Source organism: Athene noctua, chromosome 8, assembly GCF_965140245.1.
Source record: "Athene noctua chromosome 8, bAthNoc1.hap1.1, whole genome shotgun sequence".
Lineage (NCBI taxonomy): Eukaryota > Metazoa > Chordata > Aves > Strigiformes > Strigidae > Athene > Athene noctua.
The window spans coordinates 29,222,856-29,511,213 of NC_134044.1; the positions used below are offsets into that span (position 1 = coordinate 29,222,856).

Consider the following 288,358-nt stretch of genomic DNA (forward strand, 5'->3'; position numbering starts at 1 on the left):
ATAGATACAGGGTTTAAGGTATGTGCATGTAAATATGCTGAAAAGATGTGTTTCATGAGGTTGTGTAGGCTAAGTGATGCTGCTTCTTTATTTTCAGCAAATGAGCTTCACATAATGGTGAACAAACACTTTTTGATGTGAAAGTCAGGAAGGATACCGCATTATAGCATTACGTTTTATAAAGTTCAGTAGATGATAATGTTCTGTGTATGTTGCAGGGATATAAAGAAATGGAAGAGACAGTACTAACAGCTGTTCTTTAGTTGTGTTGTATCTGAAAAGGTTGAAGTCAGGCAGGGGTTTGCTGCCAGGGGCCTCGCTGGCCTTCGGGAGCCCACAGCCCCTGCGGGGGTGCTGAGGGTGTCCCTGTCCGTCCCCCCGGCAGGGCTGACGCTCAGTGAGGGCAGGTGTGTGCCTGGGGTTTAGTTCTCGCCCACACAGGTAACCCAGGCACTGGCTGGCCATACATGCGGGCCTTCTGCCCACCTTACACCAGGGGCTGAGCTGGGGTTTTTGTGATTGCAGCATGTGAAATGAAACTTTGATTCAGGGAACTGAGAACCTTCTAGGTTTCGTCAACTTGCTTAAAACCTGATTAGAAGAGTCCTGTAAGGAAGCAGTATAAACTCTAGGCCCTGAAAAAATGAAAGTTAATTTTACTGCAACAACCTCCCAGCTGTATTCTGTCACTGCTGGGCTGTTTAATTTAAAAGGAGATACTAGTGTCCTGTCTTCCTTGGGCAGGAGAGAGGGGGTGTGCACGTGCACATACTGGTTAAAGTGATGAATTATTTTAGATTATTCCCTTTGCAATAGGAGTGTTCATCTTAGAGCAAGTCAGTGAAAAGATGACATTTTCTTTGCTAATGAAAATACTGTCGATTTGCTAGCAGGGTGAAAAAATTTAAAAATTAACCTTTAGCTTTTGAAAATGTGTTTATACAAACTTTCAGGTAAATTGCTTGCCATACTGTCTTACGTTTCTCTGACCTCTTTGAACTGGGATGGAATTTAGAGGGGAAGTCAAGAGATTTTAACTGGTGTGGCCTCTCATCGGGGTGTGGGTTCCTTTTCCAGGCACAGGCTGATGCTGCACTGAACAGAAAGTGGGGCAGAGGATTTTATTTCTGTGCATGGGAGAATTGTGTAGCACAGGCTGGAGCTGTACAGCTTAGAGAACACTGATGGCATCAGCTGCTTCCCTGGAAAACTCACTGCCCTTTGGGAAGTGCTGCTTAAGCAGCTCACAAAAGGCCACCTTTTTTTTTTTTTAAATATTGATCTTTTTGTTCAGGCAGCGTGGAGGTGGACAGCCTGGTGCAGGAGAGGACAGTGCTGAGGCACTAGTACAAGCCATCATCTTCCCTTGTACCCAAACACCTGGGTAAGGAAGTTCTGTGTTTTAAATAACTGAAATAGTCTCCCAGCACTTGTTGTTAACTTTTTAACTCATGTGGTTGTCTACCATAAGACCTGGATCCCTTTCCACTTCTGGATTGCTCTGTAGCAGAGCCTTGTTCCATCCAAGTCAGGTTGTGCAAATGTCCTAGGGCCAGGCTCTTAGTGGCTAGCTGAGGGCACTGCAGCTGGCCAAGGTGGGGAGACAGGTCCTGTGAGAGATGAAAATCATTTATTTGCTGAGAAGGGCTCAGACACTGGAACAGGCTTCCTGGAGAGGCCTTTCAAGAGGTGTTTGGACCTTATGGTCAGCTCTGCTGTGCCTGGACCAGAGTTGCTGTAGGTCCTTTCCAACTTTTTTTTTAAGGAAAGCAAAGGTAGCTGAAGAGCCTTGACTCTTCCCATCTCCTCCTGCAGTTGCTGAGAGAGGAGATGCCCTCCTCAGCCTGCATTTAGACCTCTGCTCCAAGTTCAGGGGCACAGGCAGAAACTGGAGCTGTGCCAGATGAAGTAGGACACATGATGGTGCTATTTATCTTCACAGAACAGAAAATTTAAAATTCCACAGGTTACAGAACACTTAATTTCTTTGACAAGAATGACATTAACAACTTGCAGTTTAATGGTATTTCTGAAAGAAAAACTGAAGCCTTTTTTAGTAAGAATTTAAAAGGATTTTATTGATTGTTGTCCTATAAAATTATAGAAGTCTTTAATTCCTGAAGAACTGTGTCCAACAATATGAAAAATGTCTTTAAAAAACATTACAGCATTTTTGGAAAAACTAGGTATGAAAAATATATACAATGCATTAAAAAAATCTGAATAAAATTAATGTCTGGATTTATACATTCAGTTGTGTTAAACATCTGTCTGTGTACAATAAAATTTGTTAAAATATTAGCAGGTTTTTTACTATGTTAAATAAGTCTTTGTTCAATTTACAGCTTCTCATTACTATTTTATCAGTCTACTTATAAATTAATGTACAAGGCTGTATAACCACTGTCAGACTGTCAAGGTAAGTGTTTTTGTACAAAATCATTGCCTTCCTGCTATATTTTGTTAGAGATACATCTTTATAAACATCCAATTCATTCACAAATTGAATCAACATATTACAGTATATAAAACAACATACAGCCCCTTTAAAAAAAGATGGGGAATGCAGCAAGAAAGCCTTTGTACTACAACTTTTTCCCCTCATTTTTATAGTGTGTTCTACCCTGCTGAGTTAGCAGCTGGTCCTTAGAAAGGTGAAGTTTATAATGCAAACTGTCACACCTATACTTTGCACTGAAATTTACCTTCATTTTCAAGTGCATTTTGTTCACACAACATTAAGTGGTTGTCTGCTTCTTCTCTGTGAAATTCACAAACTAAACTGCAGATGCAAAACTTGAGCAGGTGCTGTGTGTAGTGCAATTGTGAGGAGTCTTCTCAAAAGCAGAGAAGAGCACGTGTGGAGCAGCGCTGCTGCGAGCTCCTCTGAAGCAGGCTCTGGGTACTATTTTATCTATCACTCTCTGGCCCTCCCTCTCCTGCCTGAAGCACCCACTGCAGTCACATGGGAATGGCAAAGGTGACAAAATACCGAGTTCATGGAGGTATGGCATGATCTGCTCCCAAGTGGTGGTCTATTACCATTTATAGAACCTGGCACCTTAACAAAACTCTACAGATCTCCCTGTTTTTACCTGTGGATTCAACACGATGCTAACAAACCCTGAAGATGTAGGTAGAACTGAAGTTCAGTTGAACTTTTTGCCTCCACAGAAGGAAATAATCATCTCCTCTGGTACAGAAGAGCAGAAAGACTAAAAAAACAACCCGCCCAGAGTAGAGTATTTCATGGTTTTGGCAGTCCTCATCAAAACCCATCTTCTAAAGCACTAACTTCATATGAAGACCTACTTAATCACAAGGAAAATGGAAACAAAATGGACCCATTTCCAGCAGTTACACTCCTTTAAAATACCTGTGATAAAATGGATCCGAGAATCAGAAAACTGACATGCCTATTCTGCTGAGTTTGGTACCTCTTTCTCACGTTCAGAAATCCTTGCAGCACTGCAGCACTAGGAGGAGAAGTCATCTGAGCTGCCCCCACAAGTAACACACCATGTCAGAGACCACTGCCCCTCCAGGCACTGCTCTGGCTTCTTCCCCAACACGGAGCAGAGATCTCACTGCATCTCACAGAGCCTGGGACATGGTCCTCCCCGCGTTGCTAGTTCAGGTCACAGACAGATCTTGACACAACATCCCATTAACATGCTCTGGTACTGGGAATGTAACACTGCAGCTTCCCCCAGTGTTACTATTTGCTTCCAGCCCAAGGGCTCAGGCAAGTTCCTGGCGTTCAGTCTCCTACACAGACTGCTACACCAAGTTCTGCTTCTGAAAGAAAGTCAAAATGCTCAAAAACAGATGGAGAAAGAATACATGAAGAGGCAGGGATGGAGGAACTGAAGTTGAAACTGAGATGTGAGTCAAGAAGGATGCATGGCCGATCTCCAGTGCCTAAGAAACTACTTCTAGTTGAAATCCGCTACTGGTGGAGCCAGGTTTCAGTTCAGAGCTCTCACACCAAACAGGACGAGTATCCAAAACATCAGTGCTCTGTAAATAGATTTTTTGCAGTGGTGACCCCCATCTTCCATGCGAGGCCTGCAGGGCGTGCAGCCGTGCCCCCACCGACCACCGTTAGTGCAAATCCTGTAGGACAGTGTGGAGCAGCAAAAACCCTCCTACACGTTGGTTTCAAGTCCGAGCAAGCGGCCCATCCGCTCCATGTTCTTGTCGATCGTGGCCCGACAGGTGATTTCTTTAGCACACTCCATGGGAAACCAACCTCTTTCGCCATCCCGCAACCGTTCCCCTTCATACCAACCTGCAGGGGGAGCGGACAAGGGGTCACAAAGGGGTTTTCAGGGGTAGAGCCACCAGCAGAAGTGCCTGTGTTACACCCCAGCTGACACAGGCACCCCTGCGGGACACGCCGACCTTCTGGGGAATAAAGGACCAGGTTAAGATAGGTCTGGCAGACTGGGAACAAAATAGCATGGGAAAATAAATACTGTACAAAACGTGTGATAAATTTTTTATATTGTAATTCAAATATAGTTTGAAATAATATATAAAGAATATAATATTACAGTCTAAAGACAGCAACACAGCACAGCTGCTAGATCTTTGATTTCATATGGAGTACTGAAAAACATCTCCATGTTGGGATTTATCTATATAAATTGTAACAGGCAGTGAGTTCCTTTGAACAGCCGTTGCCTGAAGAGAGGCCATCCTTCAGAGACCCGAACCGAAACGCTCGCGTCTCTCCTTTATTCCCTGTGCGGCCGATGCTGTCAGGGAACAAATCCTCCAAGCTGGGTTCACCTGCAGCCGTGACAGACAGATGGCTGCTGACAGGGGAATTTTCACTCACCATCACTGACTTTCTGATAAACCAAAACGACATCGGCAACTTGAAGAGACAGCTCATCCGACTGCTTTGCGGTGTAAGTTCTGACGATCTCTACCTGAGTCAGAGCTGGGGGAGAAATAAGCCAGGCTGAATTAAACAATGCACGTAACAGAGTGTCTTTTACATTAAAAAATAGGTACAATTTATTTTAAAAATTGCCATTTTAGAGTATGCTCCTCCCCAAAAACCAAAGGAGGCAGCAAATGCTGCAAATGGAAATTACTTTGTGACACGGAACTCCTCAAAGCTGCCCTGGGCACAGGGAGAGTCAGCGGCTTCACGCACAGGACAGCAGCCGAGCCCGGAGAAGAAACGGCCGTTCCCAGGGGTAGTTACAGCCCCTTGCTCGCGCCCGCCCCCACTAAGGGGCAGTGCATTCCCACTCTCCTGCCAAAGCTCCCGGAAATCCTGGACTTGGAACTTACTCGTCCGGTCCGTTTTCTGCCCGTCTCTGTCCCGTCCCAGCGCTGTAATCCAGCGAGCTCTGTCACTCCTGCAGACACCAAAGCAAAACTCCTGTTTCCCAACTCACACTCTCGGTAATGGTTCAAGATTCAGTATTTAAATTTTCCCTCTTTCTCACTGGGTAGAGAAAACAAAACCAAACCTCCTTTCTCCTCTCAAAATACAACTAGAAGGTGTGATAGTACTTCTATTAATACATTATTCACACTTATTTAACTATTTTAAACAGGCTGGATTAGGGAAAAAAGCTGTAAACATGGAACCTACTGGCATGATGTCTTATACACCTTTATTTTAATTATTTTTAAGTAATGCAGGTAAGCTTCTCCACTAGTGTCTGTGACCAATACTTATTAGTAATCTTATTTTTAAAAAAATCCATCTGATGTACAAAGCATCTGATAAATGCAATAGAGCAATTTTAATATACAATACCAAATGGTTTACTGTAAAAACTACCTGCACTGTGCACTCAGAATGAAAAGGAAGAAAAAAAAAAAAAAAAAAAAAAAAAAGCTGAAGTTTCTCTGTGCTCTCAGGATAACACCTTCACGTTCCCGGAGGTGTCTGTCGGTTTGGGGAAATCTGAGAGCCAGCACAAACAAGGAAAGACCCAGTGAAGCCCTACATTAGTCATCTGAATCTCACCTTATATAACCAAGGCAAAACACGACCAACCTCAGATCTCTGTAGTACCTCTGAGCAGAGCAGAAAGAATTATGTAGGTTCTAAGTGTTGAACAATAAATCACAAAAGTGCAAATTACTGACAACTGCTTTTGGAAGGGAGTGGAACAAGCTACAGTGATGTCAGACAGTAAAGGAGAAAGAAAACTAATCCTAAATCAGCCCCGTTAGCAGCTGAGCTATAACGAGTTAATCATTAGCACTTTGAATTTTGACAAATCCAAGTTTGAACTTGATTCCCAGAACAAACATTTCAGTGAAATTAGATTTTCTCTCATGTTTGCTGAAGGGCTTTGCTATCAGTACAGATCAGATCAACACAAGGGAGTTGCAGGGTTGAATTTTCCTATTCCCTCTCCCCTAAAAAAAAAGTTTTGTCGCTATCTCTGGATAACTATTGTTTTTAACTAAAAATAATGGAAAACATCTGCCTTCTGCTGAGACTTGATTTTGGGAAAAATCTGACATCTGAAACCAGAAGAAAATTCTGTTTGGGAACAGCATTACGGTGTTTCAAGAAGTGCCAGAAAACGGGACATTTACGCAGATTACACAACTCCTCTAGGGTATTTGGCATTTAACAAGGAACTGATTATTTTTTTTGATGAAGAATGGGTGTTGTGATTTAAAGATGGAACTACTGCCCTTGTCCTGCTAAGATGTGGTATGTGTTGGTCTCGTACAGGTGGCCAAAACTACAACACATGCTACTTTAGACACTTCAGTCATTAAAAGTAGGTGGCACTAAACTTGCTGTGTTTCAACCAAAATACAAATGTCTGTATACAATTTCGCATGAGCTTAATTAACTTTTTTTTTTAGAAACAGGTGTTATTTAGACTCCTATTCTCCTTTCCCTGTAACCACTCTTAGCATTTAAGTTTGACTTGTGCAAAACTCTGTTCAACAAGCACTTCAAACCGCCCAGCCTGGCCTTCCTATTGTAGATTCCCTTCCCATCCTTCTCACAGTTGAAAGTTAAGTTTTGCTGCATCTTTTGTATACATGATAATACTCCATAAAAATATGTTATTTTCAAATAAAGTAATTCTTTTCAGCATCTTTTCCTCTGAATGACAGTCTGCTAGACTGCTATTTATATTACAAACAGTATACAGCAGATCAGTAAGAACTGCAGAACAAAATGTCTTTTCATAAAAAGCCCAGACAACTAAAAATGTGCTGCGTTTTTTTCCCAATAAAAATGCATTTCCAAACAAGTCTGAATCATCTGCTTACTTTATAATGAGATCTTTAATAGAAATCATTAACGATCTATAGTTTCTTTCAGGGTTATTCTAAACTTTGAAAGCAAACCTAAAACTGTAAATTTTTCCAGGCTGGGATAGGTCTGGAGCGCTCTGTTTCATGTCTTCTGTCCCGCCTCCAACTTCCACTAGAACAGATAACATCTTTCACTTTTGTGAAGGGCTGTGTGGAAGTTAATGGCACCACAGAGAAGCGACAGCCTCTTGGGTATTTACACCCGAAAGAACAAGACGCTTGTTGTTGGCGTTTCTGAAGCGGAACACTCTCCCGACTGCCTGGGGAGAACAAGGAGCAGCTCTATCCCAGCGCAGCCCCGCCGCGTCCCGGGGGCCCGGCCGGGCTCCTCCCGTTCCCTCAGCAGCGCTCCCACTGCTGCCCTTGCGGCCGGCAGCGCGGCCACGGCTGCTCCAGGACACCCGGGCACCCGCCCCCCGCCAGCGCCTGCCTCGGGACACGCTTCCCCTTGCCCGGCAGGAGCCCGGCATTTCGTGCTGCCCCGACTGGGTGGTGTGGGGCAGGCGGCCCGCCGAGACCATCGGGTGAAAAATGACTGGAGTTCTCTTCACTTACTGAGTGTCTGTGCCCAGGAGCATCTCCACCTTCTCGGCGGCGTGGTTGCTGAGCACAGCCAGCCTGAAGAGGTGCACGGCAGAGCTCTGCCGCGAGTACAGCATAGCTGAGGCGTTCTTCACCGGAGAACAAGTCAGGTCCTCGCTCTCACACTGTTGTACCACCAGCTGGTCCCTCAGAGAATAGTCCGTGACGTTGTAACTCTCCTCGCTGCAGAACAAAAACGGGGAAGAGAACCCCACAAGTTTGATGTTTAATTTGCCATCAAGTATGTCTGAAAGCAAACTCAGCCACAGAATCTACTTTTATCGACACAGTATTGCATGATTCTTCTGACACTTCAGCTCTTCTTTTCTGTTTGTCTTTCAAAGCTATCAATTTTCCAAAATACAAAGTAGATCAGTTTTTAAGCCCCACGGAGTTTCATTTAGTGGCACAGTTAAATGACTCTGGCACTCCTGAGATGGCGTAAGCTGAACTTAACTCCACTAAATTCGAGAACAGGCACAACAATTGTATAGAGCTGCACTGTTTTATTTTCTGCTATAGCTTCACCTTCACATGAACAACAGACATTAACTTTACAATGTTATAGGAAAAGTAGTAAAATTTCCCTTTCCCTGGGCCTGTAAAACTATGGGCATGCACACTGCTTCCAGATAAACCTTACTGATCTTCATTTTAAATACGGGACAATCACCTGTACACTCCTTGTCCACCTGCACGTAGAAGGTCTGGTCCAAAACTACTTTACAATATTCTGAAACATAACCTTAGTCCACTGTGTGAATTTTAAAAATAGGCAAAGGCTTGTCACACACTGTTGGTCCCACAAAATGCAATGTACAATTTACCTTCTGGAAAGGACACTGTAAATAAGTACACCAGCTCTAAGTGACATGAGTAATGATTGGCTACACGTGCTTAATAACTCCCTGAAAGCAGATAGAAAGAATTCTAAGAATTATGCAAGTTAGAGGCTTTGCTTTCCTCATCGCTGGAACGTAGGGTGGAGAGGTGGACAAAACATTAGACAACGCAAACTAGGACACGGAAGCGTCACTGATTTTAACAGCACAAAGGCTCAAATGAAAATATGCACTCTTCCCTTTCCTTTCTAAACAGGAGAATCACTTCTGCTAACCAGGACCATCCTGAGGGGAAGATACATCAGAGCCAGGAACAGTTACTTAACCCTTCCAACCCCTCATGAGGTATTTACGAGGTGTGCTCCAAGTGCAGACTGTCTGGGCAGTGTTCTCAGCACTCCTGCAGGAGTTCAGCCTGTTGTTACCCTGTCTTGGCTGTGCTCCTTACCCCTATCAGACAATACTGGAAACATTTTTATTTTTTTTTCAAGTGGAAAATAACTGTGCATTTAAAGTCGTGAAACATCGTTAAAGAAACAGTTAGAAGGATCTACATTGCTTACTCAAGAAGTAGCAACTAATCACCAGAAAAGAGAAGGCAGCTGAAAAGGCAGCTTTCTGTTTCCACTGAAGCTTGCGAGTGTACTTCCCCAAATTGTCTTATGTGTGTTTGCAAGTTTACCAGGATATATCATGAACCCAGGACACTGATAAATTAATTACCTCAATTTCATGTACACTTGTAAACTTCTCCAGATTTTCTGTCCTACACTGGTGCAACAAGACAAGACAGAAAAGCAGGGCTTATGTAGGCATGAAGTCGGTTCTCCCTCCTGGCCCATACGTTGCTGTGTGACAAATGTTGCAGTAAATCAAATACATCAGGTTTTAAGGTGCCACTATACATACTCCACTTTAAAGTCAAGTCTATTAGACCTCCATCTTGAGCGATGAAAAGCTATGCTAGAGCCTCAGATTACTATGGTTCATTAAAATAATTTAAACTGAAAAAATACTTGAGAAGATTAGTTTTGTTGCCAGAGACACACACAAACCCGAGCGCTGAACCGATACAAATCGGATCCCAAACACCTGGAACGGACGTGGAGGGTGACAGACCCCTTGTGGCAGGTGCAAATGAGGCGAATCCATCCTTTGCATTTGCTCAAATATTGTCAGAAGATGGAGAGATGATGACTTAACATCTGGTAAAGTATATTCTACCCGTTTTGCAAACTGTCAGAAAAATACCTGTGACCGCCTTGGTAGTTGACACAATGCTCTTTGTAATGCTGCTGCTTAATCCTTCAGAAAAGGAATCACTAAAACACGAACTGAGCAACATGATGGCTCAAAGCATAAGTTATTGCTGGTTTCTGTTACTCACTCACACAGCATTAGAATTTCTTTTAGGGTTTACAGATCACCATATTTGTGGGTTAGTTTTTGCCAGCACGTCTAGTGTAAAAGCAAAGTTCTTATTTCAGCTACGTGGGGGATGAGCTGGACCCACCAAATGCTTTTAGTGCTCTGTAAAAACACAGCCGGGTGAATTGTGCTGTTACACCGGACCTCCTGGGCCCCAAAGTACCAACAATACAAAAAGGTTTGGGTCTAATTGAAGGAATTTGACATGAGCACACACAGAAGCTGGGAGGACCTTCAATATTTCATCATGCAGAAAGCTAAGTTTAATTTCCACACCTATAACTCAGGGATGCCGAAAGGAATCTTAACTCAGGTGTGTTCTGCGTGTCCTTGTCTTCAGGGAACGGCGTGCACACAGCCCGGCCCTGAAAGGCAGCCCACTGAACTGTCCTGCGATCGCCCCACGGCAGCGCAGCCTTACGGCCGCCAGGGGAGAGGGAGTAGCGGTGGGGATTTAGGTTTCACATTCCCCTAAATCCAGCTCGAGATTCAAATTAATTCATTTACCTCAAAACGATGCTACTCATCACTTGAGGACAATTGTTTCAAGTGCCATCTGTAGCAGCTGAGGGTTCCTACTGAAGAAAAAACCATTTTGTATCTAATATTTATCAGGCTCTCTCCCGCTTTCTTTTTCCTTAACATACATACTCTGAAACAGGGAAAGGTTGGTTTGTTTAGTGTCAGACTTTTTTCAGAGCGGGGAGTGCTGGTAGTGAGGTTCTTTTGTTGTTTTTCTGTATTTGTTTTTTTGCTTTTAAAGAAGTCATTTCAGTATTTTAGTCTGGGCAATCCCTGCTTAGCCAAGGGCAGAACTAGCAAACCCACCTACAGACGCTGCTGTAGTGATTGGAGAATCTTGCATCTGAAGGAGAAACGTAGTCTATACAACATTTGCATAACGAATAATAAATGGGGCTTCCTTACTAATTAATCAACGGAGACAGACCTCTACAAATCCTTCCCAACTCTTGTCTCCGTTCAACAGGACAGTCTGACCGAAGGCCCCGGGAGACTGACAGAAACGGGTCCTTTTCAGTTGTGTCCATTTGTTTAGGGCGTCCTGGGAGAGGGACTGTGCAGATCTGACCATTAACATGAATGTTCTGTTCAGTGTGGCTTCTGCGCCTATTGAGGACATTTGGATTCCAACAGCTGGAAACCGTTACAAGTCAAAAGCCCCAAAGTTTGGGTAAGATACATTGTTATAAAAATCGCTTTTATAATCTGGACAACAAGTCATCACATAGGAAACCAATAAACAGTGTAACAACACAGATAATAGAGTTTTCACACAGTTTTCCCAACTCAAACATTTACTTAGCTGCCAGCACAGTAACATGTGAACAGCAGGCCCATGAGACAAGCAGCACAGGGTTTAACAAAGTTTAAAAAGCGCCATGCAGCTGATGTGCTGCTGGTGATTTAACAGAACCATTTCAGCATAAGATTTGATAAACACTGGACCTCAGAAACATCTCCACATCAGCAAGACAGCTGGTGAGAAAGCGATTCACTTTTCTTTCCATCTTTATATTAAAAAAAAAAAAAAAAAAAATCACTGTTCACTTGAGTAATTTTCCCCCTCCATTTTCATTTAGCTTTCTCTTTGCTTAAATATCAGCATTTTCATCCCAGATTTTGTATCATGCTGCATACTTCAAAGTTTATTTGAACACAGTTTTGGACTTTCACAGAAGGGTCTCTCTTAAAAATAGCTGGTATTTGGCTTAAGTGGCCAACCCAGATACAGAATACCTGCACTTCAAAACAGTTTTAAGCCTCAGGAATAAGGTTTTTCTAGCAAGTATTACCTGATAGCAACAGCAGAGGATGTAATCTGCATCCAGTTCAATAATTCTAAACCTCCCCTCAAATCTAGTGATAAAGACTTAAATGGAAACTGCTAGAAGTTGTATCCCAGCCCAGCAGGGGAAGCGTGGAGGGGAATGAAAATCCCTACTTCTTCATCCTTCCAAACTTCTCCCTTTGCTGAGGCATCAAGGATCAACTTCCTCATTTTTTTGACAACTGGAATTTCAACTGTGTTTGCCAAAAATAAATCCTAACCAGCAGTCAGTCACTTGTCACTTCTAAGCGCCGTCCGACAGAGCAGTATCAGAACTCAGCTGACTTCTTCATTCATTTGCTCTCTGACACAGCCTATTAAAACACACACGTGGCTTTACAAGTGTTTACTGGACTGAAACCACGTTGAGCCCAGATTTCCTCCCGTTCTGTGCTGCAGGTGTCCCAGGCCCACCCCTCTTCACATCTCCCTCATTCCTCCTAACAAGCACGTGGCCAGAGCACAGGTACACGTGCCGTGGGTGCAATCGCGGTGGCCAGGGGCCGTTCCAAAGGCCAAAGCTTCACCCTCCACTCTCCCCAGGGCGAGCACACGCAACAGTCACGGAGATTTTGAAAGACAACAGTGACTGAGCTGGTCTGTAATTCAGGGAGCTGAGCACAAAGGCAACTCTGCATTGGTGAAGCTGCTCTTACCTCTTCTTCTTGGTGATAATGAGGACGTCATTGAAGAGGAAGAAGTACACCTGCTGTTTAGAGGTTCTTTTAGAGAAGAGTCCAGTGTCTTCCACGTACGCTGTTAACTCCCCTCTTTTCACCAGCCATCGTGAAGAGGAAACCAATGGAAATGGCTACAAAGCAAGAAAATAACACTTTAATCTTTCAGAAGCAGAGATTTTTTAATAGTACTATATATTTTGGGAAAAAATGCTTGAATAAAGTCAAAGCTCAGAGATCATGAGCACAAGCTCAAAATAGAGGTTATCAAGGTTTAAGGTATTTTAATCATTCATGTAATACACAAGTAATAGCCTGCAAATACCCGAAAATCACTCATGCACATGACGTAATTGCTCATCCAAGATAAAAACAGACTCGACTGGTCATACTTGGGATGGCACAGACTGTGCAAGATCTCCTAAAGAGATTAAAAATAAAGAGACTGTCTTCCAGGAATATGTCAGGTTTTGTCGAGTTAGCATTCCTTCGCTGAGCATGTACGAACACCACATTCTCCTCCAGGTACCTCTCAGCTCTTCTACCTGATCGGTTGGAAAGAACAACTTCAGCTTCTTGTGTCAAACATGGGGCTACTGCCCACTGCGCCTCAGGGCACCCTAAGGGCAGTTAAAATGCTCTCGGCTGTCTCTCTGAGGGCGTGCTGTGTACCATGCGCAAAATTAAAAAAATGTAAAATCCTTTACAAGAGAAACACACTGTACAATCCACTCTGACTGTTCTGTGAGTATGTTAAAACAGACATCAACAGATTATGGAGATGGCATACAAGATCAGATTGGTCCTAACAGAACATTGTTACTGAGAGGGGTTTTCTGCCATTAAAAGGTAAGTGAGGAACACCCAGAGGCTTAACAACCACATGTGGAACATCCATCTTCTGCTCTGAGTACACCGAATCCACCACAGCTCTGTGAAGGACCACGTAAAGCAGGAGGTGATGTGCTGGGTTTGAATTAGCTGTCCATTTTAATGCCAGAACAGTCACAGTTTGCTCATGGCATCAGAAATTCACCGGTGGTTGGAAGAACATGTCTGAAGGTTTCTGAGGACATCGCTTCGGGTATCCACTTGTGCCAGGCCAATTCACAAGCAGTGACCTTCCTCAGCATGAATCTCACTTTTTTCCCCGTCTTCCATCTCAACTCCAGGCTTTGTTCATCCAAATTATTCCCAACTGTGAGAGAAGCAGACCCTACAGAAAGACCTATTGTTTCAAGTGAAATAATTAAATTCTTGTTTCTACTCTCAGTGTAACTGGCTTCTGCTTCTCAAACTTCACCACCTCCTTCGCTGCTGGTGCAATGCAGTTTTGGTCTGGCGTGATTAGGCTAATGAAGACGACTGCTTCTTCCCCCTCATTTAAAGCACGTTTCACATGCTCGTAAAAAAATATTTCTTCATTCAGTTTGTCAGCTGTCTTCTCCACTCTGCATGGGTTGTCTTTTTCTATCTTTTAATCACTTTAGCTGTCCTTTACTCAGCTAACTTCAGCATGTCAATACTTGCCCCCCAGTACTTTGCCAAAGCCAAAACACGGTGCTTTGACTGCGATCTTGCTGTTGGAAGAACAAAGTATTAACTCCCTCATTTTATGTGCAGCCAGCCCTTTGGTTATGCATTTTTGAGGTGAGATTTTACCATGACTCTGAAGCGGCACACGACAGAACAATTTTTCCAAAGATGCTTTTTCTGCCACCGTGCAGAGCTCTTCCGCGTGCCTTCCCTCGGGAGGCAGGTCAGCCCTGCGAAGCGTGGCAGCCCTCCGGAACTGCGGCCAGCTGGCACAAATCAAAGCAGCCTGCAACTTTTTCTCTTGCCCCAGGCTGTCTGACAGCCCCACAGGGCCAGAACAGGCAGGGATCAGCGTCCACCCGCGCCCAGAACTGGAAAGAAGCCTTGGTCTCACCGGAGCCCCACAGCAGGGACCTTCCAAGCCCCTGTTCTCTCAGAGGGACTGTTGATAAATACCAACACATTTCACTTACCTGCTATGATTCCTAGGATTTTTTGCATTCGTGCCACCGAGGTAATTTACTGAATTGTGACAAAATTCCTTTGGACATTTCTTCCCAATTAATCTAAGCTCACAGACTCTGGTTTGACTTATATGACTTTTTTACAGGTTTCTAGTGCTGTATTGCCCGTGAGTTTATTAAATGTATTTTCTCCTGTATTCTCCAATTTGAAAATGCAGAATTTTGTTTCAAATACATATTTCATAAACATATTTTTATCCAAGTCTGTTAGTGACTCAGAGTATGTCAATCTGGTTATAAATCACTGTAACTTCACGTTCATTAACTGTCACTCAGATCAATGGCCAACTTCACCTTCTATCAATCCAACCTCGTTCCTCTCTCCTAGGCCCATATCATGTCATTTTTCCTTCAGTCACTTTACTAAAGACACCTCACAGGTTACAACAGGCCAATTTAGCTCAGTGCTCGGATACGACGCCCCCAGAGGAACTCCCAAGCTCCGTCACTCAAATCAAATAAAGTTCTGTATCAACATTTGGCTTTAAAAAACCTGGCGTACTTTCAGTCAAAACTCTGCTGGTTCAGTATCTTCAAGTAGCATGAAAATGGATTTAAGCAAATGGGCTTTTTACATTTCCTGAAACGCCGTGGTGGCTCCACGTGACAGCACAGGAACCTGCAACGTCAGCCCAGACCCTCAGTCGCACCATCGCGCTTTCTGGACTTCACAAAATTGAAAGACTTTGGGCTAGATGGTCCTTGAACAAAGAAGTCACAAACAAGTTTGTTTCATGAACACAAAAGCATGTTTGCAGAAAAATCCCACAATTTTTCGGGTGCTAAATATGAAAAATTTCAATATAGACTCTTCTGAATCTAAATTACAAATTAAATTCTACAGATTAGCCATGGACAAAAGTGACACGTTTAAGCAGCTTCTCTTGTGCTCCCATGAAATGCTACCGTAAACAAAAATCCCCAAACACTGTGAGGCTGAGCAAGAACAGAAATATTTTACCTAATTTATAATGGTTATAAACCAGAATTACAGCACTACGGTGATTGTTTCACAGACAAAAAGTACTTTAAAAAGCTTTCTATTTGAGGATGAACTAAATACTCCTCTAATCTGAACTCCAAGTGTGTTTATTACATTTCCCTAATTGACTATATTCCAGAGGCAGCTTGGTTTTACTTTAACATTAATTTTTCCTTAATTGCCAGAAGAGTACATCATGTATACCATCTCCCTTCTATATAAAACATGCTGTCAGAGGACTTTAAAATGTATTGAAACGTGGCCAAAGCAGTCTTCTACACGCCAGCTGGCAAGCTCTCAAACCACAGATAAGGTCTAAACCACTAAATGGTTATATTTAAGATGCACAAAGGAAAAAAAAACCTTGTATAAAAATACAGAAAAACAAATACATAAAGTTGCTGTTAGTCCCATGAAAGCGGCGGCGGCTGCCAGCTGCAGCACGTGCAGAGGAGAGGGACACGGGGCCTCCCGGTGCCGCGGAGCGGGGACCGCCGAGAGGAAACCCGGGAAGCGCGTCAGCACTGCCGGGGGCTGCTCTGGCTCCCAGACCAGGGATGAGGCTGCAGAGCAGACGGCCCGGCCTCCACACTGCCCACAGGCTTGAGACTTATCTCCACAGTTACTCAGCAAATGCAGCGATGGCGCTTGTTAAGAAGTGTTTTATTGCTGTTGCTGTTGTAAGTAAATATTATTGTTCTTTTCAGTTTTTAGTCAATGTTTGAGAACAAAAATCATTTAGCCAAACTGGAAAACATTGTTTTGGAGACAGCATTTCCTCTGAGACTCACCAAGATTTTTAAAAACGTGAACCTCTACTTACCACATGTACGTTCATCAAAAAATCTTCTCACAAATGAAAGAATACTCATGATGTATCATCATTTATAGAAATGGTATTTTAAGAAACATTAAATTCGCCTGAAGTAATACCTTGAAAGTACCATAAACCCCCACTATCCATGACTATTTTTTTCCTACCAAAAAGACCAGTTGTAGAGCCCCCACTCGCAGTGGAGAAAGGCAACAGTTCTCACACAGAGGAGGAACAATGCCGGGCCTTCTGCTCTTGTTTTATGTGAGGAGGAAAGAGAGGGACAAAAAAGCCCTTCAAACCCTGACAGGCCAGGAGGACGGAGGGCAGAGCAGCGTCAGGTTCTGTGCGAGAACTGTGACAAAGCCATCGCACACAGTTACCAACTCCCTAGCAGTGGGGGCGGTGTCACCAGGTGCTGTCACTGCACAGGGACAGGGCTTCATCCACAAAGGGAAACCCAGAGACTGGGCAGACCTCATTCTGCGGTAATTGGTTCTTTTTAAAAATATATATCCTGGGACTCTTTCCCCAAGAAGCCTGAACCTGAAGCTCGCTCTGCTGGGTTTGATGCCACAGGCCGTGGCCACTCTCTGCGCTTCCAGGGCTTCATCTGCCCCAGAGCATGAACTCGTCCTCCTGGCCTGAAATGTCGCCTCAGTTTTACAGCCTGCGCTAATTCCCTTAGAGCTGGCAATGAACCTGTCAAACTCATCGTGCACTCAAAGCTATTCCTATGCTACACGATTTACGGTCAGAAATATCACCATCCTACCTTGATTTTAAATTCCAGCTGGGAGTTAATGGTGTACATCATCTCTGTCCGTTCCATTTTCCGAGCACCTTCGTTGCATAAACGCACCAGCTAGAAACGAGGCATTTATTGAACAAGTTTAGTGTTCTCGAGACTTGTACTACAAACTTTTGTTCCTTTATAAAACGCATTTCTGGGGAAGCATAAATACACACAGGAACTGATATTTTCAGGCTGGGGCACAGACATAACGTTTTCAGGACCAGACTGAACGTGGCCCTGAGTGACCGGGTGTGACCCGACTGCCTTGAGCCTGGACTGGATGACAACCCGAGATCCCCCTCAACCCGAACCACCCTACGATAATTGTTTATTCTTCAGGGAATTCCTGATGGCACTAAGGGTCAGCCCACAGTTCTGACTGAGACAGTTACAGCTCTGTGATCCAAGAGCCTTCCAGACTGCCCCGTCTTCCCCACACCACCCCCACCCCACTCGTGCACAGCAGGAACTCCCAACGCAAATGTCACGGCCCCGTTGTGTTTAACTGGGGCAGAAAGCACCCCGGGAAAAGCCTGATTGCAGCTGGCCACCAGCATGCAGTTTTAGAGCATGCTACAGCTTTGGGGGAGCCTGCACAGGGGGGAGGGGAGCACATGAAAACGGGGGGCAAAGACGGAAGGGCCTGGAAACACATTCCCTTAAGCCCACAACGCCATGGAGCTCCCAGCACCAAGGGGCTTTTCTCCTTCCATAACCCAGCGCTTCACACGGTTCCTACAGAAAAACCCAACTGTGTTGGCAGCACTACAGCGTTGCCGAGCTTAGGAGATTTCTCTAAGCCATAAGCAGAGTAATTTAGGCATAAAAATGATCCCTAGTGGCCTTTCTTAAATAAAACAATTTAGAGTTTTTATGCTTCAGTGCTCTCCCTGTTTGCATTATTTATGGATGAAGAACATCCATTTTTCCCTTGAAGTAGGCAAGAGTGTTCAAGGCCCAAGGTAATGTCTAGCCCCCAGCACGGTGAGAAGGACTTTTTGTTTTAACAAAGAATGCCCAGTACTTCACGTTTCACAACAGTCTGTGATGCGCTATAGCTTCTGGAATTCTGAGATCCTGGAGGCAAACAACAGCCAGTCCTTAGATCCTTAAGCTTTCTTTTTGTACCACAATGTTCTGTTTTAAAGAGTTGTCCATTTCCAGGATATAAATATGAAATACAAATATATATGAATAAATACAAATATATACCCCACCAGTTAAAGAGAGTGGGTAATCTGATTGCTCAGGCTCAAACGAAAGGAACCAGAAGTTATTATACCAGTAGGTGCTGTTGCAATTGCCAATCTCTGCCTGGAAAATGGACTTGTGCTCTTCTGCCACCACTGATTCTTGGCAGAAAAGCATGACTACAGGAGAACAACTCTGAACAACTGACAGGTGATCTGGTGAACTTGCAGTAAAAGAAGGAAGAATGCTTAAATTTGCTTAGAGGAGTCAGACTTTCTGTTCTCCACTGCCAGGACAGTGGTTTGGCTTTTTCATACGCATGCTCCACCATACAGCGCTCTGCTGGAGTGTCTGGCAGCCAACAGAATAAATTTGTCCAACTACACAATGAAACAGGTGAACAAAGTAATAAACATGAAAATAAATTCTCAAGCGACTAACAAAAACCAAAAGCAGCCACTTCTCACAGTGAACTTTTGAAGTGACAGAAGCACGCAGTGCAATTTAGGATGGAAAACGGTCAAAGCAGACAGAACACTGCGCCCAGATTAAACTTCTGAGAACATACCTTGCTCACTTCTTTCAGAGCTTGCTTGCAGGTCTCGTATTTTGACGAATCCTTGGGAGTTTTCTGACAAATAGTCTGAAATAAAATGTCAGCTACCTCAGAGGACTAAGCAGCACAGATTGGAACAAATCTGTTCTGTACCTGCAGTAAGGGAACGGCCCCAGGTAATGCTGTCTGACCTTGTGGAAGGTATTTCCAAAGGATTAACAGAGATGGCTACAACGTGTACCGTGGGAAAACATACATAATGCTATTATTCCATGAAAACAAGAGCACGTGGAAGGGATGACAGCTGCAGCGTCCCAACAGAGGAAGTGCTGGGAAGTAATGAGAAGTAAATCCCATCCATGAATTACATGTGCCAGTTTTACCTACTGACAGAGCTTATTCTTATGAGTTGGAGGTGAAGTCCTATCAGAAACTGGCATTTTGAATCTAGGACACACCAGTTAAATCACTTTTTTTGATTGAGAAACAAAAACATCATAAGATATTTTACATTAAATTAGTCTTTAGTTTAATTATGTTCCCTTCTCTCTGAACATACTTGGAGTGCTACTTCGGGTACCGAAGCCTTAAAAATCAAATTCACTTTGAAGTCTTAAGGTTTACACAACTGTTTCCAAGAAAAACAAAGGCACAAACAAAGCAAAACTGAAATAGTGGAAAACTTGAGAACTGAGTTCACTCTGCAGGGTTATGCTGTGACCCTCTTAACTGCGAGTCGTAACAACCTGCTCCTGAAAGTATTTACTGCAGAAGGACCCTTATGGCATCTACAAGACTACATATGAAGTCTTGTTTTTTCAACTGTAGGGTTTAATTTTAATACTAACACCAGTTACAATTTCGGTGCTAGGTTCCTTCTTGGTTTCAGAGTCATTTTGACCCTTTACTGTAAAACTGTTCTATTAGAATGTCTGAATATTTAACTTTTGAATGGGGGATCAGGAGCAGGAGGTACCAGTCACAGGAAGTGAACAAATGCTACGGTGCTTCATATCTACAGCCCCACACCTGATAAAAGAAGGTATGAAGAGACTGGAATGAACTGGGAGCTGAACACGAAAGAATGCTAACGTTAAAAGAACGTGCATCAAGGAAAAGTAGGAAAGTAACTGTGTTCTCACATCCATCAGTAAGGGAAGCCGAGTGACTCTCTGCATGGGGAGAATGAGGAAAGAGATCATTGGTAAGTTCCGGCAGTCCTCATGGGACTCGATTCGTGATAACACCTCTTTAAACGCCGGATTGGTGGCTCTGGGGGAAAACAGAGGCGAGAATTAAACGGTTGTGTTTTACCAAAGACTTGTGAAAGTTGCTAGTTGTTAAATAAATCATTAATTCATTAATAAGCAGGTGTGATTTGAAGGAGTTCTATCAACTAGGCCAGTTTCCCCGCGGGGCCTGGGAGGCACCCAGCTGCCAGGCCCCGCTCGGTGGGAAGCTGCAGGCTCTGCCCCAACACCACAGCCTGCTACTCACACCCACCACAAAGCGGGGGTGCGATCACATTTTAAAATCGGTTCTTACAGTAACTTCTGCAGTGTGCGCTGCTGATAGACTTCATTGGTGCAGTATTTCACATAGGGATCAAACGTTGAGGAGGTGTGCTTTTCAACTATATCACTAATGTCATCGATGAAGATGTTGTTCTGATGTCTTGCTTCAAGTTCTTTAAAGAACCTGTGAAAAAAGAGAAGCAATTACTTAGTTTTACAGAAAAAAGCCGACTTTTCTCTCGCAACGTTTTACGCTTCACCTGACACAACCCAGACCTCTATAAGCTAATGACAACTTGAAAGGCTTGTGAAAGGGTGAGATCATCCTCCTTTGGCAGAACCAGGCGGGAGCCCGTCAGCGACGCCAGGCAGAGGGTGGCGTGTCACCTGGCAGCGCTCACAGCACCCCCCAGCACGCACTTCCCCTCTCCAGCTGCCAAAACCGAAACAGCGCTACTGATCTGGTTAGACCAGAACTTCTAGAAACAGGCTTGGAAAAGAAACAAACAACATCAAGCACACATTAACACATTTCCTCTTGTAATAAAGGAGGGACAATACCAGAAATGGATGGTGAGAGAAAGTTGTGAGACTGCTAAGCTAAGAACAAAGTAATATATAGCAGCCTGAGCTGGACAGGGTGCTCACGCACCGTGTACTTCAACCTGCACCGAAACCAAACACAGACTGGGAACAGTGAAAATGGGAACAGAAATCCTGAGCTGACCTTTTCCCCTAAACATGTTTGTTCTCAGAACTTCCCTCCCGTTCCTCTGTTCGATGTGCCAGTGCCTTTGGCCTCTGGAAGCTTTCCACTCCTTTTTGCGTTTCTAATCTTACCAGAAACCAAAAGCCTTTATTTGTGTGAAGCTCATTAGAAACATCTTACTGTTTGGGGTGTCACACAGCTCAGCTATTGCAGGTCACTGCAATGACCTACACTGCCAGCAGTGCAATCCTTAAAAATCTGGAAGCTGCTGAGAATCTCTCACATACTCGTCTTGCCTGCAGCCTTTACACATGATGATTCACTAGAGGAACCCTGAACTCCCTAGAGTAAATCAGCCAATAGAAAAATTCTCATCTACCACAGGAAAATGAAATAAATACTTGGAACACATGATCGCACGTCAAGCTAAAACATTTTGAAACATGTTTTATTTTGGCCCTTTATTACATTCTCTCATAATAATATTAACACTGGCTCTTCATAATCCATCACCTTGCAGCATTTCATTTAAGTCACCACCAACATCCTCCACAGTTTCTTTTACAGACAAACCTCAAACATGTAGGAAGAGCAGAACAGGATGAACAGAACCTTATCATACAAGTGTTTAACAACATGGGTTAACTAGAATTAAGACACTTTCAGGTGTGCTTCAAAGAAGGTGCCTGAATTGAGCGCTTGCCTGATTCTCACAGTCAGAAGAATCAAAGGTGAGGTTTTCTCATTTTGCATTTTTTGTTTTTGTTCTTTGAAGTTCTGACACATTAACCGCAGGTTGAACTGACTGATGTTTATCAGTGTAATCACCTAATGAAAACCAGGACACTGCCTACAACTAGACACAACGCTGTCTACTGCAGCAGCGATTTCTCCTCACTCCCCCCGTAAGCGGTGCAGCAGTACTTGAACAGCCTTGCTGCTTTCGGCAGGGAGAGTCCCGCAGCGTCCTTCTATCCCCCACCCAGCTTCTTTCAAAGCACAGAACAGTTCCAGTGCCACTGACTTCTATGACGCTACATAGTTGGGTTTTTAGTATCCAGAACAGCACTCGCTGGCAAAGCATACGAAGTTGCTGTGAGATCTCAAACAATACATGAACAAATACTAAAGTTAACAGTTGCCTGAAATTTCACTGGGGTCCAAGAAGGAAGGGGGGGGAGGAAAAAAAAAAAAAAAAAAAAAAAAAAAAGCATCTCCAAGTCTACAATTTCTCATGAACCACAACTGCCAGATTCAACCGCTGACCACCATGAACTGCAGACGACTGGAATTAATTTCTGCTCTACTCAGACACGTTTATAGTTGGGAGAACTCTGTGCGCTGCCAATTTACTCTGCTCAGGAAATTAGGAAATGCCCCATTTCTTTCTGCCATACGTTATGGCATGCTGACAAGGTGTTTGACCATGCTGGACTACAACTCCCACTTTTAGAATTTATCTGGGGCTCCACTAATGACATCACCACTCACAGTCACTGTAAGGAACAGTAACAATCTTGGATGGTAGAAGATTAAAACAAAACCAAACAAAAAACAAAACACCAAACAGAAGAGAGGGACAGAGAGAAGCAGCATACCCAAGTCCCATCCCCAACACGTACTGCAAGCAGAATCCCCTCTGGAAGTCACGCACTGGAGTTTCAATCAAAGGTTGTTCTTTTTCTGCATCCAGTCTGCTCATTACTACATGCAATCAGTGAATCAGACACATCATAAAAACCTTTTACTTAAAATTTTAGGACATATTCTGTCAAAGATCAGTACTGAGGGATTGAGTGTTCAATTCAATTTAACCAACTATGAATTAGTCGTGCTGTGTGACTTGACTTTTTTTGCTTAATACCAGAAGGGTTTATTTAAAGCATTTGTTTCTGTTAACCAGAAGTTTTCTGGTTAAAGCAAATTAAGTGAAAGTCAAACAGCATCATAAGACAGCATTTGATTCCTATCATCTTGCCCTTATTTGTTTAAAATAAACGTCCAATTTTTAATACTCTGAAACTCCCCCTCCCAAAAAGGACACCTGCCAAATTTAGAAATGCAGGATGAATTCATTTCCGTTTTTTTCTTTTCCTCCCCCATGTGCAGACCCTGGGCTAGATCGCACCAACACTGGAGCCTGGCCTGTCCTTATGAGTTTCCTCCGTAATGCTGGTGGCTCCTGTTAAGGGTCTGCCCGGGTCCTTAGGCAGCTCATTAACAAGCTGGTAATCACACCAGCAGCAATGTCTGATACTTGCTCAGGCAATTCTCTTAAGCCAGTTTTTCCTACCCGCTGCCATTGCTTTCCTCAATGATCCCCACGACCTCCTCAGCAGCTCTGGTTACTTCAGGTGTATAAGCACGAGTGCCCAGCGGTACGTGCCCAACGTCCCGCCCTGCTCCACACAAGTCACCTTTGTAAGGCCTGTGCTGTGGCTACTTAACAACTGCCCAACTCCCAGGCACACCGCGGAGCTCTGCTGAAACAGGCACCACAAAGATACACAAAGTAAATGTCCTAATATCAATCATTTTGGTCAATGTTTCTTCTCACCATTTACTCTCCCTTCACCCCTAGGTAAAAATATGAACTGAGCAGGACTCACATTCTTATGAATACTGTATTTTCCTATCTGGATATTCCAAATTAGATTGCACTGGATTAAAAAAAATAATCCAATTAGGCCAGGTAAAAGAGGTTTTTAACTAGGCAGGCCAAATTAGCATTAGGAAAACTATTATCTTACAGAATCAGTTGTTAACCTGGAGCAAAAAGCATGCAGAATCAAACCACAGCACGTAAAAGGAAAAGGTCAGGAAGGTCAGAGCTACCGCAAAACCCCAGTAGGTTTCCCTGCAGCAAGGGTCACTGCAGAAGACCAGCGATGGCAAAGCCCTTCTGGCAAGTGCAACTGGGAAATAACCGACCAGTGAAGATCCATCCGAAACAGCAGTAAAGGTGGAACACCAGCTGTCACCAGAGCCAGGTGATCAGCACCCAAGAGAGCAAAGAGGAAAAAAAATTCTGATCCAATTACCATGCAATCATTTTATTCTGTTTGCAGAATGACAGAACACACATAATAGCACTACCAGGCTGGTGGGAGGGACAGACGGCATCAACCATTGTGGTTTTCTGTATGGGTTACATACCAGCCATAGAATCAAGGTTTTCAACCATTTATCTGGCCTTTTCCTACTGCTTTCGGCACTAATTTTTAATCTTCTCCCAGGTCCACATAATTCCCCATCACTAACTGTTCCGGACAGCGCTGTCAGATGCCACAGCCACGGAAAATACCAGTCCATTGCTGTCAAAGCCATTCTGGATGTGCAAGTGAACTGCAGGCTGGCTTGCAGAGCACTTGTTTGAAGTTCATTATTATTATCCTTGTTTAATGTTTTCAAAGTTAAATGACCTACATGTCTGGCACGAAGAAGATTATAATGCAGATTTAGCTTCAGAGCGATGTTGCTGCTGACACTCTACCACTATCCAGTAACAGAAAAAAGCCAATGGAGTGGAAGCAGGAACAATTTAGCTTCCTCCTCTTGGAGATAAGGGAACAGGAAAAACTAGTACCAATTTCAGATAACTTCAGATAAAAGTAATAAAAATTTCTGAGTAGCCTATCCAGATCTGAATATTCACATCAGGAACAGAATCTTAACATCTGCATCACAATTTTTTTTTTTTTTTTTTTTTTGGGGGGGGGGGGGGGGGGATGGGGACGGGACATGACACGACACAGGGATGAGATTTTACATGGTAAAAATGGGAAAAATTACAGTCTTACTTCCATAGAATGTTTATGCTGAATCACAAATCAGAGCCTGTAGCAAAAGAATGGCTAAAAAGAGAGTGATTAAAGTGAAGGATTGCATCCACAGATGTCTGAAATTAATGTTTGTTATGGGAGTTACCACAATCTAAATAATGGAAAACAATACATACAGATTATATTTATAACATCAAACCCTTCAAAGCTAATAGCCCATAAAAATACCTTCTATTAGGCAATATCCACTGAGCAACTACAAAACCAAACAAGAGGGAAAAAAAAGACCCCGACAGCCTATTCCTTCACTCTGCAACAAATTGGAACAACTTCCAGCAGGCCTACCCACAAGTAACTGAACTAATGGCAAGCCACTTGCCTTTTTGACTATTTATAGTATTCTGGCAGAAATCCAGAACAATAAAGGCCATGGCAACCTTGCCAATATATTCTGTTACAGCCAGATTCTTGAGGTAGTGGGGAAGTGCTCACAGCATCTAGCTCACTGGCATGCATTTCAGAAAAACAGATCTTGATTCAACCAATTAATACCCACTGACAAATGAACCCAGCAAAAACACAGTGGCACTAGAAATATAAATCTTTTTGATAAATTATGAAGATGTCACAACAGCAGTCTTCATTTTCAAAAACCTTTCCCATGCTGAACACAGCAATGCTTCTTACAGCACTGAGAAGCAGCAGGATGCTTCTCCCTGTCTCCCCGAGTCTGAGAAGTCACCTACATTCTCATTTGTCACAGGACAAAGTGATCTCTTGCATGTCACAATGAATTTACACATCATTTTGTGAAGCGTTCTAGCAACAGGGATGAGGCCACTCCCATATAACACACTTGCTGGAACGGCCAAAGTAGCAAACAGGGCAAAGACCTCGGCGAGCGACCGGGCGCGTAACTCCCCCAGGCTCCACAAACCCGGGGTGTCGCCCGTGACCCCGAGCTTCCCACTGTCTGAGGGTCAGCACGACCAAATACTGGTGGTGTTACTATTTGCAAGAGAACTCATCCATCTTAATATCCAGGAAGAAAGGTTTTTAACATAAAAGTATGAAGTGTACAAAACCACAAATCAAGTATTGCTCAGTCCTGAGGGAAGTGTATCAGCCAGGGAACTCTCCACCAGGGTCTGGAAAGAACAGTGATTTAGAGAGTGCCCAGGAAACTCTCCAGAGGAAATGACAAATTCCAGACTTTATTTCAGATGAGGAATTCCCCCGCCAGGCTCCTGCCCCCCCTCTCAGAGCCCAGCGGGTACCTCCGCGGGCAGCCCTGCGCCAGAGGGAGGCCGCAAACACTCCCAGGCTCTTCCTCCCGCGGGCGCCCGCGCCAAGCTGGCGGCCCCCTGACCTCCACGCCCGCCGGCGCGCAGTGCACGTGTCCTGCTCACCGCGACGGCGTGCACAGGCGTGCACAGCCCCGCGTGGGGCCGCTCGGAGCAGAGTGGCGGCGCCCGGCACGGGAGGGGCCAAGGGGCAGGAGGCTCAGGGGCTGCTGGAGCCCCCTCTGCGCCAGCGCAGGCTCTTCAGCCGCTCTCCTACGCCTCTGCAGAAGCGAACCGGAGCAGCAAAACATCACACATAGTTAAAAGTGGGGAGGAAGTTGCTGTTCATAAAGCTGCTTTTCCTATAAAATGCACAAATAAGCGTCTGTACACACGATCTCCCCATCCGCAGGAGGGGTCACAGCGTGGCTCGCGGGATGGCAAACCCCCCCGCGGGCAGGGAAGCCTTCCCAGCTGCGAGCGGTCACAGACCAGCCTCCGCAGGCCGCAGTAACGGGAGCAGCGCAACACAACTCGCCTGTCTGCAGTGAAAGCTTTCACCTCCTGAATCTGAGGTTTAAAATCTCATTTAAACAAAGCACACTGACCCAGTGATACACGAGAGGAGCCAAGGCAACATACATCTATCCTCCCACTGTGACAGCCTTGTAAACACGGATATTTCTAGGATTGCTAACAACTTGGTGCCTTTTCAAAAATATACATAAGCAAAAGGGGCAGTGGCAGTTCTCTGAAACCAGACTGACCGCTTGAAGACTTATCACTCAGTGTCTACTCAGAAAGGCTGCTGCTTCATTCCTTACCAGTCTCTGCACAGGGAAAGCAGAGATGCAAGTCTGATCAACCACTGCATATTCATCCACTTTGGTAGTAAAGAAATACGCAGATAAATACAGTTTTCCTCTTTTGTGCTTCCTACAACAGCGACAGCTGAAAATCGGCAAAAGACTCGTAAGCTGCTCCTAGAACAAACCCTGCAAGACCCAACAACAAAGCACAACTGCTTGAGGAGAACTGTGTGGGCACTGAGCTTCAGGTGATCATGACAGTCATGCTCTGCAGGAAAGGCCACATCGACACCTACTGCTTACATAGCTTCTGGGTTACAGCTGGAAGGCTTTAGAGATTTGTAAGTACTTTTGTTCTACTGTCCTTAAACACAAATGTTCACATAAATAATTCTCTACGCAGAGATCATGCCACAGAAGAGCCAGAGGCTCCAAGAAGTCAGCTACGACTGCTGCTGTGCAATTTCTTTTTTTCTTTTTAAACAGAGAATATGTTTACATACAGACAGGTTTCAGTACCAATAAATATTATGGCAGCTGGCAGCTTCACGCTGCAGTTCTGGCGATGCCAGCTTCCACAGCTCTTGTCCAACTTATTCTGTCCTTCTCCTACCACGCTCTTTCAGGTACGTCGCCACAACTGCTTGTGGGCTGACACTCGACAAGATCAGGGAACTGCTCGGATGGGGATGGGAGAGAGGTGAGAGAAAGAAAACTCTGACCAGGTTTGTTTAGTGAGTTATTGTTCAGCTACATCTCATCTGGCTGGCAGCTGGCTGAACTGAGGGAGCAACGGGCAACGGGAAAACCTCCAGGCACCACTAGCACCAAAACTCAACCTTTTACATCAGTGTGCAAAAATAAAGGATACAAATAAACAAACTCACTCTACTCTGCTGGTCCTACAACAGCCCTCTACAATAGAGAGGGCTGTTATGACTCTTGGTTAAACTCACAATTTTAAGGCCATTCATCTAGAATATGGTTTCAATCCCCGTTTCAAACAACATGTCATCTCAAGATTAGTTATTTTTATTTGATGTCAAAACTATCTGCTGCTGGATAAGCCAAACCATTTTAAGTCACTGGTGAGGGAAAATTTGGGGTTTGGGTGGTGGTTTTTTCTCTTTTAAGAAAAGAAACTATATTGTTAACGTTAAAAACAGTCATTCGAAAACAATTAGGTAGAGAAGTATCAGCTCCCAGGCTGAGGACCTCAGCTAGAAAATGTATCTCCAAAAGTAATTATAGAAGTAAAGGCAAAACTGAGCACAAAGTCCTAGGCCAAGGACCAGCAGAAAAGTTTTGAAAAGTAATCTAATTACAAGAGGAAAAATTCCAAGGGGACCTAATAGTGAGTGTCTCCTTACAAAAATCTGGGACACTGAGCGACATACCATCTGTGCTGCACTTCCACAGGAAGATAAATTGACAGTATGGAGCTGCAGAGTCTTAAATTTTCCAGAAAGTGACACAAGGACAATTAATTTGTCAAAATAATTTTGGTAGTAATACAATACACAAAGAATACTGAAAGAACAGTGTGCAGATGCAGTTTAAACACAAGCATAGATAGGCAGGAAAGAGTTACTAGAATTCTCTACAGAGAGAAGTACAACAAAGATTCTAATGACTATTCAGAAATATCACTTTTGTAAATCTAAAATAGAAACTGAAGTACCTTTCAGCTGACAAACACTGTTAGTATCGTCAAGCTTCAGCAACCACAACTAAAAATCCATAAAAACACTCGCGGACAATCATGCGGTTGAGGTGCCACAGCAACTGTAACTGGTATCTCACAGCCCTGGGTGCTCTGCCAGCTCTTCTACCGAACCTTGTCCCAAGAAACGCACAAGTCACCACTCACTATTCCCTGGCATCTGCTGTCAGTCCAGTGTCAGAGATAAGGAAGTAGAATCACGTTTTGCAGGGAAGTAAAAAGACAACCCAGAGGCAGTATTGCATGGGAGAGATTGTGAGGGCCTTGAGAAAACCAGAGAGTAACAGAAAGCAGCCAAGCGGCTGAAGGTGCATCGTGCATCTTTTCAGATGAACTCAACCCCACCACAGAAGTTTAAATCAACCTGTCCACAGAGGAGAGTTGAGCAGAACTGTTTTCCAATTCCTTCCTCCCCTGGCATGTAAATGCTTGAGAATACTGCACTCATCCCTTCAGGGAAGGTAGCGGAGAAAAAGAATGTTTTGAAAACAACCCTGATTTACTCTGGAAAACTCTTGAGTAAAACTCATCAAAAGAATGGGTTCCCTCTGTCCTGCAGTCAGTGCTGCAGGCTGTAAGGAGAGGACCTCCCTCTGCTACCCCTGACCTTGGCAAAGGGTGCTCATTTAGGTTTTGATCACGTGGTAGAAAGGCTGACAAATACAGGGTCCATCTACACTGCCAAATAAACCCCCCAGCGAAACACTGTACATCACACTGTACATCGTGTAATCCTTCAGAAACAACGCCTTGAAGGGTCTGCTCTGAGCACTGCAGGAGACTGCCGCCCCAGGGATCTGGCAAACATTGGCAAATCACTTGCCTTGATTTACTACATAGTGTCTATTTTAATTAGCAAAAAAAGTAAACAAACATTAACATGATCCAAAGGTCTCCTTAAAAGATCACACCAGCCAACGCTATTTTAAATGGTGTCTATGCAAAGCTTGACAGGCATTTCAAGATCTGCTGGGTAAAACACCCTGAAGGCAAGATGCTAAACATGTGGTTACATGGTCAGCATTTAAATGACATCACAAATGACCCCTGCGATACAGAAGATTTTCTGAAGAAATGCAAGTTTTATGCAACTAATATTTAATTTTCATATATCCAGCACTGGAAAAAAAGAACCATAAAGACAGTTCAAGTTTTATGTTTATGTTGGTGTTTCTTGAAGATACCACACAAGCCGCTGGAGTGACGAAGTAAGGCAAGTTTACTCTGGGTTCTAGTCCCATCTGGTTTTAATAACTGACTTGAAGCTCAGGCTGAATTCCCCGGTAACCGATACACAACGGCGAACGCCCTCCACCAACACGTGCTGTGCCGTACACAGCGATACGGAAGATTCTCAGACGGCCTCTCCAAAAGTGATCTTTTACAACACCTCTGAGCAGGCGTGAAGGCAAAGATAGGGCTGAGCAGAGGCTGTGAAATCTAACGGGAGTTATACTTAATTTCACAGAGGATCGTGCAAGTCAAGAGACAAGCGAATTGTGACTAGGTTCCATTTCCTTTACAGTGAGCTGGCATTCTGTCAGAGGGGCACCTGCAACGGAGAACGCGACGGACAGCGTGAAGAGAACCCTGCACAGCATGGAAGGGAATGTACTGAAAAACACTTCACTACTCCACCAATATCATATTAAAACACTGACTGTTCTCAGAAAATCTTTTAGGAGTTAAACCCATCCCCACTGGCAACCCCCCCAGCTCCCTATCAACAGTAAATATCTTGGGCTGAGAAACTTTTCCATAAGTACCAGCCAAGAAAGCACCTCCCTGCTCGGGAGCCTGCTGTGCCTGTGGGTGACACGTCAGAGCCAGGGGAGAGGCAGCTCGGGGACCGGGTCACCCCTTAAGGAGGGCGGCTCAGCGGTGGGGGAGAGCCGGCTCACACAGACCGGGCTCCAGCCTCCCCGGCAGAGCCACTGCCCGAGGACCCTCCTACTGCGCCCTTCCTCCTCCTCCACCGGCAACAGTTGAGTCTATACAGCATGAAAATACACCATGAAGGTGATGGATGGAAATCTGCAAGTTGGGGGTATTCTTTCCAATACACTGAAGTGAATAATTAGAAGCTAAAGGCTTACTGTATGTTCTGGAAAACTAGGTATTTTCTTCGATGGCACTTTATATATAGGTAATTGATAGGTATTTACTACATTAAGTATTACACAGTGCATATATACCTCTAAAAATTTCTAAACTCTTTTTAAAAGAAGCATTCTTTCCCTTAAGTTCTGTTCAACCAAGAAAATGAGCTGAGGGAAGCATGATTCTGTTCAGATTTGTTGCTGTCAGGTGCTGAAGTCACGTATCTAATCTTGTCTCCAATAAGGAAGCTGAATTGTACAAGAACAATCACCGGGTCAGGAATGCAAGTACCAACTGCCTATTATTTTAAAGTTCCTGTTTACCAGCGCTGGTAGTCATTTGCAAAGGAACAGCTCAGGTCAGTCTAGAGAGTTATTTCAGCTGCCAGAAGAACGCTCTAAACAAATAATTGCTAGATATTAAAGCCAGAGTTCAGCAACAAGCACCCATGTCAGAACAAACCATGAAGGAATCAATCTGAGGAAACACAAGGATACACGTGCTGTCCCAGGTGATGCAAATCCATAAATGTGTGGGCACTCACAATTTAAAGAAAAAGAAAATGGTATTTTGGACTCCCTGCTCTACAGTATGTCCTCCAGAATCCCTGGAATCTCCTGACAGTCAAAAAAAAGGCCCCATGGGCAGCAAAAGCGGAAGATGCAGCAAGGCTGGGAGAAAGGCCCGAGTCACAAAGAGTACGTTCAGCAACACCTCGAGAAGCCCAGCGGCACGTAGGGACCGAGCGCTCGCCAGCCCCGCTGCGGGCCAGGGCAAGGCACCAGCCCCTGCACAGAGCCACGCGTGCCCCATGTCCTGCTTCCACATCCCCTGGGAGGATTCTTCTCCCTCCTGCTCCCATTGCTCTGCCCACCATATCCAACTCAGTCACTCAGCCTGACTGATAAGGAGAGCCACTTATCTGCTTCAAAAGGTCCAGGATGAACAACTTTCTTTGAAAGAGCACAGAAATTCTCCCTGAGATCACAGCTCAGTGTCACTTACCCCACAGGGTAACCACACGCAGCTGGCTGCCCTCAGAAACTGCTCATGGCAAGAACAGCGATAAAGTACAGAACACAGACTAAGACCATCCATCTAGACCCAACAGGAAAAAAGGATGTTCAAGACTTCTATCACTGCCTTACCTGGAAATCAAATTGGTGAGCTGTAACTTACAAATAATTCTCCTTCATTATAGTTCACCTGCATCACCCAGGGTCTACTCAGTGTCTTTATTTTTTTTTTTTTAATTACAGGTTTGGGGGTTTTGGAGTTTATTGTTGTTGTTTAGGGTTTTTTTTTAATCTTCCAAAGAAACTGAGCAACAGAACTCTGCATTCTCCAAAAGTAATGTTTCTAATGCCTAGTTAACCGATTCAATACACACACTTCTTAAATGAACACTAGGACTGTATATTCCTGTAGAAAAAGATGAAGCTGCATCATTTAAAGTATGTTGGAAAAAAGGTGAAACGTTAACCTAATTTACAAAGAAGTGCTACGAGAAAGCTTACCTAAATGTAAATTCACACATATAAAATTAAATTAAGATACTCAGACAATGATTTGTTAACCTACTTCACAAACCCACACCGGCTTCTCTACCAAAAATCAAGACATGGAGTTTAAAAACAGTCAGAACATGTCAAAATATTTTTTGATTTGTGTCTTTTTCTGCTAATGCTCATCTTCTGATGTTTCATTAGCTTTCTGCCTTTTGCTGGCCTAACGGCAGAGCGAGAAACAAAATGTTAAAGCTTTTCTTTCTCCTATAAATTTGGTGATTTGACATGTCAGGCCAAACTGTTCTTCAAGACTTCTCACTAATTTCCCTGTAGCTCCCCTTTCCCAAGCCAGGCTCTTGGGAAGCTGACCCCATTCGCACCACGAGAGTTCTTCTGACTGGTGAGACTGACTGCGCAGCGTTCTCAGAGGGCACAGGCCGTTATTTCTGTGTAAGCGGCCCCTGGCACCCCCATCTCGAGGTAACCCCTCTCACTGACTCAGCTGCAGTGCGTGTGATTTTCTGTCCGACCAGTTCTGAATTCCTGCATTACACATGCAGGCAAATACACAGTAAGAGACTTAAGCTTTCTGAAACCACCTTACAAGATGTTTTCATACACAAACACAATGTATGCTGCGCAAATTATTCAGATCGACTCTTCTTTGTTAGAGACATTCCAGTGAGCTCCCAAAAGCAGAGACGGTCTTTGCTGTCTGTATTCTGCTCCTCACAAAGGCAGCTTTGTTTCACCAGAAAAGGCCTTGTCATGCATTAAAAGCCTATCTTGGTGTTTCTGGAGAGTTTCCATTAAACATGTTCTAAGTCAAAGTTCCTAGATATAAGCTTTAAGCAATTTTGACTAAAGATAGTATTTTTATCAGTTCATGTTCTTCAGCTCACCAAACCTTTTTCTAAGCAACCGAAAGCACTGATAACTACACTTGTGCTCAGACTTTATATTTTTAAGTAAAGGAAAGGCTGCTTAAAATACAGCATAATTGGACAGATGCTCAATTTTATTACAATTTTATAACAAAAGGATGGATTTTGCTACTTTGAAAGACCTTGAAAATGGGAAGCGATAGTTTGGAGATACCAAGGGGCTTCTGTTTTAAAATCACTTTCATTATTTACACATATGTGGTTGTAAAAAGCCAGCACAAAAGTTTTGTTACAATTTAACAGTATTGCATAACTCAGGAAACAAAATATGTTTCCATTTAAGTTTTAAAAAGGAGTTATGAATTCTGTTTTTACTCCAAGTTATAAAAACCCAAGTTCTTAAACCATTAGACTTTCCAGACAAGAAAGAATAAGATTATAATTTTAGGCTAGTGTGGTATTTTTCCATTCTTTCTTTTTCCCCCCCCCCCTCCCACTTCCTTTTAAGACCATTAATCAAAAGGGTTGTAAGAATTCCCCTAAAAATATTGCTCTCCCCACCCCCATCTTTGCCCTAAATATTTTAACTGAGAAATTCAGAAGTGGATTGAATGATTTGGAAGGCTTAGTCAACACAAGGAAAAACACAGGGAGAAAAACCTCTTCGCTGAGCTATCCTAGTATGGTCAGCTGTGTCTTAACAGGAACAATCCAAAGGAGAGGCAAAGTCTGCAAGGTAATTAAACCTTGGATTGCTCTTAAGCTATCTAAAAAGAGATGGTAATTACCCCCAATACATGATGGTTCTGTGACATCAACATTTGTTTGGCAAAAATTGGGCTCATGATACTTTACTTTTCTTTTGCAATTCACATTTCAGGTAGGCAGAAGCCTTTCAGAAGCGCTGTTCCTTGCAGCTAAGGGCTTTGATAAGCTGCACTCCCTGACAAGACTGCTGCCACACAACTCTCACCCCTGGGGTGGCTGTGGCATCAGATGATATCCAACTGCTGGCAAAAGACCTCAACTATAAGAGACACAAAAGGGAACAGGGGGGTGGAGAAATGAAGGAATACCGAAGGAGTCCAAAGGTACACCTATTATACAGCTCCTGAACTGGGCTGGCACTTGGCACAATTCATCAGGCTCTCTCACACATACGTTCCATGAAACAAAAACTTCACAAGACAAAGTCAAATCTGCACAACAGATGTAAAACTGCACAGACTTCATGGGGCTTCCGAGAAACAGAAGCCAAGAAGGGACATTACTATGACTGGGAACAGGAAACTTGCTAAGTTCCTCAAAGGTAAAGAATTGAGAACATCACAATTTCTACAAGAAGGGAACAAAGGGGACAAAAGAAAAGGGAACCAAAAAAAAGCTGAAAAAGTGGGAAGGGCTAACTCCAGAAATATTCCTACCCTGACAGATCCCTTATCCAACCACTAGCCTCCTTTCTGAAAGGAGGGTAATATTTTTCTGTTCCAGGGTAGAAAGATATATTTAATGCCACAGTTAGATCAATCAGTACCTTAACTAGGCCATGCACATCCTTTAGCCACCGTGCTTTATTTCAATCTGGAAATAAGGTGTAAGAAAAGCAGCACAGACATTTTTATTTTTTAGCTATGTAGACCACAGTAATTCACCTACTGATACTGCTATTAACCAGGTATGGTAATGAACAAATTATTACAAGGCAAAAGCCTCATTAAACAACTTTTCGAAATAGTTTGAAGTATCTGAAACCCTGAAGTACACTGTGAGTGCACATACATACACGTGTCCCGAATTAAATAATGGTGGCAGTAATTATCAGCAATTGCAAAACAGACTGCTCAGCATTTGTATCGTGTAAGATCTGCCAACATTTCCTTTCCATCAGGCACTACTTGTAGTGTGTCCATTTTTCTTGTTATTGATTTTGTACTGAAGAAACTTGTCAAAAAAAAGCAGCTGATAGCGTGCAGCAGATCTCTTTAACCAAAACAGAGACCTTTGGTGCGAGGTGCTACGGCGTGCACAGCTCTGTCCAGGAACAGCAACACGCCTCTGCTGTTTACACAAGAGATACCAGCCACTCCGTTTGCTGCACAGCCAGTACTCGGCAGAAAGTAAACAGTGATTCAACTAATTAAGGAAAACAAGAGTCACTTCTTAAGGACAAGTATGAAAGTCCAGCTCAATATTTAACAGTTTAATAAGGGCAGACTAAGCTTAATTTGGTAGCCTGTAAAGACTAGGTATGAATGCTTGAATATCAACATTTAGCTCAGGGACTGTTTAGATTTGAAGGATGCTTATTTCTACTAAAACATATGATGTTCTTCCCTACCTATTTTCAGAGAAACTAATACCAAGCTTATCCCATTAAATCAACTGTGTTGAACTCAAACACAGTGGCAAGGTGAGTCTGTACATGTCCATGGTTACTTGTATCTTCCACCTTCAAATGAACATGCAGTTTTGGAAGAGTGGTTACCACTCTAAAATGGCTCCTCGAGATTCCAACCAGAAACTTACTTTTATGTTCAAACACCTACTTAATAACAACCACACATCTGCAGTTCAGCCTACCTGTAAGCTCTCCTTCCTAAATCAGTACAGCCAGAAAAGTTAACTGTTCAACTTCAAAAAGAGAGAGTATTCTCACAAGAAAACCTAATTCTTTTCCAAATAAGAGCAAGATGCCTCAGAGAACAAGAGTGTAGGTAAGGCACAGCCCGAGTCTCCAAACGCTACCACGTATCACAGACGGCACAAACCAAAGCTCTACTGCTCCAGGACCTGCCTGTGAGGTGTGTCAGGAACATATGATCCATTTAAACAGGGGCTCACTCATGTTACACAAACAGAGTCAATCTAGGTTAGCAAAATAAAACCTTAGCTGTTTGTATTATATGGAATGATTCTTTAGCACTGCAGAGCACGTACATTTTGGTGCTCTCAAAGAACTGAGAATCCAATTCCATTCTAATTTCTTTACAGTTTATAAAACTAAGACTGCATATTAACATTTATTTGACTTCTCAGTCTTAAATTGTCTGGTCTAAATTTTTGCTGAATTTGCTACCTTGCAGCTGTTCCTTCATTTTGTGTAACACTAAACACACTGTTTTGCATGCTACATTTCATTACTTGACTGAAAGATATTCTGACTACCAATAATGACCCCTCAGGTATAATTTTAAAAGTAATTTAGATTTATAATTACTAAATTTTGAATTTCAATTTATAATTTTTAAAATGTATTTAAAAAAAAATAATGTAGAAATTCATTGCTACACTTACTTTTTGCTTGCTTCATAAACATCCGTGATATTGGAGAAAAGGTGATGACTCTCCGTTTTGGTCATTGTGAGGCTCAGTTCCCTGGAATTTTTAAACATCCGGATCAGAATCTCCAAGCTCAGCAAGTAAGAATGCTCAGAAGATATCACTTCAAATATTGCCTGCAAAGTGGAGGGGGGAAAGAAAAGATTTACTGCTGACTAGGTGTTTTGTGTTGGGGTTTTTTGCCTTTTGTTTAAAAAAAAAAAAAAAGGAAAACATGGAGGAGGGGTGCAAAGAAAAGTTATTGGATGTAAACTGGAGATTGTAACATAAATATTCATTTCCATGATAGCTGCATCATGTACTTAGAAATAAGTGATTTAATACTAGAAAAAAAGACTTCAAAAAGTCTATATTCAGACTCTTCAATGCAACTGCAAACAGTTTGAAGACAAAAACCACCAACTGTGATCACTGTTTCTGTGGTCCAGTTGGAAGCTTCCTATCAGCCACTGCTGACCAGCCAGCATTTACTTTTGCTTTTTTAAACAGAAGCTGCGAAGTTATTTTTACCCAAAATTATTCTTACCCTTCTAAAATGAAAAAACTGAGATTTTAATAATGAAATAACAAGTTCTGGATTTCTTAGAACAAACCAAAACAAAAAAATATCTGCTTTAGCTGAAGCATTAAAGGTTTATGCAGTGCAAAGACAACTGCACCCCACAGAAAACCTAAGGGGCCATTACACATACAAGGAAAGGCAGTCTAATGTACTCAGCAGTGGTCTCCATCTTATACCTACCTCCAAACCCAACGGGACCTGGGGAGAGAGCGAGCAGCAGGGAGGTAACAGCTACAACATACAACATCTTATTTGCAAGAGTCAATACTGCTGTGCAAGAAGATACTCAAAGGTGATACTTAAAATAATGTTAAATTGCCTGCCAACTCTTCAGCCTCGGGAATCCAGAGAACATATACACACGTCAGCCAAACTCTGGCGGCAAATCTACCGACTGCCTGGCTAACACAGTGCAGAAAGGTGCCTAAAAAGGGCATTTTGCCCTTTGCCCAGCAGTCACTTTTCCACTCTTCAGTCTCACTGTACCCCTCCCAGCTGTGCTCACAAAGGAAGGATTTACCTAACGATTGCTGTATGGCTCCACGGCTAATTGGTCAACACAGGAAAATACACAAGCTCTCTTATTATTATTGTTTTGGAGGGGTTTTGTTTGTGCTTTTACTGAGGACCCTCATGGACTTCTTTCAGTTTGGTAACAGAAGGTCATTAGCAGAGTCAGAAATAAATGGGGCAAAGAAAGATACTCTGCTTCTAACTTGTGAGGAAAGACATCTCACCATGACCCAAACACATTCTGAAGAATAAAAAAAAGGGTTAAAAAACAATCCTGACTTTGACATACAGTAACTACACCACATTCAGAGCCTGGGGCGGCATTTCCCAGGTACTTGCTAACAGCATTTCGGAAGGACAGCTGGAGCCGTTGGTCTGCACGGTATGGAGCTAAGCAGATGTTTGAACCCCGATGGACACTGAACACTCCTCAGAGGCAGATGCATACTGCAGCTTGTACACACATACACAACCAGAGTTTCCAGCTTGCAAGAAAAGATCTATCAAAAATTATTGTAGTTCAAATCAGTCTGTCTATATGACACATCTACTTTGACAAAAGATGCAGAGACCCATCTCACTAATGTGTTCTGGAAGATGGGATGTGCATGAATGAATGGCACTGACATTTATTCGAGGTAGAAAGTAAGAAAATCTATTTTTCTGCAGTGACAATATATTGATGGCAAAAGTAATCTAAGAGACTCTAAAAAGCAATTTAAAGAATAATAAAAATAATCAATAAAAAGCAATTTAAAAGAAATACAGCAAAAGCATGACTTGGTAGTATAACTCCATCCTAATATTATTTATTTAGGGTCCCTCTGAAAGAATGGGCCTCTGATATTCAAATAAAAAACACCTCAGGCTTGAAAATATTTCTGGTAGCATTAAAGACCTTACATTTAAAAGGCATCAAAAAACTCATTCTCTTTGAAGGGATGTAAATATGAATTCAGGAAACACAGACTAAAGGATGACAGAAATAAACGCTTTGTGTCTCTGAGCAGGAGGAGACAGAAGAGCAGAAGGCATGGCCTGCACTGCTGCACAGCCTCTTCCCCAAAAACCAACAGAAGATAGCCAAAGAAAAGTAGCATCACAAAAAAAACCCAAACTATTGTCTAAATCTCATGTATGCAAGAGAAGATGTTTCTGTATTGCCTGTATGAACAGACCAGCTGTAGTTCATGCAGCTAAATTAGCATTTGAGGCTTGCTGCATGCATCTGTGAACTTCACAGAAAACCCCAGCTGGGTCTCACTCAGCTCCAGTCACCGAGGTATGTCCTGAAGTGAAATGAAGGTACTGAACAAGTTACCATGGCAGGTAATGCTATAGTATTTCTATTTAAAAACTTGGGGTTTTTTCCTACTGAAGGACATACCTCAAGAACTGCAGGTATACAGTTGGCTAGGTCAGGCTATTCCTTTCAACACCTCTCATTCATTTTGGTATAGCCCCTGTAAGTAAGGAATGAGGGTAAAGCAGATAAAACGGACAAGAGGAGCAAAGAGCAAGAGCAAAGGAGATAAAGAGGACAGAAGGAGCAAAGGGGAAAAAGCCAGAGAGAGAAAGAACTGTATCAGTAATTGCTGGTGCTGTCTGTACTGCTGACAGCATGGATGCACCTACTCCACTGCATGAAGGGAGAAAGGTTACACAGTGCTCACACGTTCACAATAGTTCACAGTTGCTCACAGGATTAGTTACAACTAAGGGGCATTGTAAAAAGCTGGGGTTTGTGCCTCACTACCTTTAAAAACGTCTATGCCACCTCCTTCCCTCTGTGAACACAAGGTTAACTTCACACCCTTCCCGGGACAGCCGGCAGCAGCGCATCGGCCAGGCTGCAGCTGCTGGAGCGAGCGTAGCCAGGGACCACTGCTCCGGCACGGCCCACGGGACACGGGCAGGGCACCCGGGGCAGGGACATACACACGCCAGCCATAGCCAGGTTTTGTTTATTTAGTCTCCCTGGGAAGAGACGACACTTCACTAGGACAGGAAAGAGTGTGATGAACTTGTCCCCTTATCAACAAAGAGAGAGTATTAGGTCAGGCACACAGCGCATCCCTGAACAGGCAACGAGAAAGAATGTGTTACTTTCAAGAGTACCTCCTGCCTTTTTCTTTCTTCCTGGCTGATTGCTTCTGATAATCCATTCTTCTTTACCTAAAAAAATAAATTGAATTTTTTAACATCTTTTGTTGAAAGTTGTGATTTTTTTTTAAAATACTGGACTACCAAAACATTGCACTAAGAATTCAGCTAAAGCATCTGTTCACTTACAAAGACAACAATGAACCAGCAGAAATAAAAAACACAGTTAGGTCAGTAACATCTGTCATTTGACTTATCAAAAGAACAATTTCATTAAAAACTATCCCAAGACACAAACACAGAACTGCTGCTGCAAAGGCATGCACAGCTGAATCACGGTCACCCTGCACAACCTCTCCAGATTTTACACACACAGAAGCCAGGAAACTGCTTTCTCCTTTTAAGTTACATTTCTTGGCTGACACATGTACATCATGAGGTTTGTTTTCTGAGTAGGCCTGAAAAACTCTTAGTGCTTTCATTTCTTAAGCCCACCTAAAGTCATAGACAAACTACTAGACAGGTAGTTTGTTGGTCTAAAAACCGTTCAGGAGGAGCCCCAGCTGTATCCTAACCAGACACAGCAAAGCCCTGAGTAAACAGCCCAGTATTTCTACCCTCAACCCTACGATGACGTGTCTCCCCACTGCGCCCTACAGCCCAATCTGCCAGGAGAAGTTTGCCCCAGCTCTCCACACACAACCACCACAAACTCCAGCCACAGCCACATCTTCCACAGCCTCAAGCCACATGCTCAGCCACCAACTCCACACCAGAGCCCCCTGAGGTTTATTCTTTCCTGGTGCAAACCACACCATTATGACATGTGCAAGAGAACATAAAAAAACCCAGAATCAAAAAGTAAAGCACCAAGGAGGGGCTGACATTATGCATTTCCTAGAGAGTGTTACGCACGGGACCTTAGATGAGGAGGGTGCCTGTGTACAGCACTACACATGTGAAAGATGCTGCTCTCTTCGTGCAGCAGTAAACGTCACAGGACATGAGGCATAACAGATGCACCTCCATTCTCCCTTTCAGTCTTCTCCAAAAGCTCCTAATGTACTATCATCAACAGCTTTCTTGTCTACTCCCCTTGTTGCCTGGAATTTTCAAGGATATATGATTCCTCATTTTATTCCTACACACCAGGCACCACAAACCTGGGCAGCAGGTTCAAGAGTAAAGATGACACAACATTAAGAAGTGCCGCACTTTGTTTTGCGTGCATGTTGAAGTATATACACCCATGTAGGTAATTATAAAAATAACAAATATTCGAGTGTTTGAGCAATTGTTCTCTTTTGAACACAAGCTGCAGATTCCTGGGTCCCACAAGCATACACTTCTGCACACTGAGCGAGAGCTAATTAGACACCTTTCTGTTACGGTACCTTTCCATCAACAACCTGAAAGCTTTAAAGCTTGCACTAGGAAGGTACAATGGCACTTTTTGCTAGGTCCAGTGAAGACTTTTCTAAAAATATGCCGACACAGGAAATACCTATGAACATATCCAAGAGATTTCAATGCTTCCTGTTAATACAGCAACTGCAGATTTCCAGTGAGGTCAATGCGGCAACTGCTCTATTCACATTCAGAAAACTGTAGCTGTGTTCCGTGACCTTTGTTTTGTCAGACGGGTGTGTACATACAAAGTAGATATATAAATTCATCACATAAGCAAATGGCTCAACCTGCTTAATTAATGGCAACAATTCCAAGAGTAAGAGGTCCAAATATGGACACTATTTTTGTTATACTCTGTGAAAGAAAATTCAATTCCTATTTCTGAGGTGTCCGAAATGTTTCAGCTGAAACAGCCTGAAAATCATATTTGTGATACTATGCAAACAAACACTTAGCGTAAGCTAAGAACATAGACAGAAAGACTGGAAAAGGCCCAACACTACAGCTAACATCTTATTGTCCCACTGGACTGCTCAGTTATGACTGGTTCAACCACGGAGATGTGGAGAGAAGGATGAAAGAACAACAGGTTAACTCTGTGGTTATGTACAAGAATTTCCTCCAAAATCCGGAGGTGCTACAACAGGGAAACTCACCAGAAATATTTAATATAGTAAGTCTCTGCACCACAAACCAAATTGAACATAATGCAGAGCCCTGAAGATCTTCGACAGTAAAACCTGGTAAGTTTTGTTTAATACCTCAGAGAAGAGGCAGCCATGGGAAGGCAACAGCGTAAGTGGCTTGGGAAAGTAACTTATGAGCAACATTTTAAATGAATGAGAAAAAATCACAACCACATTTATCCCAAGATGATCAGAAAAATGAAACACAAGATGACCAAAGCTTGAGAAGACTTTTGGGTTAGAGACAACAGTTGAGAGAACACCCAAAATCCTGAGGCAGAACTATGTAAATACACTGAACCTACTGGGCATGAAATGGAGGACTGGATGCTAGAACACCCATTTGATGTTAAATACTTCAATAATTCTGAGCATTACTCGTGCTACAGGACATCTGTTTCCAGCACTACATCTCAAGAATATTTATAAGAACCACAGCAGCACTGACAGTAGTAATGAAAAGTGAACATGCACCATATTGTCCAGCCTGGACAGCAAGGAAAAACAGACATTCAGCAGAATCACAGACTGGGGTGGGTTCGAAGGGACCTTAAAGCTCATCCAGTGCCACCCCCTGCCACGAGCTGGGACACCTTCCACTAGCCCAGGTTGCCCAAAGCCCCGTCCAACCTGGCCTTAAGTTCAAATTCCACCAGTCAGATGCAGTGGTCAAACTCTGCAACAGGTTGCCCAGGGAGGGGTGAGGTCTCCACCCGTGGAGATGTTAAAAGCGTGACTGGACACAGTCCTGCACAACTCTAACTGACCCTCCTGGCGCAGCAGAGGTTGGACAAGATGATTTTAAGAGGTCCCTTCCAACCCAACCGAAGCTGCAATTCTTTACATGCAGAATAACACACATTACCATTATCCACACCAACTGAATGCTGCATTTGTTGGGAAGTAAATACATTTAATAGAGCACACAAGATCGTAAGTAACACTGCCTATGATCTCCTGGAAATCCTTCAAAAATATCAAAAGATACTTTTGGAATACATTATGGAAATATTGGGTTTTCTCCTTAAATTAGAACTTTTAAATTAACTGATGAAAGTTGGAAGGAACAGAGATAGTAGATAAGGGAGCTCTTTACCTAGTCACCTGCTTAGCTACTGCTGGCTGTCTAATCTCTAGCAGGAACCTGAGAGGAATTTGAAAGGAACTGCATTTAAACAGGACCCTATTTCAGAGGCTTTAAATGTTCTCTGAAAAGCTCCATCTTAGTTTCACATGTGTGTGTACACTGCAGAAAGACAGAAATGCTCTTTTTTTTTTTTACTATTATCATAAAGGACTTGACAACTCCACACACGAAGGTTGCGCTGCCCTCCCCAAACCGGAGGTCTGGTCCGAACCACATCAGCGGTCAAGCCCGAACGGCCAAAGGAACACCCTGCAGAGAGAGGGGACCGTTCTGCCGCCTTCCCCGCGATTTCCTCGCACAGTCGTTGCTAACAAATACCATAAACATATTAGTCTCCTTCTTCCCGTATGTATGCTGAAACCCAACGCTTTGACATTTTCCAGACTTCCTGTTACAATTCCACATTCACTTTTTAATACACGCTGACAGCGTGTAATTTTTCCAGAGAGTTATAAACACAGACACTATGAGACTGAGTCCCGTATTTTGTTTTCACAGTGCTCTACCTTTTCTCACACACTCACTTCCAAACTCGTAAATCAAGTAAAGACACTGAACAAGTTTGCCATGTTAGAATCGTAAAGAACAAGTTGGTTTATGTCACTGTAGCACAGCACAGGAATGGTTCTCTGACTGAGATGATCTTCATACTATTTTGGCCTTACAATAAATCAGTATTTTTGAAATTATTATTATTATTATTACTGAATAGCATTCCTTCCAAAATACCTCAGCTGTTGAGCATTTAACTGCTAGTTTGCCTAGAAGGCAGAAAAAACCCTGATTTGACTTCATTGTAAACAAATTTTTTTGTAACATTAAGCAAATTAAGTACATTTAAAGCACTTGTTGAAAAGAAGATTTAAAGCAAATCTTTTCAAAACCACATTGTCTTGCTTTCTTTATAATTACTGAATCAAAGAGGGATTCATGTTTCAATACGTTAAACTGCAAAAGGTCATCAACATCTGTAAGACAGCTCTTCTAAAAAGACAATCTGAACAGCCTTAGAAGATCTTCCTGAGGCTTAATAACTAATTTCCATAGGATATACACAGCCAGTGGCCCAACTGTCAAATATTCCAGGCAATCACATCATGTAATGCTCTTTTATGCCACACACAGAGATGAGGTTCTACAACGTTTTACAAATTACATAAACAAAAACCAAAAATCCCCCAAACCTTCCAGAAGCTACAGAAATTATCAAAGAATAAAATTAACCACAGAAAGACAGAATTTTTAGAGTTTCTGTAGTCTCAAAGTCTTTCTCAATGAGAGCCTGTAGCTATCATTATATGAATTATATCAAGAGATCAATTATATCAAGAAATATCAATTAGTATCATTAATTTGCCAGTTTATTAGCAGGGAAGCTAGCAAGATTACAGTACTGATTAAAACAGCTGAATTCTACTTTGTTTAACGATGTTACTAAGAAAAAGCCAGTGCAGATGCTTCACAGACTGTGCTAAGGATAGCAGATTACCACCATCTGAACACTCAGCTTTTTAAAAATGGTTTACATTAAATATATGCAATCAAATCAACTTGGAGTTGGCTTGCAGCAATTTAGAACAATTCAGCTGAAATATGTTTGTAACTGAAGCTTTTCTTCAGTATAATTCACCCTTTTTGGTGAATTCACACAAACGCTTTTTTTTTTTTTTTTTTTTTAAACAAATCAGTAAAGTTGTCTGTTTGCCAAACACAGGACCCTAAAAAGAACCTTCTCAATTATATTGCTTTTTATGTAAAACAAAGACCAGTAATTGGTCAGCACTTCAATGTTGTTATTATGAAATGAAAAACAAAGTTTAGAAAAAAAAGAACAGGACTAAATTCTATTTAAGGTTTGGTCCACACCACTCCAATTTACTGGAAGGAACTACAAAGCACAGATTTGACTCTGAATTTACATGCTGTTGGGATTTGAACTGTCTTTTCAGGCTTTCTGACAGTGCCCCGTCCAGAAGAGCCAGCTACAGTACCACACTGGTGTAAACCGTGACTCCTCGCGCTGGCAAGGCTGAAGCAGCCCGCTCTAGTGACCATGAGAGGTACAAACTCAGGGTCTGAAATTCCATATGCAAAACCAGGCATGTTTGATTTTTTTGGTTGTTATTCAGCAGAGTTTAAAAAGAAAAAAAAAATAACAGAAATATATCTTAAAGTGCAGAATTATGAAATATTAATTCTTTTGCATATCAAAGTTGTATTTAATTTCATCTTAAATCTACACTGACTTCCTCGGTAACTCCAAAGCACATACTCCAACCAGCAGCCTGCTGTGCAGCCACACGAGCCTACAAACACTGGCACTAGAAAAAGGGAGGTGTCAGGTAACCAGGGAAACAGATTCCAGCAAGAGCATCAGCCCATACCTACTAAAACTGACTGAGAAAACACGATTTATGCTTTAAGCTGTTGGAGTTACCCTACATGAAGACTAAACAAAAGCTAAACTGAGAGCTCCAAACTTGGATTAGCAAGAGCTGAATAATTGCAAACTTGTTGATTAAAAAAATATTTGGAGACACCTTCTATTTTGGAAGGGAAAAGAGAAAAACCTCAGCCAAAAACTCCAGTGGCAAGTAAAAAGATTTCTTTCAATACATGCTTAGATACTCTGTCTGGCTCTACAATGATCAAATACTCACAATGGACAGCTGACTCCATGTTGATCTCAGGGGCTTATAGTGAAAAACAACCTTTTCATCCAATTTCTGCTCTCGGGGCTCAGACTCTTCATCAGAATCTATGTCCAGAGCTTTTTCTTTATAGTTCTGATATAATACAGCGTTTTCTATAAAACAACAACAGGATGTCATTAATTGCTAGAAAGTTAGCTTAGTTGCTTTCTTAACAATTGTAAGTAACATTTAAACAATGAAAGAAACCGAAATGCCAATGTGCCGTTCGCAAACTCCGAGACAAAGATCGTATCTTATTTAGGATGGACAATGGTGCAGTACAGTAACAATGGATCACTGTACCACTACCAAAAAAGATCCATGCTGACTGAATTAAAGAACAGATGTGTCCTTTGTCAACAGAAAAAAAAAACCAGAAAACAATTTTTTCTTCCTTGGTTTGCTGTACAATGTTTCATATTTAGCCAGCAATTTAAGAACGGAACAAGCGTGTCGGTAGAGCAGTGCCCCTAATCTGGAGGTCTAGCTACTTTAATCTGCAAGACCACTGCAAATCCACTACCCATGCCAACTTTTATTCTGTCAGCTTTAAATACTGTCTTTGCACTGCACTAAGAGAAGGAAATAATCCAAATTTCAGAAATTTGACGTCAGAACCATTCCAAATAGAATCTTCAAAGCTTGATTGAGTAAGTGTGAGGCCCATGAACCTTAAGACAAAATACCCTCGTTCTGTATTTCAGTGCTGCCAGTATTCATTCGGCAATACCAACAGCAAAGAAACACAGGTGTGGAGCGTAGCATTTCCACCTCCCAACCTCCTCGACCACACACCCTTTTCAAAAGCCAACAGAAAAGGACAGAGAAATTCAAGACCAGAATAACCTACAGACGGATTAAGCTGTCAAGAAAGCAAGTTCTAAACGGTACTTTAGAGATGGGCCAGGCTTTGGACAAGATCCAATCTTCCCCTACAAGAGAAAGGGGAAAGAAGTGAAAGGTCTGGCTGCCCCACACACAGCTGCAACTGCTGAGGTCCCTCACGGGGCTGGGTGGATCTGTTCCACCTGCTGGGACCATACAGCCCTGGCTGAGCATTACACACGGTCTGGCCTCTATTTGCTCTCTGGAATGTGTCTATATAGTTTATACACTTTTAAGACAGGAAATTGTGTCCAGCAACTGAATTCTGAGAGGCATTACAGAGAAAGTTATTAACTGGGATCAATCCAAGATACAAGGGAGCCACTGCAAAATAATCTGGAAAACATCATCAGGAGATCGTGTTAGAAAAGATGAAAATAAAAGTAAAATAGGGGTGATGCAAACAGAACAAAGTGGGAAGTTTGGAAAAGAGAAATAAGGGGGAGAGGAAGGTAACACAGCAGCCGAGATGACCTTCAGGAGGCATTAAGCAGAGAAAAGCCAAGAGAGTAGCAGTTACTATAACGAAGCTTCCATGGACTTACAGCCAGAATGATTTTTTTATTGTTGTTGAAACATTGGGAAAAGCAGCAAACCTGGCAAAGCCCATAATTAATCAGTAACATAAAAAAGCAGATACACAGACTGTTTTTCTGACACTTAAACTTGAGGCCTAGATAGCAAGAGAAGGATTAAAGTAAAAAGATTCACCCCAGCACCCTTGCCTTATGAGGAAAAGAGAAACAGCTGTGCAAACCATGAACTCAGAGAATAACAATTCAGGTGTCTGCTGCACGTGATGACCCAAAGCCCTAAAGTGATACTCAAAAGTTATGTCCTGCACCTGGGGAGAGTGACGGGGAGTGGGCAGGAAGGCAGCCCCAGCTGGAGGAACGAGCCTCCTCTACGTAATTCTGCATAACTGCTAGGGCTGAGAAAGACATGGGGGTCAGTTCAGCTTTCAGGAAGGACAGGAGTTCAAGCTGAAAACAAGCCTTTCCAAAAAAAAAAAAAAAACAACCAACAACAACAAAACAAACACCATAATTTTTAGTCTGCCATTCTATATTCTTTAAAATATTTCCTCAAGTATGTCTAGTGCCAAAATTATGGTTCCATATTTTAGTCCGTTTACTGAAACACAAGGTACTTAGACTGCGTACAAAAGTGTGCAAAGTGATCCTGAAGTTCACTTCTCTTGTGACTGAGCATATTATCAAGTCTATGCAGAAAAGGGCTTACCTTCCCCATCAAACGTCCCTTGTCCTTTCAGCATTTTCTTCTGATAATTTCAACAGGAAAGAGATATATAGACATTAAAAGGAGAATGAGAAATAACCAACAGTAACAAGAACTTCTGTTTTATTTGATACTTAGGCACCAAATTAACAGGCCTTAATCTATAAACTTCTGATGTTGGACAAGTATTCATGAAAACAATTGTTTCAACACAGAAAGTGAAAAGCTACTCTAGTTTTCCTTCTCTCGTGCACTGTTTATATGTATTTGTCCCAAATGCTTCATTTCTTCCTACATTTCAAAAGCACAGTACAGGAGCTTTACAAGAGTTCAGTGAACTTGTAACTCGTGTGCTGTCACTGGGCTTTCCTGGGAGGACCTAAGGCACAGGACTGAGCGGCTGGTCTCTTCCCACACACTCTGCAAAGAACCACCACAGTAAGTATTCTGTAAACTAATGTTTTGAGACCAAAACAAACCTTTGAAATAAAACAGCTGTTTTGGTGCAACAGGTCACGGGGTCTAAGCAGTCTATTTAGAAAAATGCTACTAGCAAAAAGAGTTCTGTGTGTAAAGACAGGACAATGTCGTGTCCTCCTATTTTAAACATAACTTACTGTTAAAGTCTACTACCAAAAGCAAACAAGCCACCTCCCTACTCAGCAGTTCACAATTTGATCCATTACTATTTCACCACTTGCAGCATTTTCACAAAAGCTTCCATAACCATAGTTTTTAATTTGGCTAAGAATTGCCATAAAGCTGATAATTATTTTAATAGCTACAGCATTAGCCCTGAGCCTGAAGTACTTTATTACACGGTTTCAAACACTCCGCAGAAACCATACCTAATGTATTTTTAAAAAAGTAACAAATTGTATTTTAAAAGAAGGGAATACAAGATTACAATATGGTATGTTCAAATAGAAGATTGTTTTCTGTAAGTCTTTATAACTTAATTTTCACACATTAACATTCAATATAGATCTAGTACTCCTAAGGGATTACAACCAAGAATTAAAAACAAGCATTCTGCTTTTACTTGCAGGCATTAAAACTAAGCTACAAAAAGATACCTGAAGTGGTCTCTAACAATTCAAAAATCACACTTCGATATTTAAAAATACTTTAAAAGTAACGTCTCGGATAGAGGACTAAGGGGGGAAGTTCATTTTTGTGTCAGTCTGTCTACTCTAGCAGGCAGACTTTATTAAGTCAAAGTCTCTTTTTTTCCTGTTTACTACCTTCTAGGAAACAGGTTTTAAAACGTCAGTTTTATTGTGAAAGCAAGCCTGGGGAATCCAGCAGGAAATGCAAGTACAAGGCTGCCATCAACACATTTCTGAGCTGCCCAGATTTCAACAGAATCGGGTCCCTGAAGCCTCTTTTGAAAACATTGCTTGGAAGTAATCTGTGAGGCTCACCACTAACTACGAAAAGTTTTGTGGCACCAAAAGGCAAACTGAAAAAACGCAGCGTTTACAGAAAACACAGAGATTGCAAATCATGCTCCTGCGTAGCCTACGCCATTCAAACCAGCGTGTCACCGAGCAGCACAACTTACCTTTATCCTCCCCAGGCTTGAAAATTTTTCTTTATCTTCAACAACTGCTTTAAGTACGGGCTGGGACATTCTGTTTTTCTTCTTAAAATTAGAAGAGCTGTCGAAGTCCACGCCGCTCACCACGGCTCTGCGGTAGGACGTCGACCTCAGGCCGCGCCGCAGGGTCCCCGGGCTGTCCAGGTCGCCCTCGGCCTCCTCCTCAGCATCGGCTACCAGAGGCACGCTGAGGCTCTCCACCATGCTGCGGACCTTCAGCACCCTCTTGCTCGTCTCCGCGCTCTGGGCGCTGGCTTTGCCCGTCACCTTTATTTCGGACGCCAGGCTCTTGGGGATGATCTGCTGCGTGCCCACTTTGAGAGCGGCGGGGCTGTTGGTGCTGAGGACCACGGGCTGGTCCTGGGGGGACGCCGGCTTCTGGGGAGGTACATCTTGCTCCGGGGGCATCGCCCGCGCGACCCCGGGGGACGCCGGTGGCACTTCTGCTGCTGTTTTGGAGAGCCGGTTGCCTTGCGAGGGCAGCGCTGCCACGTTGCTGCTACTGGAGGACGGCGAGGGCTGAGGGCTGGCCGCGAAAACAATCTGTTCTTGCTGCGGGGCGAGCGCCGAGGGACTGGCGATCCTCCGGGGATGACCCAGCTGGCCTCCTGGGGAGGCGAGGGTGCCGTTGGCTGTACAAGCCACGGGGCTGCTGGCCACCAGAGCGAGCGCCCGGGAGGGCCGCTCAGGGGAGACGGCTCTGCGGGCGGGAGGCCTCACCGTCCCGTTGGCCACCGAGCCCATGCCGGAGCTGAAGCAGGAGGGGCCCCTGCGGAGCGCTCGGCTGCCCGGGCAGGTGCTGACGGTGCCGGCGGGCTGAGTCACGGTGAAGCTGCACCTGTCCTCCACGGGGAAGTCCGTGACGAGCACCCCGTTGGGGCTCTGGTACGACTGGGGCCGGGGCTTGCTCCCGGCGCGGGGCTGCGGCCGGGGGGTCGATCTCCGCCTCCACCGCGCCGCCGCCGCCGCCTCGTCGCCGGGGAGACCCGCCCGGCCCTCCCCATCCATCGCCCGCTGCTCGGGGCCGCCGCCGCCGCCGCCTCAGGGCGGAGAGGGGGGGCGGCGGCAGCACCTCCCGCCCGGCGCCGCTCCCCCCGCAGCTCGGCAAGGGGGAGGCGAACGGCACCGCTCGTCAGGGCGGAGAGCGGGAGGGCGGGAGCACCCCCGCCCCGGCCGGCGCCACCCCGCGCTTCCCGCCGGCGGGGGCTGCTCCCACCTGCGAGGGCCGCCCGGCGGCGGTGAGGGGAAGGGAAGGAGGGAAGGAGGGAAGGAGGGAAGGAGGGAAGGAGGGAAGGAGGGAGGGAGGGCCCGTCCCCGGCCGCCGGCCCGCCCGCCCGCAGCGCCCAGGGCCTCACCTCATGGCAGCGCTCCCCGGGGCGGAGGGGGGCCCCGGCCGCCGGCGCGCGCCACCTGCGGCTCGGCTGAGGGGAGGGCGGCGCGCGGCCCTTCCGCCGGCCCCGGTGCTGCCCCGCCACGGCCCGGCCCCGCCGCCGGCCCCTGCCCTGCCCTCCGCCCCGCCGGGCCGAGCAGGTACCGAGCGGCCGCGGAGCCCGGCTGTCCCGCGGCGGGAGGCCGGCAACGGGCCGCGGCCTGGCGGAGGGAGCCCCGGGCCTCCGCGCGAGTAACCGGGGGAATTCACCTCAGAGCTAGCGAGGGCGGCGCCGGCACCCAGCCCAGTTCTGTGGACGGCGAAGCAGAGCGGCCTCCGCCCGCTTCCGGCCCTTCCCCACCTGTGCCGTTCCTGAGCACGCCGGCCCCTCGCTGGAGGCGGGCACAGGCACCCCCACGCGGGGCAGAGGTTCGATTTCGCACTGGGCAGCCAAGAGGCGGGAGCAGCGTGCGGTGGTGCCCTGGCCCTGTGCCGCCTGCCCGGGCAGGGGCTCGCACCGGCCCCTCCACGGCTGGAGCCAGCGCCGGGCTCGGGCAGCGGAGCCTGGCGCACCCCCTGCTAAAGTGCTGCGAAGAGCAGCTTTTTGCTAAGAAAACAGGACACAAACGGTGAATCTGCAGGGAATTCTGACAAACCACATCACCCCGAAAAACCTGCGTCTGGAAGAACACTGAAGAGGCTTTGGTACATCCTATCACTTAAACACGGACAGAAGAAGAACAGAGGAGGTTGTAAAAAGCAAACCAAAACGCACACTTTGCGTTTCTGTGCCTGTGCAGGGCGCTGCCCAGCCTTCGTCCCAGGCGGGTGCAAGCTCTGCCCTGGCCTGGCCGCCGCTGCCCGCGGAGGAGCAGCACGGTCCCTGAAATAAGTAACATGGACACTTTCTCTGTTCTAACTATTGCATTCGGTGATAATTACAACATGCCCTTACTTCACTATCTGCTTCTCTGCAGTTAAAATTTGTCTACTTCTGGAAAAAAAGTAACAATCTCTATGTTTTAAGAGCCATCTTGTTACAGTGTGTGGAGCATTTAAGCATAAGTAATTATTTAGCTCCACTATTAAATGTCACACTGCACATGAATATAAAATATAATTTAGAATTCACACTGCATATGAATATAAAATTCACACTGCATATGAATATAAAATATAATTTAGAATGCTCTCCTAGTATCGAATCATGAATGAATTATTTGTCAGGCTTCCCTCAAATGCATGAATCACAATCTAGGTGTGATTTCTGTTCCTGTGTAATGCATCCGATTCGGGTCGGCAGAATCGAAATCCCTCCAACGCATGAAGATGCTCCAGTCCAGGCCCTGCCCTGGCAGCCTGGGACACTGCAATCCAGAGGTCTGGAGATGGGACAATAAGGCACTGAAGGACATGCGGCACATACCTCTTCCTGCTAATCTTGACCTTCACTCTCAAAGTTTTCTTTGAGAAATTAGTGGTAAAATGCTCGGGTCATTTACATCTAAGAGGCCTTCAGGAAATGGCTAAGCAGCTGGGAGCAGGGAAGGCTCTGTCAGGCTGAAGGTGTTTCCTCACACCTGGCTGAGAGGGCACTTTGCTTTCAATACCTTGATGAAAACTTGAGTTCTCCACAGACTTTAACTGGAGAAGAGTGACATAAAACGCTCTGATGTAGAGCCCGGGCCTGCAACACAGCCCAGCAGTAGGCCATGGCAGAGGGTGCAGCCCGGTGCCCAGCAGCAACCCGCCCGCAGGGCTGGCTCTAGGGCTGGCGACCAGGGTTTCAGGAGAGAGCCAGTCCCGCATCTGGGGCACAGGCAGTTCCTCCTGTGAGGAGCCCAGTCCTCCCCAAACACATGTGTGAGTACAGAAACAGAGGAGAAAGGGCCAGGGGCTGCCTCACACGGGCTAGAATTCACCCTGATGCACTGACACAAGCCTAACTTCGAGAGTGCAAATTTTCCAACTCAAGTTCAACAAAATAACTTGCTTATTTAAAGATGGGCACCCGCTTAAGCTCCTGACCAAACCTGAAGGGAGAAGGGCCAGAAAAAAAAATTGTTAGATTTGTAGTTGTTCTCTTCAGACTTGCACGACTTCATGTATTGCTGAATCAGAAAAAAAATAGAATAAAAGTGCTCTATTAATCTTTTTTAAGATAACAAAAAATATTATATACACTAAGCCTGTTTAGTAGGTAGTAAACAATCAGAAAAATAGATAGATGAAAACATAAAGAACGGCCAAACGTGTACACGCATATGAACTTCAGATGCCTTAATTGTTCTGCCAGAATAATCCAGGGAAAACAAAAATCTTACTAAGAATAAAATTAAGCAAAGCACAATGAAATTAAAATTGTCAAATTTGCATGTCTCACAAATGAGACAACACTTCTAATTGCCACACCAACTTCAAACAGTCCAAGCACACAAGGAGAAGCCACAGGCATAACCTAAGAAGTTAGCTCAGTTGTCACTTAGGATTTCACAGCCTTATGCGTTAATTATCGAGAAAATTCACATACAGGATTATTTCTAAAATGATCTTTCAATTTACCACATGGAATTGCCAAGGAATTGGATATAGTTGCAGCATATTACTTACCTCGTAAATCCCAATTATTAATAACTGAGGTAATCAGCTTTTACAAGATTATTCTTACACATACTTATTAACTATTACAAGAATAATTTTGGTTTCTGAACAGCCACCTCAGTGTTCGATTTCATACACAGCAAAAAAAGAAAGAAAAACTTTACAATAAAATTGCCATTGTAAGAAAAGTAAAATCAGCTATATAATTTAAGAGAAGAAAGAAATTTAAACATGGTTATTAACACCCCATACAAAGCAAGGTCTCAGTATAAAATCACTGTGGTACTTCTCCTAGTAGTGAAAAAACCTGAAGTGAGCCAAGTACCAGCCAGGAGAGCGTGTCCTGCTCCAGGGCCCGTACAGATAAAGCACAGGGCTTGCTGAGGGGGAGACCTGAAACGCTGGACACCCCGTGATGTCGAGGGAAGAAATCCATGGCAGAGCTTTCAGCCACACCTTCTCAGCAATAGGGTTAATCCACTCAGTGATCTTGAACATCTGCTAGTGAAAGTTTTAAGGTAATCCACCATTTCCTAGCTAGTACAAAAGACCTGAAAGCTAGTGTTATGAATATGCACCAAACCAGAAAGCGTTTCTGTACCTGCTTGCCACTAAACATTCCTTGATACACAGAAGACTATGTTTATCATCACCAGTATGAGACAGAGATTAGAAGACATGCACGGATATTTTCACTGGTGAATGTCGTTATTCCCTGAAAATCTACCAAGAAAAATGGAGGATTATTCATCTTTTCCCCACATCCGGATCAAAAGCACACTCTTCCTCTCTGTGACATCAAAGCGAGAAAGCATTAGTGAGCCTCTGGCTTTATTTATGGATTAAACACCCATGGTTCGCAGTCCCAAATGCAGTGCTCACTCTAAGTGTCCTGTGAGATAATTTGTAATAGATGGCAGTGTAAGCAGTATCATACTCTACATATTTTAGGCATATAAAATACACCATTTTCTTCAGCTCAGTACAGCAGAATTGTATCTTGTCATTCAGATATAAACGGAGAGATTCTCTCAAGATAACAAGCCAACAACTAATAGTAAGGTTAAACATAGCTTGCAAGGGTTGCATGTTTCAATATACATATTTTTGTAAGATCTTAATGTAAAAAATCAAATTTAAATGTTCATGCAGTAACTTACGAGTTGGGACTGCAAGAACATGTTGGGCAAACAACAGAAGAGGAAGAAAAATACTTGGACACTTTGTATGTTTAATATCAAAAGCATTTAAAAGCTCAGGGCTGTCCCCCTGGCGTGTGCTGGGCTATAGCTCTTCAACCTTGCAAACGCCTCGAGATGTTCAGGAAACTCCTCTCATTCAGTGTTTTAAACGGATTTATTCCACTTGCTCTATCAGTGCTTCTTAATCCATACATCAGTCCTCTCTGTGTGCCAGTTCCGGGGCGTAAGGGGTGTGAAGCCAGGGCCCGTGCCAGCAGGAACTGACTGCAGCAGCAGTCACTCCCGAGGAGGTGCTGTGAGGTGCACGCCTTGGGAAGGGGTGCCCTCCCGCCCCAGGTCCCACAGCAGCCGTGCCCCGGAAGGTCCGCGCGGGGCAGCTGAGCTCCGCTGCAGGCGCCCTCCCGCAGCTGGCACCCTCAGCAACGTCTGCGGCCCGCTCTGCGCCCGCGGGCGGAGGCGACGGGGGTGAAACGGCTCTAAGGGAAGTGCCCAGCTCCCGCTTAAGCTGCAAGGAGATCAGCTCTCTGTTCCCTCTGTATTAACTGGCAGCTAGGAAACATTAATATAAATAACATTCTTTTTAAACTCTTTTTCATGACTTTGGGCAGTCTGTTTACAGTCAGCTGAGAAAGAGCCAACTGTTCTCTGAAGATCAGGGTAAGTCTCTATCTCATAATGAGCATGCATGAAGGAATAAGACTCTTACTGTCTCAAAAACCCCACCACAACAACAGGAGTGAGAGAGGTCACCCTGAACTGAAGAAAAGCCGAGATGTAAGTGCGACGGAGCCAGGCCACTGGTGAAATCCTTCAGTTACTGCTGGACAGGGCCTGCAAGGGCGTGGAGCTTCTTGCCAGTGAGAGTAGCGGAATTCTCCTGAGGAGGACACTTGTTACTCCAGCAACGCAGGCAACCCCAATGTGCTTACAGCCATGCCATCTAGACAGGGCAGAGCCTCCCGAGCCTCTCCCCCCCTTCCTTTTCTGTACAACTGTAGACTGTGGTGTGAATAATGCTCAGCTACATTTTAACCATAAATCAATCAAAGACAGGTTCTTTAGTTATTTCTATTTTCCTCTTAATTGTTTTTGCTGTTGTTAATCAGCAGTAGTAAAAAGCTTTGTAGCATTAACTAGAAGCTTTTAGTGGAAACTCAAATCACCCTGTACTGCAGTAATAAAGAACCTGCTAATGCTCACGGAGCATCAAAGTTGAAAGATGATGCTGTTTTTACTGTTAAACTGGGATGTAGCTTGGGACAGAACAGCAGAGAAAGAGTAAGAAAGAATGAGTACCCTGAGAAACATGACTAATGACTGCCAACTCTGATTCTTGTAATGAAGTCACAAATTTCTTGTCTACACAATCATAAAAGAAACCTTATGTTTACCAACAGTTAAGCTGATATTACTTCTTACCCAGATACTTTAACAGCAATATTTTCTGATAATGTCTCTTCATTTACCACATCCAAGCGGGTCCAAAGATCATCTCATACTGTGAGAGCAGGAAGCCACGTGGCAACTCCTTGTGTAGAGGTGCTTGGGCATCTTCTAACAGAACTACCTGAGATCTCAATACCTTAACCAAATCTTGTGTGTGTGTGTGTCTGTGTGGTATTTCAAAATCTGATGTGAAAACCATTTCCTACCTTGCTTGAATTAGGTCACCTTCTTTGCTGTCACTTTTTATTTTCCAACAAAGTTTATATCTACAATACTTCAACTAGTGAAACTTCCATGGACCTCAATGGAGATAATTAGGTCCAGTAGGATTAGGTGTGTCTGTTGTTAAAGTAGGTAATTTCTATTTAAGGTTACCAAACTTTCCGAAGTTATATCTATTTCCAATTTTTGTTCAGTGAGTATGTAATGAATCTGAATTTTAAAGGACAACTGTGAAACTCAGAAGTAGGTCCCTTCATCTCCTATTTATATAAATTGTTTTTCCAGTTTTAGGATTTAATTTATATGTTTCAAATTCTGACAGTGAATTTCATCTCAGTGATTCTAAGAACATCCTTTTTATAGGAAAACAATTAAAGAAAAATCTCTGAAAAATGTAGACATAAACTCTTTTAACTGATTCCTGTAGTTCATCAGATGCTGCTATTTAAAGTTTAGCAGGAAGATAAGGTACTTCAAACACTTCCTAACAAAAGGATTGAAGCATTTCTTGCCATAGCTGAAGACATTTTGTCGTTGCTATTAGAAACTAAAGAAAGCTTGAGAGCCTGCAAAAACATGTCTTTGCAGCTCAAGGATGCTATTTTCTATGTCTGCTCTTTCTTTGTCTGCATGTTGCACAGAAAATGCCTGAACAAGTGACAGGAGGAAGAGAGGATCATTACTGTGGGTATGCCTCCAAAGATCTGCTTCTTATTCTTTAAGCTCGTTTTTTGTTGCGTTTTTTGTTGTTTTGGTTGTTTGTTTTTTTTAAAGGAATGAACATTCTGCTCATAGAAAAATTGGAGAACCACTATGTTTTTGATCTGCTTCCTTAATGATGGCTAATAATTTATGGGTTTAATTCACCACTGTCATTCTCTGTGGTCAGAGCAGGAGAGTCACCCGCCCTGGAGCCCCTTGTGTCCCTTGGCCAGTCTGTGGTTTCCAGCGAGAAGTGGTTCCACGGGCCCACTGCTGACCCCACGGAGCCCCACAGTACCACCCTGGCCTCGGTGCTGCAGCCGCTGCGCGTGGGGCGGCTGGTGTAAACGGAGGCTGAGGCTTTTGAACCTGAATCTCTCAGGTTAGACACCTAAATCCTCTTTAATGGCTGACCTGAACCGGGCTGATTTTCAAAACCGCTGAACCCTGTTTAGTTTTGGACAATGGGACAACTGATTAACCCATAGTTATGCACCAGATTTCCCCTTTTGCTGCACTGAAGTGCTGGAATTTTATGAATGCCATAGCAACAGAATCAGAAAACGAGGAAATCTGAAGTGTGAGGCACGGAGGCTTGTATCAGTGTCTCTCTAATGAGCTGAAACTCTAAAGTGTGCCTTTCCTCCTTAAATTCAAGTTCCCCATTTGTACTCTCTACATTCAGATTCCACGCTTCACTTAGCTTCTTGGCTGAAATTCCGTCAGTGGAAACTATGCATCAATGCACGCGTAACAGTGAGATCCTGGTTCTGCAAAAGGCTGTGGGAGCTTTATTACTGACCTTAACAAGACCATGATTTTGGCTGCACTAGGACTAATTGGACCTCAGTAACGGTGAGTTTGACAGAATTCCCCTATCTACTCAGCGAGAGGCCGTTCTCACGTTTCACCAGCCCCTTCTACAATGCACTGCGCTATGCACAATATATTGTCCAAATAATACGTCAATAGCAGCGTATGTAGCATTGTTCCTTTCCCAAACATTTCTAAAAATTGGCACTTCTTTTATTATCTTTCCTCTTCAAGCTATTAGAAGTGTTCCTAATTCAACTACGAACCCACTAATTAGCTCAAATACATTTTAATTAGTGGGATTTATTCTGTTGTCGTGTGTGCCAAAATTCAGCTATATGGTTTCTCTGAGCTCAAGTTTTCTAAAGTGGTCTCCCTTCCAGCCAGATTCATGCTCTTATTTTCTAGCAGTCACTTAAAGGTTCTCATTTGGAAATAATTTCTATAGTATTATCTACCTCCTTTTTTCATCCTTCACCTTGGCTGTGACTTACTTCCTAACCTACCATGCAGAGCTTCAAAGTTCATTTATGTCTCTGCTTCTCAACAGATCCTTAGGAATGAAGACACATCCCAGACCGAACCTTCCATTTTCTCATCCCCCACACCACCATTTTCAGAACTGATTCTCTCTCTTCTTCAGACAATAAAACCTTCTGAAGTAATTTGCATCATTCACTTCTCTCAAATAACTATATTAATTAAGATAGGAGACTATTAATAGTGAACACAATTAGATACACAATGCACAAGAACCTGTACAGCTCTACCAAAATAATTCTCATACTTAAATCATACATTTTTATGTGTGTATGTATCTCTCTGTATGTAAAACCAGTACACAAAACCCCAAAGCACATCTCAGCAGTTAGATGGAGCACTTCTGTGCTGAAAGCACAAGCATTAACTAATAAGCAACTCAAGCATCTCTTAAAAGTACTTCTCTTAGTACCTGCTCAGCTGGAGTGCTGTCATTGCACTTTGCTCTGCTGGTGAGGACCATTCTCCACAGGTTATTTATTGTAAAAGGTTGTACATGGCTTGTAAATGGCAATTCTGGCAACTGCAATTCTAGAAGGGATAGGTGCAGTCATGGAGAAGACAAAAAGGAGAGGGGGTATGTAAAACAGTACTGCAGGGAAGAAAGACCTTCAACTGTAACAACAGTAAGTTAGAGGCAGAGTGACAAGTCTGAGAATTCATACAACACTTCTAACAAGACTAAAGAGAGAGAAGATGGGGGTAGAGACACTTACTGAGCCAAGAACAGACCAGAATCCTGAAAGAGAAGAACTCTGGATTCAAAAGGACGGGAAAAAAAGAAGTGGATGGACAAAGTGCTATTTTGCCAGAGGCCCCTGTCTGAAGGAGAACAGCTAGTGCACTCTGCCTAAGCAGCAAATCTGGCTGAGATTATTAACTTTATCTGTGAAACCAGTCCCCATAGACAAAGCATTTTTATTGCTTTTCAGTCGGTTTCAAAATTAGTCACAGACTAATTTTATCCCTTAAATCGAACAGAGGGCGATCAAGACCTTAACAAAGGCATTCTTCCAGAGAGGCAATACTGGACCCAAAATAAGCAGAAACCTTGCCCAGCATAGCTGCCATGGAGAATAAGCTGTTTTATAAATGTTAATAAAGAGTTTAAATACTTTTCAAGTTACTCTGAAAAAACTTAGCACGAGAGTGATGCGAACTTACTTATTCCAGCAGGTCAGCTGGCCAGCGTGCGTAAGCATGGGCCTAACAAAGAGCAGACTGCTCAGGCAGTTTCAAGTCCGCATATTTTACCTAGTTGGGAAGAGCTTTAATAGGGAGAGCCCTTCTCAAAGGATGAAGACTTACTCAGCTGAGTTCCACTGGCGTTGTAAAGGCCTTACAAGTCCCTGACACTGGAAGCGAACGTGGCCCTCACTGGATGGCCATGGAAACAAAACACGAGCCGCCCTGACTGCGCGGGGACACCACCCCCAACGTTTTCATGATCCATCAAACTGAGCAGCAACTATGGGCAGTGCTGGTTTTCAGCCGGCTTTAGGGGGCTGAGGAAAGTCCTTTGAGCTAGTACACGGACTGGGACTTCTCAGTGGTTTTACAGCACAGGTGACAGTGCTCCGTGGTCTGCCGAATGCTTAGAAGGAGCTCTGTGTCTTGTGGTTCCTGTTACAACACTGCTCACATTAGCACGTGGTCTGACCTACCATGCTTTGGGGTTTCAGTTTTACAGGCTGATATTAGGTATTTTGTATGGAGGTTTTCTTAATGTTGAATTATGCTCCTCTGGGATACAGAAGAAAAAAAGGTGAGAGTGGATTAAGGTACGCACACATCCAGCAAGAATGTTTCTTAGCAGCTCTCAGAAAATTTTGCCTGGCTCGTTTCTAGTGAGCTCTGTGCTGTTAAATACACGTCTGGACTCCTGTGTGGTGTCAAAGTGCTTGTTTTTCATTTACAGTTTTATTCAAAGTTTCCAAGGAATGAAAGACAAAAAAGTGGCTAAAAGTATTAAAAAATGCAGTTTGAAAACAAGAGAAAAGAATTTCAATCCTTGTGTCATAACTTGGAAAACCTAAAAAGAGAACTGCAAGTTTGTCTATGATATGGTAAAGTGCTTCCTGTTCTTCTTTCTGCATGTTTTTTCTCTCTTAAAAAGCTGGACAAATAAGAAAAGAGGTGATAAACTGCTGGCATCCTCTGTCCCACAGCACTGAATTAAGCTGGCACTTGTCAGGCCAACATTTAGAACCACCGCACTGCAGTGCCAGTGCATTCACTGGCCGAACGGGAGGTTACTGAAGTAATGGATAACATTCCTAGGCAATGCTACAATGCAGTTTATGTTCTTGGTTTTCTCACTGATAAAAGCCAGAAGCCAGAAGGAAACAGAGAACATGTTTTTCTCTCCCAGAGAAAAGCAAAGAACATGCGTTACAAGGCAGTTTACCTAGCCTGAGACCTACTTGCTCTGTATCATAACTAATCAATTCTTAAAGTAGCAAAATAACCAAAATAAATTATCTTAAGTCATCTCACTTTGAGCTATATATGCTCTTTGATATGAGCAATTATTTTTAAGACCCAGCTCGGGGATGTTAAATATCAGCTACAAATGGTTGCAAGAGGTGAACTCTCATGTGCTGAATGGCAGAAAATATTTCTGTCAAGCAAGATGTTTCTCCATCCAGATACTTTCTATGGATTTTACTGTACGCTAGTTTGCGTGTGCCTTTATGGACTCTTGTGACTTGGCAACAACCCCACAGTAAAGCTCACAGGAAAGGAATTTGGTCTTACATTACAGTCTGAGCCATGGCACAGTCCACACCTCTCGAGTTGTGTAACTAATAATTCTTTATGATCTGTTCAGTTAAGCCTGTCCAAACCGCTTTGTAAATACTCCTAAATCAGTTTACTGATTTAGAATTTGCTTTTAAGCTCAATTTATACATGTCAGGTTTAAACCCATTTAAGTGCATCCAGTGGGGATACAGTAAAAATGATAGTTCACCATGTACAACTGGGATGCGGAGGGGAGTCCTGCAGTAGCCTCCACACTGAATTTAGGCCATCGAGAGAAACAGCAAAGTGCCAGTCGGTTATCACCCACTATAAACGGTGTGACAGCTTTTGTTTTATCTTTTTAGTGGGATAAATAACTTCTTAGAGGAACTAATATAATCTGAAGAGCAAATTAAACCACTAAATGAATGTATGAAAGTTTTCTGCAGAACACAGACATGCATATGCCTCAACAAAACAGACACATGACCTCTTGTACCCTGATTCTCTTTGCTGTTGATGTTTAACTTGATTCTATTAATGATAACACTCACTGCAGCACCTCAGAGCATGAGGAAACCAATTCTGAAATAGCCATCTTCTGCACCACTAGAAGCCCTCAGCACCAAAAAGTCGCATGAACTGGAAACAGATCCTCTCTGAAGATAAGGCTACGCCCTCCCCACCACTGCCGTGGAGGTTACTAACCGCTGCCCGGTGTCGTGCAGGCCCCGGCCACCAGCGGCAGGGCCCCGGCTCCCCCGAGGGCAGAACCCGGCCGCGCTCGCCGAGCCCGCTGCCAGACCTCAGCTGTATTCACGGCAGCGGCGGAACGGGCCACGGCAACGTACAGGGAGAAAGTCAAGATGGCCCCTTCTCACTTGGCCACATTGGTAATGATAAACAAAATCTTTTGCAGGCAGTCTGAAATAGTTTTCTTCTACCCGTGAGTTGGGCAGGTGCCAGCCAAGGCATCCGGAGCCTCTTCACCCGTTTCAGTAGGCTCTGCAAGGAAGCAGTGTGGCACCGTACCAGTCAGAATAGCCTGCTAGGTGTCAAACCACAACTAATCAGTAATTTAAAGTTTAAAAAGCCATTCCCAAATCTCCTGAGAATTCCAAGAGAAGTATTTAAGCCAGAGGGAAGAGACATTAGAAAGGACAGCCAACTGCAGATGTTCTTATCCTTGTGAGTGAAAACCTAGAAATACTTGAAATACTCCAGATAGTTATGACTGGCCAGCAAACGCCACAGCAAATATATATCTTTGTTTTAAGTAAACCATTAACAGAACAGCCTAATCACAATGATAAAAAACACACTAATATTCTTGGACTAAGCTACTTAACTGTAACTAGCCATCCAAAACTAAAGCTACAAAAATTGAGATGCTTCCAATAGGGAAAAAACCATCAAAGCAAGCTTCCATGACCCAGAAGTTTTGAAAGCTGATCTTTGAAACACAGGAGATTTATTACAAGTATGTTGTACCACAACAGAAGAGGTCTGCTCTAAAATTTAAGTCTAAAAATAGCCTTTCTCACAGAGTCCTACTTTGAGTGAAAGATTTATTTAAATTACAACCTAATTAGAAACCTTTCTTTGCCCTTTGCACAGTCAAATTCTGATTCTTAATTACCCAACTGGTTTAATTCATGGTTATAATCTCAGAAAGAAAACTGTATTTTAACAACAGTCCACACCTTTTTTATTAAACTCCTTGCATTACTGCACCTGGAGGGATTTTAAGTACAAATATCTTTGGTATTATATACACTGTATTTTGAACCAAACAGGCTGTTGTTTGGGTTTTTTTGGGTGGTGTTTTTTTGGTTTGGTTTGGGGTGGGTTTTTTTTTTTTTTTTTGGGGGGGGGGGGGAAGGGTTTCTCAATTCTCTATTTTATGTCACCATGTTCACAGTTCAAACACAACAGGGAAATCAAACCTTCAGTTTAAAAATCTGCATTTGTTATGTGAAGTTCTACACAAATGGGCAATTATTACAGAAAGGGAGACAGTAATGATAAGGAAAATCTTCCTTTCTAGTTTCATGCATCTTAATCCTGCAAGACCTTGCTTTTATAAACCCCAATTATTTTTTTTCCCACCATGTTTCAATTAATTGCAGAGTCTTCAAAAAAATAAGAGCAACAGATTGCAGCTACTCTACTCCTTACACCAGATGATGTCTGTTTAAAAGTATCAGCCCAAACTATCTCAAATCTTATCATTCACCTTTTCTCCGTAAGGTAGAATTCTAGTTTCTTTCCTTGGAGGAAAACACAGTGAAAGTGTGGCCTTAATCCATCAGAAACATTAAATCAGACTGTGAACCTTTGGCTCCATCCTTGCAATGGGAATCTCATTCCTGTGACGATCCATGTCTCGAGATCTCGCTGGCAGCCCTGAGGGTGCCCAGGAGAGGCCAGCAGGAGCTGTGCCACACGGTGTGTCCCCTGTCCTACCCCACCTGCAGGCTGGACCGAGGGCACCCACCCCAGAAACAGGAAAGGGGGGACATTGTTTTGGGATGGACAGTTAAACACTGCTTTTATGCTACATGCTTCTGTTAAGGAGCTATTCAGGCGTTTTGGACACATCACGAAATACGTATGTTCATATGTAGAAATGCACCTATTTTTCCCTAGTGATCTGTTTGCCTTCTGCCCACAGGCACCGAGCGCAGCCCCAGCTGCCTGGCTTTCCCAGACCTGCTTTCCCATGAAGCTCTTTCCGCTCCAAACCAGCAGAAACCCGGCTCAGAGAAAGGTTTGCAGCCCAGAGCAGGGAGGCAGCCAGGCCTCACGGTTACCCTAACGCACGCAGAGCCGAAAGGGCAGAGCAAACGGCCACATCCCGCTTCCCAAAGACGGGGCCGCTGGAGAATCTGCGAGCAAGCTCTGCAGAAAGGATTCGAGAGGCCCCTGGCAGGGCTCTAAAAGCATGAGGAAAGTCCCCTGTCGAATGACACAGCGGTCCCAAAGGGAAACGGAGCTGAAAGGGGAGCTCGGGCTTTTTGCCCATTCGGCTCTTGATTTCTTTACTCAGACTGTTAAGAGAGGTACAACACAATGCCAAGCATGTTGCTTAGCAAGTTAAAGATAAGCACGTTCTTTTCTTCTTTTAGCATGTTTATTTTCATTAGTCTTGTACCTGTATATATTCATATACTCACATGTACCTTTCTTAAAAAAATAGCTTAGAAATCATTCTGTCACAGATTATTTTTCTCAACCCATCACAGCTAGTACCTGCCAGAAGAGTACTCTGCATGCCTTGCACACTTCCAAACCTGCTGGATCGGGCACCTGAGGTTAAGGATATTTAGTACACTTTCAGCATATACGTACAGTATGTTTGTTTGGGGAAATACAGATATTCACAGTTGACTTGTCACTGACAAAGAGTCTGAGGTCTCTTTACCAAGAAGGGTACAATTTTCCATTGTCCCTACCCCTCCCAAAGGGAACAGATATTTCTCTCCTTTATGCAAAGGGAGGACAGGCAAATAATGAAGCCAAAACCAGGCTGCTCATTCCAGAAGCTCCTAGTAACCAGAGGTGATGCCAGGATGGTAGGGTTCCCTATTTCTAAAACATACAGAGCCTTGCTCAGGACTAAAGAACAAGATAGCAAATGGAAGGCAGCCACTGCACACACATAAAAGCTCTTGGCAGGGCAAAAGAAAAGCTCAGCATGGTTTCAGTTCTGTATTTAAAAAATACAGTATGAAAAGCTCTTCACAAAGCTAAACAGAGGCAGCTGAGCTAGCAGTTATAATAGACCCACATTAACAAGCAAGGAAGCAGGCACCTTCTGAATCTATTCAGAGAGAGATTTCAAGACTTTTTTTTTAATTTAAAAAAAAAAAGATCCACTTTCTCCACCAGGCTGTACACCATCATTTCACTTACACTGCTTCACATTTTGTCCATTCTTATTTTCTTTGGAGAAAGAGAAGTGAAAAGACTGTTCTGAAAGTACAGAATGGAACAGAATAGATTTAAATGTGCATTTGTGATAAACATCGTTAAAGACTGTTCACTTTATAAAGAGTAAAACTAGTAAAGGAGTCCTTTTAAAAAAATAATAACACATAAAGGAGGGATAGTTGCTGTGATTCTTAGAAAACTCAGAAATTATTTTGTACATTTCAACACCTATCAAAGGTAAGACAAAAAGCACAAATGTCCTGCCTTAGAGATTAGGTTCTTATTTTATAGAGCTGCTGCTCAGTGGACACTGTGTTCTTGCAGGGAAAAGGATGGGGCTGGAACAAAACATGACCAGAGTGGGAATGTCCGAGCCATGGAAAAACAAGAACAGGAGGTTCCAAATTCTATATGCACAGGCCAAAAACACGGTCAATGAAAATGAATACATGACTTAATCATTTTAATAAATAAGGCCTCTGTTTTAATTTCCATGGTTTGAGAGAAAGTTTGTCAGGCTTCTTCATCTGCCCACTGCCGTGCCGGACCTCGGCAGCGTTACGAGGTCCATCAGCGGTGGAAGGAATCATTCTGGTCCAGCACCTCCCCAGCCCGGCTGCCACGTGGCTCCTCTGTTGCGTGTCCCCACATGGGCCTCGCCGTGGGCCCAGGGCCACAGCCCTTGTCCCCAGCCTCCAAGAGGTGCTGTTCATGCACCCATCAAATCCAAGTCATGTTCAGAGCAAGTCTTCTGAGCCCCATCCAGGACCCGCACAAGAACACCCAACTTTTTCCCAGGAACCATGAAGATCTGAGTGTCCTCTGATCTGCTTTCTGCTCTGGCTCACAGCTCTGCATGCCAAGGTGCCGACAGTGCTTTTCACTGGGGAGGTGTGGGCAAGCCATACACCACGTCTGCTCTGCAGGGAGCTGGCAGGCTCTGTCAGCATGTGCACGGCGAGTGGAAGAGCCAGGCTCGGGCTAATCTACCCAGTGTCTCCTTCACCTCGGAAAATCAGCAGGTGCAGAAAGGCTTATGAAGCTACAGCCAAAGTCACACCAGTGAGAATGTCTCACCACTGCCCTTTCCTTGCTAGAAAGGAAAAAGGGAGAAGATTCTCTCCTTTGCTCCAGGACACTCTCACTCGCCCAGTGTCCAGCCAGCAGCACCCATCCCGTTAGTGCCTGACCATGCCAACGCCATTTTAGTTTTTATGTATAAAGAAATCACTGGGTTATAGTTTGCTGGCTGCCCAAGGATCCGTTGTGCAGTATGCTACAGCAACAGACATCATAGCATCTGTGATATAAAAATCAAAGGCCTATTAATTCTTTGTTTCTTCTGCATTCAAATTCTTATGTCAGATAAAGAGCTAAAGAAGTTCATGACTTGCATTCCTAGACTGATAAGCTTGTTTCCAACTAGTCTTTACAAGCCTCCAGCTGAAAATAGAGTATGACTAAAACTTTGAAGGTGGAAAAAGTGTGGAATTGTTCAACCTTAGCCATTGCTTCACCTAGTAGCAACAGAAGTAAATTCACTCTTTCTTCAACTTATTTTAGTCCAAAAAAGAGCCAAGCAGCAGTAGAAATGTGAAAAGCAAATGAAGAAGAGAAAGCTAGATTTCCCTGTCCTTGAGGAGATAAAATTTAGAAATAAAAAAGCTATCCTGGTTAAACTACTGGATTACAAATGGATGAACCTTTCTCCCCAAGCCTCCCTTGCAATTTAAGGCTCATTCCTAATGGCGCTTTTCATCTACTTCCAAAAAGTGCCAAAGTTGAATTCATGGAGGTTCTTCCACAACTGACTGATCTCACCTGGAGACAGGTGATAAAGTAAAAGATTAAAGGCACAGGAGAGTCTGAGAGAAATCTACTGCTTTTCTTTGCCAGCTTGTTAGAGAAGCATAATCCCCATCTTAATTCTTCCCAGCTCCCAAGCACTACAGTGTGACGCAACCCAGCAGGCGAGAGCCTGAGCGCGGCAGGTCCCTGTGCGCGCCCTCCCCGGAGCGGGGCTTCCCCCAAGGGCCGCTGCGCCTGCGGAGCTGCCAGGGGCCCCGTCGGCACTAGGGAAGGGGAAGGCCTCAAAGTCACACCCACCAAACCTGCATCGATGGCACCTGGCAACACAGGCAAAGCGCCAGGGTACGGTGCATTCTGCTGTATGCAAAATTATCTGCACAGTTGCCTTTAAGAAAGGAAGACAACTTTTATTCTTTTCTGTTACGCAAAATATGCTTTAGGGTCTAGAACTTTCTAAAATTGTCATCATTAGCCTAACCTTGTTCTCATTAGGTGAGTGGCAAGAGTTGTATCCTTGACTGAAAACAGAGCTAAGCCAGCAATCCGAGTTTTTGAGAAAATCCTCTCCTAAAAAAATTAACTCACGGTATTGTGAAATCTGACCACACAGCAACTTACCCAGCACACATTTCTACTGACTTCTCGCCATAGGGTGAGGTGGTAAATCTATCAATGCAACTAATTCACAGATCACACAATTGTGCATTTATATTTCCTTACCTTTCTCTTTCCCTTGCACATATAAAAGAAGCAGCAGATGCTTAAAGAAAACAGTTATGGATTAAGTTTTGTTCTCATTCACATCTACACAAGTTCCCTGACTCTGTTCTTTTCAAATCTGCATAAAGCTCAGCAACAACAGTCCATGAAAGTCCAAAATTCACATTCTTAATCAGGCTGAATTACCGCTGACCCAATCCCATTTCAATTCTGCCTGCACAAAACAGAGCTGCAGCTAAGACATCAGTGTGATAATTGCTACTGGACATTAATTAATAGCTGTTTTCATTTACATATCAGAGTAATATATGCATGTTAGTTTGCCAATCATATTAGTCCAGAATTGATGAGAGATATTTGAGGCAGAAAAACGCAAACAACACTGTGAACAGTGGCTGATACAGAGTTACAAGCGTTCACCCCACCAGCAATCAGACTGCTCACAAAAAATCGGTTTGCAAGAGATAAAGTAGTTTAAACAGATCCAACGAGCAAGCCATGGATTATCCGCCAGCATATCAACTGACCCTGAGCTCCAGACACTGTTTTCTCTCACAATGCCTTTGACTCCTGAGATGCCTCCACTGCAGGCTGTCCTTATCTCGTGCAGCCTCCCTCCCGCATTCCTGCCCCGTGCTCCCGCGCAGGCCTGCCTCCGCGCGCTCTTCACCGACTGCCGCTGCGTACCGCGGCCGTTCTCAACCGCTCTCTGCCTGTTCTGGGGACTGTGACTGACTCTTCTTGGAGAACGTACACAGGCAAACCCTCAGCCGGTATCTACTGCCCCTTCAGATTTCTGCCTCCAGCAAAACTCGGTGTTTGGGTCTAGGACTTTCCACCTTGCTCTGTTTCCTAGGGCTGCTGCAAAGAGCACTGTTCCTTAGCAGAGTGCTTTAAATATAAGCACTGTTCAGTGACAGTTATGTTTACAGATTAGGGCATCTTTAATAGAAGAATTTAAGGGGCAAACAAATGAAATACAGCTGACCTGAATCACTGGAGAACAGTGCCCTGAGATTTATATTTCAGACTCCACTTAAGGCATAATTCATTTGGTATTCACGGCAGTATTTTCACTGTGACGAACACATCTGGCAATAATAAGAAACATAAGGTACTTTAACAAGAGTCCCACTGCTGTCAACTGCAACTCATGAAAGTAAATAGAAAACAGTTATTTATAAAACCCCTAAATCATAAAGAGAATCCTCAAAAGTGTGTAACAGAAAGCTGCAGAGTTTATCACTATAGTTCTGGTCTATATAAGCCCTAAGGCAAAGACAAATGACGCCCCAGGCTGGTGCTGGCTGGTGGGTGCTGCTCAGCCAGCACGGCTCGTGGCTCGAGGCCCAGCACCCACGTGGGCCTCAGGGTACCCGCTGTGGGCAGCCAGCGCCGCGGCCTTGCGCTGTGGGCAGAGCTTGACTGGGCCAGCACTGGCCCAGCAGGAACTGGAGCCACTGGCCAGGCTTCAGCTCAGCAAAGGACACGGGCTGCTGTGTGAAGGAGGAGTGGCTGAAGGGCCGCGGAAATGCAGCGTGCGTTAGCTAGTGAGGGAACCAAGCGCGGGCCGGCTAACGGCCAGACTGCTCCTGCCCGCTCCAAAACGGCCGCGCTGGGAGCAGTGTCTGCTAGCTGTTCTTCTGCCTACACAGAAACCATGCACGGAGAATGGAATTTGTGTTTTTAAATATATACATACACAAATGTGTGTGTGTGCATCTATATGTAGACACCCTTACCCAGGCAATTTTGAGGAGGGTAACATTACTACAAAAGAGGTTATAAATACCTAATGAAGTAAAAAAATAGTGCTGTCTGACTTACATGATGTGAGTGATGGATATGATCATAAATATTATGCAAAAATCCCACAGGCAGAAAGATCTGATTATAAATATATCTATAATGTATGTGAATACAACTCAGTTCAACTGAGTGGAAAGACTTAGAGCTTCTCACTGACTTAAAGAATTTTTTAGTCCAGCACATAGGTTTATTCCAGTCATGCAAATATTCTGCAGAAGTCAAAGACTGACTTATTACATGGAGAAAGAAGGGGTTAAATTTGCAAAGAACTTCAATAATGAATGTCCATAAGGCCTATTTACACAAATGTATAATTACATTAATGAATAACAACAATATTCTAGCCTAAGGATGACAGTTTCCTCTCTATATGTGTATGTCAGTATGCGGTTATTATGTTAGTTATAATTGGCAAATACAACATGAGAAATTACTGCCTTATTATTACAGGTTAAAAACCAAGCCTCCAACAAACGTTGATCCAGCTACTGACACAGACTTCTCATGCTGACTGGACCACTTCACGTACAGACTGGCAAGTTCCTCTGCAACCACGTACGTATTATTTATCCACAGACTTAATCTCTTTCTGTGCCTGTTTCCCAGGAGATAAAATAAAGACAAAGGAAGAGTATGAAAGAGTGACTGTGACCATTTAATGTTAAAATATGCAAGTTTGTTTTATATGTTGTTGACATACACATTTTTTGTTATATAAAATAACAGGCAAAACAGCCACTTCATGCGAACTGGAACCACAAGAACAGGAACAGAATTTTGAAACAGCAGTGAGCTTAAAAAAAGGCTTAGAAATGTGTTTGTAAAGAGAATAGAAGAGCCATTAGTGAAAAGGTACAGATGTGAACATTTTAATTGACATACTTTTTCACATCTGCGTCCTTATCAAACTGTTGGCATGGAAAAAAATGCAGAACAACTTCTTCCCCTGTAAATGAGCTAACTTCTCTCATTCAGTTGTACGCAACTGTGGGAGATGCCCTTTACAGCAAATAGGAAGAAGAAAATAAAACTGCCAAAATAATGCTGCCTGTCATCTCTTGCCTTCCCCCAGTTTGTCAACAAATGGAAGTGTTTGGCATATATAAATCACTGGAGCATATTAAAACTTTGAATTTTGGGTTATCTACAGATCTTGCTTGTTAAAGAGGCAGCTGAGAGACCCTTGCACTTTGAATAAAGCCTCCAGGAGCATATTTAAACAAATCTCTATACCACCCTTCTGGATTCAATATGCTCCAAATGAGGTTGCAAAAGAACATCCTTATTTTCCTTGTGCCTAGGCAGAGTGCAACGCAGGGCCAAAGGAGAAATGATTAGAAATATTTAAAAAGGGAGAAGAAATAAAAAAAGAAAAAAATCTCAAGAGAGCAGATCCTAGAAATACTGAAGTTTAAAGTCTGAGAATTGGCAGGAGGCCACGAAGCATACTGAGTGCAGAAGACGACATGGGGATTGCAAGGAGTTGGCAGGCAGACATCACGGGAGATGCCAAACAAGAGCACACAAAGAGAGTGAAACGAGTCAGAACTTACAAAAGGAGATATAAGAAAGAAAATCCAGCACAAGGGGGGAATGAGAAAAAGGAGTCATGATCCAGGACTTGCAGCTTTAAAATGTGGGACAAAAATAACCGAAAAACCTAATTCGCCAGATTCAATCTGGTAGATGACAGAGAAAGGCAAGAACCCGGAGTGCTGGGGCACACAGTGAACAGCACTTGCAGAGAACTGGGATAAAGCAACAGGCCAGCGACCGCAATCGAATCAAAGTCCACGCTTCTCTCTGGGCAGGGCACTTTGCAAACTGCAGGTTTCTATTATCATTTCTCTCTCCTTATCTTCAGTCTCTCCTTATGCAAAAAGCGAGCCAAGGCTGCAGGCTATGTTGCTGAGTGGAGGTGTTGCAAGGGAGGAGACAGATTTAACAAGAATGCATTCCTTTTATAAAATTCTGTTGGCTTCATTGGAGATGTCAGACAAACGTGCAAGTTTAGACTTCACATTAAAGTTCTGCTGCGCGTGACTCTCTCAGCTAGTCACAGCTTTATTTCTGTCTCTACCTGCTTGCCATGATTAAGAAATAAAGCCTTGCCTGCCTAGAAAAAGCAGACTCCTTTCAACAGAGTTTTAAATATAAAAGGATTGTGCCACTTGTTTTGCAATCTATGCAGCATCTGCTCTTTAGCTCTAAACTCTACCCTGAAATGCTTTATGCCTTCTCTTTGTGCTTACTTATTTTGATTTACCACAGTTAATACAGGCAGTTGTAGTGTCAGCTCTAGGCAGCACTGTGCAGATGCGTATGTGCAACACAAATACACAACTCAGTTATAATGCCAACAACTTCACGAACTTCTCCCTTCACACCCGTTTTCCCTTTTGATAGAAAGGTATTTTTTTACCATCAACACCTGAAGTACAAGTATGCTTTGAATCATTCTCTAAGAATCAGTTAGAGCAGATAAGAAGGAGTGGGTGGGTGTGGAGGAGGGCAGGTGGGCTGGCTCCAGGTTTCCAAAAACCTCTCATCTTGATGAGCACACAACTCGGTATGACAGAGCAGGAAAAGCAAGACCCAGTAGGTGGGTGTCAGGCTGCTAAAACTTTACAGACCGGAGATAACACCTTTAGCACCCGGGAACTGCTAAGGCCAGAGTGCAAGGAGTATCTGTGCAATACGCTCGACTCCAGAGGCAGCGCCTAACCCAGCGCTGAACCCCGCAGCCCCGGGCATCTATTGGAGCTCAGGTGGATTTTAACCAGGTGCTGGGTCCAGCGCGTTTCTTTAATTGGATCTCATGATACTTACGCTAATAGAGTTTGCACCCAAAAACTTGGGTTATCCAGGTCATCTGCAAACGAAGTAAGCATTTGCTGTCCCCTTTCCTCTTCCATCAAGGGGCACAGCAGCCACTTGCCTCTGTGCCACCCTGAACAAAACCTGAGGCGCAGACTCCGAAGGGAAGAGGGTTATCACCATCACCCTGCCTTGCCGCTGACTGGCACCAGGCATTATCTAACCGTGCTGGAATTAGCCTCGTTATTAACAGGTCACCAGACAAGATGACCACACACTGTAACACCTCAGCTAAAACCCTCCGCACAGAAAGCCAGAGGCACGAAGTACAAGGGGCTGCTTTTCCCATGCAGTTCTCAAAGGCTTCTCTGCTTTGACTGTGTTGGAATATTTCACGCAGTGTAAAGCTCAGGGAAAATCTCTGCAACCTAATGGTGTGAAAGTGCTTGTATCAGTAGAATTACCTTCAGCTGAGGAATAAGTTCTGTTTGTCTATACCCATTTATACCAGTATAATTTCAGCCACGTGAAGGAATAAATCACTAGAAGGAGAAGAAAAAAGATCACCTCTCACATTTAACTTATTACAGAGATGAGCTGTTCAACGACTGATCTTTCTGTACAAGCTCATTGTTTTCCTAACTTGTAGGTAAGAATTAATGAAAATACCTTTTATCTAAAGCTTGCAGGGCTCTGGAAGTGTTTTATTACAATGTAATACCATGAAAATTGAGACACAGTCAAAATCTGAAGAAAATTGAGACCCAGGCACAATCTAAATGAGCGCTGTAGAACAGCTTTGCACACTACAGAAAACCTGTGAATATTCTATGAGCATGCTATAGAAAAAGAATTTTTGCTTTTCTTGCCATCTGAAGTCGCCCACAGGCATGACCTTAGTTCTCTGGCAGTTTCAAATGTCTCTTTAAAGGTTCACCTGAACCAGCTTGCACTTTGCCTTTTTTCCCCCCACAGGACCCATATTCTTAAACAGCGATCTAGCACTGATGACAAGCAGCAGTATCTATGGGTGTGTCTCATTAGGTAGGCTGTTCAAATTTACAGAAGCATCCTTTGAGACAGAAAACCCCAAACTGTTAACAGAATAGCCACCAGCTGATATTATGGATTTGGTCCCATTTCATACACCATACAATGCATTTTATGGTACCATAATCATGAGGTTAAATGAAATTATTTGAATTTTTTATAAATAATTTTGGTATTTCAGAGGAAAAAAACACCTTTTTGTGGCATTTTGGAGAAAATGTGATTTAGAATTTTTACAGTGTTTTAGAATTTTCTTCTCTCCACAGGGCTATGGTGAAGAACACACAGTATCATTAAATACATGTGTCCTACTCACTGTATAAAACAAACAGCACAGAGATAATTTAACTGGCGTTTTTCGCCCCTGTATCCACAGGCAGCCGAAGGCAGCCCTGTCCCCATCACACTCCTGCACGCCCTCGGTGCCAGTCGCCCTGAGCCCGTGGCTGGGCTGGGAGAAGCCAGGATGGGATGAAGATGCCACTGGCGGGTCCCACCTGCCAGGCAGCACCTTCCATCCCAGCAGCGGGGCCCCTCAGCTCCTGACCTGTGGCACACAGGGAACGCAGGAATGCTGCTTTAACCTTACTACAAATAATTTATGCTTTCTGCATCAGGGGAGCACACGGACAGCCCGAAACGGGGAGTTGGTCAGCAGTGGTCTGCAACAGGCCCTTCCCAGGCTTAAAGTGGTCAAGTGGGGGATCCCCCACCCCCAGTTTCTGGCAGGGTCCAGAATAATTTACCCAGTTACGTAGTTTTGTTAAGAACTACGTAGGGAGGTATAATGGAATTTGTACAAAACCCAAACCCAAATGACATCTGGTCCTGCAAGGCTTCCAGCGCAGTACGACAGGCTTGAGGGCGTGAGATGGATTCTGAACATCCAGCACCGAATGCTTTGGTGGGGAGGGAAAATGCAGGGGCCTTGCAGCTTACAACCACAGCTTCAGGAATGGCAAAGTGTCAGGGATTTTTATTGTTTTTGGTGAAAATTAAATAAAGGCAGCAAATCTCTTAAAAGAACTAGCAGAAAACTCATGGCAGAATATGGCCTCACATGTTTATCCCATGTCTCTCCAGAAGTACTTGGAGCAGTTGCCATGTGTAAAAGCAAGCCAACCAGCTATTTTTAAACTCACTTGATTCAACACATATGGGCTAAATTCTGTTCGAAATAATGACCTTCTGATGTAGTTATTGAAATTGCCACTAGACAGAGCTGTTCATCTTATTTTTAACCTCAGAAATATTTGTAAGCCCAGTGATGTGCTACAAATCCAAGACGAGTTTGTATTACAGACTGCTTCAGAAAAATGGCACATGACTAACAACTGCATGGCATTTGCAGCCAGGGTTCTAGTTTTTGAACCACACTATATATAATCTTGTCACCGGAGCCGAGGGCTGCATCTGCGCCTCATAAATCCCCTAGTCATTCTCCAAGAGCTAGGGATAAAGAGATGACAGATGAAAAAAAACAAAACTGTTTTTTCCTTGATTAAACTACAGTGTATGTGGTGGACTTGAAAATAAGGAAAACATCTGGAGATCTAAAAGCACTGTGACAAGTCCCTGAGAGTTTACTGGCACATACATCTTGGCAGAATTTTGGAAAGGCGCAAACAACAGTACCTCTGAAAAAGAAAGTTTTAATTACAGGTGTAATAGTTAACACACATTCAGAAGGTCATTAAGCGTGAGTTCCAGCGGACTGGATTCCATGATTAAGACAATGCAAACTTGTTAAAATACAATATTGTAGTTTGAGCACTAGGAAACGGTGTGTCTTACTGTGTATGCTTCAGCCCCCACGTGCCCACTGCCCATCACAAAGCAGCAGTCCCTCCTGCCAAGTAATGCAGAAATGGCCCCAGAAATTAAATGCTTGTTGACATTCGTGGAGCTCTGCCAGTTTATATCAGCCAGTTACCTGGCCTTTTCTGATAAATCTAGGGTAAACCACATCTTCTTTAAAGAAAAGCAAGCACTCATTTTGGAAGGAACCAGAGAGAGATTAGCATTATCGCTGGTTCTCCTGGGCTCACACCCTGATTTGCATTGCAGGCAACCGGGAGCAGGAATTTCTGGAATTTCTGCAGCTGTAGCTACAGCATTGATTTCATCTTGTGATTGTGACTTAAACAGCTGTGAAGCCACAGCCAGCTCTTGCAGGCCAGCGTTCCTGTGCAGCCCACGTATAGAACAGGCTTGGTGTAAGCATTATCAAAAGTTTTAATTCATTTCCCTGCTGGTATTGGGCGTGGGTTTCTAGGCTCCATTTCAGTGTCAGGCACAGTAAGTGCTGAGGCAGGTAACTGCCTCTGCTGGACCTGGGACTCTAAGGACATGTAAAGGCTACAACAGGACAAACTGTCTACACCTCCCACTTCGGGACCTTAGATAATACATTTGTTGCTTAAGAATGTACCTGTAAAACCTCTGGTTCTTTCTTCTCGCTTACTCAGCTAAATCTTACTTCCACACTTATTTTCTGTCAGGCCTTGCCTTGGTCCCAACCCGTGTCTCCTCCCAGCGAGCGGCACGCTCCTCCGGCACGGCTGCGCAGGGCAGCCGCACAGCAGCCCTCAGAATACACCGTTGAGATCTCATTTATCCCCAAACCATCACTTGCCAATGCAGGCAGCCGAGTGACTTAAAGAGAGTGCTGGAAGCCGAAGCTGGAGAACAGCAAGTCCTGCTGTGTGAAAACCAGCCCGTGGCGGCAGAGCTCCACAGCGCGGCCCTGGAGGCGCCTGTGAGCGCGTCAGGTACAGGGCGCTGCGCCCACCGCCGCAGCCCCTGCCTCCAGTGCTGCCCCTCGAACTTACGGGGCTCCTGGCAGCTTTAATCACTGTCATTTCGACACTAACTTTGTTTGACAAAGCAATTAAGAGACAGCTTTGGGATTTTTAGGACTCCAAAATATTCCTGTATTTTTAAGGCACAAGTGAATATTGCTTTAGCATAAAGTTGTGTGGATTTTTTGAAAGATACTTTTTACAAGTTTGCAGTTGCATTTGTATTTCAAATGCCAACTGAACCCAGGCTTCTCCCCCATTTATCCTCCTACCATACCAAAGTCAGCGATATGGTTATCGGCGATAACCAGAGGGGAGACAAAAGTACTCAGTCTGACCTGGGGTTCCTTACTCGCCTTGAACAATAAACCAGGCACCGAATACAGTCTGGTTTTGCTCCGTCATCATTATTTCACCCCTCAAACACCGCTGGGACCCGAGGCCAAGACACACACGGCCTGCGGCGGTTCTGAGGCTCGCAGGGCAGAGCGGGGTGACGGGCAGCGGCGCTGGCTCTGGCGGCCAAGGCAGACAGGGCAGGGTCCTGCTCTCTGCCCGCTCCGGACAGAAGAGCTGAACTCCACCTTCTGCCCCGGGCAAAGTACAGGGGCACAGCCTAGCTATTAGCACATTAAAGGAGGCTCATTTAGAATTTGCGATTTCCAGCACTAATTAGTTCTGTAAAGCTTCTGAACACAGTGGCATTTCTTGAACCTATTACCTCCTCACCTCTCACAGCGTTTTTAGCTGAAAGCTAAAGTCATATTCAGGTGGAGATTAAAAAAAGGGAATGATGATCCCTTTGTCGGTTCCTCTGATATCTTTGGACACTGGCAAAGGAATAGTCAGATTCTGAAGATGTGTAAGGATAAAGAAGTCTGCAAGTGTAAGAGAGACACTGCAAGAAGGATGCAGACATGGGTACACGGCCCATAGGATCGAAAGGCAAAACTGTTGCCACGGCCAAATACAGAAGCCCTGGGCACTCTGGGTGGACAGACAGACTGAAGGAGACAGAATGAGGTACAAAAGAAAATCTGTTCTGCGTTACTAGCAGAACCTAAAAAAACTTAGAAAAGGCTTCATAGAGCAGTATGAACTTGTTCCTTAACTGACAGTTTTTTACTCCCTAGCAAGAATCTGAAGACTAGAAATCAACTCTCTCTTCTGTTCCCCCACCTCCTTTCCCCCAAATGCCAGCAAAACTCCGTGTATTGTCTTGGGGTCTGTTCATGTTAAACCCTAACATGATTCTGAAACTGTTTGCAGTTCAGCCGCCTTTGGTTCTCATTCTCATATTGCCAAAGCTGAAACCAGGACACACAGCTATCATGGTATAAAACCCTCGGGGTCTTTGAATACAGGTGATCCAAATGATTTTGTGCCTTTTGCAATTCAAAAATGTGACTTCTTTTTGAAGCCTTCCAGCACCTACATTTTTTTAGACATCCATTACTTGTAATGAAATTAGAGGCCAAGGCCAGATCCAGTTTTTTCAGATTAATGGGAGACCTCTCCTGAACGTGGATCATTCTGACCTCCTGTCTGGAAAGGACATTTAGAGCAGGTAGAGAGGTCAGCTGCACATTTCCTCTCCTACAACACCCTTTTTTTTTTAAAAAAAAAAAAAAAAAAAAAAAAAAGAACACAAGTTCTGCCCCCCCGCCCCTCCTGTGAAGATCTATCTGACACCATTTACGTCTCTTTCAATGGCTCTGCCCAGGAATTATGAGGTTTCGTGCAGTTTAACTCTGGAACCTGCCATTTCTCCATAAGGAACCCGGGGTCTCCACTCTGTGGTTTCCTGCCAGGCTCTGAACCTTCCCTCTGTAAATGAGTAACTCTGTGTATGTGTCGCCTGTGCAGACAAATACCTACTGACTGCGAGGAGCTCTGATCTCGCGGGGATGGGAACGGAACTGTGAGAGGGCAGACAGACTGAAGTGAAGTTCAGCCTTACTCACTCACAGGGATCATTCCTATTCCTTCTGCCTCTGCCCAGTGTTTTTATCTCTGTTGTCATATTTCTGTGGAGGTTTGTGAAAACAAATTTTAAGACTGTTAATGCTGGTGCCAAAGCCATTTGCACATACAATCTTTTGAAAAACATACTCGGAAAAATGACCTTGGAAAGATATTGCAATATGGATGCAATGAGCTTATTTTCTTCATACGTACCCAAGGCATCAGATGTTCATAAACTTCATAAATAGGGAAGGAATAAAGGAAATATTCATAAATAAAGGAAAATACATGCTGTGGATATTTTGGCTCTGTGACATTGCCAAAACCATCAAAACAGAAGGTTGTTTATTATCATCACTTAAAACAGTAACTCAGGAGTAGGAATTGACTTTACCTGGAACATTCCTCCTTTTTTATTTGAAATTAAGTTACTGCTCTGTTTTTCAAAATCTGATCAAAGCACAAGGTATAAACAAACATCCCCTCGCATGCTAACTAGGGAAGAAATGTTTCACTTTGTTCTAGCTCCTTCATCCTCTGCAACAGCTCAATGGAACTATGTCAGGAATTTAACATTACCTTGTGTGCCTGGAACCTGCTCTCCTGAAGCACAGTTTGCTGTGGGACTTCTGTGAGGACACCAACTCCCAACACTTGGGTTTCAGTCGCAAGGACGCACTATAAAAGCAGAAGAGGAGACTAAATCATCAGCAAAAGGAAATTATTAAAACCAGTTAACTCTCAATTGTGTAAGCACTGTGGTGATAATCTGACTGCAAACAAAAACCTTGCAAGTGGTTTAGAAAGTTACACATTGCCTTTCTACTGGGTTATGGGTTTTTTGCATTAAGATCATACGGGTATTTGAGGAAATCTCAGTCACAGTGACAAAATCTCATTTGTAATATAAGTATCTATTGTACTACCCTACTCAATGAAACCCTGCATTTCATACTGAGTCAGCATTTGCTGAGAGTATGATGTACCACAAAACAGTGGCAAACAAAGAACTAAATCTCTGACAGAAGTGTCAGTTAATTGCACAAACAGCCCTGTGATACAGGATTCAGAAACACCTGAAGAATGAGAATTTTCCAGCCCCCTATGTGTTTGTGCACATTTGCCAGTGTTAAGGATTAAGCACACTTCTGGAAGGGGTATGTGGGCTGTCCTTATTCTGTGCTCTTCTGTCTCCTAAATTATAGGACCAAGGTCAAACCAGTCACTTCTACGCTGTGAAACAGCTGGGTAATTCTTAAAGACAAAACGATAATTTGTGGCAATACAAAATTCAATTACAACTGCATCCTATTAACAGTGTCCTGCTTTTCCTCTAGTGTGTGCTACTGCCTCTGCATTCTTCCCCCTCCCCAGACATTTCTGCACCTCCCTATCTACTGTGACATCTTCTAGTTGACAACTAGACCTTAGAGCCACTGAGACCAGATCAATATTTGATACTCGTAAAGCCCAATATGGGAAAGCAGCATCTCCAGATTTTTCCATAGCCTGTGGCAAGCAATAAAATGCAATGTTCACTTTGAACAGCCTCAGCAGCTATGGCTAGAATTGCTGTTCTTTGACAATTAACCTTGGGCACTTTGATCCAGATGTGCCAGCAATCAAGGCTTGATTTAGGCCACTTCTCTGGCCATTAGGCTGTGAAGTATCTACCTGTTGGCTTCATATCATCTATGATTTAGCAGGAGAGAAGATAAAAAGGCTCAGAGAAAATACAGTTTTCTCACAAGGTATAAGCATGAAAACAGGGCAATGCACTTGAAAACAGGGCAACTGAACTTTTCTTACTAATGCCTTGAATCTACCCAGAACAACATTTTTGAAGAAGAGAATGTAACACAACCAAGAACGATGCGTATGGTATCTACCCTGAAAGACAGATTTCACTTGAATGGAAAGCAAACCACTGAAAGCAGAGTAATGCCACAGGAACAAGCAATTCCTCCTTTTATTGTTTTAGAAGCCATCTGAAATGGCTCGGTGGCCCAGCCAGATCCCACTCTGCTGCAGTACATGAGAGCACGGCTCAGCAGTAGGGCAACGACATTTATACTTGGAGGAAATGAGGGGATCTGATCCTCTTAAGAGATGCAGAAGACACACTTTCTAGTTTAAAAGCTGGGAGAAGGCAGTACAACAGGCAATCTGCTGGCACCTGTCTCAGCACAGCCCACAGCATTCCCCCACTACCACTTCGTGGCAGTGAAGCTCATGCTGTTCCCTGGAAAAGGGACAAGAAGAGAAAGTCAGGAGTTATCTACACAGGATCAGAAGGAAGATCAGCAAGAAGAGCAAGAGAGAAGGTGGCAGGCCAGCCACACGGATCCCTGGACACATGTGACGGTGGGTGGCTCAGCAGTGAGGCCACTGGAGATCTGCAGCTGCAGCAAAAGAACACAGCCTTAAAACCTGGGGCTGTGGGACAAGGGTGCTCTGTGAATATCCTCACTTCCCTAAGATGCAGCTTTCCTTTCACTGAAGACAGCTTGAGGGACTGCACGCTACAGCTGGAATGACACTGCCTGGGACTTTAACTCCTGAAGGGGAAGGCTCAGCTTTTTTTGCTCTCTCAACATGATCCAGTAGTAAAGAACCAGGCTGTGATGAAGATACAACTGACGACAGACCTGAGCACGATGCTGATGCTGTGCGTGCTCTGGTAGGGCAGCACGTACCTCGTGGGCGAGATGAGAAATGATGACACAAACATAACATGGCAAGGAGGCCGCCGCTGCCTCCACACCTGACATTTCCTCCAACACTCAATCTACGACTTCAGATCCTGTGCTCAAGTTGAACACTGACGATACTATTTCTTCTGCTCTTCACAGAGGTGTCCAGCGCTGTGTGGCCCCCTTCTCCCTTCTCAAAAACAACCAAACAATGAAAACCCCAGGAAACACAAACAGTGTTTGCTCTTGACTTTTTGGCCTTGAATAGAAGATTTTCAATCTGTGGCTGTTAGAGTCCTTTGCATGTGATTCTTAAAGGAACAGCACTGTGTGCATGCAGCAGGCATGGAATGTAAACTGATGTCATTTTGCTGTCACTATTGTTGGTATGATAATGCTCCTGATACCTGAACATGAAGCTCCATTCTGAGAAACAAATTCAAGAATATGCTTTCAGTTTTAGGAAAGTGACACCTATGACTTAACAAAAAATAAGTTCACAGAGTTTTGAGTTGATCTTGCCTTCTAGATATATCATGATTTTTAAAGGATATTTTTGCCTATGCCAGAAAAGAGAGACTAAAGCCTTGCCTATCTTTTTGGTTTCAAACAGCCTTCGCGAATACAGTAACTTGAAAAATGAAATTAAAATAAATAACCCACTTTGGGGCCCAAAGAGCAAATGCCATGCTTTATCTCTGTCCTATCATCACTCCTGGTACCTCTAACACCAAAAAGAGACGCACCTGAGCATCGCCCCACCGTCTACAGCACGATCCCCGAGCACAGGGCCCCAGCAGGGCCCCACTGCCACAGAGGAGCTGCTGTGATGGCGCCGTTCAGCTCAGGCCCCAGGGCTCTAGTCAGGATGCAAGTGCCTGGCTTGAGATTTTACTAGTTGCAGGCAATTTACAGTTCAGAACATAGTACAGCCTAAAAAATATTTGGTACAGCATAGAAGATATTTGGATCAACGCCAAGTTTAGATTAGGATGAAGCCCCTGAAGTGCTCAAGCTCAGAAGGCTGGCAACGGCCTCACTCTCCAGAGGTTCAAGGGTGGTTCTGTGGTGAAACCACCAGTGCTCTGGGAACATCCACCCTCTTTGGCCACAGTACCTGGAGGTCATTTACCTTCAGGTTGAATACCGTGGCCCCTCTTGATGCTGAGCTGACATCGGGGAGGTCACTGGGCTCAGAGATGGGGCACTAAGGTGCCCAAGCTCAGCAGAGTTAAACCACTGGACAGAATCTCAGCTCCTCGTTTCAGTAACTGCTGATGTGTAAAGTTTTATGCGTATCTGGTTTCTCAATTTCACCACCAAGTGGCACTACAGCAATTGCCATTCATTTCAGTCAGAAGAACCTGTGTCAGTCAGGTTTGGTTTTTTTCCTCTGCACTGAGTCACCAGCGATTACCCTCTGCTCATACCGTAAGAACCCCTGCAGAGGGTTCCCTTCGTTAAACTTGCATGAAGCATTTAGATGGGAGCTTCCTGCCTTGGTTACATGGCAAAACCACATTGTAGTACTTTTTCCTTAATCCATCTTCCAACTTTTGGCTAATCTGAACTAATGAAAAGTAAAGTTATGTATTTGCTTTAGCAGCATAGAAAGCACCAGAGTCACTAGTTACTGAGCAGGGAAACACAACTCCGTGAGAAAAAGCAAGAACATAGTCTGTCGAAAATCTACTACACTTTGTTCCTCTGAAGCCTTAATGGTTTGAGCCCACTGAAACTCCTGCAAAGATCTCCACTGATGTCAGCATCAGATAATGCTTTATATAATTAGACTTGCTGTTTTCTAACAGATAGCACTTAGCATCTCTACTGTACATTAAAGGCAGAACATGCTTTTTCTGTCAATCCAACCATCAGAAGTTTTACCCATTTACAAAACAATTCCAAGGACAGGTAGAACACCTCTCTCCCACTCTCTATGCACATGCACATTAATGCGCAAAGTTACTTAATGGCTTAATTCCATTACTGTTGTACCTGAACATGCCATCAGCTTTGATACTTCATAAAATCACAGAACGGTTTGGGCTGGAAGGGACCTCAAAGTCCATCCAGTGCCACCCCCTGCCCCGGGCAGGGCCACCTTCCACCAGCCCAGGTTGCCCAAAGCCCCGTCCAACCTGGCCTTGAACCCTTCCAGGGAGGGGGCAGCCACAGCTGCTCTGGGCAGCCTGTGCCAGGGCCTCACCCCCCTCACAGGGGAGAATTTCTCCCTTAGATCTCATCTAAATCTCCCTCTGTCAGTTTAAAACTGTTCCCCCTTGTCCTATCCCTCCCCCTGATGACGAGTCCCTCCCCCCTTTCCCGCAGCCCCTTTCAGCCCTGGGGGGCCGCTCTAAGGTCTCCCCGGAGCCTTCTCTTCCCCAGCTGAACCCCCCAACTCTCCCAGCCTGTCCTCACAGGGGGGCTCCAGCCCCCCCAGCATCTCCGTGGCCTCCTCTGGCCCTGCTCCAGCAGGTCCGTGTCCTTCTGTTGTTGGTGCCCCCGAGCTGGACCCAGCCCTGCAGGGGGGTCTCCCAGAGCGGAGCAGAGGGGAGAATCCCCCCCTGGCCCCGTGCCCACCCTGCTCTGGGTGCAGCCCAGCACACGGGGCCTTGCTGGGCTGCCAGTGCACGTTGCTGCCTCACAGGCAGTTTTCCATCCCCCAAGTCCTTGGGGGCTGCTCTCCATCCACTCCTCGCCCAGCCTGGGTTTGTGCTGGGGATTGCCCCGACCCATGGGCCGGACCTTGCACTTGCCCTTGTTGAACTCCATGAGGAGATCATGGCCCGTCTCTCCAGCCCTTGCCAGCTCTAAGGAACACCGTCGCGCCCCGTGCTGTGAGGAGGCAGTGCTACTGCAATGTGCTGGCCAAGGACTGACACCTGAAGCTTACCCAAACAGGGGGAAAACCAAAAAGAACATCTCTTTGCTTCCTAAGGAAAGGGGGTGTCTCGGTGTACATCACCCCACAGCCCTGCCAACGCGTAGGAACAGGGGCTGAGGCTTTACGTCTACTGGCAGTCTAAAACTTTTCCTTCTACTCTTGTGCTATCTCCCCCACCCAAACCCCAAGGAGCACAGGATTTGGTCATGAAACACTGGTACCAGGGGCTGTGCTGCATTAGACTCCCTTCTACCAGAACAAACCCTGTACTGGTAGGGCTGTCGGAGGCCGTGCAAGTGTCCAACTGGCAAAGGCCATCAGCTGGAATCACCCCAAAAGCGAGGGGAAAAAAAGCGATTTCTGTAGTAGTCCAATCCATTGTACCTCTGTCCTCATTCAGCCCCAGTTTCAAGGCAATGATCAGGCACTCTTCCTGGAAGAGCTTGCCAGAAATCCCAGATTTACTGGCAGTTTTGAGCGCTCTGGTACATCCACTGGGAATCTCCCCTCTTCCAGCTAGCCTCGTACAGGCCAGCTCCCCTGACCTGCATCCAGACACGCTATACTGCCGTCACAAGGATTATCTTTTTGGCTTGGCCCACCCGCTCTCCTGTTGCCTTCCTTACTACTGATAGCTGGATACAGCTGGCTCTGGCAGTCCTGCTCCCCCAGGCCAGCTGGCAAATGTCCTCCCCTACCAGCTTGCAGTTATCTTCTCCTCCTCATCCAAGAACTGGTTTTGGATGATTTGTTGCCACTGAAATGCTGCTGCTCTCAGCAACTGCCTGCCCCGTCTGTCAGCTGGAGCCAGCCTCGCCTGGCAGCGTCACGCAGGCAGGGCTTGGCAAGGGGACCCCAGCAACACAGAAGTCGTGATCCCACGCCTCATCTCACTGCAGTCACTAGAAAATAGCCCCCAGCTGCAGGGGGGGTAGAGCAGTGGAGTGAGAATTAAAGGAACCAAAATGGGAATGGAGAAGAGGCACAGAGAGGAGAAGCCAGATGCTCTCAGGAAAAGTTCCCAATAAAAGGAAGAGTTTATATAAAGAACAACCCAGAAATATGTTGGGTTTTTCAGCTGCATGAGACAGACCACAGGAGGGCTGCGGGGCTTGAAATCTTCCCAAACAGCCCCCCCAGCTGATGGGATGAAGGAGGAGGAGGAGGAGGAGGAGGAGGAAAGTCACCCAACATCTTTACTGCAGAGTTCAGTGGGGAAAACCAAAGCTAAGGCAAAAGCAAATGCTGCCCAGGAAGGCACGGCAAGGACTTCCCCCGATAGCCTCATTTCTATAAACCTCCCTTTGGGAAAGCTTTCCTTTAATGGATCTTGGAACAATTAGCAGAGTTCAGAGATTTGTAATGTGCTGGATGTGGGAAATCCGTAACTGCCCAACTGGGTATCAAATTTTCTTTCTCTGGCAGAGAGGGACTATCGACATAGCAGTAACCCAGCAATATGCACGTGGTATGCTGTTGAGGAGACACAAAAGCCTTGTACAGAAGAGGGCCACAGACGCTGCTCAAGGCTGGTTCATTACTGACTTGTAAATAGGTAAGAGAGCTTAATCAGTTTTATGGTATTAATCACCTTATTTTAGTAAAGAATCCATTTTTGCTATGTATGAGTAACAAGAGTGCAAGCTGGCCCTTACTACTGAGGACAGCAGAGTCTGAAATAAAATCAAATTGTTCTTGATGCCTGATCAGGCAACTAACTATCAGCTTGAACACTCCCTCTTTTAGAGCTCACTGCTTTAACAGTTCCTGTTATGCTAATGGCAATTTATCCTCAACCAGTCATCTCCTGATTACGTTTGATTAAGATCCACGGTTAGAGATACATTATGACAACAGTGTTATGACAAACTGATATAAAGTAATACTGTGAAAATGAAAGTTTACCTCTAAATAAGAAAAAAAACCAGTATTAAATGCATTAAATGTACGTATTTAAATAGAAACCATTTTCAGATAAATGAGAAGATTTAAAAATTTGAAAAATAAGGCAGGTATGAGAAAAGATTAATGTAAGGGCTACAGACACTATGAAGATCATCTAAAGCTCTGTTATTAGTACAGAATTAATGCGAAAAGAATCACATGAAATAATAATTTGTCTGTAATACCTGAAGGGGCAGGTATTTATACAAAATCTCTGCTGGAAGAAATATGCCAAAGCAATTTCTAACACTGTCAATAAAAGATAACGCAGCCCCTTTCCAAAGTGAAACAGGAATCAAGAGTTTAGGTGACTGATCTTTTGATCAGACTATCCAGGCACTTTAGTATCCTGTAAGCATTTGATACTTACAGGAGAAACAGAATTTACGTTCAGCTGAATGGGGAGAAAGTCCTTTGCCAAGTTCTGAGAAAATGGCCGGCAGCAAGACAGTGGCACTTTGGGGCAGGTGATTGTTTCTCTGCTCAACTTTTGAACAGCACCTGACAAGCGAGCTACCCTGCGTGATGCTGAGCCTTCCTGGACCTCATCTGACACAAACAATGACAGTAATGAACATTACAGATTAAAATACAGTTATTAACTAAGTGCTGTGTCTAATATACCTGTTCACTGTCCACTCAGCTAAAGCAACTGCACTACAGATAGTTCAGAAATATTACAAAAATTTCTGATTGAGCAATGTATAAGAACATATCTGAACACACTGTAGACTCCTATTGCTGAAAATGCTCTAAAATTAGTCTTGAGATAGAGAGAATAAAGGAGCCAACAGAGTTCAGCAACAAAGAGTGATATATTTCTTGCCACATCACATTCTCCTAATGCTTTAGCTTGCTCTGAAAAATATGAGCTCATCTTTTAATTGATCTGGGGTGCAGCACTACGAAATGACCAAAGTGTTTAAAACAGAAGATGCGTTGTGTGGGCTCATCCTCCCCCGCTGCAGTTAGAATATAGAAACACAAATGAACGATCTTGTTATGAATGAAACCTCAATCTGAAACCAAAAGGCCAAATAACCAGTGAAACAAGAGAGGGAAGCAAACTGTTATTTCTGAGGTTTATCAAGCAAGAGCAAGGCAACTGCTTACTCAACCTTACTACGTACTTCCTACACATCCGTGCCGTACACGGGACTTCACAAGCAAGCAAGGCGCCGCACTGTACCTATGACAGACGGGGCAAACACTCTGCTGCACAATGCTCAGTGGGAAAACCTCTCCTTCAGAAGAAAGATCACCAGCAGTCCCTGCTCACTCCGCTGCCCAGCGGTGGGCGTGAGCAGGGCGGGAGGCTGCGGTGCTCACCGCAGAACAGGAAGCCTGCAAGGACTCTCTTGGTGAGATTTATCCTGGGCACCACCTCAGGGGCTGCCAATGGTTTCCGAGCAGTGGGGTGAAACTCCACACGTACGGCTGAGGTGGAATCTGTCCCCTGATGTCCACCGCAGGGTACACCCTGACGCCATGGAGAAACGGGCCATCTGGTTAGCGATTAAATGTTTTCCAACTGAAAACAAAATGCAGGAAGTTTCGACAAACTCTGCTTAGAGAAAAGCTTTGTACTGCAACAACCTGCCCATGGGCTACAAGAGAAACCTTAATTCCAAGGGAATTTGGGGTTCTGGGTTTCAGATTCAAATTTATAAAGTTATTTTTACACTTTTGTAAATTTGGATGCGACATGGACAAGTGTGTCATGTAACTGTGGCCTCACTTGGGTAATTATTTGAACTAAATAGTAATTACCAGGGAAAAAACAAGTAACTGATGTGCCTGTCAGACCTGTCCTGTGGCAGGCTTTCTGCCAATTCACGTGAAATTCACAGTCCGTGGAGCCAAGCAAACCTTCTGCTCTTGACAAACCTGCATCCTTCTATACTGGCCACCTTTCTGTTAGAGAAGTGGAGAGAGATCATGGACTCACGGAGGTGCTCGCCCTATTCAGAAAGCACACACTTGCTTTCGAGAATTTAAATCAGTGGAAATTGCAGTAAACCTGAATGGCATCATGCCAGCTTTTCCTCCTAGATGTAACTAGCCGGCTTCCCATAGCAGATTTTTATAATGCAGTTACATATGAGTATCACCAGCTAAAACGCTAAATGCATTTTAATACACATAAGACACTTAACACTTTCTGGCCACAAGCCGCCGTTACCACAAAGTGTAAAGCTCTAGCAGTACGGCATGACAGCAGATTCCTCACAAGCCACCACCTATAGTAAATTGTTATTATTTATTATCTTTTTTTTAATGAAACTGGTATCTTTATAATCACATTATTCCAGATTAAACGTTACTCTGCTGGAAAAGGTAGTTCATGAAGATAGTAGAATAGCACAATGAAGATAGCAGAAAATCTGACTGAAAATAAGTCATTTTTGTTACTTTTAACAAATACGCTCTTTCAAAATGAATCCGAAATTTGCTCTCCAGGTTTTCCTTGAGTCAGAAAACATCTGACACTGCACTTAGGAATTCCTAGCATGTGATAAATACAACAGTCAAATAACATAGTGCAACTAACCTGGCACAAGATTTCTAAAAGGGCTCTGACCTCTCAATCTGTCAAGCTAATTAGGAAGATCAGACAGCCATTAATACTGCAGTCCCCCCGGGATGCAGGACGTGCTATTAACACAGTATGACACGGGAGCCTGCAGTGGTGCGAAGCTCTGGGGGGTGTCTCCGTACCAAACTGCAGCAAGTGTGAAAGCAGCCACACAGCTCATTCATCACGGGCTGTCAGCTGCACCTCCACTGTCAAATGGGATGCCATACCGAATTAATTATTCAGAATCAGCAGCCCAAGAAAAGCAGTCATCAACATCCCCTCACATTTCATTTATAACTACTAGCCTTATGCCTCCCAAACAGGGAAGATACATCCTCTGAAATTCTTGCAATTGGAAGTAGGATAAAAAGCTAAGAGCTTCGGGAAGTGAACGTGATCACCCTGGTGCTGGGGGAGATGGAACCAGCACCCACGTGCCTTCTCCACGGCCAGCCAGCCCTGCACTGACCCACCCCGAGGCTGGGCACCCTGCAGGGCAAGCCCAGGGAAGGATGATTTCTGTTCTGCCTTCTCTTGCCAACCCAGGGGATCATCTCATTAAAACTTAATACAGGCTGTCTCAGATCCATCTGGAGTGGGCTTTTCCTGAGCTTGGTAACAAGTGCAACGGGGCCAAACGTTGAAAGGACACAAGAAGAGGTGTCAGAGCAAACACACACATTAATAATAGTCCCTAAGCCCAAGTGCTCCGTACTCAGAGGTCTGGGCACTGGAATGGCTGGAAGCCTGACACAGTCCATTTATGGGGGCTTTTCGGTGATGATGTCAAGAACAAAGGACGTTGGGATGATTCTCCTGGGGCACCTAAAGGGCAATTCTGCCTGCAACAGTAACTAGGCAGCAGCCAACATGCTGTCAGACCAGCTCGGCAGGAAGAGACTTCAGGCAATCAGTGCAAGTGCAGGCAGCGGGGACAGAGCGCTGGGAGGTCAGGGCAGGATATGAGAAAGTGAAGAGGAGCTTTGGGTGAGCTCTTAGCTGGCAGCAAAAGCTGCTGTCATTCAGTATGCTTTGAAGCTATTGCTGTTCACTTAGTTTTTAACAGGAATCAGAAAAGCAATATTATTTTTACTTGCTATCGCTTTGTTACACTTGCCATCTAACTTGATTCATGGTAATCCTTTTACTACAGCCATCTGCCAATTTGCAGTAAATTACTCAGACATGCTGAGCCTCTCTGGTTGCACCAGAATGTTAATCTGAACCATCTAGGCCTGCTTTTCATCAGCCAGAGCAGTGTGTGCCCTTTCATTGTCACTGCTGAACACATTTCCCAAAATGGACCAAAATGAAGGACCTACTGTACGAGGCTTTTCTTTTGATCTACCAAGAATGCTTGATCCTTCCATTCTCAATGATTAAGCAGACCCTGGGATATGCTACTCTCATTTTTTAGCTGAGGTTAAATGTATTTTTAGCTACAATTTATAGTACATTTCTGTAAATAAGCACCCTTTTGCTTTAGTTATTTTCTCCATATCATTACAAAGTAAGATGGATTTCCAAAGCTTTGAAGACAAAATGAATAGTGCTCCGGATATTTAAACTCATTTACGTTCAGGCAGTTAATGAAAGTGCAGATCCACCCCTTAAGTTGCAGCTGTTCAGGGCCTGCTGTGTCTTTGCCTTCTCCCTCATTTGGAGAGACAGGTTATGACTTATATCCCTAGAGAATTGGGAAAGATTTTTTTGTCACATTTTTGTCATCAGCAGTTGAAGACAGTAAGGAATTGCATGAACCTTCTAGAGAAAACAAAGCATTTTCTCATGTCAAAACCTGGCCAAAACTTTGCTGCTGATTAAGCAGATGTCTTGCTCATGAAGGGGGCCTTCAGAGATGAAGTGCTAAGCGAAGATTGTCTTTTGTAGCAGGCGTGCCAAGAACAGGGCTGACATCTGGAGCTGAGCTGTGAGGGGCCAGCTTTGTTCTGTCAGCAAAATTATATTGAAATATATGTCTGCATTCCTGCAGAATCAGAAAGCAAGGACAGCTATTATTCAATGATTAGGGCCTACGGAGCACATATCCACCTATCTTGCTTTAGCTTTCTGATTTAAACTTAGAGGGTGGTGCAAACCAGACTGGCTTCATTTAATCCTCAGGCAACACTGAAACTCCAGTGTTATTTGAATAAATTCATCCTCAGCTAAGTTCCCACCCTGCACAAAGGAAGGCTTTGGGCATTCAAAAGGAGAAAAGCAGCTCCAGCCCAATACGTAAGATAAACTGGATTCATTAGTTATGTCTTTGTGTGCGCTTCTAACGGCAAGTGATTTCCGTTCCAAGCGGTACCCAGAGATGCCGTCTGAGACTGGAGGGTGGGATTAATCCTTCGCAGCCTTCCACCAGCTTTGGTCAGGAGGTCATAGGCACAAAAGCATTTCGCTTCCCAATAAAGCCATTGCTAACCCTAAGCAAATCGAACTAGTAGGCAGGAGTGCCCCAGAGGCTGGGCAGGAGATGCTGCTCAGCTTTAATCCATGGGAGGGATTATTGACACATCAAGGTTGTCTAAATGGCTTAACACGCCCTAATGCCGCCCAAACCTCCCGCTACTTGGAACACTGTGAGACCTACACAGATGCACATTATGGGATTTTCAGTGTTAGAGGGGGAATAAAAGGAAACAGCAAATGCTTTCCAGCTGGCATATTTAAATGCTCTTCATCTTCCTCTGAGACATGTGCAGGTTAATTTCAGCTGATGACAGATCTCTCATCCAAATGTTGCTCCAGATAACACAAAGTCATTACACTTACCCTGCCACAAACCTAAACAAGGCAACATTCTTAAAATCATATGTCTGTATGACTGCAATCATAACTGACACAAATATATTAACCTTAAACACAGAAACAAAGCGCAAGGTTTGAACCCAGTGCCTTGAACGAATTACACCCTTCCATCAAGAAGCCTCGGGAGTTACGCACCGAGGGAGTTAACACCTTAGAGCCCAGCTGGTTTAGGCTGTGCTATCTACGTCCTGCTGCCTACAATTATCATAAGAAATTGGCTGGCTGCTAAAGCTAAGCGCCAGATATGGACCATATGGCAACAATGCACCATACAATTAAGAATAATACATACGCAGAGAATTAATGTCCTACAATTGCCAGAGGCTCCCACACACTGAAGAGGAACCAGAATGGGCCCCACGGCCGTGCAGTCCTGTACATTTTTTTCACCTTTCTGGAAGGTGCCAAGCTCTGTGCACAGCTGCAGGGTGGACATGTGGGTTACCCTGTGCACAGAGGAACAGCCGGTGCTTTGAGAACCTGCTCTGTGCTCCTCAGGCTCACGAAATATTTCTTCAGCAGGGAAGTCAGGACCAGACCCCCCTGTGGCATCTCATGGGTCCCGTATGACTCCCCACTCACCGAACACACAGAGCCCTACAACCAGTGACGCAGCCTCAGCACACACACAGTGGACACCAGACTGGTAAGTTCATAGGGATCAAGGGCACTGGGAAGTGAAGTACATAAATACTAGCCTGAGAAAACAAAGAAAATAAACCCAACTAGTTCTATTATTTATCGGCATTATTTTCAAGAGTTGTAAACTTTTAATGAGCATTTAAAATGAAACTTTCAGAAACCACAAAGGCTCCTGAAACTATCCCTCCGGGATAAAAATTACAGGGTAGAAATAAAGTGAGTATTACTCACTGTTTTCTCTAGTCAATGCAAAAGAGTAATTTTATTTATTTTTGGTTTTGTTCAGCAGTTTTCACCTTTACATTTATAAAATACTGAAAATGAAAAATCTTTTGGCTGTCAAGGGGAAAAAGACTTGCAGTTTATTAACAATGGGGTTAGATAAATATGTTCCTATAGGAAAGTGAGAAGTGCCTTGAAAACTAATGCTAAGTGACTAAAAGTAGGCAGGTGTTACTTCACCCGCGGTCCATGCTGGGACACCTCTGCACCAGGAGCTGCAAGAGAGGGGCTGAGCCCTGTGCCCGCTGGGCCGGGCAGCTCCGGCCTCCGAGCCGCGCGGGAGAGGCCTGGCAGCACGGCTGGCCACCGACCAGGGCTCCTCTGCCTCGGGCACCGCCGGGGCTGGCCAAGGCTGCCTCTGTCTCTGCACCAGAAGGACTTTCTGATTTGCACTTTCTGTCAGCACTGCGGCCCATGAGTCAGACTGACCAGAGAGTTGTCCATGCTCTTCCTTCTGCACTAGTCTGACATACAGCTTCAGCTGCCTTAGCAGAGTTTTTCCACGTTTGAATGGATGAAAGAAGTGAGCCTGACGTGTCATCCAGAAGGGAGCGCAAAGCCAGGCTAGCAGAGCAAGGGCAGGAAGGGATATTGCAGATATAACGCCAGGCTGCTGGGAGACTATACTTAATCAGTTGAAAAAAGAATCTAGTAGTGAATGATAATCCCAGAGGACGAAAGACCCACAATGATCTATCAGCCAAAGACCATCAACTGAATGGTCTGACTTAGATTCACAACTTAACCTTCTGTCACAAGTCAGAGTCTACGAATTTTTTCATAAACACATTCCACCGTAAGAGGTAGACAAATACAGGTTTTTTCAGCAATATGACTGAGGCGTGATCCAAACTCTGAAGCAGATGCCCACGATCAACCCCAAAATGGCTTTAACGCACATAATTCATTACAACAAACACAAATTAGTGCACATGAATGCCTTCTGACTCTTAACAGAAATGCACATTTGCTATAGCCTTCATCTAACACACTTGAAGAGTAAATCAAGGAAGCCCTGCCAAAATATTTCGTCCCAAGCTCTGTGGTTGCCTTGAGGAAACTCAGAGAAGACTCTGTGTTGTTACACACGTACTTGCCCGGTAGCATTCATGGCAGCCCAAGCAAATCAGAAAAGGGACACAGTTAAGAGACAGGGCACCACAGCAGCAGCATGGGAGTCTTCTGTAGGTGCAACAATTTTTAGGAAACCTCTGCCTTTGTTTCACTGTCGCCCTCTCTTCTACGTGCCAGTTTAGACAAGAAGCTCTTCAACACAGAAATGTGGAGTATCTGTCAATGCAGCCCCTCAGTTGCTGGGACACGGCAACGTCTGGGGCCTGTGAGTGTTTGTGTAACACAGATCAGTGAAAACAGCCAGTTCCTCCCAGGACAAACTAATACCCGTTTGCTTCCATCTACAAAAAGATTGATGCATCACACTATATACATTGATTGTATATGCCACTGCTAATATGTATCTCCTCTTTCAGTGTATGCCTAATGAAGTTTTTCTAGGTATGATATTAACCTTTCCACCTACTAACAGGCAAAATCAAGATATATTCCTTACATAAAAGTGAAAGGTCAGTGTCCTTCTGAATCATTTATCTAAATAATAAATATTAAGACAATGATATTGGCTTACAAAGATAAAACCTCTAGGATGCAATTAACCAAAATAATTACAAAAACTATAACTAACAACAAAATGCAAACTCCTTTTTATCAATCAGTCCTAGACTTTCCAGTAATGCAGTAAACAATGATCAAAATTGTGCCAAACCTAAGAGCTCCTGTAACTAATTAAAGTGAGGCATCTCAATAGAAGTATGGAAAAGAACTGAAAACAGGAAACCTGAAAAATGTTACTACTTTCAAACTGAACCTGCTCACATATAATTCAAAGAACAAAGTCCAAGTGGACTGTAATCAAAGTCCATAGACAGAAACAGAAAAAGCTGCAGCACAGAGACCATTTCCTATCCAGCAGGATAGCTGGGATTAGCCAGCTGAAAAGGAATGTACTCCTGGGGAAGGAGCAGCTTTTACAATTACCACTTTGTCATGCTCTTCATTAAATAATTCAGGAATGTGTAACACCATTTGCTTACTTCACAATTAAATTACAAAATAAATCCCCTGAGGCCAAAGCAATATTGCAGTATCACCCATCCCCTATAGTTCCATTTATAACTCCAGGGCACCAGATCTCATTATAAACCACCACATATTTTTAAAAGCCCCATCAAAGCCACTGTTTTATTGAGTCTGACTGATGACTCCATGGTAATAAGTGATGTGCTCCAAAGAATCTGGTGTCTGCATAAAGGAAGCAGGATGAGACATCTTCCTGGCTGGCTGGGTGAAGAGGTACCGGACATCCTGAGGAACGCTGGGGAATTCCCCTCCTTGTAGTCACACAGTAGAGCAAATGACATCATTAAGAGAAACGCAGATGTGTCCCTGAATGGCTCAAGGGCTTGAGATGAAGGAGAAAGAGCTGGGGCTATACTCCAGCTAGACAGAAGTGCAAAAAGAGGGGCAAACTAAGTCCCTGACAGATCCATGGACAAACAGCTGAGGCTGGTATTGCTGGCAAAAATGGCAGGAGCCAACAACCCAAGACTGCTAGATTTGTCATGAAAAACATGGCAAAGGCACAGCTGACCAGGGGTGGTGTCCAAGAGTCACCCTGTTACTGCCGTGGCACGGGGAGCAGTTCAGCAGAGCACAGAGCCCTTGCCCAAGCGCGTGCCCATCGCCTGTGCCGGCTGCTCCAGGACTCTCTGGCCTTTCGTGGTGCCCTCTCAGCCCCCCCATCGATCACTGCAGTGCTGCTGGCATCTTCCCACCTCTCAGAGAGAGCACTCACCAAGGTCTTGCTGCCACTTCTCCCCCGGACTGCTCCTCCCCTCCCACTGCCTCACATTTGTACGAAACCAAATCTCAGCCTTGCTGCTTCCCAGGCCTCCAGGCAAGAGCGCTGCTGCCCAGGCCAGGAGTCAGTGCCCCAGCACACAGGCTGTGCCCAAGAGGACTCTGCCACGTTCCCACATTTGGCTGCCGCGGAGGACACTCCGGACACTGCCACCATGATTAGGTCCATCAGCTTTGACAATGTTACTTTGAGAGGGATGGATACCTGGCAAAGACTGAAATGTCATTCTGTACTAGACAGGTTAAAACTTTCCTTTGTCAGTTTAAGTACATCTTAGTTCACAGGGTCATCGTGGAATTACTAAGGGAACAAGTGTTAACGCTACCGGAGCCGGAGGGAGGAGACTTTTGAAGTGCAAAGACCTTCCCGGGTGATTCGGGCTGTGCAGATCCAGCCTGTCAGACTGAATCCCACAAAGCCCCTGCACCACCTCTGAAAGAACGGGCAGCTCTCACACAGCTTGTAAAGCAGCCTCGACACTCTCACTCGTACAATGCTCTCTTGCTTGCCTGTCCCGCCCACTGTTCGAGCTCCAAAACTCTTGAATCCTCCATCACGAGGCTACAGGTGAGCATGCCAATACAGAAAGGGTCATTTGGCCTTATGGAAAAGGCTAGAACAAAACTGTGTACCCTGAAGTCATTTGCCGTAAAATACTGTTGACAACAGAATGGCTCATGACATCAATCTGCACGCAGTGTCTGGTACTATTTCTCTGACAACCCAAAATTAATCGAGAACAGTAAGAGATGATGTAAAAATATAGCTTTACAATATGTGACTAACTGCAGTAAAGCATATGTGTTGCACTCAGTATGAAAACATATAGTCTATCTTCATCGTACTGAGTATGGGCCAAGCAATAGAAAATTCAGATTGTGTTTTGCTGAGAGAAATGCAGAAAATATGAGATATGCAGAGGTGTTTGTCATGTCCTGTCTCTGCTAATGAAGATCACGTGAGTTCTTGTCTCTCTGTGCTCTCTCCCAGGGGACTAATGATCATGAGATCACATCAACAAAGCTGAAAAGCAGATGCAGCACTTCATTTCTTGTAGAAATGCAAAGCAATGAGAAAGTGGAGCAGAGAGACACAGGCTGCACTTCGGATCTTTGGAACTTCATGGGGCATTGTACTCCAATTTACGAAGGGCAATAAATCAGCCACAGACATCTCTCTGCATCAGTTATGCTGTCTGTGGAGATTTGACAGGAGCAAGAGGAGCGATAACATGGAGGTATAATGTGACGCTGTGGCAGAAAAGGTGCCACAGCTGTATGGCTACAAACACATAAAAAAAGGAAAGGAGATGGTTCTTTCAGAATGGGAAAGGAAACTGGATTTGTCATCAAATTAACATTAATCCCTAGACCCGAAACGCCAACAAAATATTCTGAAATGACTCTTCAGTGAGGATTCAGTGTCCCAGGGGAATAAGCAATGGGATTTGTAGACTGTAGAGGAACATGGTCAGACTCCAGCCCAGGGGGTAGTAAGAGAAAGTCATTTCACAGATGTGCAGCAATCTATTTGAAATATTAGAGATTGCAGATGATGGAACTGGTTTAGAATGAATTAACAAACAGGCCCATACAGGGGTGTGATGCGTCACTTAAGATGCGAGGACTGCCGGGAGGATGTTTAATCTAAATGTCACAATGAAACGCAGAGCTCTGCTCTCTGAATTGTTATCACATTGCATTTGGACAGAACTTTGTGTTTTCAGTTTAGTCAGTGATATATAAGGCTTTGTCATAACAGTATCTGGGATAATGATTGCTGTCATGCTGGTCATAAAGAAAGCTAAACAGAGTAGAAAGAAAAGCCCACTGCATTTCCAGAAGACTGATTCTTCATTTCTCCACATGTAACATTATGTACACAGGAAACAAAGATTGTGCAAGTAGCTCATTCTACCAGGGGAACAGCCAGATTCTACTTAAATGCACTGTTTATTAAATGCCTTCACCAGTGTTCAGTGAAATCAGACACAATTCCTACTGACTTCAACAGACAGGATCATGCTCTCACAGCCCGATCTGAAGACAACAAAAGCCAACAGAAGATGCTCATTGATTTCAGCAGACTTTAGATCAGGTCAGGATCTCAACCATTCACCATCGCATATAAGGCAATTTTGCCATCTAAATGGAAATGAAATAACTTTTCCCCTCATAGCATCAGGAGAAATTCAGGGCATAATTGATGAAAAAGCAAGATTCAGTCAGAAAAATTATGTTGTCTTTTGGTGAGGAAGAACAGTATCTTGGAAACAAGAAACACCCATAAACAAAACACTTGAAGAGAAACTTGATACTAATCATATGCTAAAGAAAAAAAGCAATGAAGACTAAACCCCTCTTGCCTATGTGCCTGCTATCTCATAATAGGAAGCTGTGGTAAGGATGCTACAGTATTATCAGAGTCATCACCTAAATAAGCATATTCTGAGCAAAAGACTGTCTTTGCACTTGCCTGGTTTCTTGGAGGAGCAGCTGAATAATTAATACCAGAACCAGAGGTACAATGTTAAAAGAACTGAAATAGGAAGAATGATCAGCAAAATGGAGCTACACCTGAGCACTTAAGTTTTTCTTGTATCTTAAATAGAATTTTATCAAATAATAATTTGATCAACAAATATAATACAAATTATAATTTATCCTGCAGCTTTACATAAAAGACCAATATAATGTACTACAGACTCTGTTTGACTTAATCACAAAGGGTAGGGATTCACCAGCCTGCGGCCTTGGCACCCTGACACACTGCTGCGTTTGCCTCTCCAGCTCCAACGCTCCCGAGTCACTGACACGTGACTGGGGCAGCTAATCATGGCATCTTAAAAGGAACCAGTACAGAAAACAAACCTGTCACCAAAATTATTTGGTGATGTATTATACTGTAAACTCTCTGTTGCTCTGCTTGCTGTGTAGTTAAACATTTTGTCAACATACCGTCAAACACGGACTAGGATTGTGAGAGGTAAACCCTGCACTGCCGCCAGCGCGGGGCTCCGGGCCCTACCTCATCCTGCGGTGTTTGTCTCCTACCCGCACCAAAATGCACAAGCACATCTCCCCCACCGAGAAGCCCCGGTTCTGATCTACGGCCACAGCTCCCCATGAAAAGGTAGGCTGCTTCTCTTTGTCACGCGGGGATGCACTGGCAAAGCCATGAGGTAACAAAACTATTGCTGAAGCTGTTCTCCACCTGACCCGGACAGACGAGAGAGAAGAGCTGGCAGCTAATGACAAAGTTCATGAGGAGGAGGAACTGGATTGGATTAATTTCTTCATAACACTGATTGACTTGGACAGCACATTTCACTAACATTTATGCTACAGTGAAACCTAATTATGATTTCACTGAGTGACAGGATAATATGACAGAAAACATACAACCGAATTTTGAAAGGGCAACTTAGGTCACTGTAATTGCTTGATAATTACTTTTCAGTCTTACCCGAGCAGTTCAATATATACACGGTCAAATGAAGATCTGAAACTGCATCAATAAGCACCATCCGAAGGACATTCTTGCACCTCATGTGTCACTTTTCCCACTGCGTGCAAATGGTAACAAGCGGGAGCTGCGGACGGCTCCTTCCGAGTGCTCCCCACGTGAACTGGGCCTGTGTTGGCTTGTCCTGTAACAGTCACCCGCTAGACACTGTCTTTTTGCCCCAGGGCAGCATTCTAATGTGTTCCACGCCACCAAAGCTTTTACTCCGCTAATGCTTCTGGGTGTTTGGCTTTGACATTGATTAAAGGATTAAAGGCACAACTTTGTCAATCAGTTAGGCTAGCAGAAGAGACTCCTGTTTCTGAGAGCTGAAGATACTTTCTACTGAAAAGATCTCAAAGGAGAATGTGAATGAGTCAAAGAGGTTCAGACATATGTCTCATCTTACTGTTTTGATTTCAGCTTTAACAAAAGCATTTGTGAATATAGCAGAGGGATGAAGAGAAAGATAAATGCAGGCAGGTTTTCATAATCTTTGAGGGCACAGAACAGCACATGGTTCTCACATTGCATGAGAGGAAAGGGTGGCTGCGGAAAGCAGCTTTTTACAACTCTTGTCCTACACACATTGAACGCAGCCAGTATCATTGTCAAAGAGAAGATCAGAGAGAACTTCTGTGATGCAAAACTGTATGTACTTTTCCTTCTGGACTGTGCTGAACACAGCAGTTATCCTTTACATTAGCTGATAAGAAAATATTCTCTTACAGATAAACTTCCATTTTCACAGAAACAACATACAGGATTATAATACAAGACAACATCCCACTGTAATGCAAAATGAGAATTTATTAAAGAGAACTACAGAATAATTGATCTGGTGAACGCCTACAAGGGCAGTTCACGCCAGATCTCGGCTGTCCCGGACAGAGCCGGCCCCAGCTGAGGCAGAACAAAGCAAGCAGGACGGTGCCTTCAGGAGGCTGCAGCGCTGAGGAACCCCTGTGCCCACGCTCCGCTCCTGCTCCCCTCTCCAGGCAGGGCTTGGGCAGGGAGCCCAGCGGAGCCCAGAGAGCTGGGCAGGGACAGGCAGGGGCAGGCAGCCTTCACCCGCTTCCCAGCTGCAGCAGCAGTCCCCGTGGCTCAGTTCTTTCCTGGCTGCTCTCTTCAGCTCCAGCATTCCAGAATCTGTGCCAGCATGTTGCAGGGTCTTTATAGTTCTGCACCCCCCTGCAAAGTTCTGCTCAACTTCATGTTTGGATGAGTATTTAAATGCTGCTGCTAAAAATGGTCAATACTGGTTTATTTAGATTTACATTTAAAAAGTAAAACATTATAAAATGCATGTGAATTTAGCATCCAGCATTAGAGCAGTATATGTCTGATGGTGTTTGAAAAACTGTCCATGTGTCAAGTTCAGAACAAAATCTGAATCCAAGAGGGTTTTGTGCAGGTAATCAGCAAGAGCAGTGGCCAGCAGTAGCTGGGTTTGGTAAAAACAACTCTTGACAAACCTCACCCTGTGAATCTGCTCATACTAGAAGATATACCTTAGTACTTAGTACTAAGTACTTCTTTAGTACTTCTTTAAGTACTTAAGTTAGTTACTTTAGTACTTTAGTACTTCTTTAAGCATCACATCAAGTACTGTATCACTTCGAGTCAAAGCCATGCACATCCTGTCAAACCCCTACCCACCATGCGCTGAATTCATAATAAATATTTCAAACATTGCATTTCGGGCGAGCACTTTTTTTGTTTCTTACAAAACTGCCTTCTGAAAGGCTTGCTCCTCTGTTGGAACCCCGGCGTTTTCAGTGCTGACTGAAGCAAGGCCAGAGCCCCAGCCTGCCCGGTGAGCTCACGCTCCGGGCTCTTTGAGAAGCTGTCCCAGCAGCCAGGATGCCAGCTGGCCTCTCACCCTGGAGCGGTCTGATGGGAAACCCTTGGATACTGACTCAGAACTGGGAGGGAAACAGCCAGGAAATGTTGCAGCTTGTGCCTTAAGCTGACTTGTCCCTTTTTAGGGTCGCTGCCCCTGCGCAGCGATAAGGGCAGGGAAGCCGCTGCACACCATCTCCAAGGACTCCTCACTAGCAGCAGAACATGCTTGCAAGTATTTGCTATTACGGGATATACTAATAAAACACTGAAATATGTGGATATCTTTTGCAAAACTCTTGGAATAGATAAGTCCCAAGTCACTCTTGGTTCAAAGACAGAAAACTGCCTTAGCTGAAGAGGAATTCCTGAGGTGTGTCTGCACTGGGAGTCTGTCCCGGTTAGCGGGTAGCACTTGTGCAGCGTCAGGCACACTCCTACAACACGTGCCGCGTGTCAGGGCACTTCCCCTGCTTCAAGGGGCTCCACCTGCCTCTGCCTGTACCACACACACCTGCAGCCGCCCCAGGCACAGGCTGCTGTTAACTGCAGTAGGGAATACTGCACCGTCCTAGACGGGTCTCATTCTGGGCATTCAGGCACTGTCTTCCCGTCCTTCTTACCATAAATCTGCAGTCTTTTTGCATTTATGCAAAGAAAATGAATATTCAGGGACCATCAGATGATTATAAAGTACCCACCTATTTGTAAGATATCTTGGAACCAACAGAGTTAATGTGCGTTTCAAATAAAGCAGTAATCCAAAAAAAAAAAAGCCCCTCCCATTTTATGGTGCATTGTCGCTGTGCATCCCACTCGCTCCCTTACCTCAGCCTGCTTAGGATCTGAGTCGTCTTTAAAACTCCAGCAAGTTCCCATAACTACGTTTTCTGAGAAAATATTGGAAAAGACAGAACTGCTTCCTAGGCTGAATTCCCCTCTTTCCCGACTAAAGCTTGCACAATTAGCAGTAACGAGAGACAGGAAAGCTCTCCGGGACAGCCTGCGCACATCTAATGGCTATTAGAGCCGTGCACTTTTCCAGCAGCATTAAGGAACACGTGGCAGAAACTTCAGCTGCTTGCTTTGTAGCAGTGCAAAGCCACAACACTGACAGAGCTTAAAACACACGAATACACATTTTTTTAAATACACATGTGTAAATTTAAAAATATATATTAATTTAACCTAATATAGTATACTTAATCAAACAATACTGTAACAACAGTTATATACTATAATAATAACAAAATATAATAATGTATTTTAAAGACATATTTAATATGCAATAGGTTGTTCTTTGGATGAAAACTACCAAATTCATAGTCTTGTAAAAAGAAAAATATAGAATACCACAATCCTGCAATATCTGTTTAATTTGCTTTGCAAAAGGAAAAACCTCTTCATATGGAATGTGATCCAGACCCCCCTTTGAACCCCATCATGTCTTCTACTACCAGGACATTGCTCAAGAATATCAGAAATGTTGAACTTTTCTTTTTGGCTCTTTTTGACCTGGAAAAATGACATTTTCAGCTGAATTCATTTTGAAGAGATCTCTCTAGAGCAAACTGAACCTTTATATGAACATAATGAGTTACAAACTTCTAAATACAAATCGGTGAAGCTGACCTTATCACTATCACAGACTGCAGGTGTTTAATATGCAAGCTTCCTAATTCTTCTTCGAAAAGCTATCAGAGGAATAGTGTGCTATAGAATATGTAATGATTTATTCAGTCCCTCAAGTCCTTTATGTATGTGAGCCAATGGAAGCTGGAATAGAAGATGCCGTATTATGGACTAAATAAAATGTAAAATTGACTTTACTACATTTAAAAAAAAAAAAAAAAAAAAAGTAAAAATTCAATTTAAATCAGAATTCTTGTAATTTCCTGAATGAAATATTTGGAAGTCTGTCTTTAAATACTGCCTAGCTCTGCTGCCTGGTAAGAGCTTCCACTGCTTTGTGGAGTATTCACTTAAGATTAGCATTAGCTCATTTATAACCAACAAAATCTGAACTTTCATGCTTTTCAAGCGTTTTCAGAGAGCTACTGCTGTGAAACCAAACCAAAGGATTTTGATGTTGTAGTTATTTACTCCAGGCTGCTTACTGACCCGTTCCTGCTACCTGTTAAGGAAGCCACGTTTGCTCAGGAAAGTGTCATGGGTAACGTGTGTGCCGTGGCACCAGGAACTGAAGGGGAGATTCTCACTTTGGTGTGGGTCTGATGCAGGAACACAAGCCCTGGCGGAGAGCGCAGCTTTGCTGCTCCCCAGCGCTGCTCTGGCACTCGGTGTGTGCAGGTGTTTGGAAAGTCACGTACCTGACTAGCAAAGAACATCCCAAATTTTGATTTACACTGCCCTTATGTTAAAAGATTCTGGAAACATTAAAAAAATAACAATGTATTTCTTTTTTCATTCCCCTTATTGCATTATTTACAAATACTGTAATCTGCAATTCTGCCCAGATCTCATCTTTCTCAGAAAAGTGTTTCATGGTAAAGATGCTGATATTTGAGAGAGGTGTGGTCTCTGATTCTCTGTTACAGACTGGGATTATATCAATAGTAAAAAGCTTTCATCTAGAATAAGGAAACAAATTATATCATTTTCTTCTTGCTTCAAAAGGAGTAAAAAAGCCAAGGAGAATGGAGTCGATGTTAGATTATAATGGTGTGGTATTTACAGTACTTTGGAGGAATATGAATTAATCTCTTCTCGTAGCAGACAGAGAAAAAGAATGATTACAGAGGTAGATTCCCACCTTGCAGTGGGACCGATGGTTTTAAAGGCTTCCGTTAAGGCCCAACACAAAGATGTTAGCAGACTTGATTTAGCATATAATAGCAAATAACTGTTTTTTAAAACACAGGTCAGTATCTGAAGTGGTGTCATTCTAGAATGAACGTGTGATTTTCATTAATGTTTCTATAATAATAAATTAAATTCAGGACAAGTAGACAATGGCTGGGAAGGAGGATTCTGTGTGTCAAGGCCAAGGTGATGCTCAGCAGCCCTCCTCCCTCTTCCCCTAGTAACTATCTCTGGAAGTGCGTTCTTTTAAAATCTGAAAACGCAGATTACGCAGGTTCACCCAATGATTTCTGGCCTCTGAACAGAGACCATTTTCCCTAATGCACAGATTCTCTTTCACCACAGATTTTTTCTGGCAGATGTTGAACAGATGTTTTTTTCATTATAAACAGATGGGAAAGATTTTTCAATTACCAATTATTCAAAGTGACAAAAGGGCCTGCTGCATTACTTAGAGACAATATTGCAATAATATTTATGCACATTCAGAAAAGAACATTAAAATAATATTATTAATCTGGATTATATTAAAATTATCACTCTATTTATCATGTTTGAAATTTTATCCTATTCCAGTCTAATCCAAGTGGAGCAGGGTGAGGAATGATGATACTCCCCACCGCGGCAGTACAGCCCGCAGTGCGGCGGGCTCCCTGGCCTGCTCTGGTCCAGCATCAGCCAGGAACAAAAATTACTCCTGGCTCTTCCACAAACTCCTGGCAGTACTAGAAAGTCAGAGAGCTTCAGTTTAGGAGCAGCATTGCTAAGCACCAGGACAGTATGTACTGCCTACAACTGCAGTTCCCAAGTACAAGTTGAATTTCTCACACCTCACTATGCAACACTAGCAGTTCTGAGGAGGACAAAACCCTCATTTAACACAAAGACAACACATGGTTCTCTTCCTTTTAGAGCAAACAATGTAAAGGAATGGGCAGCATGCTGTATTTGTCATCTGAACCTATCTGGAGTAGACTGGAGTGCAGATCCCGAGGCGAGCACTCACTGTTCTGATCTACAAAGCCAGGTTCTTACAGGGGTTCTGTGAAGCAGCACAGCCAATAAATACACTCATTTTCAGCACCACTGCCTACAGTAATCACTATGAATTACATCAAAAAAGTATTAATTTATTTTAAAAAGCACTGGCTTGAGTATGAAGAAGAGAGAGACGAGGAAAAATGTCACCAAACAATTAGAAAATGTCAATCAAGAGGGAAGTCCCAGTACCCTGCAAGCGTATCCAAGATACTTGCAAGGAAGGAAGCCAGAATTATCTAGTTAGAAAAAATTCCAGTGTTCTAAGTTTTCTTAACATTGTTCTCTTTTGAACATTTTACATCTCATGATCATATCAGTAAACATTAAACAAAGCCTTTGTTTACTTATTAACCTCAGTGATGGAACGGAGAAGGAAAATGCAACATAACAAAAGCATCCCCAGGGCCTGACTCTGCACTGGCTGCCACCATTGCACTGCGCCAAGGCGACGGCAGCGTAAGATGGGAACTGCGCTGGAGAGAGGAAAATACAGTAATGCCTGGCAAGCAAATCAAATCTGGGTTTGGAGAGAGGAGCAGAGTGGAGCTACTGTGAGAGCACTCACCTCCAGAACGAACCGCCCATAACCGAGAACGTCCTCCAGGCTGTGAAGGTGCTGCGGAGGGAAGGGTTTGGCACTCCACGTACACAGATGTGCTGCAGCATGCTCTTATTCTAGCAGTGGTGGTACTTTAACTACACAATCCCCATATAGCTCAGTGATTGTATAAAGCTTATCCTAGAGCACTGTCTTTTTCAATCTTCTCCAGAGAAAATCCTCCATCTTACAAAATAACCCTCCGACCTCGATAATACCTGGAGAAGGATGAAGAACTAAAGCTTGTTCAGAAGCTAAATCAGTAACAGGGAGTTAATTTTACTTTCAGTATTACTGTTATTATCTCTGCTACTGTTTGGAGTTTTCTGAAAAGGAAAAAAAGAGGTGATACTTTTCCCTGTAACCTCTTCACTAACACTCCTGTTAGCATAATTCAAATATTTTAGTACTGTTGAAGCCCTGTAAGATTTTTATAGGCATTGAAAATTCAGCATATGCACCCTCCCCCCAATCACTGGCGCAGGCAAACTTAGAAAAGCTTCATGTAACAGCAACGGAAAATCATAGAAAGGGACTAATCATTTGGTTCCCAACGATTTTCATCAATGCCTCCGGCAACTCTAATTGTTTGATTTTCAGCAGATTTCTTTTTCAAGTATTAAAACAAGAACAGATTTTCCTCTTAATTCCTGTTTGATTGCAAAGGGAATTCGTGTGAAATGATATTCCTGGATATTCAAATGAGCTGTTAGAAACGATGTCTCATGAAGTGTTTAGAAAATATATAAACAATGTGCATTCTTTGGGATTCTTTGTCAGGGCAGATGCAACAATAGACCCTAGGAAACACGAGCAGATGTTATTCTGCACACTCTTCATTTCAGAGTCTTTAGAAATTCATGAGGTCTTTTGTAGGTTTTATGAATCTTCTAATAACAGTGCAGCTGTTCAATTCAGAACTGCAAAGATGTCCTCAGACGTTTACTCGAATCTGCAAATGCTGAAGGCAGCCCTGGAATGGTCACGTTTTACAGGTTTGCAAGATATTCTCCAGAAAGGCCAACAGGTGGTGCCTGGGAATGCTGTGTCCTTCCCTCCCACCACCCGGACAACAGCCGCTCCTTGGCTAGCAAGCTTCTGGTAATTCACAGTGGCGGCGCACTGCCTCCATCCCTTTGAAATAGAGATCTCAAAGACAGTTCAACTTTATCTGAATATTTCTACTTTCTCCATGGGCAGCACTATGATTATTTTCTGATTTTATGAAAAGAATCACTTAAGTCGTCAACAATAGCATAGAAACTCATTTACTGCAACACACTAGTGCATTCTCATAAATATATTCTGGTCAGGCAAGATACAAAATCACATTGCAGATGGTTTCACTGGAAAATGTGTATTTGATCAACAACAATTGCACTGTGCTGAACTTGATTTGATTTCTAAGAGTCAAGCTGTTTTACACTAACCCTCTTCTGACAGAGCTGCAATCCCTTCTGGATTGTGAATGTCCAGATGGAATATTCAGATCTTTGCTCATTCTCCATTTTTGTTGGCTCACCTTACATTTACTTTAAATTCACTGACGGTTTTATTTAGCTCTTTATTCTTCTGCTAATCTTAAAAATGTTGCTTAATCTTACTCATGTAGCAACTGATGTAGTAATTGGATGGTCCCCAGAAGAAAAAGATGTTTTAAATATTATGCTTGGCTACTCTCCAAAAGGTAGGACAATGCATCCCAAGCTTCTGTCCTTCATCTAATGTTTGAAAAATACACTTCAGTTACCTTTAATGTTCCTTGAACATGGCAAATCACCTCAGTGCAAGACATCAGAGTGGTAGTTCATCAAACACAGTAACCACTCAACAGAATGCCTTCAGTACATGGTAATGTAAGTTTACTTTAATGGCAGTAACATTTACTTTACCAAGAACATTTACAGTTTTCATTCAATATATTTATTCCTCAAATTAGAACCAACCTGCTTTATGTATTAAACTATTGGCAGTAGCAGTGTACAGACAAATACTTACTAATAAGTATTAACTGAATTTGATATTCGTGAGCACAGAAGAGAGAGACATGAAAGAAAATGCGTAATTCTTCCTATTATATGAGTTATTTTTTAAAAAAAAGTTGTGAGGTGAAGCAGACTCAAAATCAAATAATAAGTTCTTCAGAAAATAAAAATGCGGACAATCAGAATTTCATAAAGAAAACACGTTTACATCAGTCTAAGTCAGAAACTCACTGCCAGAGGAAGTCATTGAAGTCAAGAACGGAAGAACCTGAAAGATGCATCTTACAAAGAAAATGTTTCTTAAACTACTGGCATCTTGTTATCCTTCTTAACAATAACTAACTTCTAGAAAATAGCAATCCACTACTTAATGGTTTAATAACTTTTTTAAGCAATGGATCCCAAACTGTACAGTTGGCTCCTCTAGCTCAGTGGAGCTACAGGAACTGCTCTGCAGCTGGTTTAAGCACCACTGTTAAACAAAAAGCTGTATGAACTTCTCAGGTCCGTATGGCTGTGCTGCTGGTTCACCAGAAGTGTTGCACCACTAGCCCAAAAACTTACAGCCACCGGCTCAGGAATGAGCAGAGCCGAGAAGTACACTGCCTACAGACCTCCTCCCGAGTGTTTGGGCCGGCCCCCGCTGGGCACAGCTGCTGGGAGGGAGGGAGGGAGGGAGGGAGGGAGGGAGGGAGGGAGGGAGGGAGGGAGGGAGGGAGGGAGGGAGGGAGGGAGGGAGGGAGGGAGGGAGGGAGGGAGGGAGGGAGGCTGCTGAGCCCCCCCATGCCTACGCTGCCCTCCGCGGCACAGCGCGCACAGCACAGGCGGGCGCGCGAAGCAGAGACCCGGCGGTGTGCAGAGCTATCCTGCCCTGTACTCCGGCTTCAGACACTGCCAGGGCAGAGGTGGAACTCCCCGCTGTAGGGCTGTGCTCTTCTGAGGGACTCGGCTTAGCGGTGGACTTGGCAGTGTCAGGTTCACGGCTGGACTCCCCGATCTTAAAAGGTCTTTTCCGACCTAAACAATTCTAGGGTTCACTACAGACATACAACACAGGCAGATTTCAGACACAGGAGGCTTGGTATCTGTTTTGCAGATACTGTAATTAAAGAAATGTAGGTTTTCGACAAGAAACAAACGACCCCAAAACAGCAATTAAAGTCATTAGAAAGATACAAAGATTCTATGGCTTTAAGAAGAAACAAGGCTTTTCCTGTAAGCCTGGCAGTTTAGACAATAAATACAAAGGTGTTGCTACACTCACACAATGTTTATTGTCACTGATAAGCCAAATACTCTTTAAAGTTTAGTAAGTATGTGTTGATTTATTGCAGAAAACAAAATTAACCTTTGAAGTCACGGAGCAAAGCTTCTGTGTGGTCCCTGTTTCCTGTGTCTGCGGTTGCGAGGAAATCTCACGGATCGCCTGGCCCATGGCAGGGGCTGGACTGACGCAGTGACTTACACTCAGTTTACTCAGGCTTATCCTGCAGAGTCTGATGTTTCCACACACTTATACTTTTCAGAAAAAATACTGATCATGGCAAAGACCTGTGAAGTTTGTAGGGTTTACCCTAGTTGAGGCTTATTTTTGCCATGAAAGACAAAATGACAGTGCTTCACTTTAAATAAGAGCTAAATTAGCACTGTAATTATCAGTCTGGGGCAGCAGGGAAGTATGCAGAAAACATCAAACTCGGGATCGTGTTAAACCCTCCAAGGTGACCTCAATTCAACACTGAGATGGAAGGCCATAAGGATGAAAAGTCTCACAGAACAACTAGAATAGCTGTTGGGCAGGTCCTGACAGAATCACATTCTCTTTCCCTAGCAACCTCACTTTCCTATTAAAAAAAAAAACAGGACAGCAGAGTGCAGAAAAAGGAAGCAACGGCTCCTGTGCTTCCCAGAGAAGGAAGCTTGGAGAGCCTGTTGATTAAAAATAGAAGTAAAACAACTGAAAAAGAGAACAAGCTAGGACTTCAGCCAGGTGCTGATCAAAGGGCTTAGCTGAGTTTGGGGGCTATCAGAGGTAAGATTCACATTCTGCCTTTCTTCTTGCTTCCAAGTTACTCAAAGATGATTTCCACCCAGTTACACTGCAGCTGACACTCTTGCTGCCCCCTGGATAGGTCGTTTGTGTTGTAGTGATTTACCAATTACAATTTAAAAAAAAAGAAAAGATGCCCTGCAGGCAGGTGACTTATTTGAGGTCACCACTACCGATATGTCAGAGAGCCTGGCAGCACCTACCCTCACTTCTTACCTTTGTACTATGACAAAAGATCACTGTGAAGAGCTTACTAAAGAGAGCAATAGCCCACCAAGCACTGCAGCTACACTGATCTCCAGGAAATGCACTTAAAGGAGTGAAAGGAAATCTGACAGCTAGTACTTTGTATTTTCCTAGATGTCCTACCCAGAAGAGCAAGCTCCCAGGTGGTGCACTGGCCTGTATCAGTGATGCTGGTGTCCAGCAGGGAATGGACTGAAACGCTGCTGCTTTTTGTGTCTCTGAATCCTGATGGAGACTAGCTGAAATGGGAACCATTATGATTAGCATTCACTTCATGAATACAAAATAAAACATCTTTTCTTTCTCCTCCAAAGACAATGCCTGCTTGTTAGAGTTTGTGATGGCCATATGTTTTCTGAACTCAGGCTGCATCACTGCATATGGAATTGCTGGTACTAACTTTTATATCTAATTATTTGAAGATGCTTAGGCTAATAAAGAAATTAGTTTGAAGAGACTGCCAGAGATACCGCCTGTGTCCCTGAGGTGGGAGATGAACAGCTGAGCTGCCTCGTGGCAGGTCCCATGGAGAGACTAGAAATTTGAGGCATGACATTTCTGAGCTGCATTTAAGATGATGCAGCATACACTAACCCTTATGGACAAAGGGCTAAACGCTGTGGGATTCAAACAAGGATCGCGAGTCCAGTATGTGACGCAGGCTCCACTCATCCCTTTCGGGACGTGGATGCACACTCCTCAGGCAGGCTCAGCCCTGCGCAGGACAGGGGCTCCGAGAGGACACCTCCCAGGCAGCACCCCCCTCCTCTGCGCTGCTGCCTCATGGCTCCTCTCACTGCTGCTCGCCAGTTATCTATTTTCCATACAATATTACTGTATACCCTATTACTGTAGTGAACTGGGTAACAACGAAGATTTTTCTCAACAGCTCATATAATGTTTATGTTTAACTGAAGTTTACAAGCCCATTGTGCAAATACCATTACAGTATATACTCATGTGAAAGGTAAAAAAAAATGTTTGTCTCACGAGAGGAAGACATGCTGAAAGGTAAGTGAAAATACTGTCTTGTCCAATAGCGTTTGAAATAGCCTAGGACAATAAAAAACAAACAAACAAACAAATTTAGTTGATAATCAAGTGCAAAGCCATAGAAACAGTGAGAAACCTTGGACAGCTTTTTAATTATTATTCAATATGTCTCTGATGGAAATAATATTGCCCTTGAGAATGAAGAACTAATTCACAAACAGTTACTCTGGCACAGCGACTATCGGACCATTTGTTGCTCAGTGTTAATCCTTTTCAGTGGGGGAAAAAGATGGCCTTCTTACTTGTTAATTTTTATGGTTATTACTGGCCTCACACATACAACAACTGATTTCCATAGCTCTACACATTATTTGATGTGAACAGGACTCTAAACATGTCTAATTCTTTCCACTTCTTCCATTTGTTTTACTTACATCCTAAATAAACAACTTTAAAAAATATTTGTAGGAGTATTTTTTTAACTAAGTAATAAATGTTTTCCAAACTGCTTTCAAATTTGGACTTTACAGGGACACTGCTAACAATCTGTACTTACCACAAAGACAAAAATAAATTCTGTAAGTCACAGAAAATGAGGGGGAGGGAGATACTGTGAAGAGATAAGTAATGGTTTTCAGTGCTCAGAAATTTGTAACAGCTTTTGTGCACTTCTGTGCTTCTTTCCTCTATGTGCCACCATCACAGAACACTTTGCAGCACTTGGAGAGGACAAAGTGAATCTGTGAGCTTTCTTTTAAATCCTACATGTGAGGGAGTGCTTCCAGAGCTCCGTATGAACAGGGGTGCAATTTCAGGGATGCTCCCCGCAGACACCCCGCTACGACAAGCGAGCAGATGAAGTCCTGAAAGCCACAGCTCGGGCCTGCGTTCCCAGCTCTGACACCAGTTCCCAGGCTGCTCTGGGAAGAAGGGGTACGGGCAGGCAGGCTGGGCCAGGCGACAGCAAGTTCACCTGCTTTCTGCAAGAAAACTCAGCAACAAGTACCATGTGCCAGTTTTGCTGAATCTCCAGTGGAACAAATACATCAAGAAACTCAGATCGGAACACCCATTCTCATTTCCAGTCTCATTATAACTTATCAAGTTACTGTTTTCCACTGTTTGCACTCATTTCATAAAGTATCCTGTCTACATGAAGAGGTGTTCCAGTCTTCTAGGGAACAGCAATACCAGACATGATTCACTAGGTGGGCAAGATTTAACATGAATAGTGGTTGCAGTGAGCAGACTCATCAGCAACCAGGTTTCATTTACACTTTCAAACTGAAGGTGCATCTCCTAAACGTTTCACAAACAGTAATATTAGACATAAAAATCTAACCACAAACATTTCTGATAACTTTGAAATTCTTAGATAATAAATATTAAAGACCTCTCTAAACTTCAGGTTAACTTGGAATGCTTATCTAGAGAGTCAGAAATAAATTCTTACCCCTTTTAAACCATGAGACTTTTGCCATCTAACAGAAAAGACATTGCAAGTGAAATTTCCATAGATTTTGAGGCAGCCAGGATCTCATTCCTGTAAATTACATCTTGGCACTCTGACTGCAGTAAATCCAGCCTGAGCAAAAATAAGACAGGGCTTAAAGCCTGTAGGAGTCTGAAGCTGTCAGCTGTCATTTCAGCAGGTAGTCAACCTGATGTTTTCAGGCTATCCAGCAAAACTAAAGCTAAAGGAGACAGACAGAAGTACAAGCAATTCTAAGAGATGCTTTTCAGTCAGTGTGGATGATGGGTGTAATACCCATCTGAGTGGGCTGCTGGAGACTGCAAGAAAAACAAGTTGCCCAGATAAAACTGAGGTAATCAGTTTAAAAGCGCAGAACTGTAATTACCACAGAAGTGGTTCTATATCCTGATCAGGTGATCTTTCACCAAAAAGCTTTTAAAACTCCCTGTGAATTGTAACAGTTTGACTTAAAGAGTCCAGGTCTAGCACGTATCAAAGATACACTTCAATTTTCCTGGCTTTGAAGTTGAAGCAAACATTTGTCAGCCATTTTTACAGTCAATAAGATACAAAGAACACAACCTCATGCATACACAGGAAACCAGCACAGCACAAACTCTGGAACTGGCAGACTGTGTTCTACATACACACAACACTACATTTTTCACAACACTGTTAGGTCACGGAGGTGTGCAAAGCCTGAGGTCGGGGTCTGAAGCTAAGCAGGCGAGAGGCAAAGACGAAGGTTAGACTGGACGTGAACTGCAGTGCAGCGACGGTGAGGAAAGTCTGCACTGAGGTCTTGCCTCCTTACTTCTGTCCTCTCTACTGACTGATTCTCTGTAGCTTGCCCTTTACCTCTACAGCATGCCTCTAGTAAAATCATCTTTACAGGGCTTTCAATGGATAGTCATCAGAGAACCCCTCAGTAAAGGAGAGGCCACCTCATAACCTGGCTTCAGCACTGAAATTACAGCAGCTGGGGCGCTGGATTCCAAGGAGACTGCGAGCAAGGAGGGCTGGGAGGGAGAGCAGGGGCTCTTCTGCAGATCTATGCCTGCTCCCTACCTCCCTGGCCCTGACTTGGACACACTCCTGTCTGCAGCTGCCTCCTCCAGAGCTTCCAGGAAATTATATGCTTAAAGAGAGAATGGTACTAGAGGAGCGAGACTTCCCTTCTTCAAATACATTGGAAAATAATCCACAGACTTTCTTCTCTAGATGTAGAATGGGACCCAGACCATAATATTCCATCCTGTATGTGCAATCTCTTGAATGTGCAATGGCACAATCTAAACAAAAATCTAAATGCACCTCCACGTAATAAGAGGCTCCAGGTAATAAGAGTTCAATAAAAACTGGTTAGCAACATTCCAGCTATAATATAAGCAGAGATTAATATAACCAAGAGGTTACACATTAAGCCTGTGAACAAATTAAAAACGCTACTAATCAAAAATGCTAGTAAACAAGCAGTAAGCCATTCAGACAACCTATTAGCAAAACAAGCACTAACACATTAGGCTACTTTTTAAATTATCAGGGCCTAATAAAAACAATTCTCAAGCTGATGAAAATAAACCAGCCAGTTGAAGCAGTTTAACCTCCTTTAGCCAAGGAGGGACAGCGCTAGCTAAAGCCCTGGTGCGCTGACTGATTCTCACCAAAGATGCTACCACTGCCTGCCCAAGGGAAGTGGAAGAAGGGAAAAGGGAAATTTGGAATACTCAAAAATGCCTTTACTTACATTAAAAAAAAAAAACAAAAAACAACAACAACCAACCAAACAAACAAAAAAACACACCAAAAAAACAAACCCAGGAAACATCACCTTTATGCGTCCAATGCTATTTTTTCTTTCCAAGAATTAAACCCTCAACGTACTAATGAAAGGCCTGAAAATGTTTGTAGTTTTAAAGGGCTTTGTCCTGACTTTATTTCTGTGTAATAAGTACTGGCAAAGCTACTCTGTAATTTTGATTAAAAAAAATAAATCTATAAATAGACAAGTGTGGTTGATGAAGCAAAACTGCATTTCCAGCACAGGCATACACACAACCACAGAATAATAAAGAAACAAAAGACTTCATCCAGAACTTTCCAAAACATGTTGTCATTGTGCCTAGGGGCTTCAGCTGCTGGCTCACAGTCCTCTTCCCTATGCATTCAGCCTCGGAGGAACTCCCCTCTCCAGTGCAGGAACCCAGCAATCAAACCCAGATTGACTGGTTTTTGGAATTAACTTATTTTTATCATTCCCTTTCATTCCAGGCATTTCCCCCAGTCACAGACTCTACGTCTCTACAAGACCGGCCCCATAGGAAGGCCCTGTCCTTCCTGTGGTGGGCATAAAGTGTCTGCCTTGGACGTGGAGACACATCTGCTGTTCGACATACTATTTTTAGATTCAGCGTATCTTGAGAAAATGCCTGAGGGATTCATTAGGGCGGCCTTTAATCTCTGATCCGTGCTTCCACGCTGGATACAGTTGAAATGGGTATCCTCAGAGAGTAGGGCTCCATCCAGTGTCTGCTAGATGAGTTACTTAAATCTCTGCTTAAATTTATGAATTACACCTCAGAGATTCAAGCCTATGCTCCCACTCCAAAGGAAAGTCATACTCTTCAGTAATAAAATCAGTAGTAACTACTAAGAACGAGAACAGAAAACAGTACAATTCTCAGCTGTTTTGTCTGGACAGGCAAACATTCCGGGAGTATTCCAGCCTTTCAGGACCTGCCCTCTCTGGGAGAGACAGCATGATGGCTGTTAAGAGCAATAGCTGATCAGACATTTCCAAGGTGAGCCTCTGAAAAATAGACTATGGCGAAATTCTTGGGTTTGAATCGTTGCAATTTTTTGCTGTTGCTTTAAACAAGCGAGTTTAAAAGTAAGGATGTGCACGGTATTTTTAAGCCCAGGCTGCAGACTCCTACCTTCCCATCAAAAGTACTCTGTCATTTTGACACCTAAAAGCTTGTTCCCAGACTAAATACTGGGACGTTCTAAACTGCATTCAGATATAATCAAATATGTCCTAGTCTGTGATAACTCTGCCATCAGCAGAATAAAAATAGGTAAGCATATTTATCCACATGAAAAAATGCCCTTTAATCTCAGTTCAAACCCATAAAATGTAGGTTGCATCTTAAACTGTTCTGTGCAGTTGAAATCGGCTAAAGAAAACTCCTTTGTACTCATCATTTCTCATGCATACAGCATTATCACTTACAACTAGGCATGACATTTCAGTAAACATTGCTTGTATTGAGTTAATAGACAAAGCACACAGGAGACAGCTATCAGCTCAGGAGCAAAAGAAGGGAAACAAAGCACCGATGAGGCAGACTTGGGCTGGCAAAAGAAACAGAGAAGTATGTGGATTATCATTTTTACCTCCACCCAGAGTAAATTTCTGATATGCTGCTGTTGTACTTAACTCACTTTCTAAGAATATTAAGAGACTCAGCTGTAGAAAAAAGCATTAACCTTGAAGTAGTCCCTTTCATCTAAATTTGTCAGATACCTTATAAAAAACCCAGCTACTTACTGATTTTAGTCTCCTGTATTTCTTACTTTGTATGTATAAATTATAAGTAACTTTAATACTTATATTCATCTATTTAACACTGAACATTTCCATAACATCTTACTGAACATGGGCTAATTGACAACAGTGACGTTTCTATTAAAAGTACAGTGACAAAATGAAAATGCAAAAATATTACCTGTATTAAACAGCTTTGCTGTTAGACACCATATTGTTTTAAAGGTTGTGAACTCTGACAAGATCATTTCATCACTAAGGGTTAGACTATAATCCCTTCATGCTGGATGGGAATTTACACCCTGGGGATTTTCTGCCATTAGTTACAGCTGGGTTGCTCACAACATAATCACGCTATGAACAAGGCTATAGGCATCAATTGTGCTCAGATCTAGGTTATCAGGACTCAGGTTTAAGGTCTTTCTAAAGAACCAAAGATCCAGGTCGCATTCAATTCAGAACTGAAAATTGCTTTCGTTTATCTTTAAAAGTGACATAAAGAAAGAACGCTTTATCTGCACATTAAGAAAATGTCAAAACGTTCCCCAAAGGTATCCAAATTAACATGTATGTAAATTATCTGTCATTCTGATTGCTCATAACAGTCAGCGTGCGTACAGCGCTAAACACTTCAGGAAGGGATATGACCTACTCTTTGTCAGGTTGGGAGGAAGGACAACTCTTAGAAATAAATAAAACGCCGTTTTTGAAAACAGGACCAGAGTAACCAGCATCGGAGTTACGCTGTCAACCATTCGCCTTTCTTCCTTGCTCATTTTTAGATACCGAAATAACTCGAGCTATGAGGCTGTGAGGTCATGCATCTGCCTTGCAGCAAATGTATTATATGACTTAATTTTACAATAGCACCTCCTTTGGTGACTAACTACTTTAGATACTCTCAAGTAAATCAGCTTCAAAGTATCATTTAGGCACCATCTGGACAACCTGTTTATTCACAGAATATGCAAACCTGCAGCCATTAAAAAGTAATGCAGCCAAGACAGTAGATTAATTAATTAAAGACATTATTTCCTTCGTAGCATGCACCCAATCCTGTATTTTTTCAAAGCTCCTTACTGTGGAAATTCTGCAGCACTGCTGTATAAGTTTATTGCTATGAACTCTTGAGCAAGACTTTGTTCTCAGTAAAAATTCAACTCTGAATATAACACTAATTCTAGGCACAATGTAAACCTCAGCAGGAAAGGGCCCTGCAGTGCTCTGAATAAACATCTTGGTGCGTGTCCTCTGTATATACTCAGCATGCAATACGTGGTTGCTACCTCATATTTCCAATATGCCTGGAAGTTATTGCCTAAACAAAACAGTTGTAGTAAGAACATGTAGTTCCCAAGGGGGATATTCTGACATCCACAGTGCTGCTCATGAATAGAGCTATTATCATGGAAAACAAGCATCAGCTTTTAAAATGGGATACTAATTTATAGTTTAGACTGTTATAACGTACAGCAAACCAGAAAAAGGCCCTGATATTTCTAACACTTAAGCTCCTTGAAGGAGCATCTTTATCTCCTCCTAATCAAAACTTAAATGAGCATCCTGAGAATGCAGTTGCTTGTGGTTGGGTTTAATTAGGATCCTGCCACCAGCCCTTTAAGATGCACAGCCGTATGCAAATTTTACACTCCAGGCTAGTCTCTCTTCATCAGAAAGAGAATGAAATCCATTATGACCGAACACCAAGAGGAGTAAAAGGAACTCATCATAACTGCTTATTATCCAGACCAAGCACATCTGTAGTTTTGCTTCCCTTCACCGGCTGCTTTTTAAGGAAGGGTTAACTTTTTCCTGTGTTTATCTTGTGAAACTATGTGAAATTTGAGACTGAACACTCTAAAATATACTGTTCAAGTGGCTTCACAAAGAACATTCATGTAACTGTGAAGCACTGCCATTGTGGCCAAAGCCCCACATCCCCAGTGCGGAGGGTGGCCTGCCAGGGCCCAGCCTCTCATTTACCATGTCTAATTTTAAAAGTTGTGCTCATCTGGTCAATGAAATAAGCTATTTTTTTCTTTTGCAGCCTCTAGATGGTTTTGGGTAAATTTTGAACATTCCAGTTTACAGTCTTTTAAATAAAAACACAAAAAAACCCATTTAAAATAAAACTTCTTGCTGGATGCTGGAGATGATCAATACAGTTTGTAAACATCACGTACATGCAAAACAACACATACTGGGCTATCATTTTTCATTCCAGTCAGTCTTGCTTAAACAGTGATGCTGTAATTTGGCTCTCTGCTTTTAGCTTTGTTTTAACCAGTTACAAATTTAATTTTTTTTCCATACATAAAAGCAAGCTCCAGCACCACCACCTTTCTCCCCAGCTGCTGACAGAACACAGTGCTCCACATCTCCCACCCAGGCGCAGTCCTTAGGTGTGAGCCCTGGCCATCGTGCCCAGGCGTGAACCCGCTGCAGCCCACACACCACCTGTCTGGCTGCCTGGGACAACTGGCCGTGTCGCCGGCGCTGCCTTCTCGCACAGCCCCCCCTTCTGCTCCCACCAGATGAGCTGCTCTCACCTCCCCATCCTGCAAGTGGGTGTGCAGACACATTCTCCTACTGCACCCAGACACTTCTGATAAAAACCCTTTGGCCAGATTCATTCCCAGTTGCTGCTCAGTTGCCATCTCCCCTGGGAAGTTTCAGACTACCTAATCAGGGTTGCCCAGACCCTGAGCTACCCATTTGCCTAAAATCTTCCCATTTGAATGGATGAGTAAATATTAACACTGTGCTGTATTTGTGCTCCTATAAACAAAAAAAACTACAAGAAGGACAACCAACTCCTTCATTCAAAATGCAGATTTCACTCTGACCCAAATATCAACCAGTATCATAATCACATAGTGATTTTAATTTGTAATGGAAGGAGAAAATGACCTAAAGCAAAAATACATCTTTATAAAATTTTATTTCCTTCTACCTAATTCCCTTCCCAATTAAATGTAAGTACATTAGCATTAACAGAGGAGGCCTCGTGTTAGAAAACAGAAGTTCAATCATATATTATCACATTCATAAACTGTAGGTGTTTAAAAGTCATTAATCTTTCTTGTTAAACTTGGCCTTCTGGAATGTGGGGAGAAATGGGCACTGCTGGCTGGTCAGACACCACGTTCTGGCAGGGCTGAGGACACTGGGGATGACCCACTCTCTGAAGATGCCAGGCTTCTCCCCAGGAACTCTCCTTGCAAAAAAGAGCAAAGACTCGCTTGGACTTGAGCAGATCAGGATCAGACATCTAACACAAAGCAGGGGATGGGGGGTCCAGCACGTGCCTTCCCCACTGCCCCGTAAACCTGCCCCCAGATCTGGGCTCTGGGCTGCTCCCGGCCTGCCCTACCCCCTCACTGGGGACAGCAGGACACATGCTGCCTACTGGCCCGGGGTCCCCGCGTGCCACAGGGAGTAGCCAGGCGAGGTGAATTCCCCCACATTATCTCAATAGTGAAAGGTGGTGATAAGATAGCCAACCCCAGTAAAAGAACAGCTATTCAAATACATATGAGAAAAAATCATTAATAATTTGACTCTTCTACGTATATAGGAGGACTGGAATTAGACCAGAAAGATATCTGCCATTGTTAACTGCAGGATTAACTGCTGATCACAGGAAGAAAAAACACCTGCTTCAGGAGTGACAATAGTATGGCTACCACCACCCAAATGCTAACCAGAAACCTCTCCTAACACATCTGCCTTTCCAGCTGAACACTAACCGCCTGTGCTAGAACTCCTCGTGTCAGACGGGAGTCTGCACACCTACAGATAGACAAGAGTAACAGATACATGGATGAAATAGGTATTCCAGAGAGGGCGAATAAAGCTTTTGTGGAGGAAAGCCACGTCTCACATGCTGATTAAAAAACTGCATCAGGTAACGATGTAATGCAGACAATAGAGCACACAGGCATTTTCAAAACACTTTTCTTGAGATCCTTCAGCAAAGATTTTTAAGAAACCTACTCTGCCATGCAAAATGAAACGAAAAATTTGTAACTCTTGCTTTTCACGTTAGAGAAAACTGTTCTCAAAGGGTGAAAACAAACACAGAGTGATTTTACTTCAAAGAAGTTGTTCCTACTAGCTTTTGCAATTTCAAATCCTTAATAGCCATTTGATGATAATACCAACTGGCAACAACGAATGAGTTTAGAACCAAGACATAATTTCGTCTTCTACTGAACTCCTGATTGTTGTGGGGTTCCACAGGTGTTCTGAAATTTTTCTGAACTCTCAGACTGAGAGTAAAAGCAGTGTTTTCTGCAAACACCTGAGAGAAATTCTTATTCAGTTCCATCAAGCAGTCACAGTTACCATGTACTCCCATTTTCAGCCGATTTGTCTCTGTTTAGAAACTTGCATGTGCAAACCTTGTACGTGGCACAGCTCCATGACCATCTGTTCCACCGTCTCCAGAGCACAGGCAGCGAGGAGCTCTGACAACTGAAGCTGGAACATACAGAGTGTTCAGAGCGCAAGAGTCATTGCATGAAAGTAGGCCTTGGAAGGAGGGTGAGATGGTTTGGGCTGTCCTTTCAAATTAATTTTGCTATCTTCTGGTTTGGGTGAGTAAATTGACTGTTGGAGTTTAAAATTCAGCAAAAAGAACATAAATCCTTTAAATTCCTCTAAAGAAACAACACACATTTTCAAGTTTCCACTTTAGGGGGGGAAAAGACAAACAGGGTAATAGAACTACTATTTTTAACGTTTGAGTAAGTACTTCCAAATTATCTTGGCACAGGAAATTGTTTTAACAGTTGCAGAACACTGGGGTTGTGCAGTATGGAGGTCTCCTGCCCTAGCTCTGCGTTCAGCAGAGGAAAGAGGTTGGACTGTATCTCTGCACTGTCATCTTGCTTTTCAACCTCTGGAATCGGATCATGGTAACCACGCTGCACACTCAAGTAGCATAATTTAGGTCAGGAGGGACCTCTGGGACTCATGTGACACAACCCCTTGGTCAAAGCAAGGCCATCTGAACCAGTTATTTTCCTTTGTTATCAGTGGCATAACCAACAAATAAAGCACTCGCTGTCCATTATCGTATGTCCAACTTGGGAGCTCAGCCCTACTCTCACCAAAGACAGCTATGGGCTGAAAAGCACAGAGGATGCATGATGAACAAAATCTCTTCCTTACAGAGAGTGTCCCGCAGAGGCTGCTTGGGGCTCTGATGAAGACCACATTTGTCCTTCAACAACTACTCTGCAATGTCCCTCAAATGTCAAGTTTAAGAGCATCAGTGTGGGAGGATATACTTAATGCGAGAGATCCATTCTATTCACTTTTTCAGAGCCTCTTCCACAGTGTTTATAGACTGCAGAAAAAACATTGCATGGATTCTCTCGGAAAACATATGACCTCCAATAGTAAAAGAATTGTTTAAAGAAGTTGTTTTTTCTTCTACAGTGGCCACTGCTATCTCAACAGGAGCTTCCTGAAGAACACTATCCCTTTTTAGTTCAACTGTTATATAGGTTGATTTCACAGCACATAATCACGCAGGACAGAGCCCTTAGCAAGATATTCAATAATACTATTTTCTGCCCATTCCATACTCTTCAGCCTTGTTGTCTTAACTGCTTTACAAAGGTAAGCAGGTCTTGTCCATTCTTCCCAAAGGAAAGGTAACCATCTTAAACTGATAGTTAGTTGCATGCTTCAGCCCTGAAAATAACTTAATTCTTTGTGTACATGCAGAAAAGATGCCTGAGTGCCCCAAGGAACGTGGCAGCTCTGCTGCACCCAGGAGCACGGGCAGGGCCCCTGGGCTGCTGCTTTGGAGCTGGGCTCCCCTGGGGTTCACCGTACGCCAGCTCTGGCCGAAGAGGGCAAAGCGGGGTGGGGAGGTCAGGCAGGAAGGAAAGACAGCCCGAGTATGCACCAGAGCTGCTGTACCAGGACAGGCCTGGCACCTCTGCTAGCATCTCAGGGCTCAGAGAAAGCATTCATCTCCACAAAAACACTGTGCCCAGCACCTAGAACTGCACTCCCAAAGCATGCAGGATCTGGTCTAGCGTGAAACAGATACGAACTCAGGCAGAAAGGTCTGTTCTGTACATGAACCACCTATGTATCTGATCGCCACCCTTAAATTCGGCCAAACCTATCGGGAACAGGGAGCAGCGAAAAACCTGTCAGTATTTACGAGCGTCTGGAACAGCTCCATTTTTTAATCATTTCTAAGCTCCAAGTAAGCAAGAAAGGACAAATGAACAGTTCTGACAACATTCTGACTGACAACGTGTTAACATTTTTAAAGCACTCCTAGGGTGCTTTCCAAATAGGTTTTGGAAGGTGAAAGAAATGAACAGAATGTGGTGTGTGCAGCCAGAAGTACCGTGTGATGGCAGTTTCAGTGATTCCTCTGCAGTACTGAACATTCTTTGATTTGCAGAAACTCAAACAATCTGTCTCTGAAGAAATAGCTCCAGGATGTTGCGACAGGAAGGAAATGTACTCTGTAAATGCTGGAGTGTCCCCTGGAACTGAGAGATGCTGTGTCTGAAGAAAACTGCCTAGGAGATGCTTAAGTAATACACGTATCTAAAAAACAGGATTGATAGGCCCCGAAACACAGAAAGCTGATAATGTTGAAACTGCAACAAGACATATGTCTGTTGCCCTGTGTCCATTACAGAAGTCATTGGACTTGTTATCTGGCTTTTTTGATTGCTTTACATCGCCTACACATCAATGTCAGAACAGTACGGGTATGCTAGAAATTTGATTCAAGAATGAGAAATGGGTAAAGTTTGCAGCAATGTTCAGTTATACAGAAACCATCAGCCCCAGCCAGTTCATTCCTACAGCACGCCAGCAGCCTTGAAACAAGGCCTCACAGCTTCCAGACACCTCATCAGGCAGCCACAGCAGCTTGATCCTTCAGGAAACTCAGCCATGTATTCAGCTGGAAGAATGACCAAGCAAGCTCTTTAGAGGCAGCAGGCATTCAGTCATTCCTCTGGGTGTTACTGAAGGAGTTTTGTCAGCCAGAGGGTCACAACAGGGAAAAACAATGAAGAGTAACTTCCAGACAGGACCTACATCTCTGCCATACTGATCCACCATTTCCTGCAATCGTGAGGAGGCAGCTGCGTCTACCTGCTACTGGTAGGAAAAGCCGCCTTTCTGACAGAACGCATGTGCTACATACACAGTGCTTAAACACTGCTGAACACTTAGGCCAACGTATTCAAACATCTCACAGAAATTTGCCACCTAAAGTGCTCAACTCTTCTAACAACTGGACCACCACGAATTTCAGCAGCTCAAAATGCATAACCAGAATGTAATGTATTCTTCCACGCAGCTACATTACTGTGGAAACATTACATTTATCAAGAGCTTTCTGCTGTGACACGTTTGGATTTCAAATCCAGACAAAACAAAAAGAAGTACTGTGTTTAAAATTGTTCATGAGTATTTAATGCACTGCAGTTTCTGTACCACTGAAGACATCCAGCTCTAACATGAAAATTGTCACAAAACATGGAAAAATGTGTGAATGCTTTTCACAACATCCTTGTCTACTTTGTACACAAAAGTGACACCTATCTGTTTGCTATCCAGAAGTCCATGATGGGCACATTTCTACTTTTTGAATACTGGTGAACTATATTCCTGTTTCTTGTATGTGTTTGTTACTTTACAAGCATTCATGTGTTGATGAGCATTTTCAATAAGCGAAGTAATACTAGTGTGCCAATTCAATGTGGATTTCCTTTCTTATTACCAGTCACAGCACATTATTTCACATATAATTGTGACTATTATTTAGGATTTGTTTCGCACCTATGTAAGGAATCCTATATAACCAGGCACGGACTACACACTGTGCTGGGCACAGCACAGGGAGGAGAGAGACCTCTCCCCTGAAGCTCTACTTTATTTGCAGTATGAGCCGGCAGGGACGATGTGGCAAAGCACAACAACAAGCAGACCCTTCATTGTGTCCCACTGTTACTTTTTATGTTTAATCCACTAGTGCTGAATTAAGGGAATAACCTCTCTCAGGGACTTTCCAACTACTTCCTAAAGTGGAGTAAGAAGGTGTAAAGAGCAAGTGACTCCTGAGCATTTCTTAGTTCTTGCTGGGGCCAGTCTTCTCTACACTCAAAGCAAGGAATAAAATAAAATGTCAGCTGCAGTTCATATAAAAAAACCTAAGGGAAGAGCTGTTTGCAATTACCATCATGTAATCAGGCTCAAATTTACCGAAGGGCAGGCAGAGTAAGAGCTGTCTGTTGGCAGCAGGTGAGCAGCATGCTCCCACGCCGGGACAGGGTGATGCTGACGGTGTGGCAGAGCCTCTCCCCATGGAGCTGCAGCCAGCCCTCCGGCCAGCCGGGCCACCACTGCCCTCGGGCGGGCCAGCGGGAGCAGCCCTGGGCCCGCAGACACTGCCAGAACTGCTGTCTTGCCCCTGTCCTCGGAAACACAAAGCAAGCGGCCAGTACTACAACAACTTGCTGTAAAATACTGTTTTCATTTGGTGGCGTGGTACCCTGCGGCACGCTTTCAGCAAAACAGAAGATGCCATTTTTGACTGACTTGTCACATCATGGAGTCCCAAACAAGCACAGGGAGTGGTTCCTGCTCACTGAAAAAAAAAATATTGCACATGTATAACAAATTATTTAAAGCTTTTTGTTCTGACATTATTCTCATCTACCAGCACTTTAACGTATATGAAGTGTAGAATGACACTGGCTTCTTCAAGATGATTTTTCTAGGCAGTAAGAGGGAGAACTTTTGACATTCTGTACCTTATTTTTGCATTGTTTCAAAACCCAGCCCTTGTGGCCTGCCCGTGGTCCTGGCGGCGAGTCCAACACCTGAATCCCCCTCCTGTGACTGAACAAGGCATGCCCTCCTCTCCTACCTTTACAATCGGTAACGTCCATCAAAATTTTTTTCCCATAGTGTGACAAAAGTCAAATGTTCGCCTCAAGGAAAACTGCATGAAGGTGAAGGAAAGATGGTGACTTTAACTATAGAGCAGCACTTGAAAACTCAATGAGCACTGTTTTCCAAACACTAGAATGTGACTATTTTCAACTGTTCCTAATGAAAAATCTGTGTTCCTCATAAGTGCTGAACTATAAATGTTGAAAGCTGTATTGAACAATAGTGGCCAATGAAAAGGAAATTTATCCACTTGAGGCACCAGCCAAAGCCTGTAATTTTTCCTTGGAAAATTTCCTATTGATGGCACTTACAAGGGCTTTCCCACCATCGATATTTTTAACAATACTGCTTCTATTATCAGAATAACAAATGCAACCATTTTTGCTCTTGTGAGTGTTGCAACCACAGATTTATTCTTGCTATTAAACTGTCAGTAACTTTTTACTAAAAGTGCTTGCATCTTCCAAAATCTGGCTTCCTTCCTCTGAGTTGAGAAATGAGGGAAAACTATCCATTCAAACTCACTGGAATCACTTACTTGGTAAACAGTTTTCATAGCGTGTAACCATTGGTATGTCTTCAAAATTGCTTGGCTTACTTCTCCCCTCCAAGAACATGCGCAGAGGACTCACTTTTCTACTTCATACTATAGACTATCCACACATTTAAAGACAACTCAAACCAATCTAAACATCTAAGCAACAAGTCACTAATACATACATTGTGCTAACAAAACCAGTAAAATGGTGGTCATGTTGGAATCTCTCTTCTGGAAAGGAGTAACTGATACTCTAAGCAGGGCCTGAAGTCTACACACCCCTATCCTAGGGTTCAGCTGAGCTTGGCATGGCTTTTTCAGCTCTTATTAGCAGTCCATGGTGTCTACGTTTTCTTACTCATTATGTCTAAAAGACATCTTGCTGAAGCAGAAAAGTTCTGGAATCACTTGGGAATCAGTCTCTGGTGTGTTAGGCAGGAATTTTAAGAGCCAAGTAAAGCAAATCTGAAAATTGTTAAAACCCACATAATATCTAAGAGTGACACCTAATGTTAATTACAAGGGATTCTGGTGTGCTAGACTGAGCATCAGAGAGGGTGGAACTTCCGGACGGCTGTGCCGAGCCAAATATGCCATACAGAAATTCAGGTTACATTTTACTGATGGATTATAATTCTGACACTGTATGAAGTGCACAGTCAGTCGCAACTACAATAGCTAACAGGCTATACAAATGGCAACCTAATACGCTGTGGAAAATGGTGCCAAAATAATAAAGAGACTATTATAAAACAAGCAAAGTCAGGCCCGGATCCATATATAGCTGTTAAATTACAGAGTAGCAGGAAAAAATACCAGGTTGTCATCTTTTTATGCTTTACTCAGTGGAACAGTGACAAGAAGAAAGCCTTCATGGCTGGAAACCAAAGCGAGGGTCAGAGGGCACGGCAGATGTCTGCAGAGATGCACAAAACAAAACTCTGAATTTGGTACAATCTGGAGGTTGGGAACTGCCAGAGCCTCCCAGGAGGCAGCGTGTATCTCGGGCTGGAAGGCATTCAGGCGGCAGCCCGGGGAGGCTCTCCAGCCAGCTGCCAGCCCGCTGCTGTGGGTTTGTCCGAGTTCCAGGAAGGAGGTGGGTCAGAGCACTTTCCACAGCCAGCTTGCCTGAGGACGTCTTAAATAACCAGCAGCCACAACAGCCAAAGGGAAATCACTTTAGACAAGCAGAACTAATGAAAGAACTTATCACTGGCAGACGATAACAGCCAGTCCCAAGGTCTCCGAGGAGAACCACACATCTCTGAGACTCTGTCCAAAAGCAATTATGTCACTGAGCTGACAGTTTACAAGACTTTGAAATTCTTGTATTAGTAGAGATTTTTAATCGTCATTTAATGCTATATTGTCTGTGAGAAGAAAAAGAGGGACCTTTGGAAGGGTCTCACAAAAGCCTCTGGTTATAGTGCTGTGCACACTGCATACTGGTGACCATGGAGAACCATTCACCAAAGGTGAAATGAAACCTCTTCCAGATTCAGCAGATTACCAAGCAGATGGGATGCATGAGGCAAACTTTCTACCAGCTCTGCAGATGACTTTGTTCCCTCCTTTGTTCTCTACCTGTTGTCGAAGTGCAGAGTAAGTAAAAGGCACTGACAATCTGATTTTATCCCATTATTATGCACTGCCCTGCCTCAAGGAGCAATAAAATAAAATAAAAACAAACAAAAAGAGCAACACAAATTAAGCAGGAGACAGCAATACAGATATTGAAAATTAATTCACAAAGTGCATAAACACTTTATACTAATATACATTGATAATAATTGAGTTTTAATAGAATTCTCTGAAACCATCAGACTTACTGTAAGATCTCTGATAGCAATACCAGCACTTCTCACGCCTTTAACTCAAAGACCTGGACATACTTTGCAAGCTGCAGTCTTACAATGCCCCCTGTGAAATAGCTATTACTGTATCTACTTACAAATGGATACACAAAGATTATGTGAGAGGAAAACAGAAGAAGAATCAGAAACAGAAACTTCTGAGTTGTGACTGCTAGTCCCCTGCAGAAAGCTATCAAAAATGTGGAATTCAGTCAGCTTAGAAAGCAAGCTGCTAGTCAAGTGCTTTCACAGTAAATATTTCTAGAACCTCAAAACAAGTCTAACTTCTTTGACATTGCATGCTTGACTCTAAATATTCATAATTCTTTTCTTTTCTCTTTTGAAGAGAAATATACAACAGTAACCATAATAACCTGTTGTATAGATAAGGGTTCAATCAAAATCCTTCAACAGCTGAGGTACCTTTCGGGTCCAGTTTCCAGTTAGCCGTTAGACCAGCGGCAGAAGATGACAGAAGATGTAGTCTTAGTATGGCAGACAACGTCTATTTAAACATCAGTCTGTGAGCAAAATGGGGACATGTAGCATGGTAATCCATAGCTTCATACGTTATGGGTTTGTAATAAACAGGATTGATATTTATTTTCTCTTTACATTCTATACGTAAATAGCCAATGTCCTTATTTACATTTAAGATATGATCACTGCAGATGATGGGTTAAAAAAGTTATCCAGATACCATTAATGCCATGCCTTTAACATCGTATTATTGAAAAAAACAACAGTGCAATGGAAATTATTCCCTGTTTAAGGATCATCTAATGAATTATATTTGTACAAATCCTCATTTTTGATAGTAAAATGTTACAGGTGACTATCACCTCTATCCTGTTGTGTCAACACCTCCAAGGCTTAAAACAACCCCTCTGGTGAACAGACATAATTAAAACCATTCAAGCTAGTGGCACACTACAAGTGGTAAAACCAAGACACAAAATAGCTTTTAAACTGCAGTGAGTTCTGGGCCACCCCAACAGTGCAGTGAGCCAAGCCTCCCGGTAGGCCTGACATACCTCCTGGGAGGTAGACATAATTAAGAGTTTGTGATCAGTACAGCTTGAAGTATGCCCCGTCAGAGCATTAACTTCAGATCATTTCAAGTTCATCTTGGATATTTACAGCCTTCCAAACAGCGTATTCCAAGCATGCTATTAGCATGAGTCATTAATCCTTCCATCTATTGTGACAGCACAGTCCTACCTCTGGGTTACCCATAAAGGAGCTGCAGCAGTCATCTACTTAAACTCCAGTAAGAAGAAAAATAATTTTAAAACCAGCTTTTTCAGCTTTTTAGCCATTTAGCTACTTAAAAACGTGCAACACATGGCTGGGTTTGAAATCCTTACACTGGTGAGGGTGTGGGAAAGAGGCACTCCATACCAACACTTTGGTCAAGATGAACGCTTCCGTACCCTGAATTTAACTTCAGGCTAAAATACCAGTATTACTTCCCAAGAAGAGTAGAATTTTTTTACTGGCCGTTTATAACAATAGTAATACAAAAATCAGTACAGGCCCATGCCTGCGTATATTTACCTCTGAAAAATCTTTTTAAAAAATCAGTCCCTAGTAGACCATCAAGCAAGTGAATGGAAATAGTGGAACTGTTTCCCCACCCATTTTCCACATTTCATTTATCTTCTAAATTAAGGGTCATAAGTTGTAGTAAATACACAGTTTAAAATCTAATTCATTAGCTCTGTGAACCAGCAGCACCTTTATGATCATTTAGGTACGAAAGAAGAAAATAAGTTGATTTGGGAAGGAAAATGTCTCAGATCTTAAAATCTATTTGCCATTTCTAAATGCAGCAACAGCTGTTGTCAGAGTTTTAATGCTAACTTGATTCACAGAGGAAAATGTTAAACTAGCGTTTTAAAAAATGCAGTAAAATTGGAGCACAGCTATGATATGGAACACAACATGTTTTCCTGTTTCTTCCCCAATTCAGCTGCTGAGGCCTTTGGAATAACGTCCCTTTCAGAAGAGGATGAGGCAATGGAACCATTTCCCCACTACTCCACACAAAATGTGGAAGCTGTTTCTCTTTCAAATAAAAAGCCAAAACCAAACAAAGAATCTCTCTAGTTTCAGGCAAGAGGGTGTTGCTTTTTCTTCCCAGCAATGTCAAAGCCACGAGCTTCAGAGGCACATGCTGAACCATCCTCTGTTCTGCCATGGGACAGCTGACACAATCCACAGGCCAGACAGCATTTACTTCAAGCTAGCACTAAACCCAAGCAGTCAACTGGAATTAAAAAAATATCAGATGAACTAATAGCAGTGTGTGTGTAGGCAGGAGAATAAATCCTTACTGCAAGTCATTCTGAACGTTTTGCAGCTTGGGAATCTTGCTCCCCTCCTCCCATCGACTGGACCCCCAAGAGATGCCATGACTAAAGAAATAAACCATGATCTCATGTGCCCTTCTGTGATTACTGCAGGCTCTGCTCCTGGCTCTCAGGACTGAGGGTAGATTCTTTCCAGATCTAGACTCAGCAGACACTGATCACTCTTCTATAGATCTTGCTAGACCCACTTACACCCACTGTTCCGTCCTCAAACACATTACGTTGGAAAAATCTATTGACCAGATGAAAAAATACCATACGACAAGAAAATGTTAAAAAGAAAAAGCCTCTGGAGAAATGGCGAGTAGGAACATTTCTATTGTCTTTAAGAATGTATGAAATTGTGGTAGCTTGGTACATTCTGCAAGGCATATTATAGAACTACTATACCTCTTAATACAACATCTTGGCAGTTTGATTTCCATTCTTAGTTAGTTATGGTTGTCTCTCCTTGCTAAATTCACTGTTTCCATTTATCCCTTAGTTCCCTCACTTTTCTGCTTGGATCTTCTTTCATTCTCTTGTTCCAAACTTCCAGGAAAATTAAATTATCTCCTAACGTGTAATAATCAATCTCCACTGCATTCTTGCTCCTCATTACTCTCCTCCTCCTTCTGTATCTTTGCTCTTCCACAAAATTATTCAGTTTTCTGTTCTGAGATAATTGTCAATTTTCATTTCTGTCTATTCTGTGTGACAAGTCTTCTATTTCTTCTTTGGCAGTTGCACTGACAGGCGTAACGCTGAAATGAAGCGCTGGACAGCACTGTCCTTGACATCTTTAGATTTCTGTTCTCCAGGCTAGGTAGGCACGCCACAAAAGCTTGTGATGGGAAACAAGAAAATAATGGCCTCGTCTGTGAACTGTCTCTTGCTGAATATCTTGGAGACTACAAGTGAGAGGCATTCTCCTTGGCAGTTATTTACTATTTTCCTACTTTAGGAGTAAATAAAGAATACGGCTTACTTTTTTGAAAACTCCTCTTGGGACTTATTTATCTATTTCTGACCCATTTGACCCAACAAGTACATTCACAACAGAGAACTAAGACACGTTAGGATGTCTTGTCCTTAGTTATCCAACAGAGGAGGTCTTATCCTCAGTGACACAGGGGATGTCACATAATGGCCAGTTTAGACAGAAAGCCACCAATTTATTTTAGACCAAAGCCCCCATATGATCATGAATGCAACAGCAAGGGTGCGTACATCATTCAACAACATCAACACCAGCGGCAAAAGAACTATTTGCATGTCAAATTCACAAATTAAAAATGTGAACAGATGACAACTGAACATCTTGATTCACACTGTTTCTCCTGCTTGTCAGTTTTGGCAGTTATGAATAGTAACTTGAGAAAGTGCTAAAAATAACACAGATTCAGGCCCTGGCTCAAAATTCTTTTTTTTTTTCCTCCCATTTTGCCTTGATACTCTGCTTGATACTGCTAATAATAAAGTTAGTATGACTCATAAAACCATTGCTGTAATTTTAAAATAACATACGAAATACATATTACCTATGAAAAAGGAGGTAACAGTAACACCTAGAATTCATTCTTACACATCACTGGCAAGCTTAAATGACATACAGCGATACATCCAGCATGTATGTAATTGTACTTGTACTCCTGCACTTCAGGCATTTTTTTTCCAAATCCATGATGTGATGCACACTTACAAAGAAGAAATTTGGGACTGTTTACATACCTTGGCATTGAAAACAGCCTTCGGTCCTGCTAATGTTTTTTTAATGTCACACTGAGCAGAGTGTACAGTGAGCAAACCCGGTAAAAACCCATTTCAGATGGGCTTAGGGAACTGCCTCTCTTCCAGCCTGCAGAGCTTGGTTAGCAGGTCAGATTTCAGTCTCTGAGAGACTCTCCTCAGTCTATGATTTCACAATCCAAAATTATCAGGCTGTCTGCTTTTCTGTGCAGACTTACTGCTGCCACTCCAGCCTGCAGACGGGAACCCACTGGATACTCACCAGCTCAGTGGAAGGACTTCAGTGGTTGCTTCATTCTGGACCCAAATAAAACTATTATCTGCATAACACAGACATTGGTTTTGTGTGTTCGGGCACGCATATGTCAGCCAATCATTTTAGAGAGAGAAGGTTTTGTCTTATGTGCAACTCAAAAGCTAAAAAAAAAAAAGGGAAGACCTTCGGTACTGCCAAAAGCATGTTATTCCAAGAATAAGGTAGCTTAGTTCTAGCACTGGTTGTGAGACTTAATTTGAACAGAAAAATATTAGGTGAATACAAATTTTAAGAAATCTCAACTGTGTTCATCACAGTAACACCTCACTATAAAGCCATAGTATCTCAGAATCTTAAAAAATAATTGCTATGGGAGGAGAGAAGGCTGCAGCATAGCTGGAACACAGAGGAGTTTCTTGGAGAAGCAATGAAACATCCTGGCCTACGAGCAGATGGAAGCACAGAAGCAGATGCCAAGATCTACAGAAGACACGATGTGAGTCTGGACTATTTTCTCAAGGTGTCATCAAGAGACTACAAGCAAGTATGAAATTACAAATACTCAAAGCTTTATTTGGGATCTTACCCTTACCAGTAAGAACTGAAGACCCATTTCCTCATTCACAGGATTAAGAAGAGTTGGTCAAAAATTTCCTGAAAATTTGTCACCGTTTTTCTCTTGTGACACAGGACAGGCTGCACAAGGTGATATATACTGTAATCTTTCACACTTTCTCTCCATCCTTCTGAAATTTCTCCCAACTATAATGCTTTCCCCATGCCCTCCTCTCTTCAGGTAACGGACTCCTCCATTCTTCACACAAGACAGACGCTCCTGTGATCCCCGCTGCTGCGTGGCACTCTGCACATCCAGCAGTTTCCTCAGCGCTTTCACGTGCCTCAGGCACACGGTCTCTACTTGGAGCAGGGAGCAACAGGAGCTGCACTGTCCCCCCTTCTCCCTGCCGCCCCTTTGCCTCTCACGGATTGAACACAAGCGGTCGTAGCTTCCCGCTGCCTGACCACTGGCTACGCCTCATGGCAAGTGCTCCCCGGGGTCCTCTGGGTCTCACTTCAGGGCACGGCCCAGGCCGGGAGGTTCTGCTGGAAGCAGCACAGCAGGCACCCTGCGATGGCAAAAATCATTCTTCTCTCCGCCAGTGTCACGCTCCAGAAGAGATACACCAATTAAGCTCTGGAGTTACCAGCTGCGAAATAAAATTTCCCCTGAATTAAGCCCAACTGATTCTCAGAATTTCTTATATGGCTCTAGAGTCTTGACGTTCTGCCATACAACAAATGGAACACAAACATGTTGGGAAAAATTAAATCAGACAAAACACTGTGTGTTTGAAAAATACAGCCACTGACGCCAAAATCACTGGTAAGAAGAGCAAATTAATAAATGGGAAGGCCCTTTTCCAAAAGTGACAAATCATTATTAAAGTCTGCCTGAGGGAATCCTGAACTAATTTTACTGTTAAAGCGAATAAACACAAGGCAGATTAACAATGTCTCCTAAACAACATTAATTTTGAAGACTGATTATCATTTGGAATAGGAAAAGGGGTTATCTTAAAGAGCTTTACTAGTTGCACACTGTCAGCTTCCCAGTGCAATTAGCATGCTATTAGTATTTCTATGTGTAAAATTCTTGTCAAAACATGCTTTTAGTTCTTGAAAGAAAGTAAGATGTAAATAGAATGTCATTGTGGGTTTAAATGAAATATCTCCTTTCAGTGAAATATTTTCTAAAATATCTCATTTAATACAATGTGTTAAGACTATATCCTGTTCTGCACATGACACTTGATATAGAAATTTTACTTAAAATTATGTGTAGCTCACATATTCTAAACAGCAAAGAGGAAATGGCCTGTAATTTTGTAGCTATTGAGCATTTCAAGACCTACCCAGTTAACTAAAAGCAGAAGAGTATTTACAAATTGTCGTAAGTGCTGTTAAGGTGAGGATTTTAGAATAACATAATAGAAACAATAATTAAATAGCATCAACTAAGTAGGCAGTAGGAGAATATAATGTTATTTCTATTTATAATGAACAGTCCATTAAGACAGTAATGAGTACACTGCTTGCTTTCTGCAAAAATACTAATACGACTTACAAAAATTATATTATGTCTTAAATCTTCTTTAACCATAGCTGTCACAGAAACTATGATTTTGTTTTGCTCTTTTGTTTTTAGATGTTTGTTTTGCAAAACATGTTCCGAAAAGCTTGAATGAGAAGAACTCGTTCCCATAGCTTCAGGTGACAAGCTGCACTGTATCAACCCGCATACGCCAGCAAATGGCATCGGCACCAACATCTAAGGCCAGACTTATAAAAGCATTCTGGTGCTAAACAATGTGTACAGAGGTCAGGTGGAATTCCCCAAAACATCTGTGCACCACAGTCATGATGATGTTCATATGATAAGCACCCTGGAAATCCCTCTATAAATACTTATCATCTGGTGTCTAGTCACCATTTTTCATTCTTCACCACAGAACCAGGACTCCCCAACCCAGTAATTTAAATAAAAGATCCTAGTGAGCAGGGCCATAGTGTAAACCCCATTTCAGTTCTTACCACTACACAGTAACAGTGTCTCCCAACTCTGTCTCTATCCGTAGAGTTATTTCTGGTTATTTCTAAGGTGTCTGCTAACAGAAAGCACCCAAAGACAATGAAGGGAGATGCTGGAGAAGAGAGAGAGTCAGATTTTGAGAACTGCAAATATTACTGTGGGCATTCTGCATGTTAGTTTCATCACTAAAGTATACTTTAAAAGGCATAAATTTATCACTTGTAATATAGGAAGAGATGCATATAAAAATTAATTAAACATCATGTTCTGATTTTAGGACAACCTTTGCTCTGCCTAGCAATTACCATTAGCTATGAAAATGAAAGCATCTTTACAATAAATGTAATGAGAATTTATGCCTGTTTAGCTCTAGGTCTGAAATTCTGTTGTTAAGATTAGTATTTCTCTTTATTTCTGCCAGTGATGGGAGAAAGGAGGCAGACACCACTAAAAGCACACAACACGTACACATCCTAGTAGCAACGGGGCTGGAATGGGTGGCAGGGTCACTCAGCAGGGATAGCCATTTTGAAATGGAAGAACAGTGCTTATCCAGAGCCAGAAAACAGAAAATACACAATTAGTAAGGAAAACAGCACGTTTAAGTCAGACACTTCAAGGTCTTTATCAGAGATTATTATGTGTAGAACCAAATAATAATAAGAAACGTTAAAAATCTTTTCTATGGATTCTGCCACACTGATGAAACCAGCTTATATAAATTCATTCATGCCACGCATACTTTGTTTTTGACCTACTAGCTTCATTTTTTCTCTTGCATGAAACAGGTCCTCTCCAGATTGCCTCCAAACAACTCCTACATTCTAACACTTTACCACATGAAGATTTTGGAACTGTGTGAGGTCTCATGCACACGAGCACAGTTATTTCAGACAACGAAAGAAAAGCAGCGGAGCAATGAGCTCCTCCCGCTTCTCGACACCCTCGAGCCCCCCATCTCCCACAGCCGCTGCGGAATCCAGCAGAGTGCAGGCAGCTTGGACAAGATACGACAAGTGGCCAGTTTTGTGCTCAGGCGCTGGCAGGCCTGGCCCATTACAGCTACTGGTAAACCGTGCAGCACAGCCTCGTTCTCCTGTAAGCAGGAACCGGAGCGGACAGCTGTCCTGGCGGAACACACAGCGCTGCATGTGCTGTGCCTTTAGCACATGCTGCTTTTGAAGACTCCCCACGGTGTCTCCTGATTGTTGACAGAGACTGATCTAACAATGTCCCCCTTTCCCACCATAAATTGATAGGAATTCACTTCCCCTCTCCACTAACAGGGCAGTACAGATACTGTACACCTACCTCTACCTCAGCAACGCAACTGTACCGTGAATGACAGAGCTCTGAACACACTACTGACCACCCTTCTGGCAACCAAAGCAGTTGCTGAAAACAGAAACAAAAGCAGCACTGAGTTTCTCAGCCTTAAGCGTGCCTGTGACACTACATCCCTCGCTGCATTCAGTGGTGGGCCCACATTTTCCTTTTGTGGCAGAAGCTCACCTTGTTGTCTTTGGTGTCCCCTGCAAGTCTCAACTCCAGTTACCCAGCACCCTTTGCTGGTCAAGCCTGGCAACTGCTTCCTCACTTAACTGTGGTTAAAATCTCCTTCCCTCTTCATTCCTAATATACAGCTCACGTTTTCAGGTCGGCCGGTCTGTTGGCAAAGACTAAGCCTACTTTGTTACAGGATCCTGTCTCCCGCCAGCACTCCTAAACCCTCAAAGAGGATCCTCTGGCCATAAAAGCCAAATCCCTGGTGAGAGGTGATACTTTACAGATCCAGGGAAAGTCTCTCTGACACAAATACCACACGGTGGTACCTTACTAACCTTTCACAGTCATGACCACGCTAAAAAATGCATTTTTAGGTCTTTTTCCAAACAACTTCGTAAGATGGGCTGCTTTGTTCATAAGATACACGAGTATCAGTGTTTTGGATCATTTCCCACAAGTTTTTATTCAGTCATTTGTTTACAGGAAAGACTCCCATCCAAAAATGCCAATAGGTCAGTTATTGCTCTTAACCTCTCAGTCTGAATGGTCATGTCAGAAATGTCACTGCATTTCCTACTTTCGAAAGAAAAAAGGTCCAAAAGGGGAACTTAAAACATGTCATCTATTGTCTGTCTCAACTAAATGAACAGTCTAACTTCATGCATTATTACTCACTCTCCCAGAGGATGGCACATTTCATTAAATGAATATGGCAGCAACAATTATTTTGCACAAAGGCTTCAAAAGATTCTCGTCACCATTCACAAACAACAAACAGATTTAAGCTATGTATATGGATTTACAAAACTAGGTCTAAACTATTCACTTTGTATGATGACATTGCATTGTCTAAAAACAGTTTCAAAACTTAGAAATAATGCTATGAACTCCCCCCTCATTTTATATTATTAATATAGTATTAAATACATTTACCTCTTTTATCTCTTAAAATTACCTTGAGCACATGGTAAGGTAGGGAAAGAGGCCAAATGAACTCGAGGACTATTCTAGATGTATGTAAATGTTGCCCTCTCATGATTCCTTCAGTCTCACAGCTGCACAGACACGGCAGTCCATGCCACCCCACTGCTTCCAGCCATGACAGCACTCAGGTAAGGGGAGCGGCACAGCTTTCCTGATCTTTGGTGTTCTGTTGTTGCAGCAGTAGAATTACAAATCTGTAATTAATAAAATATTTAAGACTATTTAAGACGTGGCCCTTCCATGAAATTCGGCAGGAATTTTACAAATCAGCCGAAACGTGCAAGATGAAGTCCACAACATTCAAGGACAAGCAAAATTATGAAGTAAAGATGTGATAATTAGCTCAAACTAGGCACAACAATGGCTGGAGGAATTAGAAAAACACAGCTGTAAATATTCATTTTATAGCCTGAAAATACACAATGAACTAAAAACCAAGAGATTAATTTACTATGAACTGCACAATCACCAAAGACTTTTACTGCAAACTAAAAGCAAACTACTGCAAAATAAAAGCTACTCTGGAAGTTGACTTTATAGCTATTATAAAATCTGATTTCATGTGTATTGTTTCTCCAATGTCATTGAGGGAATATAACGTAAAATTCACACAGTGCCTTTTTTGTGTAATTATGATAAGGATAATTTATACTAATAGGATACAGACAAAAGAGAAAGGTACCAAGAGACTTTAATCTGAATTTAGTTCTTCACTTATCCTGTTATTCCCGCTACTTTATGTTCCAGGTTTATGTTGTTAAAAAAGCACACAAGATACCATAGATTTAGAAAGAGAACTGGTGGAATTTGATTGGCTACTTTAATCCAAATATCCCAAAAAAGAGAAGTTGAGATAACTCCTTATTAGAAAAACTAATTCTTGCTTAGTCTTCAGGATTTTAGATCTGCTAAAAGGATTTGAGACGCATCTGGGTCAGCCCTGCAGCTGAAGAGCAAGAGGAATGGGACTAGCGTGAGGAGCAGTGCAAGTGTGCATACATGATGCCCGATGTTAATGAAGGTGTGGTATAAAGGAGATGCTGTGCTCCTATCCCTGCCCGGAGAGGTCAGAGCACGCAGCCCGCAGCACACGCCTGCACACACCAACGGCGGGGAGCAGGGAGAGGGACGTCGAATCGCGGTGCACAGTTCAGTGTTCGCTACTCGGGCAGCTTTATACACCTTTATCCTGACTTTCTGCTACCTAAAATTCTCAGTAAAAATACAAGAGCAGGTTTTGTGGGCTTGTTTGTTTGCTTGTCGCCCTTTTTAACTAGCTTTGCTCTTAGGGAAGTCATCAGTCCTGCTGGCTTCAGCTGTGGAAGATCAGTGTACATGAAACAAAATTTCATTTTTTCAGAGAATTAATACATACCAATAAGTAACTGACACTTAGGATTAGCTAACTTACATTTTCCCTTAATCAATATTTGGGTAGAAAAAGCTCACTGTGTGTTTCATGACAAAAAATTAAAACATATGGGTCTTTAAGTCCTAAATTATTAGTTGTATTATGAGGAAGAAAAAAACCGCAGTACTTCTAACAATAAGCAAATCTTATCCTATGAAATCACTACGGATGAAACACAGGATGATTAATCTTTCCAGTACTCTATTTGTAAATTTCAATTTTTAGATTGGAATTTTTTAATGCCTTAAAATGTGATTGCTGAATGCGGAGATGAAAGCAAACCAATTTGTTCTGCTATCGAGAGAATCTGAGTACACGAGGTGTTCAGTACTGATAGCTCCAGTCCCTCCTGCTTGTGCTTCCCTGCATATACCTCCAAAACAAACAAGCTGGATGACACGTTGGGCCAGAAGGTTAATAGGGATGGTGACCTCTGCTAGACATGAAATGTAAGAAGATTAATGCATTTTTTTGTTATCTACACTAAATTAAAAACTGCAGAGAGCAAAGCCTTTTCATCAAGCTTTGCTAAATGACAACAAGACGCAAAAATAAAATAATCTCAACTGATTTACTCATCTTCAGTGTTTTTAAAATGAGAAACAGTTTAGAAACATCATCTAGAAAACAAGATTACATCAAATATTTTTGGCACCTTGGACAATGCAACCAACAGAAAAGGAATGAATGTCACTAGCCAAGGAACAAATTAAACCTTGTTTATATCGCTTCAATTCACCATATATATTTCTAAAAAAGGATCATCATAAATGGCAGTATAATGTCATAGAGTGGCAGAAAAACCAGTCTCAGGAGACTTGAATCTTACATTGCACTCTGCCATTTATCTCCTAGAAATTTAACTCCTCCTTGCTTTATTTCTTCCTCTGTACAATGGAAATGACACCACTAACCCTTTTTCTTTTGTTAAACATCCTGAAATGTACCGGAGAAAAGCATTACACAAATCTGCACTGTAATCATCCTGTGTGCACGCCGAGAAAGATGGTTTCCAGGGCACACAAATCCGTGCGGGGCCTGTGCCCGGGAACGCACTGTGGGGCAGCAGGCCTGGCGACACAGCGCTATTTCCAGCCTTACTGTTTTATCTCTCCTGTGGCTTTCTTTGTGGCATGCTTTTTTGAAAGGAAAATATGTTTCCTTTTCAGCAGAGATACATTTCTTATGAAGGAAACCACAATGTCAAACTTTTCCTGAAAAGACAGGAACATAGCTACACATGTTCAACCCTAACTTTAAAAAGATGCCTCTGAAACCAGTTGCAGCACTGCTCAGAGAGATTCTGAATTACCGTCGAGGCAGCGGAAAGGGGCACTGCGTCTTTAAAGGAAACGGATTTGCTTCAGAAAGGGGCAAGTTGAAGAAACATCTGTAAAGACTGATAATAGATTCACTTCCTGAAATTCTTCTAGAACTACTACTGTGAAAAGCAGGAAGTAGAGGCAGGAGAGAGGAAGAAAGTTACAGATGAGAAAAGAAAGCGCTCCCCCTCCCCAAAAACTGCCTGTAAGGCTGTATGCCGCTATAGATGAGGCTGAAGGTGTCATTAATGGCACTTCTGCATCCCAAGAATACAAAGCCAGCAGCATTACTGCTGGCATCTGCCCGTTCTCCACCTCGACTTCAGGATCCACAGTCCAAAGAGGAGCGGGGATGGAATGCTCCACCTTCTCACCGAGGGAACCACCCTTCCCAAGCAAGCTCATCATCCTCCCAGTAACAGAAAAGCTGATCTGGACCGGGGATATAGCAAAGTTTTGCCAAGGTACACTCAGCTTCAGGCTACCGTAACCAAAACTGGCACTTTAGAAATAGCATCTCACTACAAAGAACCTTCCAAAGCAGTACTGGATTTAAGGGGATAAGGACCTATTGAGTAAGGCATTATATCCCTAAATATAATATTTCAGAATATTAGATGAAAAGAGTGTACACAGATGTAGAAACACTGTTTTTTTCTATATATATATACACTTACATAAATCTTACACAAACACAGCAGATCCTCTCTAACAACTGGTCTTTAAAATAAAAATCTAACACATTCCTCTCAAGAATAATTGCAAATCTTTGTGATTTGCTTTGGAAGCCAAATTTGGCCAAAACAACCCTCTTTTTTCTGCCTTTTTTTTTTTTTCCATTTAGGAAATACAATTCTTCTATTAATAATTGCTGTATCACATGCCAGACTTTATTCCATGCTCACAGACAAACCTGGGTTTAAAGTGATTCCAGTTAGATTTCCTAATAAAAACCTCCAGGCAGGTGGTTTGACTTTTCCTGTCTGCGTTTTACAAAACTTCCCCACCTCACAAATCTGAACAGCTACTCAGAATCCGTTCATGGTGCATGCTGTAAATTAGTTACAAGAGTTTCAAACTCCAGGTCAGTCCCCTTGTCACGGTGCCATGACGAAGGGGAAGCACGTTCTCTTCTACTTCTCTGGGCAGAATGCACTGAAATCACTAACTCCGCTGAAATGAACCAAGTCGTTTTTAACAGTAAAGTTAGAAAGGTGCACCACAACATACTTGAAATAAAACAATCATCCGTTTTGTTGCAGAATAAACCATATTTGGTTTACTATTTCTTTATATGGAGAATCAAGAGAGTTCTCTATCGAATAAACCTCTGTCCAGAAAACCTAATTTTGCTTCCTGTTTGCTGAAGATAGTTGATAGCTCAGTCTTACTTAATGGTCTTGAGCCCAGCCATATTGACTACTACATTTTAACACAAAACTGCTGCAATAAATACCAAGAACAACAATAAAAACACATTAGATCTTTCTCTGCATTTCTAAACAAAGGAAACTGATTAAATATAACTGAGTTAGGTAGAGGGATATTTATTTATTTATTCCCAATTTAAACAGTGTGTGTTCCATAATCTCTCTGGAGGCTTCAGCAACACCATTTGGAAAGAACAACACATTAAACCAAAGCTGGCAAGGTCAGCTGCAAAGACACATCTTCCCCTCCCCAAATAATAAAACTTGAGATTTTCTCTAAACTTCATGATGTTTTGTAAGAATAAATAATTTTCCAGTTCTACCACACTAAGGGAAGTACGTTCCTGGTGAGAAGCCCTGCACTGATGACATCGTGACTCAGAGGGGCCAAACGCTGGGGCTCTCAGCACCATTTCTCTACTGCACTCCTGGACAGAACCAAGTCCTAGAACTGCACACCTAGATATGCTACACTATTAAGATCCTCTACAGTAAGTCAAAATTCTTCCATCAAACTGTATCCAGAAATGAAATAGTATCCAATATTGCCTATTAAGCAGAGACAGGCTAATAGCAAAGAAAACAATTAGTAACTATTATGCAAATTCTGAATTGGCTTTTCTATTCAGCCACTTTTTTTTGGCATCCATGAAAACTGCTTTTCTTCACACTAATATTTGGGAAAGAGGTTTTATTTATGCAAATAGATGCATTTCTAAAAAAAAAAAAAACAAAATTGCATGTAAATGAGCGTATTTGTGCATCAATTAGCGAATTTGAGTTCTTCTTTGCCGCAAACACACATCCATTTCAGATGGTCGTAAACGACTAGTGAGAGGGAAAAAGAAAACATAAATGAGTCCATTTTCCCGAGCACTTGACAGATCCGCAAAACGCCTATTGTAGAAGAGACAGGGAAGCTATACAAATGTATAAAGGCAGCAGTACAAAGCAGGGTAGTCAACAGAACTGTAATTCTTGGTCAACCTTTTAAGTCTTCTGAGACACAAAAGAAAAAATGGTATTTTGAAAAATCAAAAGTTTATTCCGTCTACATTCTGCAGGCATGCTAAGAATTCTTCACTGGAAAGGACATCAAAGATGTAACTAGAGAGATCTTTAAAAAGTGATAGTCAATAGAGAAAAGATTGCTAGTAAGACAAATCCCAGTTGATGGGATTCCCCTTCTATCAATTAGAAGATATAATAGGCCAATAAACTGAGGTGTAGCAACAAGCTTAAGAATAAATTCCATTAATTTAATTTTTAACTTCCTCCTGAAGAGAGGCAGAACGCTCCTTACGTTCCCCAAAGGAGTACAGAAGATTGTAATCCATCTCTAAGGGGAGACAAGGGGAAGCTGGTCCTGCAGTTTGTTGCTGCTGGTTTCCGAGGTCAAGAGCAAGTTCAGATAGAGCCTCGAAGCCTCGCACGGCCATCTGGCACACAGACTGGCCAACTGCTTTGGTTATCAGTGACCTCCCAGCTGCCTTTCCTGCAAAAACACACACCCCGTCATTGCCTCAGCCTGGCTGGCTGCCTCGAAGAACTACTCAAATACAGCTAAAATGCTTCGGGCACCTGCACCTATCAAAGATGATGTATTAGAGGCAACATATAATTCCCTGCCTGGGTGCTATCACTCAAAAGCAACTTCTAAAAGACGTGGTAGGAAAAAAAAAAAAAAGCACTAGAAATGGAGATGCAGCTTTTCAAAATTGTGAGCAATTAGCATTCCCTTAGTAACTGATGCTGTGATTACGTGCATGGATACAGTCAAATTTCAGAACTGAAGGAACTCTGCCAATTCTGGCTAGGTGGAACTGCCAAGTGGTACTGTGAACTCTGAAAGTCTAAGGAGGATTTTCCTACGCTAGACACTCCAGTCACCCAGAAGTACAGATTTCTTTCCAGAATTTCCCCACATACTATGTTACGATGAAGTGGTTCATAATTTATTGCAAGGATGGCCCACTGTGTCCTGCATAGGTCTGAGCACTAAAAAGGACTGTCTCGGGAAATTTGAGAAAATCTGTACTATTAAACGCTGAGAATTCAGACTGATTCCTGTTCCTCAACCTGTAAGTGAATTCTGAATGCAGAGTGACTCTACTTCTTTAAGTGGAACTTGCAGAAATAACATTAAGGCACATCTCTTGAATTTCACAGACCGTTTGTCTCTGGTTAGAACTCAAGAGCACAGCAGCCTGCAGTAGATTCTGCTTCTGCCAATTATCTACCATTCTGAAATGCAAGATCATATTAGAATCAAACCATGTAGAGAACTGTACTGGACAGAATTCCGCTGTTTTCTTCAACTGTTGTATGAAGACGACAAAGAACAAAATGGTTGGACTCAAAGGTCTTTTCCAACCTAAATGATTCTGTGATTCTACAGCAACAGGAAAAATACATCCAACCTACAAATACCACCAAATTAACATGTACAGTAGCAAAAATTAAACGTGCCTATTACACAGATCTTGAGGGTTTGAAATTTTGGACATGCTCTTTTAAAACCTTGTTCTCGATGTTATTTTGTTACCCAATTACATTCTTCCAAAGTGTTTCTTCATATGTCTTGCTTATGAACAAAGAAAAGTAAATGGCATCAGTATTCCATTTAGTTAACACCACTCAGCCACAGACTACACCCCATCGTTATCACAGCAGGTGAATCCTTTGAAAAACAGCCCCACAAGGATTTGTGAGGATAAATCATTTACGCAGAGCCAAGCTTCTAATGAGAGCTGTACACTTACCTGAGTTGGTGGCCTTTTCGAAGGAGTCAGCTCACAGAACTCAGCAGAACAGGAAAGAAATTTCTCTGCCACACCAGACTCCTGCTCTGCACAGTGAGTGCTACTTCAGGAGCTGCAGTAACTCCACAAAACCTCTGCTCCCAAACACAGCACTGCTCTGCAGAATTCAGACTGGTGGATGCAGCGCTACCTGATGAATGCCTTCTCTACCACAGGCAATAAGCATTGCAAGGTTTTTTACGGATGGATAAAAAAGATGGATGAATCAAGAGGTTACTGCAAGAGACATATTTCCGCAAAGTGGGCTAAGGGTGACTGAAAGAAAATAAACAGACCAAATCAGTTCCTCAGAGTCATTAAGTTGGTTGCAAGGCTGTTGTCCTGACTAGGAATGTGTACATATGGTTTTTGTCTTCTACTCGTCCAAACCAAAACTTCTCAAGTACTTCAGCACCAAGTGCTAAAACCAGTAGTTATTTAACTGTTCAAATCTGACCTTGTTTGCACTCTGAACCATTCATAAATGCTGAGGATTATCTTTTCAATAATCTGTTACTATGAAACACTTTAAACATCTTAACTGAGCATATTTCATCCAAAGGTGATTTAATACAATTCATTATTCAGCCAGTGTCCAGCACAGCTTTTGTGGCTGATGCTTATCTCAAGTTGAGAGCATCTCTTCCCTCAGCTCACTCCTCTGTCTTCACAAACATGGACAGGTCCTGAAAAAAGGAACACCTGAAGCTTTCTGGCTTTTTGCATAACAGGGAACACCACGTGCCCGGGCCTCAGTGGGAAAATATGCCGGCTTCCCTTCTACTGCTCCCCTGCTAACCAAAGACAGAGGAAGTCAGGTCTTACTTTCACACCTTGGGAGATTCTCCCATCACATTCAAACCTAGAAACTGCGTCTGCATCCACACACCTGTGGCCTGTGTTCTGTTCCAAGAAGGTACCATCGGCAGCTGTTCCTTCTAGAACACTGAATGAATGCTTCCATACCTACAGTGTATCTCTCGCAGCTGCTCAAGTAGAGGTCATAGTCTGTCACTTGTAGTGCTGTGATACGTAAGATGACACTGAAGTTTCCTCATTCATCCTGTCATATCAACTATCAGGCAAGATGCCTACTCCTTTGCTTCATCTTTTGTAACTTATAGTCCTTTTGTTTTTCCGTGAAACATTTTGCATAGAAGTTAATTTCAGTCAAATAATTACTTATACCTGCATCATTGACACGGAAGATACAGCAAAATGGCTGGGTTTTAGACTACAGCTTTTTTGTCATGTTTCACTTCAAGACCAGTAATAAATGTGAACTGATGTGATGGGGATGATAGACATGACTCAAAAGTATGTCCTTTTATAACTTCTAGACACACTCTCATTTCATCATGAGATGAAATGGGAAGTAGAATTCAAAGGAAGTCTGAAAACACAGAAGCAAAAGCAGGACTGATTCCTGAGAAAAGCCACTGAAAGGACAGTTAGAGGAACTGCAAACTGGTACACACAATGGCCATGCTAAAGACAGGCTAGAACGTAGGCGGCTGCATCACTGCGGTACTGCTACCAAATCCCATCAGAACAGAACCATTCACTTCATATATTCCTTTCCACGGGTTAACTACCTCAAAAAAGACTTTGTACACTTACACTCTATGTGTAAAAGTACTAGTGCAATCGCTGGTGAGTGGCCCCATGGTTAATCTGCATGGCTGGTAACAGGTAGAAGTCACAGCTGTTGATGTGCAAGAGTTATTCCGCAAACACTGAATAATGTATCAAATCCACAAATCTTTTTTTTTTTGCCTCATTTACATTACTCCTGCATATTGACAAGTCTTAAAAAAACACTAGCAAATCTTTTAGAAGTCAAACGCTGCAAGATCTCTATTTCATTATGTTAGTACATCACTTAACTCAGTGTTATTAAAATTCAGATTCCTTCTTCCATCTGAGTGATTTCAGCAGAGATGTTTGTCTTCATCAGCGAGCTGAAATTTATCAAACTCAGCCACCAAAACCCAGTTATAATCCTCTTCACAAAGGGTTTCCACAGTTTAATAAGTACATGAAATGCATCGGAATATAGATATACATTTCTATTATTGAGCCCGTCTCAATAATTGCTTATTTAAAAGAGGCTCCTGGACAACACAGGTGATGCGTGTGCCCACAAGCCAACTGTCATTATTTCAGACTGGCTGAGAGCTGTCTTCATGCTGACAATCAGCAATTTCTCCAAGTGGGCATTGTGCCTGCTTACATTAGGGAGTCTCTCCCACAGAAATACAACAGACAGTGACTCTGCCCAACCCTGGATTCACAATTCTGTACTGGTGCACGGAAGCATGGCACTGGGAGACTGACAAGAATAGTCATGGGAACTGATGGAGTCCTACGGATTGTATCATTTCTGGCATTACTATTAGCATGATTTGGGGGTGACTGTAGCTTCAAAAGGAAGGATGGAAACATAATTCATTACCTTCTATCTATAGAGGGATGTTAGATATGGGATTAGATGTGTGGAAGCATTTATTTATTGAAATAAAATGTTCTTAATTTTAGTGGCTTGCTTTTGTACACTGCAATTAGACCACAGGACCGATCTAGGTTTCAGCAAATATTCAGGTACTCCATTATTTCATCTGCTGTCTGGGGAGGTTTTTCCCAGAAAAAACAGCCCTTATTTCTTTAGACAGTAATACAAAACACACAGTGGTATCCAAAAAAATTTCAAAATTGTTCAGGCAATAATATTCTCATCTGATCTTAACAGTGATGTTTATGCAGCATATATAATTAAAAGCATTTTCAGTATCATCTTAATTAATCTCAGAAGTTCAGTATTCAAAGAGCAGAGGAAATAAGCTTTTGCTACTCATTATACATCATGCAATTATAGAATGAAGACATCCAATCATAATTACATGCCATAATAATAATTCCATGTCAGAAAAGTTCCATATGTCTAGAAGAAATAAAAAAAGCATGCCTTAAACAGTTTGCCTCTAGGCCTAAAGGGATAATTTTAGAGAAGACTCTAAATGCTACTGAAACCCAAGGAGAAAGAAGGTTGGTGCAGGGGGGGCGGTAGGGAGGATCTTGCCTCGGGGAGAAAATAAAAAAACCCATTCCAACTGAGATAATTCCCAGGTGGTCACAGAGAAGCGGAGACAGAGGACAGCGACAGACTGAGCTGTGGGGTTGCTCGCAGCTGTTGAATTCCTGTCTTTCTCAGTAGGTAGCAGAACAAACAGCAATGCATTTGGGCTCCAAACGAAAAGGCTTCTGGGCTGAAAAAAGGCTTAACTCTTCCTCCTTATTCTCTCAAGAGATAAACACACTAACGATTTAAATAGAAATAGTTTCTAAATGTCTCCTCTCCATAGATTCAAGCAGCATATCTGCACTCCAACTTAACTTTAAAACTTGGTCTGTACATGGAGTGGGAAATAAGTCAAAGCAAACGTCAGCCCATGTTACCTTTGTATCAGCTGGGAGCCAGTTCTCACACCAGTGGCAGTGCAGGAGTAAATCTCCTCTGAGGAGGGGAGCGCAGCTCTCCAAGCGATACTGCCTTGTTTCAGGTGCTGCAGAGCAAAAGTAATCTTCAAACCTTTTCTCAGGATTCTAAATCACACTATTTCCTAGGATGCCTGCTTCGCATTACATACACAAAGATTTTTTTTCTTACAGACAACCGACATGGCTGATGAAAAAGTGACTCTTCTCCCAAAAGATACTGTCCTGTGCCACCGAGGCCACCTGCCATTTTGGTCCATCATCCAGAGCCACAGAATAAATTGTTTAAAAAAGGCTCGTTGTTGAGCACCTGAGCATTCCTTGCTGAAGTTATACTTTGTGCTACTTTGAGACTCACACATGTAACACAAGTTCCAAATGCCACTTTTACCAGTTAATGTTTTTCTTATCTGTACCTACATATTGAGAGACATTATGGTCCTCCTTGCCACAATGTTTGCATGTATATGGGCATATAATACCTTCACAAATTATTATTAAATTCTTTAATGATACTACTCAGGGCAGTAGCTGGAAAAGAAATGTAGAGATTCTAATTTTATGAACAATGAATTTTTTTAGTTTGCTAGTTGAAGTGTGGGAAAGAAGTCATTTCGGTTCTACTTGAATAAGGCTTCATTTCCCTTTAGAGTTATCTAGCCTTTTTCCCTGTAAAAATACAGACCAAATTTTAAATATTTCCCATTTTCCATTTGGATATATCTGTGGTTTGCAGAAAGCACCAACCAGCCTAATCCTTGAATTCAGTATGATATGTGAACTGCATTTTTTAAAAACCTTATTTATTATTTGTCAATATATGCCTAATTAACCCACAAGGATCTCTAACATTATAATCAATAATATTTTGGTCAAAATTGGATGCATTTTCAGTAGTCAGTTATGTGAAATAATTAGGTAAGTTTACAAACAAAAATCATATGGGAGCGGGTGTCTGTGTATCAGACTAGTTTCATGCTTGCTCAGCAATTAGGAGTTGTAACAGACCAAAACAAAATGTACCTGTGTGCCAAACTATGATCTTCCACCAAGTGTTGTCTCTCTCTGTTAAACTCCAAATGCCCTACCAGGGCAGCAAAAGGCAGCTTGTATTTCAGCTAAAATGATTCCTGTTGTCCACAATGTACGAGGCTGTGTCCCACACACGCTTGCCTAGCAGACAGTTTTGGAACCTGGGTTAAAACTATATATATCCAAACTCTCCTGCAAACATGGACCTCCTCAACAATTCTAGGTTTGCTGCTATGTCGTGCCAGTATTTAAGAAATGTTTCCAGGTATGTGAAAAGCAAACCTGCCTATCTAATGAGGATAGCAACTAAGTGGATTAGCACACTCTCTCAGAGCAGTGGAAGAGGTGAACACGGCTGAGGCGTGCAAGCATGCCAAGCAGTTTATTTACCACCCATTCCTGAGCTGCCTACCCAGAGGCAAATGGAGCAACTAGAAAAATATTTTTTTTATTCAAGAAACTTCTTGCATTAACACTTTTAAATCAGACAATGCGATTCTACAGTGTCTAACAGGAAATTATGTCCCCTCCGATGAAGAGGCATATGAGTACTGCATCCCTATTAAACTCTAGAGGGCTTCTCCAGACTTGTGGGTGCCCTTGTGAGTGGAGTCATGGCCTCTTACCCTCCTGGCTTGCTCTGGATTTCTAAATTCTTGTACTCCCTTGAATCTAGCCCTTAGTAAGGAAGAAGAGAGAGGACAGGTATTTAATATCTTAGCCTTTTGCTCATCTTCTGTAGGCTGGGCACAGTCACTCCCATGCAGAGAAAAACTATTTTCTGCTTCAGTCTTTTCCAGCCACAGCTTCAGCTGTCCTGATGGGGATTTCTTCATCCAAGACACACACTGAATGTCTGGATCTGCTCCACTAGTGTAATGCGTTTCTTACAAGATGAAGTTGAACTCAAAGAGGAACCAACCTTCCTAGAGGAAGGACAAGGGAAGTGAGTAAACGCAAAAGAAATGCAGAATTTTGCTAAGTATTCAGTAGGCTCCCAGCCTGAAAAACACCTGTATGTGGGGGGAATATGGAGCCCCGCTGTATTATCTGCTGAGGAGGTCATACAGAACTTTAGATAATGCTAGAGCTGCCCTTCTGCTTCCTCACCTCTGCTGCACTTGGGCAACTGCATGGCCTCACCTCTGCTGCACTTGGGCAACAGAGTCCACCCAGAATTACACATCCCAAAGTATTTTTACAAAATATGAAAATCAGTGTATCAGTTACAAAAAAAAATAAGTCCATACACTTATATATATATATATATATATATATAAAAAAAGTCATAATCAGTAAAAACACTGAAATCTCACTTGCAAGGCAAATGTATTCTGTTAGAAAACAATGATTTCTCTCATTCTAATAAAAACAAGCACTGAGGTAATTAATAGAGAAGGTAGGCAGAATTTTATTTAGCAAAAAAAATACCATAGTTGAAAATTACTTAGGTAAATAGATTTGGTTGTGCTCAATTAACACAGCCAAATGTGATTCATTCAAAACAATATATTTAATTTGTCAACTCAAATAATGACAAAATTGATCTGCTATAATTCAAAGGAATTCCATTTCAGCTCAGAGATGATTATGTATGTGTAACTCTAAGAAAAGCCCACTAATTTGCATAAACTAATAACAAAAACACAAAAGCCCTGTTGGAAGTGCCATTGTTAGGAATGATAAAGGCCCCTCCTAACTACAAGTTCATATTTCTTTAAATAAACAATATTAAGACCCCCGATAGCTCATCGTCAATGCCAATATTGATTCATCTGACACTAACAATGCTCACAAAATGGTTCCAATCTAATTCCCTCCCAATATTTAAACTAATTAAAAGCCAAAGAGAGGCAAATTCCAGAAGGACAAGCCAGGCACTGTACGGCAGTCTGTTTAGAGGACTGTATGATTCAGAAGCATGGGGTATTTCTCTTCTGTGTTTACTGGGCCTCCCCAGAAACGTTGTGCTACGTCAGCTCGTCAGGCTGCAGCCAGGCATTGGGGCTGGCTGCACCCAGGGTAATTCTCTGCTGTGCTACAGAACATACCCGGAGTGCTCCAGAGGTGTAACGGCATCTGCAGAGAATCCCCCATCACTGCTAAAGAGAATGGGCCAATGTATATACACAACCTAGGGTCTACTTGTCTTCCACACGTCCTACACGTTTGTCAGTACACTTTACACGAAGCGCATGAAAACTTAAATGCGGTAGAAAACAAATGCATTGAGTATGAAAATAAAACCAAGCAGATAAAAAATAAAACACACCAAAACTACACCACCAGTGTTAAACTGGAAGAGCTCAGAGGTAAGACTGTATACATTAAAGCAGAAAACATTTACACCAAGAATAGGTAAAAAGTGTAATCACCATGAAACATTCAGAACTGCTCACTGGTTACGTTCTCCTGCAACCCATAGTGTATGACCACTCCAAACCAGAAATCCCTAAATATTTAAGGCCTCCATCCTCAAAACCTGACCATTCTAACTGAAATACCTGACATCCTAACTCACACAGAGAAGCACACTGGTTACCTTTACTACACTGTACATCTTCTCACAGGGAGATGCTCAAAGAATCTAACTTATTTCAAGACTGCAACACCACGAAAGGTGTTTATAAAGATTAGGTTCTTTTGATTTCTTATGCCTTCTGAGCATGTAACGCTGCCTGACACCATCACTAGCTATATATAGCGTCTAGACAGTGCCCCAACCCAGTGTTCCAGCAGCAAGGAGTCTCATCTACTGCAATGGAAGAAAAACTGCACATTTAGATAGAAAGGAATTTTCTTTTAAAATAACAATTCACAGGCATGACAATTAGGAATGGCACAAATTTTCAAATTTATCATAAAATGAATAAATGTAACTCAAAGCAGTAAGAATAATGCATCAAAAATTAATGCATGTATTAATTTTGACAGCCACATCTTACTTATTTCAACAGCTACAGTGTACTAACATACTACAGCACATTTAGTGAATAATAAGACTTCAGAGACTAAAACATGCTACAGCTTTTTATACATTAACTGTATGCTGAAAGGTGAGAAAGTGCTGCTAACTACTTTGTTAAGCCAGACATCACACAGTGCAGTAAACAGAGAACTAAGGTACTATTGTGTTTTGTTGTAATTAGGCACATAAGAAAATCTTGAATGCAGGTTACTATTAAAACACGAACTACTGTAATTATCCACACACCATTATATAATTATTTATCTGTTTCTCTTCTGCTAACCAACATGTGACACCCAGTAGGATGCAACTGCAGGAAAATTAATAATCAGTCTTTCCCACTGTGCTGATCTGGTTGATCCCCAAACTGGAACTGAACAGAAGCCACTTACCAGGCTAGATAATTAAAACTGTCTAATTTTAAGCTTACATATCTGAGCCAGATGCTCCCCAAGGCCCCTCAGAAATTCTGAAGCAAAATTGTGATGGTAAATTAAATCTTTCAAGCCTACCAGTAGGCTTCAACAGTGAGGGAATCTATCCAGGACTCTGCATGAGCTTACTCCTCCTCCACCAAGGAGCCTGGTGTTGTTACAGGAAGTAAAAACTGTGACTATTAAAACCAAGAAAAATGCAAGAGTAATAGGATGGAAAATAAGGCAGAAAATATTGCAATTCAAGTATATAAATCAACAACTCACCATCTGAAATAGTAGGTTAAATAATTGCTTCAGTATAAATCACAGTTCAGAATACAGAGTATAGTTAAGGCCACAGAAAAAACTGCGGCTAAAAAAAGCACTAATAGCTCTTGAAAAGGGAAGCAAGTGGGTCCTAGACAACACTGGAAAGGCTTCCCTGTATGAGGTACAACCAGCCTGGGGTTATTTCTCACTATATGATGCCACTGAGCTGAAGAATTCTTCACATGGAAAAAGCAAGATTCATTATGTAGTTAAATAATAAATTAACCAGAACTGTAACAGCTTACACAAGCAAAAAGTTTGGAACAGTCAGTAAATGACATATTTCAGGGCAACCCAGGCTCTAACTTTCAGGTACACAAATTTCGTATCAACCAGGTTATCTGCTATCAGCCAAATTGATTTTTCTTATCTTTTCTGGTGAAGTATCTGTCACTACTCTAAGCTGCTGTCTTTCAAAGAAGTCCAAATACTGGTCAAAATGGACTTCAGATACACCGGAACAGCAGCTCCCTTATCCTCTAGTAGTAGTATCCCAAATACCCAATCCCTTTTTCCTTTCTGTTATGCAGTTGTGGCCCACCCTTATAATTAAAGTATTATTCATCAGAAAAGGAGCAGAACATGCCATTTCATAAGAAGCTGGCAATAAAACAAGCAGAATTTATCCTTCCTTGAAAAGCCACACTGTGATAGTGACTTTTGCTGAAAAGAAGCCATTAAGAAAGTAATAATCATCAGATTTTATGAATTCATGCAGAGATAAAATCTCTTCAGTTTCTATCCCTTTGTGGTTTTTTATACAGTGCCTTACCATTCAAAACTCGTGTACTGTAAAGGACTGAAACGGGGGGGAAGGTCATTAATACTTAGCTCCCTGTAGCTAAACAGTCCCTTAAAAGTACCCCTAAATTTCTTAAGATACTAACTGTTGCCATGAGCACAGCATGCATAAGGTACATTAGATAAATAAAATTAATTAACCTTGGCCTTGGGATTCTTAACTCTCTATGCACAGCATTTGGAAAAACAGTTACCCATAAGCTCTCTCTAACCCATTTTTATAATCTTTCAGAGCCTGCAGCTATGCTAACCTAAAGGTTCCTTTAGCCTAAGACTGCTATACCACTTCAATATAAAAATAGACTTCTGATGAAAAAAAAATAATTATTTTTTACTGCAAGGAAAGCACAGAAACTATCAGTGTCCACAGGCAGTCTCTAGGGTGATAAACGTGCTATTTCAGTATTGTACTGCATGTACTGTACAAACGACAAGCTCAGTACTCCCACACAGATTTCTGCCTAATATATTGGTGTCTAAAAAATTTCTCTAGTCGCTAGGAACTCTTTTCTTACCATGAAATTTCAGGAATCATCTAATCGTCTCTGGTTAATAATATAGGGTTTGCATTTGCTGTACATATATAGGAACATTCCTATAGTTTTCCACAAAAATGCTTGCATATCTTCACAGTTTATCTAGAAGCTGTGAAATCCCACCTGTTTTGCGGGGAATTTCCAGTCCTGCAGTGCAAATGACCTCAAGTCATTTAGGAGCGGGTCTCAGCATCTTTCCTTCTGCAGAATTTACTGACTCTTGGAGAACTCCTACAGCTCTAAGCTATTCTGTTCCATCAGAGCACTGGAGATGGCTGAGGGAGAGGAGGAAACTAGAACCTTCCACTGGCTGCATCCATTGTGGAGAGCAGAGCGTGCTGTGGAGCCAGGATGCGCTGGCCGAGGCAGCCCCTGCCTGCTGGCTCCTGCTGCATGCTCAGTTTTGCTAGCCCTGCACCACCATTCCAGCACAGGGCCAGTGGGCTTTATTCCCAAACACAGTCATGGTGATAGTTTCACTTCCTAGTAGTTAATGTGGAATTTCCTAAAGTACTGCATTCTCCTCAGCCAGGACAGAACAGTCCAGCTGAAGGTGGGCCTCTGACTATTCTGCAATCTCCCTTTTCCACTCCCACAAAGTCTGCTTGAGTCTGCAGAGAACTTACAACAGCTCAGACATGGGAAAGGCCCCATCTTTAAGACTGCATTTTCCATGTCTATGGCTTTGTTTGACAGTGCATTAAGCATGTAAGGCACAATCATACTCTTTAAGATCCGTAATGTTTTCACTGGGGCACTTTTTTCTGTTGGGTGAGGTATTCATATGAGCACTTCCGCCTTGTCCTTAACTGTTGCTTACCTTAAGTCTGGAAGGAGACAGAAGCATTCAAAAGCGTACAAAACACACCACACGTGTCATCAAAAATGCAATTAGCTGCTACACACAGTGCTATTTTACTTGAACATACACTACAATACATAATCTTCCTCCATGCGTGCATTATTTCTTGAGTCAAAACAGAAATACTTATTCTTCCAACTTCCTTGCTGTCACTAAATCTACTTGCACATCTTGGAGTGGGAGTAGAATGGGGGAGGAACATGATGCAGTGCCGTTTGAGGAGAGAGCTACACTGATGTGCAGCAGAGGGAGGAGAAGGTGGGAAAGAAGCCAAGCAACAAAAAACTCATGTGAATGACAAAACCAACCTGCATCGAACACTTTCCTTTTTTTGCTCAAGAATCCACTACATTTACTAAAATTTGAGGCTATCCAAGTTTGCATCCATCCAAGAAAGTCCTGAGAATGGATATAAAAATGCCAGTGACAGTGAGGTCAGAAGCCCAGCCCTAAACTTCCTGACACAAGCGGATCGCTGCAGGAGTCTGAGGTGATGTGGCTGCTGCACTAGAGCCAGGTCCTCAAGCAGCATCTGCCAGTGTCCTGATGCTGCTCTGACCCCAGCAAATATTGTTGAAAAAAAAAAAAAAAAAAAAAAAAAGAGTATTTGCTGAAAGAACAACCATTCTTTTTAAAATAAATAAATAAGAGCAAGTACTACTGTTGCTCTGCTTGAGAATACTCTTGTAAAGTGAGTTTTCATAATCTGATGCCCTTTGTATGAGAAATCCTCAGAAAGGGGGGATTTTCATCATATGCCCATCATTGTGGCTTGTTAAGGTGCCTGACAACAGGAAAAATGCTTTTATTACCAAAGCATTCTCCTCAACCAAGTACCAGTTTGTGTGTTTGACTATTCTTTCTCACTCCACCTAGCACCTGAACATGCCCAACCACACATTCTACTCAAGAGCCCTAATACTGCTGCTAGCAGTGTACCTTCCAGTCCTGCAATATCTGATCACAAATGAAACACCACGGCAGGGGAGTAAGTCCTGCCTCCTCCAGCTGTTACTGCTGCTGAAAGGGCACACTTATCAGTTTACTTCAGTAAGTTTCCTTCAGATAAGGCAGACCACCTGCAATGCTTTCCTTCCTCTTTATGAAGTATCTGAGAGACTGAGATTGCTGAAGAGGTAACAAAAGCTAAAATGGAAAAGAAAAACATGCTGCAGTTGTTATACAAAGAATGACTATGCACAGAAAGCAATGTTCTTATTTCTTAAAATATTCTCAAAAATTTCTAAAACATCTGTCCAACTGAAGAAAATCTAGCATTAATTTAACAGTTGACATGTGCATGATGGAAGCTTGATGGATTAACCAGTGTGAGAGAATAGACTATCACAACTAGATCACCTTTAAAAAAAAAAAAAAAGAAAAAAGAATCTTTCCTTTGTTAAATCACTAAAAAGAAAATTCAGTAACAAATCAAATGCCTTTCCACTGAAATACAGAGTGTTTACATTTGGCAGACACTAAGGAATTCCTGCTATGCAACAGTTCTTTAATCTGGAATACATTAGATGAAGGGACCTCATCAGAGATAAAGCTCAAAATGAAACATCTTCCCCTTTATTGTCTCCCTCATGCATCTTTTTTCCCCTTCTTCCTAACAGTACCAGAATTCTCGAAAAATGACATGGACACACTGGGCCACTGACAGAAAAACAAAACCTGGATGGGTCTGTTTCTGGGACCAGAGAAGGCCACTTGAATGCTTGAAGTTTCCCATCTGCAGAATAGGTGCTGGGAATGTATGGTGGGTAAGAACGACTACAGAAGCTTCTCCTCCACCAACTAACAGGCTCCCAGTGCAGTGTAGTGGTAAAGGTGCCTCACACCCCTCTAGTGTGCTTGACTCACAGGGCTACAAACTCTTACAGGCCTTGCTTTTAACTTTGGAGGTCTAGGAAGCAGTAACACAAGCTCCACTATAAAAAAAATTAATAATATTTGCAGTTTAAGTAAACTCAGAATCATTTAGGAAAAAACCCTCAGTTAGATGGATTACATGTAAACTGACATTGGAACCTCAAGTTTACACTTATCAACTTGAAGATAAAGATGGTGCATTCATGTGAAATTCTACATCAGAGCCTTTCACTCTAACCTCATTGAGCTGTGAACTTTACCTTACTTAATAATGCTAAAAAGGTCTCACTTTCCTGATTCACAGGAGTGAAAACTGCGAGACCAAGTGTGCCAATAGGCCCCGGTTCTCCTCAGCTTGTAACCACCTTTCTCTGTAACGCTCTCCTGAGCCCCCAGTCCCTCCCAGGCAGGGGCTGAGCTGTGTTCCAGGTCTGCTCTGATTCAGTGCAGCTGTGGGACCTTGGATCAGATTTTGGTGAAAACAGCTAAATTGTAAAAACCCATTTTAAAAGCACCAGATTTCCCTTTGCTCTACATCAAAACCATGCAAATGGTGCAAGATTTCAGAGCCAAAGAATGACTGTCTTTATCGTCACAACCTTCTGGCAAACGTGAGCCAGATTCTGGTTTTATAAGAAAATCTGAAGCTCTGTACAGAATTGTGTGAAATGTGATGAAAATCTTGTCCTTCTCTGCTATGATCCATCCTCATTTTCCTCCTGTTTTTTTCTCCAAATATTTTCTCAAAAAGATAAAAAATAAGAAAAGCTTTAATGGACAACTTGTTACAGCATCTTCATATCTCATCTTCACACATATGTTTTCTACTGTAACTGTTCTCCCCTTTAATAGACAAGCAACGTAATCCACCTTATAAAGATTGCCACTCGGGAAGCTTTGCCAGCCATGCATTCACACACTCCCATCAGGAACCCAGCTCCTCGCCAGAGAAAATGCCCTTCTGTCAGCCGGTTCATTTGCATTCTAGCTGACAAGCTTCTTCTCTTAGAGCTTTTGTTACGTACTACAGCGTCCTTCCAGATTAACACAGAGATCACTGGCACCTTTCTTAACGAGGGCCGTGCTCTTGCCTGGCAGCTAACTCTGTGCTGAGGCACTTGAACAAAAGCTGTGATTGTTAAAATTATTTCAAACCACTTACTGTGGTTTTAAATTCTTTCCCTACTAGTTTTAGTTGATAATCAAAGATGGATCAAGTCAAGATACTGATTTAGTCTCTTAAAAAAAAATAAATAAACTGCCATTTATTGCATGTACAATTCTAGCATCAGTCCTACTTCCAGATGTGAATTCACAGCCTATGTAGATGAAACATAAAAGCTGCTCTAAGTCTATGAGTATTGAAATTAACAATCATTTCTTCCCCCATTTTACAATAGTTAAGACCTTTTTCTAAGCCAATGTCTGACTAAAATTTTAGCTAAGCAATTACACTTTATATTACAGAAGACTCTCTAGTAATGCTCTGATTTAGTGATGTATTTGAGCATTTAAACATGTCAGATAAAGGTATTCATTGCCAACAGAGCTAAATTTGCTGGATTTTGTAGTTTCCTTCTCAGATTTTTTGGCATGCCAATCCCAAGCAATTAAAAAAGTCACAAGCATTTCAAATCCCCTGTAAAGGGGAGATTTAAAATAAGCAAACTGAAGTAATTTGATATTATTTTATGGGCAACCATAAATGTTCCATCCAGAAGCCACGAAGTTGCCTCACTACACCCTGGGCTCCAAAGCTGAAGCATGGGCTGGTGCAGGTACACAGCTTCAGGAGTCCCTCGCTTCCAGTCCGTTGTGAGAACAGAGAGAAAGGCTTGGGTCTGCTTCTGCACAAACGGCTTTACTTCCTGAGTTTGAGCCACTGATCTTCCCTTGGATAAGTCACTCCTCCCACTTCTTTTTTTCCAAAAAGAGATTCCTGTTTAATCACGTATCAGCAGCAGCAAAGGCTTTAAGAAACATGATTAAGGACTGTGCTACAGATGGAAGAGACTGGTCATGCAAGCCACCTTTTTCTTTTCCCTCTACTTCTTCATCTTGTTCTTCATAGACCGTTGGTCTTTCAGTCCCCAAAATACAGCTGCAGAATACAGAGACATTCTCGATCCAGTTAATCAGTAGCTGGTGCCTTCCAGGTTTTCCAGGTTTTTTTGTCATTCAAGTCTTTCGTATTCATATACAAAGTATTTTCTTCTTCAACTGGTGCACTTCTACAAAAGCATGACGATCTTCATAAATTTTTGAGTATTTTAGACTATAAAAAGAGTATTTGCATTTCAGTAATGATAGTTCCATGAATTTCCAGTGGGACTGGATCACTTCACAAGTTTAGTACTAACATTCATAAACTGATTGCCGTTTCTGTGAAGCAGTTTGTAAAATCCATTTGTCTTAAGTTTCCTAGCCACTAACAGTGTGCTGGGCCTGCATTTTGGAACCATCTTCTGGGGATTCCTCATGTTCCTCCTATTCCAATCAAGTAATCCAGAACGTCTCAGAATTAAATCCTGCTTCTGACTGACTGAAGTTACTGCTTTTAAGGTAACACAGCACAGCTTATCACACCTTCAGCAAACACCTGCTCGATTCAACCACCCCAAACCACAGCACAAACACCACTAATAATCATTTGTACCCTCAAGGTTACATTTACTACAGAACCTTCTGGATAGTGTTACTTGTTTTTTCAAGACATTGCTACTAGGTCAGTACTAACCCTTCAGCCCAAAGGCTAATGAGCAGCAGGACCCTGACGGTTGACTGCCCTCTTGCTTTGTAACATCAAGCCTTCGCCTCCAGTGAGTTAATAATTTGTTTTTCCTGACATAACAAAAGCTTACTTAGAGGTTATTTTTACTTATGTTGTAGAAAATACAGAGTCCAATGTAGACTTGCTGTCTTTAGCTATAAATTGAGATGAACTATTTCAGTTCAGTTCTGATGTTGCTCCTAGACACCTGTTATCATGACATGACATCATTTCTATGTCAAAATCTAGTGAGCAAAATTTTAAAACAGCCCCAAACAAAATCAGAGAAGTTAGTCTGAAAAGTACAAACTGTAATAACAAATCTTTCGATTACAGGACTGAATCCTTCTCAGGCAGCATATAACTCTATCTGATTCTATGAGATTTTCCATTAGGGAAAATGTAAACAAAAAAAAAAAAAACCAAAAAAAAAAAAAAAAAATAGCATTCCTCAGAGCCTGAGAGCACACCAGGGTCTTCTACTGAGTCTTCAAACTTTCAGAAAAGCAAGGTTGAATTTCCAAAGTACATGGTATCTGTTGAAGCAAACCCTTCGGTTCCCAAATAATCCTGCTCCAGTGGCAGCAGCACCCTTTACCAAGCATACCCTTCCCATTTCTCCAGAACTTGCAGCCTCACGGAGCCACCGAAGGCACCACTCAGAGCAGGCTCTGTGCACACCTAGGAAACACAATAACCCCAACTATTAGATCAGAGAAATCAAAACTGGGATGGATCAGTTACTGTCAGCATCCACATCACAGACTATCTTGCACATTTACTCTGCTGAAGCTGTATTTTTGCTGGGGTTTTGTTTGACCATCAGGGTCACTTCCTGCAAGAGTGTGGCGAGGCAGCTGAAGAAAAACTGCTTTTGGGGAGAACAAGTTGTTAGCTTGGGGGTTTGGTTTTCTCCCTCCTCCCAGTTTAAAACTAGTAGGATCTACACAGCTTGTTCAGACAATGAACTTTTCTCAGGAAACATCCTTGAAATGTACAAACCCTAGCGAAAAAAAACATGCCCTGAAGAAATTTCTGTTTCTGAGATTTCCATATTGATTAGTCATTAAAAATTTACTCTGTCACAGACTGAGACTACAATAAGAAAAAAATTATTGTATTTTGGAGAGGGTATAACATGTAAATCTGCAGAATTGCTAATTTAAATTAGAAATAGCTAACTCATCAATCAAATGGCAATCTGTGGAGCTTCTGTTCGTCTCCTACATATATAAACAACAACAAGTTAAAATTATTACTGGTAGTGACTAAACTTAAGTTTGGTGTCACAACAGTGAAAACTATTACCATCTCATTGCATCATATCCATGAACAACAGTCAATGAGATTAAGACTGTAAAAACTTGGTGAAACCATAACAGTCAAAAAGCCAGGTAGTAATGAAGTTTATGCTAAAGCAAAGCTGCTGTTGAGGCTGCAAAATCAAGTTATTATATTATCTTTTAATGAAAGGATATGAAAAATTTAAACTATTCATTTGCCCTTCCACTTACAAGCCTTTAGAGAATGGGATAGGATGTCAAAGGTCAGTTACTCATTTTTAGATTATTTGGTCTCTAAGCCTTAGTCAAAAGGATTTCATCTTCTCTCTTACTAAACCAAAAAAATCTGAATTCAGATGCTTTTACAGAAAACACAGATCAACTTGGAATGAATTACCCTTACGGAAAGCGTGCCTTTTGAAGAGATGTAATACAGGAAGCACTTCCTGAGCAGGCCAATACAGTTCAAGTGTGATGTCAGGGTCATTATTCCAAGTTTTAACCAAAACATCCTGGATCAACACAGACACTGAAAATTAAAAACCTCTATCACAGGAAGGCTTGATGGAGGTCACAGCCCCTTGGCATTTGTGTTAACATCTATTACCAATACCTACCTACCACTGTTATCTGGAAAATTATATTCTGTTCCACGCAAATTTTAAAGTGTTTTAATTGTATCATTCAGTACCACTGAAATGCCTATTACATGAAATCAAACCTTTATGAGCTGGTTTGGTTTGTACCTTTAAAGCATTCCTGACAAAATCCAGCAGCTGCATTAGTTTCATTTGAGTTTCCTAGGAGGTCATTCCAGTCTTCGTGACTTTATTTCTTCCTAGTGCAGGCATGCAAGCTACGAGATTCACAAGTAACACTACATAAAATTAACCACAAGCATATTAAAAATAAGTCAGTCATAAAATGTATACAGAAATTCGTTGTGGAATTGAGGTGTCCCAGTCTCTTGAGTGGCACATACAGGTGACACAGGAAAAGAAACAATTCTACATCACCAGTTAAAGTGGTTGTATGTGTAATGCTGTGGCCACCAGAAAGAAGACTTCCCATCTATGAAGAGATTACACTTTTTAAAAATACCTTTCCAGAAAAGCCAGAGGAAATTTTACTTGTTTCTACAACAGTGGAATACTGGTAACAGTAAAATCAGTGACAGAAAGAACATTTTCCTGTTAAGAGTTATGAAGTCCTTGCTCCAAAGACGACAGAGGGGCACTGCTACCCTACAACTGACAAAATACAGCATCTCAGGCAGCATAAGGGATCCACTCATCATTCTCGTCCTTAATGACAGCCTTATAAAATCATTTTATTTTAAATAACAATTCAAATAAATTTATGAGGGTAAGAAAAATCAGAATTACAGCAAAGGGATTGCCTTCCAGTACACACTCCTCAAAGTCTTCCCCTGAAGTCAGGCACCAGTCTTCACACAACCCTACCCATCCTGAATTACAGCCATTTCCATACTCAAACTTTCTACTCAGGACCTGTTTGGTGGCACAGCTATTCAGATACAATTGAGAAAATATTCTATACAGATATTTCAGGTATTCAAGGCCAAATCCTCAGGTTATTCTTCTTACATAATAAGCATTGGTCTGCAAAGTCTGAGCAAAGCAGTTAGACTGCACCTCCTCCACTGCCTCCAAAATCCACTTTTGCATATTCACACTTTAATCAATTACTGCTATAGCCTCTAGAACAGATTTTTATTTTCTTACAATGCAGAGTCTCATGTTGAACAAGAGCTGCATGATTAGTCGTTGTGATATCAACGTATTTAAGAACGTGCTACATCTGCCTTGTGCTTATCCTCTGGTATAACAGTTTTAATTAAGCTTCAAATGTGAACGTTCTGTATTTTAAAGCAGAAAATAGGCTCAAATAAATGTAAGACCCAGAGTCAAACCCAGTATTCTCTAAAATCTTTTAACTGATCTTAACAGAGCTGCAATTTCACCTTTAAGGGAAGGCAACGTTTATATTCCAGCAGTGCTTTTCAGTTTAGAGTCCTATACCCTGGAGAGCTGGGGGATCACTTCTACAAGGTTTTGACCACTAGCCAATAAAATGCAAACCTATTTTCTGCAGATCTAAGTTCACTGTGGACCACAGAAATATCACTAGAAAATTTGTATCCCTCTATAAATCATAAAAGGTAACTTTTGCTAACTGACCACCATGCTCTGGTTGGTCCCTCCCCATCCAGAGCTGCTGGCCTCAGTCCCACCTGATGACTCTCCCCAGAACTCCAAGGATGGGGCTGGAGGGAAGATGGCTCTGGAACAGGGATGCCTTTCCTCAGACACTCTGCTTTGGAACTCCAGAAGCTTCACCACAAACTGCAACTCAAAAACCTCTCCATTCTTCAACTAGGCATGCACAAATGGACCCTGTAACTCTGCAGGGCTCCTGCAAGATACTTGGCTCCAAGGATCAGGAATCTTTCAATTAGATGACCAGTATTGATATTAGATTTATACTACATATGGGGTATATACTAGCACAGAAAGAGAAAGAAATTTCTGCATATTTTCTTGTGATCTGAAGAGTCAAGGAGAGGCAGGACTGCCCAACATTCCCAATGTCTCTTAGGAGAGGACAGGTCCAGGGAGACCACAGTGTTCACATTTTCTTTCCTCGGCTACCAACCTCCCATTAAATCCGTCCTTCACTAAAAATACAACATAGGAAATCTCAGGAGAATAAAGAACAATACTGAGAAGAGAACCCATATTCAGCCTGATAATCAGTTGCTTATTTTTAAAATGTAAGAGAAGTGCTGCCAGCACAAGTATATTGATATTTAGGACCTGAGAATTAAAAATAGCGATATAAAAAGTGAATGCTTTTTCTCCCCTTTCCTTTATGCTTAATTTCTTTTCTAGATGTACTTTGCACATTGTTAGGTAGGTATAACGTGTGGGATGTATTGTTGAGGTTGCCATGGTTTCTCATTTTTAATGAGCTTTGAGACTTTGTAATCTAACCAAATACATTCATAATTACTACATCTTCCCCCCCCCCCCCCCCCCTCCTTTCCCCCCCTCCCTCCAAAGCACTCCAAAAATTAGTGGTGGTAAAAGTAAAACTAGTGATTTGAAAGACAATACAACATCAAAGTAAAGGCCCACCCTCAAAGAGTTGGCAAACAAAAGCTTAGGGAAGTAACAGGAGAAAATTACCACCACCAGACTCCGGGATCTGTTCTGTGTCCTTGTGTCTGTTCTTAACATCTAAAATCAGCAAGATAATTTGTTCTGTTTTGTGTAAAATTTCCCCAAACACACAGAAAACCAAATCACACTTGTCACCAGATGTGATGGTGACCCACTGAACGCTGGCTACGCCAACTGTGAAGCTGTTTGCCAGGTCTGCTCTATGCGGAGGGAGAGCCTGGGCTGCTCGGAGGCTCTGCGGGCAGCTGTCCCCCCTGACCCGTAGCCCTGGCTTGGCAAAGCCAGGGAGCCACTCCCCGACTTTGCAAACAAGGATCTGAGTGGGACAACCATGCACTTATAGCTGGGCCTTTCTGGACTAATTCATGGAATCAAAGTAAACAAAGCTGAAGAGGCAAAAACACTATTCAATTAAGAAACTAAAAAAAAAAATAAAATAATTTCCTCAAAGTGTTTCGCTTTTATACTACTAGATGAAGTAAATAGAGATAAGTAAGATTTTAAAAAGCCTTGCTTGTCAAATGTACAGCTAAGGAGAAAAGCACTTAATGCTTAAATAACCATAAAAAAAACTTTTTGTGTGAGAGCTGCTTCTCAGCTGAAGCCATTTCCTACCATGTAGTTTTTGACTGCTGCCTGCTGCTGATGAAACAGGGCAAGGTGTAGAAGTACTCTAGGCCCTGGATCTGTAAAGTTTGTCCCAAACACATAAGCAAAGGTGTATTTGTTACTTACCACCACTGTTAACCTTACCTTGGGTGTAAAAGAAATCCTTTCCTTCAATTTGTAGGCAGATCAAGTATGACTACTATATTTTTTAATATAAGAGAAGGCAATTTTAGCCTTCAAGAAACCAGCAGACTGAAACTGCTGTGTTTATACAACTTACAGTTAGCCAAGCAGCTGTGGCTGAGAGTCCTCAAAAGCATCAGCCACTGCAAGGACAGAAGATGAAACGTCTGAGGGCTCCCTGTGGAAATTTCAACACATGCTGTCCTAAAACCCTGCAAGGCACTTGTGTGCTTAACCATCCCACTTGATGACAGCTAGGCACACAAAGACCAGCAACACACAGACCAGGTGACTTAATGTTTCACAGAAAATCTGTGCCAGAGTGGGACACCACATCAGCTTCCAAATTTTTGAGATTTAATTTTCACTCGTGGTGCTCTATGCACAGACCATTCCTCTCCGCAAGGACAAGGAAGGACATCAGCAGTTTGTCTGGGTAAGACAGGTGACTGAAACCCTGCTGTGATGTTAGAGATTAGAGGAGCCCTAGCACATAAGTGCAATTTGGCAGAAATTTGAAGGAAAAACATAAATTACTTCTGCAGTATGAGTCAACATGAACACTGTGAAGTAAACTTGTGATGCCAGCTTCCTGCATAAAGTGTCTGAGAACTCAGACATACCAGCAGTGCTTTCTTTTTGATAAACTCTTACAGAATGAAAGAAAATTGCAACCTAAAAATTTCCATCCCACGTTCTACTGTGAATCAGAAATCGCCAGTTTCTCTCAGAAAGTTCATTAGCATTTTACTTGAGTTTCCAGAAAAGCAGTTCATTTGAGCAGGGCTTTGCTAGAACCTGTGTTGTATAACCACAACGCCATCTGTCCTCTAAAATCACTCTGATTCCCAGCCTGAGGAGGCTCTCTCTGCTTTCTGGGCAGGGCAGGACAGCAGGTTGACTCGGATCTACACTAGACTTCACCCAGACCAGCCAGAAAAATTAGTGCCATTTACTGAAAAGGTTATTGCACAGTTCTCCCTTTCAGCATTGACCTACACCTTTAACAAACCTAATCACCCTGTAATATTCTTCCTGCCATGTGGCTTTCCAATCCCTAATTTTTATAAAAGGCAATAACGTGGCTGTGTCTTGCAAAGTAGGATAACAAAATGCTGACTATTCCAGGCTTTAAGGATATGCAGTATGACAACCAGTGTTAATGTCTAGTCACTACTTTGGTTCAACCAAAAAACAATACTATCTTTAAGCCTCAAATAAATTTTGAAGAAGTATCAATAAAGAGGAAATTTCTAAAGAACTCCAATAGTGCAGGAGGTAAGAATATCCATAAGGTAACTCATGGGGCTGGAAATACATTTTCAATGATTGTCCTGTGACACTGATGACAAAACAGTAGTATTTCCTAATTTCTGAGAGTTTGATTTCACAAACTCAATTCCATTTGAGCTGGTAGAGATATTTTTTACTGGGAGGAGAGGAACAGTGAAGGGGCTTTTTTTTGTTTGTTTGTTTTTTTAAGATACTGTGTCAACACTGTGTGAGGTTAGAAAACAGAGGTGGTAAGGTATGCTCTGATTACACACTGTGACTAGATAAATTAGATGCTGTGGACAATGGGAATGAGCAATAGGAAAGAATATGTAAGTTTATCTGTCTTTAATACTATTTTTTTAACATTGATTCCTCACAAATCTTTGAACAAGATTCCTCAGGAATATTATCATGAATTCAGGGACCTTGCCATGACATTGAAGTATTAAGACCATTTCTCTTTGTAGCACCAGTAAATGGTCTCCAGATACGGCCACAAAGATAGAGGCAGCTTCTTACTTGTTGAGAGCAGCTATAATGTAAAAAATTAGATGCATGTTTTTAAATAGTGCATCTTTATTACTGAAAACTTTGCTTGTAATTAGATTTCAACTTCACCCTGTTTCCTTTAAGTATGGTCTTAATCTCTTGGTCTTAATCTACTGGTCTTGGTGAAATGAATAATTTTTATTGGGAGTTGCAGTTAAAGCATTTCACATGATTGAATAATGCAATGTAATTACCTGCGTGTATGTCTAGGAACTGCCTTCCAGTGACCAAAGTAACCCCAAACTCAGACACAGCCATTTAGTGTAAGAAATTATCACATCTTTGGCACAGAAGTCTAAATTTGTATTATCTGATGTACAGTATAGGTTCAGAGACACATTCGTGTATAGCATGAACACTAGAACACCAGAATAAATGAGCAATTCCCTTACATAAAAACAAAATGGAAAGGCAGGCACACCCTGCTTTGAGCAGAGAACTAATCTCCATAAAGACCATCTCAAATGATGAAGTGTGAAAAACTGACATGATAAGGTGAAAAGTCTATACTAATTGGAGGCATCTGATTTGAATTACCTCATTTCATTAGCCTACTTAGCATCATAAATAGTGTTTGAATGTCCAAAGAATCACACTGGCAATTCCCTCTCCGTTCACACATACATTGACTTGTTTTCCACCTATCGGTACTGAGCATCCCAAAGCGGGCATCTAGGAAAATGAGGTAAGCATTAATGGATAATCACAGCAGCTCCTTTCAGGGGAGTTTCTTGGAGCCCCAGAGGAACCCTCCGGCAGAAGCAGAACTCCCTGTGTCAACTGCCTGAAGCTGGTGTATGACATCGCTGCCTGCTGCTGCTCTTCCTCCAACACTCACACCCCGTTCCCAAAGCAGAGAGCACAGCATGCTAAGGCAACAGTGTGACTGCACCTCCGGGTGAGGGATGGAAATGTCCTAAAGGGAAATCTAGTATCCAGTTCAGTTCTCCAGGACGGCCATTACACATGCACACACAGGATCTGAAGCGAAGGCTGCACAGACATTTTGTTTTCTCTTCTGAGAGCACAGGTTGAGCTTTAACACTTTCAGTAATGTTGTTCGTATGCACTGTTATAGACTCAGAAGGAATCCAAAGAAAAGAAAATCCATCTTACTGGCACACATATGGCAAGGAGGGTCACACTCTTTAGGGACACAGCATGAATCTCTGTTAACATAATGGGACTAAGTCATAGTTGTTACTGATCCTCATTCTCTGCAGTGACTGATACGACAGCCCAAGAAATACACTTTGCCAGTGCAAGTAAATGACATTCTCTTGACAACAGAATACTGTTGAGTCAGAATTTTCTGATGCTGATGAACAGACTTCTGTTGCTGATGAACAGACACTTTGGAGAAGAGTACACGTTACTGGTTTGCAGACCTTTCTGTCCCTATGTGCTAAACTCAACCCATTTGGTTTTGTTCTTACCTAGCAGAGGCCCACAGCAACGAAGAGCATCAAGTGCTAGAAAACCCCATCCTGATTTCTGTCTGGAATTTGACATGTGGAGAACCTTTGGTGAGCTTCAGTGCCAGCATAAGATTGAGCCTGCTCGCATATTTTCAGTAATGTCTACCAGAGCACCAGTGCCCAGGCAACTCAGACTTGTTCTTTCAACAAGTGTGTCTGGAGCCGCCCGCCAGCGCCGGCTCCGCCCAGGCACTCGTTCCTGCTCACGCTGCACAGCACCGTGAGGTACAGATGAACGCCAGGGGCTTTGCGGAATCCTGCATCCTCAAATTTGGATGTTTTTCTATACAGAACCAGCACAGCACATCCTTGTACAGTAATGCCCTAGACTAATGGAAAATTCCTGCTCCAAAGCACTAAAATGTCTCAATAGAACTATTGTAGTGTTTCTTTTCATGTGGCCAACAGAATTAATTTCTTTCCTAGTCTCATGCTTATTAATGTCTGAGTATAATACTAGTATTAGACATCAAACTGGCTATCACATGATAGAAGACTCTTGTGAAGTGCCTTATTATCCAGTTATTCAGATCAAGATTGTAAAATAAAGCATTTCAGCTTACCTAACCTGAAGTAGGACATGCAAGTCTATGCAAGAGTGGGAAGAAAACCACTTCTTTCTCTTAAAAGAAAAAAACAATTATTCTAAATATTACAGTTTTTGTTTACAGTATTGTCTAAGTCAAGTATGTAAAAACCACAAGTCAGCCAAAAAAAAAACCCAAATTGATTGGTCTGATTCAGCATCACAAGATTTTAAAATAACTACTGCATTCTTTGGGTGCTGGTATATCAAAGAGTTCAAAAATAAACAGATATTTGGACTAAAACATAAGAAGGCTTTCCACATCACATTCACACAGACAATTTTTCCCCTTAAAGCACAATTTACTTCTAGAGTACAGTTATGCTACTTACCCTGCTCTTTAGATAGGGAGTTTGGAATACTTTCCCACTATTTCTGATAGCAGAAGACTCTCCCACATTCACATTATGGCAGCAGGGTGGCTTTTAAGAAACCCAGACGATACTGGTAGATTTGTGATATAGTCAGCATAGTCAACAATGCTGCTTCATTTAAATTTTGGACTAAAATTATTTTCTAAAATCAAATCTAGTCTATCTGTTTTTCATTTCTATTAAAGTCAATTACTGCCTTTACATTTAAAGTCAATCCTTTAAAAATAAAGTTGATGAGTTGTTGGATTACGTTGAACATAAACTGACTGGTTTGAAGGCAAACTAGCCATCACGGGAGTGCTCCATTTTAAACCATTATAAAACTGCCTCCTGAGAACCTATCTACGGCAATCCAGCCACGCTACCAGGGAGTGCCTGCTCTTTCAGTTTACAGTGCAGTTTTCACAGGCAAATTCTATTTCAAATTTGAATGCTTGAAATTCTATGTATTTTAAATGGCTTTAACCATGACTGATTGTATCTCTAAATTAAAACCTGTGGGATACCAGTATTGACCAAAAGAAAAACATAAACTCGTAGAAACTCATTGAAACACAATATAAAATCATTTAAGGCAAATCGATAGGTGTAGCCTTGTCTTTAAATCACTCTTCACAGAACAAAAAAATTCTTAGCTCGCTCTGTTTAACAAAACACTATGTAAAGCCAGGAAACATTTTCACAGAATTAGGAATACTAAGGTACATTTGTATATGTTCCCCAAACTAGATCTTCCCCACCACTACATACCCACTTTTGAGAAAATACACTGCAATACAATGCTGTGAACTGAACGTGACTCAAACTGCTAGTGGAAGCTGTAAAGGCTATCTTTCAAAGCTGTTTAACACGGCACACGTAGATAAAACACACTTTTCTAACCATTATCCAAACTCACTGAAGCCAACAGAAATAAACATAAATTGGTTTGGTTTTGGAGCCTGAACCTCACTTTTCTATTCATTTAAATGAGAGCAGAAGCCTTGATGACTGACCCAGTAATGTATTTACAGTACATGGCTTTATGGTGTGCAGTCAGTGTCCACTAGCTATCATTAAACCCACACTGAGATCTTGTTAATTATTACGATTTGAGAAAAGCTATTAACAGCTACCACACTAAAGGTAAGGTTCACTGTAGCAAAGCTACTTCCTGATGGCAGAGGCTGATTAGACTGTGAGTAGTTGGGGTATAATAAAATGGCCTCAGTTATTCAATCTAACGGAGCTGATCGAGATAATCTGCACATCATCCCCTGTGCAAGCACAGACATGTGCTCTTAATTCTCAACGGAATATGTAAAAAATAGATTTATTAAGCAGCTTTGTTACCACTCATTGCTTCAGTCTGCAATTATGAGGGAACAGCTCTAATGTATTGCCAGTTTCGGTCAGAATAACCTGTTTCTTATCTGATATATAAAGCAGGGGATCATTATCATTCATTACTACAATGGTACCAGTCACACTAGTCTTGATGCTGTCTGCATACACATGGAAAGATGGTAACTCTCCTGCAAAGTGCTAAGCACACAGTTTCTATGGCAAAATCATGCAGGACACACTGAGTTCTCCCCACCTGAGATTAACTGATTTGTTATCCTTTTGCCAGTGATTTGAAATTCAAAATCAAAACTGAGAAAAGTACTCCTGAAGTAGGCAGGTGATCTTTTTACAAATTCAGGCAGTGACTATCACCCCCCAAGAATTGCTCAGCACGGGTGCCTCGATTCCCATAGTAAGAGAATGCCATGAGATTAAACAACCTCATGATGCACAAGGTGCTTAAGCAAAAAGCATGTCTTTAGTTTTAATATGGTATCTAAGCTGCAATTTGACAGGCTCACAGCAAGGAAAAAGGAAATTCTGTCTAAGATTGCAGTTTTCTGTTTGCAATCAGTTGTATCAGTTTTAGTACCTAGCTACACAAGACGACAACTCTGACCACAGTGCCATTGTGTGTCAGTGGAAGTACCAATTAAAGAGGAAAAAAACAGCAGCAAGAAAAATATCCTAGCATATGCAGAATGATAAGAGAACTGTCTGTATTCAAAATTAAGTGTCGGAAATTAATTATGAAAAATAAAGACACTGGGAGAAATTCACTGTCACAACCTCACAGCAGTATTGACTGTATTGATCTTCCTGAGAGGTATCTGTTTAACCTGTTCTTAAAGACCAGTTGTAACAGATGCTCTGCAGCCTTACAAAGCAATCTGTCCTTTTCCTAATAACCACAGTCTGGAAGGAAATACTAAAAAGAGATTTCAGAGGACAAAAATATTATGGGTTTGGTTTGCGATATTTTTAGTCTATTGCCATACATAAGACTCAAACTTTAAGGTAAAATCAAACTGGTCTGAGCTGATTACTTAGACAAGTGATAAATGTAAAAAATGAAAAACTGAAATAAGTAATAAAGAAGTTAGAGAGTCATTACATTGTCTATCTTTCCCAACAAGATTTTTGATGCCATCTGTGAATACTATTCTTTAAAAAAGATAAAAAATGCATTTTGTGCTTTGATTTATGAAAAGTACTTTTAAGCCCATGAGATCTAAATAGTAGCAGGCCCAAGATCCACTTCGATAATTCAAATTTTAGCTATTCTTCATGCTGCATAACTGTAATAAATTTTTCATTTGATATTACTTCATTAAAGGTCATTTTTGTGTGACATTTGCATAACTTGTTCTCTAATTATATTGCTAACCATATGAGAAGCTTTTTCAGGAACAGTTCATTCTCCCTTGTCAAGGAGACAAAATTTAATTACAGAGTGGAAGCTTTAAATAATGGTTACATAAAAAAACACTGCTGTAAATTCCTTTTAGGTTAGGTTTTGAATTCTTAAAGGTCATGCTCTTATAAAGAATGTAGCTTAAAAAGAGATCATGACTTCATCATATATCATCATTACTCACTTCAAATTTGTATTAGTGGACATTTTTCATTCTCCTTTGTCACAAATTTTAAGTTTTGAAAACAACTAGAGATTATCAACTGATTTTTTTTTTTTTTTTTGTTTAAGTTCAGCAGGTGAGGGTTTCCTTTAAAAGGACAGCCTACACATACAACGGTCTCAAAGACAGCAACCCATCAGTGCATCTGCAGTAGTCATTTTTATGCTAGACATTTATACTTCGTTCATCTGTTCTGCTCATCAGAAGCACAATGGTGAAAACACTACCAAAACTATATAAAACAACTTAATTATAATAGTGAGGTTGCAAAAGAACACCCTCAAAATATAAAGTCAGTCAATGAATAGAAAGACTTTTAAATATACACATTCTAATCCTGTGGTACTTTCTCTCTTCTTATTTTCTTACCCTCTACTGACACCTCCAACCACACAGTTCTTAATTTTGTGAGGGATGAAATAAACAGTAACAGGAACATAATCGTGGAAGCACAAAATTTTTGCACTTCTGCTTGCATCAAGCACATAATTCAGACTATAAAACTCTAGAAGTGTTTATAAAGCAATAGAAGAGATCCAGTTTTAGGATCAGTAAACACAGAACAGTATTCCATGTCTATTTTTAGATGGCAGAAGAACGGTCAGATTTGGGGTTCAGTACTACAGTACAGAGGAAAATGAATCCTGGCTGTTGGAGGGAGGCACGGCTAAAGTTCTCAGCATGTCCAGTCTCTCTCCTTTTGCGCCTCTTTACCCCAGAAGACCTCTGTCCCCTCCTGCAGAATGCTGAGGACAGAATTACTATTTTGATGGGGTATGTTGAAAAGATCAGAGGAGTAATTTTTCTGCAGCTGGTAACACTGATGGCCAAAATTCTCTCATACTGTAACAGATTTAGAATTGCATTTAAGACGAGCTTCAAATCAAAGAATGAATTAGTCTAAAACTACAGAAAGTGCTTGGAACTGAGCAAAGCACACATATGAAGGGGATGACAAACTAGCTTTATATTCTCTGAGCGGGTCCTACTAACTTTACAGTATGTGCTGATCAATACAAAAATTTACAGAGGTGCTGTGCCATTCTTGATCATTTAAATTACAAATCCATATATAAACTCTATTTGATAAAAATAAAGTATAATATAAAGAGAAACAATAGAACTTAATTAGTATCTCTAAGTCATATGTTTCATCTCCTAATTCATTACTTCTCCGAGTCCACACTTTTCCCCAGTGAAGTTTGTGGCCTTTGCCCAGTTTAGGACAAATTTTGGTTTAAAGTTCTCCGTAGCGCATCTGGGTCCACAGCTGAGCCAATCCCAGTGAAGAATCCAACAACAAAAACATGTCCACAAACACAGACATTTTTCAATAAATGCTTTCGTCTCTCTTTGACAGCAGTACCTGTTACGCTAGCTCATTTTGGGTGACCTTAAAATTCAATATCATATTAAATTTTGCTAAAAACATAATTGACTCAGTTTAGGATAAACATCAGAAAGGGAAGTGTGTATGTCCTCTTTAACGCAGAAATCAGCTAACTCTTCCTTTTCGTAATGGAGAAAACTCTTCAAGAGCTTGGATAATGTAAAATTAACAGCAGACTGGAATCAATAACTTCACATTTGAGTAAAGAAGAGGCCAAAAGGAATAGAAATACTCCTTGCCCTAAATGAAAAAGCATATACAGATTATAGCTAATCTCCTGAACCTCAGAGGTTACAAGATTAATCAATTAGTTTTCATGTTTTCATGAAGCAAGGGACATCAAAAGCTAGGAATTACAAACTAAAGTTGACAGCTGTCTTCTGGAAGCATACAATGGTGACAAGCATCTAATAACGGGGATGGGCAGGATCTTATGATGATCAGAGTAACACAACTGCCATCCTTCAGGATTGGGCTCTGAACCAGTCAAATGTCATTAAAGTCAAATTAAAACTGAACTAAGTGCTGAAAGTTATCCCTCCAGAAAAGATCTAATTAATAAGATGTTGACAGTGGTTGCAATCACCCATATCACCACACTGTTGTTTCTGATAAGGAATAGATTTGGACTTGTTTATAGTAAGACACAAACCAGTATTTTTAAATGTACTAAAATCTAGCACGATTCACCAAGTGGTGGATGCCCTGAAAAGCTCAGCCATGCAGGAGACAGGGTACATCTCAACTGGTCAAGGCAACTGCTAATGGCATCTTAAACATTCACCTCACGCGTCCACTACGCAAGCTGTAAGTTCTGTCACTGGGAAAGCCAACTTCTTTGCTCCTCTCATTCACGTTTTAAATTTTTTCATTCATAAATGTATTGGTAAAGTTCTTTTTCACCTCACCTATCACTTTCTTAGAGCCCAGACTAAATTGCAACTGACCCTTCCACCAGCCAACTCCACCTCATTTTTAAGGATTTTGTCTTCATTTCCACAGGACACTTAAGCCTCTCCAAAACATTATGCTAGCAAAGGGAATGTCCCGCATTTTCCCTTACTGTTCATTCCTATGCTGCTAAAAATAACATGACCTATTCAGTGGTTTCACTTCTCTCCAAGACTCCTGTATATTCTTTAATCTTTTTCTACTATATGACTATCATATTCCTTTAGCTTCTTCAATTTTAATAACACAGTCAATATTGGAAAGTGTTCTGGGTCTCTCATAACCTTACTTCACATAGCTATGATATTAAGTACATGAAGTCCAGAAATTTAATCAACAATGAGTAACATCCAACAAAGTCTCACCTGAATCACAGGGGTGTTGGGAAATACTGCTTAGAAAAAGAGGTGTAGCAACTATCTATTAACACAGTTATTCAACAGGAAAATTGTGTGTTCGTTAAATGAAACGTCATGTAAGCTCTGTTTCTCCCATCCAAGATTAGAAGTTGCACTCTTACCTCCAAACCCAGGGGACAGCGGGATACAACAGGTCTTGTGAAAGGCAGGTGAATCTGCAAAACAGAATAAATGCAGCTGTAGGAAGATAAAGAAGGCTAATGTAAGGCTAGCCTGAGTGGACTCAGAAAGCAGGATGGCTATGGCAGTGGTGGTGACTGCATTCACAGAAAGGTAATGTTAAATGAGTTTGCGCTGTGTTCTGTTCCCGTTTAGTATGTGCGAGCTTTGGAGCTGAATAGCCTTCAGGAAATCTGCCAGAACGATGCATCTAGAATCCCTTACAACTATGAAGGCAATCTGTCCCATCAGCTTTCTACTTTTCATGCTTCACAGTGATTTCAGTTAGTCCTTGTTTTAACCCCAAAAAGTAGTTTTGTATTGAACCAAGACATCCATATACCATATGGAGCATCCAATGGCATTAGAGGCAAAAAAGCTGTTCTGCAAAAGTGATAAAATCCAGGCTGAGAGCTCAACATGTATTTTTTGCTCAATGTCTCCTAGTTTACTTTTATTCTTCATATTTGTATGTCATCATCTTGGATAAAATTTCTCCACAATCAAGACAGACATTTCCTGATGGTACACTAGGCAGGATGAATTCCTTACTACACAGAATTAATTCTTCAGAGATCATAATATCTATATTATGTAAGTGAAGAGAGCGCTATGACCACTTGAAGGCACGTAAGAAGCCCAGAGCTCTAAGATGGTGCTATTTCGATTTATTGTCTACACTGCCATCACACTGAGCCATCACTCAACCAGGCACACAAACTAACACAAAGGGTGCGAGCTTTCCCTGCGCTATTACTGAAATGTTAATACTTCAGAAGACTGAGTCAAAACACAAAACATCCAGCTTCAGTTACCACACCAAAACTGCAACGGATAGCTGGATACTAGCAATGGTTATTAACTGTGAAATACTGTGTAAACATAAATTACATTTTTAAAACACCCCTAACAGCTCCCTGAAGCCTCACTGTCCACAATACAACTAGGATCACAAAAATTTTTAATGTAAAGATGTTATTTTTTTAGTTTAAGTAAGTATAGTTGAAGTGAACTGTAAACAACAGTATTGATATCCCTTTTTCAAGCACAGAAACTGGGAAAAACTGTGACCAAGAAAATGGACAGTTTCTGGAAAGGCAGAGTGTGAATTAATAAAATACCTTGATTATACAGTGGAACCTCTTAAGGAATCACTTAAGCTGTACAGCAAAGCAAAAATAAGCAGTTTATACTTTTCACTTCCTTTTTTTCTACAAACTCACCTAAGGGTTTGGTTTTTTTTCCTTATCTCTTTTAAAGTGAATCACTTCCTATCAACTTTTGCTGCATCAGCCTGGAAAAATCCTTGGAGTACCTAATTAGGTACTCTTCCTGTATTAGTCTGTAGTGTGATTTGGATATCACTATCTTGCTTCAGCAGACAAGAGAAGAAGTACTGATTGTAAATCTGATTGAAATCATCCACCTCTCCAAATCCAAAGAGCAGCAGCTGTATTGGTAACAAGCTATTCAGAACCAGTCTTAAGAGACTCTGAGATCTTTCTCATTAACCTTCAACCCACAGCTTTTCAGAGATAGGTTTAGGCATCTGAATAGTTCTTTGTATTTTTGATAGCTCAGGTAGATGGTATTCTACCAGTTTACATTTGTTTTATAATTTTAAAATTTAAAAATGTGAAAGGAATACTTTTCAACTTCAAGGCCTGAGCCAAAGTCTCCAAGGTAGAAAAACTCTACTGACTTTAATTAACTTTAGCTTAGACCCTGACATTATTCTATTTTTCTAGATGAGAGTTTCAATTTTGAATAAGCAGCAAATTCCTCAGCAGATAATGACATTATACTGAGGTAAGAAACTAATGCAGGAAAACCTTTTTCTTCAGAGGTACAACAAATGTGGGGCACAGCACTGGTGGGAAAATTGGGAAATCAATTTGGATAGACAGCTTCAGCCATCCTAGACCAGAAGATGGTCACAGGTGAACTGTCTACTGACTGCAGGCAGACAGCACTGAAGGAGGACACGTGGAACCACAGCCATAGCTCCTCAAACGATCTGAAAAAATGTAATGGGAAAGATAAGCACCTTTGTCCCTTTGAAAATTAGTATCTTAACATTGGACATTATAAGATTAAATTGATTTTATTGCAAAACAAGTCCAGCAGTTCATAAAGTATACCAAATCCAAGCATCATTGTCAAATGCAAATTTCCCCGTTTGCTGAGATGTCAGTAACAGCACATCTGGAAACAACTGTACATTACATTCATAGTTCTGCCTTCTCTGGTGACATTGTTTGCCATGCCCTTTTATATCAACTTCAATTCCTGATTCGATGTTTGATTGCATGCCACAAGCCTATATAACATACCGATCTCCTTTGTAAGACACACTTTTCTTTTGGGCCTTCACACATTTTCAAACCCTTTGCTGTTGTTCAGAAGCTGAATGCACACAGGCTGTAGACATATTCCATGACTGTGCTTGCAGTGAGGAGAAAAAAAAAAAAAAAAAAAATCGTTCTCCCTGTACTGGTGACCCCACCTATGTAAGGGAAGCCGGCCAGCCTCAGCATGCAGCCTGGGAAAAAGGTCTATTGAATGCTAATGCTTACCGCTGTCCTGTACCACACCTCCCACTACGTGCTGGGAGGGACGGCTCAGAGGGACTGCAAACATTTTTATCAAGCAAATTAAAGCAAAATTTTATCAAGGAATGAAAGCAAAATTTCCCTAGACTTACATCACTAGCCAGTACGAAGCTGGCCAAAGCAAGGCCTGTGTAAGTACTTTAACACCAAACTTCCGCAAAAGCTGGAGCAAGAAGGATGAACCTGCTGTGTCGGGGTGTGTAAAGGCAATGTTTACCTTCAGGTAAATAATACACCATCAGTGAGTTACTTTTAGGACATCTACAATGGGAGCCGATTGTCACAAGTTCTAATTAAAGTAACAGCCTTGAGGTTCAACTGCAATTCAATACAGAGAGGTAGATTTTGGATGTGTCAGGTCAGTTAGGTAGGAAAAGCAGAAGAATCAATGAGGAAAGAGTTCACTAATGACACATTCTTGCTTTTACCAAGTAATAGAAATAGACTGGTGAAGTCATTTTTGTGGCAACACACAAACCCTAGGTAGAAGTTTAGTGCCCTCTCAGAACTGTAAACACCTTTCTGACCCTGGAGAAAGTAGAATTTTACTAATTCTGTGTATTGGTTCCTACTGAGAAGTGATGAGACTGAAGCAAGGAAGGTTTGGTACATTAATACAACCTTTCAGACATTTACAGATACTAGGTCCTATCCTTCTACATTTTAAAAAGCTAGCAATATATATCCCTGTTCAGAGTGAGAGCAGACACTCGCTTCTTCTTTAAGAAAGTGCTCTTTAGACCACAGCAGGAACCACTGCGTGCTCGGTAGGCACAGTTCTCCGTGTTTACAGAGGGTTTGGGAACCACATTAAGGCCGCGGAGCTATTGCTGGGCAGTTTCACGTGAGACTGCAGCTGGTGTCCTGCACAGAGGGGTCTCACACCAAACCCAGCCCCTGCAACAAATGCTCTGACTCCTACTTAAGAGGACTGAAAGCAGAATGGGAGGATTTATAAATGCTATAAACACGTGATCAGCTCATTCATTGTGACATTATTACCTGAATTTTAGAAATACAGATGATTAATTTCCTTGCTCATTATTAGTCTAAAGGGATTAATAATGAGCAAGGAATAATCAATACCAAATAAAACAGGCATATAGAAGAAGCTTCTAACCACATGAGTCGAGAACCACAATCTCAGTATTAAGATCACTTCAGCTTGACTTTAACATACAACATATTTATAATTTTTCTTTAAATCTACATTATTGCAAAAAATAAAGAAAATAAGAGAGTTATCATGCAAGTAATTGACTTCAATATATTAAATTATCTTTAGAGAAGAGGAGCAAAATTACTCCAACTTAATTAAATGGAAAAGTCATGCAACAGTTATATCTGAATATAAATTACTGAATTAGGTAAATGGACAATGCAGACTGCAATAACTACTGGACCAAGATATTTTTGCATGTAACTACAAAAGTAATATTTTCATATTTATAAGAAACAGTAGTCATCCTCAATATACTATTTTTTTCAATATATAATTCAAATCACTTTCACATGATTGAACATGCTGGTTTAGAAATAAAGAATATCAAGTATGAGTTGCATTCAGTAAAGAATATTCAAGGTCAGTTCTCTGCTATGGGTGCTCCTTGTTAGATTAGAAAATAATAAATAACTTCTGTTAATGCCTTTCATAGCAAGATGTTCCAGAGAAAGTTTCTCTCTCCAGAATGATCCTGTGGAGAACCACAAACCTTCAGCAAATTCTATCTTAAATGCATCTGCAAATCAGAAAACTCAGAAGAGGACACCCTGAGATGCCAGAAAGCAAATGCTGCTGTACCAGACCACACTGAGAAGCTGCCAAGAAACCCAAGAGGCACAGTTGTATTCTAAGAAGCTGAACAAAACGATTAAAAAATCTTTAGGCTTCAATGACAAAACAAACACACAGGATATTTGACCTATGCCAGAAAACAGATTAAAAAATAGTGTCAAATCATAAAAAGATACAGAGGTGAGGATATTTAACACCTTTTTATTATCCCCCAAACAAACAGTAAAAAAATCCAGGATCATACTGGCTCATAGGTTAGTTGAAATGATGAATATAGTTTTAGAATGCATCTTCACAATGTCTCCTTTAAAAAGTCTCGTCGGTTTTATGTGTAAGATGAAAGAGCTTGTCGACAGAAACATTTATCAATTTGCTGTACACTTTAAAGCACATTTATAAACTGAAATGTCACAATTAGACTTCTCTGTGGCAGAGGAAGCAAGCAGCGGGTTTTGTTTCTTTTTCTAAAGAGACAAAAAAATAGGACTTTAATAAAAATAAAATCCATTGCCTTTCATAAAAGACAAAATAAAGGTCAAGGAAAAGGCTTTGAATCTTCTGGGAAATAAGTAGTCCTGTTCTCAGAAAGAAAGATAATCAGTGGCAGACCTAGTCTGTTCTTCACTATCTATCTTGCTCAAAAAGTTTTATTTTTCCCATTTTTCTGCTTATAATAGGAGTCACTGAAAATTTAAGAAGTATTTCAAGTATTTTCCACTTTATTGCTATTCAAAATAGAGGACTGGAAAATGCCTCCACAAATAGTTTACAATGGCTGGAAAGTGACAAGCAACGTGTACTCACAAAATCAGAAATAATTTAATCTCCAATTAAATTTTAATCATACCTGCAACAAATACAGTACAACAATTAGTAGGTAGATAGTGAACTTAATGCCAAAATCCCACCTTAGCTGGGACACCAGCTGACTTGGTATGTACAAACAAAAAGATTTTTTTTCATCCTAAAAACCAAAAGGACCAGCTTAAAGGTTGGTAAGGACTTTACCTTCTGAAGGATGAAAAAGACTGATGAACTTCTCAATGGCTAGAGAAGTTTGCTAGTGAAAAGCTCATACACCCTACGGATGCAACTAATCTGTACCTTACTGAAACAAAGCCCTTAACATTTTGCAGGAACTTTCTTACAAATAAGTCTCAAATTCAAGAGCTGAACTTCTACCATGTAAATATAATTGAGACATGATGGTGTTAGAACAGTGTAATACTAAGGTGAAAGTCCGTAATGCGTACAGATTTGATTCCATCCAGCATTAAACACCTTAAGCAGCATCTCTCAGACCTCTCTCACTGCAGATACTGCCTTGCAGTTCAGCCCTAGACCCTAGTCAAGCAACGTAACAGCAATTATTTTAAAGGCAGTTCTCCTGCCAAGGGGCTTCTCTTGCCTACACCCTAGAGTATGGCAATCTTGCTTGAGGGAGTACCCAAGGGTCCACAGGAGAATCTCCTGAAACAGTCTGAAAGCGTGCCACACGGAAACTTGAGTAATGGCAGAGGAATAACCCCACACCTACCCTCTTCATCTGTGCAGTCCATAAGGATTAAGGTTATCATTATTACAGAAGGCCAGGAAAACCCCTTTCTGATAATCATAAATTGGCAGGAAATTTCAACTTGCTGTTGTCCCAAAATTGTGTATGATTTTACACATCCATAGGGGAAGGGGAGGAAACAGGCAAAATACAAGCAAAAAATCAGGCTAAGATTGATGGTTTTCTTCTTGTTGTCCAGTTCAGTTTTAGACAACTCAGCTAAAATTGAACATATTCTCTTCACTGCTGGGGTACCACTTAAAAGCTATGAAGAAAGAGCATTTTTGAAAAAAGCATGATCCCAAGCCTACTAAAGATGTAAAAAATCCTCTATTTTAATTTTGCAGAATGTGATTCAGGTCTTTAAATAAAGCACAAAGGTGGAAACAGGATCTCCCATCTTCCCCCTGGGCTTCAGGGATGGATCTCAGAACTTGGGCAGATTAAACTGAATTCTGCTTCTCTCTATATTCTTCTTTACTCATTATTTTCTTATCCCATCAAGAAATGCAATTAGTTAGACACTGAGCCACACAATGGAACAAGTTTTAATTGACAGAGGAAAACAAGATTAAAAAAACAATTAATTTCTTCTTTATTGCTTCAGAATCTGTAATAATTTGCATTCAAGCAAACAGTAATATCTTTCATCTGGAAGGCATTCCAGGCTAATACATCTGTGGTTTATTCTTTTGTTTGCAGATATTCAGTGGCTTGTTAAGATCGTGATTAGATCATGACACTTTCTAATTCTTTGCATGGTGATTCACCAAATCTCAGAATTGCCACCACCTCCTCTCTGAGACGTATGGACTGGCCTACATAGTAAGTGACAAAGAAAGTAAGGGCTATTTTGGAACAGAGTAGCACTAGGTTTGCACCTAATGCAAATATTTAACAACCTATTTCCTTTTTACTCTGTTAAAACAGCAACAATTGCTCTTTTTACTTCTTTTTAGGATGATATTCAGATCCCTAAAATGCATTTAGTATCTTTTAAAGTCAAACTTCTCTGCAATGTGGCTAAGAGGTTCAGTATTATGCTGTGTAACAGTTCTGCCTAGGGTTCAGTTCCTCACCGTAGAAGAGAACACCTGTAACATTTAGTGACTTGTGTTATGATTCTGAAAACTTCTGCTGGATTACATGGGGATGTGTCTCAGTGACTCACAGGAGAACATGACACCAGTTTTCTTTTAAATTAAATCTTGAAATCTAAAAATCCCTTCCTAGAAAAAAATTATCTATTAACGAATATCAAGGCTACTGGCCCTACTCCCAGTGTGGGTCTGCCTTTCTCACTCACTCACATTGTCTTTTGTCTTTATTGGCAAAGGCAAGACAAGCAGCTCTAGCCTGACTGCTGGAAACAGGGCAGAAGGAAAACAGCTCATAACAGAAGCAAAACTGAAAACAAATATTTTTGAAGTTGTCATCATAGCTTTTCAGAAGATAAGTCAAAATAGTTTTAATCAGGTCTGATAGCTCAGTGAGTCTAATTTCATTATTTTAGATGGTCCAACTTTCACACATTCACCGGTTTTCTTTTGCCTTATGTTCTCCAAGCCAAAACTGCAGAAGAGAATAAGGTAGAAAACAGAATCACGTTGAATATACAGTCTGTTCCCTCTACTAGCATGACTGAAAGCACTGAAACATTGAGACACGCAGGCAGTGTCATCAGTAAGTCCCAGGAAATAGTGGACAACCTCATGTACCTAAAAGCTGAGCTCCTCTCCACCTTTCTGCAACAGACTGAGACATCTCAGTGGCACAATGTTTTGGCAACCTTGCGTGGCCATGAAAACTGCCAATCCTGCAATTTTCCTCAACACTGAAAGGAAACAACTGGAAAATAAGTCATGGCATGGATTTAAACACTATTATCTATTCTGGTCTCACATCTGGTTCATAAAAGCACACAAAAAGTCCTAGTTGTTACTAAACCCAGTGAATACAGGCTTCTAAATATCTTTTTGAATATGACATAATTTACCTTTCAGATAGTCACACTGCATGTTAAGAGGACTTCTTTAAACCATAAAAAACGGTCCCAGTATGGAAAATGTGTGTCTGTGTGAGGGCTAGCACAGTTCAGTACAGGTTCAAAAGTAAGGAATGCTACATTTTTTCAAGGCATCGCAGATATAACACACAAGTAGTAAAGTAATGTTAGTAACAAACTCTGTTGTCATAACAACACTCATACAAGACACCAAGAGCTGAAGTGAGCTGTCAGGATTTTGAAGCAAGAAAGAAATCAGTTCAGTCAAGTGACTCAGGACTACTGAGCTGCTTTAACAGACACACCTATCTGGCCACAGGTCCTTGGAACAGGAAGATTTTGGTTGTCAGTACCTGTCCAAGCTAAATTAACACAGAGTTCAAACATCATGTGAAATCGTGGCAAAAGGTACACACAGAGTGACAAAATAATCTTTCAGTGGAGACCTTTCTCCACTGGTCGGCGCACCAAAGAATCACCTAGTGTTCATGCAGATAAGCCAGTTTTATGAAAACTATAGGGGACATGACTTCTACCATATTTTCCTCAGCAATACACACCTTTTCTGCCCATCTAGCCATGTCCCAAAATGAGTAATCACTATGCAAAAATAGGGAAAAAAAAAGATTCTGTATGTTTTTAATACCAGACATACGAATGGCTTGCCATGCTACCAGATACACCACCACCAGAATCTCCACCCATGTGACGACGTGATCTTTCTAAGACCGACAGACATGCCAAGAGCACTGCATGCTGCTACACTGACTAGAATAATCAGAAGCAACTTCTAAGTGGGAATAATTTAGCACAGCTAAAATAGTCTCAGTAAAAAGGAAGCCCCGTTTTGCTTCATATAACATAAAAGAAATCATACAGCTTACAGAAGTGCTTTTTTCACAGGGGTCTGAACTCATCTGCAAGCATTTTTATTCCTGGGAACCAAGTTCCCATATGTGGTTAAGGTGGTTAAGGTGCCCCAGAACAGAGAACTTTCCATTGATTTCCATAAAACTTGGGGTAATAGCATATTTGACACCTACAAGTTTTGGAACCCTCACAAAGGAACTCAAGAGTTTCACAAACAAGGTTTTTTTTTTTAACCCAGGATCATTCCAGCACATGCTACTGCATGTGTGTTAGCAGCATCTGGATGTACAAACACATCTTTTTTGCTTGTGCATTCACAGTTTATATCCTCACAGCTGAATTTTCTTCCATTGCAAGACATTTATGTAGTGATCTACTCAGGCAGTATAATATATGCAAAGTGTAAAATGCTATCCTTTCTTATTAGAGATTCAGTAAGATGTTGGTCTTGCACGTTTCTGATTTTCCTTTTTTTCCTCTTTAAGCTGAATCTAGAAACTTATCACCACTTAAGGAGAGAACTGAAAGAGTAAATCACTTTTTTTGTTCTCTGGGAATTAAGAATTTTGCAATCAATTTAAAGGCATCCAAAACCTTGACATTGGTCCCACTGCAAACATTTTCTTGCAAAACCAGCAAAAAAAATGCAGGCTGCACATTCCACAAAACCATAATAAAGTTTTCTGATTTTCAAGAGAAACAACAGAAGCTACTCTGAAGAAACACAAATTATCTGTGAAACAAGTTGCTGTTAATGCCTATTGCGGTTATAAACTCAGCGGAAGTCCAAGAAGGAAATTTTGTGGGAGTAACTGAAGCAATCCAAAACATTTCAAACTGGATAAAATCTTTGTGCTTTAGGGCTCTAGCAAATCACTAATAGATGCGAGTCTGTCAGAGGCGTGCTCTGTAGGCAGGTTATTCTATAAATTTATGCTCTAGGCTTTATTACAATTTTATCTGGAACATTCAGCTATTCTCACAGGAAACATTGATCCTCATTTATGGCAAATACTAGGCTTATAGGGAGTCACGTATGCAACTGCCTAAAGCTTCTAAATCCTGAGAAGAGTGGCAAATGTAGACTTTTACAAGCGAGTTTAGGTAAACTCACACTACTCCTACTTACGTATTTAGCCTGATCTTAATCACATATTTCCACATAAATAAAATCTCGTATTTCTAATGAGCAGACAGAAACGAACAATCAGCTACACCTAAGTAATACAGCATGTAGATTGAGAAACATTAAGAAAATGAGAGAACAGTAATAGTAATCTATTTTCACTCATTGCTTACAAAGCATTTCTTCTAAGTGCCCACTAATGTTGTTGGTGGTGTATTAATACAGCTACCAATTCAGATCTAGTTAGGGTTTGAAAAGGAAAAAAATTAACTTGGAAGTTTTTGTAATTTCACAAAACAAGAACTGAATATCGAGGGTTAATAGGGAATCATTTACCAGCTACAGCACGCTATTATTCCCAGTGCTAATGATTTTTAAAATTATTGGTCCTTGTGGTTGTTATGGAATATTATGGAAAACGCATGGAATTTATTTCTAAGTAAATTAGAATATATTTCATAGCAGCATCCTCCCAGAGTCATTTACCATGGGAAACATTAGAACTCTGTACTGCATATGAAATAATATTGATACTGTCTCCTTGACAGCAATAAATCCAGCCTTGGGCTTTTTGCTGTGTTCCCCCCAACTCCTCCATGAGAGCTGACACATATATAGGTCTTCCACCATCTAAACTACTTGTTATATTATGTTATAATGAATATGGGCTGCACAGGTCAACAGTAGAGATATGAAACATAAGAATCTAGGTCGTGTGTACACCAGACAAGTTAGCATCAACTGAACTAAGATTAATCCACAATACAGTGAGGAATAGCAGGATTTCAGCAACTTTTTACTGGGTCACAAAAATATTTCCATAAATAGTAACCATATCAACATCAACCAGTGTATTTCAGTTATACTCTTTCGTGTGCTATACAGTTTGTGTTCAATCATTCAATTTACTTTTGTCAGTGAAATACCATTTAAATGAACAAATACCTGACCCACTGAAATGTAAAACTATAGATCTATTTCAATTTTGACAAAGATACTTCTTGTGCTAGGAGCCATTAGGACATTACCAACATTTGTTGAGTTCACTCCTACCAGCTGTGGCCATCCCAGCATGGGATTCCTGAGTTCCACGGCAGTGCCCGAGCTCTGCTTTGCCAGTGCCACGGTCAGATCGACACGTGCTGCTAACAGCCTTGTGCATCACCCGGGCTTTCTCCTGGCATACCTTTGCTTCGTTCGGGTGTAACTATAGATGATGCTATTAAGGAAAACAGCAGTTGAACTGATAAAAGACAAAGATTGGAGAGAGGATAGTCCTTCTCACTCTCCTCAGAAGCTTCCTCAGCACTACAGCTTGCAGAAGAGCAAGGCAAGCAGCAAGGAAAGAGGAAGCTTTCAGGATTACAGCAGGAGTTCAGAGACGAAATCCTCTTCCCACACACCTTCAGGAGCCCTTTTGCTCACAATGCTAATTCTCTGCACATTCCAAAGAAGTATTCCCTCCTGTCAAATCCCTCTGGGACTCGAACTCGCAGGAAAAGCATACTAGCCATGATCTCTGCAAGTCTTCTGGTATGCCCCCCTCTAACTTATTTCAATCCCCATTATCTGCTCTACAGAGATGTTTTTTCACCTTGAACACCTATTCCCCTACGGGGGAAAGAGAGGAACATTCATATACACCAGCAATCTAACAAGAGGGTGTTTTGTCACAACGTAAGCACTCGCAGCACCCAAAATTAATCAGTTAAATTTTTCACTTGAAATAATGTTTAGGTCAACTGCTGTGTGAAAATGCTAGGCCTGGACAGTAGATGTAGAGAAAAAGAATTATAATTGTCCCTCAACATAACACCCAACATCCAAGAGTTGTATTGCTACAGTAACAAATGGGAGGAGGAGGAGAACAGTGGCAGCACAAGTTTCTTATCAGAACAAATCCTCCTGCAACTAGCAGAAAAATTAGTGCTTTGCATTCACACAAGCTCTTTGGTTGCTTGAGTGTATCCATGGTAACACCTATCTTTCAGAAATTCTAGTACGCATCTACACATTTATTTTACATTCCACCTAAAACATGAACAGAATTGAGAGCACTGGAGTATCTGCTCCAGTAATCTGGTTCTACTTCAGCTATAAAAGTGCACTAGAAGAAAAGAAAAGCTCCCCTCCACATCTACCCTTTAAACCAAATTCCTCCAAAACATACAGCTCTTTCTGGATTAGTTTATTCCTTGACAACAGTATTTATTGTCTTGCAATGTGAAGATGAGCCCTGCAAGATTTTGAATATTTTAAATGCATTGTTATGTACCAATTACTAACTTCTGACTGGTAAACATACATTAAGTCATATAAAAAGTTGAAAAATATTTTATTGTATCAACAGCATTTTTTAAAAATTCTTAATAAGAACATGGTGTATAGCATTGTCTCAGGAAATTTGACAGAATTAGTACATTTTCTAATCCTGATGTAAAGAAAGGCTTCTTGAAAGAAATATTTGTATTATTTTTATTTATGGATGCAGAAAATTATCTTGGAATTTCAGATTCCTCTATAATAAATGTAAGCCTCCTGGTAACTTACTGTTCTTAGGTGATCACCATGATTTCTTTCAATAGCATATCAGCACACAAAAATCTGCATACCTCAGACTGAAAAACAAGATCCTAAACAATAGCCTGTAAAAATTATAATAAAATATTTAAATTACTGACTGAACAGAATTGGGGTGGTGTTTCATTGAAACAAAACAGCGCGATTTCATTATAATGTCATTACAACTTTCAGTAATTGTAAAAGGAGAAAAACCATTTCTGCTTCTGAAGCAACTGACCTCTCTGCTGCCTTTTGTTCTCTTAAAACAGCCAGACCATTGTCCTAAAGCCAGCATTTAAAGCCAGCTCCTTCCTAACAACTGTTAGGCTTCACTATATGGCATTCATTGGCAAAAGCCTTCTCGCACAAGACTCTACTTCTGTTATTTGCTTTACTGTATCAAAATTCTCTTTAAAAATAAAGAATAAAGTAGATTGATTCAGATCTAAAGCCGACAAACAACCCCAAAAATCAACTCGCCTCAGATTAAGAAGTGTTGTTCTTTAGGAAACTTGTTTTCCTTAGCTTCATTTTTGTGTTGCTCTTTAGAATTCAAATTCAGTTACAGTGCCAGAAAATGGCAGGCATGTCCTTGGAAACAATACACGCAATATGGGACTATTTTTACCAATAAAACATTTCTAGTGGTATCTTTGAAAAGACTGGGGTAGCAATGTACTGGAACCAGACAAAACCAATGGAAATCTCCTCTCGAGCCCATTTTGGTACCTTTGAAATTTTATTTATGTTGCCTCTTCTTGAGAAAACAGATGGAGTTAATTGCTGGTTTTTTAGTTACTATGTGAGCAAAAAAGCTAAATTACCTTCAGAATGACTCTTGCATGTGTGCAAGAGCTAGTACAAGCTCTCTGCAGAATACAAATGTAACTTTCCAAGTAGCATTTGAATTTTTATATTTAATTCAAGTGCCTAAAATTTGGAAGAAACTTCTCCTGGGAGGACTTTCGTTCCAGTGAAGAAATCAGTTTTGCTATTTACTGCAAATGCCATTCATTTTACAATGCCATCCCTTTTAGCTCTATCGTCTGCCTGCCACTGCAATTAAGTCTAAGGAAGCTTTCCTTTCACCCCACTTGTTCTTACAACACATACAGAAACTCAAAGAATGGAAGATTTGATGCTTTTTATATTTACACTGGCAAAAGAAAAAAAACAGACAAAAGTTTCTTCTCCTTGGAAAAACAAAAATGAAATCTCAGTAATCATAAACAAACTGAAGAAGCTGTAGAATTCTACTGTGCCCTCTTTGCATATCACCTTGGTAAGGACTTGCACAAAGAGATGCTAACAGATGAGTATTATTTTTTCACCCTGGGCAAGCACACAGTAAATATGGCTTATTAGTATCTTACCTGCAAATTCACAGCATCTGCTTTTCTTATCAGAAAAGTACTAAGTTATTATATCCCTTTCTTCACCTCTTTATTAAAACTCTAAACATCACCAATGTGCCCAGAATACTGGGGGAGAAATCAATCTGGTATCTGAAAAATCAGGTGGGGCAGTCAAAACAAACTTGAAAATGTTTTTGTCTTTCGTAGTTTCATAAAAAGTAACAGTAATATAGAAAGACAAACTAAGAGAGTATGAAAGGAAACAGAAAATAATTCAGAAGATTTAGAAATGTATTTTAATTACAGAGACTGTAGATAAAGGTAAATTTGACAATGAATTCAGGCAGTCTATGAATTCTGACAAGGTTTTCAGATAGCTCAGACTTACTGTGCAGAAGGTAGTGAATATTTTATGTTGTTTATTTTGAATATTTTTACTTGGAGTCAGGTCTTTTTGGTTAATAAAAATCAACAGTAAGTTACAAAAAAAGTACGTGTGTTCATAAATATTGATGAAAAGCCAGACTGAAAGTCCTATTAAACTGACCAGTCCCATTAACTTTAATGAGCTGTCAGTCGGACTGCAGGCCTGCGGAGCGAGGTCCCGCAGTCACCTCTCGCCACGTAGCGCAGGCGTACCCAGGAGGAAGCTTGTTCTCCCCAGAGCACATCCATGGGGTTTCTCCCCAGCAGCACACGCACACCAGCTCTGAAGAGCACCAAAGTCAGTGGTGGGTTACACTGACATCAGTCCAGCTGGTCAACTGGCCAATGGCCTCGTGATCTTAAACTATATTAAAGTCTGAGGGGTTTTTTTTGAAAAGGGGGTGTGTGTATGAAAATGTAAGTTTGTCCTCAAATAAGTGAAAAAAATTAAACCACAATTCGCCAGTAATTTGCTGACAAGGACAGGTTAAGCCAACACATCTACATAAGTCAGTCAACTGTAACCTTCTGTCAGGTCAGAAAAACAAACTGCAGAACCACACAACAATCCTCTGCTGCCAATTCATCCCTAAATAGTAATTTTAAAGAAGGAAATGAAGAATCAAGCTAATAGCTAGATGTCACAGTGACAAACAGACTGTCACTGCCAAAGAACCCCTCTTTAATTTACAGATCTGAGACCTATATTACCTTAGCTCTAGGTTTTGATGCACAACTTTTATTTTATTCTAAAACATGACAGACTGGTTGCAGGAAAAGGCAGGATGTTGAGCACGTGCTGGTACCCCATCTGGAATTAGCGTATCCTAGGGATAAGACAGCTCTGCTATTGGGGGTCAGGAAGGAATTTCTCCCCCACCAAAGCCTGGTAGTGCTTTCTTATTTTCCTGCGAGGAAAGCTGCATGGGAGCAGTAGGGTTTGTTCATAGGTTCAAAGCTATTTGTGATGACTCAGTGTAAATATCAACTTTTGAACACTAAATATTCCTCATAAACACTTGCCAACCCATTCACATATAGAAATTTAAAAAGAAAATCAAAGCAAAAAAGAGCAAAAATTAAAATGTTTCACATTCTGGTTAAAATTATGAAAAAGTGAAACAAGATCCAAATTCCCAATAAACACTTGCCAAACCATTCACATACAGAAATTTTTTAAAAATACAATAAAAATCACAAAGCAAAAAGAAGAATTAAAATGTTTCACGTTCTGGTTAAAATTATGAAAAGGTGCAATGAGATTAAAGTGTTCATGCCCTCTAGCCTACAAACACCCAGACTGCATTTTACCATCCTTGAAGGGGCTGTGAATAGTGCATTTGTACAGCTATTTTCTTCTCTACTGAAACCTTTCTGAAATATTATCAGACAGGGACGTTTTGCCTTGTCGTGGGTGGTGAAATTTCATTCATATTCTCCTGTAAACAACAGCACATTACCATCCCATAAAATCACCTTAGCAACCCCTGCAAACATCTTAGTCTTTCAACAGTCACATGGAGCTTTGCAAAACCTCCAAAAGAAAAATACCACCTCTGGTAAAAAACATAACAAAAGCTTTATGTTTTGCCGCACAGAACCTTAAAATCCCTAAAAGACAAAGACTGATGTTTTGAGAAGTGATTTTAATGTAAAGGAGCAAACATTCCCTTTCAGAACAAAAATTCTGTCCAGGACACGGTGCTTAACACGGCTTTAAAATTAGGCAATTTAGTGATGCTTAATACTGATCAAATTATCACCAAAATGAACTTTCCTATTTTAACATGTGACATGCTTCTGGTCAAAGCTCTTGCAGAAGAGCAGCATTTTTTGCTTGAGTGGAATGGAGTCTGAACTGGATTCAAATCAATGTTTTTCAGAACGTCTTATGGATTGAGAATGCTGAGAAAATCCAGCAGAAACATCCAAGTGTGGATTCTGGATTCTCGCTGGACTCTCAGCAAGATGCATGATTTTCCCAGTTTCCTGTAATTAATAGATCCCAGTCTCTCTTTTCTCCTTCTTACCCATCGTTCACTCTGGTACCAACTTGCCACAGGTCACATCTGCTTTTTTGCCTCTCAGCATAGTGATGTACAAGTATGGCAGGACACTTCCATTAAACACCCACCTCAAAGTGTTCTGTAGTTCTTTTGATACCCTAAAATCAACTAATGCAACTTGTTATCCCCAAAACAATTCCACTCTTAGCAGACTAACCCACAGCCCACATGAGAACAAGAATCTGGTTGGCAAAAAACCTCAAATACCTGACAGCCACCGAGCATAGACTGGGTTTAGGGGTTTGGGGGGGTGTGTTTTGGTTTGTTGTTACCATCAGCTTCAGGTGTTCTTGGGTATTTTGCTAGATCTCAAAACTGGCTGCAGCTGATTTTTGCCATTAAATAGTCACCAATTTCAGCTACATCAGTGCATGGCTAGGGTTAACCAATATCCTTATTAGGCAGCTGAAATTCCGAAAATTTCGAAGTTATCCTACAGGGCATTTAAAGAACCTAAGTACTATGGCATTTTTAGCTACTTCCTTTCCTTACATCTTCAAGATCAACACTATTTTGGGGATTTTCCTGTATTACATATGCTCCAGGAATCTCATACACGAAAACCAACAGGGGCTTGCTCAGTGCAAGCCACAAAACCCAGGTCCTCCAACAGCTCTCACGAAACCTCGTGCAACAAGGTTGTCTTACATTTTTACCAATTTGTACAGAAACACCAGACTGGAATATTCAGACAGCTGCTCCTAACAGCACATTACTTGGAACATTAGCCCTCGTGCATGTCTCAGGTGCCAAAAGCTAAAGGTCTGTGGTGGGTGACGTGAGTTTAGCCACAAATCCAGACCACAGCACTGTACAGGCTGCTGGGTGGAGTCTCCATCCCAGCCGGACCCAGCACCAGGTCGAACACCCCGACATAACACCTCATCATGAGAGGTTGCAGGTCTATCATAGGAAGAGTTTAATTGATAGGATTTTTAACTCAGACTGAAGTACATCATATTTTTAACTCTGAAAACTCTTTGTCAGTGAGGCAGCTGTACTACCAGAACATCAATGGTTACAACAGAACACAAAGAAATGAAGATTACGCCCACTTATGTGTGCGTGTGTGTGAATTTGTTGGAATCTCAGAAGTGTATTTATCATATCATTTCCTACCACGTCCTCCAGGCCAACACTAGTTTTAGAAATCTGATCACAATTTTCTTAGCTCCTCTGGATCAAGAGGATGAAATCCGTAGGTCATGTCAAAAACGCTAAGGCCAACTTTATAATGAAGTAATTCATTTCCAATCCTCTGAAAGCCTTGAATATTTTTTAAATATATGTAATGGAAGATACGCTAGCGTTTCATTCATCTCTCAAATGGAATTCCAGGAAGGTGCATTCATACAGAGCTAAAGAGAGCTGCAATAATTATACATGAGACTACGCTCTACCTAAAAATAACATAAACATCTGCTGTAAGGTTCCATGCACGATACTTTGAAAAGATGAGGCAGGTCAGTCTATTAGACCTGTTTCAATTACAGATCTAACTAGAAGCCTGTTTCTGCAAAGTTCTGAGCAGTACTTTGAAGACAGAAGGATGAAAGGGTGTTCAGTGTCTGCCAGCCTGAGGGCTCTGGTATAAACGAGCAGAACATTCAATTCCTTACTGGCCGAGGCCAGCGCCTGCTGTAGGGATTCCCCAGCTCTAAGCAAGAGGTTCACTGCTCACTCTTTCTAGCTCATGCTCAGGTATGTGATGCTGATTAAGAACCATTCTAAATCCGGGTAACCATCCTTGATCTGATCTGTTGTTAAAACAGGCTTAAGAATAGAATAGAACAGGATAAAGTAAGCTTAGAAAAAACTATCTGCAAGAACGTGGAAAATCTCTTGACTGAAAAACTGTCCATAATCGCAATCACAAGGCCACAAGACATCCAGCAGCGCTCGGTAACAGTCCCACCAGCACAGGCCAGAACAATTGGGCTGACAATTCATTCCCACAGCAACTCAGAAAGCTGCTAGCCTAAACAACTGGGTTTTTAATATCTCACCATCAAACTGGAGTAACAGATCAGATAATCCCTCATGCTTTAGAAGCCTCAACTAGAAGATGAAAGTCACTCAAGATCACCAATGCTCTGTAAATCACTAGTGGGACTTGTCAGTCTTTGGGTGCTTTAAGTTATTTCAGCATAAACATTGTTTACTCAACCACAATGACAAAACTGAAAAGAACAATTAGCATGGCTAGTTCAGTAAAATACCAGTAGCAGTCTGACATCTGCATGGTGAGTCGTGCCACTGGGTCTCCTTGCAAAGCACACGGGCTTCCCTCCCACAGCCCGCTGGGCCCGCCACTGCCCGACCTGCTTTGCCGCTGTGCGAAGGAGTGAACCTTCACACCTATCCAAGGGTCTGCCCCCCGACACACACGACCCCCAACATCCCTCTGTATAGGGCTGATCCTGCGCTTGCCAGGCCAGTCCACAGGCCATTCCAGCACTGCTGAGCACAGTTACTGTTTGCTTTCTGAACAGTAACGGGGACAGACCTCCCTTTGAGCAAGAATGCGTTTCTTGTGAGTCAAAGCTACCAGAGGGCTTAACTGCCCTCCCCCATCTTCTTTTTCCCTAAATTCTGGAATGCAGAAACACGTCATAATTACCCTGAAAGCAGCAGAGGCAACACGAGCAAGGAGGGATTTGGTCTCTCTTCTTCATAATTCTATTCCTTTGCTTTTTGATCATGATTCAATGAATAACTGTTGCCACAAAAGACTCACTGTTATCAGCCTGCAATTAAAGCCTTCACAGAAAAATATTCAGGCTGTATTCAGGCATTAATATTTAAGGAATAAAATCTTTGCTATGTACTTTAGAACACATGTTTAAACAGTCTGTAATTTTATTCCTTTCTAAGTAGATCAGATTTTGGGAGGGGGATATCTTTATTCTAGTAAGCAAATGGTATTACACAGAGTAATGGTATAAATATAACAGATCATGATCCAGCACAGCTTTTACATTTTGCTGCAGAAGGTCTACTGCAAACACAAAAAATTAAGCACTTAAGATGGCTGACAAAAAGCACAGGTGTTCTATTCATTGAATGGTTTTATATTAGTTGTGGTTTTTTCATGTTTCTAAGCAATCATTAAGGAGTTTCTCCTTTAAGTTTGAATAACTTCCTGCAGCATTTATGGCACAAACACTACAGCACTGTGCTAATGCATAATTAAAAAAAAAATAAAAATACTCCAGAACAAGACTTCATCTTTTTTCCCCTTCAACTCCAAGTCTCTGTTGTTTCTCCTCTTTTCAGTGCCTAATACTAGAGAAACACGGAAAGAGTATAGAGCATAAACAATGATCCAACAATTCAGCTGTCCTCATGACTGGGAAGTTCACTCACATCAATACTACTACTGCTTCCCAGTCTGCAACCATGAACTCCTGGAGCAAGCTACCGGCAGGAGAGGATGAACGGCATCCTGCACTCGGCTCTGCCTTCTCCGCACTTGCCTCACTTAAGCAAACATGAACCCTGATCTCAGAGTCACACTCAGTTTTACCCCAACGATTCTGTGAAAAGAGCTCATTTGTAACAGCTCCTTGTGAGAGCTTCCACAGAGTTACAACCTTATAGAGAAGTTAGCATGTCTCCACAACTTAATTTACCATATTTGGAGCTTTCTTTTTTCATATACTCCTTAAAATTATTTTTCTATGGTGGAAAACCACTCAGTAAATTAGACTGCAGAATTGGAAATACATAAATTGGAACTCAACAGAAGTATATAGTGTGTAAATTTTCTGTGACCACAATTCCCACTTGATTAAATTCAAATAAGTAAATTTTAAGAATTCATCATATTGCACTCCGAAGTAGAAGCAGTAAATATGTGTTATGATATTGTAAACACAGTACGATTTTCAACATAATTAATTATTCAGCTTTCAAGTCCTGCAAGGTCTTTTGTGTTATTACAATACTATTATTTTTTTTGGTACAGCAGACCGGAGAAATCAAAGGAAAGTCTCTGCTATAGTAACAGTAAAGCAATAATTGTAGTTGGTAAACAGAACACATATTTTTCTATAGCTGCGAGCAAAATGCACAAAAGATAAACAACAGAGTGCTAATTGCTGGTGAGTAGCCTCTTTTCCCAAACGCTTGTATTCACACTGTGTAAGCACACGCACGTTCTGTTGCAGATGGAAACAAACAATTCTTAGCAAAGGATTTAAATGGACATAGCCTCTTTGTTCCATTTATCTTGAATTCTTACAGCAAATAGCTCGGAGTATTAATTTTGCTTAGGATTAACACTGCTCCCGAGCAATTTATTATCTCCCTTTCAAGACATTTAGAATTGTTTTGATGCAGGATCACACAGTACTTCTCTGAGTCTCCTGGCTGAGTAAGCATAACTCCCATTTCCAGTGAAAGCTCTGATATTGAAAAAGAAGTCTCCCTGAAATGCTTCCAATATTTTCTTTAACATTCACTATAATTCACTGTAATAGCCCAATTTCACATACTGCTTTGTGGAATATCTCAGAAGATTAATGTAAAAAATGCAAAGAACAGCAAAGAAGCAAAATAGAAGGAAAAGTTGCAGCAAACAGGCAAGTCCAGGAGCGTGATCTGAAGTACTGCACGTAAGTGTACACCTTCTGGACTACCTGCAGCCATGACCACTAGGAAGAAAGACAGAGCCATGCAGACATCTGCACGTGACCCTAAAAAGTCCAAATTTCTCAGTTACTAGGAAGAATCAGTCATTTCCTAGTTTCTACTTTCCACAATAATCAGAAACTGTGAGCAAGAGAGCTTGATCCTTTTACTTCTGCTGTTGATACTTACGTTAAACACTTTTTCTGCAAAATGAACACAGCTAAAATTGTGTTACAAAATTATTTTGAATGACAGATAAATATACATTCTCGAGTTAGGGCTAACATGCAAAATAAGCTAACACATAGACCAGGGAGAAAATAGACATCCAGAAATCTTTCTTCATACGAGGAGACTTTTCCTTAAAAGTGATTTATTTCTCCAGTGGTACCTGGTAACCAAAAGCCTGTTACCTAGTAAACAGCAGCAGCACTTCAACAGATAACTGCTCAGTGAGGGTCATCACTATGCTCCTGCTCCCAAGGCAGTTTTGATAATATAATTTACAGAAAAATTATTTTAACAGGAACAGACATAGCAACATTTGGCTGATTTTCTCTGCTGCAGATTCAGCAAACTATTACCAGCTGAAGCCCGGTGATGTTTTAGACAGAGCAACCACCTGTAGAAGGGTATGGGAAGCAGCTGAGGACGGAAACATCTTTACCCACTCTGGATCTGGGTAAGGATGCTGGCATAGCCTCAGTCATCTCAAGATGTCAAAGAAGGAGGAGCCTGGGTTGTTAATGCTCCCACTCATTTCCCTGGTCCAAAGATCACAACCCTTTTATTTCATGGAAAGCTGGATGTAAATTCCACAGTAAGGTCCCAAATTCTCTTACTATGATTTAACATCTATGATTTAAAACTAATAGGGACTGCTGTTTTAAGTCAAACAAGACCTAGAAAAGGCACCCTAGGTCCTAATATTATCTATAAATTGTGTAACTCATGCAAAATAATTACAGCATCATTCTCCTATAACTGTCAGGAATTTAAAGGAAAAAAATTAATTAAGTATGAAGATAGTCCTGCAGACTAGCAGTCACCCTGTTAGCTATTCTGATACAAGTCCCCATGCGTTTTAAACTGCCACTGAATTACCACTTTTCCGTGGGCTGCAGGGCAGCAGACAACCCCTCAATATAAAGAAGCCAACAGAGGCATTTGCAACCAGCTAAGGGACAACCAGAATTTTCATACCTGACGAGAAGTAACAACGTTCATAGCTCACCTATTTTTAGTGACAATTCAGCAGCAAAACATTCACCTGTTGGGGCTGGCGTGCCTCATCTCCGCTCCTGAGCGGCGCGCAGCCGGAAAACAGAGGTACTTGTAGACAAGGAGCTGAGCCAGACTCTTTGACCGACCACCTGCACCTTTCACAGGCAGCAAAAGGCTGCGCGGGCGGGTCTGGCTCACGGAAACCGGGGATTATCGTAAGGCGCCGCTCCCCGCCTCCACCCCAGACCGGCCGAGCAGCCCCAGGCCCCGTCCCTCAGCGCCGAACCTTCCAGAAGGGCGGCAGCAAGCGCCAATCGCCAGGCGCCGCGGGAACGCGGACCAATCGGAACCGCTATTCTCGTGTGCTCCCGCCCCCCGCCAGGAGTGCTCCCGCCCGCCGGCGCCATGAGGGGTTTGGGCGGGAAGCAGCGCCTGGGGCGGGCGCGTTTGTTCCTCTGAGAAATGAAACCCGAGAGCGCGGGGTACCGCTGAGGGCTAACCGGCTGCTCACAGTCTCTGAACACCCAGTCAGCGCAAGCGAGCCCCAGCTAGGGCTGGGCAAGCGCTGTAACAGCATAATCACAAATGTCCGCCCAAATAAAGGGCATGAATCCGCCTCAACTGCAATTCACAATACCGTGTGTATCTGGCAAAATAAAATTCACAAACGCACCTCAACTTCACAATACCATGTGTATCTGGCAAAATAAAATTCACAAACACCACCTCAACTTCAATTCACAATACCATGTGTATCTGGCAAAATAAAAGTTCCCCAACACCAAGATGAGTGTGTTCCGTTACACTGACATCTAAGTTTTTATTTGGATTTTCCTCTGGTTTTTAAAACTTTCTTCCTCTAGACTGGTAAATCTGACAGACTGAAATGTTGTTCACACATGCTTACTCTGATATACTTCCATTGGTAAATAGTTAACTTGCATTAATTACTCAAAAGTGATAACTTCTCAAGCACAGGAAGTCCGCTCAGAGAGGGAAGAGGTTATCACAGCACCGATCTCACAACTGAATTACGCCACAGCAATTCCTCAGGTCAATTTTCTTGTGTAAACACAAATTACAGTCTAGTTGTCGTAAGTACCACACGTACACCTTGAATGGGAACCAACACTGCCTGCAGACTGGTATGCTGACAAATTGATAATGATATTTAAGATCAAAGGGAGAGGTTGGATTTTGTAGCTATCTTCTATTTTCCTCAGGTAGGAATCTGCTTGTAGATTTTGGTCTGTCTGTCTGAGGGCAGATGGAAAATGAAGGTGGATCTTGCCCCAGCCTGAAAACTGCAGCCTTCCACAAAGATAAAGGTTACAAGAGAAATAAATTGCAGCATTTTACAGTGGCAGTCTATTAATGTATTCTGCTAAAATATACAGAAAACTAGAGCATACACAATCTGGAAGTGGTAACTGCTCTTCACAAAACATGCAATTTCCATTTTTTATTAGTCAGGTCTTCTCACACTTTTCCTCATTAGATCACCACAGGATCATTAATTTTATTGCTGCTAGCTTATCTTAATTGCACTAAAACAAATGTTGCGGATATCACAGAGCGTTGCAGTCACAGCTTCCTCCAGTCTCTGTTTCCTTAATCCACTCGCCCACAGCCCCACTTCAGGATTTGCTGTCGGGAGCTGCTGTGCTTGGACATCCTTAGTGGCATGGTGCCTAAAGGCTATCCCAGCAACCTGTGCTGTCAGCTGGAGCACAACGGCTGCGATGGGAGATCTCAAAACAAAACACGGACATGCCTCAGCCTTTGATCAGTCTTGCCATAAAGAAATCTGAAGAAAACCTATTTACTGGGCACGCAGATTGCATGGAGAATCAAGGAATAGCTGTAAAATCAAGCAGTGCACTATGTAATCGTAAATAACTTCACTGTCATCTGCATTACTTCTAACAGTAATTGCTTGGCCCAGATAAATATACATGACAGTGTTGCGAAAGCTGTGTTAACATATAGATTAGGATCAGGGCTTACGTTAATAGAACTGACAATAAAACAAACACGTGCACGTCTACTGAATGAGGCCCTCAAACACTGCTCTTTGAAGCTGGGACCATAATTGTTTGTACTTTTTGACATTAAACAAATAAACATAACAGCAATATGAACTTAAACCTCAAGCCGCAGTGAGTTTTCAGTTATTCTTCATTTTATGCTGATTTCAAAAGACAAACTTTATGAACTTTGAAGGAATCACTCCTAGGTTCGCCAGGAGGCAAGTGGCAGGACAGCTGATCTTATATGTGGGGACTACAGCCTTGATGTTGAAAAGAAACTTGAAAATATCACAGTTAGGTTTTAATGCCTGACATTTTTTGTAATAATTAACCAACATATTAGGGAATCTTTCTGTTACCTGGCATAGTTGTTTGTTTCTAGTCTGTAAAGAGTTAGCAGTCTAGTAGCCTAATGTGCCTTATGGATTTAAACCACCAGCAATTTAGAGTTATCCCTGGTGAACTTTATAGATATTTGTACTTAAACCGCCACACACTGGTTTTTTGCTAACTGCTAGAAGTTTCTGGTAGCTACTTCCCCTTCCTGTCCACCACTGATATGTTTCCCTGAACAAAAAGATTTAAAAAATCACACTTTTTCACAATATAAAGCAAATGTATGATGAATTTTATTTAATGATTAAGTGTGCTTTCATTTTAATCTCTTACTTTAGGTGACTAAAAGGAGATTAAAATGAAAGCAACTTTTCTCTGTTGCACAGCACTCAGTACAACATTTAGGCTTACAGTGGGTACCTTTTCCCATTCTTCCCTCCTACCCATCTCAGGAACCTGCAGCACAGCTACATACACCACCTCATGCTTACGGCTGAGTTCTGCAAAGACCTCAGAACAGCTTTCTCCATACTTGCCATTGCCACTGACACTAATATCAGTGATCCAAATATTTTAAATACCAGCACAGGCTCACGCAGGGTTGGCGTGCATGAGAATTCTGTGCAGAACAAGACTGAGAACAAACACCTTCCTCCTCACTTGGTCTCATCCCACACACACTTAAACAGGTAACTTCCACAAAGCAAAAGCTCTTACGTGCATTTTCAGAATGCTGTTCCTGATACTTTTAGGTTATTTGTCAGGACAAAAAAAAAAAAAAATTAAAAAATTGTAAAATGAAGCTGAAAAATATTGAGAATCCTTTCTCCGCTTAGTATGAAATAAAACAAAGGAAATACATTTTTTTAAATGCATTTCTCTTAGGCTTTTGTGGCTTGCCCTGTTGCTGGAGCAGTTACGCACTGCCCCACTACATGTTTCTGTGCCTTCCACATTTCTTTACTTCCTTGAATTGACTTCTCTTTGTTTTTGCCTAGATCCCCGAAGGATCCAGATTTCTATCTTAATCTTCTGTTCTACTTCCTTCTTCAAACTACTCATCCTCCATTCAGCTGCAACCCAAAAGCCCAGTGCTCCTCAGGCTGACCCCCAGTCCGCCTCTTTGCTCATCTCCTGCTCTCGCACCCGCGCTGACTCTCAGCTAACACCCGCTGTCCTTTTCCTGACCTGGGCTTGGAACCTCTTAATCAGCTGTGACTCCACTTTCTCCATTCCTTTTTACAACCAGGCATTAGCTAATTCCCACCCTTACTCTTTAACATCATCTCTCAAAAATTTTTCCTCCTAAACTTTATTGCCAAAATGATCCACACTGTGTTAATTTTTCTCCTCATTCCCTGCAACTCTCTTCCTACGTGAATCTTGGCCACGCCATCTCTCTTCTTTCAGTGCATCCAGATGCAGCTGCAAAATTATTTTGGTTTTGTGCCCTTCTCTGTTGTGGCTTCTCTACTTCCCCCAAAGAACCAACAAGATTCTGTTTGTTGATTATGCCTTACCTTTTATTTCCTGACTTGCAAAGTACTGCAAAATAAAGTAATAAAAAAGGATATTAAATAACTCACGCATGCATACACAATCTCAAAAGCCCTCCTCTTAGCTCATAGGCAGGAATGACAACCATCCTCACATCACACCTGCGTTCCTGTTCTGTGTGTTCCAGCAGAGGTGTGGGGAGGAAATATTTAGAGGCAAAGAAAACTACACAATAAACCCTCTTAGTTTCAACAGGAAAAAAGGGAAAAAGCTTCTGTTTCTATCAAATAAATATTTTACAGTTTTAATCTTTTCTATTAAGTTCAGCTCAGTCTCTGAAAGAAAATATCAAAAAGTATAATTGAAAAATATTGAAATTAAATGTTAGTTTTAAAAAAATATTTCTCAGCCAAGCTCTTTAGTTAATTCAGCTTAATTCAAACCCAACTTTTTTACTGAAGAAATTGTTCCCATAAAAAAAAAAAAAATCTATCCAGATTCAGATTCTCTGAGGATGTTTCATATGATTTTTGCCTTGAACAGACTCACATGAAAAGGCACAGGAGTCAGGCATCGGTGAAAGTACAGTATATTCTCATCTGGAGGTGTTCACATTTCATCTGAAATGGGAAACAGAGTGGAGGAAAAAGAGTCCCGTGTTTGGGTCTCTGCTGCTGAGGTGTTCCCATCAGCTATACTGACCACTTAATGTAGATTTGATCAAGGGAAACAGCTACAGCGGGTCCTGTCACGGTACTTCCCAGGGAATTGTTGATTGCAAACTAACTTGCGGTTCCTCTTCCACCGCTCGTGCTGTCTCATAAATGTTTTTAGGCCGGTGCCTGCCTGGTTGGTTTGTGGGTGAGTGGAGCATGGTTACAGCGTGCTCTGTGCTGCGCGGGCGGGCGCTGGGAGGCACCAACGCGGCCGGAGGGTGACCGGGGACTCGGGGCGCCGCAGCTCCGCGGGCCCCACCCCTGACCCACGCAGCCTCTGCTGCCCATGTTCAGCCCCACCGGGTGCCGTGAACGGAGACGAAGAGTGGGAAAGGAAGAACTAGCCGGAGAAATCGCTTGGGAATTAGTCAGAGGTCAAATGAACAGAGCCACAGGCTGAGGGCGGACGTCCGCAGCTGAGCTCTGACTGTTGCCTACCTGCCTTCACCAGCAAGCTGAGTAGAGTGAAGCTCTCTGGAAGAGGCTTTTATCCATTGAAATATTTTTTAGGAATTTTGTCCATATTTAGCCTTCCAAATAGTGTGTATCAGCCCTCAAATGTTACCTTCAGCCCTTTCTGAGCTGCTAGAGCAGCGTGGTGGCCTGCCCAAGTTGAATGCAACACCTAATAAACCCTATGTGTACAACAAATGCCTTTCTTTTTTCTGGTCTTGACTGAAACGTGATTTTAGTCTATTATCTTACGCATTCTTCCCAATAAGCCGTCTTTATTTCTGCCATACCCATATGCGCGAATAGCATTCCGTGCTTTTCAGGCATTTCTTCAAGGACAGAAACGTGTTCTAACAATTTACTGTAGCTGAGGCGTTCTCTACTGACCGGAATGCCATCGCCTTTTTACAGGTCTGAGAAGATTTATGTTAAGTTGTCCCTTTTCAAAGCTCTCTGCAGCTCTCGCTGTTATCTCTAGCAACACAAAAGGCGCCTAACAATATTTTATTACACCCAACAATATTTTATTACAACCCTATATTACATCTGTTAAAACTAGGTCTGTGTAACATTAACTTTCTTTTTAATTTATACTCCCAGCTACCAGTAAATCCTGCCTTATGAGCACTAAAATTATAAATGCTTTCCCTTCTTAATTACAGTAGTCTCAAATAGAAAAATAAAATATTTTGACCCCCTGAAGGTCTATGTAAAATATGGTTTTGCCTACTGTTTGCTTTACAAGGCAAGAGTACCTTAGTGATTTTTCCATGGAACTTTGGAGAGGCAAAGAAAATTATTTTGCTGATATGGTTAATCAGTACTGATGCAACTTTAAACACACGTGCATTTACTTCTACACCTGGAAACGGTGCAGCAGTCTTTGATTGTTTTCTACATGAGTAATTTTTCAGGGTGAGGATACACAGACGAGAATTTTATCACATATAACAAGTAAGGACCAGTAGAAGAAGGAGCACAGTGCTCCTTGTCCTGCTATCAGGGCTCAGATCATGAGCCCGTATTTTCATGGCCTGGCCCCATCTGCTGTAGTTGCTTCACGTACCGGCCTGACGGTCACAGCTGATGTCAGGAGGAAGGCTGCAAAGCGTGAGACACCACAAGCTCACGTGCATGTTGGAAAGTAGTCTGATAAGAATGGGGTTTTTCCTGAAAAAATTTGATTTCTCCCAATGTGTTTTTTCTACTGTGTATATTGCTTTATCTGTGACTAGTAGGTTCTTTAGTTTCAAGAAATTTCTCTTTTTCTTAAACTATTCTTAGTCCTAAATAATTTTAAATTAATTTGAACCATGAGCCAGTATTTCATGGTGAATTACACATAAACCAACTATACATGTCATCATAAAAGAAACGAAGACTTTTTGATCATAGTGATTTTCTTCCTGTCTGAAGAAGATAGCAGGGTCATAAACCAAATTTCATTCAACAAGGATTATTTCCAATAATATTAAAATTATTTACAGTAAACTTGATAGAATTTTCCTTTTCATGTCAATGAACAAGCACTCCAGAAGCAACTATAACTTACATAAAACCCCTCTCTCTCACACATACTTAAGGACTGTTTATCTTACAGAGTTAAAGAGCCATAGCAAATTAGAATCTTTCTCAACAGGATTTTAAGTCAACACTGTTTAAATTAAATACTGCCAAAAAAAATTTTCACCACACTTTTGTCCTAATTATAACTTCAAATTCTTATGACAGGAATAGTCATTTTAGGTTTATGAAAACCAGTAATAGAAACATTCTTCTTTGGAATGCTTTTGAATAACCTGTGAATTTTTTAAAAAGTGTGACTACAGTTCTTAGACTTCACGGGAAGGATAAGGTATTTTAGGTAAATCTCCTGCTGCTTAAATACCACTGTTTCAGTGGGGAAAAAAAAAAGAGCTTGTTTCAGTTCAGATGTTGGAAAAATGACCTACTAGAAATTATTGGGGCTTAACTGGGCTACTAGAATTGGGACTTAAATTTTTTTTTTAATTCCAAATAAACACAATCTCTATTGAGATGCTCTTTAACAAAAACTAATTTTAATTTGAAAATGAGAAGTGTGACAAATATTTTCAGTCTTAATATTGTAAAAGGGACTTAAGTTTTCTTAAACTGTTATTTCTAATAAAAATAACCATCTGTGTATGTATTCTCTTGTATCATTCTCAATCAGATCTCTGCTATAGTGAAGCAGAAATCTGAATAAAGGAAAATGTGCTCCGTTATACAGTGAGCTAGAATATTAGCAAACTAGTACATTCTGCTTCCTTATATGCCTGGTTTTTTACTAGGATATGCTTGCGTTTTATTAAGTTTAAAGTAAAGCTTTATGGAAAAATCTTTCAAGTGTAATACACCAACCACACTGGGCTTTTTTTTTTTTTTTTTTGGCATTTATAGTGCATTTTGAAATAGTATTACTGTCTAGAGACTTTTGTAACCTTTAAAACATTTTAGAAACAATTAAACATGCCTTTCTTAAAATATTTCTTGCTACATTCAGCTGCAAGACTGCTGAGGTCTCGGCTTTCAACACCACGACTTTTGCTTTGAGCAATAATTAAAACTAAAAAAAACAGTGAGGCAGCCTGTGCTTGCTGATTGCTGCTTTCTATCTCATTCATTCCCGTTTTGTTCTTCCAATTGTTTCAGGTTATGTTGGAGGCTGCTGAAAGCAGTTGGTCTGTAGCAGCACAGTATGGCCCATTAATGTCACCGAAGGGATGTCACAAAAAGAAACTTGTGTAGGAGCAGCTGTACAAGCATCCGACCCGTGTCCCTCCCCGGCACTGCAGCCACGTCTACGTGTGGTAACACTACGAAAGCTAAAGCTAAAAAGCATTCTTTTAAATTCGAGACATAGCCAAAAGTAAGATTCAGTCTACGCCAGGCTTTAAAATAGGTCATCAAAATCATCAAGGGTAATCAACCAAGAGATTAATTTGCTGACATTTTGTCCCATCATGCCACCATGCCTCCTAAATATACTCTAAAGCCCTCATGTTTTACCTCTGGGGGTAAACTGTAAGGTTCTGGTGGTGAAATGCTTAGCACATGTTTTGTGAGGTGTTTTGTCAAGAAATACTTGACAAAATTAAAGTTTAGTTAAGAACATTCATCTAGGATGGATCAAAGGTTATTACTTCCTTCAAGCAAACACAAAGAGTTAAAATCCTGGTTCTACAGAAATCCACAGGAGCAATTTTGTTACTGGTTTCATTTTGCAGTAAGTAGTTTGGCACATGGGCCTCTGCGACCAAATTCACAAAAATAACCCACCAAAGTCCCAACCCTCGCCCCGTAACTCTCCCCGCCTCCTTTGCTCTCGTCAGCGCAGCCAGGACAGGGCTGCTGGTGGGACACCACGGGAGGCTGTCGGCTCCCCACACCCCAGAAATCCCCGTTGGCTCTGTTTGGCTCCATCTGATTAAACCCGTTTGGGTTTAGCCCTTCTCCCACAGGAGCCCACGGCGGATCCCACAGAAGGGCCGTGACAGCGGAAGGAGGCTCCTTGCTGCACCAGGAGGTCCCGCTCACCGTTCCTGGTAAAACATATTTATAATTTAAACATGAACCTTTATGAGCACGTACTTGTTCCTTACCTTATTTAACTTACACCGCACGCAACTTTAAAAAGTAGTCCAACGACTCTGGCAGCGTGGGGCGGGGGCGCAGGCCGCGCGTGTCGCCGCACACCCAGGGAGGGGTTTCTGCCTGCGCGTCGCAGGGCGAAGGGGAGAAGCAGCCCCTGCGCTGCCCCGGCCGCTGGCGGGGAGCCGGGGGGCAGGTCCCTTCACCCCTCGCTGGGAGCTGCCTCGGCAGGACACGGCGCTGCCAGTGCCGCGGGATCTGACCAGCCTGCGGCCTCCTCTCTACGCACTGAGCGCCGTTACCACTCGGAGAATGAGGGGCTTTGGCTGTACCTACCCACACATACAACCGGAGGCGTGTGACACAACCGAGCTCAGGCTCCGAGTACCCTGAGCATTCTTATTTGCTGTCGAGACAGAGGCTTGTTGGGATCTAAATGGGGTTTCTTCATAGGGCGCTGCTGGCTTTTCATCTCCAAGCTGAGCTAAATTAGGGAGAAATCATAGGCTCAGGTTTAGTGCTTCTGGTCCTTTCCTTGAGGTTCAGTGGGGAGTATAAATTTATTTATAAGGCGTATGCTATAGAGGCAGTAGACAAAAATGTTTCTTTAAAAGGTTTCTGTATTAGGGGAACAGGCTCCGAATACCTCAGAATACCTGGTTCTACCTTGGCTTTTCACACTCTATGTACTGAACTGCTACTTGGTCAACAGGTAGATAATGCAGTGTCGAATTCAGGAGCAGCTGAACAAAAAGGCTGTTGTTAACACCTGGACTGAGGCACAGCCACTTCTAGTTCTGGCTTTTAACTTCTTTTTCCTTCAAATTTTGCCTTTAAAACCCAGATGACCCAGGCAGCGGAATGCATAAAAATTTCTGTGGGATCTGAGAGTGCTGTGCAAACACACGCACTGAGCCAAGTCACGGTGCCTTCTCCTGCCTTGAGAAAGAGCAGCCTGTCAGCAGCAGTGCCATCTCAGAGACAAACACTAATTCTATTCTGTAGGTTTTCGTGGTAAAGTGGAATTTCCACTTAGTAACAAAACCCTATTGGAAATCACCTAAACGTGCTGTTCGTCCTGGCTCGCCCTCCAGGGAAACACCAGCACAGGGGGAGATTGGCCACGTGCTTCTCCACCAGCAGGGAGGGCCAAGGTGTCAGTCCAGAGCTGGACCCAGAGCCCAGGCAACGCTCACCAACACGGAGCCATCTTCACCCTCAGAACCACCTGACATCTACTCTTAGAACTAGGCCATGCAGGTGATGTGAACCCACTTGGTGAATTGTTCAGTACCTAATTCCCAAAGGCAAAAGACTAAGGACTTCAAGATTAGGTTGCTAAGGTCTGTATACCCTCCAAAACACACCAAATATTTCCATTTCCTTAGGCATTTAGTGGTTTTAACATCTTGTCAGATTAGCTCCTGAGCTGACACCCAGCCTAATGATAAGAAGTGAAACTTTATATATGTAAAAAAGTATTTCTCATTTACATGACTACAAGCAACCTTGCAATCTCCTTAGTAGAAGCCTATAAGGATTAAGAAAATTAAGTTATTAAAACTGCCAAAGCCTAGACATTTTCAAAATAACGAGGTGAATCCTGTAGATCCGCATGGCAGAGAACATTAATCCTCTGCTGTCATTCCTTTAACAGGATCACCCTTCTCTTCGGGGCTGAATGCTTCATACTTATGGCCTCTAAGTTCACTAGCCAGATTCCTAACTTGCAGTGCAGCTGCAGTGTGGCTACTCCTCCCCATTCTCCAGGGCTCGCAGACCTCGCGTCAAGGTCCTTCACCTCTTGGTGTCATGTCCGACAGCCCATTATAATAAAAAATCATTGTAAAGAATAGTACCAGAAGATGAGGTAATGTTATTTACCACATCCAGAAGGAAGGTTTTCCTGTTTGTGTCTGTAACCCACCGGAAACATCACTGTTTGTGTACGGAAAAATGATGTTGTGTGCGGAAGAATGATGAGCACGGCAGACACTGTTACTCCGAGCCAAGGCGCCCCAGCACAGCCCGGGCCGCGGTGTTCCTGGCGCAGCCCGGCACGGGCAGAGCTGCTGCCACCAAGGCAAGGATGGGCCAGAACCTGCTCTTAGGGGGCAGAGGGAGGCTGGCGAGGATTGCGCCGGTGCCGCGCGGTAGCGGCTGAGCGGTGATTTATAGCCTCCGCGCGGGGCTCGGCTGGGAGGGAGACGGAGCCTGGGGGGAGGCTTCCTGCCCCCCAATGCTGCCCACGGGCTGTGCAGCCGAAAGCGGGGAACAGACCTAGGCAGGAGCCTGGGAATTAGACAGGCCGAAGAAAGAATTAGCAGTAACAGAAGAGTTTGTTGGACTTTCAGCCTTTCTTCTTTTCAATATAAAAGTAGCAAACAATGGGGAGAAATCACAGTGTTTACTAAAGCAGGGATGCAATATAGCTCCGTAAATGGGGGAGAAAATCCAGCCTGCTGAATGTAGAAGCTGTGGGACATGCATCAGCCATGGAGGGACACCTAACAGAAGTTATTTCTGTGTGAAATGAGCTCCGACAGAGCTCACAGGAGAGACAATCAGAGGATTAAAAATGTATCTAGAAAATAAATGATAGAAGAATTAAGATGTGACAGAGGAATGGATGGAGATGATGTACAGAAACCTCAGGAACTGCAGGTGCATCCTAAGAAGAGGAGTCATCTATAGAAACATAATCACAAGGAAAAAGGAGCATTAATCCTGACCATGAGCAGATTGTGCATTTAAATGAAAAGTTAAGTTAAAACAAATAAGCAAACACAGGCCTGTAATCAATTATTTCATTTCTGAGAAGCTAAGGGTGTAGTGAGTGAACTCAGCAGGGAGTTACACGTGGAGGAAACTCCACATTTTTTATATTCTAGTGTAAGGTGCAAAAAATGCTTTCTAACTTTCTTCCAAAAAGCGGAGCTTGAGGGGGAAGAGCTGCTGAAGAGAGCTCAGGGCCTGGCTGACTGACTGACCTGACCAGCACAAGGACAGATACTTAGGAGAGAGGAGAGTTATTTTCTGTCTAGGAAACTGATTAAATCAAGCTGTATAATATGAATTATCGTACCACCCTGAAACATCAAGTGGCCATTCTTTCCAGGGGCTTGCAGCAGATTTCCATCACTGCACGTACACAACACATAACTAACAGGCACAAAACTACCAGACACAAACGACAATTTTGACTCTAAGAACAGTAAAGAACTGGTTGGGTTTTTAACATTTTTGTTATTGTATCTAATACTGGAAATACTTTTAACGAAATACTCCTTATATAAACCGGGAAAATTAATCTTTCAGCTATGTTTTCTTCAACAAAATTTATTAGCACGGAGCCAGGGCCTGATCCTACTGCAGCCAGTAAGAAATTTCCCATTTGGTTCTTGCTGTCGCACAGGTGTACTGAGGACGCATTCATTTTACTTCCACCAGCAGAAAGATGTCTGGTTTATATAACATTACAAATAAAGCTGCCAGGCAGCATGCTGATTAGAAAAGGCAAAGAGAAACAGCAGCCATCAGATCCAGACTAAGGCCACGGAAACAAGAACACACGTTTTCTTCCTCTCCCCTGCTGCTGCCCGGCTGCCAGCAACTTCCGAAGCAAACGTGGGCACCGCGGACGTCGCATCTGCTCTGAGAGCAGCTACTGCACCTGCAGCTAAAGCCTGGCTAGATATCCTGTGCAGTACGAAATGCTTTGGTAAAACCACAGCAGGTTTCCGCATGGCCACAAACAAGATGATGGTGATTTGTTTGAGGAGCAGATGACACAATGAAAAAGGAGAAATCAGCATTTCCGCCCCCCCCCAGTTTGTTGCTCTCTGGGCTAGCTGTGCACCCCGGGGATCAGGGCAGTCAAATGTGATGGCAAATGTCTCTGCTGGTTTATGGCTGTTTCTAGAAGCGTACTGCAAAGACAGAATCCCTGGGTCGGTCTGGTAAGATCCAGAAACACAACTGTCACAGGTTGACAGTTCTCCAGGACTTTTACAGTTTATGTCTCGTTTATGAGATCCCTCGCGAATATGACTGGAAATAAAAGCCAGAAAGGATGTTTCAAGGGCCACAGCTTTCCCCAGTTCTGCTTCCATGAGCTAGGATGAGGAGAACTTTGAAAGCCTGACACCCAGTGTAAAAGCACCACACCTGGGTGTTCTGAGAGTGCCAGCGGGGCTGCTCCCGTCACGGCGTGACTGTCAAAAGAACAAACTGAGATTTAAAAAAAAAAACCAAAACAGACATAGGGGGAGGAAACCCTTCAGATACTCAAATAGCAACATGGAGACAACCTCAGAGTAAAAACCAAACCTGACTAGCAACCAAGGCACATTTTTTGATTAAGTCTGGTTGGAGATATACAGCTTTATTCTGGCTTGATAGCCAATTACATTCTCCAACAGTCTCATAAAACAAAACATGCAGCCAAATGGGGTCTCTAATTAGCAAGCAGTCATTGGCTTCCTAGACTCCACTGAACAAAAACAAAACCCAAAATCCAGCAACGCTGCCCTGCAACACCGGAACAAAGAGGAAAATGGTATTGAATTGTAAAGCGATTTTACCTGCTTTTCTACATTTTGAAAAACTGAAATAATAATTAGAAATGCATATGTCCTTCCTATCTCCAGAGAGCAGCTGGCGTCCTAGCACTTCAGGTGCCACACTGCATGATGTGAAATGACATGTAACCAATTTATGTCACCTAAACGACTTGCCATTGACAGGGTATATCGGCGGGCACGTATTTATAGCTGGGACAAGCATGCTCAGATTAATTAGCAGTTTTCCCCAAATGAAAAAACAGCAGCATTTCAGACACGCCATGTTACTTGTGAACTTATGGGAAGACGTATTTTAGCAGCAGTGTAAAGGAACAAAAGATTTACTTAAAAGGGAAAGGTATTGAGGGAATCTACATAAGGAGTTCAGATCTTCAGAGGAAGTTTTAAGGATACAAAATGCATCTCCTGTTTTCAAATGCACTGAGAAATGATCCAGCCCACCCAACTGCCAACAAATATTTACCATATTGTTAAAGATGAAGTCATTTTAGAAAACAAGCAATGTAGAAATAAGTATTTCAGACAAAGGAACTGTGCTTCAACAAAAAGTAATATTGTTGGTGTTTCTTAGTTTTAGTCTTTTAAACTACAATAGCAGCACTACGGTTCCCACCTTCCATCTTGGTTCAGCTAATGGCACGTCATAAAGATCTTGTAAAATAATTTTGAGCTATTTATTAACTCTGTGAATCAACAAACTGCAGTCAAATTAATATCCAAGACCTGACAGACAGTCCTAGGTACAAGTACACCTCTCACGGGCACGTCTCTATCTTATGAAAGAAGCTGACAAATAAAGCTCAGGGAGGAGTTCAACCAAGACGAACCACAGATCTAATTTTAAGGAATATGAGGTGACAGATGGTATTCTTCCTCTTCTAATGTTAGTGTTAATTTGTTGAGAATTATGAAAAATTAGAAGTGCTACAAGCCAAGCAAACCAGTCTGATTTAAAAATATAAAATTTTAAAATGTTAAATTAGATGCGTCAAAATGCATTTGTTATTTTTTAAAAACTCTAGACTGTTTCTTCTCCCCAAATCAGCTTGGAGAAATAAATGTAAATTTAAGGACTGTCTCTGTGTCCCTCCCCACAGTTAGGCTTTTTTCTCCTCCCCACCAATCTTCCTCCACAAAAAATATTTCCATAAACACCACCCGATGGCTGTGATGAGTTTGCGACATGGCAGCTCTGTGTTCTTCCCCAGCTCCTTCCTGGGAAAACAGCACCAAAAATAACGGGGAGCTCTGTTCCCAGGCTGCCTTCACCGGCGGGAGCGGGACCTGCTGAGCACGCAGCAAGCTCTGCTGCCTGGGAAATTTAGACTGAAAATAAGATGCCTGTTAAAGAAGTAAGAGAAGTTGTCCACTGAAAAAAAGCAGATTGTGACAGTTCCACGCTGACAAAAGCTGCAGCAAGGCCGTTTTCTGGGAGACACACGCTGTGTGCGAACACCCCCAGAGCGCAGCGCCCACGCCTCCTGCATGTCGCACACGGGGACACGCAGCTCACGCAGCGATTTTGAGCAGCTCAACTGCAACAAAACCGACATAATATCACAGTGTAAGCTTCCTTCTGGACTGAGAACTACCGTCTCGTTTCCTTTACAGACCTCTGCCTGTACAGAAGAGGTCAAACCCACAGCTGTAAATGAAGAAGAGTCCGGTTAAAAACTGCCTCGCGCCAGGGTACAGAACTGCGGCAGCCGGGCAGCTGGAATTAAGGGACTCGTGTATTTTCAGAGCTCCAACCTAAATTATTTCTCCAAACCACCCCGTTCATTATAGCCTTTCTGTGCTCATTACTTGCATTGCCTGGCAGTTACAGGCCGTGTATCAGTACTAGGATTCATCAGCAGAGATTTGACTCTGCCTGCATCAGGTTGTAACAGCACAGCATTTACTAACCCTTCTGCCCTGGCCCCAGGCTGGCCTGGGGACCTCCAGCCATTGCTCATTTTAGTCACTACACATAAAACTGCATTGTCTGCCTCGGTTCCCTCCTTGCCAAGCTTTAGTAAAATAGTTTGTAGAATAATAAAAGAAGAGACTAAACACTGTGTATTCTCCTGTTCAACACACAATGCCTGCTTTTATTTTTGAATCAGGGAGATGATAAATCATAATCCTTATTCTTGGAAAACTCCTCCAAGAAATAAATGTGAAAAAAGTCTTTCTAAATGATCCTTTTCCTTGGGTTCTGTTTCATCAGTAGAAAAAGACTTCCTTCTCAGAACAGAAGGGAGACTCTCAGTTTCAAGAACTTTTTTAAGCTATAAATTTGTTGTAGTACAGATGAATGCCAAACAATTGATTAGAAGAGCATGAAGAATTACAACTCCCATCTAGTAGCTGCAGGTCTCTCCTGAATTCCTCCACACCAGGGAGCCAGCGTGGGGGTCGCTGAACACAGCAGCACTGCTGCCCCTCACCACTGTACACACAACATCTTAGTTTTACACAGAAGCTTTTCCAAAAAATTTTAGCATTTGAGCTCTTTTATCTCTGCATAATATGAGTATGTAGTCAACTAGAGTGCCAAGAAATGGAAACAAATAGAATCTTTTTCTTGTGCAATTAGGCTGAAGTTTACATTGATGGAAAGAGAGAACTAATATTTTTAACTGGAGAGCGCTGAGGTTGTACTGGTGGCCCTCCATCTTGAGTCATTACGCCTATGATGGAAAATCGTACACACATCTAAAATTCAAATATTACTCAGCTGATAAAAAACTCTGAACAAATAGAAATGTAATTGGAAGTTAGAAAAAATGACTGGGTTTAAGACTGAAAACAACTGATTGTGTAAAGACAAATGAAACATCGTGACAGCCTCACTAACTTCTATACAGGACATTGTGGTTCAGCTGCTTCACAGTTTGCATTGTGAAGAAGTTCATCGGTATCAATTAACCTTTGTTTACAGCAGGCATCTGCTCGCATCCTTATAACCAGAATGCCTGAGGGGAGGAAAGGACAGGGGCTGTAAATGCCACGTGGATTTAAAGATTCTTTCTTCTATTCGTGTCTGATGAAAGCCAGAAATGATGGAAGACAGAAAAACTCTCACCTGTATCAGAGACAAATTATTTTTCTGATTCTGCAGAAAATGTAGTGACCCAAAAAATATGTTTGCAGACTTCTCAGGAGTGGGGCTGTCCCTCTGATGAGAGACAGTGCAGATGGGGCTTGGCCTTTAATGAAAAAATTTTTCTTTCACTAGGAAGAGAGCTGTAGGTTGTATAACAGTAAGAATGAGGCAATATAGTGATCTAGGCAATGCAAAATGCATCTTCTATTTATTTCACCTCATGGATTTGGGAAATACCTTTGCACAATATATAAAAATCAGCATGTAAAATATTAATCTTGAAGTTTTCTATTAAAGCCAAGTGTAAGAAGGATCCTGCTGTCGATATGACCCGCTCACCTGTGACTGCAGATGAAGATATATCCCAGCGCAGCAGCCTGCTGAACACAGGACGAGTACTTCAAGCTTTGTAAGACCGTGTATATAAAGTTTTTCCATGGTTTGCACACTGATGTGTAATTCTAAGAGCCAGGACCATCATCATAAATCCTTTGTTGCATTTTCAATAACAGCCTTTCAAAGTCGTCACCCAGGTTGAGAAAAATACAAACACAACAACTCCAGCCTACACAAGGAGTGAAGGCTGCTGGAGAATCTGCACTCTGTCCTTGCACTTGGAGAGTACTTTTGCATTAGATGGCAGTGGGATCTGGAAAATAATTGCCCAGTCCCAGCTCGTGGGCATTTGATCATTTTCTGCTTGGGAAGATGAGCAAAAAATGCTCCCTTCCAACATTCAATTAGGAGAGCTATTTGGTGTCAAAGTGCTGAGGGAATTTAGCAGGACCAGTTATTGCTTCTTTATGCATAATTCTGAATTTGCTGCTCTAATGAGCCCTTCTCTATATCCTTCGTGATTGTCACTCATCTTGGTGAAAATGACTTGGCCTGACAAATCCTGTTAAGCCTCAGAAATTAAATGAGATCTGAAAATGCCTGAGTACGCATCCGTAGCTCCACATACTGTTCTGATCAGTAGTGTTAGTTAAGCAAGCCTGGGGGAAGGCCAACAAACCTGGAGCTATCAAACAGGATCGCCAGAAGCAATGAACAGGGCCCGAGAATAACAGGTGCTCCCCGCTCCTGCGGATCACGCCGAAACGGAGAGAACAGAAACAATTAGCAAGGATACAGGCTAATTGCTTGGAGCCATCCCGGTCTGTCCTGGGTGGAGCTACAGTTCCCCCACAGTGGCAGAGTGCAGGAAGCCTTGAGGGCGGGGTAGCAGGGGAAAGTGAAGCTTTTACTGGGCAGGATGCCACATGGCGGGGGCACCCGGCACCTTCGCCAGGCACAGCCCTGACAGCCTGCAGGGGCTGTGGGACTGCCGGCTGCAGAGCAGGGGGCATCCCTCTCCTTTATTCTTCAGGTGGAGTTGCCAGGTGAGAGGGAAAGGTGTAGTACCTTTCTAGATTCCTCAGCTCTACCCTACCAAATCCTTTTCGATACAGACTTTCAGCAGGAGCACTATCCCATCTTATTCTTACACTGGCCAGCTGCAAAAAGAAAATTTTAAAATGGTATTTAGGAGAAAAAAAAAGTACTGGACTGGGTGGCCTGTACAATTGTCCTGTCTGTGACAAAGTAGGGCAGGAAAAGCTGGAACTGAGGGGGAACATCTGGACAAGCTTTTGCATTCAAGACCTTTCTTCAGATCCCCCAAAGCAAACCATGCTTCCAGGAATTGGTTCTGACAGCTATATTTTAAATAATTTATTTAAACCAAAAGATCTCTTGTAGTAGATCAAAAAAAAAAAAAAAAGTGGAGGCATCAGAAAAGATACCTAAAGGAAAACATGAGGGAAAGTCCAACTCTACAGTACTGATTTTAAAGCTGCAAAATAAAAACTGACCACTGAATATTTTGCATAGTGTAAATAGATAAAGAGCACAAATACCCTGAGAATAGCTAACAGTTCACCTTTAGGCCCAGACCAAGATCAACAGAAACCACTAGAAGCTCACGGCCTCGCAGGGACAGCCCATCTGGAGGCTGGCAGAGAACTTGAATGGCCAGGCCCAGGGCCTGCCCAAAGGCCCAGGGCCTGCCCAAAGGCCCAGGGCCTGCCCAAAGGCCCAGGGCCTGCCCAAAGGCCCAGGGCCTGCCCAAAGGCCCAGGGCCTGCCCCAGAGCAGCCAAGAGGGGCCAGATCACACTGGGAATACAATGATATTGAGTGGAAAGCTCATCTGTCTCAATGCTTTCCTCCATTTCTTACCCTCTGTAACCTTTGAAAATAGTTCCTTTGAGTCGGAAAGCTGATCTGCTCCTGCTGGGCTCACTGGGTGAGAATTCCCGGCCGTAGCACCTCTCCCCATCCCTTCCACCCAACAGCCCCTACCTCTGTGTCTCAGTGCCAGATTTAATCTGCTCCCATTTGGGAACAACCCTGCTAGTAGCTCTTTTCATTTTCAGTCAAGTTAAGAAGAAGAACTTTCAAGACTGTTGTGCAGTGTTAGCGGGTTAAAGAGAGTCAAAACAGCGAAGGAGAGAGCGGGTCCAGCACCCTGCGAGACGCTGCCGGCCGCAGACGGAACTCCAAGGCAGCTGTAAAGGTCATGCAAATTAACAGTGACGTGCTCCTCCTCTGCAGCCCTGGCATGTGATTCTCATATGAGTGCAGTGATTTGATGTGGGGAGCGAAGACAAGTCAGCATTTGAACCAAAGGGGATTGCTCTGTCGAAGCGGTGTCAGTCAGAAACACTTAACAGCCAGAAACCAACTGTCCTGGCTCAGCTGCTCTGGAAGAGCCTCGCTGGGCAACTGCAAGAAAATCAACCAGCTCACCAAGTTTGTAGCATCATTTCATTTTTTTAAACTCCAAACCCTCCACAGACTCAAGTTTTCACTAAGCGCAGCTACAGAGGTATACAAGTACTTCATCCCTACAGGGCGCAGCTCTCGCTTTCTTTAATAACCCACCGTTGCCGAGCTCTGCAGGCAGGCTTCTACACCAGGACACACGTGCAAACAGCTCTCCAGAGCAGAAGTTACTGCCCCGATACCCCAGAACGAGAGCGAGCGGCCGAGCACACGGCTGCGCAGCCCACCCGCTACCTGGTCACACTTCCAAATCTATAGAGAGCTGGACATCAAAACCGGCAACCAGAAACTGCTCTCCAGCTCCTCACAGCTCACAGGCTGAGGCACAGCCCTTCCCAGTACCAAATCCCACGTTTATGCACCAAACTACACCATCTGCTCACGCGACTGATTTGTGCAAATCCACTCGAAGTTGAATTCGGAGGCACCCCTGAAAGGTAGCACAAAGAACCCAAACCTGGGAAATAAAATCATAATTCTGTCTGACAAAATAAATTCATAGCTCAGCATTAGCCTTACGGTGATTTGCCCTACTTCACCCATCTTTAACCCAAGTTCCTCCTCAGCACATTGTGCCAGGGTGAATCACTGCTGACTCATGTGTCCAAGTCAGATATTTCGCTGCAGTTTCATCCATATGAAATTCATCCAACCACGTATGGCTGAGGCATACCCAGGACTGACACCAGGGCCAGAGAGCTGTGGCTTTGATGCAATATAGTGTGAACTTCAAACATTTATCTTAGGCAATCTCTGCATTTCCCTGCTTCAAGAGGATTTTAATATTCCATACTGAAGAGTAAATGCTGGACGCTATGGTCATAGTAACATAATACATATTTGTTTGAATAACAACTGCATTTTTCCACATCATTCCTACGAGAAAAGAAAAGAAAAGAAAAGAAAAGAAAAGAAAAGAAAAGAAAAGAAAAGAAAAGAAAAGAAAAGAAAAGAAAAGAAAAGAAAAGAAAAGAAAAGAAAAGAAAAGAAAAGAAAAGAAAAGAAAAGAAAAGAAAAGAAAAGAAAAGAAAAGAAAAGAAAAGAAAAGAAAAGAAAAGAAAAGAAAAGAAAAGAAAAGAAAAGAAAAGAAAAGAAAAGAAAAGAAAAGAAAAGAAGGAACATATGACGAGGCTATTTCTTCAGTTGCTGGCAGTGGTAGCCAGATGCTCCTACGTGGTTCATTCATTGCTCAAATACCAGTTGCACACCAGTAAGTTTTGCTCATGGGCAGCTCCCTTTCTCACTCGTGTGAGCATATATCCTTCCCCAGAACGTGATTCCAGCCCGAGGTCAGTTTTCAGCTGATTGAGAGCCAATTTCATGCCGTTCACAAGAGCAGCACTATGTGACCAAGTCTGACAACAGCCAGATTGTGTCAGGCAAACCAAAAAACACAGACAAAGTTAACAGAATTCCCCTTTGTCTGCATAAATACAAACTGACTTGGAAAACCAGAAATATTCCTGAACCAGCCTCACTCTCCCTCTCTCCTGCAAAAGAAACCCCCCATGAATAATACAATCTTTATGATCAACAATACTCTCTGCTCTCAGAACCCATTTCATGTGAACAACCCTCTTTCTTTGAGAGCATATACAGTACATTTAGTGCACTTATATGTAGAGAAATATATACAAATATTTATATGTATAGCATGTACAATAAACACAATATATGCATACTTAAACACAAGATCTGTGGACATTCAATCCAGCCACCTTTTCAAGCCACAGTGACATGCTCAGCGGCACCTCGATGACCGAGCAGACACCACACAGCTCAGGCACTGGCTACGCATATTACAAGCAGGATTAAAAAGTTTACAGTTGTTCTGAACACAGCTGCTGACAGGAGAGACAGAGCCTGCAGCAACAAGGTAGCGAACTCCATGGAGACAAGTGAAACGTTTTTCTTGAAAAGGAGGAATTCAACGTGTGAACACGTCCAGTCATCGGGGCCAAGGCTCATCAGTGCCGTGCGGCCACCTCTGCCCCTCGGCCACTGGCAGCACGCGGGCAGGCAGGACCTAAAGGGAGACATAAGCGGGTGCCTGGTGCCCGACCACATCCCTCGCTACGGCTGGTGAAACAGAAAAAATGGGCAGAGCTGGAGGAAAGCAGAAGAGTAAAGAACAAGGAGGTGATCAGAAAATCGCAGCAAAGCATCACTACTTCTTTCTGTATTTTCACTCGCCAGTAGTGGTTTATACCCCAAGGCTGCTCTAACCCAGCAGCTGACATCAGAGGTGTGACGCAGACCCTATTTACCCAGACGCCGTGCCAGCGCAATGACACCGGCTGTGTACGAATTCAATAACGTTAGTTAAGAGCAGCACAGCAGCTGAGCTGTCCGAAGCGGTCCCTGGTAAGGAGCCGGTGGCCCAGCGTGGCTGGCAGGAGCCCTGGTGCAGAGGGTGCCCACCCGCGCTCCCCCCGGGCAAGTGCTATCGCTGTCCGTGACCCTGCCCGGGCTCAGGTGCACGCGAGAGCTGCGGGGACGTCGCGACACCTCCCCGGTACGTCCCCACACGGGGGGCACACGGGGTGCCTGGCCAGCCTGAACTCTAGCTGGGTTTAAGCAAGCCCTTCCTATTTGCAGATGGTAAAGTTGTAAGGATAACCTTCATGCTGGACACGCATAAAATGCTTCTCTGGTACTTCTACAGCTGCCTCTGCACTTTGTCCCACACAGCAACTCGTGACATACATGTAAAGCTGAAAATAACACATGTAAGGCTGGACCCTGCAAACACAGGCTGTGCTGGACACAGAGCATCAGCCAGGCAAAACAACCCGCACGCAGAGATCCTGCAGCAGGAGGGAGGGAAATCGGACAGAGTCCAGTCAGACAGGTTGTTCGTTCGTTGTACTTTTAGCAATAAATCAGAAAAGAAGCCAAAACAAACTTCCAGTGGCCTCCTTTCCACCACTCCTCTTCTGAGAAAGCAGCACTTCTCCTGGAAAAGAGAAGCCTTGCTCTTTACTGATGGATTCGTGTGACACGAAGCCATGGCTCCTGCCTTGATGTCAGGGCCCGTTTGTGCCGCTGCTGCAGCAGCCAGCCAAGCGCAAGAGCAGCAGCGTGCATCAGTCCTTGCGGCAAGACAGGAAACCTCCAGCAGATCCACCCTTCCTTCCTGCGCTCCCCAGCCAAGTCACACACCCCAGGCAGGGGCAGCTCACTCAGCACTGAGAAAGCTGAAACAAGCATTCTGCAGCTAAATTTAGAGTTTCTCACACAACACAAACCATTTCGCAGAATCTCTGAAAAGCTACCTTGGTTGTAAGTCAAAACATGAGACAACCCATGGCAGGAAAACCACCCAGATTTCTCCCCTTCATAACATTTAGCTAAATCTGGACTTTATCTTGACCTTAAGGAAATGAAAGAGGCCCAAATTTACACAAATCTTGTTTAGACCCATGAAGCCCTTAGTTAGTTAGTTAGTTACAAAGCATAACCAACCTCCAAAACCACAAAACTGCTGCCTGAATGTTACAACATACTGAAAGCTTGAAACAGAAAAGCTGACAGGGCAAATGATAGATGTCAGAACAACATCTGGTCCCCCTGAAGTCTTCCCTGAGAAGAACCCAGATCCGCACTTTTACCTTTGTACTCTTTTAACTATTTTTTCCACTACAAAGACAAACAGAAGGGCAGCACAAACCCCCTGCACAGCATTACCTCTAGCAAGCAAACTTCTTCAACATAGTCAGCAGCGACCAAGATTTCGTCTTCATAAATAACGTTGCATTTTTTTTCAAGCACAAAAACCAAACCATCCCCAGGAGCCGTTTCGCCAGTAAGCGACTGCGCTTGGGTATTTCCTACGGACGGACCCAGGTCAAACAGGACTGACTTGCCAGGGCCCTTTATTCACAGCCACCTTCCTTTGCACCCTGCTAAGCAGAGCAGCTTTTACACAAAGTGCCTTGAAAGTGTTTGTTCTTTCTGCCACTAATAAAAAAAAAACCACCCCAAAACAACCCCCACAGGACAAAAAACCCCTCTGGCTGCACTGAATGACAGCGTACACAGTTCCAGGCCGTGAGGCTGAATTGAATCATTAAATACAGCTTGATGCTCTTTAACCCAGTGGGGCTGTTGGCAGCAAAGGAAACATGAGGTTCTGCATGCATGGCAAATTGGCAAGGTTTTCATTCCTGCTCCTTAAAATTTCTCTTCACTTTACAATGGTATCATTTAGGATCTATTTTTATTCAAATCCCTGATGAGACCGATTCAGGTCTATAAAGACCAATTCGAAATTCTTCAGCTCAGCAGGAGTATTACAGGCAAAAGTAAACAAGCTACGAGGGTATATTTTTCTTGGCTGTTTACTCCACTTCTATTAGTATTTACAGGCAGACTGAAAAGTCACATCTTTTTCCTATAACAGCTTTTTCCAGGCTGATTTGCTACATAATCCAAAAAGCAAATCTCTCAGAGTTGCCACATGTAGGCGTATTCCAAACTCCCAACATCTGGCAGACGCTGACAAAGACCCAATCAGTCAGAACAACAGCAACGCCACTTGAATATCTGGAGCAGTCAGAGAGGAAGGTAAAGCAAGCCAGATTTTTTTTTTTTTCCCCTATTTACCCTGGTCCAGCCCAACTAGCAGCTGAAGCAGCATGAACCATGCCAGCGGCGTATTGGGAAATTATGAGGAGTGAAGCTTTGCCACCAGCTTGCCCCCGCCCTCGCTCTGCAACAGGCGGCGGTGCCGTGACACCCTTCTGGAGAGGCAGAGCTGGGGGAGGATGGGGACAAGACCTGGCTGGCTCCCCCAGTGCCACCAGATGCCTGTCCCTGGCCAGGCACAGGGGCTAGCACGCAGGGCCGGGCAGCTTGCCCAGGGCCAGGCAGCCGCCCAACGTCACTTCGTTTTCTGATGTTGATGGCCACTCAGGAGGTGCCTACCTGTTGTCAACCATTTAAGATTTATTGCATTAGAGGCAGCAAATAGTACTTCTTCTGGGACTGACCTAGGAGTAGGACGTCCCACAGCGCCTTCAGTGATCCAGCTAGGCAGAAAGTCTTCTCTGCACTGGCACCATTCACAGCAGACCTGGTGCCGCCGCGCCGATCCCTGCAGAGCAGCGTGAAGAACCTTCTGTGATACTTCACAATTTTATTGGGCAATTATTTCTACAGCCAGTAGGGTGAAACTGTGGGAAACATCTACGGAAGCCTAAGGCCTTAGAGTAACAGAAAACCAGAGGATAGAGGATAATTTCTCTGTTCCTACCTAAGACACAAGTCTTCCATTGGCAGATGAACTGCTCAGAGAACCGCAGGAATTATTCTTAGTTCTACCAAAACCAGAGTCTACTCACATCATCTTTTTTATTAGAGGGAATAACATTATTTTACTTCAACTCCACATCTTCGAGTTTCTCATGCCTTTTTAGCCTCAGGCCAGTTGTCAGTCACACTGGTACCTGCACAGACAGAAGTGGCACAGGCCTCCTCTTTCCAGCCTGAAGGTCCCTGAGTACTGCCCACCTTCACCAGCCGCAGCAGACAGGGTGGGGTCGTTGCATGGGGAAGGATGCAACGGGTATTTCAGCTGTAGGGACTGCTTTAAAAAAGAGCTCCTCTTGCCCATCTGTCAGCCCAAGCGTGGCTCTGGGCAGCTGGCAGCACATAGAAGCTGGGGAAGCTCTCACATGGCAAAGCCCACCATATGGCAGTCCTCATGGTTTTACAAAGGTTAAGTTCAACAATCTCTGAGAAAATAGAGCTGATGCTGTTCAAAACTGCCAAATTCCCCCACAGGCTCATGTTCGGAGAACTACAGACAGTGCCTATCTACCTGAATTTTTAAAAGGGAAAAAGGAATCATAGCTAAAAGCTTGTGAAACAGAGAGGTGGAAAGAGGTAAGAATTTGCAACTGCCAGTGACACGCATTTCAGGAAAAAGAGAAAACATTGCAGGAGACGCTTTGTCCAGGGATGCCACGGTGTGGGAGGGCCCAGCACTAAAATTAGGCTCTGCCTCCAAGCTGCTGCTAGTCTGCAGACATACAGAAGATGGTCTGACTCCCCTCTCCAGAAATCACATCCCTGCCACTGGTAATTTAAGTTACCTGCAGCAGGAGCTGGAGCGTCGGGAGCTGCAAATCAAGGACAAACAATGGTGCAACATCGCCTCTTCCTTCGCTCCGCACGGGTGCCGATGGACAGGAGCTACCGGGCAGCAGAGAAGCCCTTCTTCACTTCCTGCTGCCCTATTCAGTGATGTACTTTCTGGTTCTCCTGAAGAGAACAAAAATGGCACAATCACCAGTGTAAAAACTACCGTAAGTGCCAGAGGACTCAGAGGCCATGACACAGGATCCCTGACAAAAGTTGCTACTTTAAAACCAAAAGCTCATCAGCCATCTCAGCCCATGCAGCTTGCATTTCTACTGCCTCATGCATTCTTAAGTAAGAGAGTATTGTCTTAAATAATTCAACCTTAGTAATCTGCCAGTCTGATTAAAAACATTGAAAACAATTTTATACTGCTCTCTGAAAGACATTAACAGCTGTCTCTCCTTACTGCAGAAAGACTGGGATTTACATACCAAATCCTAAACCCAACTCTAAAATTTTAGGCTTTAAGTCAAATAAAAATTAAAAAAAAAAAAACAAAAGGAGAAGATGGCTGATAATAATAAAAATATTTATCTTGCAGTATTTTGATCATTCATGATTTGGAAGACATGTGAAACAAATTAATAGGAGTGTCCTGTTTTGGAACAAATTACCATGGTGAGGCACCCCTTTCTCATCATTCCCAGAAACTGCCATTACTGCCTCGTCTTTCCTGCAAGCAAACTTCACAGAGCTGCAGCTATATCGCATTATTTGTAGAGTAAACTTAAGCAAAATCTTAAGCCAGCTTCAAGAGTTTTACAGCAGAAACCAGTGTGTCTCTTCAGAGTCGGCGCCGGGCTGTAACCCAGTATATGGCTGCCGACGTCATGGATCCGTTCAGATTAGCCCAGAGTATGACCCTCAGGCTTTAGACTCAGTGTTCTGCCCAAAATAAGTTAAGCAACAAAAAAGGAACACCATGAAACAAGGAGTAAAGAAAGCTTTTGGAAATACGGCACTTCTGATAAAAAAACAAATACAAAACCTAGCGAGACAAAAAACCGCTAAATTGGTCTTTATGAATCGGTTCGTTACCACAGACTTGATCACCTAGCACCATCTGACAGGAGCTGCATGCAAATCAAGGCTCTGCTGCACAGCACTCTCAGTACAGAGCGTGCGTATAGATCTAGTTATGCATATAAAGCAGCAGTTCCTGATTTATTGTGTGCAGCTCCTAGAGGAGTGCCAAGGCACCAGAATACAGTGGATATTGCACGGGTGCAACCTGAACAAAGAACCTGTAAACGTTCATAATATGCAAACCTATTCATCCACCCAGTATATGTCTTCTAGAAAATCACATTCCTTCCTGTTTTCTATCAAAGGAAGACTGTAACCAGCAGAAATAATAAATCATATTCCTGCCTCATGCTGAGAAAAATCACCATGTGGCTTTAATGGCCCCAGAGTAGGCCCCTGTTACACCAGCGCCAGTTAATTCCAAAGTCAAATCGCGGTCAATTAAAAAAATGCTCCATTGCAGCAGTTCATCTCCAAACCAAGAAAAACAAGGGTTTGATAAGATGCATTAGGCATGATTTAATTTTGATTTTATTCTGTATTTGATGGAGGAAAAAGTGACTGTAATGTCAGACATTCAGACACCATGCATATACATTTCTAAAAATCAAATGCACGGAAAGGAAAACTATTCCTGCCTCACTGTGGAAATAAATATTATCGTGGAAATAAGATCCAAGGACTCACACAACCCATTCTGAATGACAGCACCTGACAGGTGACATAAAACTTAAAAGTCTGGATTGTCATTTAGTGAACAAGGAAGGAAAAACAACAGCACATTACGGAAACCAGAAAAAAATCATTAAAAACTTTGCTATTATTGAATTTATGGGAAAAGACTTGGATACCCTAAAATGATCACAACACTGTGTTAGAAGAAACCTTCTTCTCTACTCATAGCTAAAACTAAAAAAAAAAAAAAAAAAACCACAAAAAATTCAAACTACATGGAAGGAGAAACAGTTCCAATCTAAGGTTACTCAGCCAATAAAAAAAATGAGGCATTAGAACAAAATAAGAAGTATTTTGATTTTTGTTCTAGCACCTTCACATTTAATTTTGATCAGTTTTTAAATTGAAAATAGGATATCTTAAAGAAAAATATTTTTAGCACTCCCTAGATAAAACTTGGGTTTGAAAATATGAAATAAAATGCTTTCCATCATTTCCCCCGTGTCCTCCCCCGCCCCATGCAAACGGCTCAGTGTATCCAGCTCAGACCGTGGAACAGCTTTGGCCCCTTTTCTTCACCCCTGCATTCAAAAGACAAGTTAAAAGAAGAACCTTTCTTAAACCAGGTCCTCAGTGGTTACACTAAAACTTAGCCCATCACATCCAGTATTTGCAAAATACGCTCCAGTTATTCCCACACGTAAACCGCTCCCGTCAGCTGTGCAGGTTTTTGGTTCTGAATGAAACACGAGTCCCAGCAGCCAAATGAGGATTCCTCCTTTCACACCACTCTGTGGTACTCATAAAAGAGACTAAATTGGTCACCATCATTTGAAAAGCTGTAGGAAAAGGGATTCCAGTTTTTACAGCTGAACGTGTATGGCAATATTGCTGAAAGAAAAGTAAATTACGAAGCCCTGTGACACCCAGAACACATTCTAGGTGGATTCTGTCGCCCCCACACAGCCCCTCTTGCCTGGCACGCTGCCCTCATGCTGTACTTACCCGTTTACACCAGCAGCCACTGTTTTCTGGTAAACTATCACCTCCTCTCTCTACACTTTTCTCAAGAGATTATAGTTAGCTCCAAGCGGTTTGGCACCTTTTAAATGAGGGGAAAAGCCTCAAAATGAGGAGTCACGATTATGACAAGCAGGTGCCCAAAAGGCAAAGAACTAAGAAAGACCTGGGGTGCAGAAGCCTGGTGCTGGCCCTGGGAGGGGCCCGCAGGTTCAGCAGCCCTGCACCGAGCCCGGTGCTCTGAATACCAGGGTGCTTAGAAGCTGAGTGAAATCTCCATGGACCTAAACCTGACTTTAGCCCATCCAGGGAGGCAAGATCCTGAGCTGGTGCAAATGGGATATCCTGGGCCTTGCTGCGGTCCAGCCCAGGAACCCACCGGAATCACAATCTCTCCTGGTCTTTTTTGTTCAGTGTTTAGTCTTGTGCGTGTGTGATTAAAAACTGCTGGACAGGCTCCTGAATAATGAGGACTGCCTCATCATTTGGCATTTCTGTACTCTAGACCAAGCCTCCTTCTCCTCCTCTTGTACCTTTCTGTTGTTCTCCTACAGACGCAGCATTTTATTGGCATCAGCCTCCTCCTGTCTCCAACAGCCTCGAGTTTAACACAACTCCTGCTGCCGTGGGAAGCACAGAGCATCCAGGGTCAGCTGCAATTAAAAAATTCTCAGTGTTAATTTGCAGGCCAGCTGTAATCACAAATACTTTGACTATTTACCCACTCTGTGCAAGTGTAAAACAGCCTTTCCTTGCCTTTTAATTTTTTTAAGAGAATCAACCCCTTTTTCAATATTGCCAAGAATCATTCATTGCTTTAACTGTCAATAGTATGGCATTAAAAAAAAATTAATGTTTGGTAATGAAATTACCTGCAATCCTATGCAGCCAATTTATGAATGAGATAAGCTATAAAAATTCACCAGCCCCACCCCGCAGAAGAGGAGCTGGTGGATCCAGGTGCTTCAAGGTGCCAGGAAAGACCCCGGTGCCCAGGAGGTCTGAAGGGACCCAAGAAAGACCAGACGGTTTAAGGAGGCTCAGAGGAGGTCTACAACAAAAGCCTCATCCCGGGCAGCAGCAGGGACAGCAGCAACCTCTCAGAAAAACTGGTGCAACTTGACAAGAAAGATTACCAAGGAGAGAGCCTGAGTTTGAGGGGAAAAAAGGGAATATGGGAGGCTTAGAATAAAGATTAGCATTGGTAAAAATAAAGAAAAAAGGCAATGTTTTCACCAATCCTCTCTCACGCCCCTTATTTGCATTTTCCGATGCCAGCTCGCCGATACAACATGGAAATGGTTTGACCAAGTGATGTATCTGCAGGTTTCTATGGTGATCAGCACATAAATTGCCTGCCCAGCCGTGTGTGAAAGAAACCATCCGTTTCAGAAACTGCAAATTCTATGCAGAGAAAACCGTTCCCTGAATCAGGGTATCAGAGGACTGTACGCACGACAGAAAGCCCAGCGCTTATTTACCAAGCTGGAGATTTCTACACTGTTGGTATGGAAGCGTGGGACAGCGTGGTTAGGTGATAATTCAGAAGAGACAAAAAAGAAAATTAAAAAAAGATGACAAAGCCCCCCATACAAAATAATACTAATCGTCACTGAATAATTACACTACATACATCATTTAAAAATATTGATACACACAAAATACATACAAAATATTTCTAAATACCTGAAATACTGACTTATACAATAACACTTGAACACCCTATAAACAGATAAAAATTGGCTGATTACAGAGGGCTGCTGGGTGTGTTACTCCCCCAGATGTGTCTGTGAGAAGGACAGCTTGGAGACAAACCCCTGGGGAAACGGCCAGGCTCCAGCTGGGAGTCTGGAGGCAGTCAGGCACTAGAGGTGTGACAGGAGCTCAGACTTTTTTGTTTGTTTCACACTTTTCTCAAAAAAGGGGCTTTGAAAATGTTTGTCATCTACCCTGATACAGACAAAATGTTCCACAGAACCAGAAAAGACCCTCTCCACTTTGTAAGAGTAGAGATGTGGATATTCCTTAGGGAACCTTCACATAGAGTAGAAAGAAAATGGCAAATGAATATCTCATACTACAAAATTTGATGAGGCGGCTTTTAAAGGCCTTAAAAATGATGCTAAAACCAATTCGGACAAAGTGAGATTCTTGTCATCATTACTATTAAGAAAAGGAAACATAGGACAGAAACGGTTGATCAGAAACCAATAAAAGGTGCCCTGGAGACAGGGTGAAATTCCTGTACAGAAGCTCATGCTTTCTTTAGTGGAGAACACGGGTCTGAGATTCTGCCGGTCTCTCTCTAATTAAACAACCACAAAGTTAGAGTAGAGCAGAAAGGGCTGCTTTATGCTGGTATCTCATCTCCTTGAATTTCTGTCCTGGCTTTAATCCCAGGACAAGAATGCTTGACAGAAGTAATCTATGGTCAAATACATATGATCAAAGTAAAAACCAAGAATAAATCATAAATAGGAATTTCTTTCAAGCTTGAGGGAGTCCCTTCACTGGTTTCCCATCAGTCCATCCACAGATCAACACCAGTTCCATCAAAAAACAAATTATGAACTAGGGACAAGCATCTTATTTGTAGCACTCACAGTCAGCATGCACATATTGCACAGAAAGACTTCACCAGATACCCAAAAACCCACAAAACTGATTTTACAATTGGATGGAGAAAGATTCCAGGCATTATTTTCCTATTGAATAATCTGCTTTCTTTCCAGTTCTGGAAACAAAATTCCCCATGAAGGAGCCTCCCATCAGGAGCAGACAGGGGTGGGCAGCCCTGCGGCAGGCGAATGCAGCGGCCACGCAGGCCACCAGCCCCACAGGTGATGCTTACACTGCTCCAGGGAATGTTTGGATTTTGATCAGGCATGGAAATAAAACACTTTCAAACAAATAAGCATATTCAGTATAGTAAGTAAAGTTTTCAGTAGTAAATATATATATTTACTAATGTATTAGTACAGTAGTGGAGCAACACACATGCTATTTCTTCTTACAGGGCATGAAATATAAAAATATCTGAAATTTCCAAGTGAAATTCCCAGCACTTCCCAAGCACAAAACATTTTCCAGTCCCTTTTGTGTAAACTACATGTAAAAAAACCCCCACCAAATCTGAAGTTTTATACCGCCCTGTTTTTGACATAACAGCTATTCCCCATTTCTCAATTCCCCTCCTCTCCCCACTATCCACTGGTTCTGCCCCGAGCAGGGGCCGTGTGCCTTCCCCAGCACGGAGGGGTCAGCCTGCACCAGCCGAGCTAGAAGGCCACGTCTGTCAAGAGCAGACATGGGAAGAATAAATTAGCATTTTTATTACACCCCCCCAAATTACAAAAACATACATGTACGTATCAATGAACACCCGTGTAGACACCAGTTATTATGAGGAGCTAATTTAAGAAATTAAAGCTAAGAGGAGAGGGGGTTTCCTTAAAATAAGTATGACTAGCTTGTGTTAATGAAACAACTAAGCATGCAATAGTTGATCTCCAACAGCAAGTATCAGCTGTGTTCATAATAACAGGGCAAACAACAAATGTGAAAAGGAATTAAATTCATGTACTTTGTAACTGGCTGACTGTATAACCTACATAGAAGGCTTTTGATTTCATGTTCACTGCCCTTGAGAAGAATGGCATGAATCTTGTCTTTATAAAAGTTAGTCCCTTACAGATTTTCATGGTGCTGAAAAGAAGAAAAAAAATCTCAACTCCCAACTGCCACATGCTTTAGGCAGAAGCACTGATTCCATCTATTGCAGGTATTCCCAAAAGGAAAGTGTGGATAATAAAAATGAGCACTGGCAACAAGACAAACCTTGTTAATCGATACAGACTAAGTCACTGGCTGGCACTTTTCAGCTGGGAAAGCATCGAGTACATTCCTCTTGAAAATCTTCCCCCGCACCCAGGACAATTATTTGCCGATAGCCCTGGCTGACTTGGAAGGCGACTGGCTAAAGGCAGAGCTGAATGCACTTAGTGCCCTTTAGGAGTCAGACCTGGAATCTATCAATTCAAATACAACTCGGAGTAGACAGTGATCTAAGTTTTAAAAAAAAAAAAAGGTATTAAAAAATTTATGTTTACTCTCAGTTTTTCCACAAACAGGCTTTGAAATGCCAGCCAGTTCTGTTTTACCCTGTTATGGAGAAACATAAATGCCAGCTCCTAAAACGTATTAGGAAATGAGTGTGGCTGAGAAAAAGAATACAACGTACACAATGATTTTCTTTTCCAAAGTCAATTACTCCAGCTCCCAAGCCTGAATTAAGCAGCTGCAAACCTTCCACAAGCAGCTGCTCCCGTAACCCCCTCGGCACGCTCGCCTCGCCGACGGCAGCGCCGGGCCCCAGCCCCACGCAGGCGGCTGCAGCGCAGAGCCCCGCGGGCCCCCAGCCTGGCCGGGCTCGGCTCTCCGAGGCCACCCCGAGCACCAGAGCCACCCAGGGCCACACCACTGCCACGTCCTCCCACGAGTCCGTCGGTAGTTTTACATTTCATTGTGTCAAGTGTCCTGCAATCTGGGTGCACAGGCGGGAGGAGAGGCTGGGGGTGCAGCAGGCACCCCCCGCGCTGGCAGCCTGCTGGGAGCCCCGACCTGCTGGAGCCCCGACCTCCGGGAGCCCCGACCTGCTGGCCACCGAGTCTCACACGCAGGGCCAGGAGCTACCAGCGGCTCCCGACACCATCGCTTTATCAGAGCGTGACAAGCAGCACCGCTCCACGAAGGCCCAGAGACCTCCCGCTAAGATGTGGGACCTGATGTACGGACGGACCCAGAAGAGGTCACAAACACGCAGCCAAAAGATACCGTCTTCTGGGAAACCTGCTGGCAGAGAGAAATGAAACCCAAGTACGGAGCCATAGACCACTTCTGCTACCACAGACACGTCTAAAAAAACCACAGAAGATGCACGTATTCAAGATGCCTGATCAAAAAATAGTAGAAATTGGTAGCCTGTAAACAACAGATCTTAAATTTATTTAGCATCAGGTTCCAAATAATCTAATAAGTCTAAACCTTTTAAGAGATAAAGGGAAGCCAGTAGCATGGTGACTGCTTTTAATCAGAACAAGCCGTTTTACTTCTAAAACCCTTAAACCCTGAACATTAATCAGCATTTATAGCTTGAAATTAGAGACTACAAGTTTCATTACTATTGCACAGAGCTCAATGCTGTATGTCCCACACCATGCTCGGAGGGAGCGCGTTTCAATTCATCAGTGAGATTATTTTTTCCAATCAAGGCAGAGCTTGTCACGTAGCGCCTGTTCTACGCCCAGCGAAATTAGCAGTGACGGGAATAACCCATGATTGGAAATTTAAATTATTTATAACCTTTGTATAAACCTCTTGAGCTAGTCATTCTGTTGTGCAGCGTTCCCTGCATGTTGCATTTTGCCAAGGCAGAAGATGACGCTCAGCCCCCGGGTGCTGGAGGTGCTGGGCAACGCAGAATAATCGCTCTGCAGCCGCCCATCCTCGGGGGGCATGGGGGGGGGGAACTGAGGGTGAATGCAGCTGAACAGAGCATCCACCCGCTCCAAATCCAGACAGGACAACATGTGCTTCCTTCTTAGCACCCCCAAATAGGAGTTTAACCACTTTTTGTTTTTTTCTGTTGGGGTAGAATAGGAGGAAGCAGAACTCTGTGTGTGTGTAAACGGGAAGACGTGAGGAAGCCGAGAACAGTGAAGTGTGCTGCGATCTTCATTTTTCTTCTACAGCTACGAAGGGAGCAGGCACGAGCACCTACCAAAGGGGGAAGACGAATGAGCACAGCTCCTCTGGTGAGATCCCCTAACGCAGAGAGGTGGGTGCTGGTGCGCCAACAGGGTGAAGCTCCAGGACCCTTCAGCTGCCCGAGATCCTGCTGGAAACAAGCCGAAGGGACGCCTGCGTGAAGCTCACCCTGCAGAGCACGAACCGGGGAGACGAGAGTCCCACGAGGTGACTGTGGCCGTCCCCGGGAAGGGCTCTAACCGCCAGGCTGCGGGTTGTCTGGAGGGGGACAGCCCAGTGCAGCTGTTCCGCAGGGTGTAACGATGGCGCCGCAAAGCTCCAGGAGCACCATCCCATCAGTCAGGGGTCAGTCCAGCCTCGCCGGGCAGGGCTTGCTAGAAACCCAGCATCAGGGAAACAAACTTCCTAATGATCACGGCAACCTTACGGGGAGCAAAAGAGGAGACTGGCATACTGTCTTCCAGAGAGGGTTTGTGTAAATCAAAATCTGATTATGCTCCATTTTGAACATCAGATTTTCCACAAGATGGTGAAGCACAGGGATATACAACATGTTTTGCATTGGTAATTGAAATTAATGATGATAAACCTTCCAGAGTACTGCAATCACTATTTTTTAGATTGCACCTTTCTTGAGGGTTTTTTAAAAAATATTTTCTTTTTCCATATGGATAGTTATTAGACATAAAAATAATACCTACCCTTGAAAGAAAGCTGGAGCCACAACTGGGTACATGCCCTGTTACCTGTTATAACGCCGTAACGCAGGAGTGAAACGTCCCCTTTTCCAACACTGCTGGGTCAACCCTCTTTGTTAATTTTGAGCGCTGTGATGGATCAGCACAAAAGCCCTTTTTGAAGTAAGTGTGTTTAATCTTTCAAAGAGATTGATTTGAAATTGACCCAGTTTCAAGTGAATAAAAATTGTAACAGTTTCAAATTGATTCAATTTTGAGCCTGCTTAAATCATATGTTTTACATGTAACCTTTGGATCTGAGAGAGAAGTATTTCCATTTTCCTTCAGAGTGAAGGGTGGGGCCACCCAAAGGAACTAATACTTCTCTTTTCAAAGTTTCTACAGTACAGTGTAGTACTTACACCAAAGCGACACTGAAGTCTTACTTCCTCAAGTGCAGAACCTCAATTTTTAAAACTTATTTTAGAATAGATTATGTTTTCATGTATGTGGACCATACACCTCTGCAGTGACCCAGACTCCAAGGCTCACAAAGTTCATCTGTATCGGAATGGAGAGAAGGCAGATGGGAGAGACAAGCTCAGGGCACCTTTGTTCTCCCTCCCGTTCTGCCATAGCTCAGGGGCTTATGTAGCTCCTGGAATCAGGTGCAAAATAAAAAAACCTAATAAAGTGATGGCTTCCTCTAGCTTACGCTGTTTTGATCCAGCCCAGAGGAGCTGCAGAGGGGCGTGCTTAGGACATGCCCTCCGTCCTCGCCCCGAGACGTGGCGGAGGCTCCCCAGGACTGCTCCCGCTGCGCGGCCCCTCCCGGGCACACGGCTTCCAAAGCCTGAGGCGACAGAGCCCCCGCTCTCCCAGGCGCCTGCCCACCCACTGCGGGGTGACCACCCAGTAGAGAGCCACCACGTACACAGGAACACACATGGCCAAACGGCCAGCGTGCACCAAGCTCCGTGCCCAGGCAGCACCCAACCACGGTGTGCTCCCACCAGCGCCGGGGGCATCGGCAACGGGAGCAACTGGCAGCGCCCGGGCGGGTCCTGGCAAACCAGCCAGCCGGGGGGGCACAGTGCCGCTGGGAGAGCGCGCCCAGAGCAGGACCCACATCGGACAAGAACCCAAGGTGCTTCTCTTCCTGGTTGACCACTAGTGCAAGGTTTCCAACTTATCTCCACTTCCCCTGCCCCTTTTTTTTTTTTCCCCTTTTCTCTTCAAACCATCACCAAAAAGAACTTCTACTGTTAGTCAATGTATGCCACCTGCCATCCAAATAAACCACTGTGCCTGTAAGCCTGCCTCCACATCCCCTGGGCAGCACAGGGCACAGGCTTTGTCTGTCATTTCCACAGCAAAATGCTGTTAAATGCAAACTCGATCTAAGCTGCAAGGGCCAGCAGCACGTACCACCCGTGTGCTCCTGCACGTCAGATCGATAGGTAACACCACAGCTGTAAGGGGCTGTCTAATGGCTCTGAATTATGAGTATGAACAAACCTTACTGATATTAAAATACAATGTATTAAAACTTCTGACAGAATAGGGAGAAACAACTGTATAAAAAAAAAATTATCTAGACTTATTGCCATTTCAGGCTGGCATTCACAATTTACATAAACCCAGTATCACTTCAAGATGGGAAACACCCATAGAAGGGAAGAAAAAAGTTTACATTTTAGATCTGAAAATTCAACTACAGGTACAGGGGAAGACTTTTTTTAAAAAATGAAATTACAGCTTTTAAAAAGGGCAAAGATAACACTAGTAAGTGCATATGAAATATTTAAAATTCAGACTGAAGTTAAATTCTGCTTTTGTTTGCTTGATTTCAATAGGGTTACAAAAAAGCAGGGAATTCAGCATACACACATTTATAGAATCAGAGAATAAGTCAGGTTCAGATTCCTAACAGTGGAGGTCAGTACAGAAATACAACTTCAGTCATGAATTTAAATTAAAAATTCCACCGTAGACCATTAGGATACCTAACACATTTGTTTAGAGTTTGTTTACATCCTGGAATAATACAGATTGTGTCTTCATATTAGTATGCACACACACGCTTGCCAGATGAACTCCAGTTACCCATCAATTAATTTCTGTTAACTACTCTAAGTGCTGAAAAACCCTGAGCGAGGATAAAGGAAGTGAGTGGCTCATACACACCTGAAACAAGCTGTGACCAGATGCACATTGAGCAATTCCAATCTATCATAAAGTCTGTAAAGAATCCAAGAAGATCTGCCCTTGAACTCATAGTATTTCAGTCTAGACAGGTTTGGGTTCCATTTTCTAATCACAAGAAATACAGAGGTAAGACACAAGCTCCGAGTTTTATTCACAGACAGCACTGACCACAAACAATTCAGACGAGTTCGGCAGGTTGCTCGCCCTACATCTGGTAAAAGGCTGCACACGTTTAATAACCACAGCGATTTTCTGGTTTAGCAATGCTGAAGGTCAAAAATGCTTGAAAAGAAACAAGAAAAGTCTTCTTAGCCACCTAAAATTGGCTAAATAAACACGTACCTAAACTTCTGTGCCACTGGTCTGATATTCAGTGAGTGCAAGCACCCAATTCCTGATTTTCTATCCTCAGAGTAGAAAAAATGTGGGTGTTTCCCAAATTGTGGATACCAGATACAATTCTGTATGCATGCATAAATATTTATGCTCAGAATTCTGTAACTTTCACTCTCATTACAGAGGTTGAAGTAGAGTAATATTGTAAGCGAATAAACCTCTAAGTATCTGTGAACACACTAATTCACTCCCAGGCTGACCTAGTTCTTTGGTAAATAAGCTTTTTCAAGCTGTTTCTCTGCTGAGAGTCCAGGCCTTGGAAGTACCTTAAGCATACAGTGTTGTCCTTAAACTAGTTTTTATTGCAAAAATACATGGAGCACATGGCATGTATTTCTGGAATTTAGGCAGCTTGTGCTATACAATAATTCAAATGTGAATTTACTCTCTTTTTTTTTCCTTTAATTAAAGGAAACATCAAAAGATCCAACAACCAAAGAGAAAGCAAAACCCACACTAAAGCAAAACATAGTATTTGAAATAAGAAATCCAGAAGAAAATAGACAACCAAACTGGAAGACAGCAGAGTATTCCGAAAAGGAGGGAAATGAAGATCTGAAACATTAGAAACTTAAGTACTTAAGTACTTCGTTAGCATGCTTTCATTTTAATTTTGTTAATTGTCAAGTAAACTTGGCAGCAAACTCCCAATACTAAATTGAGAAACGTAATATTCCTCTAGTTCAGTCAAGGAATGAACTTATCACTAATCTCATCCTTAAATACATATGGCTCCCAACTACCTTGAGTCACACTGTAACCATCATCATCATCATAAAGTTCCACACAGCTTAAGAGATTTTTGGCAATTAGTGGTGTAGGGGAGCCATGAAACTCAGTAGAAACTCAGAACATCAAAATCATCCGTGGTGGATAACACGCTCATTGCACAAACTTTCTTTGTGCTTTTGAACCTGTTTAGCACCACAGAGGGGGAAAAAAAAAAGTATTCAGAACATCACACACAGAATAATGTTTCTTTATATCTGAAACAGAAAAATTCAACCCATCTTCTCCCAAAGTCGCCCTGCAAGACATGCTGCTTCCTACCCTTCCACAAATCACGTCCGGTGTCCAGACAACCTGGCAATGGGTGTCCTCCTTCCACCCACAGCCCAAACCCCAATCCGCCCCCCATCGCAGAACCCTGGCCTACCTAGCCAGGATTTTACCAGCCCTACGCTGCTACCTCCGGATCACTTAAATCCTTCTCAGGAAAACGCAGGGGAGGTGCGTTGTTTAATGCACTGTATGTCACAGACACGTATGTACAGTAATGCCCCAAACCTACTTTTGTCACAGATGTGGAAAATGCTGAACACACATTCAATTTCTAATCCCTCACAAGAGTCTCAAGCACCAGACTCATTTCTGGAAGAGGGGTGGTGCACCAGGGGAAGAAACTGCCACCCAGGAAAGGAACTGACAGAAATCACACTACACGTTTCTTAAGAAACACAAAAAGATTCACTGTTTTGGGCTCTAAAATCTATTTTATGTATCTACAGAAGGTATTTTCAGGGTATCTGCAGAAGAGTTATCTTTCAATCTACCTTTCTGGACAGCAAGAGTGGCTACAACGCACGTGCATCCTTCTTCCTGAGAACACCCAAGCGTTTTCCTCCGGGTGTGCTGGACAGTGCTGCCGGGTGTTGGCCACGGGAGCATGTGTAAGGTCTCTGGTCACCTCGCAGGATTTCTGCTTTCCCAGAACAAACCACTAATGAACAACCTAACACTGAGGAGCGAGGAGTTGCACATATTGTATGGATGCTGGGTTTCAAGTGTAACTCCAACAATGACACACCCTCTCCAACATCAAGGGGTGAGCCAGCTCTCCATCCCTGCGTTTTGATAATCACGTCACTATCGCTGCGCCATCCGGGCTCCCTCCTCCCCCACGCAGCCCACAAGGGGAAGAACACCAGAGCGCCACGCGAGCACTGAAGTCATGAAGCCAGCCCAGGTCTCACAAACACCCATGGCAGCAGGAGGATCACACAGTTTTTCCTCACTACAGGCAAAAAAAATGCAATGGCACAGCTGTCAGGCAGCAGGGAAGAGAAGGGGTAATCATCCCTCGTCTGAAAGACTCATTCTGAGCAATGAGAAGTCATCCATACAGTCAAAAAGTTACACAGGCATTATTATTTGCATCACCATTTTTGAAAACATAAGCCTGAATCTCTGGATTCTCACCTCCTGTAGGGCCTTCAGTAGGTAAACAGACATTCACTGCAGGCCTACCGTGTGTATCGATCCCTGCAACATGAAGATAGTTACAGTACTACATATAAATATTAAATCATGTTTAAACACATTATCTATCTAGTGATAACTATCACAATAATAAATAAATCTTAGAACATTTAAACAAACCAAAGTTGGTGAAAAATCACGGAAATAATTCAGGTACCATACCTCCAACTCAAAAGGCTTTCTAGTATCTTTTCAGATTTAAGCATAAGACTTGGTTAAACCAAGATTTCTGCTAGTCACTTAACATTCAAAAACTTGCTTCCAATATTTAGGCCTGTCGCAAGAGGAAAAAAGTCACATATTTTAAATGACAGCATCCTTTCTGCATGATTTCTTGTGGCCTCAATCTTTCTTTCAGTCGTCTTCCTTTACTTCATTTGGTGCTGCAATTCCAGAGCCAAACGCTCACGCAGAATCAGTTAATCTGCACTGAAATCAACATTTCAACAGAAGATAAAGAGTCGGAGGTACTGAGGTGTAGAAAGCCCTAAGTGTTTGTTGGAAATCAGGAGTAGGGCACGGCTTTGACACAGGGCTAAGCCAGACACCCCTGTTTACAGCTCTGCGGGTCAGAAACATCTCACTCCCTCCGTTTCATTCCTAACTCTGCCACAGATGCAGCAAACTCTTTAGAGGCAGCAAAATAAGGAACTTAAATGATCTCTCCCATCAGGAAAGCACAACGCTTCCCCACCCCACGTGGTGACTGCCGACACCACGGCTAGAAGGAACACTACCAGTTTTGCAAGCTCTTGGAAAGACAGGGAAATGATACAACTCAAGTTAATTCAACTGCAAACTCATTCTTGCATCTGTTCTCAACCCTCAGAACAAAATCTATCACAAGGGTACCAACAGTCACGTTTCTCAGGAACACTTTTAGGTGAATCACTTCCAAGAGCTAAAACAAACCCTCTCTTCAGAGACCCACATCAGGCTCTGCACCTGAACATCTTGCCTACTAATAACAGAGCAAATGCAAGTATTCATTACTGCCTTACCTGCAATTCTACCTCTAACAAAATAACTTGAATTTGTAAGTATTCATCCTAATTGTTTAAATTGGGATAACAGTAGTAACACTGCAGAAACAAAGCATTAGATGAATATACCCATAAATGGGAAACTGGTAAGGAAACACGGATACAAATGCTCCCCTGTACCTTTTTCAATACCCAATTCAAAGAAAAAAGACCCAACTTCCATTTCAGATTAGTTTTCCCCCTCAGAAGTCCATTTACAACCACCCTCAAAACCAACCGCAAACATCCCATTTCGTCCAAGCACTGTAATACAGCAGGATAACAGGACTATATCAAAAGGAAAAAAAAAAAAAAAAATGTCCTTCTGATCAGTCTAGTTGCTGCAGCATTTCCTGCAAGTGCAACCAGTCAATCAAGCAGAGGAGAAACATCCGGGATCTGTCTGTTACCTGGACATCAGAGCTATTAACTATGCACTTTTAGAATGTTCCCTTAAACAACTTTGTGGAAATAAATGTGTTTTAAACCATTAAAGGTGAAGTTATATGTCAGACACCGGCTTCCTAAAAATATCTCTCTGTTGGGGATTACCAAACCAAAGCTATGGATCCTTGATCAGTCTCCTCTTTGCCCAAATCTCCAAAAGACCCAAAGACTGCCAAAATAAAATAAAGTCGTTACAGAACAGCTGCTTCCAATATTTTAGGACTTATTTGAACAACTTACAAGTTCTGGTTAACTGACTTCTAATTTTACAGTGTTTGATATAAGATCCAAGACCTTGTTAGATATTGCAGATGAAGTATTTACAGATAGTATTTGCTTTATGCACAACATGCCATCTACTGAATCGCTACACTCTAGCACCAACGGGATTAAAGCAGCACCTGATGTGTATTAGAGCAGTCATACCCTTCAAAAATTTAAAACAGCTATAGGGAAATGTTAATGGCTGTTCTTGAGCTTTCTGCATGTAAATCTCTCTGCTCCGGCCCATTATCAGTTGACCAGTTCAGGCTTCATTGGGCGTTTTCTTCAGCGTGATACTGACCACAAGCAGAACTGAGATCAGAGGTGGAGATCATCTGTGGGAGGGCAAGAACTTCGGTTCTAACCCCAGTGAAGTCAGAATACACACAAACACACACACAATGACTCTGACGGGGGAAATATGGTGAGATTCTCAATTACAGACTAACAAACCCTTAGTCTACTCAAAAACAAGAACACCCAAACCCAACGCCCCCAGCCCCAGCAACACACTTCCACTCCGTTTCTCATACTATCACGCATGTGAGTATCTTTAGCTGTTTGAACTAAAAATTTGCTACTGAATCACTCTCATCTGCTACACACAGGTTTACCAAAGATTGCCAGCCCCGAGTAGAGTTTTAGAAGTTGGGCAGATGTTGGATTCCTACAAAAATGAGATGCTGGAGCACCACGCTGTAACAGTGTGACAGAAGAACCTTTTTAACATACACATTTTACATGAGGCTATGAACACTGTAGGAGAAGGCTGTAAGCTGTGAAGATCAGCATTTAAAACCTTTGAACAGAGCTCCTGCACATATTTGCTTCTCCTGCAAGTCTCCAATCTCACCAGAGCACTCCAAACAGCAGTCCCCCAAGACGCAGTGAAGGCCTGTCAAGAAGAGTGTCTGGGTTTTGCCTTCTATACAAACCTGGAGAGTAGGAGACCTTCTAACAGCTCCAACCATTTTCCATTGGCCATCATGGGAATTGTCCATTAACGTGAATGGGAGAAGATTCAAGAGAACACACATGACACTTCTTTTCATACAAAATTCTTAACGAAAATGGAAGTTTCTGCATTTTGTCACTCCTCAAGGAAATCCGATATTTAACAACACCTGCACACGATGAGTATCCAAATAAAGAAGTCATAAAGAGCCAGCTGCCCTTTATTTAAAATGCCCTTTGCAAAAAACTTGCCGTACATTGTTTTGAGAGTATCAGAACCATCAGGAATCCCACTGCCACAGAATTCAACACCATCTCCAGAACCATAAGCATCAATAAAGCCAGAGCATCATGGTGAGAAGAACCACACTTGTACTGCAAATGAGGTTGAGAATACTGCATGGTTACAATCACAGGGACTAGGATTTCAAAGACACGCTTTCTTGCAATAGAACAAGCTTGGATTTTTAAAAATACAATCATTATGTACAGCAAAATATGTGGCCATAAGACCAGCCTTAAACCAAGGCCCTGTTTACAGTTTCTGCACTGTCAGGAAGTATTTTGGCTGGGAATATAATTTTTCTTCCAAATCCATTAAATATTTGCCATTCTCACCGTGAAAAGAGCTATATACCACCTTTGTATTGACACGGGTATAACATATTCCCACAGGGAAAAGGAATAAAAGAGTACCTTTATATTGATACAACATTTTCCTCAAGTGTCGAAGCTAATATAGCTTTCATTATTCAGTCAAGTTAAAGCAGTATGACTTTTTCTACTTTATAGACAAGGCTTATGTTTAACAAGCACCAAAACACTTCAGAGTATTTGGAAGATCAGACTACCGAGCTCAACTTTTTGTACTGTCCTCACCAAGTCAAAGAGAACACTGAACATCTAAATACATTCAAAACTCTGATCAGACCCATGCCATGGCATCTTAAATCTTTCGCTGTTTAATGGACACACCTTTTTGGCAAGAACTAGAATGTATCTACAAAAAAAGCTCAGCATGATCCAGAACTTACTAGGCTGCCTTCAGCTGCTCTGCTAGACTGAGAAAAACTGGACTTTATGTGCCGCTGTGTGCTATGAACACCCATTTCTGCATCACTCCTCAATCACAACACTGGCCGTAGGGAAACAGGAGGCACTAGAAAACATGAAGAATCTGCTGTCTGTTGGGGAGAACAGAATAAACACGTTTTTTGTGAAGCAGAACAAGTTGCTTTCAATACAATGATCTAGAGCAAAGCTTGCTGGGTGTCAAAAACTGTCTGATTGCACTGAATTTAAGGCAAAATAGCTGAGATGTATATCTACGGCTTTTTTTTTTAAACTTCAGACATGAAGTTTTTTAAACTGCAGACATGGCAGCAGTCAGGCTTTCTTAGTTTTCAATGCGGTAGTTTTGTTAAAAGAAACCCCTACTATTACTAAGCATTATTCCCCTGCCCTTCTAACATGGAAATCCTTGAGGAGCTGGCTTCTAATTAATTATTAGAAATTTCTGGAAGGTAAGCTGCAAAGAGGTTTTCAGTTTTCACTTAAAAATGGGGGACTGGATCAGTTTGTCTGCTATGTGAAGGCCCCGAGCAGAAGCTGAGGGACTGTCAGTAGGGTTGCTTTCTCCAACCCTGGTTGCGTTTAACTGTGATTGTATCAGTCTGACCGACACAACCCGAGTGATTGTATCAAACAGGTCCCTGCTGTTTTGAAGGATACACGTGAGCTCAGGGGAAGATACACCTTCAATACTTCAGCATACAGTCTTTTCCAAACTTCCAGCAGATACTAGATGTTGCTAAAATAAGTATCAATTTTTCAACTAAAACACAATATTGTAATTTTAATTTTACTTAATGGGATTTCAATAAATAAACTAGTACTAAACACTGTTCTTCCAGTGCTGAAGCAGAAAGTTTCTCTACTTAAAATAGAAGAAATTACCAGATTCACATTAGGAATCATGGCAGTTAGCTTTCAGTTGGCCTGATTAAAAGCCCCTTTACACATCATTCTCAACTTTTGCTTTCATGTCATAAAATAATTTCAAATCTTTTTGGGATTTTTTTTTGGGGGGGGGGAGGAGAATTGCAAGTGCTGTGTGCTAATCTTTAAAGAAGGGACTAAGAGAGGAAGATTATGGAGGTGAACAAACTCCCTAGATCTTCCAAATGACAGAAAGTACAGGTCTCCTCCCACCTCAACCCCTCTGCAAAACAGGGAAGAAATAATGATTTGATGCATAATTTTAAAGAGTTATAATGCAATGAGATTAAAAGCTTAAATTTTATAAATAATTGACCTTTAGAATTCTACCCCAATAAACTATGCTGTTCCCAGTAAGGAATAAGGGCCTAATCTTACAAGGCCCTTTTGCATGAAAAGCCACACTACCTTCCTAAAGCTGCCTACTGAAAACTGCGTTCCACTCACACGCTGGCATCACACAGGGTCAGGACCTAGACACAAATGAAAACCTCTGTTAAAAATGACTGAATATTAGGTCAAACAACAATCTTGCGGTTTGTCTTTTTTTTTTTTTAACACTCTCCTTAGCCAAATTGAGCCCCCCCCACCTTTCACTTCTGTCAAGATATAAATCAGGATTAACAGCCTGTGTGAAAGTTTGTGTTTCATGTAATACATAAAAGCGCACAAAGTTGTTTTCTAAAAAACAGCATTTGTATTAAAATTCTTAAAATGGATAGACATCTCTTAAATGCATGTCTGGAATTAAAATGACAGTTGTTAGAATTTTCTTGGTACATCACAACGATAAGGTTTCCTTCTTCGCTGGCTGGAGGTACATCCCACAACAAAACCAAAGGGGAAAAACAAAACCAAAACAAAACAAAAAAGCCCACCCCCCAAAATCCCAAAAGGCTAAATTCTTGTAAATTTGAAGTAAATTAAGACCGAACTTGCAAGATGTGAAAATTACAGTTAAAAGGCTCAGATGGAAATAAGAAATAAATTCCACCAACAATAGGCCCTTTTGTCCTGGCTTGTTCGGTATGATTACTGCAAGGAAACTGTTAAGTAGTTTTTGGAGTAGTAGATAATGGGATTCTGTGGAGCTTTCACAGGTTGGCACCGGCTGGAACAGCTGAGTTTTGAAGGCACTCTATAGACACAGGGTTGCTGTTGGCCCTGCATCCCGTATAGGAAGTCTTTGCACTTTAGAGAGCTAGTCATCAAAATCAGTTATTGCCAACCGAAAAGGAAAACACCCTCGGAACAAAAAAACACCACCGCTCCCACCCGCCGAAGAAAAATTAAAATAAAAACGAAATCACACACACACGCACACCTAAAAAATTGTGCAGATTTGTAACATTTTCACAGCTGATTTAAAAAACAAAACAAAACAAAACAAAAAAACAACAAAAACACAAACAGGAAAAAACCAACACGCTACCACTCTCCTGCAAACTCCCATCCGATACAGCAGGTAAACAAAATAGAAAATTATTTCACGAATCATCAGCAGACGCTTTCTGGCACCCCACACTGCACCGGCATCAGTGTTTTGAGTTAAAAGTCCCAGTTCAGATGTGCAACTCTCCCGGCTGGGCGCCCCGGCGCAGCCGCCCAGCTTTGCATAGAGATCCGCGGGGCGGTGGGGCGGGACGCTCCGCGCCCGGCCGCGGAGAGACGGGGGCGGTGCGCGCCGCGGCCCCCCGCGCCTGTCCCGGGAGGGCTCCGCTCCTCCGGGCGCTCCTCGCCGAAGCCTTCCTCCCCCGAGCCCGCTGCCAGCGCGGGGCCGCGGCGGACACCGACAGGAAATATGCAGCGACCAAGACGGGACGAAACGGACATGCCGAAAAAAGCCACGTTTCCAACACGATGAGGATTTTCTCTTTTTTTTTTTTCTTCTTTTTTTTTTCTTTTTTTTTTTTTTTTGTGTGTGTCTCTCCTTTTGGGGGGGGCGTGTGTGTGTTTTCGGCAGCTGCCCCCCCGCCGCCCAGCCGCTCCCGCCCGCTCTCCCCGCCGTGTCCCCGCGGCCAGCCCCGGCCCGCCGCCGCCCTCAGAGGATGGCGCAGGAGGAGCAGCACTGCTCGTCCCCGTTGGGCTGCGAGGCGTAGTTCATCTGCCTGACGATCTCCGCGAAGAGCTCGTCCACCGAGGCTTTGTTTTTGGCCGAGGTCTCCATGAAGGGGCAGCTCCACTCCTCGGCCAGGGCTTTGCCCTCCCCGAAGGAGACCTCCCGCTCGCCCTCCAGGTCCACCTTGTTGCCCACCAGGATCATGGGCACCCGCTCGTACCTCTTCACCCGGATGATCTGGTCCCGCATGGGCTTGATGTCCTGGAAGCTCTGCTGGTTCACCAGGCTGTAGACCAGGATGAAGCCCTGCCCGTTCTTGATGTAGAGGTCCCGCATGGAGGCGAACTGCTCGGTGCCCGCCGTGTCCAGGATCTCCAGCACCGACGGCGAGGAGTCCACCTCGATCTCCTTGCGGTAGAAGTCCTCGATGGTGGGGTCATACTTCTCGATGAAGGAGCCCGTCACGAACTGGACGGTGAGGGCGGACTTGCCCACGCCGCCCGAGCCCAGCACCACCACCTTGTACTCCCGCATGGCTCCCCGGCGCGCCGCCTCCCTCGCCTCCCGCTCGGGGCTGCCGCGTCCCTCCCGCCCTCACGGCGGGCGGAGAGAGGGCGGGAAGGGGAGGGGAGGCGGGAGGGGCCCGCCGGGGCGGGGAGGGGGCGGCCGCCCCTCGCGGAGCCGCGCCGGGCCAGCCCCGGGGGCGGGCGCTGGGCGGCGGCGGCGGCGGCGGCGGCGGAGGAGGAGGAGGAGGGGGGGGGGGGATGAAGGCTGAGCTGCCGCCACCGGCGGGACGGCGCTACCGCGGCCCAGGGCGCCGCTCGGCCCGCCCCGCCCCGCCCCGATTGGCTGCGGCCCCGCCGCCGCCCGCCCCCATTGGCTCGCCGGCGGCGGGCGGGCAGCCGCGCGCGCAGCGCCCCGCCCCTCCTCCCGCCGGGGTGCGTGTCCCTCCGCCGCCGCCCGCCGCAGGGAGGGGGCCGCGCGCCCGCGGGTGCGTGTCGTGTCCCTCCGCCGCGGGGTGCGTGTCCCTCCGCCGCCCGCCTCAGGGAAGCGGCCGGAGGACGTGGCGGGGCTCCCTCGGGAGCGGGGCGGGCTCGCCCGGCGGGACCGGGTCCCCTCGCCCCTTTATCGGCGGAGGGCACGGCCCGGTTATCACCTCACCGCGGGCCCTCCCGCCCTATCGGCCCTCGCCAGGGCGACGCGGCGCCAGGGCCTGTGCCCCGGCAGCTGCCACCCCTCCGGGCGCTTCCCCGAACAGCCCCCGCGGCTCCCCGACCCCGCTGCCAGCCCGGCTGGCCCCGGAGCCTGGCGGTGCCCGCTCCCCGCGGGGGCACAGCTCCCGCGCCCCCCGGGGCTCCCCGCCCGTAGCAGAGGCAGCCCCGCGCTGGGGGCCGTGGCGGCTCCGGCCCAGGACGCCCCAGACTCTGCGTTCCCCGTGCGCCCGAGGCCGGGCCGGCCGGCCCTTCAGGCGGGGGGCGCGGTGGTCCCCAGGCGCCGATGCCGTTGGCGCTCCGCGGCCCGCCAGCAGCGGTGCGGCCTGGTGCGTTGAGTCACGGGGACTGGCTGTTTGCCTCGGCTGGAGAGGTCGTTCCTCGGGCTCTCTATCAGACACTCCTCTCAAGAAAATATCACTAGTTATTTTGGCACCCTCCAGTCTTTGTTTTTTATATCCTACCCAATTCTTCACTGTTCTCGGTATTTATTCAAGTAGTTGTGGCACGTAGGTCCTTTCTACCACACCTTCTTGTTTACAAACCTAATTTAAACACAGCCCTTGGGGAAACAGGCCGTGGTAGACAAAGAGAATTTGAAATAAGTTTTGTAACAAATGTTCTGTTAGTCCTTGAACAGCTATCACAGAGACTAAATTCTACTTAAATTATTCTTTCCAGAATTCACTGTGGGGATTCACTACTGCATATCGCTGAACTCCCTGCCCGTGGTCACCTGGCGAGTACTGCACTGGCACTGATCCTCGGAGTGCCACAGCCCTGGGGATCCCCCGTCTCCAGGAGCATGCGGTAAACCCCTCTGCTGCTGCTGCTTCTGTAAGTCTTTGCGAATGAAGCCTCTCCTGAGGCACACGCCAGTTGCCTCCCGGTCGCCCTGCTGTGGAGCAGGCAACAGTTTGAACAACTTTCCTCAATATATCGTGTATGTGAAACGCGGCACCGCGTGTGCGGTCTGTCGGTGTGGTCGTGCCCCGTACCTGTTACCTGGGGGGATGCTGTTCTGCCAGGTCCCAGCTGCACAGCCTGCTCACTCACCTGCAAAATTTGTCAGCTGCAGGCTGATCCCAAGCTAGCTCAAGGTGCTGTACAGATCAGTCTGGAGATTGAGCTGCTGCTTTATCTTACATTGAATCCCAAGGACTGGGCTTTGGCCATATCTCTGTTCTCGACTCTGCCTGCTAACCACATTAACCTTAACCTGTGACAAACCCATAGGCCGTCTTTTCTCCAGAGCAGTACTACAGTTTTTGAGAAACTGGGAAAGACCTCTACATGTACTTAGAACCTCCGGTTCCCTGTATGAGTTGCCACGCAATGGCTGCTCAACTCATGCATAGATGTTGGGTTTGGAAACAGAACAACAGCTCGCTCTGAGGCTTTTCAGTCCTGTCCCCACACCTCTTCCTGCTTCTCAGCTCGCTGTCACTCCGATTCCCCCTCCAGAAGTCCTCCTGAGGCAGAGCTGACATTCCACACTGACAGTGAACTCCCACCTTTGTGTAAGGCAGCCAAAACCAGCAGCAGCCAGCGAGCACTTCCAAAGTTATCTTTAAAAGCAGATATAAAAATGGGTTGAAAGGCTACAGCATCACTGCAAAAATATTTTCTTGTTCTGCTGATGCACTTTGCTTACGCTACTCTAAGGTTTTGGGTACAATGTGGATTTGCTTACTACCTTTGTCACCTCTATAGCAAACCCACATGTAAATTACTTACATTACACTTTCCCCTGACATGGCAGTAGCTGATTTTATAAAGACCAGGCAGTTGTAATGTTGGGTTAAATCCAATTTATTTAATCTCAGTTTACTGTTGAATTGTGGTGTGGGTTTTCTTTCAGTGACAGAACAAAATTAAATATTTTTTCATTCTACACTATGCTATTAATTGCTGCTATTTCTGAAGAAGGAAATGTATTGTGTTCAAAGTAACAAATCTTTACGCTGTTGAGTTTAAATATGGAATATTATTTCTCAAGTCCTCTCTACATACATTAATTTAATCTCTCTTGTTATCAGCCAGCTGTAGGTAAGTAGTTAGTCTGCAGTGCTGCTTTGAGAAATTTGGAGTCTGTGAAATAATAGCAAGGAGTCTGTGGGAAGTAACTAAAAGAAGCAAGTCTGGTTTTGTTAGAAATAAATTTTCTGTGCGTGGCTACAGACTTATAAGGGGATTTGCGAGTTGAAAAGGTTGAAAATTCCTGGCTAAGGGTTTAGACATTTAAGTTAAATAAATCACAAGAGTATTCAGCACGTAATTTTTGAATTATGAAGCGCACATTATAATGGGTAGCTGTACATGAATGGCACTGTGGTTTAGAGTCTCTCAGGAATAAATGAAAATTGTCCTGAAACAAGCTCTCTTTGGGCAACATGAAAGCATTACAGTGCAGCAGAACCTAAGCAAAATATAATTATCAGACAATTGGCCATATTAATTTGATTTTCAAAGTGATCAAAGATATTTTAAAACCAACTTCAATATGATTTGATAGTATCTTGAAAATGTCAAAAAGCTGAAAAGCATAAATTCAGTTACTAAGCATTTTACCATACAACATTTAAATATATAACTAGATTTTACTGTGTTGAGTATCCCTGCTCTTTCAGTGAAACTACTCATATGAGCCAAGATTATTTCTTTGCATAGTTGAGAAAGACCAAGTCATGAGCTGCTCCTGTTATAGTGACCTTTGCCCGTGTAAGTATCAGCATCATAGAACTATAAAGCAGTGTGGTTTGGGGTTTTTTTTCCCCAAAATGTATTTCACTTGTAGGCAAAGACTAAATGTACGTGTTGTTTAAATCAGTAACGTGTATGATATCTAAAATTTCAGTATTGTGGAAGTTTGTCAATGTGTGGTGACAAGATTTAGCACTATAAAATAGGCAAAGAGGTTCTGGTGTTACTAAAGGGACCTTCTGAGCAGCTCCTCTGGTAGTCCTTCTTTAAAGAGGCATAGCCAAACCACTTACAGCTAAGGGATTAACTCCAGCCAAGGTCAGCGTTAGCAAAGGGATGTATAGTCTCCTGAGATCTTATTAAGTACCCCTGAGCTTATTTAGGGTGAGTATTTTATAGAAAAACTGTGCTGTGTGGAGCAGAAAAATGACGTGAGGCTGAGTTGCAAGATATGTCCTGCGTAGCATTTGTATGCTGCTGAATTTTGGAAAGCCTGAACTCCCTAAATGAAACAGAGCTGGAACCTGTAGGAAATGTGCAGCTCCAGTTAAAACAGACACTTTGAAAATATGCTCAGAATTAGGTGAGGGTGCAAGTGTGCTTGTACCTGAAATCTGAAACTCTGCAGTGTTCAACTGGAAAGAGATGAGAAACTTTATTCAGATTTTCTCTGGCTTCTATTAGTGACTGCTCATTTAAATGATTGCTTTTAGTACATGGGAAGCTCTTGTGAGTGTGAAAGAGACTCTTCTGAGACCATAGTGTTCTGCCGTGGACTAGCTAGGCATGGTGATAATAGAACTTTAAGGCTACAAATAACACTAAATGTTGTGTTTTGATGTGCAAGTTTTGTGAGGTAAAAGGGCTTTTAATAATAATTTCGTAACATGTATTTGTGTAACACCTTTCATTTCAACACGAAGATGCAGCTCCATGTACTTGTTTCCCTCCTTTCCTCTGTGGCAGTGGTGGCTAACAGACTCGATACCCCTCTTTGCTCTCAGTTGTGCAGCAGCAGTTTTTAGGGCCACAGACGGGTCCCACAAGGGTCAACTGCTCCGTGATGAGAACAGGCCCTTCTGGTGTGGGTTCTGCTGCACGGCTCGTGGGCCGCCGGCGCCAAACGCAAAGAGCTGAACAGGGAATTGATCCTTGTTCTCAGCAGAACCGAAGGGTCTGAGAATGCTTTAATTTAGCACTGCTGCTGAGACAGTCCTGAGGGAACTCATGGTCTGAGCTTACTGCACGCAGTCATTTCACTTCCTATAACCCGAGATGTTCCCTGGATCTAATAGAGAGATGTTACAATTCATTTAAGCTTTAGTGACTTAACTTGTTCATAATCCAATATAAAACAGTGAAACTGAGAAGATTCAGAATCATTTGGGGAAGAGAAGCTATTCTGTCACTCCCATACTGTCAGTATGTGACATTAGTATTAGCAGTAGACCTTAAGGTAAAGTGAGAATAATTACTAAGAAGATGAAATCATTTCAAAGAGTTCAAAGTACAGAATTGCACTAAGTGTTTTCTGACATTGGACAAATCTGGAGACACTTTTCCGTGTTTATTCTATTTGAATATAGGAAATTGAGTAAGATTTCTGGGCCTAAATTAGTTTTAATTCAGTGATATACAAAGAAGTTTTTATTTTGGGTTCACCAGCAGAATGATTTAGGTCAGTTTGGGGTTCCTTTGGTGGGGGTCAAGGAAGGAGAAGACAACCTGAGCACAAAAATGGAAGTACTTACGTGTTAAACTATTTGCAAGCTTTAATAGCTACTGGATAAACAGCAGCATTTTAAAGATTTTGTGTGGGTATTTGATCAAGAAAACCTCCTCTCCCATTTAATAGTAGCTAGGAGTGGTTTTGGATAAATTTGTCACAATAGTGTCTAATAATATTGGCACCGACATTGAGCGTGTCTCTCTTGTTCTGAAACAATGACTTTAGTTTTCCTGATTTAATTTGGGTTGCTCCTATTGAATAGTGGTGGTGCAGTCAGCACTGCGCAAGAGAGAGATTCAGTCCTCAGCACAAAACATTTACTGGCAAGCTTTAACAAAAAATCTGCAAAAAAGATTTACGTGGTGGTTATGAACTTGTTTTAAGGACAACAGTGCAAGCAGCTGACTGCTTCTAAAAATCTGTCCGCACCCTGGCAATGGTGGGTTGAAGATCTCTACTCCTACTTCATCCTTCCTTTTTCCCATACTGATAATCCTAAATAGTGATCAGAGGGTAATGAATATGTTGCTATCATAAAGTATTCTGCTCTCATGCTCTGCCCAGAAAGCTGTGCAAAAAGCTGGATGTTTTTGTGTCCAGGTTCTGTGTTTGGTTATAGAAGTGCACTTGTCTTCCCATGTTCTACGTAACGGAAGATTTGTGTTTAACAGAGAAAAGACTTTTCAAAAGTCTTCATCAAGGATAATCTGGCATTCCAACAGTATTTAAATATAATAGTTAACTTGTCTGCACCTTGAGTTATTCGTGATAATTCTATATGTGAATGCATATCTGAAGCCAGACTAAAGTCTGTTTATCTTAATCCTATGGTATTAGGTATTCTTATTCTAGTATCAAAATGTCTACATATGGAGTTAAATAAGATAGTCAATTAGGGTAATTCCATGGGTAGACTAGTTTTATTGTAAGTGAAACTGTTCCATCTGCTCAACGCCCAGATAATCAGAAAGAAACTGATAAGACAAATTGCTAAGTGACTCAGGCCAAAGGTACTGCTTAATGCTGTAATTGGATATGTTTGTAGTAGCATGAGCTGGTTTCTCCCCTGACTCAGCCCGCTGAGCAGTCTCCCTCTTGCCAGCTACTTCCCGAGTAGGAACTGACTTATGCAGAGTCATCCTTTCCCTGCCTGTCCGTATTAGCAAGTCTAGCATGCATGTCTTTGGGAAATGTAGCCCCACTTTCCTCTCCAAAAAGATTCTCAAATGCAGAATAGCCAAGTTTCTTTTTTCAAGAAATAATAGCAGCTGCTGGTGGGTGTAAATAAATAAATAAATAAATAAGGTGACACATACACAGAAGAAAAAGTTCATTATTTCCATCAAAAGCCCTGCCAGAGATCTTATCACTACTGAAAAACTAGCCTGTGCTGCCAGAACTTATTACATATCATCTCACTTGCATTGGTGTAATAATGGCACTTTATTTTTCTCTGTAAAGAAATGTGTTCAAAGGCATGTTTATATCCCACTCATAGGATGTGACGTTTATAGTCAAAATATGTGTAATTGCCAAAGTTCAGGTCTATTTCTGTGCTCTTTATTAGTTATCACCCCCCTTCTATTTACCACGGAGCAGTTTACATAAAAGGTGCTGAGGGTTAGGATTTTAGGTAAGAACACGAAACAAAGAGAGAACACTTATCTGTTACTATGTGCAGCAGTCAAGTTGCGTGTAGGTGTAGTGAAACAGCTTTTGGAACCATAAATGTAATCTTGATAGCACTTGCCTGGAAACAGGGCTATTGTATGTTAATGAAAATGGTATAATCAGCGTGAAGTGAAACCGGTGACTAACTCAAAAACAAACTTCCTGTCTCTAGCAAAAGCCCTTTTGTAGAAAAATGCCTTTTCTTCACTGACCCGTGACATTGTAGCACATTGCAGTATTAACTCTGTGGCAGTAGTGTTCAGATGCAGCAAATAATTTGGAGAGTTTTCACTCTTTAATTTGTTTAATTCCTCCATCTCCTGACTAGGAGCAAAGAGTGTGACAGTTTTCTGTCAAATGGCAGTGAGGAATGAATACTTTCAACTGTGATCTTATCATATTTCGTAAGTGAGGTGGGAGATTTCCAGAAGTCCTAAAGAAGCAGAGCACGGTGTTTGCAGGTCACCGGGTTATGGTCTTTTCTTCCCTGTGAGGAATCACTGTAACCAGCTGCCTTTCCTCTCAGATTGGTGGGTAAAATTGTGGTTGTGAGTATTGGTGGTTATTAAGGTCTGGGGATTTTGCCTTAACTAACAATGAGAGAAACACATCCTCATTTAAAAAATGAGAGGACATCTATGGAAAGAGGCCTCCTAGATAAAACTGGAGCTGCATTCACTTGGTTTTTCATTGCCTGCAGTTCCCATGAACGTTACAGAGCGATAGGTGGATCCAGCAGGCCGGAGAGTCTGTAGCTCTTCCGTGGGTAGTGTGGAACTGGCGTGAGGAAGGGGCCTCCAGAGGGGAGACAAGTGAACCTGTTTTCCCTGTGTACCAGAAAAGGAGAAATAAAAATACTTATTCCATTCATAAAGAAGAAAAAGTGATTTAAACATAGTGAAAACCTTTGACAGGTTTTAATTTTTAGGTGTGTCTGTAGTTTTCAGTGGACAGCATGGAATTTCTTCTTAGAATGTCATGTAGTCAAAATATCTGTTGAACAGTGTTTTGTGGGGTATTTTGACTAACCCTAATAGCAAGTAAGAAATTAATTGCTGCCAGTACTTGCGTTCTTCTAGTTCAAATTACTGTGACACATCTGTTAAGGTAAACTCTTTCCATTTCCTGACATTCTTTCTCTTGCTCCATTTTAAAACCAGTGTGAGCAATATATCTGCTTCTGGATTCAGATGGAGCACCTGATGACTTTGTCACCCCCAGCTGGAAATGTCTACAGCCACAGTCTGCCCTGCGTCCCGAGCTGTGTGATGGCTCCCTGGGCTTCTTCTGTGCCAAGGGAGCCAGGGTAGCCCAACGCCCTTTGCTGGTCAGAGCTGAGCACTAGCCTTGCACTGAGCCACGAGGAGGTTGTCCACAGCTGGTTTTCTTTTTTTGCTAGCTTTCTTGTAGCCTCTAGCATAGACTCAGTTGTGAGAGGAATGGAGGAAGCTGAGCCTTATATCACAGTAGGTGTTTGCAAAGTGAATGTATTTAAACCCAAAGTCTCCTTTTTTGCCACTTGATTCTATGTGCCGTGAACATTTACATTGTCTGCAAAGGGGAGATGATAAGAACATTGACTGCAACAAACCAAGCAGAGTTATGGAAAAACTCCACTTATTCAACCTCCAGGGACATCTGTATAAATTCACATTTTTACCTGACAGATCAGTGAGGATTAGCTGACTGACTTACTGTTCTCTGTCCTGTGTTGCCATATTTCATCCTTCAGGCTCCTGAGCCAAATTGGTTGATACTGAAGGAGACTCAAACCAGCATTTCTCTGATGGCAGTGACTGTAAAAGAGAAGCTGCAATTTGTGTCTCCAGGTTTAAAAAGGATCATGCAGCCCTCAGTCAACAGTCAAAGTTTTAAAACCTTTGTACTGAGTACAGAGTAACCATCCAGGCCTTTCGCCTCCTTTTGGTTTTGGATTCATGTGCAAGAGAAAGTTGCCACACAACCATGCCTTGCTCTCTGTGTGAATCTATCCCCGCATGTTTTTTTCAGGAGAGATTATATTACTAGACTTACAGAAATTCACAAAAAATGCACCCTTTTCTAGGCACTTGGTCCAAACTCATGAAACGTTTACAGTATGGCTCTCCAGGAAGCTGAGCATCTCTAGGTCGCACGTAGGCAGGCAAGCCACAGATCCCTCAGCCTCACCCTGATTGAGTCCTTAAGACTGCAAGAGAAAAGAAATTAAACTAGACAAGGGGAACGGCCTGCTCAATTGAGCTCTATTTTGTAATACACAGGCAGACTGCAAGGTCAGCAAATCTCTGTGAGCTATGTGGCCATATGGGCAACGGCAGTTTATGAAACAACCGCGCCAGATTTGGCAGCCTTGATGATGACCACATGGCAGGTCAGTGAAAACCATTTCAGTGCCAGTTGTATAATTTCACTCGTCAGTCATCTGAGAAGAGCATGTAAGACAAGATTTTTTGTGAGGATGGCATCATTTCAGCTCTGAAACTTGCGCTGTTCTTTATATAGTATATATGCTGCTGATGCAACCAGCAGAGTTCTTTTGCTACATCTTGGGTAATTGAAAACATTCAACTTTAACTATTGATTGTTATTCGTTATATGTGTGTAGACTTGTATTTGAGTACTTTGAAGTAATTTTGAGGTAAACATATCAACAAAGGAGATGATGATTTAACTAAGACCCATGTTAGGCTCAGACTGATGAGTTATTTGCAGCCTCAATAGCCTTCAAATCTCTTCAGGTCCTCTCCTTCAACAAAATGCCATGTTTTCTGATTGTTTTAAAAGGGCTTCTGCTTATAACTTAGTTGTTTCTGCCTGGTCAAGGTTGGAGGGATCATTGTGGCTGACCAATGATTGTATCACCAGCCTAAATACTGTTTCATCTTCCAGGCCTTCAGCTGCTGGGCCAGATTAAGGTGAATGTGGGAGCAAACTGAGTCTTGCAACACCTGGCCTCTGCAGATAACCCCACCCAGCTTGACTTCAGGCCAAGTCACGGCACAAACAACCTCTGTTGTATTGACAGATGACCTCATGAGAATGAACAGATAAAGTGATGTTGATACGACTTGATCTGTGAGCCATGTCCGATGTTGTCAGCCAGGGCAGTCAGGAATGCTGATGTGACCACAAGCCCCTGGAGAATTTGTCTGAAGGCTGGCTATCATCACGCCCCGTCAAGGCACTGCCTGCTCCCTCGGGGCTTCATCCCCCCGCCAGCTCTTGCCAGGCAGACTCCTTGCCCTGGTGGGGAAACCCACTGCTCTGAGTTTTCTGCAGGCCTTTCTGCATACCGCAGTCTGTAACTGCAACGATAAATGTAAAATATTATCACTCACTGAATGTAGGTGTATTTCTGTTTCTCTGTACTTCATTTTATCATAAGTAGTTGCAGTAAGAAGACACCACAGGAGTACCAGTGGCAGTTTATCGGTGTAACCGCCTCCACTGGTGCATTGTCCTTCTCAAAGTGCCCCAGTAAAGCACATCCCAAACTAGTCCCATCATGTGAGAAAAATGTACTGGAAAGACCTGACAAAAATGACTTCAAACGTGAATTGATTCTGTTTGTAACCCATCACTGAACAAGGGTGAGGGATCTGCAGTAGGCTCGTAGAGACAGATCCCATGGTTCTTTGTCAAGTGAATTGTGACTTACCTGGCAATCATGTCTGGATGAAAGTAGAGTAACGTGGTATCAGGAGCTGATCCATAGTAAATGGGGAAAAACCCCACAAGTTACTTTACAAGAAGCCTGTTCCCCAGGATAGACTTGAATTCTACTTGTTTGTCCCACTTGGAAACAACAAACGAGATACCTGATGGTAGGATCTATTCCAACTGATCCTACTAATGCTTCCGTTCATGTTGGCCAGTTCTTGGTTGCTAGAGAAGAGGTGAACTTTGAGGATCTCTCAGTATCAGTGAAACAGATGTGCCGTTTTAGCACTAAGCAAAACAAAATGTCAGGATGGTCAGAAGGTTTCAGTTTTCATCTGTACTTCAGGGTTTTTTGCTTGGTTTCACCCTACTAATGAAGCCTGCAGGCTACTTTGCCCTGTGAGCAGATTCTTTCTGTGTAATGGTAAAGTAAGAATTAAAACTAGATACATCATTAAAGATGGCATACAAGGCACAAATGTTTGTCACTTATCCAGTTTATCAAAAATCACTTATAATTCTGATTCTGTTCTCCAGAGTGCTGACAACCAACTTGATAGCATCCACAAATTCTGCATTTGGTCTTCTGGTGCTCAAGGCATTAATACAAATACAGACTGCACTATAAGTCTTTTGATATGTCTTCCCATTTTATGGCAGACTGTTGATAACTACTCTGAATACAATACGATAATATATCAATGTTGTTTTCTTACTGGAAACAGGGTATGTGGGAAAAGCTTTTCTACAGTCAAAAATACATCAGATCCCCTGGCTCCCACTTTTAATGTATGGCCACTTCTTTGGGCAAACATTGAAAGTGTGTGCACTGTGGTGTGGTTTGGCCACATTTATGTCTGGATCCGCATAAGAAGTTTCTTAACAGGTTATTATCTTCTAGATGCTTTCACAGACTGTTTAATGAAGCGTTGTAGCATTCAGCCAGGTATGCTGACACTGGGGTGACTGACTAATGCAAATATATATGTAAGAGCTGGTTTTGGTTTCATCGTTAACTAGTGCCTTGGTATCTGTCTTTGTACAGTAAACAACATATTTCATAGTTTACATCAGATCGAATCCTTCTGCAAATATAAACAAGTACATTCATGAGAACAGGAAAGTAAACTGTGGGACATCCATGGCTGCAGTGACGAATTGGTTAAAAATAGTCTCTCGTTGTTGATTCTTTTTAAACTAAAGCATCCAGCACTGTAGTGTGTGACACCTAGATTAAGAGGAGTTTGGGGTCTGCACAGCCTGGAGGAGCATTTGGAGGAGGTGCTGGGATCTGGAAGGAATGTGCCAGTTCTCTGCATCGTGAGCTCACTCTGCACTGGCATTGCTTAAAGTCACGATTTTAAAGCTCCTTTTAGCCTCCCTGGTTAAAGGTTCCCTATGAAAAGACTTCCCTCGCCCAGGAAGGACTGCTGTGGCACACTGTCAGAGAAGGGATAAAACCCGTCCCCTTTAGTTTCCCTCTTGGTTAACTGGAAGCAGAAGCGCCCGCGATCCTCATGCTGCGCGTGGCGGGGCCGGGGAGCGGCGGGGCCGTGCCAGAGGGGCTGATGGCAGCTCCTGGCATGGCTCAGGGCGCGGGGCCGCAGCTGTCAGGGAGGGCTCGCCCCTGTTTAGCAGGTGTCACCGTGTTTGCTCTCTGCCTGCAAGGTTCGTTCCTGGTGCGAGCGCAGCAGCCTCGGTGCCTGGGTGCTGCAGTTAGGAGCCCGTAAATGCCACCCCGAAAACAGGAGTCGTGCCCCCCGTGTAAGACTGAAACCGGGAACTGCAGGGAGCGGAGGGAAGGGGAGAGCACGTAATCCCCGGGACGTTTTATAAGGTGTAGTGCTGACTCAGGCTAGTTACAGCCAAATCTTACAATTTTCCTGACCAATAAACAAAATTAACCTGTAACAACAAAACCCCACGACTTAAAGAGCATGAAGCGGCCGTCTGCCATGCGTGTAAGACTCCTGAGCACCAAACCTAGTGTCCTGTCCGAGGAGGAGGGCGCAGCTCGGAGCTGTAGGGTTGGGAACCACCACAGCAATGCCGTTAACTGCGTCTGCGGTAGCGAGCGTGGGGAGAGTCTCTCAGCACACTGACAAACACGTGCCCCGTGGCTTTGGATGGCCTCACATTTATATGGAGAGCTGCCTTGGTTCTCCGCATGTAGTTATCAAGCTCAGTCATGAAGAGATTGACATCTATTAATAAAATGATTGCATTTAAACTAAGTCTGCTTACCACTAGCAGTGATAAAAGAGATTACTAGACGCTATTACAAAATCAAATCATCCTCCAAGAGGCACCGTGCCGAGGGACGGAGGTGCAGCCGGCTGTGCTGCACGGGGTGAGGCGAGGATGTGGCACTTCCCCCCACGCTTGGCCACGCTCCGTGGTTAATACCACAGCTGCTGTTGCCTCCACACAGTCTGCTGCTCTCTCCGTGCAAAGACCTGGCTTGGCTCTTAGCTGAGTTTATGGAGAATGGCCAAAGTTGGGGCAGATTCCTTGCATCTTCTTTGCCACTCAGAATCACAGAATTACAGAATTGTCTAGGTTGGAAAAGACCTGGAAGCTCCTCCCGTCCAACCATTAACCCAACACTGACCGTTCCCAACTACATCAGATCCGTCAGAGCTGTGTTGACCCAACTCTTCAACCCCTCCAGGGATGGGGACTCCACCACCTCCCTGGGCAGCCCATTCCAATGCCTAACAACCCGTTCTGTGAAGAAATGCTTTCTAATATCTAGTCTAAACCTTCCCTGGCACAACTTGAGGCCATTCCTTCTTGTTCTGGTACTTGCACATCTGTAGAGAGGAGGCACCACTAGGGAAGACCAAAGTGGGTTTGCCGTTTTAGTGACAAACATCACTGATCTGAATGATTAAAAAAATGCTATCCAAGTGACAAATTCATTAAAAGCTACTTCTCTTCTTTTATATGTAACACAGCCATTTATTCCTATCATCAGTAGAAACCTTATAGAAGCTCTAATTATATGTAATTAACTTTTCTCTCTCTTTTTTTTTTTTTTTTTTTAAACCAAATACCTAAAAATCTGTGATCTCAGAAAAACAAGCTGTGTTAGAAGGGGAGAGCTGAATGTGGGATCAAAGTCATCATCTATTCTTGCTAATGAATGTGCTCCAAAGAAATTCGCTCTCGGTTTTGCTTCACTTGAAAAAGAGCAGAGGCTCCAAGAAGAAATATCCAGGGTACTATGTACTTTCCTGTTATATAGTGAATATAACTGAATGGATTATTTCATAGTTGTAGTTATAATGCATGAGGCACTTGAAGAGTCAGATGGTGAGATTTATTGGTGCTGCATCCCTGGTGAGCCTGTGCTTTCCTGTGCTGTGTGAGAGAAAGGCCAAGGCTCCAGTGCAAGGGCACTCGTCTGAAGGCAGTGTTGACTCACGTAAGACATTTTAAAAGAGAAGTAGGATTATGGGTGTAAAAATCAGGTAACACTCTCAAATTCCTTATCTTCTGATCACTACAGGGGCAAAGGTCATTTAATATTTTAATGGTATGGACTGTGCTTAGACTATATGAGTAAGGGAATATTTTACAGGAATTGATCATAGCTCCTGGAGAGAGAAGAGCTGCATGCTCTGAGGTTGCCTTCAGAAGGATCCAAGTGCTTTTTCCACTGATGTGACAATAAAATCTGTACAAGGAAACAGATGAAAATAAATGCTGCATTTTCAATGCACTTTTTTTTTTTTAAAGCAAAATTAAATGTCACAGATGAAGAATGAATGTTTGCAATACTGGTGATCCCTAGCTTCATGGGCGAAAACAAGTTTCTGTCTGAGCTTTTGGGTTGTGAGATGGGCTCAGATTTCAGTTGCAGAGATCAAAGGAATGCTTATTGTAGTGGTGTTCCTAGGCCATGGGATAGGTCATATGGCTACAGCCCTGCTGTCATTTACACAGCACATTTACAACATTATAGAAACCTCGTCTTGTCTTAACTGCAGCAACCCTCAGTTAATAGTATACCGAACCTTCACTTGCAGAGGAGTTTCACCTGATTTAGCTTACCCTTGCGAGCCTCGGAGCCCACAGGCAGCCCACACTTGGCTGATTTGCCTGTTAGTCAGGATGTAGCAGTGGCACAAACATTACCTGGGGATGGCGGGTAGTGGTTAGGGGATGAAGAGGGTTTCTCGAAGCTTCTCCTTTGCACGTCCTCAAATATGAAAGAACAGATTGTGAAAATGGAGTAAAAGTCATCTGGAACATTAAAAAAACCCCAACAAACTGTAGTGTTATCTCCTTATTGTAGATGTACCATGAGTCTACAAATAGACAGGCTGTGTTCTTACTACAGTTCCTTCATTTTTAAAATAACATATTGGTAGCAGAAGTAAAATTTCAAAGTAAAGTTTAATGTAGATAAAGACCAAACCACCGTTCCTACTCCTACCTACCGTATGTAAAAAGCCACTGAATGTTACAGCTATGCCAATAACTGAACTCATAGTACAATGACGTTCTGTAAATAGTATTTAAGCATTGACAGTATTTAAACATTTAACACACTGAGCCTGGTGTAAGTGCACTTTTTCAGCACTAGGAAATCTATTCCTTAATTAATGTTTTATGGCAGTTTGCATATGTGAAGCACAATATAAATGCTGAATATGGTTCAGTTGTCAGTATCTGAACATAAATTATGTTTCACACGGGGTTTGGGATAAGAAATTCCATAACATTTGGCAAAATGGCTTATGCATTCCCAGTAATTTTACATAAAATCTATTCACAGTGTCCATTGACTGGAAACAATATATGTGATTCTTTTAGCTGAACTACTTAATTCAGCAGATAACCACTGCTGCTTCATAGTTCATGGATGAGAATTTAAGAGAACAGCTGAGGCATACATTTGAATTTGATAAATGACAAAGAAACCGTTTCGGAGGACAGAGAACACACTGTCCACTTAGCTCGCAGTACAAAACAAAAAGTCGAGGCGACCACTTTCAGTTGAATAGCAAAATGAGAGCTGGTCCTGCCCCGAGCGCAGCCAGTCTCGCGCAGGATGGAGGCACGAGGAGGTGTGATAGATACATCAGTGCTTCAACTGTCCTACAGATTTATTTTTCCTGACATTCAGCCAAAGTGAGACACTGCTTACAGCTTCTGCTTTTGTTTTTCTTTCCTCCTTTTGATGATATCAGAGTTGCTAGGGCCTACTACTGCGCCCTTTGCAGACGCAAAATCAAAGCAGATAAATGGCTGAGACTAGCAAGAAGCAAGTCTGCACGGGGCTGCGGGGGACCTGAATGGGCTCTAAGCAGGCTTGAGTGCGGAGGGAACGTTGTCCCGGCCCGTAAGGGCCCTGTGCAGCACAGGCCGAGCCGGGCGGCTGTGGCGCTCCCGGCACTCGCGGGCGCGGGGCTGGGACGTGCTGGGCGGTCTCTGAGCCTGGTGCTGTCCTGTGCCACTCACGGGGCCGGGGGCAACGCACAAACCTGCTGTCGGCACCAAAACAGCCTGACAGCCTGGAGCTGCAGCCGCGGGACAGAGACCTCCAAGATCCCTGTGAAGGGACAAGGCAGGAAAACTGCTGTGGAGGGACGATATGGAGCAATTACCAGTGAAAAACAGGCGATTGTGATAAAATAATGGCCTAATAGTGTCTAAAAGTGATTTGTCCAGAAACTTCTAACAGCAGAAAATTTCTTTCTGCTGTTATTTTATGAAATAGTGTTAGTATTCACTCAAATAACAAAATAATTCTTTAAATTGCCTTTTTTTCCCAGTACTGAGTATCTCAAGAGATGCAGCTGCAATGCTGTGGGATGTTTGCTCATCAGAAGATGACAGTTTGAGCTCAAGGAGGAAATTATTGCGATACACAGACCAATAGAATGGGCTCTCCTCGTCCATTGCTTTGGACAAAATCCATGAGATTTCACTGAGAGCTGTAAAACTAGACCCAAAAACTCCTGGTACTAGCTATTTCCTGAAGAATGTATTTTCTCTTTTGCTGTCCTGTTCTATGCTGCTTCGGGGCAGACCCCTGGTAGATGTCTCAAAGCTGCGAGGAGGCCTGGTCAGAAACCACTACTTGAGTGAAACCCTGACTCTCAGCACCAATTTGCCAGGAGAGAATTCAAAGCTAGAACCCAGTTTAGTGGAGGACCAACATCTTAAGCTGCTTATGCTTTTCTTACATCTTCAGTTTGAGCAAGAGAGGTCTGAGACTTGTAAGACTTCTTTCCTCTATCAGTACATCTGCAGAGATAATGAGAGTGTATTACAAACACACCATGTCTTTCCTGTAAGTTTTTATTAAATACAAAATACTTTTAAGTGCTCCTGGTGGAGCTGAATGACTCACAGGATTGGTAATGGGATTAGATCATTGGTTCAAGACTAGTTCAGGACCAATATCCTGTAATCTGATATAGGTGGCTAAACCCTGTTTGTGTCAGTGGGGTTCGGTGGAGAGATCCTGGCTTTCTCCTGCAGGTCTCAACGCAGGGGGTAGAGGAACGCAGGCTAATAAGTGCTGGCATTTAACCATTGGGTTTGCTCATGTTCTTGTTTCTGTTCCCAGTTCATGTTCTCATTGCTGGGTCACATCATTAAAGAAATAGAACCTTTTAAGTAACTGCGCAGAGCAGGCAGAGCTTTTTTGCTCCTGCAGTGCCTCTAGCCCCGAAGGAGCCCCACAGGGACTCCTGCTGTGGCCAGCAGTGTCTGGGGCTACCAGCACCTGCTCTTTGGACGTGGCAGAGGGGACACATCTCTGCTGAACGGTGAGTTGTCAGATCACGCAGGAGGGTCCTGCATCTGCCCTGCCTAACAAATAGTCTGAATCGTGCTGATTTGTGATTAAAGACTTTCAAATTGTATCCATCCACAGTCTAGATGTGAGACCTGTGTCATGCTTGAACTGTGGTTTTGGAGAGGTTGTCCACACCACACTATTCTTTAGTTCTAACCTAGGAATATCTTCAACATACTAAGAGATTTTCATGTGTCCTGACTCTGAACAGTAGGTATGGTCGTTCTCTCTCATTTTCTAATAGGATTTTTATTACTTTCGATACAGAAGGATAGCATCTTTTTCTTCTCATTTAGTGCAAGAAAGCCTCGCTATAGCCAAGAGGGAAAGCTTTCAAATTGCCCGAAGCTCAGAAATTTCAAAAGATAAAAGATCACATCCACATTGGCCAGGATAAAGATATTCTAATCTATTTTGTAGGAGCATCGGTGCTGTCACCATTTTCTCCTTTTGCAGAGCTTATGGAAGGAGAATGTAAAACGTGGGCCTTCACAGATTGTCACCACTTTCATGTCATCTTTGGAAACAACAGGAGTCCTCACTTTATTTTCCTGGCCAGCATGTAACCGCCAATATGTCCATATTCTTTCTGCTCTGACACTATTTTTTCCCCATCATGCATATTTTAAGACACCCTAAGGATTTTTAAAATATTCTCACTTATTTTAATGTGAGTGTCTAGGACCCACAGTAGTCCCAGAATGCCATTTCCCCATGTGGGCGAGCGACAGCGCCCACTGCAGAGCTCCTGGACACCGACCGCCTTGTGTGGGGGCAAAATTCCTCACCCACAAACCGCCTTCTCTCCCAGGGCAGCTACGGGAGGCCTTCGGGGTTTCAGAGGCTATGGGAGGAAGTGAACACTGGAGAATTAAACTGTGGTTATTTCAGTTAGTTTTTTAATGAGATTTCTGAAAACTCCTAAACCTGCCTGCAAGAGGTCTTTGGGGTGGAAAGGGAGGAGGCAAAGAGGCGTGAAGCATCGTTATTTCTGCTGTCACAGGAACAATCCTAGGAACTATTGAGTTTAAGGGAGTTATGTGCATATATATGTATATAAAAATATATACCAGGGTGTGATATATTTACATATACATATATTAAATATGTAAATATAGTATAGATTATATATTTCTATATGTAATACAGATAATATATAATTTTTATTTAACAACATATATAATCCATATTCAAAATACATAAAAAATTCTGTATTCTCTATGTCTTTTGCGCTATTTCGCTTCTGGGTATTACAGGCATCATTCTCATCCCCCACATTTGTCAGGACTGCTGAGTCCTGAACACTTCACCACCATTTCTGCCCACAGCCAGGTCTGTCCATCTCCTCCCACAAGTCTCCTTTTTCTTTCTTTCTTAGGTTTTCTGTTCCTGATAAAATTGTTATTCTGGTTTCCAGCTCTTCCTAAATGACTTGCAGAAGGCAGTGACAGGTTGCAATTTTAAATCCACTTAGCTATTTTTTTCCTGAATAATCCTGTTTGACAAGCTTTTCTCCCCTCCCTCTTTGTCATTAAGCACGGCTGCAGTTCAGGCTGAATGAAGAGCAGGCTAATTGTTTTGGTTCAGGACACGAATGAGAGGGAGCTGCTGTAGCCGAAGCAAAAACAACAGAACTAGTCCAAAATCTAGCTGAAAAGTAGTTTGACTTGTTACATACCACGACATCTATTAATTAATGTTTGGACTGACATTTGAGTATTGATTCACTATGGTAAAACAGAATACGGACGCCTTTAAACTGTTTATGATCCAGGCCCAGCAATTAGAACAAATGTAGATAAAATGACTTCCTCTGTGCAAAGTTATAATTTTATTCATACAGTTCTTAACAATGATCTGTTACAGATTATGAATATATTTTTTGTTAATGCTTATGCTAATGCTTTCTGATAGCATAAATTACGCAGTCTAATCAGCTTAAATTTTATTCCTCCCTAAAGTGAATAAAAGGCTGACCTAAGACGCGTGGTTAGAAACCGAGCGTGGATCTCCATCTAGGCTCCCGCACCGTGACCTGTGCTGCGCAAGGCAAGGGGCTGGCTCAGGGCTGCCCCCTCCACCGGGCTTGCCCAACACTTAGCTCAAGCACACAACCGGCCTGTCTGTGCAAGTGTCCCCACTGAGCTCACTAAAATGCTTCTGCGCCTCGGTTAACAGGGCACATCGGAGGCCAGCCAGGAGAGAGGGAGGGACGCGTGGCAGAGGCAGGAGGCAGGCGGCGTGCTCAGCCCCCCGCCTTGCTGTGCTGCTGCTGTCTTGTGACCTGGTGCCAAAATTGATGGCATGGGACTCGGGACAGGGAAGCCTTCCCTGCCACGTAACGTGTACCAGGGTATTACTGGGCTGATGCAAGCATGGGCTCACCGGGTATTTCTGTGGGCTGTGGATCTGATACAGATGTTGTAGGTGGCTGTAGTATATAGTATATAAGTAGTAGATATAAACCACATACACTGAATGGGAAGACAAGGTGCCTAGATAAACCTAGGCTGTATGTGTGGAGGATTACTGCATCTGTGCTTAGATGTCTGAGCTTGAGGGCTGCAGCGTGGGGGTGTCTGTGGATCCTGGCCAAAGCAGGTTCCCATCGTGCTGTTACTGGGCAAACACAGGGCTGTCGGGCTGATTTCTCCAAAGCCCACACGCAGTCAGGCCTTGTGTGCCCATCCGTTGAGACGCATTTATTCTGCCTGGCCACGCTCCAGTTTCAGTTATCTAGTACCACTTGGTGGCTCCCAGCCTCCAGCACATTTGCCCTGGGCATTTCTTGCCTCCTGTCTCAGGCTGTGGCCGTGGGGAAGGGATGCCCTGGGGGATGCCCCCGAGGTCGGGACCTGCCCATGCCTCTGAGAGAGATGTCAGGGATGGCCCCTGGTGTGGGAGAGCCCTACCAACCCAAAACCGCCTAAGGCGAGGTAACACTGATGCAGCAGAGAACTGTTACCTGAGCTGGGACCTTTTTTTTGAAGTTTATTCCCTTCACAAGGCACTGCCAAGTGCGTGTTATTTTTATTGCAGACAACCTCCATTGTGCCAATGTCCTTTACAAGCCAAACGGTATTAGTCTTCTCCACTTAGTGTTTCTGACAGGAATTTTGAATAGGCTGGAATTAATACGATGAACACTGTGGATGAACAACTGAACTTTAGCCGAGCTAAATCATCAATTGTATGTATTTGCGCTGTTGCATCCCTTCATGTTGAAGCAGTGTGGGAAAATTAATTTATTTTACTTCTTATTGATTAGTTTAAAAGGTTTTTGCTTACACTGTGCTCTAGAAGAGATATAAACCCAATCATTTTGAAAAGCTAATGGCATTTTTCAAATTGTAATGGACACATCTACTGCCATCGTGTTTAAAGTGTACTTGCCTCACATTGAATTGTCCAAGTAATCAACACATACAGCACATGCACTCTGAGATGTTTATTATTCTAGAGGAGAGAGGGAAATAAAAAATAACCTCCTGTTGCCTTTTAATTGCTCATTTCCTGCTTAAGACAGCAAATGCCTTTTTGCTGCTATAGGATAGAGACATGGGTGGGACTTCTTTGCACTCCATTAAGAAGGCAGTGCTTTGATTAATTATTACAGAAGCGAAAAAATAATCATTAGGAAAGTAAACTAGAGGTAGTATTATTTTCTTATGCCAGTAATAAATGCAGATGATTTCCTCCAAATGCGTAGCGGTTCTGAAGTCACATAAAGTGGCACTAATTGATTCGATTCTTCCGTGCTCCTGCTGAGCAGATGGGTTTATACTTGTGCTTCAAACCAGAGGCTTGGTAACTAAGTGGATAAAAGCTCTGGCCTTTCACCTCAGGTGCAGCTTTGGTTTAACAGCTGTGCAGGACTTGTCTTTTCTCAACAGTTCTGAATCTTTATGTATGGAAGCTCATTCCTGACTTGGAATTTGCATTTCATGTATACTTGTTTCCCTTTAACAATTTTGTTTCTTTTCACTTCTCATGGGCTTGTTAAATGCCTGAGGTGTGATTAGGGACAAAACATCTAGACTCTTTGTGAGATTTCAGCTCCAGGATGGTGCAGATATCACATAGAAAGACTAGTGACATGGCACAGCTGGGAGTGTGGGGCAGAGGCCGGGGGCAGTGGAAGCAGACAAACCACGAAGCCCTGCGGTACCTGGGCACTGCTGTTGAAGATGCTGTCGTGGTGCTGGGGGAACCAGGAGTGCCCGGCACTGTAATTCATCTGCTGGGCAGGGATCTGCGCATTTAACAGCCAGGTGAGGCGGGGAGGGAGTGTCTGCGGTGTGTGGCCCCCAAGTGATGGAGCCCCAGGCCTGGACGAGGGCAGGGGAGCCCCACTGCTGCCCGGGGGGGCAGGGATGCGGCCCCACTTTCCTGCCCGGGAGAGGAGCAGACATCAGTGTCTGTATCAGTGAGAAGAAACCTATCTGCAGATTTCCCTATCAAAGGTAAAACTCACCTTTGAACAACAAAGCCACCCCTTGAGGGGAGGGGAAAGCCACGAAACCCAGTTTTCACTGACCTGCTAGGTGTAGGTATCTATGCGAAGCCGCAGCTGTAGAGCTGCTGTAGTGCAAACAGTTCTCACAGGATGAAGGGTTTTGGCTCAGTTCAGCTCCTTTGCGCGGAGGCGGGCGGCTGTGAGGAGATTAGCGAGTGCTAGCAGAGCCGTACAACCAGCTTTTCTTACAACTCTAGCCATGTTTCACCTGGAGAGGAATGAACAGTTTTAGCTCTCCACTTGCTGTTTGCGGATTAAGTCACACACACACACACACAAAAAAAGCAAAGCTCTTAAAACTAATTAACAGCTACCATTTGTAAAAGTCCTTTGGGTATTCATAAAAACTGCTGCTCCACTGATCTCAGTGTGCAGCATTTTCACGTTATCAAGGCAGAGAATGAAGCGAGTGGGAGTCAGGCACAGGGAGCTTAATCAGTCACTGCAGGCTGAACGTGGTCCTCAGCGCAGCGCTGGATCTCACGCTTAATAAATAATTGTGACAGATGTTGAGAACGCTGAAAGCTTGTACTTTAATGTGGTGTTAAATTCACATAGACATGTCTACAGAATAAAAAATGGGAGTGCACCGACTGAGCCAGTCTAAATGTACTGAAGTTTCATCATTAAGTGTCTATTTAAGCTCCTTTAAGTTAATGCTTTGGGGATAAGAAGTCAGAGATGTGTGTGGTTGTGCTTGCGCAGGCCCTGGGAGACGGGGCGGTTCCGCGGGGAGCTGATGGGGTGATAGGGCAAGAGGCCACCGGTACCGAACTGCTCCGAGTCCCGGGGGGAAAGGCAGTGTTTGAAACACCTTCAGCCTAACTCAGCTGCCTTTTGGCTTTTTTCTCTGCCGTTATAGTATCTGTGTGCCAAGCTTTGCGTTTAAGCAAAGCTTATAGCCGATGATATATAGGCAAAGCTGGACCCGTCAGCTGTTTACATGATGGTTTTTCTGTGATTGCTCATCCCAGCACAAAGCTCAGACTGAAATGTCCCCTGGCCCTGCAGGTAACAGGTCTCTTCTGGTTGGATTTGCAGGAGGGAAGGGCAGGTTATTTCTGTCACCTTCCCCAGGCAGCCAGTGTGGTTAAAGCGGGGCACTGTCCCTAGCCAGCATCCCTCATCTCCCATGGAGAAGATAATTAGAAAAGCAATTATTTAAATTGTTTGGAGACCTTCCAGCTCACATACCTACCGCCAGAGAAGAGCGAAGGTGAAGGAATGTTTCCAGAAAACAAACTTAGATGCTTTGCATATCCAAGGGACGAAGAAGGGGTTTGCCTGTTGACTGATGCTTGTGGAGCCTGATTCATGTAAGCTGCATGAGCTGGAGTCAGCAGGGTTACTTTAACCTTGGGCTGGGTGGCCATATATTTCAGACTTTGATTTGGCTATGGGAATAAGCCAGAAATATAGATACAGCCACAGACTGTGTTCCATTTCATATTTCTAGCGTTAGCACTGCAATCAGCAGGTTAGCAATCTACCCTTGAGAAGTGTTTGGCTTTGCACTGTCTTGTCTTTGCATTACTGGGATTGCTCAATCATGTGAAGCAAAATTTTATTTTACTGGAAAAAGACTCTCATTAACTTCAGTGAATGGCTTACAAATCCAGCCCAGCTTTACTTCAGTTTTCTTGCACTGGGGCAAATTCTGTGCTGATCAGCCTGTGTTCAGTCACAAATGCTTAAGGGGTTGCACAGCAAGTCCATATACAACTCAATCCTGTGATCTGAGCCAAAATCGAGTCAGTCTCTAGAGAGGGCAGCTGAGAGCCTGTGCAGAGGACAATTTAAAATCCCTTACACCATCTTAATAAGAAAATATCAAAGTTCCTTGAAATCTTAAATAATCCTTTACCACCATCACAGTCATGGGAATTTATGGTGGTTTCCCCGGTGGTTTCAGCCTTTTTCCTCTGGACCCAGGCTAGCACAGAACTGGAAAGGAGAAAGGTTTCTGAGGTGGATTGAGGAGCTGTGGCCTCTTGCCGTGCAGTGGCTGAGCCAGCCCTGTCCATCCTCCTGAGGGCCTTTTGCCTTGTTTCTTCACAACACCCTGGAAAGGAGGATCATTCATGCAGTGTATTATGGTGTGAGAATACGTAAAATCTTATGATCGTTTTATTTGAAGGCACGGGTCATTTTAGTGGTTTGTTAGTGTCAAGCTAAGCTCCATATGTGTTTGAAGGTCTATTGCAAAGCCTCTGTGTTAACACTAATCCCTCAGGATCCCCCCTCAGCAGGCGGGACTGCTGACTGCTCAGAGCAAAGGTAAGCAAATCGCCCCAAGCAGGGTTATCTAGAGCGGGGAGCAGGAAGGCCAAATGCAGGCTGAGGTTTTACATCTGTAAACAAAAGGTTCCCCCAGCCTGGAGGTTTTGAAGCTGGGAAGGTCCCGTCTGACGCATGCAGCTGTAATTCCAGATCCTGGCGGGCTGGAACAATGGGAACACTGTGGTTCAACAACCCATCGGGAGGTTTCAAGCACCATTTGCTACCCTTGTTTACAGTCTTGTTTATTTTAAAATCAGTTCTCTTAGCCAAACAAGGTGACTAAAAGAGTCAGATTAACAAACAGGATTAGTCTTCTGGAAGGTGGGTGGTTTTCTGTTTGTTTTTGTCAAACAAAAGATGATGAACATTCAAACTGGGGAAGATCCTGAGAGGTGAGCCCACATCTGTTTACCTCCCAAGTGCTGCATTTACAGGTATGTGCTTGAAACTTTCCAACCGCTAAGGCAAGATCACGGCTGAGAGTAGCCAGAGGTGCAGGACGGACACAGTTGCAGAGCTGACGAGGGGATTTATGAGAGGTTCCCCTTTCCCATCATGCAAGTGAATGCTCACATAAGGATGTGACACCCACACGCAACTCTGTCTCAGGACAGGGTCTGAGCAGGCTCAGGGCAGTCTCGGGTAGGCTCCGAACTGGAATGCCTTGTTGCCAGCCTCTCCCTGGCTTCCCTGGCTCGCTGTGGAGCTAGCGGCATCGCTGCGGCTGGGCTCTGCTTTCTCTGAATGCCTGAGAAGAGGAAATTGTGCTGGTGCTTCGTGGCTGCTGCTGCGCTGCCATTTCCCAACTCCCGGCCTGTGTGTGGCTACACGCAGAGCCAGCTCTGAGCACAGCACCTGCTGAGCCTCTGCTCCCACGGCGGTTCACACTCCAGAGCACCTTCTCCTCCGGATCCCAGAATGGCTCAGTCTGAAGTGACATGCTTATGTTCCCCTTGACAAGCAGTAATCAGAACGGCATGCTTCATCTCAAATTGTTTCTGCTTCCTACCCAGAGAACTGCTAGAGAGAGGTGTTGGGCTAAAAACCACACGCGAGGTGACCTGTACATTGTTCTCTCACATCCTTCCTGCATCACCCTTGCTCCTCTCTCCAGCCACCGGCTCCTGTGAAGCGGGTCAGGACGGATGGATGCCGGGACAGGCAGCGTGGCACTGGTTGGGATGGATGGATGGATGGATGGATGGATGGATGGATGGATGCCGGGACAGGCAGCGTGGCACTGGGTGGGATGGATGGATGGATGGATGGATGGATGGATGGATGGATGGATGCCGGGACAGGCAGCGTGGCACTGGGTGGGATGGATGGATGGATGGATGGATGGATGGATGGATGCCGGGACAGGCAGCGTGGCACTGGGTGGGATGGATGGATGGATGGATGGATGGATGGATGGATGGATGCCGGGACAGGCAGCGTGGCACTGGGTGGGATGGATGGATGGATGGATGGATGGATGGATGGATGGATGCCGGGACAGGCAGCGTGGCACTGGGTGGGATGGATGGATGGATGGATGGATGGATGGATGGATGCCGGGACAGGCAGCGTGGCACTGGGTGGGATGGATGGATGGATGGATGGATGGATGGATGGATGCCGGGACAGGCAGCGTGGCACTGGGAAGGACAGACAGATGCCGGGACAGAACCCGGCTGCTGTGCTGCCTGGGATGGGCATCTTCCAGGGTCCAAAATGCTGCAAGTGGCAACACATGAAGAAAACTACACTGCTTTTAGCCACCAACCTGGGCACAAAGGACACTGTGTACCTACTGCTGTATGTGAAATATCTCCAAGGCGAGAGTGTGCGGCAGAAGAGGCTGCGTTGTGTTCAGCGGTAGCGGTTGAGCGGACTCATGGTGATGTGGGTGACCAGCAGAGTGCTCTCTGGAGGGTCAGCACTAAGCCTGGGTGTAGCCTGCTGAATATCTTCAGCACTGCAATGCTATGAGTGCATTTGTGTTTGTTTTGTAGATCTTTCCCTTTCTGAAATGTAGGTTGGGTGTGGAATTGTTTTTAGATTCAGTTAAATTTAAAAATGAAAACGACAAGATCCCAAAAACCAGCTGCTGCTCTTCTGAGCTGTAAGTTGGTGAATCAAAAATTAAGGTCCGGTTTCAAACAGTATTGAACTGAAGAGCTTAATCTGTTTGGTTTAACAGAAAAATAATTACAGTAATTTGATTATGGCTTATGAGCACCTGTGAGGAGAACAGACGTCGGTTTCAGGTCTCTCTAGCCCCGCAGACAGGCGGGTTTTAAGCTCTGTAGTGGCAGAGCAGGGCAAGTGTGAAGGGCCAGGGTAACCACAGCGGGGAACAGTTTCCTGAAAACTAGACAGAGCCTCCTACCCCGAGGGGTGTTTTAAAGCAAGATAGTTTTTTCCTACGCGAGGTGCTGCAAGCAGGCAGGAACGCAGCTTGGGGAGTGCCGCCGTTTGGAGAGGGTCATATTGGACAATTACAGTGATTTCTTCTGGGCTTGGATTCTTTGAAGTCTACAGCAAGTAGAGCCTGTGAAACGCAAACTAGAATACCTGAGCTATCACAGGAAAAAGAAATCAAGTTCTGAGTGAAAGTTACAGAACGCTGTCGTGTGCTGTTTATGGTGGGGATGAGCCGTCCAACAGGCAGGGCCTTGGAGCAGCGTCGCTCCGTCCTCTGTGCCACACCACGGATCGCGCCCGTGGTCGGGAAGGTGTTTTACTGTCACCGCAGGGAAAACGCATGTTGGAATCAGCGGCAGATGATTCGAGGTGCCGAGCAAGAGGCCAAAAAGCCGCCTCACAGCCCCCCTCAGCCCCCGGTACCTGCTGAGCCCGGGGGAATTTCGGGGGGCGGCAGGGGAGCTGGTGGGGCGGGCGGCTCTCTGCAGCCGCCCTTCGCTTCCCAGTGACTCCGGCCGTTCTATCGCCTGTCGCGCCGCAGGGGGGGCCCACGCGTGATCACCCCCTTCAGCCCCCTCGCTTCTGTCTTTCCCCGCCGTTTCTCTCCGTTTATTTCTGGCTCAGAGAGGAAAAAACAGACGCCGCTGGCGCCATCTGGTGCCACCTGCAGCCTGTCGCACCCCCTTGCCGCGGGCTGGGAGGGACACTGGGACTGGAAGGGGGGATACTGGGGTTGGGGGGGACACTGGGGCTGGGAAGGGGGACACCGGGGTTGGGGGGGGGACGCGCTGCTCCCCGCATGTGGCCGGGGAGGAGCCGTGGGACCTCCGTGGGGACGCGTGGATGTGTTTTGTGGTTTTTCTTCTTTTTTGGGGGGTGAGAGGTAAGAGCAAGGGCTGAGTGTGGCATCTCTGGGAGCAGGTGGCCGTTCAGGGGGGACCGGGTGGCAGGCAGGGGCTGCGGGGGGGTGGGGGAGCCTGGGCCTGCACCCACAGCAGCTGAAGGCAAAGCCTCAGTGCTGGGAGCCACCGGGTGCTGGCCACCCTCAGTGGCACCAGCTTGCCCAGACTACCTGCTGAGGGCAGCGAGGGACTTCAAAAGTTTGTGAGTTTTTTTCTCATCAAGCCATTTCACTCTTCCATGCTGAAAATGTCATGATAAACGTCAGACAGCTAGCGAAGGGAAGAGCATTTTTTGTGTCTGTGTGTTGGGTTTGTGCATGACAAACCCAACCCAGTCTTGTACTCCGATGCTACGATGCCCCAGATTACCACAAGACCTGCTGACCTCAGTGGGCTGTGGGTGAAGGAACAAGTGAAACTTTGCACTGGTGATGGATCTGAGGCTGGGGGCATGGCAGCCTGTGTCCTTACTCAGAGACAACCCCCACGGGGTTTTTCTGCCAGGGTTTCCTGGCTGCACGGAGAGGAAAATGAAAACCAGCCCTCTCAGAAGGGCAGAGCTCCTCGTGTCCATTTATTCCCAGTCCTGTGCTGCAACTGCCACCACAGTCTCAAGGAACGCTAATTGTCATGGCAGGTCCTGCCTCATGCCCTCTCCTGGCTGGCAGGGGACATCTGTGGCGCTGCGGTCACCAGCCAGCCCTGGGATGTCACCTCCGGGGCTGGGAGGGAGCTGAGCAAGGAAGGCGATGGAGGCGGTGGCGCGGGGCGGCAGCTCAGCAGGGCTGTGGTCACTGTCACTCGCAGGTACAAACGCTGTCTGGTGGCAGGGCACAGGGCAGCCTGTCACTTCCCACGGGCCACCCATCATCAGCTGGTGACAGTTTTAGGATTGGCATGGTGACCTTGTCACAACCCAGGCCTCTGCTTGCAGTTTTATTAATCAGGAATTGCCAGGAGGGAGTTTAGGATAAAGACACAGAAAATAAAGTGTCTTTCATGTAAAAGGAAAACCAAACCCCAAGCACAGCCCCTTTGCTTCCAGTCTGGTTTCTAATTAATTGCAGTGGTATAATATGTCAGCTCATTTCTGTTCAGTTGTTTCCAAGGGGGACTTTAGCTTGGCCTTCATGTATTTTCTAAAATCTTTTAGAAAATGTGTTCTTTAGGGATTCTTAAATAAACCTGCCTGCACAGGGACTGTAACGCAAGGTGCCCCTGATGTTTGCTGGAGAAACTTAATGCCGGGGGGATGACATTTCAGCCTCAGAACAGAGCAGATCACTCAGCTCCTCGCAGTGCAGCCTGGGCTTTCCAAAATATAAAGGGGCCTGGAGGTATAATTCTGAAAAATAAAGTTGCCCACATGCGGGCCCTGGTCCCTGCCCAGCTCCTGGCCCCCGTGTGGGGCCACCGGCCGCCCTCCGGAGAGGGTGCTGGGAAGCAGGTTTCGGCTTCAGCGGTGGGAGATGGAGGGCTCTGCACAGCGAGTGTGGAGGGAGCATGTTAGCTGTCTGGCAAACACTGTGTAAAGGTGGATTAATGTGTGTGAGCAGCACGGTGCAGCTGAGGCTCCCGTGGGGGATCCGGCGGGGCCCAGCACGGTGCCCTGCAGCCGCCTGGGCAGCCTCTCAGGGGGGAGCGGGGCCGGGGCGAGGGACAGTGAGGCGGGCAGGGTGTGGGCAGGGTGCAGGCAGGACGGCTCGGCCCCGGCGGGGTGTGCAGGGCCACGGGGCCACAGCAGCCGGTGGGGTCAGCGCCACGCAGCTGGCAGCACAGCGCCGAACCCCCAGACCTGGGGCCAGCACCCGCGACCCCCTTGCAAACACAAAGGGTCTTGGGGACCCTCTTGCACCAGCATCTCCCGGCACAGTGTGGGAGACAGGCACCCCTGCAGCCCTGCTCCTGCCCAGCACGCAGAGCCATTCTCCCCCACCGCCGCTGCGCCGCGTTGCCGGCTTACCCATGAGCACTGCCCTTTCTGTCACATGTCTTTCCAGGATATGACAAGCAACAATTTGGGTGTTTGGTGTTTTTTATCTCATCTTCTTCCACCCCACTGCACCACGTTTGCAGCTTTCTCAAAACCCGGCCACATGCTGCTTTGCCGTGGCTCTTCGCCAAACGTTACTCACCACACGGTACAAGACTTATATATTTAGCCAGTGCAGAGACAATTATCACCAACTTAAAAATAGGCATAAATGATCCTGCAGCTATTGCTAACAGCACCCGAGTGTGGCAGAGGGGCTGTGGCTGCGGGTTGCCGTGGGTCGGGGCAGTGTTGGGTGCGTTCCCCATCGCCGTGCACCCGTGCAATGCCAGTGCCAAAGCCCCCTCTGCCCTCGCACGTCTCGGCTCGTGCTGTCTTCCCAGGCGTGAGACTGCGCCTCTGCCCAGTGCTGGCCCCGAAAGGGCTCTGCCAGCAGCCCATCACCAAACGTAACCCCGACCCTTGTGCCGTGTCCCCCCACCCGCTGCCGCCCGGCACCCTGAGCCCAGCCGAGCTGCCGGTGCTGCCTGAGCACCCGGTGCCGAGCAGTAACCATGGAGATGCCTGCGCCTTCCCGGGTCTGTCCTCCGGTGGATCTGCGGAGGAAGGGAAAGGCTGCTTTACAGAAAAGCAAATTATTATTTGTAATTGTCCCTTTCTTGCTTTTCACACATATTGCTGAACATCCGTGCCGGTGCTTAGCTCACCCTGGGGCTGCAGGGGCTGCGCTCGACGGTGTCAGGGAACCAAGCCGCGGGGCTGGCGCTCACCTGCAGGATGGGGACTGTTAGCGGGCCTGTGCTGGTGGCAAACTCACTGCTGCCGTGTCCTGTCCTTCAGACCCTTGTCACCCCCCCAGGGCTCTGCCCGGCCCCTGTCCCTCGCAGCGGTTCCACAAGCAGAGTGAACATTGGCAGTGGCAGGGAAACAGCCCAGTCCAGCGAGAACTTGTTCACGGGCACTGTGTGCGTTTGTGGTTTCCATAATGGGGGTGAATCTCTTAAAACAGGTTTCCCAGCAATCACCTCTTTTTGGAAAGGATTTTGTTAGGAGCTGGCAACTTCCCAGCCTGCACTGCCCCCAGTCCCCAGCACTTCAGTGAGGTACCTCGTCTCAAGGATTGTGTCCAGTTCTCTAGTACCATGGTACCTAAACACATGATATCGAACCACAGCGGAGCTAGAGGAGAACAAAAAAGTATATGCTTTGCTAAAATCTGGGTCAGGCTGAAACCAGCTCCACAGAACAGTCAAAGATACTGTTGTTCCCTGTCCATCCTTTGGTGAAGAGATAACACATCCTTAAACTGCCCAGTGCAGCACCTGACCTGCTCCTGATATCTCTGTGAAGTACACGAGTACAAATGGCAGCTGCAAAATACATGTTGTTCTCACAAATCACACATTGCAGAGACAGATCAGCAAGCTTCGCAAGACACGGGCCCGTTACAAACAACAAACCCAACTGGTGCCAAGTAGCTTGTGTGTGGTGGGCAGGCACCCAGACACTTGCCGTACCTAAGAAGCTGGGATCCAGCTAATGCATCACCGTACCTAAAGGGAATAAAAAACCTTCAGGGCTAAACGATGCTTTCTAGTGTCTTTCTAAATTGACCTGTGATACATTATTTAGGAGCTCAGATTATATAGATCATCATTCTTTTAGTGGGGTTAGGACACTGTTAAGCTCAAGAGGAGGGATACATCATCTTTCCAAAAATAAAACACTTCGTGATCTTAATGCGACTTCTTGTTAGTGACACGTTTGAGCAGACCATAATGCCAGAGCCCTCCTCCTTTAAACTGCTGGGGTTATTAGCAGACCGTTTCATTTACCCTGCTTCCATCCTAACATATTTGCTGTCACATCCAGATCGCCGTTTGCCGAACACGCTGCTAGAGCTCTAATTTACATTTTACCAAAACATCACGACTCCTTTCTTAGCCTCTTTACACCCACCTTGTTTTGCTCCAGTCCCGAATCGCGGTGTTCAGCACCTCTTGTGTGATGGCAGGGTTGTGCTCTCACTATGTGAGGAATATGTAAGTGCTTTGAATTTTGGCGCTCCCCTGTCTCTCGGACACACCTTTCCTGTCCCTTCCCGTTCTGGTCAGATGGTGTTATCCCACACACAGCCCAAGTTTTCTCCCCTCTGCTGCTGTGGAGGCCGGTGCCCCAGGCCCTGCTGGGTCCTGCTGCTCTCAGCCCTTTTCCCGGCGTTCCCCGTGCCGGGCTCTGCCGACGCGTCGTGCCAGGAGAGCACCCTTCAGAAAGGCCTTGTGCAGCGATGCGGTGATTAAAATGGGCATGTGGCAGTAATTGTCTTCTCAAATGAGGGAGAATATCTCACTCTGCTGCTGTAAGGCTGGTGGAACATTCCCTGTTTGGGAACATCAAAGAAAGGCCTTGTCCCCGCTTCCCAAAACTGGGAACATTCACCATGTGACACTCAGCCCCTGGGGAATGTGACCTGGCCCCGGGGTGGCGAGGGGGCCTCTAAGCTCCAGGACTGCACTAGCAGGGACATTCAGTCTGGAACTCCCCTTTTTGGACGTGTCTGAAGGCCTGGGAATCCTGCTCTCGAAGGAGGGAGGCTTTCACCGCTACCTCTCTATCCGCACCTTCAGGCTGCAGTCCCAGCTCAGCATGTCTGACTTTCCCCATGTGCAGTTTTCCTCTGGCTCTATAGAAAATAAAAGTATCCCTTGGAAAACTGCTGGTTTCCCATATCCCAGGCTCTGCTCCATCCAGCTTCCCACACAGCTCAGCACCCGATAGCAATCTCTCTCTGGGTCCAACAAGCTGAAGATGGGTTGGCATGGCCAGAGGATTGGCACCCTCCTTGCCTGAGGCTGGGGCGGACAAGCTGGCAGGCACCATTCCCCTGGCCATATCTCAGATGTTGGTAGCCACCATCCAAGCTTCTGAGGGTCAGAGGTGGCAGGAGGAGGCTCGGTCCCTGGTATGGGAGCACTGCCCTGTCGGATGTGGGGATGCACCTGGGCCTCAAGCACGCCTCCAAGTCCCAGTATGCTGAAATAAATGGCAGGCTTGTGACAAAAGTGTAATTGGCAGAAAACAGCCACTTTCTGGCACTAAGCACAAAACAACTTTCTAAATCAACAGCAGTTTTTTCCCTCATTGACTCTGGAAAGCCTGCTGACTTCAGAATTGCTGCAGCCTGCTGTAAATGATGTCTGAAATGAAAAAGCATCCTCTGCCCCAGCATGGCCGGACTCCCACCGCACACTGCAGCCTGACACAAACTGCGTCAGGCCCCGCCAGGGTGGTCGGGGAGGTTTTGCTCCTTTTGTTGGTCACAGTGTGCACAGCTTGATTTTTTTTTTTTTTTTTTTAATTACAAGAAAGCTGCTTTCTGCCCACCAAGGCCAGCCTCTGTGCAGGGCCCCCTCCAGCCAGGCTGGGGTCTGATCCTGCCCGGTGGTGCGGGGAGGTCGGCAGCAGCCTGTGCCCCCATGCTCACTCCCAGCACCCGGGGGGGCTGCGGGGAGCCGAGCTTAAATGGGATCAGCCCCAAACAGCCTAACCGATGGAGCATAAAAGTAGTTTAAAGTTTTGCTTTTCCCTCATGTGCTCCCTCTTTGGGTGCTGGGAGGGGAGGATGGAGCCTGGGCTGCAGGCAGGGCAGGCAGGAGGGGTCACCATGCCCCCGTGCTGAGCCTGCCCAGGCAGTAGCCAGTTGGCACGTCCAGCCCGCGCCGTCGGCGAGGCTCGGCCCGGCGGAGCGTGGCTCCGGCACAGGAGCCCAAACCCGGCTGGCAGCAGCCTGGCAGGAGGGGGCTGAGGCTGCCGCAGCGCGGGGGCTGAACGGGAGCCAGAAATGCGGTGTTATTGCAAGAAAAGCAGCCGTGGGAGTGTGGTATCCCTCGGATAACATTTCCCCCCCTCTACCGTGCAGTAATAAATGTTAGCTGAAGTGCAGCCGGAGCCTGAGGCGCGGCCGTGGGCGCTGCGCCCAGGGAGATGCAAACCCACTGCTGAGAGTCCGGGGGGCGAAGTGAGAGCGGTGGGGAGTGTGCAGAAGCTGGGAGGAGCGCTGGGAGAAGCGGGGAAGGGAGGGCTGAAGCGAGGGGGGATAAGAGGCTGCTTTGGAGGGAGCGGAAGGAGCAGGGAGTAGCTCGAAGGCCCGACACAGGGCTGGTTCCACAGGGCCTCGGCCAGGCTGACCCTGGCTGGGGCCAGTGGCCCCTGGGGCCGCCTGCACCGACATGGGCCACTGGCCCAGCAGAGTCTGGGGGGTGCGGTGTGAGACTGAGGCAGTGCTGCCGCTCCCACCGTTCCAGCCCTCCCAGTGCTCCCAGTCCTCCCAGCCACGCTCGGTGCTCCACCACTGGCAGAATAATCAGTCTCTAAGCGTTCGTTTCTTTCCTTATTCCCAGCTTCTGTAGCCCTTAGCTGGAAGCACAGCTTGTGCAAGAGCAACCGTTGGCAGGAGGGTGCCCGCGGCAGGTCACGGTGCGGCACTCCGGGCACAGCTCACGGGGGTGCTGCCGGGCCGTGTGCCGGTGAGCGGCGTGTGATGGCCCATCGAGAGCTCGCCAGGAGCTGATTCACACGCCGTGGGTTATAATCAAATGCTCACCTCTAGGAAGTACTGTAAGCCTCTAATAATTTACCTGATTCTGTTGCAGCAGAGCTCTGAAATGGGAGCTGCCAGCACCCGCTCGGTCCCGGTGAGTGCAGGGGGCTGCTCACGGCAGGTGAAGTCTGGCACCTGGAGAGGTTTAATTCCAGCACATGAAGCTTCCTGACAGAGATGCTGCATCTCACAGGGTCTGACTGGAGGTTGGCAAAAGTCAGGAGGTTTTCTAAGCAGGAGAGATTCAAAAATCTTTAGTTACGCTAAGTGGGACTTGCCTAAACCAACAGTGGATTTGTGTCTGGCGGAGGTGACACGGAACTTGTTTGACGTTTCCTTGCTTCAGCCCATTACAGCTATGATATATTTTTCCAGAGTATTTAATAACTAAACAGCTACATGAAACCCAGGACACATAGATGGCTGTAAGGAGCTGAGCAGAGGACAGGCTCCTACAGCAAATCTCTCCTAATAGTTTCAATTCCTCTGAAAAGAGGTATTTTTCTCCTGAATGTATTTGGTAAAGAAGCTTTGCTAAAATACAGAATTAAGCTACTTTTTTCTTTTTAAATGGTATTAATCAGCTTAGCACAATGAAAGGCGCAGTGGAGAAGTTGCTTTGTAATTTTAGAAAACCTTGCAATCCTGACCTCACTGTTGAATTAGCCAGGGCTGTCCTGTCTCCAAATCCGCTTTCCATGCACCTGCAGGGTGGGAGGGGAGGTAGGAGATGTGGAGGGACACACCTTCTGCCCTGATCTCTGCTGGATGTTCTCGGGAGGAGGGACAATACACCAGGACGGACATGGGGAACCCAAAGCAGCACTCGACGCCTCGAGGTCCCACCCCTTCCCAGCACCTGGGGATTTAATCAGAGCTGAGCTTGATGCTCAAGGCTGAGAGAAATGTTTCGCTGCTGGAATTTGGGGTTTTTTCCATAACAGACTTTATGGTAAAGGGATGGCAGTGCCAAAGGGGAAGTTTCCTGGGCCTGCTTCTGTTTGATTCTGGTATAACCAGATAATCTGTTACATTTAAGAGAAGTTTTCCTGTGATTATTCCATCCTGGCGGCTGGCTGTGAGCTTTTATACGCTTCTTACGCTTCGAACTTAACTGCACTTGAGCACAGCATGAATCCCTGTCTCTTCAGCTGTAGCATCGCCCTTTTAAAAGTCTGAGCACTGATTTGCATTTAACACCCGTTATATAGGGCATTCAGCTTCTCGGTGGCCAGCGGGGTAAAAAAAAAAATAAATCTGATATTTAAAAAAAACTCTGTATATAAATATGTATGCCTGCAATGGAGCAGAACAGCCCGCGGGAGCCATCCCACCTCCCGCTCGGCGTGCTGCTGCAGCCCATCCATATGCATCCCCGGCTCCCGGCGTATTTATAACCCCTCGCTCCGGGCGTCTGTAGAAGCGCGAGGTCGGGCGCTGGGCCTGGCGGGGCTGCGGCAGCAGCAGGTGCGGTGGGGTCCGGGCCCGGCGCTCAGCACCGGGGGCCATCCCACCCCCGGCCCCCGGCCCGGGCGAGGAGAGAGGCGTCTGCCCGGGTCGGTACGCACCGCTCTGGAAAAAACCCCGCGTGACACCCGCAGCCCACGTGGGAGCAGCTCGCTCCCAAAAGTGTAAAATTACATTTCCAGAAAAAACGAACGTGCTGCAAGTGGCTGGGAAACACAAGTGGCAGGAGGTGGCACTGAGCAGCTATTTTAGTGGTTTATTTTAAAAACACAGGCAGTGAGTGCCCCTGGCAGAGCCAGAGATGCCAGCATTTCAGAGAAACGTGTTGAAGAAAAGAGAGAAAAAAAAAAAACAGAAAGATTTCTGCTTCCTTAGGAGGTTTGCAAATGTGGTCTTTGGAGGACCGAGGATGCTGATTAACTTGAACAAGCAGACAAAGACCCTGACATCAATTAAATACTGCTGATGAGGTGAGGTCAGTAGTAATTATAACCTGCTCATATCTTCACGCATTATAGACATGTTTAATCTTTTTATTGAAAAACCTTTTACTGAAATGGTGTGGTATGATAATTTCCTACAGTGTCCTGTTTCTAATTAAGTAGTTGGAAATGCAGTGGATTGCACTTAATCTTCTCTGCTTCAGTTAAGTCCTTGCTAAAGAAATACTTTCAGATTTTTGGTTGGTTGGTTGTTTTTGGTTTTTTTTTAAACTGTAGCCTTTTAAGTGGCTTTGAAAACAGAGATCACACTTAAATCAGTATTTATATACCCTTCCCAAATATGAGCCTTAGAGTCAGCGACCATGAGCATGGGACAGCCGTACCTTTGTGTTTTATCTGTTTTCTGTGGGTTTCTGGCCCTGCCTGATGCTCCCCGGGTACCCGGTCGGTGCTGAACACTAGGAGCGCCAAGGACATTTGCTCGGCGATGAATCCTTGCCCGTGTGCGGGCGCCGGCGCGGTGACCTCGTGGCTGTGCCCTGGGCTCCCCGGGGCCTGGTTCAGGGGTGCCTGGTCGGGCTGGAGTGCCAGGGTGGCGGTGGACAGGAGGAGTGTCACGGCTTAGAGCTGCAGAGGGAGCTCTGGCTTCCACCTCCACAAGCTTCCTCTACCTCACACAAAGCGGCTTTGGTTCAGGGACTGTCTGGGTCCGTTTTCAGCCCTGTAGATCTCATCCACCCAGTACTAAGCCCACCAAGAAACATCACAATTTGTCATTTTTGCCCCATCTGTCCTGGAAGGTGCCACCCACCGCAGAGTGAGCCTGAGGAGCCTCAGCCCCCAACCCACCAGCAGTCCGGGGGGGTGAAAGTCTGGGGGATATTCAAGGACAGAGGAGGGGATGTGTGTGCCTGTCCCCACTGGTGGCATTTTGAACAAATGGCCACACAAAAGGTGTTAAGCACATTTTTTAAGGCTAGTTGTGAAATCTGAGTGTTTTCACCCAGACAATTAAAAAAGAGCATGACTGTCAGTGGTTAAATATAGCTCTGGAGCAGCAGTGGGGTTTGGGAAGATGTTCTGAAGGGAGGCTGGGAAACTGGGGAGAGCTGGCGAGGGGGGGCGGCCGCCGGTTCACGCTTCGCTGCCTGAGCTGAAAGTGCAGCCAGGAACGATAACACGGCTCCTCCGCTGCGCTGTCAGCTGGGAATACACTTCAGCACATATTATCACCGACTTCAAACCTCTACGGAGGGTTTATAGCTAAAGCAACCGTGCTGGGAGCAGCAGTGGCGGGCAGGGGAAGGGGCCGGGCGGCGGTGCTGGATGCCAGTTGGGCACGGGGCCGGCTCTCCTAGAGCACTCTGGCAGCTCTTGCTCCTCATCCTCAGCTCCTCTCCCTGCTGATTTCCCAGAAGTTGTGAAGGGATTTGTCCAAAGCATCAGCTACCTTATGCAGCAGCAGCAGTTGTCTGCTGACATTGCCCTGAGCATCACTGCTTGTGCTGAGGGTGCTGGGGGATCGGGGGCGGCCTAATGGCTTCAGGACCACTGCTGATGCTGCTGGGCCAAATCAGGCCTTGTGTCACCATCTTGAAGCTGCTGGCTGTGAGACTGAATCCCTGCTCCCACATGATGAACCTGGGGTGTCTACCACCTGCTCGCGTACTTGAGCTGGCGAGGTTGCACCAGGCTGGAGCTTGCACCCCTCCTCTCCATCTGCCCTCGACACCCCCGGGACTTGCTGGTTAGGATGTGCTGAGGTGAGTTTGGACTGTGTTCACTTAATGGTCACTCAGCACCGAGACAAATGTATGAGATTTGCTGGAGAAAGTTTATATCCCGGTTAAGTGGCTTTTATAGTTCCAGCCTGGCTGAGCGCTGATGTGGTGGTTAGTGCTTTTGACTCGGTGCTTTGCTGCTCCACAGACTTTCCATGTGGTTTGGGGTATCCCCACCACTCCTTGTTCCCTTCTCTCCCAGTGGCACCGTTCCCTTAGCCCAGGGGGGGGCTCTGGGGAGAAGGAGTGCTAAAGGCACCGAGGCTCAGATACAGTGGTGACCACAGAGATTGAAACACTCGTGGTGGCTTCGGCAATCGCTTAGGAGAGGCAGGGAGTGACCAGCCAGGCTCGGGGTGTCCTGAGAGGAAAACACTGGTGCCTCAGCACCTCTCAGGAGGTGTCACTGCCAGCTGGCCGCCTGCTTGCACCCCTTCCCCAATAACCAGCTCCTGACATGCCAGATGCACAGGGGACGGGTAACGAAGCACCACACATTGTTACATGAGCAAAGACAAGCACTGAGAAGTTCTTCTGAAGTTACTTAAATCAAACAATGTCAGCAGCCTCCAGTGCTCCCTTCCCTTTCATCATCAGTCAAAACAAAGTTGAAATAATAGCTCAAATCTCTCTCTGCAAGCCACGAGACACCAAGTCACCAGGAAAAGGCTGAGAGCAGCTCGTCAGAGCGCGTGCCACTTGTCTCCCAGCATCCCGCTTTCCTGGTGATTGGGTAATTGCAGCACTGGCTTGCACTGGGCTGGAGCAGAAGTGCTTTTATTTTAAAATAGCCCTGAAGTCTGAGGGGAAATAGAAGATGTGGTCTTTGCCTTTTCCTCACCAGCTACAGCAAAGCCCCTTTGCAGTGTCCATGCCATCCCTAGAGCCTCTCCTGCGCAGCTTCTCCTTGTTTCAAGGGCAGGTGGTTCTGCTCTGTGGGGGCAGTGGGGGGGCACGTCCTGACCCCACAGCTGCTGGCCGTGCTGGGGGGGTGGTGGCACTGTCACACTCGGGCCCCTGCGGTGCTGTGTGTGTCGCTGCCTCTGGCCTGGCCAAGGGGCTGAGCTGCTGCCCCCTTCCCTTCCCTTCCCTTCCCTTCCCTTCCCTTCCCTTCCCTTCCCTTCCCTTCCCTTCCCTTCCCTTCCCTTCCCTTCCCTTCCCTTCCCTTCCCTTCCCTTCCCTTCCCCACCCTTCCCTTCCCCATGGCACACATCTCCCCACCCGTCTCTCCAGAGCCCCCCCCACGTTTCTCTCACCCCCAGCTCCCGGCTGCCCGAGCTCCTCTGCCAGTGGGAGCCCAAAAGGGGACAGCGTCCCGTCGCAGCACGGCAGGGCCCGGCCGAGCGGGTGAGCGGGGCGCCAGGCCGAGCCTGGGCTGAGCTGAGCTGCCAGAGGGGCTGCGCAGTGCGAAGGCAGCGAGAGGTGCAGGGGTCGGGCTTCGGGGCTGGGAGCCCAGAGCTGGGCCCTCCTGCAGCACCCGTGTGCTTCACGGCGATGGGAGCTGGGGTGGTGGCTCTGGGGAGAGCATGTGGGTGCCCAACCGCTCCCGGGCAGGGGCAGATGTGGCTGTTGGACTCGGCTGCTCACCAGAAGCCCCCCGTCCCTTCTCAAAGCGGCCCCAGGACCTGCTCTCCTCCTTGCTAGAGGGTGAAGTCGCTCTCCGCTGCCCGTGCGTGAGGGTGCGCGGCGCTGGGGGATCTGCGTCGGCACCCCAGGCTCAGCGGGTCAGAGCGACCCTCCCCGCTCAAGTACACGTCTCAGAGCGTGCCTACACATTTTCACATCAAAGTCTGTGAGTGACAAATTGCAGCCTGTGAGGAGAGCAGGAGCCTTCAGGATCAGCCGATAGTTTGCAAGCGAGAGCCCAAGCAGATCCACGGAGGGAAGCGGTGCCAGCCCTGACACATGCTTCCTGCAGAAAGCTGAAGAGTGCTGCAGGGACCTCGGTCTTCTCTTGGTGCTGTTGACTTTTCTACAAATCACAGCAGCAGTGCTAGCCCAGGGCATTAACATCTGGGAAATGATCTCCTTCGTGCACAGAGGGTGGTTCAAAAGGTTTCATGACAACTGCAGCTGCATTACACCTCATTTTACTGGATTAAATGTGTTAACAACTTTACAGATTTGGAGTCGATGAAAACAAGCATCACACTCAAATCATTTTCAAAGCAGAGATCTTGAAAACCACTGGCAGCCTGACACACTTCTCCATATGTTATATAAAGTAACTGTTTACAATATGAGCTGGCAAATATCATATAATATAACTAATAATTAGATGACACTGAAATATGACTCATTTTGAGTGATCTCATATGCATATTTATACCCCTAAAAGTATTACTAGAAGAGAAAAAGCTTCTCATGGAGCACCGGCCCGACGGGCATGCTGCTGCGGCTCCCAGATGGGGATGTCTGGGGGTGCACAGCCCGGATCAGCCCCAGCATCCCAGGGATTTCTGGGGGTGCACGGCCCGGATCAGCCCCAGCATCCCAGGGATTTCTGGGGGTGCACGGCCCGGATCAGCCCCAGCACCCCAGGCCCCTCAGTGCCTGGTGCTGAGCAGGTGCCCTTGCTGCTGCAGGTGAGGGGCAGCACATCCAGCTCGAGAGGCACCATCATGCGCAACCTGAGGAGCTGCTGCTCTGCCAGTGCTGAGCAGGATGAGGGTGTCTCAGAAGACAGAAAAAACCTGTAGAAAATTAATAATTCACTGCTCTTTGCCAGGGTAGAACGAACTGCTGTCCTCATGGCAGCTAAAGCTGTCTGACTTCTACTTCCCAGAATCATTTTCCCTGCCAGCCTGATGCTGGGTCTCTTCCCTCCACTACCCCGATGCAGAGCACCCCAGGGCAGCTGGCTGGGGGGTGCAGCCTGCCCGAGCCCCCCCAGCTCAGCCCATCCACCCCAGCTCTGAAATCCAACTGGGAAACACCGTGCCCTGGCAAGGCTCCTTGGGGCGGCCCTGTTCCAGCCGTGTCACCTGCGCAGCTTCAAATATTCAATCTGGCAGTTAATTACAGGTAGTGATGACAGCGAGGTTAGTCATAATGCAGTAATTAAGCCCAAGGTTTGTATTCATTAGCTGCCGTGAGGTGTAACGCGGCGGTGGGGGAAGGCGAGGCAGCAGCGTGGCCAGCGCCTCTCCTCCTGGCAGCAGGGTCGCACCGGGGAGATGCCGGAGTATTTCACAATGTGCAAATTATCTCTGGGGTTTGCTGGGGTAGACCTGTCACAATTTAATTTAAGTTTATCTTAGCCTAAGAGGCAAATTCTTTTGTTTGATATTTTAAACAATTCAGTCTAAGAGGCAAAGCAGAGCCCAGACCGCAGCCCCTCATCTTCTCGGCGTCTGATGCTGATGAAAAGGATGACGGGGCTGAGTGGCTCCAGTTCCTCCAACCCCTCCTGGAGATTTCCCACCAGTGTGAACTTACTGGTGCTTCTAGATCTGCTCCCATCTCTTATGGGCACAGGAGTCTTCGTGGCATGCTGGGCAAATTACAAAAACACCATTTGTTCATCAAGTTTTCTGCCTCCCCACCCTTCACAGCAAAGTATCAGGAATTTTGAACTCTGAAATCCTAAAACACTTATGGAAACTGCTGCAAGGGCTGGTCACAGGGACGCGTGGGGAAGGGGGCTATGCTGTGCCCGGGGCTGGGGTCACCGCCACGTGCCCTCGGCCACTGTGAATTCCTGAGGCAGTGCAGGGGGCTGCGGGGGAGCGGGCTGGGAGTCCCTGTTTCTTCAGCCCCTGTCAAATGAGGTGGGTAGAAACCATCTCAGACAGAAGCTGTAGAACTTCTCTCCCCACAAGGCTGGATATTGCAGTAAGCAATTTCAAATGTGTCATTTAAAGTGGAAAAAAATAGTATAAATTACAATTGGATCTTAGCTTTTTAGGTACACATGCACACGCACGTAGTTACACCCCCCCTCCCCTTAGATACGTCTGTAGCTGTCGGTGTATTTTTAGATGAAATGTAAATTGATCCTATTCATAAGCTCTCTGCTTAGTATAAATTGATTAAGAAAAGCAGCAACCAAAAGCTTTTGTTTCTATAAAAATATAAAGTATCCATGCAGTTCTGGGAAGGAAAGGGAATGAATTTCTGAAGGTTTGCTTTGCAAGCCCCTCCCGGACGGCTGGTGATTTTCCCGAAGGAGGTGCAAGGCCCGTGCTGGCTGCGGCCGCTGCCCCGCATCGCGCCTTCCGCTCCCGCTGCCTTCGGAGCCGTTAGCGGGGCGACACGCAGCCCGTGAGCCGGGCGAGCTGCAGGCAGGGCTTGGCTCTATTTTGGGTACAGATAACTATACTTAGGGCTGAGTCATCCCTTCCCGTATCAGTTGCAGGAGAGCTTAAACGAGCAGAGCCGGTGACCAAACGCTGGTCAGCAGCCGTGGCTCGGGCCCACGGGTGACAGTGTGGGTACCCGTGCCGGCCCCCTCTCGCTGCCTGAGCCCGGCACGGGGCGAGGGGGTCGGTGTGGGCTGGGAGCAAGGAGGTGGGTGCTGTGGCCCCCGCTCTGGGCAGGGCTCCCGCCGCCCCACGCAGGGGTAAAGGCACCGTCCCTCCATGGAGCCGTCCCTCGCAGGGCACCAGGCCCCGGGGGGGGGATGCCGCAGAGGGCTGCTAGCCACAAGTCCAGGTCTGCTTTCTTACGTCCATCCTTAAGGGCAACTGCCTATAGAGCCATTTCCTGGGGAATGGTAGTCACTGGTGTTTAACCTCTCCTAAACAGAGAGGTTTTAGTAGCCTGTTGGCGACCCCAGAGCCAGCTGAAGAAGCTTCTCAGCGTACTTGTTAAGAAACACCTATGGAGCTGGCCGTAGCAATGCTAGATATTGCTGGTATGGTACCAGTCCTGCCAGCAAACAGCAAAGAGAAATGTTTTTCTTTGCAGATTTATTCCCCATGCAGAAAAGGAAGGCTAGAGAACATTTTCATTGAATCACATCCAAACAGTCAAGTCAGCCTTCTCCATCTGCTTGAAGTGAGGCTTTAGCTGTTAATTTGCCTCCATGGGTCTCTCTGTACCTATTTTCTGGGGTGGTACATTGGACACCCGTAGGCCATTTTTCTTCTGATTTTTGCTGTGTTCAGTTATCACTGTCAAGTGACATTTTGCCCAGAGTTTGGAGGACAGGAAACAGCTCAGAAATAAAAGATCATTTTGGTGGAAAGCTATTCTGATGGTAGCAAGAGCCGACTTACAAAACCAGAGCTTTTGTAAGGGACTCAATACTCTGAATTGAGTCCCTTAAGTAATATCTGAATATTGGAATAATTTTTTTTAAAGGTGTTCAACATTGGAAACTTTATTTTTAGCGTGTAAATGTCAAGGCAAATGACAGCCTTTCAGTCTTCCTCCTGCTTCTCCTGCTTGGTGCCTGAAGCACCTGCTCCCCTCCAGAACCCCTCCAGGGGGCCGGGAGACCCCCCAATAAGGGAAGAGAGTGCTGCTGCACCCACCTGGGCCGGGGGTGATGGGCTGGGCTGGGGGTGATGGGCTGGGGGTGCTGGGGCTGCCGCGGGACTGGGGCAGGCAGGGAGAGGAAGCAGTCCTTCTCCCAGCTCGCTCCCTTCCCCGAAGGACTTTGTTTTAAAACAAGTAGTCTTTTAAAAATCTAGGGCAAGTCACTCTCTTGCCAAAATTAGTCTTTGTGCAAGAGCATGAGAAGGAATTTTAATGGGTAGCTGGTATGTGGGGATGGAGGGAAATGACTGCTTTTACTATCTAAATGCTGTTTTAAATAAGGCTGTAATACCAAGCAGCTTTGCCACGCTCGCAGATATGTTTTACAGGAAGCATCACTGCCACCGCTCAGTAATATACAAGAATGTTAAACAACAACTTACTTTTTCATTTGTGCCAAACGTGTCCTGACACATTGCTGAGGCAGATGAAAGCTGCAGCTCAAAAGAAAGCACAGGCAGGGCCTGGGCACGCTGCTTTTATCTGGCCTGGTTGTTGTCGCCGTGCTGGAGCCCTGTGGAGCCCGAGGTCGGGATGGGCAGGGGATGGGGATGGGCTGCCATGGAGGTATGTGGTAGAGGACATTGCCGGTTATGGAATGAATATAATAGAAAACAGGGAAATGGGAGTTGCCGGAGAAAAATAAGTAATTACATGATTGCACGCCCAGCTCCGTGCTGGCTCCTGCCCCTTGTCAGCACAACCTGGGCCCTTGGCAGCGGCACCGACCTGCCCACGGGCTCTGCCGGCTCCTCCAGCTGCTGCCGGCTGAGCAGCACCTACAGAATTATCCAAAGGGGCTGATCACTTGTGATTTCTTTTTGCAAAAATTATGTTTGACTTTTTGTAAACTAAGACTCGTAAGTACAGTCCCCTCCCTGCAACAAAGCAGTTTATTCTTTTTAACTAAGACTTCACAATCTCTGCCCGTGCTGGTCCCAAGTTTCCTGCCGAAGTCCCCCCTGGGATGTGCTGTGTGACAGCACCACTGATTCACAACTCCCCTGGCGCAGGAACAAAATACTCATGACGTACTGCTCTTACTGGTTACCTGGGATGCACCAGTCTGTGCACTGAGACAGAACCTGTGTGACTTTAGTTTGCATTAATCTGTGTTTCTAAAGGCACCTGCTGGTCCGGGGGGGGTCACCGGGGCCAGCGCTGACACTGCTCTGCCCGCTGCTGGGAGGGTGTCGTGGTGTAACCCCGGCCCCAGCCCAACGCCAGGTGAGCCATTGGAGGGGTAAAGGGAGACTCATAGGTTGAGGAAAAAAGAGTTTAATAATTGAAGTAAAATAAACTCAAAATAATAATGTTAATAATAATGTTAATAATAGATTATACAAATGAGTGATGCACAGTGGGATTGCTCACCACCCGCTGGCCGATGCCCAGCCCATTCCTGGCTAGTGATCCCAGAGCAGAGAAAATCCCCAAACCACAATCCTGGAAGAGAAGCCAGATTCCCAGCCAGCCCTCATCTGCACCCAGAGCACAGCGCTGTATGATCTGGAATATTCCCCTGGTCACTTTGGTCCGGTGCTCTGGCCGTGCTCCCTCCCAGCTTCTTGTGCACTTGCACACGGGCAGGACACAGGGAGTTGAAGAGTCCTGGATTTCTCAGCAACAACTGAGTTTATTATCAACATTCTTATACCAAATCCCATGCTGAATCCAAAACACAGCACTATTGTGGCTACTAAGAAGAAAAAATGAGCTCTATCCCAGCCGAAACCAGGACAGGGGTCAGTGGGAGGCTTTAAGGAAATAGCAGCAGCCTCTCGTAAGGGCAGTGTGGTTTGTCAGATCTACTGCAAAAAAGGCCCAGTAGTATCACACAAATAAATAATTTCTCCTCTACAATATGAAGTTTATTTATTTTCAACAAATACAAGGCAGAAATTCTCCCCTGTGAGGGGGGTGAGGCCCTGGCACAGGCTGCCCAGAGCAGCTGTGGCTGCCCCCTCCCTGGAAGGGTTCAAGGCCAGGTTGGACGGGGCTTTGGGCAACCTGGGCTGGTGGAAGGTGGCCCTGCCCGGGGCAGGGGGTGGCACTGGGTGGGCTTTGAGGTCCCTTCCAGCCCAAACCATCATTTGATTCTGTGATTTTTTCCATGTATGATGAATTTAGGCATTTATACTGAAGATATTCAAATTCTACTAAGCAAGTAGTCTGCAAAGAATTAAACTTAAATGTTTTTTTTAAAAAAAAAAAGTACTCTGTCATTCTGAAATTAATAATAGCATAATATTTGATATGAAAACTGAGCCTCGTGCTGGGTCGGCCGAGGTGCTGCCCCAGCCCCCGCACCTTGCCCAGAGCCCTCTGAGTTGGTGGTTAACTCCATAGCTGGGTCATTTCTCAGGCACCGTCTTGGGGAAAAATGCATTTCCTACAAAAGGCCGTTATTCGCAGTGGAAGGAAATGCATTTTTCACCAACCAAGCCACTTTCACAGAGAAATCTCTGTTAGAGATCACGTGCTGCCAGCGGGGCAGTGGGTGCCTGCACGGGCCCGGGTGTCTGCCCATGACAATGACCACGGTGCCACCCTCGGTCCTGGGTGTCCGGCCTGGAGGCGGGGGGTGCCCCAGCCCCGCGTTGCGATGCGCTCACAACGGGCGTGTTTTTTCACACAGTGTGAGTGTGGAAATGGTCCCGTCAAAGGCCAGGAACTGATCTGCCTGATGGATTTCAGCCTGTCCCTGGGTCGGTGCCACAGACTCTGGGAGGAGCGTGCAGGGCTCTGCTGCCTGAAACAGCCAGAAACTGAACAGAGACGACTTTAATGAATTATTCACATAAGTAGCTCCGCTGTTCCTCGGCTATATGGGAATGCCAGGAAGGGTACGTGGTGTTTCGTGCACTTTAAACGAGTGGCTCTGCCGGGGGTCACTGGGGGCTGCCCCCCAGGCAGGCAGCAGCAACAGGTTTTCCCGTGGGCAAGCTGGGAGAAGGATGGTCACCTCAGCACTCCGCTCTCTCCCAGGGAGTGCGGTGGGTCACTGCCATCCCTCAGAGGGGTGACACCATTCCCCAAGGAGCACTGTGCTACCCTGTGCGCCCTAGGGGCTATAAATACACCTGGCACTTCACTGTCCTCTTGGTACCTCACGTAGAGGCACCGCTCACATGTGTGACACCCACACTCAGCTGCCATGT

The 288,358-nt window shown here is 43.6% G+C and overlaps 2 protein-coding genes across 5 annotated transcripts; both read right to left on the reverse strand.

The window, feature by feature from the left end:
- Window positions 1-1,624: 1,624 nt before the first annotated feature.
- On the reverse strand, window positions 1,625-50,832 carry ARHGEF26 (Rho guanine nucleotide exchange factor 26). The gene is made up of 14 exons (XM_074911739.1): window positions 49,548-50,832; window positions 47,987-48,026; window positions 45,827-45,972; window positions 39,939-39,995; window positions 36,701-36,861; window positions 20,640-20,792; window positions 20,237-20,366; window positions 19,107-19,181; window positions 17,327-17,416; window positions 12,675-12,829; window positions 7,873-8,082; window positions 5,308-5,375; window positions 4,844-4,948; window positions 1,625-4,291 (listed from the first exon to the last, which is right to left on the reverse strand). The coding sequence occupies exons 1-14, from the start codon at window positions 50,589-50,591 to the stop codon at window positions 4,149-4,151; spliced, it is 2,577 nt and encodes an 858-aa protein (XP_074767840.1). The 5' UTR covers window positions 50,592-50,832; the 3' UTR covers window positions 1,625-4,148.
- Window positions 50,833-78,713: 27,881 nt separating this feature from the next.
- RAP2B (RAP2B, member of RAS oncogene family) lies at window positions 78,714-242,232 on the reverse strand. Of its 4 annotated transcripts, none has more exons than XM_074912267.1 (2): window positions 238,515-242,228; window positions 78,714-78,802 (listed from the first exon to the last, which is right to left on the reverse strand). In XM_074912267.1, exon 1 carries the CDS (start codon window positions 242,069-242,071, stop codon window positions 241,520-241,522), a length of 552 nt encoding a protein of 183 aa, XP_074768368.1. In that variant the 5' UTR covers window positions 242,072-242,228; the 3' UTR covers window positions 78,714-78,802; window positions 238,515-241,519. The 4 variants fall into 4 exon arrangements, with proteins under 4 accessions (XP_074768368.1, XP_074768370.1, XP_074768369.1 ...); XM_074912269.1 differs by lacking the exon at window positions 78,714-78,802 and having other exon boundaries at window positions 237,547-241,885; window positions 242,012-242,232; XM_074912268.1 differs by lacking the exon at window positions 78,714-78,802 and having other exon boundaries at window positions 237,547-241,885; window positions 241,937-242,232.
- Window positions 242,233-288,358: the final 46,126 nt, after the last annotated feature.

What these genes read in the sequence shown, in the direction of transcription:
- ARHGEF26 (XM_074911739.1), bottom strand. Translation starts at nt 50,591, where the DNA reads ATGGATGGGGAGGGCCGGGCGGGTCTCCCCGGCGACGAGGCGGCGGCG. An exon ending in GGCTTCCCTTACTGATGGAT is followed by an intron (nt 19,182 to 20,236) that starts GTGAGAACACAG and finishes ATTTTATTTCAG; the next exon opens with ACTATTTGTCAGAAAACTCC. An exon ending in GCAGAAAACGGACCGGACGA is followed by an intron (nt 4,949 to 5,307) that starts GTAAGTTCCAAG and finishes TTTCTCCCCCAG; the next exon opens with CTCTGACTCAGGTAGAGATC.
- RAP2B (XM_074912267.1), bottom strand. Translation starts at nt 242,071, where the DNA reads ATGCGGGAGTACAAGGTGGTGGTGCTGGGCTCGGGCGGCGTGGGCAAG.